This window comes from Tinamus guttatus, unplaced genomic scaffold (assembly GCF_059628265.1).
Source record: "Tinamus guttatus ecotype Peru unplaced genomic scaffold, ASM5962826v1 Tinamus_guttatus_pri_ptg000060l, whole genome shotgun sequence".
NCBI lineage: Eukaryota > Metazoa > Chordata > Aves > Tinamiformes > Tinamidae > Tinamus > Tinamus guttatus.
In genome coordinates this window covers 3,193,403-3,424,709 of record NW_028288594.1, presented here as the reverse complement: position 1 = coordinate 3,424,709, position 231,307 = coordinate 3,193,403, and the positions used below count along the sequence as shown (strand labels likewise).

The 231,307-nt window shown below is 36.7% G+C and overlaps 1 protein-coding gene across 1 annotated transcript; it reads right to left on the bottom strand.

The window, feature by feature from the left end:
- Positions 1-6,859: 6,859 nt before the first annotated feature.
- Positions 6,860-208,781, bottom strand: KCNH7 (potassium voltage-gated channel subfamily H member 7). The gene is made up of 18 exons (XM_088519495.1): positions 208,184-208,781; positions 205,907-206,137; positions 85,768-85,923; positions 78,090-78,122; positions 72,914-73,342; positions 70,068-70,088; positions 69,539-69,562; positions 66,036-66,250; positions 50,540-50,965; positions 43,726-44,125; positions 42,581-42,780; positions 33,202-33,454; positions 31,465-31,670; positions 28,606-28,705; positions 17,534-17,797; positions 12,676-12,844; positions 9,208-9,400; positions 6,860-7,996 (listed from the first exon to the last, which is right to left on the bottom strand). Exons 1-18 carry the CDS (start codon positions 208,257-208,259, stop codon positions 7,727-7,729), a joined length of 3,666 nt encoding a protein of 1,221 aa, XP_088375621.1. The 5' UTR covers positions 208,260-208,781; the 3' UTR covers positions 6,860-7,726.
- Positions 208,782-231,307: the final 22,526 nt, after the last annotated feature.

Genomic DNA, 231,307 nt, shown 5'->3' with positions numbered 1-231,307 from the left:
TCTGGAATACCAGCCCCAAAAGGCCAGCAAGGAACTAAAACCGATCTGTGAAGTGCCCTGTTGTCCTCACGGGCTTTCGGAGCACATCTGTAGCTTGAGCTGTGCGAAACACCAGTGGGCCTGCAAATCAACTGCAAGTGGCAGAAATCATTTTTCATGGGTATTAAAAAGTTTAAATCCTCCAACTACAACAGGGCTTTAAATGAAATCAAAGGAGTTTGTTTTAGAAAAGCAAGAGAAGCAACAGACCTATGAAAGAAATTGTGTGCTGCAGTGTCTGCACAGGACTGTACTGCAAAAACTGCAACTAGCCTTGGCTTCTATTTTTTCAGAAAGAACAAGAGCAACTGTTTGCTGTGGATCTGATTAGATTTCTCAGATATGACTCCACACCCAATATTGAGCCTGAGGTTTTTAAGAATTTCCTGCCTTCTGATTTAAGACAGAAAAAACTTTAAATGTATTGCCTGTTGCATTCAAACCCTAAATATTAAACCTTCAAACCACAAATATTTCATATAATGGCATTTATTTTTATTGATTTTCAAAACCTAAGCACATATATTTATCACTCCCCCCCCCAAAAAAAAAAAAAAATCCCAGGACCAGAGTGCGGCAGAACAAGTTGGGTTGCTCACATCCCTTGCTGTACCCAATGACATTTTATTGCCTGTTGTCTGGTTCCTTTTTGGATGAATCACACATTTAGGGTGTGCTTCAAACTCTGGCAATGCCTCCTTTTAAGCCCTGGTCACCATTTAGCAGGTGACATGTTTCCACGAGCTTTTTGTACTGGAAGTGATACACACTGCAGAATGGGGGAAAAAAATGCTTTATGGGTCTCATTCGTTTTGAATAGTGTTTGTAATTAATTTGCATTGATTTGCATTTTGATGCTGTCTAGATTTCATCCAGAGTAGTATTATACAGGTTCAGCTATAGAGATGTTACAGAAATATGTACAGTGTTTTCACTCTTGCTTATGTAACTGTATATTCTCATTGTTGGTTTTTGTTTCCTATCTGTTACATCACTACTGTTTTACTTTCATTTCTTTCTCTCCCTTCTTCTTAGGTGAGGTTTCATTCTTGTCACTTGCATTCACTTTTTAATTATAGCTCTATGCACACTTCCTTTTAAAAACTTCCAAAAGAAGTCTCATTTTTTTTTCCTTCGTGTTTTCTCTGTCTCTAGCACATTATTTGTTTGACAGGTCTTTTCTATCAAGCCCGAGGTCTGCAGGACGTGGGTGCAGCTTGCGCAGATAGGTTGGCTGTGTGTTCACCTTGTTTCCCACATTGGTCTGCAGCACTGGTAAATCAGGCCCTGCATTATTTTCAGCAGAACAATGCTCTACAAACTCGAAGAGTTTATAGACATTAAAGGGAGGTTTGTAATTTATTTGGATTTAGAGAAAGTAACTCAGTGCTGCTTGGTGCTACTGCAGCTGTTGCAAGGTTAACACACTGTGGCTGACTTTGTACCTTGTCCATCTGTGAAGCACTCGCTCCCAGGCTCTTGCCCTCTTCTAGCTGAACACATATGTTCCTCATAACGCAAGAGAACAAAGTTCTTTGAGACCTCCTTCCCTTTCCGTTTCTGCTGAAACCAGTCACGAGGCTCGCGAGCAGGGACAGGACAGGGGAACAGCACCACAAAGCTCTTTCGGGGGCAACTCCGCAAAAACCAGCCGAGCGGCGCCACTTCCCAGCGCGGCGCGGGAACGCCCCGCCCCCCGCGCGAGCCGGCCCCGCCCCCAGCCCGGCGGGGCGCGGGGCGGGGCTCCCGCTGGCCAATAGGCGGGCGCGCCGCGGCGTTGCCAGGTTACGGCGCTGCGGCCGTTGCGGCCGGGCTCGGTGTGGTGCGGCCGCCATGGCCCTCCCGCGCTTCGGAGGGGTGAGTGGCGGGCACTGCCCGCGACAGCGATCGCGTCCAGCGCCCAGGGCCGGGCCGGCCCCGTTCCGGGGAGGAGGGGATGCAGGGGAGATTTCTGCGCCGGCCTTCGGGCACGCTGCGAGTGCGCGGCAGAGGAGGCCCTGTGCGCTGAGTGAATGCGCTGGCCGAGGTGTCCTAGAGCTCCTCGCACAGAGGAGCCGGGGACCCCACTGAAGACCGGGGCCGGCATGTAAACACAGCGAGGGCTTGGCGTGAAACCGTTGGAAATAGGGCTTTGAGTTGGGCCTCGCTGTCCTGCAGATAGTGGTACATCATGTGCAAATGGGTTCACATCGTAGTTGGTGCTTCATGTGCGCAGCTGGGCCCTGCGGTGGTCATGGGCACTGAATTAACTTTGCCAAAAATAACAGCCTAAGGAGGGCTGACAGTACAGCTGGAAACGCGGTATTTGCAACTGGTCACTAGAACACAGGGAGCCCCTTCTGCTGTATTTTAAGTTATAAGGATTGGATGCAGTTTGCATGACATATTCTTGAGCAAAAGGAAAACTGCTGTGGTGCTTGTAATTGTGGCATAGGAGGTGAAAATATATGTATTTTTTTTTCTCCAAATTGTTTAGATAGCCCAACTGCAGTCATCATGGAGGCTGTTTGCTGTGTTTTCCTGACACCTCCGTGTGTGTGTTTCCTGTGCCACTGTTAGTTAAAATTAAATCTTCAGATATCAACAATCTCTGTGTATTTGTAGATGCTGAAGATTCTTGTGTTACTGCAAGGTAACTTCAAAGTATTACAGCTGAAAATTCTCGCTGCTGCCATGGATCATACCAATGGCAACGATGGCTTGTGTGGGGTCTTGTGGGCTCTGTTTCATTCACTTCTATACATCTAAGACTGTTTTTACAATATGAGAAAGATGCTATTTGTATGGCATCTCCAGGAACCAGCTGCAGCTGACTGTGCTAAAAAGTAACACTGGAAGCTTGTGGCAAAAAATGGCTCTTTCCCTCTTTCAGTTTTGCCACCTACTCACCTTGATGAGGCTAATTCAGCGTATTGGTCCATTTATTTTGTAAGGCCACAAGTTCAGTTTCAAGTTCTGTATTCTGTCACTTTCCTCCTGGTTGCTGTGATTCTGATGTTATTCTCTGATCCTCACGTGGCATGAGAAGCCTTATGCTATATTATTTTGGAAACTTCAACTACGTGATTTTTTTTTTTTAATCACAAAACTGGAAAAAAAATGTCCCATGTTTAAGTAAACTAAGCTTTAGGTGCTTTGAGCTTCTAAATAAGGTCAGATCATCTCCATGGTAGAATCTATAAGCTGATCATAAAATAGTGCCTCAGGATATGAGAGCTACTTTAAAATTACTTCAAATTCTTCAAAAAATGTGGCCTGACTAGAAGAGGGGATCTGCTGCCACATGCTGTTACTTGCATAAAAAGAAAGTGGTTTGAAATCCTGGCATAGATAAATGACTGAATAAAAATTTTAATGTGGAAAGGAAATTGTGATCGAATAGAAAGCACAGGGGAAATTAAATGATTAGAGCTTAATTTTCAGAATCTTTTTTTTAGAGTACATTAATGACTGTTGTGTCCTGCAAACTATATCGTTAATGTCCGTAACATCTCTGTCTAGAAAAGGAAAAAATAATGGCAGTAGTAATATAATAGTAAATTACTTATTTCTTAGACATTTTCTTGGTAATGCAGGCAAAAGTATGTAAAACTGGAATTGAGCCCTCTTTTTTTCTTATTTGATAAGTATTTTCAAAACTTCTTTTGAAGGTCATTTAACAGTATATTCAGGTATATTTCTTACAACAAGTTGTGCAACAGGGAATTTTTAATCATGCATAAGGTACATTTTCATTATAAACTAGAAGTATTTCAGCTTATCAAGATGAAGCCACTGTTTTTTTTTTTTTTCCTTACAAAAGTATGGAGTCTACAGTGGCCAGATGCCTGCCTTGTCAATGGCAACAGTACCAGGAGCAGCACCAAATATGCCTTATGATGCATACTCTGAATATTCTACGCATTCTGCTGCTTATTCTGCTGCTGCTGACCCCGTGTGGACTTACTTCAGTGCAATGGCTGGACAGGTAAGATAATATAAACAATATAATCAAATAATCAAAGCAACCCTAGTAAAGTTTTGGTTTGTGCTTTTTCTGAAAAAGAAATACCTTAGCAGATTATTCTCAATAAGAATCATTCACCTTCAAGTAAAGGGTTCAGTAATTGTAATTATAGTTGGCTCTAGAGTTTATGGCAATACAGACTTAATAGACAAACTAAACGTTACAACACAAATGGCAGAATCTTTTTTGATGACTATGTGGCATGCTATGTGAAGCTGCAGGCATTGACAGGTATCTTACTTTCTAAAACAGTTCAGAATTGCATAGTATACTCTATCTGTTACTGAATTTGTTAATTGTGTTGAACTCTAATTTGGAGGCTTTGGTATATACTTGAGATTAATTTGTTAAGTAATCGGTTGACAATGTCCAAGTTTGGGTAATATTTTGTGCAGTATTCACCATAGCAGAACTCCTTTCTTTGGGCATAGAAAACGAGATGGTTAATTGGTTGTAAAACCACAGAAAAGCGACTTGAGAGCACCATAAGCAGTAATTGTAGCTGAACTTGAAAACATTTCATTCATCTTTGTATTTTGTAGATAGTTTGTGGTGTGAAGTGTAGCTCCAGTTTACCCGTATCTTGTCCTTTTCCTAGATCTCTTCCACAGAAGAGACAACATGCAACAGGAGTTTGTGAATTTTGTATACGTGTTCCAGATGGATTTGGGATTCGGCAACAACCACACAAAATGAATGGCTACGTTGAGCATTTATTCAGGCGAGAACACACAGAAGAAACGAAACATGGATAACTACCCACAAGGCAATTCCCGCCGTGGGATACTGAAATGGAACATCCTCTCGAGCGGGCAGATCAGAGAGAGAGAGAGAGTTGCTCACTGGCTGCCATGGAGACAGCACAGGCCTCAGAGTTAGGAGTTTTCCCCCGCCCCTCTCCTCACTGTCCTCTTTTTATGCCCGGTACATCCTGGCACACAGGGTCAGTATGACCCAGGGGGCAGGTGGGGTGGGGAAGGGGCAGGCAAACGCTCCCTTTAGTTGCACAAGTCGTTCTCCCGGGTGTGCGTGTGTGCATACTGGCAGGGGGGGAAGGGGTCCCAGCCCTCAGTCTGAGGGTCCTGCCTTCCTCATCGTCTTCCTCCTTCCTGGGTGCTTAACCTCCAAACCTAGTTTAGAGGGTGTCTACGGTTAAGTTGGCTGCAAGAGGAGGTCGGCTGTGAACCTGGCTAAGCCGCCACCTCCGTGCTCCTTGTCTAAACTCAGGCCCGGCAGACAAACACTTTCTGTTCAAGGTCTGTGTTCTGCTTTCCCCAGGAGATTTTAATGACCTTATAGATCATAAAAATAACCACCTCCTATACATACCACCCTGTGATCTGTAGAGGTCAATCTATTGTAACGAAGAACCTGAACAGATAACGTTTTGGTAGCAGTTTGAACCATACCTCATGTCAACAGCCTTACACAAAGGATGCTGCATATAATACAGCCAAATATCGCAAATAAAAAATAATAGCCCTAATAACAATTACCAACAATGATGGCAAAGCTGTCATTGTAGCAGTTTTGCTAACCAGCATCCCAGTTTGCGTAACAATCCTATGCAATACGATGGTGTAAGTATTAGCTGTTACAACTCTCCACATGGATTTGATAAGAAGGGAATGAACTGAGGCTCTGCGAGCCAAGAAAAGCAGCTCGGGAGGGCATTTCTCACTTGGAGCAAAGCAGCGGTCGCCTTGGAGCTGCTCCTGCGCTCGAGGCGCTGAGCAGTGCAGACCCCCGTCACCGCAGCACAAGTTAGAGCGCCAGCAAATCGCAGCATTGGGGGGGCAGCATTCGCATGAGGCGGAAGAAAATTTGGTCTTCAAGGGAGAAGTTTAAATTCCTTTCCCCTTCCAAACCTGTGCAAGTAATTTCTGTGCCTTCAGAAACAACGCTAAAAAAGCAGTGTATTGCTCAATAATTCAGCAGTTGCACTAAGGAAAATTTGAGGACATTCAGCCACCTTTTGTTCATCCACTGGCTGTATATGACGGGGAGTGTTATGAATCCTTCTGATCTAACCCCCCTAACCTCCATATAACGTATAGGTCTATTAGCGTGAAGGTCAACTACTATTGCACTGATGTATAGCACTGCTTTAGAGCAGAGGCTTTTAATTTGGTTTTAGTTAAAATTTAACTGCTCACCCCCTAATTGGGTCGCATGTCATCTTTTCTGAAATCAGTTCTCTTCCTAGAGGAATTTTACATAAAAGTTTTGTTTAAGATTAGAAAAATCACGTGAACATTTTTAAGTATTTAAAAACAGCAATAAAAAGGTCAGGTCCTTCTAAAATAAAGACAACATTTGAAGCAGAATAATATTTTAATAAAATTAAATCTAAGTATTCACAAAGCATTATGCACATACAGTACATACTGTATTTAAAGCCTACGGACCTTAAATCATTTTATACTAATGTAGTCAGATTTGGACACAAGCTAAGCTTACTTGTTTTGTAATAAGAAAGTTTACAATGTTCCTGAAAGTGATTTTACATATATACATATATATATTTATATATATATATATATAACTCTATATTCCTACATGTAGGTGTAGGTATATACACATACATATACATGTGTGTATATACACATAACCATATACACACATATGTACATACACACATGCACACGTACAAGAATAGGGTACGTGTGCAGTGTGCCTGTGTGTCTGCATACTCTGTATCTTGGATCTTTGTGGAGGGACCAGTCAGTCAGAGATAACTGCCAAAAACAACTGTGATCATTATAAAACAAAAATGTATAAAGTATAATGTATAAAGTATTTTTTTTAATTATACAGGTTGTTAAGAATTTGTATTGAACAAAAGGAACACAGTCTTCTGCATTATATAGAAATGAGATTTATTGCATTTGATTATGTTTGTGTGACATGAAAAATGCCTGCCTGCTCATGACAGCTAACTTCTATGATAAGAATTAAAAGAACAACAACAACAAAAAGTACTGAAACCAACTATTCAATTAAGGTGTTTCTGTGAATGTGATATTTTCCAGGATGTGGCCAAATTTGTCTGTTAAAATTCTGTCCTACTTCAGCTAGTTTTGAAGGAGGCTAGTTTCTGTGGCTTAGGAACCCAGAAGACTTTGTTACCTTACTCTTTCTCCAGATGCAGAATCATTACCATTGACTACAAAAAGCTCACTATAGAAAGATAACTAAATTTTCAAAAGTGAGCTAGAAGATTTTACTTAAGTTTCAGAGTAGCTTTGTTGAGTAGGAGTCTTTTCTATGTGAATTGTTATCAATTGATTTCTTATTTGCTCTGAAGACATACCCACAATAAAGTACTATTTCTGTGAAAGCTGTAAATGGTAATCTCCATGCAACATAAGCTGTAATTCCAGAACATGCATGTATTTAAAAAAAAATAAAAATATAAGGTGCCTTGAGAATGCTGGCAGTTTTACATTTGGAACGTACAGTTAGTGTGTGTGTGTGTATATATATATATATATATATTTACATCAGAACTGCTCAATTTTACCTTACAAGCTTCAGATTTAGGAAAATATACAGTACTTTTGCATATAATGTTTAATTCCTTGTAACCCCTGAGTCAAGTATAGAGGATTTTAATACAAAAAAGGAGAAACAGCCATTAAAAGCACTTACATTTTTATGTGAAGTAATAGTATAAAAGTACTATTTCCCAGGAAGACCAGGATCCGAAACATGCCTATGAAGACTCAAGATTCCTACAGTGCTTAGTGAAGACTCTGGCAAGGAAGGGTGCCTGATGGGATGGAGGTAAGTTGTTCTGTAGTGCTGGGGGGGACACTCGACAGCCTGCTCACGTTCTTGGTCTAAAAGAGAAGCCAGGTTGTCCTCTGATGCTGTGTTAAGATGCACTCCACTTGAGAGGGATTCTTTGGATTTAAGTTTTGATTTTTCGAGGTCTAGAAATTCAGGACACTGGAAGAGAGAAGGAACAGGGTGGCAATGTTTGAATAAGTCTCTTGCAGGTTCTTGTTTCTGCTGGAAGTTAGCACATTCAGATTGTTATTGGTAAGCCATGCTCAAAAATGAATCACTGTGCTGAAATATTTTTACATGGTACCATGTTTGATTTGATGTAATTTAATATAACTCTGTTGATTCGTAAAAGCCTGGGAATCTGGTCCCCTCCTCAGACTTCTCTGTGTATCCTCAAAATATCACAGAGCCTCTCTCAAGGATGGAATATATTCCTGCGATGCAGTCCCGGAGCATATATGTAAACAGTCTTGAATTGTGTCCAAGCACTCAGTTCTACTTTACTTTTACACTTGGAGGATTTTTTAAGAGAAAGTGTGCAGCACGCCTGGTGCTGCTCGCAGAGGCTGCCATGTTTCTGTCCTTGCAGAGGCTCGTGTACGTGCTTTGGGCGGGTGTATGAGTGGAGCATCTTTCTGCTTCCAGCCTGATGCCTCCAGGATGTGATGGTCTTCCTCTGCCCGCACGAGTTCTGGCTCGTGCATGAAGAGACTGGCACACACAAACACCCGGGGGCTGCTGCTCATATGCTGCATGATGGATTTGGGATTTCAAGACATGCAGCAGCTTGTTAGGAAATAACATGCCCGAACTCTGGCCAAACTGTTAAGCTCCAAAAATCCCAAATAAATCAGGAAAATCACCAAATTCTATTGGAAATAAGTTTTGGGGTGGAAAACCTTTATTGGGAACCCCTGTGGCAACTCTAGATGAGTATATTCTCAGTGGGGGCAATGGCTTTTAGCCCCTAGCGCTTGTCCGCTCCTACCACCCCTGCACTGCAGTGGCTGGACCCCTGGGAAAACATGGGGTTTCTGAGGACTTCAGGAATTGGCAGAGGGCAGTTGCAGCCAGGCTGAGCTCACGCATGGTGGTTTAGACCCATGTCTACTAGTTGTCTCTTCTGCTGCATTTCCCTGAAGCCCATGTAAAGTCCATTATGTAAACGCAACACTTCATAATTTTAAAATCACTACAATAATACAACCTTTGCACAAGATGTGGCCTCTGGAGCTATGGCACCGAAGTCCACTGTAGAGATACAAGCCCAAACGGTATTTCATGTCTTTTAAACTAGTGAAGGAGCAGCTAGGTTAGTTTCCTGAAACTAACAAGATTTAAGAAACCTCTTTTGATCCTATTGAACATACCTGAGATGAAGGACTGAAACTTCTGTCTGTCTTAATTGATGCTACAGGGTGAAGTTTTTGTATCACCCGGAGAGCTGGTTGCTGATAGTCCACACCTGCAGCCACCATGCTGTAGGCAGGGGGAATGAGGGTTGACTGCCTCTGCAGAAGCTGCAGGATGGTTTGAATATCGGCAGTCATCTGGGATTCAAGCCTAGAGAAGTAGCATAAAATCAGTTAACGCATGGTCAGGAATAGGCGTATTTTAACATGCTGATGCAGATGCATTCAAGAGGGACTCGCAGCTCGCTCATAAAGCAAACTGTTGCTTATTATAAAATGACCGTGTTTTTCACAAGAAAGAACAGAAGAGGGAGTAGGGAGCCCTTCCAAAGCCAGCTAGGTCTTTCCTTTGCAGAACATGCTCTCTGCTTTGCTCTGACCTTTGTGCTAAGGAATGCAGACACAGTAAAAATGAGTTTGTGTCCATTATGTTTCCAAAAGAAATGAGCAAAGGTCAAGATCCTTAGCTGACATTAGCTGGAATACCAATACTCTCCTTAGTGAAACTAAATGGATTTTTTTTTTTTTTCTGGCTGAGGATGTGACAGGGAATTTCTGATGTATCTAAAGATCAGGTCTGACATCCCCAAAGCTAAAAGAATGAAATGAAGTGACCAGAAAAACACATTGTATTTTTTCACAGTTTAAAAAAATAGGATACTTTCAATACCATTACTTAAAAAGAAAAACAATTAAGCCTAAAACTCTTCACAGTGAACTTTTATTCAAGCTTATTCAGACCTCGGAATTGACCTAACCTTTTTTGATGTTCAGATTCAATTGCTTTTTCTTTTTTTTTTCCCTTTTTGACAAGTTTGTGTATGACTTCTGAAACTGTTAAAATAAACCTCCATGTAAGCCAGAACACTTGTGCTGCTTATGGTTTTCACATTTATATTGCCACAGCACTGAAATGATTTCCAAAAGGTCTTTCCAAATCCCTGGCACAGCCAGCAATGGGTATTGCCTATTGCACCTCCCAGCTGATGGAAGCTCACAAGACGTGTGACGCCTGCCCACTTGTAATGTGGATATGCAGCCTTGTGCATTGCAACTCATCAACTGACAAAGTAATGTAGTTTGCAAGCAAATCTTTATGTCAGCAGTCTTTAATGTTGTGAATGTTACAACTTGGGCTCTCGGCAGCCACAGAATTGATCCTGTGCTGGCATGTTTTTGCTTTGCCAGGTGCTTTGTTGTTTGATATTATTTTTCATCATGCTTAAGTCATCCATCATTTGTGCCAATTATTGTTAAAACATCTATGAAATTAATCAGCAATGCGCACCCAGGGATATTTAGGATGTTCTTTCTTCCTTTGCACAGACAGGCTGGTTCTGTGGCATCAGCTTTTACAAAAGCTCTTACAATACAAGAACCAAACCCTGGTTTTGCAGTTGGTTGTGCCCCCTCAACCTCTTGCTCAGCTCCCTGGGGGTTTCTGCTGCTTGCAGCTGTGCTGATCTCACACGAGCCTCGCGCTGATGCGCAGGGGAAAATGCAGCAGCAGCGGCCGCCACCAGAAAGCGCTTCCCTCTGCTAAACCTCAGCCTTAGCATCTTTGTGAATGGGGAGCTAGCACTGAAGGACTTTCAGCAACAGCTTTCTTTTACTCCAGATTAGCTCTAGAATGGCTCCCCTTTGCTAGTATTTAATGGGAGGTTGCCTGTATTTTTAATAAAAGAGGTTCTTTGGTAGTATTTATTCAGCATCACTGCATGTGTAACTTCTCCCTCCTTGTTCCCGAATCCCGAACAAGCCCAGGCCATGCCAGCTAAGGACAAACAAACTGGAGAACCCAGACGTTCGGCTTCACGAAATTCCAATGGCCTCAGGAAGAGGAAGAGAGTGAGCGCTAGGGATGTATTCCTACTACAGAAATTTTCCAACTTTCTGGAAATGTGAAAAGCTTTTCATACAGCAGGGTACTGCTTTCTAGTCCAGTGGGGTAGATCTGACATAAGTGCAGAAGAATATTGCTTGTCATATTGATAGAACAAGAATCATCCGTGTCCCAAATGTTGAATACATGAAAGGCTTGAAATAGATGAGAAGGATAAAATGTTTTAATAAAATCCATATCTTAGGTTTATCAGCAACAGTGATATCCTCTCCCTTACAAACAAGATTGAGATTTGTGTAAGATTTTTTTATCCTTTAGATAAATTTGATATATTAGCTTGGTTTCAAAAGCTTAGAATTTCAGGAGAAAAAATGAAAGACTCTATCTTCTGTTGCTCAGGATCAGGCAGATGCTTGGCTATGTGACATATACAGTTATTTAGATGCTTGACTCTACTGCAATTAGAAATTATAGCAATATAAGCAATATCAGGCTTGCAAGTGAAAAATACATCTTCTTAATGTGCTATATTGTATTTAGAAATAAAAATGCAGTTAACCTGGCTTTAAGCTGATTGTTAAAATATACTGCACAGTACGCCACTGAAGAGCTACTAAAATGTAATTAGGGCTGAATGCATGTCATAGTATTTGTCACGGAAAAAAATTGAAAGTAATAGAATTCCAAGCAAAAATGATAAAAAAGCCACAGACCTGGGTATAGGACAATTCAAAATCAGGTGAAATTATATGGTAAATTACAGTGTATGACAGATCAAAATGCTGTAACTATATTTTTAAGATGTCATAAAATATGCTGCTTAGCTGGTAGCAAAAAGTAGTATGTAGATACCAAAAGAGAAGGAAGATACATATAAGTAAAAATAACTTATGTTTTCTGCAAAAGAAGGTGACTGTTTTCCATTGTAGCAGGCATACGTATTTCACCCTTATGTCATCCCATGTCTGCTTATTATAGAGACAATTACAAAATAAGTTAATTCATTATAAACATTCTCTTTTCAAAAGGTTTGTGTCTCCAGGAAAAATAAAGCTATTAAAAAATTTGATTTTGTGGACATGTGAATAACTGCGAAAGCATCAACATTCTGGAGGTGAGATTAAAGTTTCTTGAATTTTGGTGCTTCATGAAGGTGTCCAGGGTAAGAAGGCAGGCTCCAAAGCAGACCTCCTTAGTCAACTGAGGAGAAAGACTCTTCTACAGGGTAATTTGGAGCAGCTAAATGTGGGTACCTAGAGGTAAGTGACATGAAAATGCTGCCAGTGAATCAAAAATTTGTACCTAGCAGTCGCAGGATAGGATACGCCGAGAAATTGGAGGGCTGAATTTAGGCAATATTTAAGCTACTAAACTTTCATATAGACACCAAAGTGATAGTCTCGGTTGGTAGATTTCTATACTTTCAGGCTTCTGAAGATATGAATGCTTTTGGAATCTTCCTGCCCAAATCATTTCTCCTTTAGCTTCACTAACAGCAATATATTGTATATATTGTATTATAGACCCTTTCATGTGGATCTTTTGTTTTTACCATAGCTTTTTTCTTTTTTTTTTGATCTTACCTATTGAGTTGTTCCTGGAGCAAATCTAACCGATTCTCCACCTCCCCGTATATGAAGTCACTCTCGGTTTCGCAGATGCCCCATGTGACATGGGGTAACGCTGATCGACTCGGGGACTCCTGGTACTCCCTGACGGTCTCCTGCTCCCAGTTTCTTTTGTCAGTGATATCTGATGGGAAACAAAATAAAGCAAAGTATGGATATATATGTTAATTGTGATGAGCATAACTGCCTGATACTGGGCAATTAATAGACAATTTCCTGATGATCAAATGTCCTGCTTGTCAGTGTTTCTCAGAACTTTGAACCTTAGGTACGCTGCCTGAACAAGGGTCTTTCTTCTTCTTCACCATTATTTAAGAAAAGAAAACAGTGGTCACACCAAAAACTTAATAAAATTGTAAGATAATGATAGCAACATGCTAATATTTTGAAACCATAGATAAACATAACAGGCTTATCTAGTCAGCACCACCACAGTTGTGCCACTTAATGGCTCCTGTTACTTTATATATTTTTTTTTACTGAAGAACTCCCAATTTTCTCAGACTTTTTTGGCAAGTTATTACTTTCCACTGAAACAGGGAATCCTCAATCTAAGCTAAGCGTTGTATGTTATGAATGTCTTTGATCATTTGTTCAGAGGCCTTGAATGTATTATTTAAAGAGTATTTACATTTTAGTTTTTGTTTGTTTTTGAATTATCCGTAGGCCTTGCTGTGTTGCAGCGCACACTGTAGGGCAGGTTCCCAGCCCTAAACTGGTTGCCTTTCACACTGATGCCTCCAACACCGCTTGTCTCAACAAGCCTAGTGAAGAGCAGCGGGTTTTCTCTGAGACAGAGGCCATTTACCACGAGCTTGCAAAGGGAGACTGGTTATTACTTTCAAAAGGAAATTGATTTTCACTGAGTAGCTGTTAGCATCACTCCTCTACAACCCGGCTCTCACATTGCCGTGTAAAGCATGTTTTAGAGACTCACAGTTCCTGTGGGGTGAAAGGTCCCGGTTCATTTTGTTTAATATTTTGTGACTCTTAAAAGAATGAAGTACTCTGCAATTGCTGGGTCAGGTGGAGAGTCACTTTAATGCTAATTGAAGCTTCATAATAAAGAATTAATCTATATTTTCCTATTTGAATGACAAGCAAAATACTGGATTAAGATATTGGAAACAGATTTTCTACAAGATTAAATAAACACAAAACACATAATGAGGATCATACCGGAGTTTCACCTAACTTGGGGAATTTAATCCCCATTCTAATCCTTTCTATCACAGTCCTTATATGTGAGTCCTTTATCTATCTCCTGCCGTTTGTGAGAAGTGGGAGCTGCTCTTCATTGCCACGAAGCGCGGCGCTGCCCGAGGCCCGTGCCGCTCGTCTCTCCTGGTCCCTGCCTCTCTGCTATCGAACACTGCAGCTCTCGCTGTCACACACACCTGCGGGCACTCCTTCCTCCTGCTCACTTTTCTGACTTGAGCTATTTCTCCTTCCCCTTTCAATTTGCTTAACTTACACCTCTGTGAGTTTCTTAATTAGTTTATATTCCTGGCTTCAGGCTGTTTTTTCCTGTTCATTAAACTCTGGTGAAATGTTACAAATCATTTATCATGAGATATATTAGCCGCACATACCCATACTCGATACAGAATTCTTATCTTGCTATAAGCTTTGCAGGGCCTACCTTTGGGATACTTAAGCTGAACAGTGATTTTTCTAAGTATATGTCATCCTCACCCACAGCTTTTGTTTCTCTGAGAAATTCTGTTGTTACACAGTCAATATTGTTTAGTATCCCTCAAATGCACTTCCTTTGCTGTGTTAAAACTTAAGCACCTGTTTGGTACAATTCACATTAGGGTCATATACAGCATTTGTAATTAGGTAGTTTCATTATATTATGGAATGCATTAAACGTTCATTTAGTGCTCGGACTGCTGGTTCAACACAGCACTGGGCAAAATCGTGGGACGGCTCCTAACAGACTCGACTGCAGCTGCTGCTGGAGGAGCAGCCGGGTTTGGATCCCACGTCCCTTGGTTGTCCACGGATGGTTTGCTCAGAGCTTCTCCTAGCACTTCCCTGTAACTCTTGGCACTACATGCTGGTAACTCAGCATAGGTTACATTCATTTCACACTTCTGATTTTTTTTTTTTTAAGCGACCATAGTAGTCAGAGCGAGCCACATTTCAAAGTAAGAAAAAGAAGGAGATGAGAGTGTGGCTCACGTGTGAGAGGTTTGTCCAAATGCAATTAGCCATTCCCTCTCGAATACAGTGTCTTTGAGCAGTGTTCCTTCAAACAAACAAATAAAAAACCAGAGGGGTAGCAACGACATTTCCTGCTTGGATTTTAGTGTTTCAAGTAGACTTATCCAGGAAGGGGAGCTCTCACTACATGACTCCAAGCAGAGAAGAAACCTCCCTTTTTAATCAGAGAAAGCTGCTTGCTGTGTTATCTGATCTTTGGTTAGCAGGTGGTAGAAGGTGTCCTGAAGCTGTAGAGAGTGTTTGGATTTCATATGACACGACCTGACTTTATGCACGGAATTGAAGGAAGAAGAGATTTCATCCTAGCTATCCAGAAACAGCTCCAGCTTCTCAGCCCACTTAAGCCAACAGGAGGCAGGAGCAAAGCAGCGTTGGAGAAGCTGGCACACACGGCCCAGCGTCCAAGGAAGCTGCACAGCTTTCCCCAAAGTGCAGGGAGCAAACTTCAACAAATGCAGGGGTGAAATTTAAAGCTGTGCCTGTGGGTACAGTGGATACTGTAAATCCAGTGGATTCACTTTAGACAGTGGATTTCAGGAATAGAAGCTAATAATGGAGATAATTTATTTCACTGCTTTTTAATGACCTGTAAAACCAAGTTGTTAGGTTTCCTATATAACACGTCATTTGGTAGAATTGCATATTTTCTTATTATATATTTTCCTATACCTGATTATGTTCTTCCAGAGATTGAAGAATTCCAGGCTGAGAGGTAAATCAATACATGTATGACTTGGTTCAAGAATAAATCTTATGGCCCAAATACTGACCATGGGAGAACAGAAAATATCATTTTTCTTCAGCATATGCATTAGCCATTACATAAAAAACTTCAAGTCTTCTCATAAAAGACAAATAGTATAAAGATATGATTTAAACAATGTTAAAAGTTGCATTTCAGGATTATGAGAAATAGGTTGATAGAGTACTATTAATAAGGCTCATTATTTATATATATATTAATAGTACTTCCACTCGTGGACAAAACTTAAAACAAACTAAAGATAAATTTATATTGGTCACAGCAATAATCAATTGTGGAAGTTTTATATAAGTTCATTTATATACAAGAATTATAAGCTACCATATCATATAAAGATTATAAATATACCTATATATATATACACGCAGAGTTTATTTCAGAATTTCATTATGTTCGTAACTACTTTTATAGATACTTAAAACCAATCTCTAATAAATAGCAAGAATGAGAATTTAGTTGAAAACATATGTCAATCTGATCTTATTTTACTGAAATCAACATCTTTATGGAAGTTTCAAGACAGGGCAATGAGCTTTCAAACATATTTGAAACCGCACAGTTACAAAGCAGAAATAAAAGAAGGTGATCCTAATCAAAATATATAACCTTTAGGCACGCTAAATTTAGCTCATATAAAATCTGTAGTAGGTTGCCTTGGATAATGTTGCTATAGCTGCAAGGACAAATTCCTGGCTACCGGCAGGGGCAAGGTAAGCTTTCCAATTGCAGTACCTCTGCAACAAGCTTGGACGGCTCAGATTTACAGAAGACCAGGCTTCACATATTCACACCTTTGAAATGTAAAAAATATATTGTTTGGTCTGATTAATCATGTGGAGAGTTTACAATTATAGCTAAGAAGCCTAAAGTTTAAGAATGATGGTTAAATGGTTAATTGCTCCAACAGGAAGCAAATTGCGTAAGGAAACAGCATTAAACACAGAATATATAGTTCTTCCTTTCAGACTGAAACAATTTCAAACTTTCAGCAACATCTGAACTGTATATTATTTATTTTCATTTCATTTTCTTACTATTTTACTAGTTTCCCATAACATCAATGAGATGATTTTAGTATATTAGAAGTCATTTTAATTATGTCATTTAACTCTATGTAAACATTAACTCAGATTGCTTAATCATTGTTGATAATTTGTCATGTAAAAAAGGCCACATCTTTACTCTTGTATATTACTTACTGAAGCCAGGATTTGTCCCGTGTGATGTACTGGCATTCCTGTTAACCAACTCAGGCAGCAAAACGGGATAATGTTCTTTCAAGCTATTACCAATTAATTTAATTTTTGTTTGTGAGTTGTGAATATAGGGAAACAAGCTAATTGCCTCAAGACGTTTCAGTTCTCCTTTTGTGTGACCATCTAGATTTATCCAACTGTTGTTGACTAGGTAGGATTTTGTACCGCCACCAAACCCGGGCTTATCAAGCGCTCCTCCAGGTGCTCACGACTTCAAGAGCAGTTTACAATTTTGCATGGGCATGCAAAAGTGATATCCATTACTGGTGGACAATTTTAAAGATTTTGTTTAAACTACTTTTCTAAGGCAATTTAGTCACAAGATGATTCATTGCTGAAGCCCAGAATAGCCTTTTGGGAGTTTTGTACTGCAATTTCACAGCCAGTGTAGTAAGCTATATCATTGCTCTTTTTGATCCAAAATAGTTTTCTATTTACTCACTCATGAAATACTTGCAAAAGTAACTATAAGGAATCAATAGAACCATTCAGAAAATTACTTTTAGCAATAAAACCAATGAAGAGGACTACTCAAACTTTGCAAAATAGCACTCAATTTAATTACCTTTGCAGGAATCGCTTCTTTTGTCAATAAGGATATCTTCTGCTTCATGAACCATTTCCTCAATGTCAACCTCAGTGGTTTTCCCTGTTACAGATGGATAATCACCTATCCCAGAGAACAGGGGTTTTTGCTCATCTTCAATAGATGACACAAAAGATGATGACCCACTCCTTTTCTCTTCAAAGTGTTTCTTGGTAGACTGGTAATACCTGGTGTTGTCCCCTGAGTGTTCAGGATCACTTTGATTATCCTCATTGAAATAACCTGTTAAATAGAAATAGTTGTATCCAATAACATGCACGTCATTAGATTATGTTCCATTTTCTTCTGGCTGAGCTTGGAGACTATTCTTGTATCAGCTAGGAAGTTCACTGCCTTTTAGAATATCATTACTTTAAAGCCTTTCCTGATTCCTCCATCAGAGAAGAAGATGTATTTCTCTCTTGAAGTCCCAGAAGACATTTGCAAGTATATAGTAACAGTAATGATTTGTAGTCCATGAGCCATGGACTTGTTATTTCTTATTGTTCTTATTATTTCTTCTTGTTTCTTATTTCAAAACAATAGAAGTTTAATCCAACACACCAACACAGCCCTCATTTTCTTTTTCTTTTTCTTTTTTTTTTTCCCCTTCATGTTAGGATTAGATTTGAGAAAACTCTATTCTATAAAAGTAATAGATCAAAGTCTGGATACATATTAAAGAAATAAAAGTATTTCCTTTCCTCTTCTGATTTTCCACATTCTTGGTCACTTCTCATAATATTGACATGCCAACAATCATGGATGTTAGGTTCAGAATCAGAGCTACCTGTTTAAATTATGCCCACGTAACAGCATCTTTACTGACTATTCTCTGTTCAGCTAAATAAAGGGCATATTTCTGCATGCTCATTACTGTCATATATATGTGTATACATATAGAGAGGTGATATGGGAGAAAGAAGACATTTTGATACAAAAAGAAGAGAATTTCCAATCTTTCTTGAAGCATCTTCCAGAATAATTTGCCCAACATTTCAAAATTCATTAAGCTTTAAAATTAATTGCGATTCTCTGATCATCATCCATTTCTTTGGGTAAGAAAAGTACATAACATAGTGTATTATGTATGGTAAGAAAGCACCAATCAAGTTCAGAATTAATCTTCATTAATTATAATCAAGTTTTGAGGTGGGGTACAGCAAGTTCAGTCCTCTTGTGAAGTGGCAAATAAAACAATAGATTTAAAGCAGGTGCCTTTAAAAACATGCATTATAAATAAATTAAATATGATTTAATCCCAAGAATGATTATTTATAATTAGAGAGAACTCATGATCTGTCTTCAACATATATGTGAAGCTAATTTCAAATCCAGTATTTGGTTTTACTATTTTTAACTGAAATGTCAAGATAACTCCAGTTCTGGTATTTATTTAAAACACATTTTAGCAGGATAGTCTCAACAACATATAAATAGTGTAACTAGTTTGCATTAACTTCCTGGGGAGACAGCATGATTTCCCATCTGCTTTGTGCTAATTACTAATCAACATAGTGCTGGAATGCCTTTAAAGAATACAACAATGGTTAGCACAAAATGCGGCATATTCCCATGGTTTCCTCTTTGATTTTTTGAACATTGTTTATATAGAAATGAAGCTGTGGCCTCATCTAATCTTCTTTATCTGCATATGGAGAGAATGTGATACGTGTACTGAGCGTGCTGGACATCAGCGAGCAGCGAGGGCAGGTCATGGTGACCTCAGTGAAGCCACCATCCAGGTTAGTCTGCTGTAGCGGTACCCTCTGCCCCCTCTGCAGTCCCTAAGGTCCATTAACACAGCCCTGAACTGAATTTGCTTTGGTTTCTCTTACACAGCATCACTGGCTATAAGTGTTAGTGGTGAGACTGCCAAGGCATCAACACAAATGCAAACGGACTGGCAGGGTAAGGCTCTTGGGGGATGTTTGGACTGTGCCATGAGTCCCATATCTCCTATTTTCTGCAATCCCATCACTAAAATTGTATAGAAAAAAAAAAAAAAAGAAAGTGTTCTAAGAAAATTCTAACGTAGATATCTCCTATGGCTTTTCTGGTGGGAATATATGTGAAATACACGCAGTCATGCCAAAGTAAATTGTCTGCTATAGTGACTTCAACTTGTGGAAAAGACCTTATAATGAAAGCTTGAAATACCATTTTTAGGGTAATTTTTTATGTCTGTGGGATTTTGTGCACTAACTGTAGCAGTAATGAGCACTCTGTGGAATACAAATCAATCAGTGGACTAATTTCAAGGGGAGGTCATTGAGACTCCAACAGCAAAGAAAAAAATTGTATAGCAGCTAACATACAGCAGACTGACTTATCTGTCATATTCACAGAGTACTAAAATATCCAGAAACAAGAAGCCAGGGTCTGCACAATTACAGTGCTGTAAAACCAGGGTAATTCAATCGGTGTCCCTGCATTTAGTCCACACGTATACCAGAACATGTGTATTCTTTTCCAAAAGCTCTCTGGAGGTAGCAAACACACTGGCATTAAAAAGAAAGCAGAGGTCCGAAGATAGTGAGGTCCTACCTATGGAAATTAAAGGAAAAAGCTTTTGTTCCCAGCTGATTTATTTCAGAACATGCATCTTTGGTTTGGTGCCACCGCTGTATCTGGTAGCCATTGGGCTACCTTCAGAATTGTTTATCATTTCAAAAGACTTCCATTGAGTGCTCAGGGTTTTTACGCTGGGGGCGACGCGGTGGTTCTGCGGGAAGGGAGGCCGCGCTCTGCGTTTGGCTGCTTGGGCAGCTGCGGCGGTGCAAGCCCAGCAGCACCTCAGCTCAGACGCTCAGCAGCACCTCTGCAGCCCAGAAAAAATAAGCAATTTCTCAGTGATTCAGAGTATGAATTTTCCATTGTTTTCTCCTTTTCTAGTGGAAATTTGTCATTGGTTTGGAATTAATTTTCCAGATGAGAAGAGTTTTGTATCTTTGTGTGTGTGTGTATATGGATAAGTTGATTTCCTATCAAATAGACTTGCACTTTTAAAATGATTCTTTTCTCCTTTCTCTTCTATTTTCCAAAATAAATATAAGAATGAATAACCCTGCCCTTACTTTCCCCTTCCCCTTCCATCTTGGTTCTTTCTCCTTCCTGATTCCAAGCTTCACTGTCTGATTCTGATCATTAGAAATATTTTTTGCTAGAAACAAAATGTTTTCCTGAAGCTGATTATTCTGTAACTTCCTGCTTTACCAAACACATTTCCAAACATAATTTACACTCTCTGTAGGACTCATTTTAGCCTGCTATGCGTTCTGGGTGCCTGCCAGTTTTACAGGCAATGTCAGCTGACATTTGCTCTCCTGAAAATTCCCAAGTCTTCGCAATAATTGCAAGAAGGTTGGTGTCCTGCTTCTTCCACCCACAATGGAAGGGAAGAAACTTGGGCTGCCATGTGGGCTAACATATTTAGATATGATAGACTCACAGAAATAGTGGGATAGGAGCTGGTTTGCTGTGATGACTACCAGAGATCAGATGAGTTTCTTTTGTGTGCCATAGTCAGCCTGCATATCCAAGTTTTGCGTTATTCAGAGAATGAGGCTGCAGGAGCCAGACTTGCTCTTTGTGCACTACTCTGCGGCGAACAATATCGGTGAAAGTGTCAGTAATGTATCACATGTGGAGTAGCATATTTAATATTACTGTAATTTCATTAACTAGAATTTGTCATAGTTAATCAGACTAGCTATCTAGCCTAGTGTTTCAGAAGAAGGTAAATTCTTACTCCCTTTTTCAGATATCCAATAAAAAGCCCCATAATATGCGTAGACAAATTCAATTTGCTACAGGAAATGAGGTGAATGACTTCCTCACCCCTGAAGAAAGCAATTTATATCCCAAACCATGAGACAGATAATCCTTATCATTAACATGATCTGCATAACTCTAAATCCATTCAGCAGACATGACATCTTCCCATCCCTTTGAAAATCCTACCATATCATTTTTCTCTACACCAAGTAAGTTTCTCCATAAGGAGAACTGCATATTGTGACTTCGATGGAGAGTCAACTGCTGAAAAACAGTCTGTAGATCTTTAGATTCCCCAAAAATATTTTGATTTTAACAGTCTCTCTTGTCTTATATTCACAGATGTTCTTGAGATGGTTGAGCTCTCCTTCCTACAAATGAACAAAGTCTGTGCTTGTGAACATGAGTATTTGTTAGCTGTTCTTTAATATAAAAATGTCAGTTGCCTTGTTAGATAGCAGAAAAATGACTTGTATGCCCACTCATGCATCAGTGGCATCAAATACTTAGACTGAAAAGTCAGTCATCAAGCATTTCAGGTAGGACTTTACATATGATACTATGAACAGGATTGAGAAAATGCAAAATCTTGGAAATGTCAAAAATTAATTTGAGTGGTGCTGTTCAAACCATGCTTATGTTTCCCACCATATAGATGGCTGATAAAATCAGCCAGGAAAAATGAGAATCCTAATACTTGTAATCACAGGAATTAGTGGGAAAAGAACAATATAATTGATATATAATAGAATATAATGGTTATGTGACACCAAAAAATATTGGTCCTGCAGAGCCATAATGCAATGTGGTTACACGGAAGGCCACTCAGGTTGCATGCAGGCTCAGCTACTCTACAGAATGCCTATGTAGGATTTTAATACTCCTAGGCAGCTAATTTTAATATTCCTACTATTTTTCTTTGCACAGTTGAACCTGACTGTCATGGAGTACATTGCTAAATATGATTGCTTTTCTGCTTCCTCGTGAAACATGGTTGAAGACTATAGCAGTGCTCAAATTAATAGAACGTTGAGTATTGTTACCACTAGAAAACTGCCAATTAAATTGCTATTAAATATTGTTACCACTAGAAAATTGCCAGCTCTTTGGATGAGATTTAATGCATGAGAGCTGTAGGATAAAATCAGAAATTCTGTGTGCATGAAGAAAGAAAAGTAGTCTGAGAACTGTAAGAAATGTCTGTTGAATTGCCTGAGAGGTTCATAATCTAAATATTCCCCAGAGGGTCACAGCTACTAACCTAGAAATTGGTTACTGTCAAGAAAAGCAATTGGTTCTAAAATTTTGAAAACAATCTGCAAATTCAGAAGTGCCAGAAACTGCACTGTTAACTACAGTTGTATGAATCTCCAAAGAAGAAAACTTTTGTATATCACATATGCTAAACTAATAATGCAAAGAGATGATTAAGAGTAAACACTGCCATGCAGAGTGAGAAATTCCTTATGTTCTTAGTTCATTTTTTTTTCCTACTTTTTCCTCACTTTTACTTGTTGAGGGCCTTTTCACATTTCCCTCCAATTTTTAGGACTCCCTACTTAACAGCAAAGTGTATTGTCAGATCTTTATGTGACACATAACTAACACCAAGGAAAAATGATGTCTGTCTAGAAGCTAATCAGGAAGATGATTGTTCCTATTCCTAGAAAAAAGTGGGTTACTGGTGCTATTTTAGGAAAGTCAAAAAATTTCTCCTCTCATTAGTAAAAATGTTTAAAGCTCTTACTTTTCTGTGGCTAATATTAATGATAGAAGAAACTTTTAATTCCAAAGTGTATTTTCACTTATACTTTGGGAACTCCTAAGTCTTCACTGGGAAACATAAAGTGTGTGAGAGTTTGGGTAAGTTTATATCTCCTTTGATGTATTTCTTCATCGGGCCATGAAGATTTGGGTGATTGTGGAAACAAGAAATAGGAGAAGATACTGATATTAAAGACTGGATAAACTTTACATAAAGATCCATGATTGTTTTTCTAAATGCAGTATAATAGGAATAGAGCTAGTAGTGAATAACTGAATTCAGAGACACATTTAAAAAGGCAGAAATTAAAGTGAACATGCAATCCTTCATTTATTCCTTTGTGCTACATTTAGTATAATGAACTAAGGTAGGGAGCAAGTAAGTGACAGCCTTTTCTCTTTTACTTTGCTCTCTCTAACTTCATATCAACTTTGCTGTTAAGCAGATAATAATGCAAGAAAAATTTTTGACCTATACCTCAGGAAATAATGACCTGCTTACAAATTCGAAGCAGAGAAGTATAAATACACATCTAAAAGGTATGCAGAGTAAACACCAAGGCACTTCTATCAAGTTTAGAAATTCCTTCTTTTATGAGAAACCTAGTTTTCGCAGCAAGATTCTTACTACTTTTTTCACAGGATGGTAACTGGTACATGTGACTGCATCCACTTCCATCCAATGTGGCCTCTGGAAACAGGCTCCCTGGGAGTGACTCCTGGAAACAAGACTCTTGTAGAAGCTCCCCGAGGTGCCTCCTAGGCACTGTGGTAACAACAGTAACAATAATAGGAGCAGATGGAAAACTGCAGTGATAGGCTCTCTGATGACCATATACTTTTTGTCAGCAATTTCCTGCTGAAGGTAAGATTTCAGGGACATGCAGTCGTGATTCTAGACATATGCTGCCTGCGTAGCTTATTTTAACCCAGGCAGTTAAAAGAAGGACAGAGTGAATATTAAAATTCTTTTCTAATAAAACCCAAATAGGCTTCATTAGCATAATACTAATGGTTTAACAGAGTTAAGCAAGAGCTTCTTTTCTTTCTCCTTCCTTCCTTCCTTCCTTCCTTCCTTCCTTCCTTCCTTCCTTCCTTCCTTCCTTCCTTCCTTCCTTCCTTCCTTCCTTCCTTCCTTCCTTCCTTCCTTCCTTCCTTCCTTCCTTCCTTCCTTCCTTCCTTCCTTCCTTCCTCCCTCCCTCCCTCCCTCCCTCCCTCCCTCCCTCCCTCCCTCCCTCCCTCCCTCCACAGCATGGCGTGACTGACTGAATCATCTGTTCCCAAAGTAGGCATTTAAAGATACAAACTTGGGTAAGGGAATAAGGATGGGACAAAGTGGGGTAGCTGCTATGTAGGTAAAGCCAGATACTTTTTTCCCAGACTCTCAGAACTGCTTGATCTCATTTCCCCCAAATTTCCTTGTGTTCTATATTGCCAGCCATGGCCTCTGGATACTTCGTGTAATAGGCTTGGCTTGGCTTCTTAGCTTGGGTAGTACCTACATACCCAACACATTCAAGATAGTTGTATTAATGACAATTCAGTCAAAAACTTAGAGCTCTGGCTTCTGTGGTTACACTGAGAATAGAAGTAGAGACTTTGGAGAAAGTCTGGTAAGGACTCTTTAAGATCTAGAATCTGTATAAGCTTATTTATTTAACAGTATGCTTAAAATTAAACATTGCAAAATGCTTTTTATAGTCCACTTGACTGTTATGGTCTATGTCAACACAGGCAAGTGTATGTAATGAACTGGATAAGGAGATTTCGTAAGACCTTTTTTTTTGGTGGACTTTTAAAATTAAATCCAAGGAAATGAAAATTCTTTGTTATCAGTTCCCTGACCAGCAGACAAGTGAGTTAAAGATCAAGTATCACCAGTTACCTGAATTCACGGGTACTAATATAACAATATAATTCCATGGAGGTTCTTATTATCCTCTTAGCTAGAGTCTGTGGATGATGTTCTTGTCTTTGGATTACAGCTGAAAATCCAGGGTAAGGATTTATTTCAGTGAGTTCATCATTACCTTCCCAGTTAGTATGTCTGCATGGAGTTACTTAGCCAGCATTTTAATTATCTGGGATAAGATGGAAAGATTTTATACATTCTGTCAAAAGACAAAAGGTTATGATTTGACTAGATAACCTGTGTAGCCCAGATCAGCTTTCTCCAGCATTAGAGTTCATGTCTCTAGGGTTTCACAGGAATTATGTGAATACTTAGAACAGATCCAGAGTTTTGGTAGTCTTCAGTTAAGGATTATAAGAATTAAATAGAAATGCAAAGAGTATCTTCTCATGAGGAAAACCAGGCACTGAGACAGTCCCAAGGAAGTGACATTTCTAGAGCTAACACTAAAAAAAGTTAAACAAAATGTTAGCAAAAGTAGTAATGCTTGAATTTCAGACAGGTCTTTTCAAAGCTCTCATCTCATTGGGTTTATTTTGCTAGGGTGACATTCTGACTGTGATTTCTGTATTTTTTTCACCTATATATTTGGAATTCATGCTGTTGTAACCAATCTAATGATGGCCTGTTCAGCATGGAAAAAGACATCTGTATTCAGAAGTACAGGAGCTAATAAAACATCTTGCCTCTGTATATCACCTTTGAACTGAGCTAACTCTGATAGAACTACTGAAGGAAAATGAGGAATGGGGAAGAGAGGATTGTGTCCCTCACTGTTAAAAAAGGCAAATGCATGTAGATGAAGCAGCAAATTGTCCCTCAGCTATTAGGGGAAGACCAACTCACTGACCCTGCTGAAAACTTCATTTTGAAGCATCAGTGAAGAGTACTGCTTAATTCAAGTAGTTACAGAGAGAATTTACTGGCTTTCTGTCAAGCATCTATGGCAATTGGCTAAAGCTGCACCTGGACCTGTGCGAGAAATATCATCCATTATTTCACAAGACCTGCAATGAATCTCTTTTGGGCAAGAGGAGAGTTAAGCTGGTACGTAGTGTACCTGTTAATGCTTACAGGAGCCCTCTGACAATACTGTAATCCTTTCTGGAAACTGGAGAGAAAGCTGGGCCCTCAGGTAGCCTTGCGCCACATGGACCCTTCAAAACCATGTTATGGCGGAGCTCAGTATACCGGCTGAGAGGAATTTGTGTTGACACAGGTAAGAAGTGTGAAAATGCACACGGGTGGAGTGAGACAGTCTTACCTGGAGCTGGACAAGACAGGGTACTAACCTCCGCCGCGTGCCGGAGCGCTGCCGGGGTTTTGTTTAACCCCCGGCAAAACTCCTGCAGGAACAGTTACCATGGCAACAAGGTCCAAATCAGACTAGCATGAGCTAAAGGCTGAGATAACACGGGCCTATTTTTAGCTCTCCGAAAGGGAGAAAATTGCTCACGATCACACTGAAGATGGAAACAATACAATCCTGAGCTGTGTAACGTGTTAGTAGGTTCATGGATAAAGGCAAAGAACATTAGCAGGAACAACATTTTATAAGGAAAAAAAACCCACATCTGTAAGATTTTGATTATAGTGATAAAAATGAAACTCCTATCGCATACCAGAAACCAAATAACTAGAAATCTATAAAAATTTTGTGAGCTGTAAAATATCATTATCTAAAAGTAGGCATATTAAGTGTCTGTAGTCTTTGAAATCATAGTTCTGAAATCAATACACAGTTGTTAAAAGACAGCATATGAAAATTTTTAAAATCTGAATATTGTGACCAGAAATGCCTCTGGCACTTATGTGGCCAGGAACTAGGTCCTTACTACTCTGATTCTGCTGCGGCTCTCTGCAGGATCATCCCCAAATATTTATCAAATATAATCTATTTACAAGGTATCAAAATAAAATGTAGCTTCCTTTTGTGTGTAATATGTTGAAAAGGAACAGTACAATGCAGTAGTAACCTCTAGCAGTCTATAACTTCATACGGGATGAGGGGTGGACCACTGAATAGTCACATAGAAGGAGTTCAAACTTACCAGGTGTTTGCTGCAGCTATGGCGATAAACAGAGAACAGGGAACAGGCGGAGCCTTTAAACCAGTGGGCTAAAATTGTACTTTAATCACGCCTCACAGCTGCATCTTCTCAGGTGAACTAGCAATGTACCTCATTTCTGTCTAATTCAAAGGTTACCAGATACTAAACAATGAGCACCAGGATGAAGGACATGGTTGTCAGTCTTGGTTTTCTGCAAGATTTTTGCAAAGACAAAACTGTGGAAAATTATTTTCGTTTTAAAGTAATGTACATAAATGTCACCAGGAGGCTGTTCGGTGTGATCTAGTGGGCAAGAACCATAAAAGCTGAGGCAGGGTGGGGAGGGAGGATTCACACCACATTGACACCTGAGCAGCCTCTTTGGAGCTCTGCAGCAGGCATGGCATGGAAGATCACTTCCGTCTTGTCTAGGTGGCAGCATGTTTTCTCATAAGGAATGTGAAGGTTATTCAGGCAAAGCACCTCTGTCAACCGATCCTTTGTGAAGAGCAGATTGAATATTTCATGGGGAGATTTTCCTGACAGATTTGTTGTCACTCTTGGCTTCTTGCCCTAAAGATGCTTCTTTGATTGAACAACAATGTCATTGTTCTGAGAAGCCACATTCTGGATTAAAGCCTTCCTTCATCCACCACTGTACCTGCTTTGCACCTTTAAAAGCGTTCTCATTTATTGTCAGCTATTCTGTGACTTTGAAATTGGTATTGTGTTGAACATAGGATCAGGGTTTGACTATGGAATATGAAAGACAGGCATACCAGAAACAGTAATTAGTCAGACAAATCATTTGGCCATAAAAGTATAAAATTATTGAAAAACTCATGAGTGTCAATTTAGCTGTCTTTGTGATTATTGCTGTCTGACCACAGCTATTATCTACAGTCCCTGGTATTTAGGTGTGCTGAATTCTGGCGACATGATTTAATATTTCACTGAAGTTTCCCTTCATTTGGATTACTCCCAAAAGCTTCGAAGGTGAATTTAAGCATAGAAAATGTTACCTGAACTCTTGGCAGGACAACCATTTACACATTGTCAAATGAATCAAAATCTAACTGTGGTAAATCTATTGTGTCCTGAAAACAAAATATTTTAATTCCAGGAGAAACACTACCTAGCATCAAATTCAAAAGTTTAAAAAAATATTTTGAAGTTAACACTGCAGTAGACTAGCTTTTCCACATCTTTTTAATCATTTTTTTCAGAAAATTGTTATTATTAAAGAGATAATAAGCATGTATGCAAATATGTATATATTTATACATTTCAAGGGCAACAAGGTAGACAAATGTTTGAACATTGTACACTGATAGTTGTGAAGCTATGGAAAGGTGAAGCAGATACCCTCCAGTCATTTATAGCTATGTAGGGGAAAATGCACAGAATGTTTTTTGATGTTCAGCAGGATTCTCGAGAGCTGCTACAGTAATAGCCAACATGGGACCCTAATGTACCCAACATTACCAAGTGAAATACCAATGAATAATGTAGCAGTGCTGTCTAATGTAAGAAATGAAGTTAATTACCTTTCTCTATTTCACTTTGAAAGGACAATTTCCGTCTTCGTAGTTTGCAGTTATCTCCATCCGGATCATTAGTAGTTTGTGATCTTATTACGAGGTCAGACTTGATTAATGAAATATGAAACATAATGACAGATTAGTCCCATCTGAAGAGAGCAGGTTTTCAATAGGTGATTGACTGTTAATCATGTTCAGGCTTTAGAGTAAGTCGGTCTGCATCAACCTTACTTCCCCTCAACTTATGGTACTGCTCACTGCTATCATTAAAATGATCATGCAGATTGGGTAAATTTGGCAATGTCACCACCTGATGGTAAAAGTAAAGTATCCAGACAGATAAATTTACATGCAGACATATGTTATCAGTTTCCAGATACTTGCACAGATGTGGGCTAAGTAAACTTAGAGAAGTTAAATGAAAATAAAAGAAAAAAAACCCCAAAAACCTATCACAGAGAATGTGTATTATTGCAGGCAGTAACATGGAAACTGATTGTAATTAGATTTGATGTTCAATTACATGGTAATGATTATAAGGGTTACATTTTGCCCTAATAACTATAAGCTTGATAAACACAACACATTTTACCCTCATCATTTTCATATTTCTAGACCCTCCTTTCTTCCCTATCTGATTCAGTTCATTTGGATAGTATTTCCATAGCTAAACAAAATAGTGTCTTTTTATCCATTTTATTAGAAGATGGATGTGTTTTCTGTTACCATAATAAATGAGATGCATTTAGCTCTTCTTTCTACTAATTTTAATACTGAGAAATTGTGCAAATAAGCAGATAAAATGTCGGTTGTGTTCTTTCACTGAATTGGCTTCAACTTACTTCCCTGTGCTAGTGAGGTTTCCTATACCTAGCAAATAAGCAGATTTGCATGTGGGAGAAGGGCACGGAAAAGAAGTGAGAAATGTTTTTGTCTTCCTCTATTCCCCTCCTAGTAATTCTGGTGGGTAATATGCTCCAGTGGTTGTCCACTGGTAGAGTAAGTGAGGAAGGAAAAAGGTAGTTTATGTAAAAAAAAGAGAAGACAAGAGCAGATTTTCAGGCAGATGAACCTATTAGATAAAAAAATGGGATCTGAGTGATGCTTCTAAGACCAGAATGTGCTCATCACTTTTGGGGAAGATTTTGAGGATTATGGTATCAGGAGAAGTCAAAGGGAATTGCTAGTGAAAGCTATGATTCTGCAAATACAGAGGATCGGGTGTACCTGCCCTCCCTGTCCCTGTAAAGTCTAATCTCATTTTCTTGCTGGTTGTTACACCAGTAAGAAGTAACACTGGAAAAAATTGTAATGGACATTAACAGGGAGGAGGTTCTGCATCATGGCACAAAAGATAGATGGAGATCCATTTCAATTTTCTCTGATCTTAAGAAAAAATAATGACAAACCATTGATGACAATGTAATTTCAGGGAATCTTTGCTCAGAAGACCAAAGTCATTGATATGAATTTATCCTCGAAGATTTTTCGAATATGTGGAAAAAAAATCAGTTTAAGCTTAAATTTATCACTGCAGTATAAATTCATCATATTATATTTATTTATAATTAATAACTATAACCTTTCCAACCAGCACAAAAAGGATAAGTTTTAAAATAAAGAATAGAACTAGTCTTTTATGTTCAGAACAATCTTTTATAAAAAAAGGCTAATCACAAAAAGATTTGAAATTTATGGTCTGTAGTAGTTACTTCTGTTTTAAACCAAAGATCTACACATGATAAGCAAAGTTGCTCCTATCACTTACAGCCAAAAGCTTACCGTTCGTCGTCTCCTTGTTTCTCAGTAGATCTTTGGGGTGAAATTATGTTAGTTCCTTCTCACTGAATCTCTGTTCATTCTTCCTTCACAGTGAATCTCTCTCTCTCTCTCTCTCTTTTTTTTTTTTTTTTTTTGTGGGTATAAACTCACAAAATGGCAGTTTCTCAGAAATAATGAAATATAAACTACCCATTCAGGCCATATTTGGTGGCCAGTGCCAGTGCACTCTCCAACTTCCTAGAGACAGAGCCCCCTTAGCATTAGCTGGGCCAGAGCCTTTCCTCCCTCATGCGCCCAGCACTTTCCCTCCTGGCCAACCTCCCCTTGCTTTCCCAATTCAGACTGACCCCAGAAGTTTAAGAGAAGGAGGCCCTACTGATGCTACAGTATTTTTTATTTTCTTGGAGGCATTCTGGCCAAAAGAGGATGTTAATATGAATCAGTGTGGAAAGAAGAGGCAAGAAATGCCCAACAAATGGAAAAGTGAGGAGTGTTAAGGTGAGTGGAACTGCAAAATGTTCCTTGTCTGCTTTTACTCCCCTGGCAGGTAGGGTGCAGTCCAAGATAAGAGAATTTAAAATTCAGGTTTGAAAGGCAATTACATATTCTGTATTGTTAGACACAGAAGGGATCTGGATAATCTGATTGATGCTTACTTTATCATTGTACAAATATATTCAGGGTCAAAAGTTCCCCTTGCAGTGACCCAAGTTATAGCCACATTTACTGAAAAAAACATATTTTCCATGGCTTAAACCAAACATTCTAAATCCCTGTGGCTGAAACTTTAATACTATTTAAATATAGAACCAAATCCTTTTAGATTAACATTATCTGAATCATTTCATTGACTTCTGCTGACTTTAACTGACTTTAGTAGGAGCAATCAGGGGAAGTTATTTTTTTAAGCAGGATTTGGCCTTGGGATTTTTGCTTTTAATTTTTCTAACCTTGATTTTTCACTTGGTATTTTCAGGTTTTATTACTTGTTTATTACTTTATGACCACTACTAAGGTATAGTATTCTCGATATAGTATGACCACTACTATTAAAAACAAACAAAACAACACTGTTGTATGTACCTTTGCACTTTCATCTCTCAGATTAAAAGTCAATTCTAGATTGGTGAGGAAGAGGTCAGAAAATTCAGGGTACATATCCAGAACTTCTAGGAGGTCTTCTCGTTGGATCTTATGCAAGTCACAGTATGTTAAAGCTCTCACATCTGCATTCGATTTTCCTGGTTTTGCATAAAGATGTACCATCTCTCCAAAAATATCATTTTTCCCTTTAGAAATAAAATAAGATTGAGATTATTATCTTAAATAAGAGAAGCCATTAAATTCAATGATGTATTTCTTTACGATAGTGATGCAGAATATTTGATTTTACATAAAATGGTACAATCTGATTACTACAGTACATATGCTGGTGCAAATCAAAATAGTATTATCCGAATCAATGAAATTACATAGGCATATAACTGGACTAAGTGAAAGGAAAATATATCTTGGTCACAGTTTTTCTTCAGTTTTGCCAAAACAACACACCTAGATCAGTCTCCTCTGTACTTTCTTGTAAAAGTATTATATTTAAGTCTTATGACAACACAGATGTAATTTCTGTATTTCAGAATTACAGTATTCTGTAATTCAGAAAAGTCTGTATCTCTGTCAGAAAAAAAATGCTTTTGCTTGTTCTCCCAAAATCTGCACCTAACCTTCATATATATGTGTATACTCATATATAACCTTCAAATGCAGAGCAGCCCCAGACACAAAAGAGTGCAAACTACCCTATATATGCACACATATATACCTGCAAAGCTGGAGGGCTCTGTCTGGGAAAGCACTGATGGCAACGACTAGTGGTCAGAGCAACTAAGCAGCAGTAGACCAGTGAGGGAGGGCACACAGGTGATTTTACTTCACTGTTAAACATTTGTGGCTTTTATACTAGAGTACTGAAAGCACTCTAGTGCTAGTTTCTCAATTTTTTAAAAAAAGGAAGTTGAAACTTGACAAGCAAGCAGCTGAGAGGTGCAAAGGGTAATTCAAGAGCTGGAGGGATGGCTTACAGTGAAGATCTTAAAGATCATCAAAAAGGAGATGAAGAGGTTAACTTGATTTTATTGCACACGTCCTTACAGAGAGGAAGAATTACTGGGTGCTAAGTACCTCTAGAATGTAACGAAGAATGCACGATGGGAACCAATGGAAAGAGACCGAAGTAAGATATTTTCATACTGGAAATAATGATACATTTTTAACAATAAAAATGTTTAACTATGGAAATAAACTGCCAGGAAAAGTGATCACTTTTTCATCTTGTTATGCCTTCTGAACAGAACTCATTGCTTTTCTGAACATTTTGCTTTCACTGAGCACAGTTCATTAGACACAACAGATAGTTAAAGGTATGAAATGTAACAGGAGTCTGTTATATAACTGAGGTTAGCCAAGATAATCTAATAGTCCTTCTGGCTTTAATGCTTATGAATGTACTCGTCGCTATCCACGGCATAGAGCACCTTCTTTGTAATATGACTACTCTGACATATTTTTATTTGTTATATGTATTAATATTTTTATTAATACATATAGGAAGTAGTAGACTCTTGGGATTTTTGATACCTTGGGCTCTTCGGTCCCATGAATTCTTGGAGTATTTTAGACTTTGCTCCTGAGCACATTATTCAGCAGCTTGATTTAAAATAACATTGACTAAAACATTCACAAATTTCCTACTCCAGGAACTACAATGGACTTTTTTTTTCAGTCCTCTGTCTCTTTTAATATGCATTGTAGTAAACTACTTACCAAGAATGGCCACAACAATGTCACTCTTAAGGATTTCAATGGAGCCCCTGGACACAAAGTAAAGAGCAGTGAGAACATCTCCACAGTGCACTAAAGTGTCTCCAGGAGGTGCGTGTGTTGTCTTAAATTTCATAGCCAAAGCTCGAAGGCAGCCTTTACTGGCTCCCCGGAAAGCTTTGCAATTCTGAAGCAAATTTTGGTTGAGATGCAGACAAATGTCGGCTTGTAAGCATTCTGGAAACCCCTTCAGGACCTGGAAAGACAAACATAAGGATTTCACATGAATGCTATTAAAGTTGCTTTATATAATCTTTCATGTGTTCTTCCTGGCCAGAAAGAAGGAAGTGACACATAAACTGAGGTGGTCCTAAGGACTATGAGTATTTCACACAAGTGCCTGGTTTAATCTATACTGCAAAGTTCACATGATGCAAATGCTAATGGGGGTTCAAACATAGCGGTAAAAAAAGTCATTATTAAAATTTCTTTCATAGTAAAAAATACTATCAAGGTATATGAATGAATATACTGCAGTAAAATAACAAATAAGACAGTTAATAAAAGAGGAGTCTTCATTGGATGTCACCTGTTTGGACTAATAATTTATATTAATTACAAAGAGTAATATACTGAATATAAGATGATTTTTTGCTGAAATAGCTATGACATTTGTAATATGAGAGACATCTGAGATATTTTTCAGTTGGGGGCATCTTAATATTAAATAGAGTCTGTTTGCAAGAGTATGATTTAGATTTTTATCAGAAAAAAAACAACATGCGCCACTAAAGAACCCACAGGGACAGTCCCTGTGGTCCTTGCTCATCCGTTGTTCAGAACAACGGGAGTTTGCTGAAGTAGACCACAGGATTTCTCAATTGTACCATGGCAACATGTTAATTTTATTTAAAAGAAAAAGAAAGTAAGCTACTTAAAACCTGATCATTAGTTGTGAGCTTTTGTAGATTGTTTAGCAGTGCCTTACCTCTGCTGCCTTTAGTGTCAACACAAAATATTCCCAGGGGCTTCAAGTGGAGCACTGCCTACCTCCAGATCACACGCTCTGTGTCCAGGATTGGGGCTGACGTTAACACGCACCTTCAGTTAAACCCTGGTGGTTCCTATTAATGAAGTTAATGGATCGTATACTTCCCCTGGGGGTGTAAGGGAACTGGCTACATGTATTGCAGATTTCGAAGGATAAGGTATGAATTGATAATACAAGTTGTATGAAACCATGTGTCTTTTTGTTATTATAGCAGTCTATTGATTCATTCCTGTTTAAACTATATACACTTCTTGTACAAAAATGTAAACCTGTATGGTATAAAAATAAATAAAATAAAATAAAATTCCTTCTTGATGTATTCATTCTTACTTTAGCACAATAAAGGTCTGTGCACTTACTTCTATTGCATAAAGATATTTATAACTGTTATCCCTTGCTAATAGAGAAGATGAACACATTTCTAGTGTGAGGCTTTTGTGCACACAAGCCAAGCTGTGATTTACAAATGAAATATTAGTTAGAGTTTGAAATGTTTCTGATTGTTAATAAAATAAATATTGTGATGCAACAGAATGTTATAACAAACATTTATACAAAAATATCATGACTAGAGGACACTATCACATGGATATTTTCAAAAAAGCCAGCATTCAAGAACAAGCAAAAAAAAAGATAAAAAAAAGAAAAATGAAAAGCTTCTATGGTACTGCTGTGTTTTCAATATCTATCACATTATCAGAAATGACTTAGTATACCATTATTCTATTAATTTTAATACAATTGATGGGTAGTAGCAACTTACTGCTGAATGATAATGAGAAATTGATATGCCTGGTTAATGGTATATTTGAAGAAAAGTTGCAGATGTTTATTTTGAAATTGTTATCTAATATGTGAACAGAAAAGTGCTATTTTGAATTATGTAATTCTTCTGTTATACTCCTATTTGAATGTAATTTAGAGGAGCTCTATTTTTATAGCATGCAAAATATTAAACATATTTTAAATCCAGAGGTACTTACAAGAAAATATATTTGAGTTGTTAGAATCTCAGGAGCACAGCCTTACGATAAAGTGGATTCAGTTTTTCACATCAGCTTCTATTTATCTCATTTATCAAGGGATTGTACTTTACCATTAAGCAAAAGCCATGCAGACCGTGTTTTTGGTTTATATTTCTGAAGATACTTTGGGGGTTTATTTAAAGAAGCAGTACTTCTGATAATTAATTTATACTTAATATGAAACTGTTCTAAAATTTTTGCATATTAGTTAACAGTTACTTATATGTTAAAAGCATCTGAGGTATAGTAGCTTCTGGTCAAGCATCATGATGAAAAAGTCCCTGCCCCACGGAGCTTACATTCTAAAACAGTTGTTAAACATCACACAGGAAGAATAATTCCCTCTTTCAAATTTCAGTTGTCAAATGTCTAGAAGGAAGACAAGTGCCCAAATACCACTGGTTTCCAACAGATTTGGAGAGTACTCCATTAACACAGGTTTGGAAATCCAATAAAGCTGATTTGAAGACAAATTTATTAAAACACTGTTGTATACTGTATTACTAAAGTGAGCTTACTGTGCCGCTCACATTGCACAGCGAGGTGTTTAATCCAGGTCCAGTAGTTAGTACTGGTACAGAGCCACATGTTTCTAAATTAAGTTCTGTATTACGTTCTATGGACAACATCTTGCTAACCCACAGTTCCATGTGCATTTCCAATATCCATCAGTCTTTGTGGAAATATTTCATATTTGTAAATTTTTAGCTTATGTTAATATGGAAATATCTGATTCTCACATATATTTTTGTATAGAACAGGAACAATCTTACTGAAAATCATGTTATTATAGTGTTGGATTCCACATAAATACCAATAATAAACATGCTGACAACTCTAAATGTTTGTCATCTTTATGTTCATCATCAAAATCTTGGGATTAGAAGAAAAATAATAACACTAAAATACTGTATTTCACTTCTTTTCATTTGTTGTGAGGTCTTTAAATAAATCAATTTCAATGTGATTAGAAAAAAATACTATTTTCTAAAATATTAAAGCCCCCAAATTTGCATGACTCCAGAACTGCCCCCTCCTCCCCAAAAAATGTTTTTAATTGAAAATAATAATGCTTGGAATTGCTCTGTAAAATTCATCTGAAATTACTAAATCATTTGAATAAAGATTTATACAGATTTAAGTTTTAACTGATCCATTATTTCCTACCATGTTTCAATTGTTACACTCAAACAGTGTCTCCATTTTGGCCTGATCAGAAAAATCCTGTATTTTCATGGTTAAAAAGAAGAATCAGAACTTATGCATTCAACAAACTCAGATCTTCTAAAAAAAAAAGAACAAACTAGCAACAAACCCTCCAGGCCCCCAGCTCCCCCTTCAAAAGAAATAAAAACAATTATGAATTTGTGACCACAGGCTTCAGTTCCTTTAGTTCTCCCTCCTTGATAGCGATGGAGTCCAGTCTTCTCTCCCTGTCGGGAATGAACTTTCTCCATGTCATATAATGCTGGTTTACCCACTTGCCATGCTTAGCAAGGATGAAAGTGACGTTCAGCTAGAAGTAAAAAGTTTTATGTTCAATAAGCAATTAAGTTTAGTGGGGAGAGTAAGGATGTGATTCACATTGCATTGAAGAGCGCCATCTTTTATCAGCGGAGAGGGCTGTACGAGCTGCTCTTTTGCAAGATGACAACTTGCTGTTGCTGATACTTGTGTTAGATGCATTTGTGGCAACAAGAGATGGAGACATCTACGTTAGGTGACCTCAGACAACTATCATATATTTGTTACATCTGAATCAATGACAACCTTCATAGCGATGTTTGGAGTTTCTTTCTTCAGTTCTGAAACAGGCTTATGTGTTATGAGACCCATGTGTTTAAAAAGCCTCCAAATAGAAGCAAAGCGGATTATTAGCTGTTTGTCATTAAACATGCAAATACTGTCACATCCTCGTATTTCCTTTTATTGTTTTATTTGTGTGTCAGTACTCATAATGCCAAAGTGCCAAATGGCAAAATGCCAATGTACAGTGCTAAAGTCAAATATAGCAGGAGAGTAATTGATACAAATTTCAGTATAATCCAGGTAGATGTTTTTCCTAAGTTTTAAATCATGCCAGATACACAGCAGGCAAGAAGTGTGCAGTGTCTTGATTTGTGTCAAATGAGAGGGGTGTTTCTCTTGCAAACTAGCATAAACCATCTTTTGTTTTGATTTTCCTCTAGATAATTGCTCTGCAGCTGAAGTTACTTCAAGCAGATTTTTTTCTTTATGCACCTCCTGTGCCTACAGTTGTGTTTTGTCCTCCATAGAAGTTTAGTTTCATTCTATTTAGTAAAATCATAATTTCTCTGTCATGCAGTTTGCTTTCATGTATGGTTTATTTTGATTGTTATTTTTCTCCTCTTGACTGTCAAAATATATTAAAATATAACCGTTCCATCCATGAGTCAAAGATATTCCTTGAACTCTTTGCAAAAGAACATACTAGTCTGGCAGACTTTCAGACTCTGTTTTAGTTGGACTTTTTTTTTTCTGATACTGTCTTGAATTATGTGATTCCTCTTCTTCATTGAGGAGGGTAGTCTTTTTTTTTTTTAAACAGAATATGAAGGAGGTCCTTAAAATAGCTGAAAAAAGAAGCCGCATGTAATGATGAGCTAATTCACCTTTCAATGAGATTTGGTGGATGTCAGCCTTATCAGGAGTAGAATCTTTTGCTTTCAGTCATTGTCATGACACAGATATGTGTGACTTTTATGTTGAAATTACTTGAGTTGCAGCAGATCGCTCTTCATCTTTAATCCTATTACAGTTTCTGAGCACATCTAAAAGGTGATCTCTGAGATATGTTACATTACTTGGTGAAAATGACAGAAATTATTTCACCTTCTCAAACCACTGACTTGTTTCAAGAGAAAAGTTTTTCATGTCTGGAGTGCCTGGAAGCTGAACAGATCATATATTTCCAGAAACACAGTGGTGGTTGGGGAGCTGTTAATTGCTCTTGTTTGTGAGACGTTTGACCACAAAACATAATGCAGCAAAAAACTAATAAAAGATCAACTAATTTGCAAATAGATTGAAAATATTTTTTCTATTAATTCCTCTTTTCTGTAACTTCATTAAATATAGACATTCATGTTTATTAACTAATTTTGTTATAGAAAATGAAAGAACTATTTTACAGTTAGTCATATCTGTGACACTTTTTGATAGGCTTATGTCTTATGATTTTGATTATGACACATAGACAGACAGTACCACTTTTCAACATGATTGCATATTCCTTCTGCATAACCATTTTTTGTTCCAAACATTTCTATCGTTGATTACTGTTCTGATGTTATAAGGAAGTTCTCCTTGTTATTTTTGAAATTTTAGTTTTCTTTCCTATCATTTGGTTCAAAGATATTGCCAACAGTTACTGTAGAGGCAGAATTATTTGGTCATAAGAGATGACCAAAAACGGAAAAAAAACAAGTAAAACAACTGTGGTTGTATCATCCAGTGACCAGTGCCCAATTTTCCATTAAAAAAGGCTTACCAAAGCAATGATGAAACCTACTCTTCACTTGGTTCTGAACCTTCAAATTTAGGTATGCACCCTGCCCTCCTTGCATGGTCATTGAAGCCGAGAGGACAACTCATAAGTGGAAAACAAACCATTGGCTTAGATACTTGCAGGAGAAAGTTCTCTATACGCAAAAATGCTGACTTGCTACCTCCTTTCATGGTACCAAATCAGAACCAAAATATATCTGTTTCACATTCAAAACTTTAATTAAGATGTACATTTGGCTAAACATGTTCTTTCTTCTTTTTCTCTCTCTCTTTTTCTTTTTCTTTCTTTCTTTCTTTCTTTCTTTCTTTCTTTCTTTCTTTCTTTCTTTCTTTCTTTCTTTCTTTCTTTCTTTCTTTCTTTCAGCTATTCTGATGCACAGAAGATCCATGGAAAGGGTGTGTATTAAAAATACATGCATAACTTAAAAAAGGATCTCAAACACTAAATATGTCATATTTCTACAAGAAGCATCACAGGCATGCTATTATCAGCTGGACTGATAACACTGGAATGAAGGGGAAAGAAGGCAAAGAGTTAAGGAAAAACAGAACAGGATAGTTTAAAAATACATATCTTCCAATCTTTGGGACTGGTGAGCTTTTTCACAAAACAATATAGATGGTAAATCATTATTTTGTAATTTAACTTTGCCAGGGTATACCACAGGGATATGATTTAAATTATGCTTATTCTGTACACTGAAGATTTTTATCCAGATTAAAATAAATCCCAAATCCTGTTTATCCAGTCCATGCATAATTATGTGGAACTGTTTTTAAAAATACATTATGCAATGAAATATAATCAAAGAGATGTAGAATTGAAGCAGAGAGGAACAAATGAACAAATAAACAATGTTTCACCAGCAGATCTTTAAAGCTACTTTTAAGTTTAGCCATTTCAAATGAGTATAAAATATTATCTCAAATATTCTCAAGAAAAAATGCAGGATTTTGTTTAGGAAAGGAAATTTATCTAGTCTAAACACAGTATTATTCCTGAGGTTAAGAGTTGTAGGTTTTTATTTTACTTTTTCTTAATTATTATATATATTACAGATAGTTAAAAGCAACTTTTGAAACATTCTCTACTATTATTTATATATATATGTGCGTATACATTAAGTGTACATATATATATATCAATGGAAACTATTCATGCATTCATATTTCAGAAGAGGATTTAGTTTTCTAATTTCTACTCAATTTTCAGTCATGATATGAAAAAGAAAGACTTTGGATCAAATTCTGCCTTCAGATATTTGCACAAAACTCCCATTAAATATTGACAGGAGTCAAACATATTTGTCTGAGGACAGCATTAGCCCTCTGGTGTATAAATGAAAATATTTCATGCAAAATTAAATTCTCAATACCACATGCAAGTCCATCTCATATGCACATGGCCTAGAGCCAAGAAAACTTCATTGGTGCTTGTGCTAACATGCATACATGGGTTGAGCTACGAGCATTCGCGCAAAGGAAAATGCAGAATGATCAGCATGGCAGCTTTGTCAGAGAGATGTTCCTATAGAGCAGCTAACTAATGCAAACCAGTATGCACATGACCTTTTTTGGGCAGAGAAGCAACTGACTTGAGTTGTGGGGAAAAATAGTGACTAATAAATGTGGTTAGATCAGCATTTCTTAATGCCTAAGTTTTAGTAGCCATTTTGCCCCACATCTGATTATACTGGGATTCTTTCCCTTTGCTATCTACCCCTTCATCATGCAAAAAGTTACAATTAAAATTAGCATTGAACAAGCTCCAAACCCGACAGATAACATGGATATTCTCCACACTTTATACTGGAATTAAATTTGATATAAATACCTCCTGCTCTTACCAGTGGGTGGTGTTATTCCATGTATTTAGGTATGAAGCAGACAGGAAAGAGATAAATCTTTCATAAGTACAACATAAATCAGACAATTGTCATATTATCCTTGCACTAAGTGTAATATAGTCAGTCTCACATTTTAAGAAAATTAAGTGACTGCCATAAAACTTCAGGGACAGAATTGTGAATAAGAGAAAACAAGAAGTAAAATATATCAAAACAAGATACTAATCTTGATTTTTTTTCATATTTTATTTAAAACACTGCCTCCATGCTGCCTCACAATCATAGTGCAGAATATGGTCTGTTTAATCCATTTACTTGCTATTTCATATTGATGACAAATCCAAGACTAGTTTCAAGTCCTGTATTATACAAAATTTAACCTGACAACATCCAATTTAATTTTTTCTTTCATGTGAAACAGGTGTTCTCAGTACATCCATTAGTGGAGATGAATTAGTTAACGGGCATGTGGTTTTGTAATATCTTCAGAAATAACTTGAGCTAGTTCAGATTTTGGCTACTCTCACCTGCACCTTAGGAGCCGAATCCTGCAATGTGCTGAGGATCCCTCACTCCCATTGCCACCAGAAGGTACAAGGGCCATGCAGGGCCATGTAGGATGCAGCCACTCATGCTGCCTTCCACTGAAATAATCCCCAGCAGAGATTTTTAAAAACACTTTTGTCCTGCTCTGAGTATGATTTTCCTCTGACGAGGTTATCCGTGGAAGTGAGAGGTGAAGCCAAATACATTTAAATTGTCTTAAGATCTGCTTTACTTAATGGTAACCGTAAAGTCCTGCTTTTGATTCAGCTTACATGATTCAGATTAATAAAAGTTTTTAATCAAGACTACTGTTTCTGAACATTGCAAAAATGCCTGCCCTTTGGGCAGCCATTTTCAGATGTACAGATATGACATGGAAGCTGCTGAAATTTTGGAAATTGATTCGAGTTAAGTTGTTACTAAAATTTATAGACCTTTTTCTTTTTGTTCTTGCCAACCTTTCAAAGACCTCTGCAAAGTCTCTAATCTATAACTCTTAGAATAGCTCAGGGAAGTTTCCTTTCAAAGAACACAGATTCACAGATCCTGAAATTGCACTATACTCTCAGTCTCTTCAAATCTAAGTTAACTCTTCAGAAAAAAAAGTTGCTGTCTTATAAAAGAAGACAGAAATATAGATGCTTACTTTTACTAATGACATAGTTTCATACAAGGACTGTTAGCATTTTTTAAATCAAGTTCTATAAACAAGCTTGAAGAACAGTAAATATAAATGTTGTACCTTGCCACTTCCTAGAGATGAGATTCTGCTGATTGCTGACTGGTTAGTTCTCTGTTGACTACAGAATTGGGGATTTGTGAATGGAAGAAAGCTACTGTTAAGACTACCATATGATTAGACTATTTCTCTCTGACAAGCTTATCCATCTGCCTGCTTCTCTCTCCCATTCATTCCCAATATACCTGTTCTGGATTACGTAATGGAATTTTGAAAAATGAGCTGGTCTGCACAGCTTTCATACAAGAGTAACTCTGTAGATTCCAACAAAGGCACACTTGTTTAATACTGGAAGTTGAAAACCCAGCCAAAGAACAAACAAAATTCTGTAAAAACTACATTTGAAATAGGTCTACCATTTTCATTCCTTTCCATAAGCTTATGACAGTCAGTTGCAGCTCCCAGGCTTTCCTATGCATAATGAGAACTCAGATTTTCATTTCTGCTACAGCTTGTAATAATTGAGTTACTTGAATGTATGGATGCCAAACTTGAAATGGCTAGATTTTCAATAGCTGTTATATATCCAACTTTGGAATCTTGTACTCTTAAAGCTTATAAATAACAAGGATGCACAACCACTTTCTAAATTCTCACTCGTTTATCTTTACCTCAGTTTTTGTGTCTGAAAAATAGGACAACATACCATGTTCATGTCAATGCCATTGGTGTATGTCCATGCATGCTGGAAGTATTCCTCAAGTCGCTGCCGCAAAGGATTAGGGATTTGATGAAAGCGTATAAACTCCTTTACTCGCAGCATCTGCATGTGGTACCGGGCAGTTCCCGAATAGAGCCTCTGGATTATGGCAGAAACGTTCCCAAAAATACTCGCATACATTAGTGCTGGATTAAAAAGAAACAAAACATACTTAAGTCATATCATTCAGTTCTGCAGAAGATGCAACTGTTCTTACAGTGCACTTCATACATAAAAATCTTGGATGAGACTAGTAACAGTTTTAAGGAGATGTGGATTTGTTTGACTTGTAGCTTGTTAATTATTTCATTGTGCTAGCATAAATTAGTAAACCCTGCAGATAGGTTTTCACAAAGATATATGAAAAAATGATTATTAAATGGTATTCAAGTTGGCAATATTTATCTTTGAAGACTGGTAGTCCTGAATTTCATGTTGCAAATTCAGTTCCTCTAACTTTACAGACTTCAATAGAAGTAAGATAAAGTTAAGGACAAAGTTAAGAACAGATTATAATTGACCAAATTATAACTTTACTTATCCCAAAGTTATGGGCTATGGCTTCATAAGTCCACTGAAAACTCAATTCCTTTCCCTACACAGGAATCTCTACACAATCACCAAAACAGCTGAACTGACCATTCCGTTAGATACGAGAAATTTAAATGTGCACAATACTGCTCACACTGCTCATTCCACTGTGGTAACAGGAGAACAGAAGACATGTATACTTATTGGATGCATGGTAAACCTTAAACAGGTTTATTTGTTTCTAGTGAGAAGGATATATAAAATCAGTTACAGCTAATTAGATACATGATCAAGTACCTTGAAAAACTGTAGCTTTTGTCTAGAATCCAGTTTAATTTGGTCCAGTCTAAGCAAAGAAACATTAATACCCCAGACTACCTTACTCTGGATGAGTCACCACAATGTATCTTCACATATAACCATTGTTTTCCTAGGGAATTTTCCCTTCTGGCTGCATGCCTGCAATTTTATTAGCCCAGATTCTGTTAATTCATTTGCTCAAACACTGAGGGAAAAAAAAAAAGAAAAAAAAAGAAAATGAATAAGATAAAACTACTTACAGCCAATCAACATGACACAAATGGAAAAGATTTTTTCTGAGTTGGTGTTTGGAGACACATTTCCAAATCCTACACTTGTCAGACTGCTGAAGGTAAAATAAAGTGCTGTAACATATTTGTCCTTGATGGATGGTCCAGAGCTTGCATCACTTTTATTGTAATGCTTTCCTAATTGTTCTCCTAGAGAATCCAACCAGCCAATCTTATGAGCCAAGTAAGGTCTTTCTACGTTTCCAATGGCATACCAAATGCAAGCAAGCCAGTGTGCAATTAGTGCAAATATGCACATGAGGAGCATCAGAACTGCAGCACCATATTCTGAATATCTGTCCAGTTTCCGTGCTACCCTCACCAAACGCAGCAGTCTAGCGGTCTTCAGAAGACCTATTAATGTTGTTGTCTGTAAAAATAAGATACAATTAGAAATTGATTTTCTCTGTTAGCAAATGTACTTTTGATTAGTCAACATGAATAAACCAAATTCCATCATTTTTAGGAATAAACAAAATGGAGTAACACATTTTGATGCGATCTTAATTTCATTTTCCTTAAGTCACCAAATATATTATAAAAATAGGAAAACTGTGATGCACTTTTTAAATTAAGATATATTGACAGTAAGCTTTTTGAATGTTATACCTGATCTAGACTCTTGAATCTACCTTAATGAATTTAAATGATCCATTAGATGAATATTGTTTTGCCTCTCTCAATTCTGTAAGTTCCTGAAAATACTCATAATTATACGATTGGCCTAGTAGATAATAAATATTTATGAAGTTTGAACAAAGTTGTGTGAATATATTTGATCATAACTTAGAGATTTCTTGCAGTGCTCTCACATTAAAGTTCGAAAGTAGACAAAACAGGATAGAAATGTTCCGAACGGAACACGTATCTTATTCGGCATATATTCTTCTCATTTGTAATGGTCAGAAGGGTGATTTTATGTAAAAGAGGAGCCATTATAAATAGGGAATCATGGCAAAAAATTTGTTCGCATGTTCCAGATAAATTTTCTCTCTGCATTTTTCATCCTGCAGCTTGTAGGTGTTGTAGATAGCTACTAATACAAGCATGCCCCCATTAAAAAAAAAAAAAAAGCCAGTCAGAAAACAGGAATATATTCTTTTAGCTTTTAGAGCAGAACTGTACCATGTTCCATGGCAGCCCCCTTGGGGACTGAGTTTCAGATGTTCCTTGTAAAGGAACATAATAATTAGCAATGTCAATTTACAATTTTCACATCATTCGGTGAAACACTTTCAGGCTTGTTGTTAATTCCTTGTAAAAGAGATTGTCAGCAACAATATAAACAGTAATTACACTTTTTCAAAGAAAGCTTAGTGCCATTTTTCCCTCCATTAAGTCTGAATGTATAGTAAAGCACAGTAAATGTCAAGGCAGTTTTTAGAGCACTTCCTTCCTTCTTTAGCATAGGTATATAATACTTAACAACTGCAGAAGAGGTTTTTTTCAGACTTGCAAAACACTGCAATGATAGTGTTTTGCTTTCTTTCAAGAAGTGCTAAACTGGTTTTATGTTTTATTAAATCTTTGTATATTTTCTTTGTTTCAGGATAAAATCAAAAAGCATTTGGAACAGCAGCCATACTTTCTTGGCTGCATTTGTCAGTGGACAACTCAGTGTATTTGTAACACATGTAATTTTCCCATACTACAATAACACGTTGCGATAATTGAGTAATAGCACTAATTAAGCCACTGTTATATATGACGGTGAGAGATGCCAAAAATGAAGAATCTGGCCCCTGAATCAAAGCTTGTTGTTACTGTTTTAGCAAGTAGAAGTATTCTTGTGACATGACCACCTTTCTTCTAGTCCTTTTCCTTATCAAATATACATCCTGAAAACATACATAGACTGACACAGCATAGGACATATTAGCAAGCAAAACCAATATATAAATGTCTGTATTTTCTGACTAGATGGGCAACACGTTCATGCAGGATAGTATTTTTTATTCAGCTTAATAACATTCCAGAGAATTATTTCAGGGTAAATTTCTCAGTACCTTGTAAAAAAGGCACCATAACAAATGGTGTTCGAGACACCATTTCAGAGTTATGTTTAGACTGACCTTCAGCATGTGAATACTGCCATTAGGTAAAACTTTTTGTAGGGTACATTAGGCTTTACTATTAGGACCCCTTAATGACAAAAGCAATCTTTAGAGAAGTCGCATCTTCTAGTGGGACCCCTGGAATCACTCTATTGTGGACGTAGCTATATCTCTCTACTGAGCAGCATGTTGTTATAGTACCCCTTAAATAGATCAGGACTGTGACTCCAAGGCACGTCAGCAGCATCCCACCCCATTCTTGAGCTAAGATTTGCTATTATTCCACATCCTTGGTGTCAATCCCACACTTTGATAGTGGATTAGTGGGAATTCTAGAGTATGCTGGAGCTATATAACACAAGCAAACCCCAGTTCTTCAGGGTGAAGTGGTCATGAGAGAAACTAAATATACTTTGAATGAGTGCTCCAACAAACATCATGATTTTGACTTTTCTTTAACACAGGAGATGCTTTGGCCCTAAGATACAGTTGGCAGCAGAGACGGAAAGCAAGACCTGTAGGATCTAATGTACTTTTACATGCCTCCCAGTGTAAATGTAGCTTTCATAGATCAACATTCCACCTTAATCAAAAGAGAGAATTTCAAAGGAATTGTAAAATACAAAATCTTGAACAGCACATATTGTGAAGTGAGAAAATAACACAAACATCATTTTAAAAAAATTAGTAGGAATAATTGCTTCAATAATATCTAGAAAATGAAATTTGCTTAAATGAAAGAATGATCATCCATTTTCCTTCATCCATAAGATCATCTATATGCAACAGTCTGTTCTTTGTAACAAACAACTTTGTTAAGAATATCATTTCGATAGATAGACTCTGAATACACTTATGTTAGAGTTTGACCTCATAAAGGTAGGTATTTATAATGCTGAAAAATTTGCCAGCCAAATACCTCTAGATAAAGGGCCCTGAGATGCTTCTGAAACTGCTTCTCATTTTTTCACTGTTAGTAACTATTTTTTTTCCTGTAAATAATTGGCTTTTTATGTTTTAACTATACTAATAGCACAAAAATAAGCTGTAGGTCATGTCTTCCTAGTTCTTTGATGCCTACACAGTTCTTTCCATGAGCTAAGCAACAAAAGACAAGGTATCTTTATTTTTTAGGAAGAATTTTTCAGTTCTCTTATTGAGAAGCTTGAGAAAGGTTAAATTTTGTCAGTTATTTTCCTTCTGGGAAAATAAAAAAGACCTTGTAAAACATAGGTTTCATGGATATTACATTTTCTAGGCAAAGAACATTGAACTTACAAAATTATTACCTACTACAGTAGGTTTTCCTTAACTCTGATTAGTGGTCTCTTTTTAATAGTGAGATTAATTTAGCCCTCATGTTGAACTGGACAGCAATTCATGACTGCATGATTTGAAATAAAAGGGCATAACTCTGACTGCAGAGGGTATCACTCAGAAGCTACTACTGAAGAAGGAGACTGGAAGAGTGAGCTGGTATTAGCTGATTACCTAAAGAACATAAACGGCATTCTGTCTATGTCTTTTCTTTCTTCAGGACATCCATTATCATTAATGTATAAAACTCTATAATGTCATTGCTTGTCTCTTTTTGTAAACGAAATAACCCACAGATGTATATGAGTAGCTTCAACTGTCTCTTCCAGTGTGCATTAATGTGCATTTGCTTACACAGGATTTCCTCTGCCAGAGTCCTCTCCAGCTTCCTGTTATTGTTGGGTCCTCTTCAGGTTCTCAATAAATGCCTGTCAGCTAAATTTTTTGGTAAAAACATCACCAACCTTCATGTCATCTATTAAATATGAACATAATAGCATCAAGCACAGTTTACTCTCTGTCAGAGTAAACAGAGAAGTAAATAGAGAAGATTCTCTGTTTTCTCTCTCTCAGACAGATTTATAATACATGACAGAATTTGGCCTTTCAGTCTGTCTACTCCATTTGCTTAAAAACCTCATATGAGCTTTGTGTCATTTTTTGAAGATCTTTATGTTATATGCATCATCATATGGAAAATGCTAGTATAAGCTGCAGTTAAACAAAACTGTAACAAGCAGCCAAAATTTCTTATTTGTAGTGCAGTACTTTTTGTTCAACTGCAGCAGATAAAGGACTATCAAAAGGGTCTCAGAAGAACTGACCACAGAATGCAGTGCTGAGCTTTCTCTTGAAAAACATAATTAAGGGAAAACAAAATGGGTACTAAATACTTCCCTAATATTAACCATGTTTTGTAAAACAGTTTTGATCATTATCATTTGTACAAACAACAGAAGCCTTCGTGCTTTTCGGCATATTCAGTTGACTGATATTTCTAGTTTCTCTTTAATAAAACTGCAAATATGAAACTTCTTGCTGAAGTCACTTGTCTCCCTTGCCTGCATGTTTCAGTGAGGATGATTATAGAAGAATGTCAAGAAATTCTGCTCAGCTATATATTAGCTGATCACAGTTTTTGGCTCCGATGTGTCACACTTCGAAGTGAAAAGGTAATGTTTTCATTAAAAAGATGCATGAAAATGTACAGACATAAAAATGTCTGTAAGCAGTAGTGATCCACTCACACATCATCTATTTGTTTGCTTTAAAGAAATGTGCCACTACACTTATATTTGTTTAAAATTCTAGCCAGACTTCTCAGCTGAGCAGCAGAATTAAAAACATACTATTCAAATAACAGAAAGTCAAAATTCATGTATCCATTCTTTTTATCTCCCCAAGTATCAGGCTGTCACTCAACACTGAAAACACACGCAAAAGAAAAAGCAAATGGCTTACCACCACCCTTAATCAGTTTGAGTTAAGCAGCCATTTAAACAGAAAATTTTACATTATACTACTTCCTGATTTAGCAATTGGAAAGTTAACTGCCCTTATTTTGTTGCTTTCCTATGGCTGACAAAGTATAGCTCAAATGGAAGCATTTGGATGGTGCTGCAAGTGATATTTGCACTATTATCTCTTGCCCTTTCTAGACTCAGTTTGATATCAATGTTTTTTAAAGCTGGGTGAGCACACATGGAGTTCTCTTTGGAGCCTATGTTGTTTAATGAAAAGAATGTGCAATACAACTGTTAGTAGGGGATCTTATGTGAAGAATCTCCAGATAACAAAAGAGAGCTATTTCACACACAAAAATAACCCTCAAGACTGAAAAAGTTTGGTAAGAGGAAGCAAATATAAAAGCGTTATATTTCATTTTATAGCATTTTCAGTCTTGAGGGTATTTTTTGTGGGTTATTTGTAATCAGAAATGGTTTGCTGTGGAAATATTACAGTCAGCAATGTAAGAAGAAAACTGCAGTAAATAGCAGCCTAGAGAAAGTAACTGACATGTTCAATGCATGAAAGAGACAGGACTCATGATGACATGATGAACTGATCGTAAGGTGTATGACCATGTTGCTGCTTAGATAAACAAAATAGATTTTCCAGCTAGCGAAACTGCTCAATTATTACGTTTGAATGGAATAAATAATTAATTTACTTGTATCTGCCATACTGAACTAGCCTTCAGGAGTAGTTGTTTGCTACTAATTGGTACCACCATCTTACCACTTCAGCATCTCAACCTAAAGCATGCCTATAAAAGAGGAGGTTTGGAAAAATGGTGTTCATGGTTAAATGCAAACAGCACGCCTTCAACAAGTTTTGGACTTCATTCTTATTGTATTTCCTTCCTGTCGTGCCACACACGTAACATTCTCTATGCTGGAATACTGAGGGATCAAGTCAGGTTAGGAAGTTTCATGCTAAGGTTGCTGATTAATTTGTAGTTTTTCTTTTCTCTGTTAATAGATGCACACTTGTTCACAACACTTTCTGTTCCCTTAAGCCAAGAAAAAATGTATTTTTTAAAAATAGATTTACTGTGTCCTTTGAAAAAATGACAGATCCTTATATTTTGCTAGGTTTGCTGCTTTTTTTTAACTGCTGTATTCTAGGCATTACAAAAAATCTCTACTTGTCATTTCAGTTTTCATCAAAAAAGATGTTATAACTTTAGCCTTTCTGAAATTAAATACAAATGCTTTGAAGGGAGGCAGAACTGGGTCAGACATCTAGAATATAGTGTATGTTTTATACACCTTTGGGCAATTTTCAGATCCATACACTGAACATTTCGTTAACCTGTCCTATGGATAGGGTGAAGACATTAGTCATGTGGACTGCCAGTCTGTCAAGGTTAACCCCAAATAATCTTTTTCTTTCTTTTGGAAATACACATTCTTGAAATGTTGTTAACTGATATTAACTTACAGAGCTTACTATACTTGAATTAATCTGTTTTACACCAAGGAAATTTCTGATGTAAAGATTTTATAGAGAGAGAATTTATTTTAATATTTTAATGCTAACCACCACTTAAATCTATCACAGGCAGTTTATACAAAGCAAGGATTTAATCAAAGGAATATAAGTAGTTAAATAAAAGCATTGGAACAGATCCTTAGTACATGATATATTTATTTAATTATTTATAAAGTCAGTAGCAAATATGGTAAAAAGGAAAAAAAATAGCAGAATCTTTCAACTTACTCCCCTGCCAATGAAAGCTAAAATCCTACATTATACTACTAATAATGGTTTAATTTTAGTTTAATTTTAAAAGATGGCATTGGACTACTATATAATATATTAATTGACAAAAGCAATTTTATTTGGATATAGCAGATTAGCATATTAAAATCAAACCTTGATTGAAAGACTTCTCATTTATTTAAGCTTACCTCTTCAGAGCCAGAGCCAAAAATCAGCAGGTCAAAAGGTATTGCAGCAACCATGTCAATTAGGAACCAGCCTTTGAAGTAGTGAATTGCTATTTTTGCTGGGTCACTTACCACTTCTTCATTCTGATTTACATATGTTGTTCTGAAGTTTATTAGAATGTCAATGATAAACATAATATCCACAATTAAGTCTACCACATTCAGTGGGCTGCAAGAATATCCACACTCTCTTCTCTTCCGTTCTTCACTGTCATTCAGGAGGAAAGCAGCAGAGTAAGGGGTGAATATGGCCGTGTATATTACCAGCAACAGAATAAGCCAATCCCAGACAGCTTTGAAAGGACTATAGTGCAATATAGTAAACTTATTGATGCGAGGTGTCTGGAGTTTATATTCTGGTAGAACATCAGCTCCTAAGGATAGAACCTGGAATACGAAAGGACAATAATCAGGGCACAATATCTGCTTTCAGTAAACTTAGCAAGTACCATGACAAAAATAAAAAGTACTGTACAGTAGCATGGAGAATTAAGCTTTAATTACTTGGTCCTAGGGTACACTGAACTTCTTTGAATTTCATGATCTCTATCAGGCCCCCCAAAATGACTTCGAATTTTACACAGTAGGTTGATTCCTGGTCCCTCTACCAACCCTTAAGTGGCATATTTAGGCTGTAAAATCTGCACACTTATATGCAGATACATATATCATCAAATTCCCTAATCCATTTCACTATAACCTTTCCTAGCCAGTTCACAGCCAATGCAAAGATCCTCTTGGAAATGCAGCAGTTTTCTTCTAGATATCTGGGATAAGAGAGGAAAACAAGCATACCATAATTGACTTAAATTCATTACACGAGGGTCTACATCCAGAGGAAAATGTTTAAGGAAACAAGAAATCAACAAATTACAGAAGATCTATGCATGTCCTTGACAGCTATCCCTGCATGGAGTTTTGCGGTGAGGAAAACTTTCATGCATGGACAAATTTCATTCAAGCTATAGTTATTGTACAGCTAAAAGTGCGATAAATAAGGGTATTACAGGAGTATTTCAGGAGCACTGCATTTTGCTAGAGTTTCACTTCAACATTTGTCAATGCCTAAACCTTGCTATCATTCCTTTACAAGTGTGGATTCATTATCTGTTGATATTCTCTAAGTGGGACTTCAATTTTACTTGCAATGGTTTCTGTTTGTATGTACTGCATGATTTGCCAACTCTAGAAGATGAAATGTTTGCTTTGTTGCAAAGAACAAGTATAGTGCAGGACCCAGAGGAAAGAAACTTGGCTGCTCTTCTGATCTGGCTGAATTCTGACATGAAGAAAAAAAAAAAAAAACCTTTAAGGTTAAGGAGGTAAATTAAGTTTTTGCCCATTCAATACTTGGCCTAGTTAATGAGACTATCAGTAATGATGCTAATTTTTGCCATCTGTGCTGGAAATGCTCTTCAAAATCCTAGAGGACTCAGATCACAATTTATCACAAGCTAATGAACAAGCATTAGATGGTGACAACCTTCAGTTACTACCCATTTGGGCAAGTGACAAAGTCATGAAAGCTTTTTTCTTTACCAGTTACTTTTTTTTTTTCTCCCACTGGTTATTAAGTATGGTGCTGTTTAGAAAAAAACCTTCAAAAATAAATACAATGAAAAATTATACTGAAATGAGATTTGACTGGAAGGAGAAGTACCTTAAAAGCAATCCTGTGGTTTTATTTGACTGTTGTTCAGCACTAAGTAGTTTGGGATTTGAGATTTCACCTTGTTCAAGGTTGAGCAATTTCACGCTCTTCAACATAATCTTTTAAGATTATCAGAGTCAACACACTCCTTTCTGTTTAACTTTCCAACAGCAAGTATGTTGTATAAACCTTAGATCTTCTCCTTAGTAATATAAGTGGCACTACTTATTCAACGAGGATCTATTCTGAAAATATTGTGAGAACACCAGGGTTAATAACCCCTCTTCTCCTTTAAGCAATGAAGTAAGGAATGATTAAGTCATCCAAAAGATTATACGGTACCTTCAAGCAGCCATTAAACACCATTCTGAGGTGATGGTAGAGGCTGTTCATCTATTTTTTATATTGTTACTAGGACCTGCACTTGAGTAATGGGACTAGCTATATTTTTATACATTAAAGACACGAGCTGACATCAAACTGAAGCAGTTCTTAAGACTTTCAGGCCCCCACTAAGAGTTTTTTCCTAGTATTTGAGCTGTGTAAGGGAACCACTACTTGTAAATTTTGTATCATTCGATGTATTTTTAGAAAATGAAGGGAATATTAAACAACAACAACAACAAAGCTTACTTCAAGCTTCTTGTAGTTGTTTGAAAATTCCAGCCAATGTGCTTCACATCAGAACAATTTATAATAGAAATTGAACTTACTCTCCTGAAAGCTGGCTTTTATTTTCAGTTGAGTTTACATTTATTTCTTGGTTTATTAAGACTGAGGGAGGTAAAACTGAGGAGTATGGAAAAAAATATTCATACTATTTTCTTAGACACATACCACAAGAAGAGAGGGACCGACGGTTGTTTCATATTCATAGTATAATATGGAGCTTTAAATTCTACATTGCTTATTCCCATGCAATTAGAAATAAAGTTAAGCACTCATTATACAACTATTATTGCATGCTGGCTCAAGAGGAAGAAGCTGGAACTTTTTTTCTCAAATAAATATTCACAGGTGTGTGTACATAATAAGTAGAAAACATATATTATTGCTTTTCAATGGAAACTGATTGAATATGAAATTATCTTTTTCCTGTTGTGTGACATCGTTACAAGGCTCAGGTACTGCTGTTGGTCAGTCTGAATTTGTCTTTGTCTGGATAGAAGATTTTAGGGTTCTTAGCAACCTACTCAAAATCCCTCACTGCTTCTACTTGCTTAAAACAGAGGTTGAAAAGTTCATTGTTAACAAAAATACTTTTTATTAGCTTTTTTCTTTTGAGCAGTGAAATTTTTCACATAATTTAATTTGTGAAATAAGTGGATTCAGGAATAGAAAGTTTTTAAGAGTAAGATTCTTTGCTGGGAAATTTGGCGTGTTATCAAGTCTAAATATTGCGGTGTTTAAAAGGTCTCCATGAACCCCGGGACAGCATATAATGTGAAAGCTAGGTTTCCTGACATCTTGCTGAAGTGAACATGATATTAGGTGGCAAAAGCCATATTGGCTGTAATGAGTTTTCTTTTAAAAAAAATTAGTGATATTCAACTTTGATGAAATGCCATTTCATTCTGGTTCCGCTGGTAAAAGCAGGAATGCAATTATAACTGGTGTGTTTTACTAGCAGTATCAGATGATGAGATTTATTCTATTTGCAATGACAAACTTCCACAGTTGAATACACTGTATTATATTTTGCCTTTGAGTATAGAACCTTGATCCATCTTTTCCTGGGTCTTCCTGTTTATCTCATCCACTGTTAAATCAATAGTGCTAAATGTTAGATGACTTTTCACTCTAATAGACTTAATGATTCTCAGAGTCTTGCTTCTGGCATTTCACCTTGAATGTTTCCCTGACTCTGCACCTGTAGTTAACTGTAACTTTTACATGCTATAGATGATACAAATATTGTTGGGGCTGCAATACTGGCAGTAAAAGAATGAAAAAAAATAATTGACTAGATGGTCTCTAATTCGCTGCCTAGTAGCAGCCATCCCCTTTTGGCATGAGTTACTCTCCTCCTTCAGCAATGGTTACTACTCACAGTGCCCTCAAATTACTCAATTTTTAAATAAAATATCATTTAAAAGAATTCTACCCACAAAACATCTTGTGTAAGATGCTAGATCATGGAAGATGCTAGCAGTCCACAGATCTAAATATAATGTTAAACTGGTCTGTTCCTAGGAAATGCTGTATGAAATGAAAAATATTATTTAGCCAATGTCTTGTTGGACTCAGTCCGATGCTAAACACAAAGCCCAGACAGCTGAACAGATGATCATTTCTGTATCTTTAAGTCAGGGAAGCTCTATTGAAACATGTCAGGTCGGTGTATCTGAGGGACACAAATATCTTTACTAGGTTTTGCACTTTAGGAAACTGCAAAATTTCCGTCTATAAAATTAATCAAAAGACAACATAAAAAATTTACACAGAAATGTAAGCAAGATGATAACAGAACCAACATAGATTTATTATAGCTACTATTTTAGCTAGTCAAAAATATGGGAAGGAATTTGGAAGAACTATTGCATTTTCAGGTCTTTTAATCCAAATACAACATTTCAAATTGTATCAAATTCCAAACCCATCCATACTCCTTATATGAGCAAGAGAAGGTGACTGCACAAATGAAATGCATGTTCTGTTTTCTTAAAGAACTAAAGCAAGAGATGACATAGGAATACCCAAATGCTTTTCAGTTTTATAGAAGTCTCTCAGATTATTAGGTGAGGTTAATCTCAGTGGTTTCTAAATAATTCCACAAAAATGAAATGCTATTTGGATTAAATTATATTTTCAGCATCATCTTCTCCTCCATCCATTTGCTCTCAGATGCAGTTTGCAGTGCAGAATGAACATTTCTTACTTTTTCAACTATTGTCCAAGAGCCCTCAAATATAGACTATGATCTCTTCCTTTCACTATATCACTATGTCATTTTCACTATGATCTCTTCCTTTCACTGTCACAGTGATAGTGTATGCCACTCATTTCACGAGTTTTGAGCTCATTTTATGATCTTTGTTAATAAGGTCAATAGTAGTATTGAACAGGAAAAAAACAGGAAAGGAAAACAAAAACAAAAACACCACGACAAAAAAAAAAAAAAAAAAAAAAAAAAGGGAAAAAATCCTAATATAAATACAGAACCTAAAGCCATTTTAGTGCAGTAATCAATCATTTTGTCATGTCTGTAGACCTCAAACTCCAAGTGCTGGTACAGTTCAAAAAGAAAACAATATTACTCCAGCTGTAACAGAGAGTATGAGTTTCCATTTCAGATTTTATTAGATGTGTGGACTTTTAGTTGTGAGGAACTCTCTTCTCTTGATGTAAGCTCTTCTGGCCCTCATTTCTCCTGTGTATTGGTCTGCTGAAGCTACCATGCTATATCTAGCAAAGACTTCCCTTCCTTGTCTTCTATATTCATAATATTACCATGAGATCTCTACACACACTGGACCTTTTAAAAAGATGTCAGAATCTAAAAAGAACTAAAAATAATATTATGCAACCATTATCGAACAAATGAAAATTAAGCTCCCTGATGAGAGGCATTACCTCATTCCCCAGGGGATCATTACAGTCTTCCCTGTTTCAGGCATCTTGATGATTGTCTTCCTTGATGCCAACATGAACAACTAATATGATTACACCGTTACTGATAGCAAGCTGTAGTGCTTTTGATTTAGTGCTCCTTCCAAAAACAGCATTAAACCACTTTCACATTTCACAGTTGTATTTGTCTTATCAAAGGATAGCCATTAAAGAATATCTTCTTAATCAGAAAATGCTGATGATTGGTATGTTAATTGTATCTAAATTAATACTTTAAAATTAGGTAGTATGATACTTTATATATTACACTTTTATTTACCTTTCTCTATCAGACAGCTTGAAATTTATCTGGGAGGTATTCACAGATTCATATTTTTACAGTTAAGGTAAATCTGCTGCTGTGCGAAAATATGTCTTGTCCTTGCCTGTCCTATATTTCTCCCATTTCGGACGTTAGGTACAAGGGGACATAAACCTTTCTAATTTAAACAATGAGCTCAAAAATTCATTGTTTGCAGGATCAGAAATAGCACAATAGATTTTTTTGGACTATACCCTTGTATTCACCAACTATAATTTTAGGCGGGCATTGAAACCACACTTTTGTTACTAATGGCTGAACTTGAGAAACTGAAAGCTTATCTGAGTGTATTTGAGTCATTTTTGTTCCAGAAGTCGGACTGTTCAAAAATGACTCTAAATAAAGCTTTTTTGAGCTAGCCAAAGACATGCCTTTTTTTTTTTTTTTTTTTTTTTTTTGGCATTCTTAAGCTTAAACCAAGAAATGCTGGAACCAAGAAACACTGTAAAAGTTTTCAGATACTCAATAAATTAATATTCTGGAAAAGCTGAAATGAGAGAGGTAATGTGAAATATGAAGAAGAAAAAAAATGAGTTAGCTTAGAGTGATATATCTAACTGATCTGGGGTTAACTCATTCTTATAATAAATATTTAAACAATTTCAGTGAAGTTGAAAATTAAAGATGTTTGGTGTTGTTAAAATTTAAGAAAAAGAAAACTTCTGATCCCAAGCCTGAAGTCCATACCCATAGAGTGTATGTTTCCATCAGGAATATGACTCATCTGACTGCAGATGGGTTGATGCCTTGAAGTTAGAGCAGCTGTGCTGGACGATTACTGAGGTTTTACTAAGAAAGATTCCTGTGGGTGGCAATGAACCAGCTGGACATTGCTGGTGCTTTCACTGTAAATGTGACCTGATATCCATGAACACTGAAATCTCTAGAAATGTAGTATTAGATCAAGGAAGTCAACCAAAAAGGTACTTTGGTACAAAGCAGACAACGAGGCCAGCCATATTTTCAAATTAACCTTTGACATTCCGTGGGAAAGATTTACTAAGATTCCTCAAGAAATGTGGCCTAATTAGTCCCCCTTGACAAGGTAACATCCCTCCTCTGTGATGATGGGAACTTTCAAATCTGCTGGGCTTTGACAGAAATGCTACTTCCTGGGGAAGCCTCGTAGGATTGAGCCCGTTAAGTATCCAACTTCCATGGGACTAGCAAAAAATTAGATAAATCTATTCAGATATTTAAATATGTAGTAACACAATATCATCAAATCATCAAGGAAATTTGTATGTACCATGAGATTAAAGCATTATAAGAGGATTTGTTCAATAAAATTATGTACGTTTCATAGAATTATTTTTTTTTGTGGACATGACTGTCAAACATAATTGGTTCACCAAACTTGAATACATGTAATAATTTAGAAAACTCTTTATCTCTAACCTATCATTAGTCTCTCATGAAGATAGGGACTGAAAGAGAGGAAGTATTTTTATAGTTCATTACTCATCCATTATTTTCCGTGAAAAAAGCAGAAAATGAACTCATAGATTGTAAACCTCGGGAGACCTTTCCTGTCAGTTGGTACGTAATTACTTTCATACTAGTGGGTAGTGCAGGATCAAGGCAGTACCTAACAGCCTATTGGTTTATTGAGGTTTATTGCAGATTATCAAAGAAAAAAGGACTTTTTTTTTGTTTGTTTTAGAAAACGTTATTGTAGAATATGTAGAGCTGTTTAACTCTCCTGTTTATGAATTCACTAAGAGGTGTCATTCCAGAAGACAGTAGAATGCTACCTTTCACATTGCTAAGGAGTTTGCTATTCATTGCTCTTCTAGCAAGACAACTGCTAAGTTGTATACAAGCAGTACTATGTTTGACAACAAAACATTGAGGGTCACATTTGTAATATAGCCATAAATAATTGTTGTAATTTTTAGTTATCCAAAAAATATTTTCAGTCATTAGTTTCTAGCTTTTTGGTGTTATCTTGTCTTCCTTATTACATTTATGAAGAAATGTATAAATTGTAATTATCATTTAGACGATTTTGCAAGCTGCCAAACACTTTGATGCAGTTCAAAAGGAACATAAAAACTGTAAAGAATGTATCAAGTGCATGGCATATAGATGAAGGAGTTATGACATATGCTTACTGTAACTACTAGTATCTAGGAAAAAAGGGAGAAAAGATCCTTGTGCATACAGTTGTTTCTAAATTAAATCTTCCCTTTGTTCCAAAAACAACAAAATAAATGAATGTTGGTTTCTGGAACTTGTAATTAGACTCACTGGAATCTAGAATGCTGTGAACTTCAATTGAAACTACCCTAGTAGCTGGGGAAGAGCTTCATTCAAAAATGTCCGTCTTCTCTGTCTCTCAATGTTAATGTCCTGTCAGCACATGACCACTTAGTTCACTTACAGGACACATTTAGTCTTAGTCTTCTGCCCAGGTTTCTGTTTCCACAACACTTGTAGGATTGTTTCCTGTATCATCTAACCTTTTAGCAATTTTGGTCAATACCATTTCAACCAAAAGGTATTTGATGGAGGGAGATGGAACAGATTATATGCATATCCATGTAGAATAATGATTACAAAAGTCACATTTCATTAACAAATAAGTGCACGATCCTGATTTCTAGAAGAACGCATTCAGTTCATATTAGTTATGCAGACAAAATGGGCATACTTGTGACAGGGAGCAGACAATAAAGACCTGAGCAGAAGAATTTGCCTTTCCTTAGTCAGTAACTGAACCTTGCATTTTGTTTTCTGATCTAAAACACATACTTGGGCTTTGTGTACTGGTAGGACTCTTACAATGCTTCTGTACTAGCACAGGATATCTGCTACCCTAACAATAGGGTAGCGCTAGGATGGCACCAGGGAACAAAAACTGTATCACATTGTTCAAACTACAGGAAGGGCCATTAACCATTGCGGCTTCCGTAGCTTACTTGGTATTGTAGATGTAAAGAAGAGGGGGGAAGAAAAAGCAAAATACATCTGGAAATTACAATCTTGAACAAGACTTATTTCTCAAGTTCTGTTTGAAATCTTGGAATGAGCCTGTAGTCAGCATGCTATCCTAGCAAAATTCATCAAAATAAATTAGCTGGCCTTTAATGAGTTCTAGAGGACCCCCAGGCACTGATTTTTTGCTCATTTCCAAACCCAGCAGCTAACATCATTAAAGCCTGTGCTTCAGCAAAAGGTGTAATTCTCCTTAGATTTAAAATGTTCCACCATTACTGCATCTACAGATCTGTGAAACAGAATTTCTCTGAGTATAATGAAGTGGTACAGATATAAGTCTGTACCATACATTAGTTCTTTTATTTCAAAAGACAGTGGGTTTCTTCATAATTCACAGAAAAGTCATTTAGGAAGTTGAGCATATTCATGGATAATTAGATTAAAACAAAAGGCAAATCTGCGAGCAATTTTACTTACTGTTTAATAACTATTCCTACTATTAGTAGTTGCATTCTGAACAGGCTATATCTGGAGTTGAAGGTATCTGCTTGTATAGACATATGTGCAAGCTCCTAATACATTAAATAAAAAAAGTAGTTACTACAATTTTTATATTTAGAAAGATGCTGTCATAATGTAAAATTGGCAAGTCTTAGAACTTTACTTGAAAATATAATTCCACTATGTGTCACAGTGAATGATTTATTGAGCTGTCAAAGAAAGAAAATTTAGCTAAATCTAATGCAAGACTATCGTGATATTAGGACAACGAAACTCTAAGAGTTCTCTATGTACTATCAATATCAACTGAATATTTATGTAATTTATATGCTTTTTTTTTCAGATAAATTTGCATTTTACAATATAATTCTACACATAGAAATGCAGATGGCCTGAATCTTTAGCAAATATTTTTCAGAGACATCTGTCATATCCTGCACATTAATTTTATGCTCAGCACCACCTATACCATCCATAAAGCTCAATAAATGCTTTGTAACTATCTGCTGAATGTTAATTAGCACACTATTTCATGAACATAATATTTGGGATTCAATGACCCTTTGATTTTTGATTCGTATAGCTGGGTCCTGATTTTTTCCCTGCTGTGCTTTTATTGATATTCCAATTTAATTTTAAAGAATGTTCCCCCTCCTCTCTCTCTTCTTTTGAAGAACATTAGTTCTAAACTGGAATTCTGTGTCCCCACTCTTCTATTGATTCTGCTACCAGTTATAATATGAAAGCATTATCCAGGTTCTGACATATTACAGTAGACTGATGGAAAGAATGACCCCGTTTGGTTTATAAATTTTGAAGGTATGCAAAATTCATCAAGTAACATACTGTGCTGACTGGGTTTAATGGTTGCTGTTTTTTTTTACTGGTTCTGATCCTATGAACAAAAGAAAACCCAAACTCTAACAAATCCAATCGGATTTTTTTTTCCAGCTGGCAACACATCAACACCAACAAAACCACATGCTTATCTCCAAACACCCTGCTCAAGCAAGAAGAAAAATACCCTTGTTGGGTGACTTTTTCCTGAAAAATATAGGCTGATATAACAAAGAACCTGAACTAGCATGGCAACCCTCTGACTCTGATCTGACTTTGAAGTTATTGCTGCTTTGGGTAGGAGATTGGATAGAAGCTCTCCAGAGGTCCCTTCAATCAACATTTTCGCATGGTTCTATGGTTGTGTTAAAGGTAGATTGTGTTTCCTTTGGTGGTCGGTCTAAGGCTTATTTTTTCCTCCCATATTAGCACCAAGACAAGAATGTTGCTTTGAGAAAGCATGCAATATTCTGAAAATCACATAGTCCATTCCATGTTAGCATCACAGTATAGCTCACTGAGCATTTGGTTCACATCAGTAATATTGAAAAGATTAAATGAGAATTGATTACTTGAAACTATAATTCATAGAGGATACTAGATACTCAGCAAGAGCAGACAATCTATTTATCAGAAGAGTAGATCTTGGGGAAGGACATGGACTGATTAAAGATGCAACCAGGTTACGTGCTTTGAAGCAGCTGGGCTTTCCAACTGCTCCATTTCCACCATATGTTGTGAAATTGTCTCAAAACATTGCAGCAGTTCAGAAGTCTTAGGCCATTCAACTGTCACAAGGAGAAGAGGTGCTACTGGAAGCAATAACCTTCAGAGAATATTTTATCATTCACTATTGCTCTGAATCTATAATTAGACCAGTCATTTTGTTATTTTATGCAGCAGAAAATAATTCAAAAAAATGCCATATTTTTGGGAAATCGATCATAACCAATGGGCCAATTTTCTATTTCCATGCATGTTATACAGCTGCTTTCTCTAGTGCAAATGAAACTGCTCTCCAGATTTGGTGACATCTTAGCACAGGTGTAAATAGCTACATTGAGACTAGGGTATTTTTATTATTTTTTTCCATCACTATGATGTTCCTTATCTCACTATTTTTTTCACACTCAGATGTGTCACACCTTCTAAATGATAATGTAATCACAAAGATTTATACTATTCCTATAATGACATGCATAGTAATTATGAAGCCTCATTTTATAATTACAACAGAAAATAATTTTTTTGAATGAGGTTGCTAAGTATGATTGTATACAAAGGGAATCTTCTTGTATAAACCATGTCAATTAGTCATTGCAAATAGGAACAGCAAATGTTAGAAACAAGAACATTCTTGTGTAAGCACAAACAAATAAATTATTGTTTCATAAAGTAACTACCGAAATGCTGGCTATGCTTTCCCCCAGTTTCATCAATCTATGTACACCTTTCTGTGTAATTGGAAGACGCATCAACATTGCATTTCCTCTTAATCCAGGCATTTCTGGTTTATATCAGCTCATGTTTCAAAATGAATAGCCTTGAAATGTCATTTGCGTGTGACATTGCAAGGTGTTGTAAATGGTGCAGTGTGTCAGATGAATCAGAGTCCTGAAAATGTATAGCTCAATAATATGGTTTATTTTTAGGTCTTGTATTGCCCCTTTCTGTCCTAGATGCTGCTAAAGAGTCTTCTTTTAGCCTAAAAACCTGAAGGTCAGTTTGAAGTCATGATCATATAACGGTTCTTTTTATATCAACAGCTGAGACTGGCCTTAGGGGATATTGTTACTTACTTCCTAATCTTTTGGGGCTGATAGAATAGAGTCTGGCCAGATTACAAAAACATGTCGTAAAACTACAAGGTTTATCACTTCATACGTGACCCACTGTACACTCAGAGTTTGACTTTCAGAAGTGCTGGGGGTATTCTGCATGTCTGGAAAACAAATATTCTTCCAATCAAGCACACATCCAGTCATGGACCGTATCATCATTCGATCAGTCACGTGCTAGTTAGGATATATATATTTCTTAAAAGTGAGAGGGGCTACAGTAACACAAACATCAGGCTATGGAGCAGGAACAAGTTTCTTAGCAAAGCTGAGGAAAGCACAGATGAACAGTAAGGATCACAAAGAAAGAAAGGAACAGAATGGTTCGAATGATGCCATGTGTGACTGCAGGTGACCTCCCACATCATGGAGTGCTGCAATCATAGCATCTGTCCATTTACTGTATCTTTCTGAAGGTATCTGAGATTCCCACCCTAACTGCCTTCACTGGAAGACTTTTTCAGGATGTCACTACTCTGATTAAAGGTAGACTTTAAATGTATCATAGGCTACGTATACTCACATGCTATTTTACTGATATTGTCCTGTAGCTTAAATAGGTCATAGTCCCCTCTGTATGCCTTTTTTGATGTCTTCTCACCCAGACGTATTTATCAGACAACTGTGCCATCACAAGCCTATCCTAGTTATCTTCTGTGATATTTCTGCAGTTCTATTTTTAATACTATGTTCAGATTTTCCCAAAGCACCCCTACACTGCTTTAGAGTTTCTCTGGATACATCATGGACAGGGGTTTATGAGAAGTTTTCCTAAAATATTTAGCTTTTAAAGATGCATAGTCATGCAGAGGAACCTTCAAAGCTTCAGCTCTCATAAAACCTGTTGCAGTCACTGAAAATTAAAAATGTAAACGGGACAAAACTTCTACTTGCATCTTTTAAATATTTATTTCTAAGCAAATTCAAAAATAGCTAGCTAACTAAATTTTTGACAGATGCATACAGGTACAGTAGACACCAGCACCTGCATTTATTTATACCTGCTAGGAATTTTCCTTTGTACCTGATCCTACAGTTTAGGCTGCAGTGATAAGTGAAAACATTGGGAATTAAAAAAAAAAAAAAAAAAAAAAAAAAGGTGAGGGGGATGGGGAATGAAGAAAACACCTTTGGGTAACTCATTATGATGAATGAAATATCAACGCTTGCTACATAGGTCATACTCTGTATGTTGGTTGACATAGTTCTGGAAAAAGACTTAAACCAATGTCAAATTAAATTGGAAGTGTTTTATGAAGTGTAAAGATTTTACAGAGCACTTCAAATTTAATTCTAAATTTAATTAGCTTCACTGTTTCTGGAAGGTTCAGCTGACCTGAACGATTTCTGTTGGACCTTTCATAGCATCTAAGATGTTTGGGGAATAAATGTAAGTTATTCTTTCTGCCCATAACACATTTAGTAGTAGAGAGGAATTGGGCACTTTTGCACTAATTGGCCCATCAGAATTTTGAAAAACCAATCAAGCTTGACTTATGCTTACATAACTTATAAAAATTAGTCTTTTTAATGTAACTTGACTTTCTGCCATATTATCTGTGGAAAGGATTTCTATGTATAACTATTCTGCATAATTTAAAACATTCAAAATGGATCCAGAAGAGATTAAATCTTTCACAACTGAGCAGGGAAGAAGTACAATGGTTGCAGATTCAAGTTAGCTATCAAAGACAAAAGATATGAAAGATAAAAATCCAATTTCTTTTTAGGCACTAACTCAAGATAGAACTGATACAACTTTTATCTCTATTTCTCTAGGAGGGTGCACAATACATCGCTTTATATATCTATCAAAAGGAGCAGGAGCATGGAAACTATCTGGCATAGCAGTAATGTTGCGAAGCAGCAATCTGGCCTACAGAAGGCAGGTCAGCAGTAGGTGAAAAGCTGTTCCTAGCAAGATTTTTCTTATGAAATCTCTCTAGGTCCTAATACAAAGCATTTCTCACTTCTTTCAGTCTGTTGGTAGATAAACATTTAGGGGCTGACCCTCTTACTGAGACTATAAAAATTCCTTGGGACAAAGAATACTATTTCTTAAAAAAGAAAAAAAAATCAGCATGTTGCATATTGGTAGTGTGGCCTTACTAATATCCATATGTCATTACAACACAAATATAAGATTCATAATGAATTTAGTCAAAAAGCTCTATTGCCTTCAGGGGGCACTAGACCTGTCCTAGGCTGAAGAAAGATGCTAATCTCTGCCATTTTACTCGGTCCTCTAGCTGTCTGCTACCCTCCCTATACTACGGATCACTATTTACCTCATTCTTTTGGCAAAGGAAATTGAAAATATCTATCAAATATCTATCACATTTTTCCATTGCTTAAATAATAAAAACTCACCAACTAGAAATGAGTGGTAGTATGAATGGCAGAATGTCTATAGTATCCTCTTTATTTCAGAAAACTAAAAAAGTGAATTGACAAACTAAAATGCAGAAAACATTGAATAGCATATTACTTTATGATTAAGACCTTTGTACCTTTGAAGTGTAACAACTGCACATTTTAGACCTTCACTGTTTGTCTGTTTCTGTAGGTTGTTGATTTTTATTAAGTCAAAAGAGCCATTCACAATACAATGAATTTACATGTCAGACATGTATATGTTCACATGAATGGCTCTGGTCACTGTGTTCTCACATTATATATTCTTATATATAAAATGTATAGCGCGTATACGTAAACAGTATGTATACTGCTTACACACAGAGGTAACAGTGTGCAAGTCCTTATGTTTGCAAGCTGGTGAGGAGAAGTGAGCATAAAAAATCTCCCTGCGGGGATCATGACTATCCCTGCCTCTGCATGGGCCAGCTAGCACACCAGCATGAGGAATCTCTGTTCCACAAAGAGCAAGTTTTTGCCAAACCTATCCTGGAGTAATGCATTCTGCCAATCTGCACAAGAAACAGAGATAGAAATGGCATGATTCAACTGATGGTATTCATATTTCAATTTGCTAGACTTTAAGCTTACTATTTCCCACAGGACAAGGGTAACTTTTATTTCACCAGCCAGATTTCAAGAATAAGCTTTATCAGTCTATAGTAACTATCTATCAAATGAGCCCTATTTTGAATTATTAACATTATGGGTGTGTTTACATGGCTCATTACCAATAATGTCAGAAGCTATCACACAACCAGCCCCAAAGTATCCAAAAGCATCTCTTTTGACAGCCCTTTGACATATCCATAGGCAAATCCATAGGAAAGAGTATTATAAAAAGACAGTGAAATGGAACAGAAATCACAGGACACAATTATGCCCATACCAGTGGCACAATCATCTACCACTTGATATAATGTTTGTAATATCGCTATATTGGGCATGGTACTAATCAGCAATTCACAAAGATAAGAAAAGTAAAAAACAAATAACATAGTAAATAACATTTGTGACTGATGGTAATCCCTGAAGTTAACAGACTTGGGTCGTGGCTCCAGCTTTTCCTCACTGCGAAGTACATTACTAAAAAGTTCTAATTGTTTACTTCTCTTTGGAATGTAATACATATTTTAGCATAAGTTAAGCAGTGTCATCTAATATTGTAAACCGTGTTAGATACAATTGAACAGGAGGTAAAGCAAATAACAGCTCAAACCTTAACATTTCAAATTGTCTTGCAAATATCCAAATCATTCATGAAAAAGGTAACAGTCTATTCTGTACATTGATAAAAGGATTTATAAAACTAAAAAGTGATTCAGATAACAGATATCACCTTACCTGGGTAACCTTCTCTGTTACATTGTGCGTTCGGTCTTTCACCTTAGGTGCAATAATTGTTTTGTCTGAAGAAGGAGGAGATGAAGATTTTTTTTCACTTTTGATATCAGAAAAGTTCAGGGTGAGTTGAGGAATTTTGTTGATTGTACTGTATTTGTTGAGATTTGAATCGGATGTGGATCCCAACAGACTTGACTTGATATGATTAAAAGGCCCTAAAAAATTGGAATGCATATTTAGTATTTGTCAAATGCAGATAAGTAGTGTTTAAATGAGATATGTTACAAATATTCTTAAAATTATTTTGTTAACAGGAAAAACTATCTAGATTTTAAGAATAATTCTACTACTAATGAAAATTAAACTCCCTATTGGATGTAAATATGAAATTTCCTTTATATATAGCGTGCAACATTCTTTATAAGGTCACAGGATTGCAAACTACATAATACATCCATTCCTAATCATTTTCACATACTCAAGCATGCTCCATCACAATTTTGGATGGACTAGGAATAATTAGAAATGCCATACTCTCAGTTTCTTTAAAAGTAGGAGCAGGATACAATATTATATTAGAATGTCTGAACTGTCTTATATTTATGATGTTGCTTGTGTTTATAGGATACCTAATTACAAAAAAAAGGCTATCGGTAAAAGTTGGTGAAGTTCATTTCATAATTTTCCTATCTCATTGACGCAGACCAAGTAGCTCCATATTTAAGCAATGTAAATAATAACCCATGTTTAACATCCTCCTTTTGAAGGCCAAGCACATTTAATTTTAATTTTGAAGTATCACAAATTCACAAAATGTGTTGTTGTTATCAACAAAGTACTGAAAATAATAGGAACACTTATATGTAGAGGATCCGTGAAATATATAATAGACACTTAAGCAAGTTGTATTACTTTAATGAGCCATGACAGATAAACAATATAGAGTTCCTATATTGCATGAAGTACATATCAATTCTAAATTATTCTTTTCAATATTGTACAGTTATTTGTACTGACAGTATAAAGTTGGTTCAGAAGCCCCCCAAAACATTCATAGTAAGAAATAGTTGCTTTTGAGAGTAATATTGTAAAAGAGATCTATAAAGGTGTTTAGATTGCAAGACCTAAATCCAGTAACAGGTTTAGGGCAAATTTCTGATCTAGCAGTCAGTAACAATCTCTCCCAAGTGTACAAAGAAGGGGTATTTCTCAGATTCACAAGAGAACCTTAGTGCATCCTAATTCCCTTATTACAGAGCAAATATATGATTGTTTTCCCTCTAACTGTATTTTTTTTCTCAGAGAGAAAAAAGAATTGGCCCTATGGTTCTGAAACAGCTAATGGGATAAGATTGGACCTATGGGTAAGTTCCAGGAGGAAACCTGGATCTGCAACGTGTGAACAAAGGAAATTGAAAGCAGCCAGCTGCCTGCGGTTAGCTGCCTGGAAATGCAGAATAGTGACTCAGGAATGACTTCTCTACCTCCACATCCAGGAACTTTACTTGGGATTCAGTGCCCAGAGCTGTTTGTGCAGGTCAGTACCTATGTTTTATGTTTTCACAACTAAGAAGGGCTCATCTGTCCTTGTAAAATGCTGCAGCTGAGGGCTGGGCCTCTCTTGCCTATGGCTGAGAATGCTTGTTGAGGAAGCAGGCTTTTACAATTCCTTCTACAGTTTAACAGAATTTACACTTATGCTTTCTACCTTCTGAATTCACACTAGCTAGAGGTTAATTTGGGCTGAAAAAGAAACCCTCTGCTACCCTATGTCAATCTGTGTGAGGGTATGACCTTCTAGTCTAGTGGACAGGATGTTGCCTTGAGATAGACCAGTCCTACGGTTCTGCCCTCTGGAGTCTTACTATCTTTTGTCCAATCATAATTTGTTAAAAGAAGAAAAAAAAATGTGTGTAAGTGCTATTACTGCCAGCCTACAAAATGATGCTTTCTTTTCCTTCTTAGGCTAATCAGTCTAGACATTTCTTTGTAGAATAGCTTCCCTAGAAAAAGAATGAAATATTCTTCTTCCATGTGGAACACTAAAAAGTCTGGTACAGAGGACATTATAGAAGATTGAGAGATATTGTGCTTGAACAGCTTTTGGTCAAACTGTGTTCTGAGCTGTCTTTTCCATCATCTTCATGAAGGTTTACAACCAACTTTTAAAAAGTGGTCTTTAAAATAAGTCACAATTGCAATTAGTGAGATGATTGATCTGTCTGGTTTGTGCCAGGCATGGTCTGAGTGCGCTTTTTTTTTTTTTTTTTTTAGCTATGTATTCCTACACAGTTGTAGCAATTCATAGTTTCTGGATATTGAGCAGGCAGCTGGAGCTGTTTCTCAGATGAACAAGATTTTTGATACCTATGGAACTCTAAAGTAGGAGAGCTCTAAGGGAGTTCAGGCAAATCCATGATGAGATAGAGTTAGTAGTGTTAGCTGTAGATGCTGAAATTGCACTGAAAATGTGTTTTCTGGGATTTGAGTTTTTTACTGTTTCCATTCTTAAGTGAACTAACTCTCTGTAAGAAAAGTATTTATTACAGGGAGTCCTTTCCTTCCTAATATTCATGTCCTGGCATGTGGTGTCAGCATTAAGTTAATTGTACATTTGAATAAATCTTTTCTTCTCCCCCTTCTTTTGCTTAAAAAGAATGGTGAGAGGCATATGTGTATCTCATTGGTAAAGATAATTCATTATAAGACATTACTAACTTAAGTACAGCCCAAACTGACAGCATTTGAGCTGCTACTTGACAATTATTGGACTTTTCTTATATTCTCAGAGTAAGAAACAGAAAAAGAGACCCATAAGGAATCGCAATCATAGCTGACACTAATAGCTGACTGACAGTTTCAGCAGAGAGGCTGAGACCTGAAAAAGCAGGGAAAATGACATGCTTTGGCCTTTGACAAAGGAGATTCTTTCAGTTAAGCTTGATCTCCCCATGTTCATGGCAGGAATCCATTTCCCCTGCTTGTACAACGCATTAAGAAAGGATTTCACTCTCCTGAACTGTCAATCCACCATCTTCATCAACAGTAAACATATTTATAAAAACTGCTTTACAAGACAAAAACTTTTTTTTTCACCTCACAATTTTGCTGACATACACATGAAGCAAATGCAATGTTTTCAGAGTCCATGAATTGCTTTACAGAATCTAGCTCATGCACTGCATGCAGTTCATAGAGAAGACATTACCAGATACACACACTTTTTGCATCATGCATGAAGTCACAAACCAGTTTTCAAACATAGCTACAAATATTGCAGTTAAACTGAGCATGTTTTAAAATAGTTTTTCTAGAAATAAAATCACTTAGAATTATTTTCATATTGCTTACAAAAACACAGCTCAGTTTTTTTGGTCTTTTTTTTTCCCATAATTGTGCTGGTGAATGCAAACAGTATCTGCTCCAAAAATTATTTACACATGAAATTGGCAATGAAGTTCATGCATGCACATTTTAATACTACAGGAATCTTGAAACCATACCCCCTGCCATCCAGGAACGTGAAACTAGTTTTAAGGAGACAAAAGAGGAATAAGTGAAGATACTTCCACATGGCTCCTGATTTACCCACTACTTATTTTACGATAGTTAACTGAAAAGTAAGCACTTCATAACAATGAACTGCTTATTAATGGCCCAATTATACACCCTTTCACAGGCAAAACTCCTGGTAGCATCAGTAGAAGTTTTGCCTGCTTAAAGACAACCACACTGAATTAAACAGCTTTATCCCCCCTCCTTTTTTTTTTTTTTTAATTATGAGATGCTTGCAAGTTTCATGACTGTTTAACTATTGCTTCACTTTTTCCAGGGATTGTTAGTTAGTGCTTTGAGACAAAAGTTAAGGGAGATATTAAGTGCCCAACCGACCCAGGTTTGGAAATGAACTTGGCCCTCACGAGCTCAGCATGAGAATGTTGCATTTGAACATTTCATACAGCAGGCAAATCAACATGCCAAAAAGTGTGGCTGCTGAGACACCAGGTAGTACCTTCTGCACGAATACTTTACCTTTGGCATTGCGGCCATTGTCTGGTTTTCCACATAATATGAGTGAAGAAAGAGAGAGAAAAAAGAAACTAAAATCCACATCAGAGAAAGTGGAAATTATTGCTTCAAAGTGCGTGTGGTTGCAATTAGAATATTTTTGCACTGCCTTGACTATATGGTGAAAATACTTCTAGTTGAGATGATTGTCAGTTTGACAATTAAGAAATAATCTGTAAAATTGCCTCTTTTTTTTTTTCAGTAGATTATCAGGTGGTGTAAAACATGCAGCAGTTTTGGCTCTAGCTAACTTGCATTATCAGCAAAATGCAAAAATCTCTCCTCAGCAAGCCCAGATTTCACATGTTTGCACCACTATTGAGTTTAAAGTCAAAGCTATTAGCCCATGAAGTGCTAACTGGTCACCCTAATTAAGCGCGCACCTGCTGCCAGGGGTGTGCGCCCAGGCCGGCAGCCTGGCGTGGCCCAGGGGAGGCCCTGCAGGAAAATCAAGGCTTCCCAGGGCTATATCAGGACCATGTGCCGCAGTGGCGCCTTATCAAGTAGATGTTTGGGAAATGCTGAAGATGAATTTTGTGTCGTCATGTTCTCCTCTGCTCAGAGGTGCTGGTGCGTGATGTAACGGGCGATGTTTTCCATCCCTAACGGGCAGTGTCTCTACACACATGCACACCAGGCTGCAGCGGCTCTGCCAGCAAAGGAAAAGCTCCCAAAAGAGGGAGAGAGGAGCCATGGCCCCTGCTGGCAAAGGGGGATGTCGGGAAAGGCAGTGGTGCCTGGTTTTGTCAGCGGCAACCAGCAACGCCTGGGGTGCAGGGGCCTGGTCAGGGCTGTTGGCAGCCATCTTGTTTCCTGCTGTCTGCACAGGAGTGTGGACTCTGCAGGCCAACCTAGGTTCAAAGATGTGACAATTTTAAAAACACTACAGAGATATCACTGAGGGCAATTTCTGAAGAAAATAAATTTCCTAAAGCATGTCTGTGAACCTAAACACACCTGCGAAATGGGGACTGCTGCTGTGTTTGGGGTGGAAAATGCTGGGCTTGGTTTTAGGAGCTGCTCCTGCCCTGCTCCCCCTGCTGTGAAATCTAAAACATTTAGGGAAGAATTCAATGAATTAAATAAAAAGACCTTAACAAAAATCCTAAACCGAAATGTCCAGTGGCATACCTGTCAGCATACAACTAATACATGGTATGGATGTGGCAATTTTAAAGTACACAGTGATAGGCAACTAGGGCTTATAAACTAATGTAGCATATGAAACCACTTATATTCTCAATAGCCTTATCTTCTAGAAAAACACATTTGACCCTGGCTGGATTAGTGTAGGCGCGCTGAGATGTTTTCTTGTGCTGTTAGAATTCAGTTCAGGTAGTTCAATTATTGTTATTTGAATTTGCTATTGTTATTAGATATGAATCCGACATGGCATTTTCAGTCAGAATAATGTATTTCTTTTCAGTGGAACTGTGAAAAACATCAGAATTGTTAGGATCAATAATTAAAGTAAGAAGGAAATGAGAAATGAATTAAGTTTTAAACAGTCCTTGGTTGTAAATTTTGCAGCATTAAAGGCCGCAGACCATGGCCTGTTGGGCCTGCTGTTAAGGTTTTACATTCTCCACTGCAGTGTCCACAGCATTTGTTGAAACCTGGGAGACTCAAAAAAAAAAACATGATTTGGGCTCAATCTTTGTTGCATTAGTAATTTTGTAGCAACAATAGGGCTTTAAGGCTCACTGTTGAGAAAGGCAAGTGGGACTTTTACTTATTAGCTAAATTTAAACATACTTTCAGCATAAGGTGCCAAATTCTAATGTGTTTTAGAGCAGATGGCATCAAGGATGTTACTAATACTAATGCAGTTTTGAGAGTCATCCTCTGTTCTGTTGTACATGTTTCGTTTGCTTATGTATGACCTATGCTTAAGGCCAGATTCTCTACTGTTTTGTAGTGTATGCAAAGTGGAATCAGTGTGACAATATTTTATCTCTTTACGGTGTAAATAATAACATCATTTGAGAAGCAGCAGAAATTCAGGTTAATTATTTACTTCTTACAGCATTCTTTTTACTTAATATTTGACACTTGAAAGATTTTTTTCTATGAAATATAGTTAAAAATTTCATACCCAATATTAAATTATATGGCTGTTTCTGCACAAACTTTGTACAATCATAAGTAAAGAAATGCAATAATCAGCTTAAGTTTGCACATAAGAAGAGGGAGAAAACTTCTTTGTAGGTTCTGATGATTGCACAAATAAACTAATAAAAGGAGAAAATCCCACCTACATGAATTTTAGACTGACATATCCCCAAGCATTTTCATTTCAGTTGTTTGTTGAGATTTTCCCCATCATGAGAGAAAAAGCATGTCTCTGTGTTGAGACAGTGGAAATACAATGCGCACATCATAGGAAAACAGTAATCTCTGAAATAGTACTTCATGGAATCAAAACTAGTATCGTAATATACTTGAGTATAGGGCAGAACAGTGCATAATTTTTTAACTTGATCAGCTGATTTTTTCCCCCTAAATCCTAATATTAGCTTTAAATATATTGGGATGTATTTTGCTATACCCCCTCTAAAGAAGACCCATGGTAGGACCTGTCCCATGATTCCAGTGACTACCTAGACATGGAAAGCAGTGTTTAGAATGAGTAAGCCTGGCATATTTGATGTTTGTAGCACGATTTTTGAATTATGGTTTTATGTATAATATATATAAACATATAGTTGATTATACTGAGTTTTACTTACTGAGTTATGATAATTTCTATGAAAATGCACAATATCCTTTTCTTAGTACATCAGTGAATACAGAGTGACTTTCCACCATACCTTCGCTTGCATGACGGTCCCTAAAAATGCTCTTGGGATGGACGGTAAAGCCTTCTATATCATGTACTGAAGATGCTCTCCGTATACTACAAATGCTTTCCTTCGATCTGGAATGGGTTAGTGGATTGCTTGTCTGTATCCTGTCGGGATAGAGTCTGTCCCATTGCTGTTTAGGTGATGAGTGGTCAAGAGGTCCTGATATATTAACCAAAGGAGAACATTTGCTGGGTTGAATCAGTGCTTTTGTGTCATCCGCTTCTGAAGGGCTAACACTCTCTTTTGTAGGTGATTTAAAGTGCTTCATAGCCACTGAGTCATCGCTGTGCTTAGATGAATCTACTATCACTGCATCAGGATCTTCCTGTGGTAAGGACTGCTTTCTGTATGTTAAAAGCCTCAATCCAGGCAACCTAAACCCAAAAAGTTTGCCTGAAAGAGAAAAAAAATAGTTGATACAGAGCAATTTACGGTACAGCTTAGGATTTTATTTTTAAAACATGTGCTTAATCATCAGTATTATATCAGTATTATATTTATTTTGCATTATAAATACATTAAAGTGAGAATGCCCTCCTCTTCCTAAAGGAAAACCTATCTGAGAAGTAAAGTTGCTATTCTAGATCACACCACAAATCCTACTTGCACCTTGTTTGACCTCTGGTATTTTCCAGTAGTGGATACGTGGAAAAGGAGCTGAAGAACCACTATAGAGTGATATTTCTCTTGAAATGACTTGTTCACTTTCTGGCAGTCTGCAGTGCAGAAGCATTTTGAACCAGAGAGTGCATTCACAGCATAAGTTTAATAATTTTTGTGGACCTTTCTTCTATTGATTTACTTCAGTGCTTTTGAAATGAAGTTGTACTTTGATCTGTAAAGCATCCTGTAGCTTATGTTAACCTTTGAAAAAGTACTTCTGTTTGCTATAAATGTGTTGCTTGATAATTTAATTGGGTGGATCTAATTCTTATGGTGTGATAAACAGTGAATAATTTGTCCCTTTTATTCTCAAAAGTAATTATGTTTTTCTATACTTCTGTAATATTCCTCTTTGATGATATCTTTTCCAAGCTGAATAAGGATCGCGTAATTGCATATCATATGAAAAGTATTGCATGTTTCTGATAATCCTTCTCACTCTGAATATTTTTGTTGTTAGCAGACTTTCTCATCTAAATATTTGCACCTTGTTTTTTAATATATTTTCATATATGAATATATTTGCAGAAAAAAAGAGAAAGATCCTATGAGACTCAACTACTCTCTCAGTATTTTGAAATTTGGCCCTACCCATTTCTTCTTTGCTTTAAAATTGAATCAATGTAACAATCTTCCTTCTTATTCCTTGGCAATTTCAGTGAGAGACCTTGCAAAAACTTTGTTAAATTTCAAATATATAGCACTGAATCTATTAGTATAATTCACATACACCATAACAGTACAGTAGACAGAGGTCTACTATACAAAATAGTAGCCACACTTGTTAAAGTAGATAGAGGTGCCAGTTTTTAATATACTCAGTGATATTCAATAGACAATACCTTGAGAGTACCAGTATTTCTTTTAACATCTTATGTATGTGTGCTTGGACAAATTGTTCATGGTTGAAATTAGTGAAATACATTAAAAAATCATTTTATTATTTTTAAATGTACACGAAATTGAGTTATAAAACAGTTTATAAATCAATTTTACAAGCTTATTGCATCAAAGGTCAAGCAATTACTATAACTCTTTTTTCATCAATTACATTGCCCTCCTTTAAAACACCATTCATAAGGTTGTCTGGCATTAGACACCGTTAAAGGCGTTTTGCTGGCACTCTATTTTAGTCATATTCATGCTAGTGCAGATGGTCTTTTCTGCTTCACTAAGTTAATATGACCACGTTACACTGCATTACTGATTTAGCTGTCTAACTGCAGTTCATCTGGAAACAACACACAGTGAGAATTTTGCTTCTTGCTAAGATCTTCAGGCATGAAATAGAAAACATAAAATTATCTTTTTGCTTTTGGAGAGAAATGCTGTCAAAGTTCAATTTCATATTTCCTGCTTTTTAGCATGAATATTCTTCAAATAGGGTGATTGTTATTCACTGTATTCACTGTGCTGGACTTTCGACACTCTTCCTCAGTACTGCAGCTAAAACTATCAGGAGCACCATTCAGAATTTGTCTAATTTACATCACACTTTCTTGTTTGGCTCAGTGATACAATTTGGTGTGAAGCAAAATTCATGTCCCCAGGCCAGATGTCCTAATATAGACTAGATGGGTCAGTGGAAACTTTCCTGGGGTAAAATTTGTTTGAAAGGGTACAGCCCCTGCTTTTTATAGGTATGATGTCAGAAAAGCTTTTTCTCAGCGTATAATACTAAATATGGTAATACTAATTTTTGGGGGGATGTAACTAGCTATGATTTAATTTTATATGAATGTACATATAATATTACATTTAAATCCTTATGTTTTATTGACCTTAGAGAAGAGATTCTAGATTCTTCTTAATTCTGAGTCACAATTGTGTATAATTGTGGCATGTGAAGAGCAAGTGAGGAAAGCAGTTGAATTTCTGAGTCACAAGTGCAGGCTTGCCTTCCACCTTCTCCTTTCAAACCTTGCTTCACTGAATAACTAATTTGCAAATGTTTTAATCTGCTGGTTGTGGTATTTATTTTCTATGCTATCTCCACTAACTTTTAAGCCTTCTAAACTGTAGAGTTCAGCTCCAAAATACTTGCACCCCAGATAACAAAGGACCCATCTAAAGGTGGCAGATGTAGTTCCCACGCCTAAGTTCCAAATTCGAATAAACTTCTGCTTTCTGAAAGCCTTTTTGTTTTTATTCCTGTCTCATATTTTGGAAGATCTTATCCTAAGATGTTCAGAATTCATTAGGATCATCAGAATCATTAAGGTTGGAAAGGACCTTTGGAAATCATCTAGCCCAACCCCACTGCACATGCAGGGTCACCTATAGCATGTTACATGTAGAATCATTAAATTTAAAGAAGCTAAAATATTTAAGTTCCTTTGATGTTTTCAAAATAGTTTTTTATAGTCATAGGCTATCATGAATTGATTTTTAAATTTAATTTTTTTTTTGATTGGAAGATAAAGTACTTACTTAGAGAGGCAGAGATCTCCATGCCCCTAGATAGAAAATGTGGAATATCTATAATCCTAAGAATAACACAGAAATGTGCAAAAAAAAACCTGCTTTCATGTCGCGAAAGAGATGAGCTTGATATATTCAAATATTTTTGTTCTTTTATGTCTAGGGATAGCTAAAATATCATCTTTATGACCACAGATTGAGTTATTTAATTAAATTGTTCTTAGGATTAGGTCCAAAGCAACTGTTCAAATTTGTTTTATTTATAAAATTTTCAGTATTTTACATTAAAGAATTAGAAATGAAATATAGGGTTTACATTTATTTATTTATATGTATATATTATTCACATAAGTATCTGAAAAGTAAATAGCCTTGCTTTTTCATAAAAGTGCCAAATGGGAAACGTTAACAGTAATAGAAAAGTTTAATTTTTAAAGGCTAAGTACCATCATATAGAATTTTGTCAAAAGCAAAAAAACAAAATTTGTTCCAAAAAGACTTCATTACCAGTTTAAAGTATGGTTGTAAATTCACTCCCCCATAAATACAAATTTCATTTTGAAAATGAGGTATGCCAGCAAAAACATATTTGAACAAGGACTTCCTTAATAACCCAAATTGCTTGAGAGGAAAGTAATTCATCAATCTGTTCCAAGGAAGCACTTGGTAACAATGAAGGGAAATGATATTTGGCCTCAATACTGCCTGCTCGCAGTGAAGTTATTTCTCAGACTTGTAGTGGTGATGGTGCTTGCTCACTTGTCAAACACTGCAGTACAGTCAGGGAGATACCTAGCACTGATAGATCTTTACTTTTATTTCAGTGTCTGATTGCACTAGAGTGAATGCTGTGCATTATCCCACAAAACTGTGTAGTTCCTGTCCATACACATGGGAGATGCAATTTGAGTCCCCAGATTTTCCTGAGCACTATAGAAGAGCAGCCCTAAGATTTCATCTGAGAGGTTGGGATGGCTCCTGAAAGAGATGTTCAGCCAGTTTTCACACTACCTTTAGTAGCCCTTTTACTTTCATGACTTTGCAGACATAGAAAAGCTGGTTTCAAATAAGTCAAAGGGAAAAGAAGCAGTAGCTAGTGTCAGACTCCCTACCTGGATTTATTAGAGCAAGTCTATTTTCTCTAGCTTTAGACAGCAAATCAAAGGGATTCAAAAACAAGAAATGTTTGTGCCAGATCAGTTAAGGAAGATGTGGGAACTGACAGAACTTGTTCCTGGTTTTCTTTATTTGTTAATCCAGATGTTATAATATATTTTGTGATATCAAAATTATAGGTATTTTTTCTGCAGTAAAATTATTCTAAAAGTATATTGCCTTCTTATTTCAAAAATTTAACTATTCCATTAAGAACATATGGAAAAGAAGCATTTTTAGTCCTCTTTGAGATAGATTTTGCTCCTTACATTTGTATTCTTTTGACATAATCGAAAGTAAAGAAAAAGGGAGTATCTGCAATGAAACAAAATAACAAGCATCACAATACATATTATATTCAGAGAATTATTCAGATGACACAATTTTTGCTGTCTTGCTGAAAATATGGTGTCTGTCCAGTAGCTGTAGGAAAAAAAAAGCAGTCTATCTATTAAGTTCTCAGGAAATGCTCATCTCTTACCAGCTTGGTTGCCAAATTTAATAGATTAGATAATATTGTTTTTGTCTGAGATATAAAATGTGAACAAGTTCTTTATTTTTCAACAGCTAATTTATATATCAATAGCAAATTTCACAATGTGTTTTGTCTCATATATTGATAAAGGTTTTTTATGCTCTGCATACAAAAACTTTTAGCAATAATAAGCTGAAAAGTATCACTACGTTTGGATTTTATATCCTGTATAATTATATTAAATTTAATAGTTTAGCTGTTATATCTGTAGCTTTGTAGAAATGAGTGTTCAGAGAATGTGAAAAAGCCATATTTTGATATTCATTCTTCTAGAATTATATAAAATGCAATGAGATCTTGAAATAATAGAAGCAAGTAAAGCAATAGAAGGACTTTAGTAGATAGAATTTTAGAAGATAGATTTACCTGAAGAGGAGCCACTTGAAAGGTTGTTACCATCTGAAATACAATTAAACTAGATTTACAAAAAGCTTTAGCTTAAAAAGAAACAGATTCAGAAAATAAAAAGAAACTGTTAAGAAAAGAAAAAAGAATATCAAATTGCAACGCATTTTAAAAGCAAATTCAAGTAGTTTTAATTCACATTCAATTTGTGATTTGCATTATTATCCTAAAAAAGTACATTGCCACCTTCTTTGGAAAATTTAACTATTCCATTAAGAAGTACTTTGATAAATACTCATTTACTGCATAGATCAAGTATAGATTTCCAATTACCAAGTTTTCAGGTTGACTAATATTTCAGACAGAAAACTGAAAAAAAAAAAAACCACTGAAGTAGCTGTAATCAGAGTAAAGCATTGTTTCTCACGAAATTTCTTAGCAAGCATTCCTATGCTGGCAAATATAAATTTGGTTTGGAAGAAAGTTTTGTTATTGAAATCCTGCATAATCCATAATCTCCACAGGGAGATTAGGCTTTGTCCACTAACATTCGTGTTCAGTGTGTCCTCAGAGAAGTAACACACCTCTATTATGGCTAATTTATTTCATCTGCTCCAGGGAAGAACTTCTTTGACTGCATGTCTGTGCTAAATGCTTTCAAGTCTGTGAAGTGCTTTGCTTGTCTGCTTACTACACTCCTTAACATAGGTAATAATCACAGGAGTTCACACCTGAGAAATAATACGCAGTGGTGATAACACCATTTATCTTATCAATAGATTTCTTTTTATCTGCAACAAAGTAATGTCTCTTCTACCTTGAACTGCATAAACAATAAAGCCTATTCCTTGACCGGTGTCCATTCAAAAGCTTCCAGAACACATCTGATAAGACAGGGAAACTTCTTTCTCTGTTATCTACTAGAGTCCTCTTCGTATAAACTTGAGATACCCTGATAGTTTTAAGTTGATGTATTGATTAAAATCTCTAATTCAACATAACAGATGTTTTAAGTTCTCTGCATGATTCTTATTTGAATAATAGAGACATATATGAGCTATTCTTTAGATATAGAGACATATAATACTAAACTATTTCAACAGTGTATGCTGCAAAATTGACTGCCTTTATGCTTTCCTGGGGGTGTGTGTAAAAATTTGGAATGACTTCACAAAAATGACTATCCTGGCCTTCAAATTGCCTCACAGTACCTACCACTTTTAAAGTAATAAATAAATAGGAGATGTGTTAAAAATGAATTAAAAAAAAAAAAAAGATAGGACTAGAAGAGAACTCCTGTAGTTCAGTCCAAGAATTTTTTTTTCATGCTCACTTGCTATTTATTTAAATAACGAAAGGAAACTTTGCAGGGTCTCTGCATAGCCAGTGTACTGTCAAATTGTATTCCTTTTCCTGTCATCAAGTCTGCGGGCGTCACTCCACTGACAGCTACATCTACCTGGGTCATTGTCTCTGCTTGGCTTGTAATTTCTTTAAACAGAGATTGCTTTTTTCTTTTTTTTTTTTTCTTTTTTTTTTTTATTGGATGCTTGTGTAAGTTACAGCACAACAGGGCTCTGATCCTAGCTGGGGAGACACTACAGCTAGGATCATAAGCAGAAAGCTTTTTTTTTTTTTTTTGTTAAGAAAAAAGTAAATTACCCGCCCTGCTTGTATTTCTCCATCTATAAAAGCAAAGTGGAAGGATTTATTTGTTTTAGTGAATGCCCTGTTAATGAGGCAGTTAAGTATTTGTGGAGCACGCTGAAGGTGAAAGCAGGAAAGATCATTTCCTCCTTTAGTTGCTGATTGCTGTTTGGCTGTGCTGCTTTGCTAAGAGCTCAGCACTGTCTCACTGCTCGCCTAATGTTCACTCTAATTTACTTTGGAGACAAATACACATATTGACACTGGGGTTGTCGTGACTGTACTGCTGGTTGGCTAGATAGAAACCTGTGTCCTCCTGGCCACATTTTTTCTTGACTAACCCTCACTTATGATGAATTTGCTCCCAGTGGTGAAGCTAAAAATAAGACCCCGGACAAATTTCTCATTACATTTTGGGCCAAGTCAGAGAGTTACTATGGGTTATATGTGCCATGTTCTATGTAGTAAACTTATACACTGCATACTGCATGGCAGCTTTGCTGTCTGGCTACTCTTGGAAAAAATGCAAGTAGTTAATGCTTACCTATCACCAAAATGTTATAAAGTGATCTTCACAGAGGAAAACAAATATGGTTATTGCATTAGTTGTTTAATCTGAATAAAAGGCTTGATTTGAACTTTATTATAATCTGTAACACCACTGATACAGTGAGTTCTGCTCCTGAGATGCAGCTCCATTGCAAATCAAGAATGAAGAAAACCTTTGTGAAGTGTTGGCTGCTTTAAGGATCTCCCTTACAGAAAGCTATAACTGAGTATGGTTGTAGCTCTTTTTAGAATATTATAAGCCCTTTCATTTTGCTTGAACATCAGCACTTAGATTCTCTATAAAATATCCTCTCATTTTTAGTTGAAATGATATTTTAAATCATAAAATTCCACATAGGAGAATGGAGAGAAATATCTTGACAATCATGAATTAAAGAAAACCTTCCAGTTTAAAAAATATCTGTGAAATGATACCACCTGCAAGCAAATAATTTTACATTAACATCTGAAAAAATCATGTATTTATTTTAGAGGAGGAAAAAAAATACAGCATATTTTTAATATGTTCATAGATTTAAAGTGATAAAATGATAAAGCAATTCCCAAATATCGCTCCTTGGCAAAACCCTTCTAGGGTTTTTCCCATGAGGAATGAACACTGTGTTTGGGAAATAGTGTCAGCTTGCAGGCTAGTATTTGTAGCTGGTCAAATTGTTTTGAAGTTACATGAGTAAAACGTGTGACCCCATCTGACTTCAGCCATTGTAGCCTACATGTTAATAGGAATTTTGGTTTAGATGGGTCTGGATTGTGTCAGAAAAAAAAGCAATTATAGGTCACTATAGTTCCTTCCTTTGTCTTTAAACTATGATTTGATAGCTTTAAAAAAGAAACATGCTATAAGGGGCAGGAAATGAAGACAACTCAGAATTAAAGTTCTGAGAGGTTTTGATCATCTTGTGCATGTATGTATATTACAATCCGACAACTGCTCCATTTCCAGTAGAAGAATTATAGCTCTGTTTTTCATATTGTAGTATCCTCAGATCTATGATCTTTTGTCAGTATAGAATCACTGCAGATTTTCTCTATGTCCATTGTGTGTCATGATTGATTTTGATATTTTGCAATTGCTAGACTGACTTTAAGGACACAAAATATTCCATAGCTGTGAAGAACAGAATTGGACACCAGGAACAGATTTTAGTTCATCTGGCTGCTTCTTTGATTTCTGCAAAAAAATCCACTTGGTGGAGTGGATCAATATGTTGGATTGGAATGTTTGGCAGTTTGGGGTGTGCAGTCGGATACCTACAGTTGCTTTCCTCAATGGCTGATTTAAAAGCCATATTAATATACAGAAGTTATACTAGCATAAGAATTTATTATAAAACAATTTAATGAAGTTTGTACAGCACACTCTACAGGCACTCTGGCTTTTTTTTGGTTAACAACTGTCACTAGTAGGTGAAGTGTTAAGATAAAAACCTTCAAACAGTCTTTTTGCTAAGCATTCGGGTGGGTATTCTAGAGAAACCTTTTTTTTCCTTTTATATAATGAATTTAAGAGGAGTGAGTTCTCTTTCTCTATAAGCAAGTACAAATATCCTCCTGCATTATTTCAATTAGAGCTGAAAAGTTTACATAACTTTGCCAAATGGTTAGATTCATGGAAATTTATGAATGCTTCTGGGAATCATTTTCATCATCCTACTGACAGTCAAGGAAATCTTGTTAACTTCTTTAGAGATGTGCTAGGAATAGCCCTTGAGAACTAACTGTTATAGCGCAAATAATAACAATTCTTAGGGCTCGGGTAGATCAAAACTTTTAATCTTAACACTAACATGCTAAACAAATATCCCAGGACTCAATAAGGATATATTTATATCATCAATCATTTCACAGACAGAGGAAGTGAAGCAGAGTAGGGTTATTAAGTGTTTTCCTCTTTGGATACAGAAGTTATTTTCTGGAATTATATAATTTCTGCAATTATATAATTTAACTGATCTAATGGAAAAGAATACAAAGAGCAAATGGGCTTCTTAAAAGCAGACTTGAAAGAATATGCTTATATATGGAAATGAGGCAAAAAAATTAAAAAGAATGATTGAATAATAAATTGAAAAAAATGGAACTGTGGCAAAATACCAAACCAACGAAATACGAAAGATTGAAAATCAGTTGGCTGTGATTTAGTAGTTCTTTACTGATTGGGTGCATGCTAAACTTTTCCCAACTTTAGCTATTCCATTATACAAACACCGGTCAGACTACCATAGAGAACTGATGATAAATTCTTGCAAGGAAGAATAAGAAGAACAAAAGGATCATCTGAAAGGCTTTTTTTTTCCTTCTTTTTTTTAAACTGCTGTTGTACAGCCAGTATCTTCACTTTTCACATTACTGCCTATTCAACTTTTTGCTGCATATAAGATAGGAGCTTGCGAACACCAGGCTGGTGTTCTATTTCTACCTAGATGTGATCATTAAACTCCTGGAAAGATATCATATTTTTTCCTATAATGTATTATTGCTGTAATATTCCAGGTCCAGTGGTGAATCAGAACCTAGCTGTGTTAGGCACCATAATGACATTTAACAAAATACAGGATCGCTGTCCCAAAGAGTTCGCAAATGCTGTTTAAAGTATCTGCCAATATTCATTTAGTAAATTTTTAATTTTGTGTCTATTTGGGACGAAATGCAGTCTCTGAGGTCAGTCTAGCTAATGTTACTTGCCTTCTACAGGTGTTAAATTTGTCAAAAAGGATCTGCAGCCCCTTAAATTTGGAATAAAATTTGGAATTACTTTTCTGCATGTTAGAGCCTTTGAAAAGAGAATGCACTGTGTGTGAAGTAAGAAACATGCATTTTTTCTTGCAGCATTGGATTTGAGCAGCATGGTAAGCTGTTTAAAACTGTTGACTGTAGCTGGCAAGATAGATGCTTTCACGGAAGGAAAGGTTTCTCAAAATCACACTTGATAAATTTCATGCCAAGTCTTAATAACTCAATCAGAGGCAGAATGATAGTATGGGAGAGTTCTTATCTTATTTTCTGGGATCAGGAAAATAACTGTGATCCTTTTGTTTCCCATTCACTTCTTAGCTCATTTCTCCTATGACCTTACTCAGTCATTTTTATTTGCTTTCATGTTGAAAAGACATTCTAACATGAGAAAACTCAATCTAAGGAACTCTGGAAAAAAGCTCTCATGATCTGTGTACTTCTGGGTAGTAGATGTTAATGCAATCTGAAATCTTCTGTCTTTTTTCATTAGCTGGTCCTTGTCTTGTTTGCTTGTCAGAGATGTATTGCACTTGTTATAGGCCTGGTTCCCTCTCTATTTTTATTCTCCAAATTGGTTGCTGCATTTGAAGGGATAGTGTTTTGTTGCCCTTTTTTTTTTTTTTTTCCCTGAAGCACTAGCCATTTTTGTCCATTTCTTGTGCAAACCATTGAAAATCGATCACCTGTTTTACTGGATGCTGTATGTTCCAAACAGAGATAGATGGTGAAAAATCAACCTTTTCCCAGGCAATCTGCAGTTTGCCCTTCTTATGGTAGAAACATGGCTAATTTTTAAAACAGATATTTTTGCTGGGAAATGATCCATCACTTTTTTGTGACTTCTTTGGTTGTCTTACTGGTCTCTGCCTTTTCTAAACATCAGCCTGTTTGTTTCTTTTGATTCAGATCCACCTCTAGCTTGCACACAACATCTTGAAGTTATTTCTGTTTCTTTTGCACCCGCTGGCCTCTCTGCCAAGAAGACTTTTTAACTGCACAACATATTTTATATCACCATCCTGCCACTTAATCCTGCCCATGTAACACTCTGCTCGGAGACCACAATCATCTGGGTAGAAGTAAGAGCAGCCGTATGTCTGCTCCAGTTTATGACACTTTCTGGTACCTGGCTGAGTCCTCTATTGGGAAAATGGTTTGTCATCTTTCTTGCCTTCCTTTTGCTCTTTCATCTTTCTCAATTATGTGATGAGATTAGAGCCAAATCTATGAGATTATCTATTCAAGGCCTTTTAATAGATTCCGCTTAATTCCTTGTGCATGATAAGCGTAACTACTGTAAAAAAAAAAAAAAAGAGAGAAGACTATTTTGACTGAGTTCTTTTTTTGTGGATGTCCTGTTTAGCAGCTTTTCACTTCAAAATATGGCAAGTGACAATATTTGCAAGTGTATGCTGATGTAGCAGATAGCTCTCTTTAGGATATGCAGCTTTTTGGGAGAGGGAATTTGCTATCTATTTTGTCACTAGAATCGTATTAAGGATAGACCAACTGAGCAATTTTATTTATTTCCCAGATCTAAATGCAATTTTATAACATAAAGTATTCTTTAACCAGAGGAGCGTGGCAACACTGTTCTGCACAGCTGCAGGCTTCCTCCTTGCAAACTTTTCAACATATGCAGGAGAAAAACTAATACAGGATATTATCTCTTATGGTAGAATTCAGTGTTTACATTGGCAAAATTCTCCCCTGGGTTCTTGCAGTGACCATCTTTGTCTCCTCCCTAGAGAAAGTTGAGGTGATGATTTGACAATCAGAAAACTTAGGTTCCACGTCGCTTTATCATGCTACCAGGACAGATTATTACAGCGCTAAAAGGTATTTTCCAACTGTTGCTGAGCCAGGCAGGCCCTGGGGAGAGTGTTAGCATTCACAGCGAGAGCACACTGTGCTTGACTAAGAGTCTGTGCAAATGGGAAGTGTTCTGGGAAATCTTGAATTAAGAGCAGATAATGTGAGTGGAGATGCAAAGCAGAAGGATCATGTGCAGCGATGGCACAGAGTGAAGGTCAGCAAAGCAGCGTGTTTTCTGCAGACAGTGGGATGGAAAGCTACACAGCCAGCTATGGAAGAGAGGGATTTTTTGCTCGGTGGAGAGATAATTTTGACAATTGTCGTATTCAGAGTAGGATGAAAACAAAAGTATTTCTGCATAACACCCTCCCTGCCCTCTGCCCCCTGACAAAAATAAAATAAAATAAAATGAAATGAAATGAAATGAAATAAAATAAAATAAAATAAAATAAAATAAAATAAAATAAAATAAAATAAAATAAATCAAGCCAATCCAAATACTTTAGTTAGATTAAAATCAAGTCATTCAATTCTGAATTAATTCTTTTTTACTTTACCAAAGGCAAATAGAATTATTCCATTTTGAGTAGGTTAGGATGTAGTATTTTGGCTATACTAAAATGTTTTTTGCAGTTTTGTCAAGGGCAATGCACTTTTATGAAATGTTCTCCATTCACTGCATTTGTATTCTGTACTTTCTTGTAGGAAATCTGTACTCACAAAACTCCTGGTTTTAGTGCTGCCAAAGACCTGACAGATTATCCTGCCTGCCTTTATAGCAGGTTTGCTACATTTCACTTCCTATTGTTTTGAATTCAACCTTAAACAAGGCAGGCAATGTGAAATCTGTCATTACTTTTGTATTGCTGTTGCATAGGTTAATTGTGCTCTCAGCTAGGAGTAAACACTGAATTTTCAATGAGTAACTTACGATTTACAAGTTTGGATGGCAGCATCGGGTTGCACTTCTCTGGAGATGCAGTGTTCTCTTCATCTGTTACATACTCAAAGTTAATAATAAACATCATCGCTACTCCCTCTTGATTTTTTACCGGGATTATGTGGGTGTTGCAAATGAAGGTAGATCCTGCAGAAGGTGGAAGAAAAGAAAGAAAAATACATAAGTGAAAGGAAACCTCACTCTTTTTTCACTCTAGTAGTTTTAGTTATACCAGTTGATACTGCAGAGTATTGCTTTTAATTTAATTATTGACTATCCGTCACACAATATTCTTTCATTTGAACAGGAACATTTTCATAGAGAGAAATTCATCTTTCAGTTTGTTTTGTTTTGTTTTCTTTTAAGATTGTTACATCTTCCAAAGGATCTCTCCTTTAAAATGCCAGTTTTGCTCTTTGGTTTTCATTTACTGGAAGTAGCTGTATAGACAGACTCACAGTACGGCGGCATTTAGCACCAAAAGCAGTGATGCAAAAAACTGTTCCAACTTCAATGCTAGTGAAGACAACAGAAGACCATTCTTCTAAATGTCAAACATTATTCAGGGTTTTGGTGCTATTACAACAGGATGAATCATTCATTAAATATTTATGGATAAGTATATCAATAGTCTTTTTTAGCTCTCATTCCTTTGGGGGAGGTAAAATGTTTTGGTTTGCGTTAAAAATTGTATTTGTTACTTATCAGATCATACAGAGCTTTATTTTCTACCCCAAAATCTCTATATTGATGTGGCAATAATTCTGAATAACTTTCAAGAGTATTTGACCTGTGTTATACACAAGTTGAAGCAAGAAGTTAGAAGCAGCCTGTTTTCAGAGAAGTGGAGCAAACCCAGCTTAGACTGAAGTGAACAGAAGGTGTAATTTTTTAACACCTCTGATACTCAGGGAACTCTTCTTCAAATGCCTAATTAGACATCTAAAGAATGTGTTTTGTGTTAGTTCTTCCAGAGTAGCTCTCTTTTAAAGAAGATTCATTTGACAAGGTCATTAGTTTTGATCTAAATCCCTCTTCTAAGCTGGTAAAATATAGTGATTCCAAAAATAATGTGATTGCTGTAAGCGATAAGATAATAATGTGCTAAAAGCTTCATGCAAACACAACTGCGAGAGGGTGTCTTTTCGTGATCGCTGGGGACTGCTTTAGTGTACATCATCTGCAATTTATTCATTCAGATGCAGTAATCACTGAAACCTGACAGGCAGCGCAATTTGACAAAAACAGATCCTGATTTGGGTTACATGAGAATAAATTGTTACTTGCCATAGAGGAGAGAGCTGGTAAAATTTACCTCATTATAACCAAGATCAGATTCTGGCTCCTGATATTTAATGTAGGACTTGCTATAATGTGATATATATGGCACTCTGAGCTATGTATAAAATTGACATGCTGGCCTTTCAAGTTTTGCAGCTGTACCTTCAATCCATTTAATAAAACAGTTAAGCTGTGGCACTTGCCACAGTTTCCATGGTAACTAGCTCAATGACTTTAGTAAACAGAAAATAAGCAATTTAAGACTGTTCCATTAGAGCTAAAAATAGAAGTGCTGCAGGCCAAGCATTGCGACATAGACTGGTTAAACAGAGGGTCTGAAGAGAATCTAGAAATAGTCTTTATGTTTTCATCTAACTAATCAAAATACCCTCTGACTTTAAACACATAAAATTATATTTATTGATTTGCTTGGAAAGAAAAATTGTGTTCCTTTCCATCTGTTGAAGTTTTTTTTTTTTTAAATTGGTATATACAGAATGTATGCAGATTTATAGGTTAAGTAGAAATCCCCCAACCTAACACCTCTAACAGAAGCAAGGGGCTGGAGATGGGCCTGATGCATGCATGCGTCTGAGGAGCTCTGAGCTCCAGTGAATTGAATATTAGTTTTCTGTCTGCAACCTGGATGCGAACAGGGAGCTGCAGATTTCTCTAGAGCTTGCCTAAATTTTGCGGGCAAGATTGTTTCAGCTTTTGATAGACTTTCCACAGTGCTAAGTAAGGACAATATCTCCCATTTATGTAGAACATGCCACCCTCAAGCATTTACAAACTTCATTTACACTAGAGCTAGGTATTCAGTCTCCAGAGAGATACAGAAGCTGTTTAATAGTCCATAGCTCAAGAATGTGGCAGAAAGTGCATAGAGTTCAAGCTCTGTGTAGAAACATTTCAGGGAATAAAGAATGAGAAAGATCTTTTCTTGTACGATTTAGCATATTTCCTTTGAAAAGCAGTTGCTTCAGTGGGATAATGAGTCTGGTGTAGTTTTTAGGCTGAAATTTGTCCAAGACATCTGAGCTTTTAAGTGTCATAGAATATTTACTTTATGCAGATGATAGGAATTGGAATGCTGCAAGTTATCCAAAATATAATGCTCATCATGGCATTCTACTGTTAGTTTTTTTCTTTAGTACATAAATTATCTAGTATACACTAAGCAAAACCTATCCCTATTGGAATGGTGGTAAGGTCAAAACAAGGAAAACCTTAGTATGAATGAAAAATAAGAGTAGTATATAAAGAAAGAAGACCAACAAAATCAAAAGCTAATCTCTGAGTAGTTAGGAGTTGACAGTAATGAAGAAAATATTAAGTAGCTTGTTTATAAACAATCTTATTCAGTATTTGCACTCTGTCATTCAATTACTCTTCATTGCGCTCAGCATGTTTTCCCTGTTTTGTCGCTATCTTCAAATGCTCCGAGTAAGAAATGCTACTGATGAGCAATAGAAATTTTAATGAAGTTTCTGAAATTTGCATTTCTCATTTAAAGGCACTGAGCAAGGAGATGATATAATCAGGATAATTATGAAAATTATACCTTTGTAATTAATAGATTCAATCTCCAGCATTATTTCTGGGTTTTCCGAAGACTGCTATTGATGAGTAATCATGAAGTATACCTGTTGCTCTCTCCGATTAGCATCACAATGAGGTGTGAGTGGAAAAGCTGGATATTTTCTTGTCAGCTGGAGTTCCACAGTTATAAGGGCTTGTTTTCTTTTTTTCTATGCCGTACTAAGGCCCACTCTTTCATCTACTTAAACAGTAGCAAATATGTAAAGAAAAGATTCTTCTCCTCTATGTGCTGTGCGGATGTGAGTCTGAAGTTACGGATTCAACAGTATGATTTCAAAAGAGCAGACAGGCTCGTGTGAAGCAAATAACTGCCAAAATGTGCACATCAGTGGCAATAAGCGTAATAAGGAAATAAGAAAGTTAATAAGGAAATTTAGTGATGGGTATAGTGTTACATTCTACTTGTGCTTGAGCAGCTGTGATGAAGCAAAGCCTAATAAAAAAAATCTCGCTGCATAGGATTTAAAGTTGACTTGCTTCACAGTAGCAGAGCAAAGCAGATACATCAAACCAATTAATTGGATTTGTAAACTCTATTTACTTTTCTAGTAACTTTCCATAAGAGATTTTTGGGACAGATTGCTAGCCATCTTCAGGCTACAACTGCAATCATTTATTGAGTTATAGTGGCACAATTTATGAGAAAGCAGGAAGGATCAATACAATAATACCACACTTCCAGATTACAAGGGGCTTTATTCTCGTGTGAAAAACTGTGACAAGCATGTACTGAAAAATGACACATCTCAAACAGCTATTTTGATTCAGCCTTCCCGGGAATAATGCTTTCACAGCCCACTGCATATGCCATGCTCATAGGATCTCCGAAAAATGAGACACTGTCACGTAGGTAATTTTCCTAATTCTGTAGAACCCCCCTCATTTCACCCAGCCAGCTCCCCTGAGAAACCCATCGTGGTTCTGCAGGCTGGCTGTGCATCCCTGCTAGCTGCTAGCTGCATTTCACTGTAGAAAAGTATGGACTCTCTCCTCCCAGCACATATGAATTTGAACACTGCCTTCGCTAGGGCCAACACTGGTTCCAACGTATTTTGGAACGGATCATGGCTTCCTGTGCCAAAAGCATTTATGACTTCTCCGATATATTTTTGTTATTAGAGCTGCTGTGGGCGACTCACTAAGGCTTTGAGAAAACAACCTCAGTATGTGCTCTATGTGTACACACACACACACACACACATATATATATTTATACACAGATTAACTTTATACCGAGGTTTGTGTTAGGATTCTGACACTCTTCTACTGCTGCAACCCACAAAAAGTCCAGTGGAGGTACTGGTACAATCTATAGCTCATTTAGAAGTGAAGATGAGAAGGAATAACACAAAACAAGACTAAAGGGATGGGAGAGGCCGTGACAGTTTGCCTGCTGGAGCAGGTCCAAAGACAGTGGAAAATTAGAGGCAGGAGTGATGCTGTACGTGAGTCTGGAGCTGGGCAGGCTTCTTCTCTGTAGGCAGATCTGAATGAAACACATGGGTGCATGCAGGGAAGTCTCATAAAAATTCTGTAATGTGACTATTTTATGCTAATTAGTGACTAGAGAAGGAAGCTGGGTGTTTTTAGCATTTTTATTAAATGATTAGCATATTTGTTTTGGAAATAAGTCTCCTCCTATTCCCCAGTATGATCTCATACTTTGTTGTCAAGAGAAATGCTCAGAATGCCTTCTTTCAAAGAGCCTGAAACTTAGAACGTATCAGTTAAAATAGAATTTACATTTTAGTTTAAGATCTTAAACTATCAATTATAGTAGGTATGCAACTGAACATATTTCAATAGTGTGCTAATTTTAGTTTTATCAACCTTTTACTGAAGAGATTCACAGGAAAGTTTGTTTAGTCCCCATTTAGCTTCTCGGTAATTAGATGTTCCTAGCAAGTGTGATTTATTGTTTTGATAGGTTTGATATGTTCATTTTTGACTAATCACTCTGAAATTATTATAGTATTATAACTCACATACTAAGTATAATCTCAAAATTCCTTTGATAATAAAGAATTGACTTCTGTAAAAGCAAAGAGCAGTATAATAAAACCACTGCCATTCTGTTTTCCTGTGTACCTATCTACAGAATTATGTGCGTATTTTACAGCTTTATTTATGCTTTTGTTGCTGTGTGACTGATGGGGGTTGCCGAAGGTTAATAAATACTTATTTCCAAACAGTACCCTTCTAACATATTTTTTGTAGTTTATTTTATATAGTTCGTGTCTTCATTTTTATGAGAATTTTTAAAACTTCTGTTGGTCTTAACAGATACCAATTCTTGTAGGTTAAACAGGTTATTTATACTCCTGCAAAACCTACTTCAGTACTTCTTATTTTTCACCATGTTTATATGTTACTGGATACTAATTACTTAACTAAAAAATTCTACTGGAGAGCCTGAATCAAAATTTAAACAGGTCATGAATCAAAAGCCAAGGAAAAAAAGTTTTGTTTTTCCTTAGCCATATTACTACAATTATTTCAGTAACGGGCTGAAAATGCTAGGAAAATAGGCAACATGTTAACAGTAATTTGTACATTTATGTATGTTTGAATTCTTCATAATCTGTGTCTGAACTGTATGTTACAAACAGCACCCAATGGTGCCTGAAGGTCAAATCCTTGAGTTTTTATGGCTGTGCTTCGCAGCGCTGCTTGGACAGAGGAAACCCCGCTGCGGCGCGCCGGGGAAGCCGCTGCCGCTCGAGCCCCTGCGTTTGCTCCAGCGCAGGCCCTGGCGCGCAGGCCCCGAGCGCAGGCCGGCGTGAGGCCGCCCCTCGCGAGGCAGCGCGGCGGGGCGGCAGGGCGGCCCTCCTGCGCACCGCGGTGCCGCTGCCCTCCCGTGCCAGGCATCGCCTCACCTGGGCATCCCCGGGAGCCCGCGGCTGCCGCGGTCTCTCCTGCTCTCCTAGCTCCTGTAAGCCCGGCCAGATCTTGGCTTACAGCTTTTAGGTGTAGCCGTCCCCCTCCATGGGTCCCCCCTCTGCCACTGCCAGCTGAGTGCCGAGCTAGGTGACGTGGTTATGGGGTCACCCAGCAGCACTAAGGCCCAGAGAGGTGCTGGCGTATCAGAGTCTACCATTTCAGCCAGTTTTCAGTCTGAATTGCTTGGAAGGCAGGTACTACAAAGTAGGAGGTGGGATACAAAATACTGTGAAATAAGACTTTTTCTTGCACACTACTGGTATGGCTTTCACAGTCTCGAAATGCTGTGAGTGCCAGCAGAGACTTGGGCCATCTTCTGGAGTTGTGACCTTATTCTCTAATGCTCTGTTTTTACTCTTCAAATGTTAAAAAATGAAAACAAGTGACAATCTATAGATGTGCATATTACCAAGATTCTGGTAAGAAACAGGTTAAAGCTTTGTTTTAACAGGCGGATGTTCTCAGTGAACTGCAAATGCTGCAGAAGAATCAGGCATCTGAAAATGAGTAGTTATAATTTTCTAATGAGACTAGTGAAGCAGAGAGCTTTGTACCCTTGAAGGGATATAAACAAAGACAAGGAGACTGAAAGAAATGCAGTATGCAGGGGAGGCTTGCCCTGGATTTTGTGATTTCTGCTACTTTAGAGGTGGAGAAAGTCCCTCTCTTTGTGCTACAAATTTAGAAACCTGGTAGAATCTTTCTGTATAGCCTAAGTTGGTCCAGGAGCATTTTGTAAATAAGTGGTACTTACCCTTGGGCTGGAGGTCTGCTCTAGGCAAAGAGGATACTTGCATGAGCATTTAAGGCCACATTGCATCAGGGATATGTCTTGAATATTTAAGCGAAATTCAATTTGTCAAATATTGAGGGATGATTTGTATTGTTATGTGTGGGCTCATCATGACCAGTCAAGGACTGAAAAAATATTCCCTTGTGTTTCTATTCAAATACAAGCCAGAAAAAAATACAACGTGTCACAAGAAATCTCATTTTCGATGGAACCGTTGGAAAGGTTTGCTTCCTTCCTCAAGTGATACTGAGTACACTATTCTTGCAACATTCTGTTAAATCCTTGACTTGCTGTTATTTTAAAGAGCTCCAAACATGTTTTCAAGACCATTTCTGTATCAATTATAATTAACTTGCTAAAAAATCTTCACAACTTAGACTGCCTGTTTATATATAAAAAAGAAATGGAATAATGACTGAATCATTGTGAGAAAATTGCCTGTCTCTCAATGAAACAGAATCAGATCACAGGAGATACCATATAGCTACCTGCTCAATTCACAAACAGCCCAATGAAAGAAATACCAAAAAAAATTTGTGTCAGTTTTCACATGCATCTCTTTCTACTTGATGATGTTTATTCAGATCTTCAGAGACATCCAAACTCAAAGGAGTCTATTTAAAATCTGACAAAACCTTGGCTCTCGAAGAAAGGATCACCACCTGGATGTTCCGCCACCCCCCATTCCTCTGCAGCTGCACACGCTCTGAACAGAAGGGATCTTGATGTTTAGACTGAAAAATAGAATATTTTGCACTCATATAAAGTAGCTCTTTTTGAAAACCCACACTATATTGCAAACAGTCCTTAAAGCCAGTTGCTGTCCTACCAAATATACAGGTATTAATTTCCCCTTTTTAAAGGTGATTGAGTTCAGACATTAATTAAAAAAAAAGTGTCTTATCCAAAGCTGCATCAGAAATTAATGAAAAAACTAAGCATAACATAAACAAACCTTTGATCCTGTTTCTGCAGCTGAATGAGTAGATAACCGCCCCATTTGTTAAACTCTGTCTAGCACCTTTCCACACAGAACTTTGGGCAATTCTCTTTATCTTTTGCCTACATCTTTTGAGCTGTGTTTTTATGTCATCATTTTCCAGTTCCAACTGACTGAAAATGAACTACCTTGTGTGGCAAGAACGGGGGTTTCATGAGCTTCCCATTAACCATACTGCAGATGTATCTATATGACTGTCTCTTTTAAAAGATTCATTGCAGAAGAACAACTAAAAATAGATGGCAGGTTGAAATGTATTATATCAATTTTCAGTGGAAGAGCTACTTTTAAAAGGGATTGGTAGAGACAAGAGGGATATATTTGACTGATATTTATTAGTGAGCTTGCGGTGATTAAATGGGACCTGTTCCCTCTGACATTTCTCTCCACTGCCCGTATCACATAGATATTCATTCTGTCACTGAAATGGCTGCTGATAGGAAGACGTGATTTACAGGGCTGCTGTAGATTTTGTAGGGTATTAAACTACAGTGTTCAGAGGAGAGGGAATAACTTTTGAACTAACAAACTAAGAAAAAAAAATACTGCCTGGAGACTGTGGTTGAGTTCATTATAGGAACCATAGGAATCATGTTGGTTTATAAGAGCTCCTCATTTTCTCTCCCTTTAATTCCATTTACAGTATAATTCAATTGCTAGTTAAATACTATTCAATTCCTTGCTCCAGCATTTGTTATAATACTGCACAGACACAACTATCGCTAACCTCATAATTATAATATCTACACCTACACCAGTAAAGCTATGGTGATAAATTGTAATGTTGAGCACATTTTATATGGAAGCACAGTTTCCCAATGCTTTGGTTTTTTAATCATATATGAACATGTAGAGAAGATATACAGTAATGAAATATTTGTCAAGGAAAGAAAAATCAAATGTAAAAGAATCAGAGATGGATGTGGATTTGCCTATAGACACCAAGAAAAGAGAACAGTATGAAAAGTGCTGGAAGTTTTTGTACAAGCAAGGATAAAATCTCATTTAGGTTGCAGCCTGCATGTACTGCTGTGTTTAGTAAGCCACAGCAGATGCAGATACTGCAAGGTAGGCTTTTTCTTTCTCTCTCAGTTAACCTCAGTACAGCATCTGAGTTCTGCCTTTCTTTTTCTTTTTTTTTTCTTTTTTTTTTTTTTTTAATAGAGGGCTGACTGACATGAGGAGGACCAGGTCCTATAGGCTGTCTTCAATGCTCTCTCAAACCCACCTTTCTTCAGAGATGTGCTTGGGCATGAACCCAGGTTTGAGGTTGTTTTCTGGACGAGTTCTCATTGACAGCAGTTTGTAATGCACTTGGAATTGTTTAAGCCATAACCTTAGCCTACAACCTGTATAAGCATTGCCTTTTTCTTCCAGAAAATTTGGCATTATGCCTTTTCCAAAAGCAGTGCCCCTGGCTCACTGATGAGACTGCTCCTGTCTCCGCATGGGCAGTTTGGAATTCTGTGTCTCATTGCTAGGGTACACGGAAAGCCTCTGAGTGCTCCATGCATGTTGTAGCAGCAGATACTGTCAGATTTGCAGGTTATGGGCAGATTGGGCAAAGGGCTGCATCTCTAGAAAACTTTAATAGCCAAGTCTGTTATCTTTTTGCACATTGAATAACTTTTTGACTAACTGGGCAGAAATTTTCACTCATTGCATGTATTATGGAGGTTGCAGATTGTGAATGAGGAAATCTCAGGGTTTTTTCATCTTGTTTTTTAAGTATGAATGCTTGATTTTTATGGTCTTTTGCAATTTATTCTTGGTGAGTACAAGATACATGACCCTCGATGAGTTTCACAAATGATTTTTCTAGAGGAAAAATGCAACTTAAGCAGCACTGCAGTATTTTGTAAAGCTTAAAAATTGTTTCATTTAGATATTTTAAAAATGAAATATCTCATGCTTTTAAAGGTCCATATTGAAAAGTGATATTTTATTTTAGATTGCACAAAATAATCCTTTGAGAAAGAATTAATTTTTGAATGTTCAATTCACTGAAAATATATAAAGCTTTAATTTTTAGAATTAACTGTGAATGGAAAGTCCATTGTTTGCTCAGCTGTATAATACACTGGAACTGAGGACATGTTAAAGTAAGAGCTCTCTAGTGAGTACCAAAAAATGGATACTATTGACAAGTGTTGAGTTTTATGGCTATTGCAAGAGAGAAGCCAGAATATAATACTATGAAACATGGAGCATCCTGGTACGTAGCAGAAAAGAATAAAAAATTAATGTAATTAGATCTAGATCATACTGCTCGTGAATGTCAGATTGTCTTCTGAAGTCAAAGCAATGAAAAAAAATCTGTGACTACAGCCTGGATAATGGAGCATAATTTATCTATAGCATGCAGATATTATCCTGTGTTCTGTCAAATGGCATTTACAAATCAGAGTTTAAAATAATCATTTTCATTCTTTTATCAGTCTCTGTCTGCAGAGAAAAATTTTAATGAGGAAAGGTCATAGTGATAGAAATTACATTATTTCATTGAAATTACAGGTAATTAAGATATTTTCAAAAAGGAGTAGATTTCATTGTGAAAAAAGGTTGTTTTAGGCTTTTTTCATTCACATTCATAAGCATAAAGTGTAGCACTGTAAACAAATCCCAGTTGTATAGCTCGAGATGAAAAACAATGGTAGGACACATCTTCTATCACAGTATTTTTATAACAGAAAAATAAAGCAATAAAGAAGTTTTAGGGTCTGTTTACAAATATCATCTGATGATTTTAAGGTTAAATATACTTTAAATATAAATTATATTTAAAAAAAGACTAGCTGACAAATAAGGGTGCCAGTTTCTTTTAGCTCACTTGCTCAGTTAGCATTTATGTAATTGTATTTGATAAAATTTAATATGCATGGCTTTTTATTTCTCTTTCTTTCTTTCTTTCTTTCTTTCTTGCTTGCTTGCTTGCTTGCTTTTCGCCTTTTCTTTCTCTTTCTTTCTCTCTCTGTCTTTCTTCTTCCCTAGCTATCCATTTCTAAACCCTCATTAGAAGCTATGCACCTCTGGGCGTTCAACTGAGAAATGTCTCATTATGTTCATGAGAAAAGGCAGCTTAGGATTGTTGAATATTGTCCATCTTGCAGAAAAACTGCAGATTAAGAGGTTTTTTGACAGTAACCTCATTTATTTCCCCAAATTAAGCCCTATAAACTATTTTAAGAACTAATTGAATAACCTCACAAAGCAGAATGTCAAAAAAAAAGAATTAAAGTATTGGGCCAGAATATACCATGAAGTAAAGGAATCATGCAGATGCTGTTCTCACTTCTTCTGTGAGATTCCTGGGAGATTAAAGCTTTTCGTAATACAGTTGTTAATATTTTAGATATTGAAAAAAGAAAGCATTAAATGATCATATAATATGAAGGGTTGTATGAAAAAATAGAATTGAGCAGCAGATCTCCTGAGAAATGCTCTTATTCCTGCAAACATTCCCAAATACAGTGTGTACCCAGCTCCATTGGCCAGGGGGAGAGAATAGCATTTCCTAAATAAAGATGCATTTGCATCCGAATTTGCAAGAAAAATGAATTAAGAGTCATAATATATGACTCAGATGTAAAGTATATGGATTATAGTGCCTAACTCTAATCCAGCAAATATGTTCTAAAGGGACAGAATAGTCAGTCAGGGAATGAGCCATTCCTGTTGTAGGACACAACAGTCATGGAGTCTTGTTAAAAGAGAAAATGAACTGGAAATTCCCATCACAGAGAAGTGACTGGCAATCCTGAAAGCTGATGGGAGTAGTCAAGCTAACAAGTGGGTGTAGTAGCCTGTGAAAGACAGAGTAGCTAAAAGAGACATGCACATTTGAAGGCATGATCTGCTATTCTGGAGTCTTTGATAACACAGATTAATTGAATTTTAAATGCATATTAGCAAATGTGGTGACTTTCTGTCTCAAGGAAATGTCTATGTGCTGGAAGTTTATCAAACATACAAATAAAATATATATGTAATATATATATAAAATACTAAAGTTATACAGAGAACCAGAGTACATAGCCTGAGACTACAAAATGGTAGCTCTATCCTGAAATTTACAGTTTCACAAAAGAAATCAGAGGCTAACTTATGAGATGGGCCAGTGCAGTCTTTAGCTATATAAACCTGTAGAATAAGGAATATTCTCTATGTATCCAACACTGAGGAGACTGAAACTGGATCATTGCACACATTTTCTGGTGTTCATATTCTTAAATGACACTGGAAATTTGTAGAGGGCATAAAGAAATGAGCAGAGGAATGTCATTCTTCAGAAAACTCCTTTGGTGTGAATCTTAAAGATCTCAATCTTTGTTGTTTAGTGAAAAGTAGTAAGAGAAGTGACTTGCATTGCAATCAGTAGCTTCATGGGAAGAGCACTGAATGCTAACAAGCTGCTGAATCTAACAGAGACTCAACAAAACTTATGCCCTATTTGTCCTCTACTTCAAGTAATGTTTCTCCTGACCATCTCATTTCAATGGAAAGTGAAATGCAGTGCTTCCCGGCCCAGCTTTGCTGTGGATACACATTGCTCCATAAACCAAGATGCTGCCTCTCCCCTCATGCTTGGGAGGAAAGTTTCATGAGCTCTGCCTAGATACCCAGTAAGGCTTTGAAAGCCCGCTAGAATCTGGTCAGGTTTACCCAGTCCGACCCTAGTAAGGGTTGGGGTTGCACTTCAGCAACAGGCTTTGGCACCCCTGGGGCGACAGCAGTGTAGCAGGTCGGTGGGAAGGCAGGGCTTCCCCTCCTGAGGGACACAGCAGCAGCAGCTGTAGGATGGGTACATGGACATCCCTCTTCTCTGACAAACATCTGCAGCCAAGGTGCTGTGCCGGGCAATGTGTGCTGAGGTACTGGGCCTCCCTTCTTCTCACTCCCTCCTCATGAGGATGAGGCAGCAGTTGCCACCCAGGACAGGATGCTGGAGGATGCCTTTGGCTATCGGGGCTGCACCCAGTGCTCTAAGGGCTGTTTCCTTCTCCTCTAGCGAAAAGCCAGGCCAGATGGCCATGCAGGGTCAAAGCCCTGCCACGGCAAAATCACTAGCACTAACAACATTCTCCCTCCCCCAGCGCAAACCCAAACCCCAACCCAGCCATGGTCACCGTTTGTCAGAATGAAATCTCCCTTGTGAAATATTTAAACTTTATAATCGTTATGCTAAAAAAAAATAAAATATATATATATAAATAAAAACCCTCACTCTTTAGCCAGCAACAACTCCATCTGATTAACTAAGAGCACAACTGTTACCGGACATGGCAGCAGAATCTATTCTTGATTTTTGAAAGCAAATCCAGCTTAACATCCCCCTAACCTTCACGGAAAGCTCATGTTCTTAGGTTGGAATCATGCCCTTAGTATCCATACTTGATGGCTTCACATGATGTCCTGACTACCCATATGTGTGCCCATCTGTCAGGCTGGCAGGGTGCCCTCCCACAAGTCATTGGACTCTTGCCCTTGGACATGGCTGAAGACTGAACAGTTACTTAATACTTCATGTGCCTTCCTGTCCGTGGGCCGTGTGCGTGCCGCAGCCCTCCTGTTTGGGATGGGCAGGAGGGAAGCTGCTTGTCCAGTTCACTTCAGGCAAACAGTCCAGGTGCAATTCAGAGCATCCTTACATAGGGGTTTAAAGTCTCTGCATATTTGCTATAAAATCACAAGCAATTCCGTGGTCAGACATCCAACGCTGGATATTTAGATTTGAACAGTTTAATAGTAAAGCATTACTTTTCGTAGGAAGGGGTGCAAATGCTACAAAACAGGTTGATAGGAGCGGTATTAATGGAACAAATGCTGGAACAAAGTTTGCATATGCTAACCACTAAGCAGGGAAAGACTTTTCAGGAAAAATGGAAAAGTATTACACTTACAGAGCTAGATTTTTGAAGATTTCCACTTAGTTTTGCAGCTTACTTGGCATCACTTTGTTTTGCCAGCTTTGTTTGTCAAATGAAGGCAACTGTTGACTAAATTACTAAATAAAATTGTGCCTTTTTTATTAACTGCTTCTGTGTGGCAGCGTGTCAAGGATCAATCTGCCCCATGGGAATGGACAACCCTAAAGTCCTGTCACTGCAGGCCCTAGAGCTAGTGGCTCAGGCTTTCCACCTGGAGATGCTCTGCCTTCTGCCTATTGCCTCACGCTTGTGCAGGCTTCCCTCAAGCTCCTATCAGGCTGTAGAGCCCTTCGCCTCTCTCGGCACACCTCGTTATGCAGAACAAGCTTGCACTCTTGGCTTCTGATCTGCCCCTCAGGACTGACATAAGGAAGTAAGAAATGTAGGCGTAGTAGAGAAATTGCCAAGGTAAAACCACTTACAAAACAATTAGAGACTTTTGGAAAGTGATAAAACCTTGTAACATCCTGACCCAATGTTTCCTGGAAGATGAACATTTGTTTTCTACTCAGTAAAAGACAATGCTCCATCTCACATGCTGTGCTGTGAAGCTCCAGAGCACTCACCCCACGCATGACCCTTGTGTAGGGAACCTAGTGCTTCAGTGAATGTGGCTCTGAGTTTAGGGCCTTATTTGCAATCTTGGTTTTTAATTTCCTGTAATAGCCCATCAGCCTTTCTTTGACATCAATAACCTTCTTGAGAGATGACCTCAGGCACAGTGCAAAATGGAATTCATAATAGAAGATGATGTGGTGTTCACGGCCACAGCTCACGCTCCCAAGCTCCTTCATCAGCGTGCTGGTCCTTATGAAAACTCTAATTATTTATTTAGATATTTGTATGGGAAATTACCTCTGCTTATAATCTTGCTCTGATTGTATGGGCTGAACTGCAGTGAAGTCCTGGTTAGTAATCAAGCATAAAAAAAGCTGATGCTAAGTCATCATGTTTCCAGTCCTGAAAATATCCTTTAGCAGAACCCTGTCAAGTATAAGTCAAAGTGTATTTGTCTCATAATAGTCTATTTGCTACAGTCAATCCTTGTTGATTTTGAAGCTTAATAACTCGAGGCATTGATTATCTTTCAGCTTGCAAAATTGATGGTCCTCCACAACTGAATAACATACATCTTATTAGCATTATCCAAGAATCTCATTTTAAATTTGTTGCTTCTATGGAACTTTGTAAAATGTATGCCTATGTGACAGTTATTAATGTAAATTGGTGCCTGGGTATTTTAAGTGACACAGTGGCTGGCTACAGTGTCTTAGCTGTATGGTCTCTTTGAACTTCCTTCCTTAGAAAACATATCTAACACACACGCACACACATAAAAGTGTATGTGTACTGTGTGTGTATATGTCACTAATGCTTTAGGTTGTTTGGCACCTTTTAGTATAAAACTATGTTTTGTTTATAATTTTATCAAGTTTAAATTATTCATCTTGAATTTTTTATGGGCTATTTCATTCCCATAGCTGGAAAAAGCTAAAATTTGGGGGGAGTTTTGGAAGGAACAGTTCAGCTGGGGAAAATAGGACAGGTGGGTATTTCTATCTGGAGATGGAAATTAACTTTATTTTTTTCTAAATAAATTATTTTCTCCATAGATTATGGAAAGATCCCAGGAAAATTGGCGTAAATTAGTCTATAGTTTTATATCCCACAAGGTTTCTAGAATAATTCATTAATGGAATGATTGAGATAGCATGTGAAAGAAAGAAAAATAGTAAAGTATAGTAAAGTAATAACAACACTGGTGCATAAAATAATGCTCAAAACTGCACAGTATAGCTCTATTACACAATAAAGTTTTGTAGGTGGAAAATGAATAATCATACCTAAAACTGCAGTTTTATCTTGCATGCCTGAGATATAATTACTTGTTTATAAAAGACTTAACAAGACTCACAATTTTTACATGCAGTTTTGGTCATCTTCACGTCAAGAAAATAAAATGTATAAATTGCATGCTATTCATATGATTTCTGTCATTAATATCGCACACTTAAAATAATTAATGATAATTTTAGTATATGCACTATGCATATTTCTATGTAGTACAACCCACTGTAAGCTCATCCTTTTCTAATTGCAGTAGTTAAATCTGTGATAATCTTCTTTGCAAGTATGGCATAGAACATGGTATAAATACCACAAGAAGGGCAAAATTTACTGTGTAGTAAAGGTCAAAATGATAAAGACCATAAAAAGTGTGAGGAAGCCCATTGGCTGAGATTCAGCTAGATACTTAAGCAGATGACAAATTTCTAGCTGGTGAGAAATCATACCGGTTTACACATGCAGCTTAGTATTGTTGATAATATTTACATTATATTGTAGTTTATTTATCTTTATGTTGTTTTAACACTAGAATTAATGTGTTTCGCATAGGTGCCTGACAGTGGAAGAACTGAAGTATTTACTGAGCCACTTGTATGTAACAGAAATTTAGCAAGGTGCCTGCAAGGTGCTCTCTGAGGCTACATTGGCTGTCATGGTGTTGTGTTGATCAATAGCGTACCTGAATTTTACCACACAGCTCTATATGCTTACTCTGATCATTTTGCTTATCTTTACAGGAGATATCATATATCCCTGTAAATCTGGGTGTAAGGAAATCGTGGTGCTCCCTTAACTCAGAATCAAATCAGACTTTGTGCCCCTGGGCAAAGAGATATCAAAACAAGTCTCAGAAAATTGAATTCAGTTCAAGGTCTTTTGAAATGGATGTCCAGAAGATGAGCCTGATTTTCTTTTCAGTGACATAAATCTTAAATGAGTTGCTTTTGATCTACACAAATGCGAGAGAGGATTTCAGACCCATGCTATGCAAAACTATCTCAGTTTTGAGAGTTTAAATTGAGATAAGGGGGCTTGAAAAATTGTTGCAGAAATTCTTTCTTGGGAGAGTTTTGATTAACGGAGAATTTTCATGAAAGTATCTGGGGAGAACTTTTGACTTTTTCCTGGAAAAAGAACCACGTGAAAGAAGCAAATAGGAATATTCTTAGTGAAAACCTCGTCTTTGAAATGGGAATTCTAAAACTGCTACAGTGCCAGTTGTGAGTTGTAGCTCATTTATTTTCTGGATTCTCTGGGCATTTTGAATTTCCCGTGATATCTTGCAATGCATAATTCTTAGAATAGTTGAAGTACAGTAGAAATGTTTCAAAACAAAGCTTCCAATAGTTGAGAAAATTAAAATAATTCCATCTAGATTTATTTGATATAGAACTAATGATTTGCTTTCATTTTTTTCTTAATGGATAAAAATCAGTTTGGATTTTCTTTATTAACAATCAAAATTTTCCATTAAATTTCCCCTCTCCAAACAGCTTTAAATTAGATTGTTTTGAATAGCCCTTATTTTCAGAGGATAGTTGCACTGTGCTTCTGGGCCTCCTCCAGATTTATTAAGTTTGCATAATTGAGAATAGCTCCAAAATATTGACTAAATAGATTGCACCAGTGCTGTGTGTTTGTAAGTAGTGTGTCCAAATTTGCATCCCTCAATTACAGGAGTAGTTTTGGTGGACAGACTGAACAGACTTTTTCTGCCATCAAAACTTTGTCTCAGACTTGTCCTTTTTCATGGGTAACCCTGAACTCAGAAAGCCCAAAGTCAGCTGCAGGATGACTCTAGAATGAGTACATACCCTGTGGAAGGAACTGATTGTTTATTTTCACTTCAGAGAACGTGCTTTGTCCACATACCTTTGAAGTGCATGATATGATTGTCCCTGTGGTCAGGTTTGCTGTGAGTTTTGGCTAATCTTGTGCTATTGCTACAGTGCGATTTGGAAATGCTCTCTCAGCCCTGTGTTGCTGTGCGACACGAAAGACAAGCGGGAAGGCTAACCTCACAAAACAGAACTGGCAAGGGCACTGAAGGAAAGGAAGGAAGCAGGAATTAAGCTGACATGAGAAAAATTGTAGGGACAGCAGATTTCAGGCTCAAAGCAAAGTAAAATCTAGCAATCATTCCAGACTGCAAGGCTTGTAAAAGTCAGAGGGAAAGCAAAGGAATTCCTCTGTCCCTGCCATTCCCTGCCAAAGCCTACTGCCTGAGACAACGTAAGTATTAACCAAGATTTAAGTCTACCTGGAACTCAGAAATAAAAGTCAGTCCATACCCAACTAGAAATGTATTCTTCTTATCCATCCAGGAGTCATGTTGGCACACCATCATGCCTGACTCAATTACTATGCTGTACTAGAATTCGCTGTGACAAGTTAATGAATTACTTTAATAAATAATTTTGTAGCTTATTTTTTCCTTGTTTAAAAAAACAAAAAAAAATAAAATCCCATTAGGGAAGTATTTCAGGAGTGATACAATAGATCATAGTCCATAGTCTGTAGACTAATGCCTCCACAGTTACCCTCCCTAAAGAATCTGAAAAGCATATTATTTGCCTTTGGGCCTTCTTAAATTGTTAGAAAGCACATGGAAAAATCCATAAATGGGCACTTTCTATAGTTCACTTAATGTTAAAATTATTTTAAAACAATCATATTTAATGGCAAGTTTTTAACCATTAGCACATTAGCAGCTGTCATATAGTTATTCTGGCAGTTTATTGTAGGGGCTTTTAATTGTATCTAGCCAGATTTTCCTTTCTTCTTTCAGAACCCAAACATGGCTGTTTGTTAGCTAGGGTCTTCTCTCAGGCATGGTAGTAGAAGTTGTAGGTGAAATTCACCTCCGTATAGATCTAGTGTGAGATCTCTGTGCAGTCTAAACAGCTGGACAGGATGAGTTTGGTACCTGCAGATGAAGGCAAATCAAAGGCAAACGTAGAGATTTGAATCTGTAAGGACTATGGCCAACTGTAATAGCTTACATCCACTTACACAAGGCTAGCAAGTCATTTTCCCCAGCTGAATGGTTCCACTTTTACCACTGCGGAGTTGTCAGACCTGATAGTACACTTCAGAAGACTATGATGGTCATTTTAGCATTTTTTTTATAGCAATGGCCACGTTTCACTGGTATCCTATATAAGTTGCTTAGGTATTCAAGGTAGAATCTACGTCTTACTAAGTAATTGAAATCAAACTTTTTTCTCTTTTTTTCCCTTTTTCTCTTTCTCTTTCTCTTTCCCTTTTTTTCTTTTTAAATCTTTTATGAAGCATTTAAATGAATGTTGTAAAACTTAACAACAATTATATAAAAATATATATGTTTCTTTGGGTGAAAAATGTCTGTAATTAAACTGCATCCTAAGGATTAGGAAAGCATCCTGGGCAGCCCGCACATGGTGTTTCTGGAAGTGCAGTGCCATAGGTGTTCAGCAGTTAGCTCTTTACAAAGAAGCCAGTCAGCAAGAGCGATGAAAACAGCTGCTGAACCCCTGGCAGAGACAGGATGCTTTCCTTGTCCTTAATGCTAGCAATCTGGCTATTTTTACTCCTCCCGCTAAGCTTTGAGGTACTAGTCTGAAACATGATGGTTTAGCTTTGTTTAGAGGGATTTCAAACAGGGTTGGCAGGGTCTTTGGGGATTCCAGTCTTGCCTGATAAATTTCCATGTGTTGCCCTCAGAAGGCTAAGATTTTAGCTTTAACCACTTCTGTCATTTGGTGACTTTAATGATAAAGCTCAGTTCATGTTACAATTTAATAGCTTTTTTTTTTTTTTTTTTTTTTTTTGTAATATTGGCATCATTTAAAAGATGTATCTTCTAGTTTAAATTTGTTACTGCTAGAACCTGTCCCTGAAGAGCTATTCTTTGTGAAGCTTTGACAACGACTAAACTCCTGCTCATGTTGGTGATGTGGATGTGGAACTTAGGACTGCACTTAAATTCTGCCTTTAATGCCTTCCTAAAACAGGAGGCTTTGAGCAGCAGAACTATGCAAGCCTTTGGATATCACTGGCGCACAAACAGATACTGGCATGCAAGAAAGCTTTTCATTCTGTTCCCCTGTCTGCCTGAGTTGATGAGAGTGTGTATTTGTGTCTTGCAAAGGCAGTGATGTATAACAGTTGAAGAATCACAGTTTGTCAGAAGACCAAGACCACTATAAGCTGCCTACAACACAGACCAAAGCTAAACTAATCTTGAAAAAAAAAATCCATTCTTCTCCTAACTGTACTGTTGGAGTACACTTTCAGTTTGAAAGGATGCCGTAAAATCCTGAAGTTGATAAAATCAGGGGACTTAGCAAATGATTAGTATTAGAAACACTTAAGTTTTAAAATCAGAAGACCTAAGTTAACATATTGACATGTGTTGTCAGTGCAAAGTTCGAAAAGCTAGTAACACTATAAATGGAATATTGGAAACGGAAGCACCAAAAGTTCCACAGGAACTTAAGGAAAAATTTCTTATCAGTGAGGGTGACAGGGTACTGGAACAGGCTGCCCAAAGAGGTTGTGGAGTCTCCTTCTCTGGAGATCTTCAAAACCCGCTTGGACGCAGTCCTGTGCCACGTGCTCTAGGTGACCCTGCGTGTGCGGGGGGTTGGACTAGATGATCTCTAGTGGTCCCTTCCAACCTTAAGCATTCTATGATTCTATAATAATATTTATATAAATAAATATTATATATAAAATATTTATAAATAATTTAATGATGTATTACAACAAAAAATACTTGTTATGGGTTTTTATATTTACCCACTCATATATGTAATTCAAAAATACATTGCATTTTATTTTATTGTTAAGTATTCATAAACTGATTTTTAATGGTATCATGTCTACAGCCATTCTGCAGCACTTTTGACAATTATTTGCTAGGGAAATTTGTAGGACAAAGCATTTATGTAGAGCCAGATCTCATCTTGCAGCCCTATAACTCTGATATAGCTCTGCTGTGATTGAAAACTGCTGAGGATAGTATCTAACATTTAGGACTAATTCTTTGCTAGACTGTGATCCTCCTGTGGAGGTATCACAGCATGGGTTATGTCTTGATTGGATACTCTAGGAGGTAGAGAAATGAAGGTAGAAATACTTTACTAAAGTGCTTTTGCACTGTATCCGACTAATCCCATCCTATTCCCTAGAGCAAAGTTCATAAGGTTTTTTTCTGTGTTGTTGTTACATGTATTTTCCACCCCCATGAAGAGTCAGCATCACTTTTTCTCAGTTATAAATAAAGTGTTAGTGTCAGAGCTCAAGTCCAGGGTATGGGCACTGTTCCAGTTTGCAGCTAGACAGCTTTGGACTTGTATCATCTGATGAATATTTGTTTTTACTTGGTTGAGGCAGAGCTCTTTCCAGTTTCTTAGAACTCTGTGGGTGTGAAAATAAAATGTACCCCAGAAGTGGCTTAGGCGCGTACCTAATTTTGTGAGAGCTGGCATGGTAGTTAATGCAGAGAAGGACAAATTTACATTTTTGTAGTAAACATTCATTTATATATAACTCCTTCTAGTCCTGAGCCACTCAGAGTTTTGTGCCTGCATTAGAGAAGAATGCTGCATGTCTATGACTGTCATGCAGAAAATGCAAAATAAGGAACAGTCTGTGCTCTTTCTGTGAGCAACAAAAGGCTGTTGTCCAGCACTATTTAATATATCATTATTTATTAGAGAATTCTTCCTTTGCAGCGCTCATCTGACAAAAATGCTTACCTTTATTCAATCTTTTTACACCCTAAGGACACAAAAGGAGACTTTTCTACACAGTCAAGATACACTGAAATTTTCCCTCTTAGATAGACAGGATATCTCCCAAGGGACAGCACTGCATCCGTGATTTCTGCCAATGTGAAAAAACTAGTCATGCTACTAAAAAGCAATAATGGTGGCACAGGCAGCCCACCTCATCCTCCAGCCTTTTCACCACTACCAAATAGCAAAATGGGGATTACTTTGAAAATCAGTTGGACTAAACACTTTCTATGTGTTACTGGGGTTAGAAAAAGTTTCCTTGAAAGTTCCCCAATTGTGAGAGTAAATCATAAACATTGACTGGAGAGGAGATTTTAGAATAAAGGTATAATATTGTTCCTTCTCTCAGAAAAGTTAGGGGTGTGTTAGGAAATAAAATATAAAACTAAAAACAGACCTTTCAAAGCTGATTCTTTGTAGAAGCTTTAAAATTGCATCTCTAATCTCAGGTAATTCTGAAAGTTAAAGTATATTGCATAAATGGAAAGTATGCATACTCACAGTATGATGTCTAAAAATGTGAAATTCATTACAAGCGGTATTTTCATGAATGTTGGGTGTAGGTGGCTAAGGAGCCTGAGCCTGAGCACATCATTACAATTGAGTAACGGTGGTTCGTTGGCTGGTAGTGAACTGGTAGAGTCAGCTGGCTCCTTTGGGATCTTCCTGTTGTTTTGAATTCTTAAATACACTGTGAATTATTTTTTTTCCCTTTACTTGTTATACAGCATGACCCTCTTGTAACGAGTTGGTCTTAGACAGTCGTTATCCTGCCCCCATGAATCTTTGATATGATGCAATATCATATTTAGCAGCTTCCACATATGAGCAGCAGATGGTTTGAGCTGAATATATATAAGCATATGTGACTATATTGCCATCCCTGAGTCCTGTTTAACTCTTCAGTAGCCCTTTGCCTTTGCCATTTAACAGTCTCCTCTGGAAAATGGGGAGGAATTAAATTTGTGAAAACACCGATATTTTTCCTGCTGACGCGAATGGCAGTTTGTTTATTTTATCACGATGGCTAAGAATAATCTGTTTGACTGGGCAGTGGCCACAGAATTCTCTGTTGTTTCCAGCTGATTAGAGCGCCTGTGTTTAAGAGCAGACAGACGCGGGAAGTGCGGTTTGGTGAAAGTCACAGCACATCATTTGTGAGACAGTGATTCCAGTCACTGCCACCACCCACAGTTTTATTTATTTTTAGGATTCTGACCCATGTTACTCTCTTCCCAGTTTCTATTTCATGCAATGCCAAGAAAGTCTACAGTTCTGGTTGTTGATAAACTAGTGATTTTTTTTGTGTGTGTGATAATTCATTCTACTGAGAAATATAAAAGCACTGTACATTCTTCCTCTGTAAATACTTGTGATGGATGGTTTTGATGTAGCCTCTTGTCTCAGGTAATGATTTAAACCGTCAGAAGCAAGTAGTCATGACCTATATGAGCTAAGCTGAGACCTCAGCAACAGAAATACAAATGTATGCAACTGCTCTATGCCCCTGCCCCGGGAGCTTGCAGCTCACCAGATTGCCTCCAGAAGGTAGTGGCTGCAGAAGAGGAGTTGCCCACTGGCACACTGTCCATTCAGTGGTTGGGATGCTCCACAGCAGCTCCTCTTACTCAATGTGAAATGTGGTGGGGGCCGAGAATACTTTAGGGCAGATCTCTGTACTACTAAGATCTCTCTCCGCAACTCCTAGGGACTAATTATGAACAAACTAAAACTAGAACATGTATTTCAGCTTCTGTCCTTCGATTTCAGGTATTTAAACTGTATCAAAAATCGGCTGAGAAATGCACCTAAAATGAACTTGGGATTGTGTAGTTGAACACTTATCTGTATTTCCTGTATTCCTATTCCTGTATTTTAGGATAGAATTGAAGCATGCAGTAGACTGTCCTACCTCCTTGCCAAAGCTCCTGCTTCCACAGACTAGAGAAGGAACTACATTGTTCTCTCTCTCTCTCTGAGTGACATTTTCTATCTACCTTCCCACTTACCCTGATATTCAAATGCTACCTCAAAGCTGTATTGGAGGAGGCTTTAAAAGTTCCAAATGGCAATTAGGTATTCGCTTCTCTTTGATTTTGCCACAGTAATTTAAGAAAATCAGACACCAAACTACTGCTTTGTAGCTGTCCTTGACTGTTAGTATCGTGTTTCAGTAACAATACATTATATTCTGTACTCAGAGATCAATCTAACAAATTAAATACAACATTGTCTCTAGGCTTCCTTTAGTGCATACTGCTGTTAGCGGTTATTGCAATAAGGTGGGTGCTATTAACTATAAGAAGATTACTTCATTCAATACATAGAATATATAGGTACGACATCTTAAAAATAATAAATAAATATAAAAATAGTAAAATAGAAATAAAAAATAGTTTGAAGAGCAAGCAGTTGCAGAGGTGCTTGGGGGAAGGAGGTTTAAGAAATGTGGCAGAAAGCAGAAGAAACTAACACAGTAGTTTGCCAAAAGAAAATTAATGTAAATGCACTTTGTTTAAGTGCATTTAAGTGCCCACCAAAAAAGGGCTTAGAGTATTTTTTTTATGTCAAATGAAAGATAATGAAAAATGACCACCCAATTAAAGATTATTAAATCTTATTCCACAATAAATACAATGGATTTTGTTTGAGTCTTGAAAGTCATTGAAGCCAAAAATATATTATTCTTTATATAAAATACAATAATTTCCTTTGGGGAACAGAAATGAATGAACTTTCTCTCTAAAACTCAACACCCGCCCCCAGGGAACATGGATGGGAGAAAGATGTTTCTCCAACTTTTTTCCAGCGGTTCCACTTTTGCTCTAATGTTGTATCATCAGTGAGAGGCTATTGAAGAGCATCAGTTTGCATCTGATCGCTGTGATTTATCTCAGTGTCTGTACAGGAAAATGAGAAACCCCAGGGCTACAATTGCTCCGCTAGCTAAAGCTGACTAGGTGCTAGGTTGGTGGGAAATTTTCACAGAAGAATCAATGATTGAGGAGGGCATTGTTGAAACTGAGGCTGCAAAACTGAGAGAGCAAGAGTTGTCAGTCTGAAAGACTGCATGCACTAAGACTGTAAAAATTTTATTTTTATCAAGACTTTTTATCCTATTATGTTCCTAGATTTTTTTTTAATCCAAAGTTGTTCTTTCATTCTTTAAAATATGTTTTGAGTTTTTTTTTTTTTTTCCTGCAAAACTCCAGTACCATACTTACCTATCTTTTTTGCCTCCTGTTAACAGTTTGAAGGGGAGGGAAGATTCTGGGTATGGACTAATAAAACCAAGAAAGAGAGTCCAGTGCCCAGGGTCTGCTAGTTTGCAGCTCTGCAAGAGTAGGTGGATTGGGAACAGGGGAAGGAGCCAGCAAACATCAGGTATCACATTGAAAGAAACATGCATTCACAGTTACTGCCAAGGCAGAGGGATACTGTTACCAAATTCACTCACAAATGAATTTGCCTGTATGTGAAATAGAGGTATCGTGGATCAAAGTGATTGATGACTTCATGTTAAAGCTGTACAGAAGTTTTCTTTTCTGTGCAAAATGAGGTGCTTTGCAGATTGCAGCAAATATGTGAAGGTTTACTCATTTTTTTCCTCTTTTTTTTCTTGAAAAGGTGCTAAAAATCTAAACTGGGTTGAATTATATTATGCAGGATAATGTCAGAAAAAGATTTCAGATGTACAAATCACAAGAGCTGGACCTCTTCTTTTCACTTAAAACTCAGATTCGCAGAGCTATTACTGAATTACACACCCAACAGTCACTGTAATTAATGAGAGTTATATATCTAGGACAAACTTCAGTGAGGGAAATTTCCCTTCTCCAGAAGGCTAGAAGGGCATCTCACAGATGAATGCTGTGAGTCCACAGTGAGAAAATTTCTACTCAGCAGAAAGAGGTACATATACAGAATATAATGAAATCCACCCTAAAAACATTGAAACAGGACAAAAAAGTTTTGAGTAGGCTGATAAAATGTTTAGGGGAGATTTTTATTGTCAGAAAGTATGTTTGCTGATTTCATTTTTATTCAAGCTACACTCCAAACTTCTGGAATCTTGACTGGGATGGAAATTCTGTCCAAGTAGTTTTCATAATGAGGAAAATGTTGCATATATTTTCCTGGGAGATGTAGCATGAAAGTGTTTGCCTGGCTGTGTTTCCTTTGGGTTAGAAAAGTATTTGCCAGGTTCTTTGGACTGTTGCATCTCAGAATGCAAATTATGCTGGGACTTAAGAAATAATGTATCATCTACTCTTTCTGGTGGTTGGTGTAAAATAATATTTTTTGCCACATTTATACAATGTTTAATCGGGAAGGAATTCTGTGTGGTGAAATGTGTAAGCTATGTAAAAAAAAATGCAATTAGTAGCATTGTATTGGCGCACTTGCTAAGAAATTGTTGGTGATTTGTACAATTTCTCCTCACCATAATTGTTTCCGTTACTAAGAAATTTTCAATAAATCATAGGTTTTTCGTTTAGTGTATGGCATTAAAAATTTTAAAGAGCAATCATTATTCATGCAAACAGCAGTTTGAGGCAGAGCAATTGAAGGCTAAAGTTTTGCAAAGGCTTTACATCAGTGTAAGCCAATATTCCTGCAAACAGAAGCAGTCTAACCCAGCTTTGGGCTGCTAATTTCCACTCTTCCCAACCCCTTCCTTCTTTCAGGTACAGACAATCATGTGGCCATGTGGCAAACCAGAATGGGCTAAAATTAAAACTTTTTTGGCTAACAATAACTCACATCATTTCCCCTTCCAAGACCACTGTGAAGACACGCGTCTCTGGGCAAAGGCATAACATGGTTTAAGGAATAAGCATTTGATGCAAACTGAAGAAAAGATCAGTGACGTGCTGTTTACGGACAAAGATTCGTTTTCTGACATAGACCTCATTCACATTAAAGAGATTATACAGGGTCAGTTCTTTAGCCAGTGTTGGAAATATCTTTCACAGTATGCAGCAACAGAAACCTCCCGCTCTAGTTTTGCCTCTGCTATATCAGTATGTGCCTAAAATATTATTGCCTTTGATTTGGCAGTTACAGAATTGATTATTCTTCTAAGGGTAATACTTGCTGATGTGAGAAGGTTTCACCCATAAAAATTTAATGTTTTCTGGGCAAGTAGAAAACTTTCATGGTATAACAAAGCCATTAACAAGAACGTTTCACTATCAGGGCAAGGTGTATGTTTTGAATCAGTCTTTGACTCCTTTCATTCATGCCTAGCATTTAAGGACTGAAAACCACCAGGGACAAATAAGTTATGCAGAGAAAACATGTAGGATTTATGCAGGTGTAGTTGTAAAACAGCACTACTTATTGTTGTACAAGAACTGTCTAAACAGAGCACTTACTGTAGACTTACAAGCAGCTCATGCTGAGACACTGTTCTGTGAATGATTGACTGTGATAGTTAGAGATTGGTTGAAATTCATCACTGGATATGCTTTTTATATCAAGACATTATAAATGATGAGAAACTGTGCTGTCAGGCAAGCAATTATGATAATACATCTTGCAATGCTAATTAAAAATGTCAGGAAAATAATGTATCTGCATTCATGAAGCTTATTGCATTGATCAACAAAGTAGATAAGTCAGTGTAAGAAGGAGTGTTGTGATTGCTAAAGGCTCAATTAAATGGGGATCTGAATGGGGCAAGAGAACTATTGTTCACAAATGTATACTGCCACACTCCGAAGCTCTGAAATGAGGGGTATTTGGAAGTGTATTTTGTGGCCTTGAAACATCTGTTAGACCCATAATGAAATTTTGTTAATATCCTCTGTCTGAAATGAATAATAGCGTAAATCATAAACTGGTAATGGCAATACTCAAACTGAGCAGCTAGCTTAAATTCTAGAAGACAAGCTGTATAAAAGACAAATGAGATCCTAAAATACATTTTGTAAGAAGTCACGTGTGAATGCCACTATACAAGACACTGTTGACACTTCACGTGGATCACTAAGTCCCATTCTTGACACCCATGTTCATGAACATTGAACTGAAATCAGCACAGGCATGGGTAAGGATAGCAAAGAGAAGATTTTCTTGCTGAGAAAAACTGATGTGTAGCTTTGCAAAGAGAAGGCTAAGGAGGAAGATGAATCCTGTCCAGAAACATACCAGGATGCAATAAGAAATACTCTAGTCAAAAGCAAAATCCACACAAGAAGAAATGGATATTAATTCCTTAGGTACATACTTAACCTTGAAATTAGATAAAGGTCATTAGAACAGATAATTAAAACAGCAAAGTTCCAAAATACCCTTTCAGTCATAACAGTTCAACCAAAAGCCCTAACTGTTTTTAAGTTGGGGCTTCAGACTTTACTTAGTAAACAGATTATTTCATGTCATTACCTGCAATAGAAACAGGAAAGATTTAGTAGTATAGAAAGTTCTTTCAACTTTCATGTTCCTCTTCAACTGATTTCCCTTCTAAAATCTGCTATTCCATCAGCTTTCCCATCTCTTCCAACACTTTTTATAAAGTCAAGGAATTATTTTTATCCTTCGCTGTGGTATTAATAGCAAGCCAATGGTTATTTCCATTCACCTCCTCATCAGTGTGTCAATGATGATTAAATGTACCTGCATTACATTAGACAATATCACTGCTGTTCAGGCCAGCATATTCTCTTGTGTTCCAACAGTGTAACTTTTTTTAAAAAAAAAAAAAAAAAGGAAGAGAAAAGAGAAAAATAAGTTATTTCAATCTCTACACTCTTTGGGCATGATGTGGAGATTTTCATGTTGTTTAGAAGATGCTGGCTATGTATGATTACAAGGGCAGCCTCTGTAGCACTGCAGCTTCCCTGCTTACAGATAGGAGCACAGCAGTAGCTAAAGGCATGGCACCCCTTAGAATTGACATAGAATCTATTCCATATCTATTCCTGATAAACTAGTTATAGATTAATTCCTCTGAATCACAGCAAGGGATGGTGCATTTCCTTCTTTCAGCTTTGAGTGAATTCTCAGTCTAAAGAACTGTAAGATGCCATGGCATGAAGTACCAAATTTGTGGCATCTCTAGAGTAGATATGTTAAAAATACAGAAAATTATAGTAGATGTGTTGGGTTTGTTTTCCTTCCAAATCATATATTTTAAATTACTAGTCACATCTCACAAATTTTTGAAATTTTTGAAATTTGAAAATTTTGAATTTTGAATTTGTTTTCAGATTTCCTGGTGGAATAGTCATACCTACAGAGTGCATAGAAATGAAAAAAAAAATCTGTGAACAGGTTGGCAATATAGTACTCAAGGACTACTACGGATTAAATTCTTAACAAATCTGACACAAACGGTTCCACTAGATTTAAATATATGATGTTTTCTGTGTAATTTACATTATACATTAAGAAGATTTGGTAGCAGCAGTTGCTGTTAGACAAAGGATAGTCATTAGCCATTTGGAATCTTGTGTACTGGGAATTTGTCAAGGAATGTAACAGTGTCTAAGTGTCATTAAAGTCATAGAGTCATATTCTAAATTACCTGTAATGCTAGGTGAAGCTAGCAAAGTCCATCTGCTCAGAAGTATGCTCCTACTTTTGTATTTATTGTTAATGGCAGTTTGAATGTATTTGACTACCATTTTTAGTTGAACATTTAATATAGCTATTTTTCAGTTAAAAACATACATTTTGTTCTCTACTATTGGGATACTAAATATAAATATATCTGCTTGAAGAAAATATCATAAGCTTACAAAAGATAAAGGAGTGTCATGATTGAAAATCTGGGATATGCTTTATTTTTTTCTTTGGGAGAAAAGCCAGAAGGTAGTTCAAAGCCTGACCTTTACTCCTCAATAATCAGACCTATATATAGTGTTTTACCAGGCAGAACTTGATAAAAGAGCTCCAGATTCTTTGTCTCTCTATTCTGCTGATAGAAGTAGGTATGTAGTAAAAGGTTTCCATTATTGAAAAGGATACGTCCCTTGCAATTAGATATGGTAAATGTTACTCTAAAGGGAATCATTCCTCATCTCCTACTTCGAAGTTTGGAGCACAATCTTTGCTCTGACTCATCCAAAAGACAGTTGATCTATATGACAGCAGAAGTATCCTTGCCTCCTGAAGGTCCCAGCCAATGATGGAGGTAAGTTTGAGTACTCTTCTGATTGATATTAGGAACATTCAGCAACATTCAAGACTCTTGTTTTTAAAAAGAAATTTGCATAAAATTTTTTCTAATGTTCCTAGATACTATTTCAAAGGGTTAGCATCAGACTGCCTGGTTTTAATTGCTGTGTCCCAAGCCATTCCATAGATAACCTAAGGCAAATCATAGCCCTTATTCACTTTTTTGAAAAGCAACTCGAATGATGAAATGTTTTTCATAGAAAGTCGCAGCAAGTCTTGTTTATTAAGGAATGTGAAGGCTAATTTTTCTGGAATTCAGCATCTATTTCTATTATCAGCCACATTTCCATTATGGATGAAGTGGCAGACTTGAGGAAGCTTCAGTACCAAATCATATTTCTATATTCAAAGTCTTAGGAAATGTAGTAGGTTGAGTTCAAAACTCAGTAGATGATAGATTAAAATGAAGTGAAGGTTTGAATTAAGGTTTTCTTCAATAATAAATTTGCAAGCTAACAGTTTTTAGGAAGTATTTCAGTCCAGAAGAAAGTCTTGTGTCTGTTATCTGTGAATTCTGCTTCAGTGAAGTGGTTCAGAGTAAACTGTAAATCACTGCTGATACCAGAAATTCAATGCAGTGTATATGCATCAGTGACATCCTAGAATGATACATTTGGGATTAAGTGTTTATTCTAGACTTCAGAATTTAGTTTCTCTGTCAGCATCCAGCTCATCACACCTGTAATATGAATACACACCTAATTAGCTTATAAAGCACCTCATATACCAAACAGCATGTAAAAATAAATGTGTGCTGAAAGGAAAAGATACACCTCTCTCAGCAGGTGCAATCACTTTTATGAGACAGATTGAGAAACTTTTCAATATTGGCACTGAACCATATTCCTTTTTCACAAGAATAGTTGTAGCTATGCAGTGTGGCAATATTGCATTTACCATATAAAATTTAAAAATACTGCAAGGAAGCAGGCTGTAAAAGCTTTCACTTGGAAAAACAATCGTTTGGAAGATTTGAGGCTCATGGATTACACAACAATGTTACAAGTGGCAGCTGTACTTCGTATCCCCTTAGGGAAACTATCTCACTGCTAGAAATGTTTTTTATAATTTTCAGCTGACTCCACATACATCAACTGTGCCCTGATATGGATTAGCGCTATCTCTCTGTCCAGTCTCCACACTATATATAGGGAGGAGACTTAGACATAATGCATACAAATAATAACAGAAATCCCTCAGAGGTTTTTCCTGAAACCTCAGAAGGGGACTTCCCTTCTTGCTATGTTGTTTCTAGATTTTTGGTTTAGGAATGTAACATGCCCTACCCCCTGTAGATATTCAGCAAGTGGTTCTTAATTCTTTTTTACGTGGGCATATTATTATATTCCTACTATCATAATCAGTCTTCATACACAAGTTTTCCTTGACTTAGATTTTCTTTATCTATATTTTCTATTGAAAAAAATAGAATTATATTCTCTGAGAATCTGATCCCTTATAAACTTCTAATTTTCTGGCAAATGTTATATAAAGGATAAACTTTTATCTGAAATATTTCTTTGAAATATATTAATATGCCTGGCTCACTGTAAGCAGTCTAAATTATGCACTAGAGAAAGAAATAATTTGCAGTAGTCTGTATTTTGTGAGTTGCAGAAGGAACTAGAACATCACCGTACTTCCAACTGCATTTCATCTTGGTGGTAGAAAAAAGGTATCATTACACAGTGGTGACCTTTCTAACCAGAAAGGAGGATGAGAAAGATTAGTCAAACACACCAAGTACACACTTTTAAAATAGACAGAGTAGTATTTGTAATAACGCCTGAAAACTGGATTTAAATGACAAGACATTTGGATACTGTTACCATATCTTGTCATCCTACAAAGACAATACAATGAATAAGGAAATGTTAAATAAATGACAAAGATGATGCCATGAGTTTCCAAATTAACTCTATAAAGCACAGTTTTTATTCATTTTAAACCCTTTAAATGGGGAAACTTTGTGGCTAAAGCAAACAGAAGATACCCACAAATCATGACATGCTTTTATTATAAACAATTCTGTGGCTTTTAGTTATTTATATTTTTAGAGATTGTTTTGATAATGGCTATTAACATATTAACATATTTGGTTGTGAAAGTTATGCAGAGAACCTACTTAAGAAAATCCATTTAGATACGTATGTATCATTTTCCTACTTCAAAAATATATCAAAAATGCATCAAAAACATAGCACACATTTTTAGCTATATTTATCCTAGTTTAATAACTTTTTGACATTGAAGATATTTGGTATTAAAGACATTATTGAAAGTTTCTAAATATTTTAACAAATCTTGTCTTTATATGCACTTTCTGATGAGTTGAATACAAACCCATTTTGGAACTATTACACAGTAGAATATGGTGCAATTCTTCAAATTTTGTTCTAGAATGTGTAAAACCTATTCCATCAGAGGCAATTACAGTAACTCATGCCAAGGTTTATTAGTTCATTTCTATTCAGCAGTATTTCCCACATTCTGGCAACCTGCTTTGTCCTTCAGGAAAACAAACCCATTTGTCCTCTTTCTGCCTGTGATGTATTAGGTGATATTAAAAAGCTACTCAGAATTAGCGCTTACGATGGACTAGTCTGTATTCTTGTGTTGACAGGCAGAATTGGATGCATTTTTCAATCATATTTGCTCAGCTGAGTTAGCTAAATGTGACTGAGTAAGATTAATCAACATTCAGGCTGAGAAATCTGATGTTCTCTGTCTGTGTTTTAATCTAGGATGATCTTTGGCTTATGCGTAGTTCTGTATAACAATATTTTCTTTCTTTTCATTCCAATATATACTTGGATGTACAGTGAAATCGACAGTTAAATTACTGTCACTGGCACCTGGGTTAGTACCTCTTGAAGTACATAGGTTTTTCTGTAAGTCTAGCAGTTAAAGACTATAAATTAAATGAGTGCTATGACTTTGGGAAGCAAATGCATTTTCAGTCTTTCTCAAGCATATAGTCTTCTATTCATCAAACTTTGGAATTGTCATTGCATGGGGGAAATGTTTTCAAACTTTTTCCAGTAGATTAATCCAATTTAAAGGAATGACGTATCAGGAAATTATACAAACTAGTTTCTTAAACATTAGCTAGTTATCGTGTCTCATGATTGCTTTGCAAATGAGAGATTCATAGGCAGGGTTCACCTAAATGTAGTTTTTCATGGAGGTTGTTCTTGGGCATAGGTGACTATTAGGGATGTGCATATACATGTGCTGTCTTTGGAGACCTCCATTGTACCTGGCCTATTTAGACATTTAGAGGGGATTAAACAGGAATGTCAAAACAGATTTAGTTCATAGACATGATATTACATTGGAATTCAGCGTGATCATAGCCTACAATAGGCTACTATAACTTAATAACAGGGCAAGAGCTCTCTATTAACTATACCACTGGCACTAGCTCTTTAAAGACCGAATATATCACATTCAAAGATGAGAAAAGGAGCTTCCATTTTCTCTAACTAAAGTGGAAATGAAAGCAACAGAATAAAGCATTTTATGCCTTACATATAGGAAGGAATACATATGCAGTAATGTAGATCATTATTCACTATTTCATAATTTTATGTAATAAAGGTGTTTTTATGTAATAAAATCCTTTAAATTAGGAAAATACATTTAGGACAATTTAAAAGGGCAATTCCGTGTCTCATCATGGCAAGTATCTTGTTCTGCTGGTAGTCAAGTACAATGATTTTTTTTAAATTTATTATGCTGAGATTGCAATTTGGGTTCAAAATTTTTCCAAAAAAAAAAAAAAAGCATTTCTATTCCTTCCAAACAAGAACATCCTGTTCCCTACTTGCTCCCTCTTAATTTGAAAAGAAGAGTGTAGAAGGCTCAAATTAACTAATGCAATTAATTGTATCCTCATCCCAAGCTTTTTTTTTTTTTTTTTTTGTATAAAATAGTTCTGTGTCAGCTATTTGAAAGATGTAGTGCAATACTGATTTCATGAATGTGCTGTTTATTCAGATATTACATCACACAGAAGGTTGAATGATCATGGTAAACACAGCACAATCAATTTATTCAATAGCTTTTCAGAGCTTTCATTACTTCAGAGCCAAGTCCTGAGAGATGATAACCATTTTTATTGAGAGTAGTCTCAGTGGGGATTACAAATGCTGATCATCAATTAGAAAATAACCTGAGAAAAATGAGGAGAAATGAAAATGGTTTTATTTTCCACTTAAAAAACATTTAAAGATTGGATATGATGTTTTCATGAGAGTTCTGTTTTGTGCAAAATTCAGCTTCAGATCCCCTTTCACCCACACATTAAATCATCAAATACTCTAGATAAAGATGAGCTTATGTAACTAGCTGATCAGCGTTAGGTGCCTGAATCACTGAAGATAGATGTGTGTTACAGTTCTTGGTTAAAAAAAGGCATTCTACATTTCAAGCTTAGGAGTTTGTGTTTTATTAAATCTCCTGTTGAGCCTTGCTGTAGCAGTCAAGGTGACAGCTGCCATACTCATAAGAAGGCATAACTTTATGAAATGGTTTCTTAAGGGATATGAAACACAAAGGCTTGAGCTTATAGAAGAGTGGATCACCAGAGTTGGAACCCCTCTTCCATGCCTAGAAAAGGCTCACTTCCATCTTCCAAATGATTGCCTATACCAAAGACCTATCTATCTTTTTCCCATCTCTAGTGGTTGGTCTAATACGTGATACTTCCTTGCCCTCCAAACCATCTTTGCATCTTTACTTCAAGTTATCTGTAACAGCAACTTCATTAGTCATTCCCAAACCATATTTGTTGGCTAGCATCTTCTCACAGGCTCCCAGCACTGTAATCCTCACCATGTTTGCCCTGGGAGTCAACATAAGTAATGTCTATTTGAAAATGTTTCCATCTAGACAGTAGTGTAGGAGTAATCTGCGAATTAGTGCAAGTGGGAGAGTTTTTGCACTAATCATTACGCCTGAAGTGACTTTGCTTAAATAAACCCTAAGGATACTACACTGTTTGGTGGAGTTTTCTAAGGTCATTCTGCAAGGTCAGCTTGGCTGCAGAGCCTGCCTGTGGGGCAGCCATGCTTTCCTCCAACCATGTTGTGACGGGGAAATAATGGGAAATGTGGTTCTTGTTAGAATTTGGGAAAACCCTTGCTCTGATTGGACAATATTTTTGCCAGGAAGTAACAGTGTTTCCAGTCATACTGAAACTCTCAATAAAAGCCATTTATGGCTAAGGATCTAATGCTAATAGAAAAAAAATATATATTTAAGTATCCGTAAGGAAGATTGTGTTTCCTTAGTAGAAGATTAAGAGCTGATTAATATGGTATCTGGGCATGTGTCCTGCAGAGGCAGTTAAATATACTGATTTTGCCTACCACTGTGGTCTTCTAATTTGTTGCTCAAAGTTATAGCACTTTTACTGGTGGAAACTGCTTTTTGCTTTTGGCAAAATAAACAGAGCTGAACAGATGGAGCATCACAACACCAGACCAATACAGTTGTCCAATTTATCTTTACTTACAGAATTATTATGTACAATCAGTCATGTCTTCACATAGTGGGGCTCTTCTGCTGTTAATTCATAAGCAAAATACTCATGGCAGCCCATCAGAGCTATTCATAGCAGCACATGAATACTAGGGAAACTAAGATAAAGATATTTCCTAGAAAACGGATACATGGGTTCAGAGAAGTTTCAGGCAGATAATTTATTTTTTGGATTAATTTCTTCTCAGTGTATAGACTTCCATTCTGGTTTGTTGAAAAGGTTTTGGTACAGACAAATATATACGTGAACTATAAAAGGCTATTTGAGCAAATAAAGCAGTGTTTAAAAATGTAACTCCATTTTTAAAACTTTCAGATGAACATTTCCAATGCCAGATTTTTGTCCAATATCTGAAATAGAAGCTACCAAATTAAATAAGATTATATGTATATTTTTAACAGTATTTGCAATGGATTTAAAACTAGCTAAGATCTAAAAATATTGAGAGAAAATGTATTGTAATTTATCTGTTCAAAAAAAATTCTCTAAAATTTAAAGAATGTGTTTGAGCAGACCTGCTCATCCACAATCATTATTTCAACCAGATGAATTATTTTTAATGTGTCCTTTTTATGTTTCTACTACTTATATTCTTTCAGATATTGCTAACAATAGATAGTTTTTTCTTTTTTTTTCAGTCATGTTTCTTATCCTACCTATTTGGGCCCTATTGCAACTCTCTGCACACACTCTCCCTGCTTCTGATGGAATGCTTTGTCATGGACACAGATTTCAATGCAGCAAATAAGTCAAATCCCGTGGATGGCTGAGGGTGAGTCTCCTTTTTGTTATTAGGTGTGGATAAGTAATACTATTGCATTGTATATTAACCATTATACCACACCTAACTCATAGAGTAGAAGTAATAACTCTACCAGGAAAAATAAAAAGGGTAACCATTGTCCCATTGTTGGCAAGTATGTGATTTCCACTTCTTCAGTTTTAATATTAGAGCTAAATTGCCAATGTACCTGCTGTGATTTGATTAGTAACAACAATCTCATGTGGCAAGTAGCCTTCTAATGGGACATCTTAAAAAATGGTAGGTATTTTCTATATTCCTATTTCTAATTACTATATCCTTGCATTTTAATATCAACTGCCTGTAACAAGCCTATGAATGATGTCCAATTACATTTGTAAAATACAAGTGTGGTTCTTGCTTTCAGATATAATGCTGCATTACAGCCAACTGCAATGTTTACCTAGCACCAGGAAAAGTATTACAAGGGGATTGCTTTAACCGTCTGCCTTATAGTGTGTGACTGGGGGAGTCTGCTCAGGTGCAAATACTGGTTAAGGTTATGGAAAACAATAAAGAAAGAATACTGGTGATTACATAGGAAAAATCTATGCCTTATACATAGTAGAAGACCGTATGCTTTGTAAGAGAAAAATAAGATGCCAGGACTACAGAAATTTATGCATATTATAGTTGAATTTCCCCATAGAACAACTACTCTTAAAAGAGTCTTTAGCAATATAAAGAAAATGTAGAAAGAATTAAAAGCAGCCCAGAAACTTAAAAGGAAACATTACATTCATTGTTACTGTGCATCATGTATTTGGTTATATTTTAGTGAAAACTGGATACGTCTGAGCACAAATATGATCATTTATTTGTATGTGTTTAAAGGATGGCATGTACACAAGTGTCAGGGGCTAAATTAATAAACTGCTTTGAATATAAACCTATGCTAAAGTTCCAAATGGAAAAAACAGATGTTAGAAAGACAATATTTGCAAAGGGCTATTGGTGTTTGCTGTGTTACAGCTCTCTCAAACAAACACCAGGAAATGCTGTTTTTTACTGATGAGCCCACATATGGCAGCAGGATGTCAACCAAAGCTAGAACCGAACCTTTAAGACTGGGCTTATGGTGCCCTAACAAATGGCTCCTACCCCTCTTTTCTGATGAAATTCTCCCAACAGAAGGCTTAAATTCAGAAGAACTCAAGTGGCTCAGGTGACTCTGCTTTCTCTAAGGTCTATCATCTAAGGACCAGGATATGATTTGTAATTGTCCTCAGTTTTATAGATTGACAGTTAAACATTTTTTGCTTGTTGCCATAGTAACACAGCAGCTGAATTAAGCTGAATGTACCTTGTTACAGGAGTAGGATGGTGTCTTTGCACAATTGTTTTTGGTGAGTTCCATTGTAAATCGTGTTCCCTCTCACAAAAATTTCTTTAGCTGACTCAGAGTTCTGTTCAACTCAATTCTTTGTATTCAGTCTGAGTGCTGTCCAGTCTTACCAAAATTACTCTGACCATGCACATGATGAGTCTACTTATTTAAATGCTTATATAATACTGTGATTTTTCTACTTCAGAAAGATACTCACATAAAAAACAGTCTCTTAGATCAAGGCTATTTCTTTTCTAATTTAATTTCTTTCCAAATACTGAATTATTTTTCTTTGCATTTTTCATGCAAAGAATATGCACATATTTTTATGCATTTCAACACATTTTGGCTTTTTTCCCCCCCATTTCTGTTATGCTGTTACAAAGTCACATTCTTCATTGGCCTTTTCTATACCTGTTCTTATTAACACCTATAATATTTACCATAACTGTAGTATTGCAAGTGAGTCTGCCCCCACAAAAGGCTAACCTTTTCTACTTCTTTACAGCACCCGTTTTTTCATTTTAGTTCTGATGTTATGGTATATGCAGTCCTGTTAAAAGAACTTTCCATAAACAGGTTTTTTTTTTCCTATGGAATATTGATCCAAATGAAAACCCTAGATCATTATGTGATTGAATATTGTGTTTCAAAACATATAGAAAGTGCTCCAACAAAGAGGAGTGTGGGCGTTTTGTTCCCAAGGTCAGTCATTGTTACTTATTTTTGTCACCAACATTGTTGCTTTTATGGATAATTGCATTCTTTGAGTTTTTAAAGCATTGTTTCTTATATCTAAAAATGTCAATGGCAGTAATCTTCCTTTAAATTATCTTCTTTTAAACTATAAATTTCTTCCTTATCTTTCATTAAAAATGAAATTGTAATAATTTTGCTAACTAGTGACTAGAAATATGTCAGAATCCCTAATCCCTTCAGACTGGTATGAGATCCTCCAACTACGTTATGCAAATAATGCCACAATCTCTTATTATTTAATGACAAATATAAATTCTTTTAATATTCAATGTTTAATTTGGAGCAATAGCAAAAAAATGTATCTTGTAGGTGCCGTTTTTGTTCATTTCTCTCTATACTAACAATACCAAGCACTGATAAACCCTCTTGTTTCACTCATGTTCTTCTACTACATCCATCACAGCAACACATACAAACAAAAAGCAAACAAAACTCAATAAGAATATTAGCTGGAGCCCCTTTTATGCTTTAGAACCATTATTCCTGGGTAACAGTTAGGAAATTTGTGTTGATTTCTTTTAAGTTGTTTAGAGGGGTTAAGTTTATAAGAGTAAAATTATTAAGAAATTTGGTAAAAAATAGTTTCATAAGTTCCTAAGATTTCTTTCAAATTTTTAGTCTGAATTGTTTCCAAAATGCCATAATGCATTGGTTTTAGAATCAGAATTAGGTTCAGTGCTATGCACGGGACTTCACCTCCTGCTCCAGGCAAGCCCAAATCTCTGTAAGTTCTGCTGTCATTAGATACTCGGTTATTCCTGAGCACTGTCCTGAAAGTGTTAACTCTAGTTTCCACCAGCCCATTTAGGCACCTGACTTGAGTAATGCTTTTTGTGTTACTATTGAGACATTTGTATTGATCTGTACCTTTATTTATAGCATCTCCTTTCCTGATCTAATGAGAGGTGGCTGAATAGCAGCTGAATTGGCCCTTGCTCAGCAGTTTACTTTGTCACAGCATCATCAGTATGAACTGAATTTTTCCTGGGCCACCTCTTACTCACAAATGCATGAAAGTGTTTTTGCTTACTTTTTCCTTTTTTTTTCTTTTCTTTTTTTTTTGGGGGGGGGAGGGTGGGGAGAGTTTTTCCTGTTCAGCTTGTCATGCCTTTTACCTGCCAGTATCATACAAACATACCTGCTTGGATATGTGTTTAGTCAAAATAGGTGAATGTCCCTCTTTCAATCAGCTTCCGAGCACTCTGCCTATTCTTTTTCTGATGTGTTTTATTTCGCCCCCAAGACTCAAGGGTTCTGATACACACCAAAATATCTGAGAACTCCACAGGCTTTTGCTGCTCCACAAGCAGAAGGAAGGCACTTACAGAGATGCCCCTCTTCTTGGTAGTATTCACAGCTCAGCTGTCTCTGCCATCCAGCTACACAGAGGCAGTCAATGCCAAGTGGAAAACCCTGGCTGGCAAAACCTAGGGTACTTTCCCAGTGGTAAGCATCCAGAATGAATGTGTTTTGCAGATTGTTTGGAACCTTAATCTTATTGCCATAAGAGCGTGTTGCAGTGCTCACTACTTGCTGTGTGGATTCTTGACAGATAGTTGGCTTGCCAGCTGATTGGAATATGATTTGAAGAGAGAAGGAAATATTGTCCTGTGAGTGGATATGCACCAGCCGAAATTATGTAACTGCAGTCACTGAATTCTGCACTGTATTTGTTTCTTTGCTCTTGTCATACTGTACAGGATACAGAACCTATGCAGAAATGCAGATAATTTCTTTTGTGGGATCTAGAAGTGGTGAAATTCCCAATAATGCTCCTCCCCAGGAAAAAAAAAGATTCTTTGTCTTATATTTTCAAATACTCAATTTCTCAATCTGTGCATGGGTTAATCATTATATAATTCTATAAATATCAATGGGGCTAGTCTGGTTTACAACAGGGGATTTTGGGATAACATAAAGTTTTCCATTCGCAGTGATAATGAGGGATTGAACCTGGTTCCTTTACCTTTCAGTTCCACAGCAAAGATTCGATGACTCCAAAACTCCAAAATGGATTTGTCTACTTTAAAAACTAAGTGTTTATGCTTAGTCTTCTTTCTACTAGTTGCAGAATAATTATGAAACAGTCATTGAAAATAAATCAGTAAATGCTTCTACTTGGGCTGGGTTTCCTGTATATTATTTCTCTCCTAATTCTCCTCTGCTGCTTTCCTCTGAATAAATTGTTGCATTGTAGTGATGCAAATTTCACCTAGGCAATACTGCCTGCTCACAGGATGTTGGTTGCATCTGCTGCCAAGTGTCTGTCACTTGCAAAGCCACTCCTGTGCTGGAGGCTGCTGTCTGCTCTGCCACTCGGACACACCATTTGCTCAATCTCCAGTTACTTTTCCTAATCTTCCTGATACGGTACTTTGCTGAGTCTCACTTTCCACCTTTGCTGTGGCTGGCGGGAGGTGCTGGGCTTGCTTTGTGCACATCCTAACCTTTGTGCACATCCTGTTCTCCTGGAGGAGGAGGTACTGGGCTTGCTTCGTGCACATCCTAACCTTTCCGTGTCAAATCTAAATGCAAAGTCCTTTGATGACTGTTAACCTTTTTTTTTTTTTTTCAGCTATTGACTATACCACAGATGCTCATAACGGTCTAGATATGTCATACTGCTGCATTTTGGACAAATAGGAAAAAAATCTTTCCATAGTGAAAGAGTATATTAATATAGGCTATGTACTCAGATCTTACAAATTGTCCCCCTCCTTCACTCTGTGCAGTAAGGGCTATTAGAATTAATAAAATGTTTCTTATAGTTTTGAAAAGTGTAAATCCAAGTATACACAACTGAGGACACATTTCCTAGAACTACAGCAAATATATTTTTCTGTTTTTGATAGGGGCTTGCTTCTCCTCTTCTGCAAAAAGGTAACCTGCCAGTTCTCCATATATGTTTTTCAAATTATATGCAAGGGGCAATGCAAAAATGTAACTGAAAATAGAATGATTATTGATCTAAAAAAAACCCCAACATATATGTCAAACACCAAGTTTATTCCGAAGCTTATTCTGTGAATGGCATCACTGCTTGTAGCCTATATTTTAGTCCGGTTTGCTGGAGAAACAAGTTTTATGCAAAAATACTATATCTATCTATCTATATATATGTATGTATATTCCTTCCCAAATATCTTTTTTTCAGTCCAGTGGCCCATTTCAACCAAATCTAACAGAAAATAGGAGGCTTAAGTGTTTGTGATGTATATGATTAAATGAGTAGAAAAGGAAGCTTTTATTCTAAAGTAAAAGCTTGATCCTTTAGCAGAAATCACAAATGAGGGAAAGAGGTTCTGAATCCTTTTGCCTAAAGACAAGGTTCAATTTGAGTTTACACCTTTAAAAAAGACAGAAAATTCAGTAAAGAGATACAAAACTGTAGAATGCCAAAGCTCATTATCTTTGTTAATTGGAAAAAAAGTACTTTGCTCTTTGCTCTGTTGTGATTTTACTTTGTAGTCATGCATGTATGAAGGTCCTGATGCTACTGGTCAACTTGACTCTGTCCTGCTGACTGTAAGTTGGACTTACTTGTTCTGCAGTAGGACTGTTTATAATTTTATTTCATTCATCAGGACACTGTGGTTATGCCACAGGTTATGCCACACTTAGGTAGATTTCCCCTTACAAAATACTTGTGCAAATGGAAGTACAATGCTATTAAATTGTTAACATGCATATCTGCAACACAAGCAAAGTCTTGGCAGACTTCCTGCCTGTCTACACAGGTATTTTTCCTTTCCCTGTTCATGTTTTTTAGCTTAATGCTTTATTTTCTCTCTGAAGAGACTAACCAGAAATAGAAACAGAAGCCAAAAACACAAATAAAGGCCATAATATCTCTAAAGTTTCTTTGTGTAAGGGTGACAGCACTATGTCAGCTGTCTAGCTGTCAGGCAACAATTTCTCTCTCTCTCTCTCTTTTTTTTTTTTAACCTTCTCTTTCCTTAGTAATATAGCAAAAAAAGGATTTATTTATTCATTTCATTTCCTCAGTTTTGTTCCCTCTAGTACTCTCTGCATATAGAAGCAGTCTTTGTCTTTGCTGTTGTGTTTTTATCTAAAAAACAAAAAGTCAAACATTATCTCAAGCTGCTGACTTGCTTCTTCTACATGTTACTTTGTTTTCTTGTTAATGCCTTTCTCTTCCTTCTAGTGGATCTTGCTAGACAGGTTGCTGCTGTTATGTTTTGTGTACAGTAGCTCTGCATAGCAAGGTAAAAGTTATTTATACTGCTAAAACTAAAGCAGCTCTTTAATGAAAGAGTTATGCAAAGAAATGGTGTAACTTCAACAACAAGCCATATGCATAAAGACTACATTTTTGGTGTTCACCCTTTGTTTTCACTTTGGATTTGAATATATTTGAGTCATTTCTGTTCCAAAATTGTATAATTTTAAAATATTACAATTAAAGATTAATTGCAGTTTAGATTAAAAGATCACTTCATAACTGTAAGATACAACATAACTGTAATAAAACACATGGATTATCCAAGTTCTGATAACAGGGCTCTTGAAACATTATTTTAGTGTTTTTGGCTTCTCATTGAATTTAAACATTTGGATCATGCCATATTTTCCTACTGATTACTTATCTTTCTTCAGAAAAAAAATCTGCCAGTGTATCAACAATACATTTGATGTTTGTTTATTCTACAGTTCTATAATCTTATTATTTGCCCACTAACCTACAAAGCTGTCCTGTTAAATGTTCACCGTTTCTAATTAAGGAAGTTTATTCTGCAACTACCTCTTAAATCAGAGGAGCCTTTGACAAAGTAAACTGAGTAGGACTGTTACAGACAGTCATTTATTAGGCACAGTGAAACATCGTTTTCTTTCTGTTAACCCAAACTGACAACATTTATTAATGGTTTGGAATAGGTGAAAGGGGAAAAAAAAAAAAAAAAAGGAATGTGCCAGGGTACATTTATTTTCCTATCTATAACATTTTTTTTACTAATTACAGCTTTCATCACAGACTTGAAATGGGCAATTACAGCTAAGCATTTTTTCCAGCATTGCTGAAAATATTGTATATATAATGTTAACTGTAACTGTAATGAATTTACTGAGTGTTTTTCAACAAAAAAAGGCATTATCATGCTGTTCATAAAATCAGCAATTGAGTAGATTTTTCTAGTCAACCTACTATTAGTATCAGATGTACTTATCATATTTGTTTTGTCATTTCTATTAACAAGCTGGACCACCTACTTCTTCACAGGTGTTTGATGCTAAAAAGACTGAAAGCAATGCTGAGCCTTCTTCAGCATTTACTAGCTATCACTCTTTTTTAGGACATTAATTAAGAAAGAAAAAATGACTTTTCTTCCTGTTAATATTCTATATGAGATGGCTTGTCAAATTTACACTGGTAGCTCTGTAGCTAAAGGGACTGAGCTTAGTAGACTTCTCATTCATTCACAGACTTGGCATTCACTTTAAGAAAAAATAAAATAAAACCCAAGTCAAGCTCAAGGTCAGGATTTTGGATCTGGCTACAGAGGGAAGTCCTGCAATTCTGTTTCTTTAAAGCCAATATTTTCATTTGTATTTTCCTTTTGTGCTCATAGAGCCCACATTTACAGTTTGCTTTGCTTCTCATCTCCAAGATGCTTGCTAGCAACCTGATAGGAATTTGCTATATTTTAGTACTACAGTAGGTGCAAGTGCTGCAGGGTGCATTTTCCATGGGAAATTCTCCTACAATATTCCTAATTCTAGATTAATCAATACGCATATTTGCTAGTGCTTTGCAAGCTTAGGAGCTTTTACAACCTCTACCAAAAGAAAACAAACAAACAAACAGAAAAAAATAAGATATATTGAAAAAACTCCTGCATATTTTGGCATGCAAATTATTTCAGTAAACTGAATAATTAGATTGTCAAAAATATTAGTTATAATAATTTTATACCGGCACACGTAACCTAATATTGACATACAGATAATACTAAAGCTACAAGATCTAGCTGAGGTGATTGATTTAGTACAAATACTAGAGTAGACTATCGATTACTGAGGGTAATAGGTGAAGAATTAGTTTGGTGGTAACCTTGTATAGTCAGCCATGGAAGAGCTTAGCTGTCATGGAAAATTAAACTGAGCCCTGAATGTCTCTAAGGAGATGTAAAAAGCTTGGTTTGAACACCAGCTGGGAGAGAATAAAACATTCACCAGAAACTGGGTATCTGTCATTGGAGCTGCTTATTGTAAACCCCAGGAAATTACTTTTTGTGTGACAACACTGGTTCAAAAGTTATGATTAGACTAAAGCCTCTGTAAGTATTTGATGTGATCACTTTAAAAGTCCCTGAATAATATTGCTACTACTGGAATCAAGGGGAAGATCTGTATATGAACTAAGATCCTGAAGTGCTTGAATCCTGAAATTAGCCTAAAAATATTTTACTAGGAAACAATAGTTTCCTAGTAACTCTATTAACTTATTTCCAGGAAGATGGGATAGTTGTAGATTTTTGAAATAGGAAATGTCTGATTTGAAGTGAAAATGATTCTAATAGTAATAAAATGTTAATACTGTCTCTTCTAATCAGGTCTGGTTCTTCGCTCTTACGCCCATGGAAACAGTAGCAGTACCCCAATCTTATATATATGCAAATCAGAAAATCAGGAGTAGTGATATATGTAAAGCATGTTTGATTAAGCAAGATAATATTGGTTACTGTTCCCAAACTTTTGATTTGATTGTAGGCAATCAGAAGTATATGTTTCCCAAGCATGTACATAGAGCATGTACTCTTATTCTCACAAGCACAAATGAGACTCTAGCCTCTAGTGCTTAAAATTCACATAGTATCTGTCTGAATTTAAATAGACACAGGAAACTAGCATATACTGAAAAATTCCCACTCAAAGTGGAAGGAAGAAAAAATGGATGCTACAGAAAAATTTGTTTCCTGTCATTTTCTGGTAGTTTCTACTTTTCAATATATCTTATTATTATTATTATTATTTATAATCAACAAATCTTCCAGTTTTCTTTCTGCATAAAAATTAGGGAGTTTGGACAGGATCTTTGGTGCTGGTTTAGCGGATTTCTAAGTCCTCTGCTACCTTCAACCTTAAAGGATTTACAAAGAAGAAGATAACTGAAGACATTGTAATTTTTCTTCCACAGCAGGGATCACCTCTAACGGGGCTTCCCTGCCAGTTTTTTCTGTGTGCTACTATGGAGGTATACAGCCTCTATACATAGAGTCCTGGCACTTCTCTGCTCCTCCTGGGATTTTCAGAGCTTTACCGCTGGAGAATAGCACTCTTTGTCAGCGTAGGAAATTCAAGGAACCTGCCAAGCCAGGTATTAGCAGAAAAATAAATTACAGTATATATAAAATAGAGTTCATGTTTCTGGATCATGGACATTTCTTTAGAGTCTATTTCCACTGTCAATTATTAAATAAACTTGCTGGAGTATTTTTCTTTCTTGTCATACTGAACACAAATGTTCTCTGAGGAACTGTGTTCTAACCCTTGTTAGATGTGCATTAGCAGATTTGGAAATAGGAGGTATTATATCCTTTTTTTGTGCTCTGGGGATTTCCTGGAGTGGCTCACTGAAATACTATGTGTCAGATGCTTGTTTGCATTTCTCAGGAAGGGATTGATGTTGAAGGAGTACAAAACTGTATTAAACAACTGAGGAAGAGTTGCAAAATAGTTAACAGGGAGCAGAAAATTCTTAAATTCTGAGGCAGACATCTAAGAGAACTGCACTTGAGTAAGGATTATGAAATTGGAACTTTAAAAATAAAGCAGTCTCCAATATTAGATGTTCATACAATTTTACTGCCTAAGTGGAAAGAGAACATTAACAATATAATCAAACTTTCAGATGTTTCATTTGTAATCATTAGACCCTGTCTTCTTTCCTTTCTATCTGCTTGTCACTGCTAAGCCTCCCCTATATGAAAGGACTTCAGAATTGAACCTTGTGTGATAAATAGGGAAAAACATTATCCTCAATGTACACATACATACATAGGAGTTTTTACTTGGAATGAATCATTCTTTTGAAGGAGAGTTTGTGATATTCTATACTATTTTACCACTGAAGCTAATCATTCTTCTTTTTTCTACTACAGTTTGAATATTACACTTAGCCTAAATGCTTAATGCAATCAACTGGTACAACTATATAAGTAATGTAAGTGTGAAAAGTAGTAAGAAAAAAAGAAAAGGAGCTCTACTCATTGCCTACAGTGATGGTAAGGACCCAGGAGAGTTATCCCAAGGCTGCGATTTGTCCATGACTCATGCCGTTCTTTACAGCATTGCAAAGATAAACAGTTAGAAAGTTTTCTCACAAGTAGTTTAGAAAACAGGTTTGATTTCCTTAACATAATCTTAAGAGAACTTTTAAAGAGGACTTAGGGAATGGTATTCTCCTGGGAAACATCAGTGTAGGTCTTATGAAGTCAGCAGAACCATTCAGTTTTAGACCAGCTTAATTTGTAATTACTGAGTAATAGAGATCAGCATGATTAAAATCAGCCAGGCAGCAGCACCAGACTAGATAGCAGTAGAATCTCCTCCACAGGATGTAATTCAAAGCAATTCATTTGAAGCCTTTAGCAAGCTGGTACATTGCAGAGTTTTAAATGGAAATAGAGGAGGATTTCACTCTAAGAATAAATTCTTGCAACATTTCCAAGCATTCATTGGTACCAATTTTTATTTATTCTTACAGGGCAGAAGAAACATTTAATCTTCATTTAAGGAAAATGAATAATATGTACATGGTCTATATATGAAAGAGATCCTTAAGAGTTCCCTGAAATGTTTCAACAATTATTAGAAAACAGGCTGAGAGCTCTTATGCATCCTGTGCACCTTATATGCTAGTATGTTAATGCACTCTACATACACATGAGCATTTACACATCTGGATTTTTGTAAGCTAAAACTAAAGTCCTTGGGGCTCAGACACACGCTTGAAGACAAGCAGGCCATGCACTTTCTGCTGCTAACAAATTAATCTTGAGAGAAAGCAGTAGAAACTAAGCGGTGTTACCATCAACACAATGGTCAATGAATGCCTGAATTGAGAGAGCGTGGATGCTTTCCTCATGGTAGCCTGCACCAGCTCGTGTTCCGGTTCGTTGGTCTAAAATAATCTCTCAAAATCCCTTGCTGCTAGTGATACTGCCTACTTTGAGACTTTGGGTCCACAAGATGCTAGATTGCTGTGTGGAAACCAGAGAAAATCGATATGGCCCCAGAAGATAGAAATGCTTTTGCCAAAGGTCACTAATACTACTGAGACTGTTGCTATTTGGGAACAGAGTTTTAAGAGACAACCTAGAGAAAGAGCCATAGATGGGAAAAGAATTGTCCGTTTTGCTGTTCCTTCTGAGATATATTTTACATATGCCTGTGGCAATACATGTCTTTTATCAGTGATTTTTCCTCTGTCTCTCTTCCTAAAATAGCACTTGTCTGAAGCTTGTAGCTTATGAGAAATCAGTGTCACTGGCTGCATCAGCTAGAGCTGGGCATAGCTTGATTTGGAATGAGAAACTGAAACAGTGCTGCTTATACATTTACTCTTCTCTGGCAGGAATTTTTTTCTGACTTACTGGGCTAAATTTTGTAGCTAAGGTAAACGGAGAAAACAGGTGTTACACTGATGAAATGATCTGCCCAAATCTATTAAGGAAAGAAGTCACATTTTTGAAATTCTGGCAGTTGCTCTTGCACCCAGAAGACATTATGTGCAGCACCTACAGCCTTAGAATGCTCTGGACTGCAGAAGAAAAAAATATCAGAGAATATGGCAGCAGAGCAAGGATTAAACAATCCTGGCATTTGGAATGATATTCTGCAACTGCAGAACCTATTGAAATTCCCTATGCAGTTGGAGGTTCACTCAGAAGCTACATTTGCAAAGATTCACTAGACACATTGAGCTTGTCTTTTCAGCTGGAAGCAAAATGGATAGGACTTGTATTTTATAACTGTGCTTCATTGTAGTATTAACCAAATACTGCCCCCTTCAACTGTCTAGAATAATGCCTATGTCTCTCTGAAGAATTACAATCTACAGGTGGTTCTCAATTATAATGTGAAATGGAGTGGGAAGATATTGAAGTTTTCTGATGTATGGGCCGTATAATGAATTGCTGCAGCTCCTCCTCTAGTTGTGATTAATTCATGTGGTGAAGATCTGTGTTTTAGTATCTTCAGCCCCAAAGCTCACATCCCTGTTTTCCAAGTGGATGAATCCTTATTTTTAGCAGTAGCATCCCTTTTAGCATTTGGCACTTTACAGATTCACTATATGTCCACTGCTCCAGTGGAACATAATTATTTTGGGATGCTACTTAGTACCAGTGAAGCATTATAGCTGAATAGAGCTCAAAACCATCTGAAGTTTGTCTTTATCTCACCTCTCTTCAATTGGTTTCTTTGAATGTCTTAAGTCCATATTGTATCTGTACGGTTTTACTGAAGGCTAGTAAGGAAAATAATGCTCTCTAGCCACTGAAGAAGAAGAAAGATACCACACTGCAAATAAACTGAGCTCTAATATGAAGGAAAACAGACTAAGAGTACCTGCTCAAGGAAATTTACCTATAATTGACCTAATTTGTTCTCTTTTTTGCTTCTTTCAGCTTGTGGAGCATAATTTACTAATTTATATTAAAACACAGTCTTTGTTATCTGCAGTCCCTCGGTTATCTTAATGTCTTATGAAGGGGAGTTGAATTCTAGAACTTCTTCTCCCAACAAGTAATGCTGCCTGATGGAGAAAATGAGGTAATAACAGATCAAAAGGGAACAGTTGGTAATAATCTTCATGCAGATGCCTTCAATTCATATTGAAGATGATTGCAGAGTCAGTCTGCTCCTTTATATTAAATTCAATACATACCAAGTGTGAACCAGGAGAGTGGCCACACAAACAAAATTTCATGATTTGTATATCCAGGCTAAATACTCAGAGCTTTTTTTCCCCCTTTAATTCTCTAAACACTTAAGGATGAAAAAAGGGTGAATGACTTTTTTTTTTTTTCTTAAAATCAGGAGTTTTCAAAGGAACCAGAAGAGATGATATGTTTTTTGTCTCATTTTTAAGTGTGTGTCAATAGAAAGGCCTTGCAAAGTTATGTTTTGACAGTGAAGATTGCTGATTATTTGGGAAAGATGTATTGTTTCTAAATGATTCATTAGGCTGGAATTTAACTCTCATTTTATTCTCCTACAATTCTTTCTCCTCATCTCTTTAAGCACAAATCACAGCTTCAATTTATAATAAATGAAAGGCAGTTTTGACTACCAAGAGTGATTCTCCTGCTCTTTAGGGAAATGAGAATATCAGATGCTGCAGTTTCACTGTTAAGAGGGAAATTATTTGCAGAACTTGGAAAATCTTGAAGACTGCTAAAAGACCAACTGCCAGAACAAAGAGAATATTTCAAGCAACAAATCGAAAAAACATCTTTATATGTATATATACGCCAGAGAATCCACAAAACTAAACAAATCATAATCCAGCATCAGAATATATATCTATGTTAAAGAAAATCAAAATAGGTTATTGTGAGAAGAAAATAGCATCAAAAGAGCATTCAAGAAAGTAAAGGTGCAAACACAAGCACTTTATTGTGTTGCTATAGATCTATGAATGTTAGATATTTTCCTGCAATTATGCAAACATATATGGGAAGAAAAAAACTAGAGAAAATGAAATCCCTGACTGTGAAGTCAAGTGGATGTAAAAAACATATCGAGACATTCCCCCCTTTTTTTTTTTTGATTATTTAGGTTCTTGATGTATTTCAGTCATCCCTGGATGGTGATTTGTCTTTACCTGCTTAATGAAAACTATTTGAGGAGAAAATATCAGCATTCACATCCAAGACTTCTGATCGTTACTAAGGAATGTTCTATAATTTATGGCCTAAGATTTATGCAGGTACTAACTCTTTCAAGCTCATCAAATTATGAGTATCTGAGGGAAAGATTTTCATGAGGTGTGTGATGATAACTTAGCAGGATTTAACTAGCTTTTTAGGTTTCTAAAATAGAACATGAAGAAAGGGAAGAATCTGAAACTGCTAGTTCCTTTAGAAGACACATACCTAACTGGTAGGTTCTTGGCCTTGATTTTGCAAGTATGTGAAGGAAAGGGTTCTTCCTTCAACACTTCCTACATATGCCTAAAGAGTTTACTATTTTATGTTGTTGTTCTGGTAAGTCACTGCTTGAATGGTGAATTCCCTTAAAAAGCACTGCATACCTTCAAAAGCTACTTACCGTAACGGAGGGTGGGATTTTTAGACTGCAAATCTGCAGAAAAATCTGTATATTTATGATGAAGTTTGAATTGTGCTGATTGATTTATCTTCTATGTTCATTTACATCTGAAAATATCACATCTGTTGCATGTAACCTAAGTAAGTGTCATACAATTAAAAGTCTCAGACTTGGTAATGAACTCAGAAGGAAATTATAAACCAAAGAGGAACCTCCAAGGATTCTGGAAAGAAAGAAATTTTATTTGTACACAGTCTAATAGTGCTTTCTTCTCAGTTGCATACATCTTATTCAGATGTAACAATTAAATTTAATATATGGATATTTTCCTGTTTAACTCCTAGCTTTTTTATGATTTCAGTACAAATGAGCAAAGGCCAGTTTCCCAAAGTTTAACTAAGAATTCAATGAAATAAATGTTATCAGTTATTCTTGATAAGATTAAATTTTACAGTTACTTCAACTTATGAGTTTGAAGGTTTTGTTTTGTTTGTTAAACCCTTTGAAGTCAGTCCATTGCCCAGTGTTGTAGTATTAACTTTGGCATGCCAGTGAATCAACTGTAACTTCTGAATTAGTTTAAATTGCATTTTATTTTGATGGGAATTGTCCATATAATGTCCTATATGATGCATAATATTTAAATATCTAAATTAGATATTTAGATATTGCCTCATATATGAGACACGTCCTTTATGAGTAGTTCACTTCGATTAAAATCCTGATTAGCTATACTACTCAGTAAATGTTTTCCACTCATAATGAGAAAAATGAGGCTCTGCTCTTTACAGGTTGAAGAGACAAATTAAATTGCTCATAAACATTACTGATCAGAAACAGTTACAGTTCACTAACATAGCATAATGATATCCTTGATTTTGTGTGTTTATATCCATTTTGTGATTCCTGGATGAACAAAAGGTGGAGATAAGTTATGCTGCACGTAGGAGAAGACAGAACTTTTTTTTTCCCATTTTGTTTTCCTGAGAGATAAAAATGTTGAAAACATTCAGCATGGACAGATAAAAGTTGTTTTTTGTCCACCAGAGAATGAAATATTTGGTTTTTGGAAATGTTTAAAATGACTGGCTACAGATCTATTTCAAAGTGAAAACACATGTATCTATTTTCAAAGTGCAGAGGAAAACAGTTTACTTTTTAGAATATTTGTTTTTTTAAGGTTTTGTGGAACTGTATTTCAGATTCACAAATAGGTTTCACTCAGCCCCAGATGTCATGCTTATAGGAGAAGAGATAAAATTCCACAAAGTTTAAGGATATATTTAATATTGTACTCCTTCACCTATCATATGTTTAGTTTCCTCTATTTTTTTCCATTCCTGTAATGGAGTCCTGCGCAGCTAAGATGGGCAACCAGACACATCTAAAGTCCATGGAGACTTTTTTTGGGGTTTCAAGAGAGACCATGAGGGAAAAGAGATTTGAAGAGAAGTCTAGGTCCACCTCTCCAGAGATGCTTAATGTTCAGAATAGCATATTTCTATTTAAGGGAGCTCCTCCAGAGTTTCTGATAGCACCTTCCCTAAGAGCTCTCTCAGGATGGTTTCAGTGTAAGAAGGGGATTCAGCAGGAAATGATGATAACATTTGGCTCAACCTTTTTTAGCAGTCTGGGGAAATAGGGGACATGCAGCCACCAGCAGTTTCAAAAATTCATGAGAAAGAAAGGATGTGTCTCAGTATTGTTGAAACAAAATTTTTTGCTCAACCTGAAATGAAATATTCTCTGGGGATTTCAAGTATTAAATTAAAATTAATTAATGCAAAATTTGAAATTAAATATCCTTTCTAACTGAAGCATCCATATATCTACCTTCTAAACTAAAAATAAAACATTGGCTTGCAGGAAAAGCCAAGGCTGTTTCTGTCCTTCCTCAAATTTACAGATTTTGGATATATTGCTATAAATTGTTCCCTTGTAGTTGAATTTACTATACGTGTGTGTGTATATATATATATATATGGCAAAACAGTCATATTAAAACTAATCTACCTTCATTAAACATCTTTTCAGGCTGAGAGGAATCATATCATGCCAGGTATTTCTTGATCTACAAAACTTTAGTCCCAGTGCCTCAAAATACAAGCACTTAAAAGGAAAGAAAGGACAGGCTATAGGGGACAGGTTATCTTTTCTCTCTTTCTCTCTTTCTCTCTTTCTTTCTCTCTTTCTCTCTTTCTTTCTCTCTTTCTTTCTCTCTTTCTTTCTTTCTTTCTTTCTTTCTTTCTTTCTTTCTTTCTTTCTTTCTTTCTTTCTTTCTTTCTTTCTTTCTTTCTTTCTTTCTTTCTTTCTTTCTTTCTTTCTTTCTTTCTTTCTTTCTTTTTTAATATTCTGTCTCTAATTTGAAGGGGAAACAAGAAAAATGCTGCTTTTAGACTTACAATGATATTTTCTGCCTTGGGTGAAATGAGACAAAGGTTTTTATAACCACATTAAAGCAGGCATTATAAAGGAAATATAAGCTCAATGATAAGGGTAGAGTTACAAATCAAATACAATAATCATCAGATTGTCATCACTTCAGGACATATTGTAGTCTTGATCTGCATCCTTTCTAATTGAATAGAGCTGCCTACGTACTCTGAGGGCAACGCATAGCTGTGAAATACTGTGATACTTGCATATTTATTCTCTGGAGATTTATGGGCAATTCGACAACTAATTTTGCCTCAGTAAAGCTAATGAGTATGTTAGTATATGAGAAAAAAACAGCACTACCAACAAAAACAGCACCTCTACTGGTTTGGCTCCATCCTTCTTGGGATCTAGCACCCAAAAGAACCTTTGCTGAACATGATTGCTCAAGAAAGTATCAAGAAAGTATTCAGTAACTCTGATATTTACTGAATATACCAGAGTGCAGGGAATACATTAATCAGGCTATCTGCAATATCTTGAGATTGATGTTTTTCTATCTCTTTGCTATTAGAGAGGGGAAAAAGGGGGGCTGTCTGTGAAAACTGAGTAGATGGAGTTGCTTGGAAAAGGACAGCATGAATTGTTGTGAGAATTTATTGTGAGAAATAATGAAGGGGTAGACAGCTATTATAGGCAAGGACACATCTTGATTTCTGTAAGCTGGGCAAAATGTCTTCAAACACTTGCAATAGGATTTGATTCTGAATTAAAGCTTTTCAGTTAAATGCTGTATACGCAAGAGATGACAGACACAGTTTAGCTTGAAGAAAGAAGAAAGATATGGAACTCATTGACATTCAACTGGATATGGATTTAGCTAAGCTTTTAATCTGCCTGGTCAAATTTTTGCAGGTCCTACTTCGGCTGCAAAACTGGCAATATGAGTGTGCCAGGCAAGGTTACATGTATATGTTCATCTGAATCAGTGATATGCTTTTATTTAATTAGATTGATTTCAACTGGTCACAAACAAATTTTTTTATTAGAGTAGAAAAGGGTTTTAGTTGTGAATATTCTCCACTGCCACATAATAGATCCATGTTCAATTTCTAGGTCTAGGTCTCTAGGTCATCAGGTTTTCCTGATGGAAAGCCTTAGCTTGTGAGATATGGCAGAACAGGAATTTAGAAAATCATTTGCTTTATGAAACAGGTTTTATGAAATTCATCACATGAGACAATATTCCTCAACTTTAAAGGCCCTACGAGCAGAAACTAAGGACGTTGTGAAAAGAAATCTGCAAAGGAAGTGGAAGGAAGAGTAGGTAGTTTCCTGCTTGTGATACAGTCTTCCTTTGAAAGAAAGCGCGTCTTTCCAGCCATTTAAGTCAGTGCCATTTTCCTCCTACTTAAATCAGGAGCTGGAGCTTGGGGCTTTTATATTTGTTTGCTTGTTTTTTTTTTTTTCTTGTGTTTGGAGAAAGTTGAGTGGATAGAAGGAAGCTCTTCCTTCCAAATGTTGGTTAGAATCATTTTCACACGCCTTGAGTGAGACATACTGTCTATCTAGTTACTATTGCACTTCTTGGTAAATTATATTTCTGTCCCCAGTTTCATTGTGTTAAACAGAATACCAAACAAAATAGTTCAATTTTCAAACTCACATAAATTGAATTTTGATCTGAAGAGGCAGTGTGATGAAGGAGCAGAGAATACAAAGCTAATTAATTAAGGTTAATGTGGCCTCTGAGATAAATATCATTTTTCTCATTTTTAAAGAGCAGTAAATTCAGGGAGAGGGGAATTTTATTTTTGCTACCCATGTTTGTAAATAGTTGGCAAATTTGAGGAAGAGGAACCCTTAGAAACTATGTCTGTAGAAACTGTGTAGATTTTTAAGGTAATAAGGAAACATTGGATCATTGCAATGTGATACATTCTATAAAATCAGTGATAGATTATTCTCTCTCATTTTTGAATCTAGCTCAAGAGGAGATGTTGTAATTAGGATTCTGCAAAAGACATGCGCTTTGGATCAGATAATCCATTGGGTCAGATAATCCAAATAATAGAGAATCTTCAAAAACCTTGTTGATATGTTGCAGTGCTTAATCTTTGGTGAGAAAATGTGCTTTCAATAGACCTTTACTGTTCTCAAACAGATATACTTTTGTCGTTAGTCCAAAGAAAATAAGGAATTACTTTCCCCAAATTTTTATTTACCTCAAAAGTACTATTCTTGTTGCTTACACTAGAAGGAGGAATTTCTTCTTAAAGAAAAGAATAAAAGTATTTTACGTTTTTTTTCTGCCTTCATTTCATGGAAAATTATATTCTAAGTGCCATAGCCAAACTCTTTTTTCTAGAAACTTTTTTTTTTTTTTTTTTTTTAACAGTGTGGATGAACTGACCTGGAAAAGAAAGAAAAGGATTTGGTTGTGTGTCAAGTGTATTCTTGAATATGTGTGCGCTTTTCCTCCTCAAAGTGAAGGTGTCGAAATGGTTTCCAATAATCTAGCTTATTACTACTAACATGCAATAGATGTTATTCACCCTGTGTGGTCGGCATCCACACTAGGTTCCCAGCTGACTGTTACCTAACAGAGCGTTTAAATCATTTACTTCACAGAGAGTTAGGTGGCAATAAAGGTGTGCTTTGGGTTTGGATTCTAATTATCAAGCAAATTCTGAAGATGACCTTACTCGTTGATTAAACCAGAGCCAAAATATGCTTGCTTTTTGTCTTCTTAACACTGAGAAAATTACACATTGCTGACTGTGTGGAATGGCAGCAGAACTTACCCTTTCTCTTAGTGATGTAATTGAGATCAAAATTAGAATCGTATTGTTTACACTGGAGAGAACAGGTTGTCCCTTTTTCTCACATTTTTTTTTCTTACAAAATATCTCACAAATTGGCTCAGGGCTCTAAAGGTAATGTAGCTCTTTCTGAATATTTCTTATGGTTTGATCTATCTGGTATTTCACTGTGCTGTAAAAAGGCAGTGTTGAAAAACAAAGAACCTGACAGAGTCATGACAGTAGATCAACAAAGAGGAAACTGCTGTGCTTGCTCTTTTTTCTTACTTACTAATCTATATTTTCTAAACTTTGAGAAGGTTACACCATATATGATGACTGTGCTTTTACCTATACACTGCTGTTGTGTATGTAAGAATTGCATTGTTGTGAGAGAATAAGCACAATTCTAATGAATGATGTCATAATTTATCTTTAAAGATCATAAAACATTTTCTTTGGTTCTATATTAATAGCATCATACAGTGTAAAAATTACTAGAATTGCAACAGTGTGCTCTACTTGAAGCTGGGCTTTGGGCCCAGGCCAGGGGGATTGAAACATGATTTTCATTCCAACTGAAAATTCTGTTTGCATTATTGGCAAAATACAGCTGTAACATTTTGAACAGAAATCAAATATTTAGATAACTATACCCTATCTCTTGCTTCAGAATTTGGTTCCCAAATTGACTATGCAAGCAAATGTAGAGCTAGAAGAAAAAGTAAACTGCATATGGGATTTGAGGACACCAGATGGCCCTGAATGGAGAAGTCAGGAAGAAGACTTTTTTAGATCTTAAACTATTGATATGTTAACACATATCACACAGAATAACACCAGGAAGCTAGAGAGAACTCACTGGGACAGAGATGTGCTACCTTGGAGTTTTGTGGAGTCCTGGATCTCTTAAAGAAATAATTCCACTAAAATAATTTCCCATGGCCAAGGTTGTAAATTAAAAAGCAAAATAGATCAAATGACAATGTTTTTTATTCTCTCTCCAGCAGTGCAACAGTATGAAGAATTTTTATGTAATCTATAAAATGTCATGTGTGAAGTCTATATCATATACCCATTATTTATACAGAGTACTTATATTATGCCCCAGGTAAGTGTAAATTTTTCAAATGACAGAAAAAATTGCTAATATTTTGTCATTTTTTAAACCTAGAAGAAGCTTAATTATGGTCACTGGTAAAAAAATGTCAGCAAAACATTTAAAATAAAAGTCCATAAGATTATTTGAATAAGCCAAAGAGAAATCAAGAATTAGATATTATGGATTAGTGGAAGTGTGAAAAAACTTCTCAGAAGCAGTGTGGGGAGGCCATAAGGGTGGCCACAAGTGTCACAACATTGCAATCAGAACTTGAAAGTCAGGTGCCTCCTAAAAGAGGCCAGTTTGCCTTCCTGAAGGGAAACCTCAAAAACAGACACCCCAATACTCAATCAAATGTATTTTTACAGAATCACAGAATGGTTGAGGTTGGAAGGGACCTCTGGAGGTCATCTAGTCCAACCCTCCTGCTCCAGCAGGGACATCTGGACTTTGCGGCACAGGGTGGCATCCAGGTGGGGTTTGAACATCTCCAGAGAAGGAGGCTCTACAACCTCTCTGGGCAGCCCGTTCTAGTGCTCTGTCACTCTCACGGTAAGGAAGTTCCTCCTCACATGGAGGTGGAGCTTCCTGTGTTGCAGCTTGTACCCATTACCCCTTTTTCTGTCACTGGCCACCACAGAGAAGAGCTTGGCCCCATCCTCCCTACATTCACCCCTCAGGTACTTGTACATATTGATCCGATCTCCTCTCCAGACTAAACAGGCCCAGCTTGCTTAGTCTTTCCTCATAAGATAGATGCTCCAGTCCCTTAATCATCTTCATGGCTCTACGCTGGACCCTCTCTAGAGGGTTCCACATCCTTCTTGTGCTGGGGAGCCCAGAACTGCACCCAATACTCCAGGTGCGGCCTCACCAGGGCTGAGCAGAGGGGCAGGATCTCCTCCCTTGACCCACTGGCGACACTCCTCCTAATGCAGGCAAGGATCCCATTGGCCTTCTTGGCCATGAGGGCACATTGCTGCCTCATGGTTAACTTCTTGTCAACCAGGACCTCCAAATCCCTCTCTGTGGAGCTGTTTTCCAGCAGGTCAAGCCCTAACCTGTACTGGTGCTTGGGGTTATTCCTCCCCAGGTGCGGGACCCTGCACTTGTCCTTGTTGAACCTCATGAGGTTCCTTTCTGCCCAACTCTCCATCCTGTTTAGGTTCCTCTGAATGGCAGCACAACTCTCTGGAGTGTCAGCCACTCCACCCAGTTACGTGTCCTCCACAAACTCGCTCGGGGTGCACTCTGTCCCCTCACCCAAGTCATTGATGAACAAGTTGAACAGCGCTGTGCCCAGTACTGACCCCTGGGGAACACCACTCGTCACAGACCTCCAACTAGACTCGGCTCCCTTTTACAGGACCCTCCCTGACTTTAAAATAGCTATGTTGCACCTAGCTGTGGTGGTATGGTACATTTGAAATCAGTGAATTACAAGGGTAGGGATTTCAAACTAGACTGTGTTCTGATTCTATAATTCCACTTACATCATTGATAAAATGATGCAAGTGCCCTATCCGCTACAATAGTGATGTTGAAGAGGTAAAAAAGAGCAGAACAAATGTTCTAGGTCCTTGCTAGAAAAGCCTTAGCATTGCTTGTTACCTATGGTAGATAGGGTAGAATCATAGTCTGCACACACACTCATTTCTGTTACCTGCAAGTAAAATAGGATTTCTGGTTTTCTGAGTGCACTGAGATTCTGACTGCTCATGATATCCCACAACTCTTGTATAGTATGAATAGACCCACTCTTCTGGTTTGACATATACAATTAATTATGTTATCTCACATGTCTAAAACAGAGAGACACAGATTCATTCTTTTTCTGTCAGAGGGAAATATGAAGCCTAGTTTTTCTGTTTCATTAGACTGCTCAAATCTGACTTTTCCAGGAGGAAAAGTCAGTATAACTCAAGTATAAACTCAAGTATAAACCTTGGAAGCACTTTTAGGACTGCTATAAATGTCTTGTAAAGTAAAATGTTAAGTTCCACATCATAGAAAACTATTCTTTCTTTTAGCTTAGTTAAGTTTAGTTTTATTTAGTTATTGCAGAATTTCTTCTGCATCTTCTTCTGCATTTTCTCATTATGGACTTTTTGTAAAACCATACCAAAGATTCAGTTCTGTCCTTGATGTCTTTAGGGTTCTATGGGTTTTAGACTGCCCACAGGTAACTGAACCAAAATGCCCCTTTTTGAAATTTTTTGTATGACATAGTGATAGGGATTATGATTGATAGGAATGGTTTCATCTCCCTGATGACACTTGACAATCAGCTTCCATGGATCACTGCAGCTTTAACATTGGCTGTTCTTAAATGGAAAGATTGCCCTGAAAGCTTCATCCTTCAGCTACTCAGGATTATGAAGCACCATTCAGGACCTTTATCAAAAATATGTATCCATCTAAAATAGTAAGTTAAATACTTCACTGGTAAATGGAGGGAGTGGCTTTTAAATGCTTCAAAACCATTATGATCACATAGAAATAATTAGTAACAACATGACACTTTGTTATTGACAAGTCCAGCAGGCATCTCCGGGGAAAATAATTCGCTTCACTCTAATAAAATGCTTTTGTTAAACATCCAGTTACTCTAGCAAGCAAACAAGCATTGCAGAAATGTTATGGGTTGTCAAAGTTTATGCCCAAATACATGTTGTCAATCACTTTAAAGAGCTACAAATAAGAAAAGGAAGCAGTGAAGTACTAAGGTGTGAAAGGCATCATCAGAAATGTGTACTTTAGTTTTCCTTTCCTTACTCTTCTTTCCTTCTTCATCACCTTTAAGAAACAAATTGCTAAGTGTAAAGCATTTTTCTACAGTGAATGCTAAACACCTACTGAACACACACCTCTCTTGGTATAAATTTGAGGGATAGGATTTTCCAAAATACTTAGGCTTAGGTACACAAAACAGAACCAGACACTGTCAAGCTCCCATTAGAAGGTATTGGAGAAAGTACAGAAATCAGAATCTAATTATTCATTACAAGTATAATTAAAAGACAATGTTTTTGTGTTTAGTCCTAGATACAAGTGAGTTTCTTTCATCATTCACTGTGGCTGTAGTATGGATTCTCAGAACTGTACCAGATCCTATCAGACACCCACCTATATTAGTTTTAAAAAATATTTGAACAGTGTGTGATTCAATCGGGCAATTCTGCGAGAAAGTTAAGGGTGTCATCCTTTGTCTCAATACTTTTCATCCTTTGTCTAGTGGATGAGAAGTAATGTCATCCATTAACTTCTGTTTTGGATCAATACATTAAATTCAGCATTTCTGTTTAAAGCATCACCATTTGTTTAATTGCAATATGTCCTAATAGAAGGACACTTTACCTTGGACACCCAGAACATTTAAACTCCCAGAAATTTTTAGTACTTCAAGTATTAGTTTCCACCTACTATCTCATTTTTCTTTTTCTGATTCAGGCCTTAGTGAGTAGGTCATGATGTATAAATAAAACTTAGCTCAACTTACTTTTAGCACTGGAATAAAGGATCGGGATTTAAAGTGTTCAGCGCTCTGATAGAATAAAATTTTCTGAAAACCTGAACCTTATTTTTGTGCCTGCATGGGAACTTAAAACTTTTGAATACGCAGACCCAAATATGAATACTTGTAACTGACTCTAAACTTCTAGCAAGGAATCAATCTCTTGCCTCTGTACTTTGTCGTTGAAGTTTAATGAAATATAGGATCATCAAGAAGACTAGGATATTGATTCCTAGATACTCTAGGTACATAGGATCACCTCTGTAGTATTGTTAGAAACATAAAATATGAATTTGCCAGTTTTCCAGTTCTGTTGCTGGAACTTTAACATTCACTTACAGCATTATATTCTTTTTGTTTATCCTTACAGTGCATTTAGTGTAATTTAGGATTATTGTAGTATTCGTTTAACAGTTTAAGGCCATATGCCTACTAAACAGTGGTTTCTGTGCTGGATGTGTATTTCTGGCTTTCATGAATTCCCTCATTTTTATTTCTATAAAGCCCTTTCATGAGACCCATGTACTTCCCCCCACCCCATCCCCACCCAGAGAAAGAGCTGAAAATAGACATTCAGATGCTTTCTTTCCTAGCTTCCTCATTCAGATAAGCATAGGGGAGGTCTGAGTAAGATTTATCCAAAAATATCAAAATGCATATACCTGTATTCCAGTATTTCATAGGCTGCCTAAGTCTGTCTGGGTTATAATTATCAGTTTCAAAGCAGTTATCCTTTATTTTGTTAGAAAATTAAATATTTCCAAATTGTAAGCATGCCCAGCCGAAATATTTTTCTTACCCAGAAACTGTCCATCTTTTACAGCTATTTTGGGCTTTTGGGAGCTCACAAATGGAATTGAATGTGATCTATTATGAAACACGCTGTTAAAAATAAAACATTAGAAATAGCACGTTTCTATCTAGCAGGGAATGATTGATTATTACAGCATATAAAAATCAGGGTGTTAGCAGAACAACAGTAAGGAGTTAGAGCAAACGTTATAGTTACTGCGAATAAAACTAGAATCTTCTGTTGCTTAAAATGATGTAGACTTTACAAAACACTAAAGTGATTCCCTAGAAAATATTTTAAGATGTAAGTATATAAATACTGATATTTTTTATGGAATATCAGATTCATTTCTCTTTTTTTAGGCAGTCAGTTTTTCAAATACTTGTGCTGGAAATATCTATTTTGTTATCTATCATCTGCTGTTATGAAACCTCTTGTCAACTTAGAAATCTCTGATGGCAAAATGTTCAGAAAAAGATTTTTAAAAAGCCAGATTTCTCATCCTGATGTTATCTTAAATCTTTCTATGTTTCCTTAACATGAAAGAATCATAGAATGCTTAAGGTTGGAAGGGACCTCTACAGGTCATCTAGTCTGACCCCCTGCACAAGCAGGGTCACCTAGAGCACGTGGCACAGGAAGAAAAGAAATTGTACTTAAGAATAAATATAAGTTTATTTTTAACTGGTTCGATTAATGTTCACCTTTTCATTTTTGAGGGTACTTACACTCCTGATAGCAATTTGTTGGTTCTAATTCTAATCTTGACATCATGATCATGAAGTGCATATAGACAGTCATGATAAATTTTTGTTAGATAACTTTCAGAAGCTGTTTTTTTTAATTGATTTTAATGTATTTATATCTTTCTTTATACGATTTTGTCAAGCTGTCTAGCACAGAAAACAACAGTTAATGGAAAAGCCTCCTGTTTATTCTTCTCAGTGACATGGAACTAAAAAGACATCTCCTGATGTTCTGAACTGAAACCCTGTCTCTCATCCATGCACACATAGACACATTTCAAATGTCACATTTCTTGTCACAGCCTCTTGTAGGCATTGTGATATATTCTGTTTCTTTTTCAAATTTAAGTCAGGCAGACTCATACAGTTCCAACTGTCTAGGTCCAAGGGTTTACAAAACAACTTGAGTCCAAAATACCGAGAATTCTTCTGTGTCTAATTCCAAATTATTCCAATGTGTTGCGACCATAACATTATTGTGACTGATTTCTGTCAGCAAGGAAATATGTATTAAAGGATCTTTGTAGTCTTGGAAAAAAAAAGAAAAGGAGTTTGCTTGGATCTGTTGTAAGAGCAGAAGGTCAGAACATTCCAAGCAAAACAGCCATCAGAAAGCAATACTCAAGCAACAGAGTGGAAGATGGAAGATCAGAAGAGATCAGTTTAATTATCAATCCAGTATATTTTAGATGTATTTCCACCAGACAGAGTGATATAGTTGAAGCCTGTTTAGTCAATGAGGAGCTGCATATTAGTGATGATAGTCGTCTTGTGTAATGAATTACTGGGAGACACTTAAAGTCTGCTGAGTACAAAGTGAAAATCACAGTAGAATAAAAGAGTTCATAACTTAATTGAAATAAGCAGGTCACCCTTTTAATAAGAATCGGAGCAAATCATGCAGAGTTTGGGAATTGACTGAACTGACTCATGCCTATGTGCTCAACTTGATAAAACGTATTGGACAATGTATGAGAAATGAGCCCTTTATGAGTCTGACACTCTCAAGAAATGCAGAAGCTCTTTATGAATATATCTGTGTATCCTTAGGAATCATTAGTATCAGTATCATAAAGGCTCAAGTTTCACAGGAGCCAAATGCCAACAGTTATTTTTTCCATCATTTTTGAAGTTACACATGTTACTCTGGGGTGACTTTTCTTCTAAAAATTTTAATGAACTCTAGAAAAAAAATTAAAAGCTTGAGTTTAAACCAAAGTGGATCAAAAGTAGATAAAATATTTCTACTGGTTTACAGTGTTTTGCCGTTTGCCGCTTTTTTGGAGATTTTGACTTTTTGTCCCAATTTGTAGGAGAAAGAGTTTTTCTTTTTTAATTGTAAAAGTGTTCCCAAATTGGGAAAATCATTTCCCACCTGGTATGAGTGGGTTGTGCTTTCAAACCTTGTGTGCCTGAGTGCTGAGTGCTTTGCCGACAGTTACATCAGGGTAACCTACCTTAAGTTCTTAAAATGCCTGGGTCTTGTGTAAGTGCACTAGAAACCTATACAAAAAAAAAAAAAAAAAAAAAAAAGGATAAGCTCTCCACAGCTGGTGATTTGTCCACAGTAGCGAGGCAGTGCTGAAGCTTGCTTTCCTCTTTAGATTGAGTTGGGCATTTCCTGAAATGATTGGTGCTGAAAGCAAACCTTAGCCTAGCCCTGTGTGAAGTCGTTGGAAGTGTTTGCACACAGCTGGGAGCCCAGGATATCTTTGAAGATCTGGATAGAGTCTCCTCGCTAGCAAATTGAAGAGGTGGCTGGTTGCAGCACATCCTTACTCAAGGTTGTATGGGAGAGGCACAATGGGCTCTTAAATTACAGCAGCTATTCCTGGGGCTGTGAAAAGGATTCGTGAAATGGAGAACACTCTTGTGCCTTGAACTCTGGAGGGTGTCAGTCCAGTGCACATCCAGTGTCACTTTCTGTTTCAGAAGGTCAAGAAGGATTTTCTTGTGGCCAAATTAAGAAATAAAAGAATTTATTTTGGGAACTGAAAAATAAAAAATAAAAAAGCATACTGCTCTGGCTCTTTTGATTGTTGGCAAGTATTTATATATCTGTGTGAGAGAGAAAACAAATCTTTCCAGTTTCTCTTTTTAAACTAGCAAAATCTGTTTCCTGGTTGAAGTATTTAAATATAAGAAAGAAAACTGTTGCTCTCAACTTTTTTTTCTTAACATTTGAAAGTCTGTTTCTTCTTTGATTCTGTTAAAGACTTTGGGAAAAAAAATTACTCTTGCTCATCTAAGTAGTTTTTTTTTTCTAGGTTGTATATATTAAAACAAATCTGTTCCTCTATTTCAGGATGGTGGGTTTTCTTGTAAAAATGCTCAAAATCTTTTGCTCTCTTTAAGCTTACAGGGAAAACTGCTTAAGAGATTTAAAACTCTTTGTGTGATCTTCTTTGTGTGTGTATGCATTTTTCCTAAGCAATATGAATTGTATAGTTTGGGATCAAAGGCATTAAAGCTTCCTGCATCAGACAAAATAATTATAAGAAAATCCTTGGGAAAATCTTACCAAAATGTGTATATCTCTGAATATAACACAAGTACAGTCAAAATTTGAACAAAATGATTTTTTAAAGTAATATCACTCTGTGCATTTGTGTGATGATAATCCTGTGCAGTAATGTTAGTATAGAATTGGCTTTTAAGTGCTACGGAATTACTTTTACCAAGAGTTTGGACATCTATTTAGTCAGCATAAACCTTCTAATAATATATATTTCGTAAGTGCATAAAAATATCTATAAAAGGATGAATTATGCTGATTTAGGCATGTAATTTTTTAGTCTCAGAATTTCTCTTTGCATAGAATGCAGTGTATAAAGTTACCAATTAAATATATCCACAAATCTTGTATTGAAACATAACTGGAAATTAAAGCAGAAACGTATTTATACTTATGAAACCCATGAGACAATGATTTCCAAAACCATAGACTTAATGTGGCAGATTTTTCTTTTTACCATATCTGTTCCTAATTTCTATCTTAAAGTGTTCAAATCAATGACTTGTGTGACCTAGTCTTATAACCAGGTAAAAGGCTTACGCTGCAAGTCTTAAACTTCAAGTATTTCTGCTGGAAATGTAGTCACCCTTACTTCATGGGAATGGAGAGAGTCCCTAGTAACCATATTTTTCAAGGACTCAAAACCAATAAATTCTCTCTGGATTTGCAGAAAGGTTCAATGTGCCATGATCTACGAAATTCCAGGCACTTGTCTGTTTCTACTGGGAGAAAAAATATGCTAAAAAACTGCACTAGATCAGTGTATGATAGGTAAATATATTTTTTGGCCATGTTTTTCAAATGTTACTGAAACATAATCGGAAGTTATTGAAGAGTTTGTCTCCTCCAGCTTCCTGCTGAGGGCAGGATCAGCTGTGTGACAACTGTTTGTAAAACCTGTCTGTGAGGCTGCTGCAGGAACTACTGGGGGATCTACAATCCCCAAGGAGCTTCTTTCAAGGGGGAATCTATTGCAAGATTACAGTAGACAGGTTTTCTTAACATCTAACCTAAATCTTCCTTACTACATTTGAAGTTTATTACATCTTCTACAATACCCAGTATATGTAGGGAATAGTTTATTACATGTCTCTTAGTAACAACCCTTTATATATTTGAAGACTGATATAATCTATCTTGAGTGACAAAGACCAGTGTTTCTCAAGGAGGCAACCGCTTATTATTTTTGAATAATTTATTTTCTGTTTTTGTTTTTCTTGCCACCTTCATTTTTTTACTCATTGTGGGTTCTCCACTGACTTTTGCCTGCCTCAATCTTACAGCCTCCCATGAACCTATTGAACTCTGAAAGATCTTGAAGAAAACACTAGGTTTACTCCACTTCAGGCATATGTCCTTGGGCCTGTCCTGCTCCATAGAAAGGTTTTCCACTTGTCACGTATTTCCAATTTAACAAGTATGTTTTCCAGCATGCAGATATCACACACCATAAGCGCAGCAGCTAATATCATTGGAGATGCTGAAATTTGAAGTCTGACTTTTAAATCAAGCCCATTTGTGTTGAGAGTGTTTTCTTAGCTTTCTAATTTTATCACATCATGAAAGCTCCAGCTGGAAGCAATGTCTGACAGTTGATTTGAGGAAATTTTACTTTATTTTTAAACTCAGAAGAGAATAATTGTAGGCCTGTTCACTCAAGGTTCTCAGGAAGGTTTTAAGAATAATACTTATGTAGGATTTTAGGGCTTAGATAATACAGAATTTTGAAATTTTATCATGATGTTTCCTAGGGATGCTATTTTTCCTTTGACTGTCACAAACATGGAATTTGCTGCAGGATCCACCTGTGTTGCATAAATTACCCCATAATTTAAAAATGAATAAGAAAGTTATACTAAAATAGCTTTGAAAATATGAAAATTTCCTTTTTTTTTTTTTTTTTTTTTTTTTGCAACAGACATACAAATGTTCAGGTGTGGAAAGGTAGACTCTGGTACACCTGTGTGCATTTCTCTAGTTGTGAATGTGGATAGTGCTAATTGGAAAGAAATCTTGACACAAAAATAAAATTCTGAAATTTCTCTTACGGTGTGTTTACAGGATTTCTCAAGGCACCACACACTGGAATCAGAGTGAAACTACTGGAATAATGAACTATCTACCTGCTAATCTCCAGTCTTTCCAGGACTGGTGTCTGTAAATGCCTTAAAAAAACCACTTACTATATGCTCAGATTGTCTACCACCATCTGATTGAGAAGCTGAACTTATTGCCATTTAGGGCAGCTGGGTGAAGGAAAAATGAATTACAGTTCTATTCCCAGATAAAATTGCTTAACCTTTAATGGTATAGTTCTAGGGAATATGCAAAGTAAAGCTCTAGCTCTAATAAAGCATTGATACTATCTGAGATTAAATATCTTTTCTTTTTTAATGGATACCTTGGGTCTTTCCAAGCGGTGCAGATATAACTTGATAACTTGCAGGATAACTTGATATAAATCAATTAATGTGGCCTGTTTTGCAGGGCTAATCAATAGGTAGAAGTCAGAGTTTTAGTATATTTTACTGAACAACTTATTTACCTACTTCAGAACCAACTGAGAAAAATGTCTTTCAGTTGAAGCTGCCAGACAATTCCTGAAGCTCTTAATCAAACCTAGATGAACATTGACTTCCTGTAGGAAAATCTATCATTGGGGGTTAATTAGGGATCACATCATTAGCCATTGCATCATTGGGGATTACTGCCACCACACAGAGGCAGTAGCCCTGCTATACTTTCTGCCATCGTAATCTTTTATCTTCCTCTAGTTATAAGTGAAATATACTGCTACTACCTCACTCGGCAGTTGTGTCTTGCTTGCTAGGTGTGCCTTGCTTTATTTCGTATTTGTGATACGTTAACACCTGCCAAAGACAGCCTTGCCAGATGTTCTTCATACTCTCTATCTCACATGGAATGCCTCTAAACTCTTGCCTTGAACTCCTCCAAACATCTAATCTAAATTCTTCTACTACTAACTGATGGATATCTATCCATGCCATGCAAATGCGGAGGAAGAGAGAGGTCATTCCTTGCACAGAAGATATACCAAAGTTTTTTTTTTTTCACCAACTATAAGAAAGGTAGAAACAAGACACTTATTCCAGTAGGAAAAACAAAAGAAAGACTGAATTTCAGAGCATTTCCAATTGTAGGTAAGGATTCAGCTTAGGTAAGGATTAGGCTACTACTGGCAGAAGCTAAATGAGTCTGTAAATCTGTAAAGATTTGCTGCTATATTTAAATGTATGTAATTTTGTTAAAACAGACAAATGATGTGGACTCCAGATAGAAAATTATAATGTGTTGCTCATAGGTATTAAAGATAGTCCAGGAATTAAACACTTATTGGTGGTAATAGCAGAGATAAGAGATTAATTATTCTGCATGAATAAAGGTTATCGAACTATAAACACCCTCACACACACAAAGCAGAGATATGAGAAAAGCAAGCAGAACAGTTACAGAGTCAAATAATCTGCCACATGAGGTTTCTTAGGCAACAACCCTGAGGTGCTCAAAAGCAGATTAAAGAAAACACATAAAAGAAAATGTAGACATTTCTGAAGATTTTTTATTTCTTTTCTGGAATTGAGTTCTTTACCGCTCTTATTTTCTGTACTTTTCATTTAGTCTCTATTTTATATGCATTCATGTTTCTAAAAACTGACTTTAACTGCATTAGATTATATATTTCAAAATACATATTTATATGCTTGGGTATAAGCTTTTTTATGTCTCTATTAGAAAACCGTCAGCCAGCACTTTTGGATGATGCTTAGCCTGACATTCAGCTCCTCTGGCTTCAAATATGCAAAAAAAATAGGGGATCACTTGCATCATGGGGGTTCTCCAAAGCCACTGCCCTCAATACAAGGGAAGGAGAATTATTCTTTTGCAGTTTTCTCCTCCAGCTGCAAGTTTCCTTGCCCCACTCTGTCCCCGAGTTTGGGCTGAATGGTGATTGATATTGTCTTACCACACAGCTGCTTTTAGAAGAGGAGCAAGATTTTTCAAGATGACAGTGGCACTCACAATTGTGAGGCCAAATGGAAAATGCAGGTGCTGCAGGTGCTAGCAAAATGTTGCTTAGTCGAAGCACATCTTGAAATGTTTCAGCCTAGCTTTTGTGGTTGGGAGGCAGAGTCATTTAACACTGCTGAGGGCAGCTGCCAAATGAATGTAGTTCTGTCGTAAAAAGAGGGAAGGGCCAGACTGGTCCTAAGCAGAAATTTGTCCCCCTTAAACATCTCAGAATTGGTGGATATCTTTGCAACAGCAGGAAACAAAATGAATATACAGAGATAAAGAGTTTAGTGGTGGGTACATGGATTCAGTGTCAAAGACAGCATAATTATCAACTTTAGCTTTTATCTGTAAGAACAGAAACATACTGCACTAACCTTTCCATGATGCTCTGTTAGGATAGGTGGACAGGCTGGGTCGGTGGTTAACTTCACAGTGTTCGAATGCAAACTGAGTTCTTAATGCTGTGTCCTTTCTCATTGTTCTTCAACCTTGAAGAAATCTATGTGCTCAGCTCAGTTACTCAGATCCTTTACTAAGCCTAGGATTTGCTCATTATTTTATTTTTCTAATTAACATTGCAAATCCAAATTTATCTAATAGCACACTGACTCTTTAGGATATGATTCCCCGGGGAAAACTTAGCAGGATGCTTCTGAGAATTAATATTATTTAAAAGTAAGAATTTGTTGCCAAACCCATTTCTGCTGACTTAGTCAGCAGCTTTGGCATATCTTGGAGATGAGAATTTCCCCTTTTATTTTACAAGTGCATTGACAAGGGAAATACAGAGAACATGCCCTGTGAATGCAGTCGCAGTTTGACTGAGCCTCATCTATGTCATGGGTTGCTTAACTTTTCTACTAATCCTAGCAAACTTGAAGTCGTGTAGGAGTATAGTCAGGCAAGTCAAGCTACCTGCGTTATGGTGAGAGTGATTCCATGCAGAGGATATTGGATCTGAACTTGTTTAATGTCCCGGACTCAGGAAATCTAAAGAAAGGACCACGTGGGGACAATAGGAAGCTGAAACAGATAACAGCTGCTTCAGTCTTTCTAATTATTTGATACATCCTGATACCTGAATACCATATAATTCTAGGAATAGAATCAGACTAAAGAAAAGAACCTGAGAGAAGGAGTGGAAGAGCTAAAATCTCCAAGAAACTATAAGTATGGAAACTTACATTTAGTTTGTAGGTAGAGGAGGCTGCTGGAAAGAGGTTCAGGCAGTCTGTTTATTTTCTATCTGCAGGCAGAGTGTACCAGACAAACAGGAGGCAATCTTAGTTTGGTAATAGAGTTTAATGAATTTTGCAGTTTTCAGTTAGCCTAGACAGGGAAGATGGCTGTGGAACTGTATTACAAAAGAGACAGTCCATGTAAAATGAGAATACACAAGAGATATATCCCTCATTTTCCTCATTTTCCTGAGCATACAAAGTGAAAATGAATTTCTACAAATACTTTGCAGAGTTAAAGTTTCAATTTCAAAAAGCTAATAGTCTCTGATAAGTTTTGGGTTAGGTCTGGAAGTGAAGTGAAAAACTGGAAGATTACTGGGAGATTCTGACTAGGCAGTTGATAATACAACAGTAAATTTTAATCTTTAACCTGAAAATTGTTATCAGATATTAACAATGTTATTGACAAAAAGAACTAAAGATAATGATTAACAGTGGCAAGCATATGACCCTGAGTGATATAGGCTGGGTTGATGTACGCATAAATAGAAACAGGTAAAGGCAGTAACTAGTAAATACAAAATTTGCAATGGAGCCATGGAAAGAGAACTTGTTACTAGGTCAGATATATGTCCATCTGTGGTTTTATCAGGAGTGCGCATTCATTTAGTCTTTCAGCAAGTTAAGCAAGTGTGGGCATGGAATCACACTAATATCATGATCCAATTCCTTATTACTGAAATACCTCATTCAGAGATAGTGTATGATTCCGTAAAAAGTGCTGACCTGATACTCTGTTCAGTGAACTGAGGATTCACAAAGATGGTTGCTGGAGGAAAAGATGACACATCCATTAGTATTGATCCAAATTGATGGAAAAAATACATTTAAAAGAGTATTCTCTACTATTTCAAAGAAGAGAAATATTGATGGCTAAAGGCTAGTGTATATTTGAAACAGTGCCCTTTCCCTTATACTCTAATTCGGTAGCAGTACTGACAGATGCACAATTTATTCAACAAGCAAAACAAACATTATGATTGTGAGCTTGACTGCTAGTTGTAGTAGTGATGTTGCCAGTATGGAGATTGCTGTGTTCCTCTTAAATCTGCTGTTTTCAAAGAAACAAACTGAGCAAGCTGGTCATCACCAACTTGGTCACTGTGTGTATTCCTCTGAATAGTCAAACCTCACACTATCACTACCCTCAGAAAAAAAGAAAGAGAAAAAAAAGTATCCTTTCATGACAACAGGCTTAGGTTGAGGACATTATCAAGATGTTTCTACTTTATATTCCTCCTGAAAATTCAATCCTTCTTGGTATTGCATACATTTCATCAATGAATGATCATAAAATAGTTTGGCCAGAAGCAAAATATGGTTGAACTGAAACAATGGCTTGGGAATTCTGTGTTTTAAAATGTTACAGGAAGAGCTTTCCCTTCTGCTGCCAGTCAGTCAGTGTACACTGGCCATACTAACAGTGATGTTAAGAATGTGCATAATGCCATGGATGATATATAGTATGTAGTGGTTGATCAATAGTCAGGGCTAATCTACTACTCCCTTTTGCTTTGCAAAATTAGGAATTGCAGCTTTTATGTGTTCTTTCTATGTTTTGCTTCTAGCAAGTTCTTTGATAACTTAGATATTCTGGTAGCATAAGGCTGCGGAAAAAAAAAAACAATAAAAAAGAAATAGTACTTTTTTCTTCATATGCTTTTTGAAATATCTCTCAATATCTGCTTTTACTACTGATTTTTTTTTCTGGTAAGCTCTGACAAAAATAGGTTCTTACTGACTTGTGTCTTTATATGCTCTTTATGTCCAAGGGAGAATTTCTTGCCCCCACCTTCCCACCTACTCACACAATACCAATGCTAGGGATGTACTTTGCACTGTGTAGTCCTGATTGCATTGCATACTGCAATAGTTCTGTTTTCTAGTCTTCCCACACAGCACACTTTCAGGTATACAAATTATACATGCATCTTCCTAGCTGTAATTGCAAACCACTGGGATCTCTTTGTGAATGACAGATTGTAGTCTAAACTGGATTCAGAAAGCAAAATTTTAACTGAATTGGGAAACTCCTCATGGCTGTTCTGGAACTTATTCCTATTTTCTTGTGAGATCTTCAAATAAGGTGAATGTTATTATGCTTTCTTTTTGATTTATACCAAAGAGTGAAGTCTCTCTAATTTAGAGAGCATAAAGGCTAGTGAGGTTCTTAAAAATAAATCTTTAATGATGATTATAGCTAAGCCCACCCCCAAAAGTTACAAACAGAATTGTCTAGAGGACAGCAAGTAACCAAGTGCTTACAGGGTTTATTTTTAAATAGGAATCTGTGGATTAGCTACTAAATAACAAAACATTAAAGCAGCCTACTCTTTTTTAATTATTTACTTATAGATAGAACCAAGCCTGCAAATACATCCTACCTGGGGTTGCTTTCTGTTCCTCCCATCTCTGTACCTGTTGGCAATAAATAATGTCTACTCATATGGTTTATTGCAAGGCCATTTGTATCTTTCTTCAAATTGGTGCATATTAGCTGTTAGGTACTGCTAACTGTGCCTTTAGAGTTTGCTTAGTGTGTTGCTGCTTAGAGAACAGTCTGAAGGCATGCACTTTTTGACACGGCCTCCCTGCTATTCTTGACAATTCTCAGGAGGGTTGCTATGGAGTTTGGATTACTTGCATAAAAAAGAACCCAGGACTGAGGGTTCATTATGCAAATCACACTTGTACTAATCACGACCTTTGGGCTTTTCAGAAGAACTAAAAATTAAGGCTGTGAAATCACTTCTATATTTGTCCAAACAAAAAATACAGAACAGTAAACAGACAAGCGCTCTAAAAACAAACAGTACTACTAATATTAGAAGAAGGGATCAATACCAGTGGTAACAGCAGCATAATCACAGGCACTGGTCCAAAAAATGACACAGATTCTCCTGTCCAGTTTTGTGCTTATCCCAACTTCCAGCTTTCAAACTGTATCTAGCCCAGAGCAACTGAAGCTATTGCTTCCTCGAGAGTCATGCCACTGTAGAACATTTCCCTCTGTCTTGCTGGAGAGGAACTCCTTAGTGTTCAAAATCAAAACCTAACACTCAGCAGCTTTCTTGCCTGAGACCTATCCACTGCCCCAGCTGGCAACACATGCTGCTCATTTTTGGAGTGAAAGCACAGCACACCCCATTCTTTCTGCAGTGTTTCCCCACTTGTCCTTGTCTTGTCCTTCATCACAGAGGTCCTGCCAAAGAAACTGTCCCTCATTTCCACAGCAGAATTTGACCTAAAGGGAGTGTTAATGGTCTACAGGCGATGTTTCACTGATCTGATGGTTGTTAGTACAGTTTAGTTTAATGGCAGACAGATTACAAACACATAGTGAAATGGACCCAGAACTTTCAGTGTCCATAGATTTAAAGAAGCTGATTGAAAAACTGAGCTGTAATATGTGAATTTTCAATGTGATATGCAGAAACACCATATTAGAATGATGAACTGTGAATGAAGCAATTATGTGCCCTTCACATAATACTTTTGTAGACACAAATTGAAATGGCCAGAGCACTTGCTCACAAAACTGAGTCACCAGCATTTCACTACTCTTGACCTGCTGATAAAAGTTTTCCTTATGAGCACACTAAATCAGACATGTCCAGCATTCCACATTCTCCACATTGAGAATATATAGAAACTACATGGAAGCAGTTGGCTTCCATATCACTGTAGTCCCAAAGGTTCACAAACTGGATAGCTAAAACTATCTAACTACAAATCAGTCGTCTAGTTATTTCTCATTAGCTGAGCATGCTTACATTCTGCAAAGTTAAGAGAACCAGAAGCAGGATATTTTGATCTTAATAGCAAAAATACATTATTGTACAAAAATAGAATTAGAGTCATTGGAGAACAGAGCAGTATAAAACACTGCCTCTTGAGGCTTCCAGGGACCATCATTTTTTTCTTTTCTTGAAAGACCTGTGCATTAAATCTTCTAAGGTTCAAAGTGTCTAGTAAATTAAATTTCACTTCCTATTTTAGTGCATACTCTAAATAGAAAGTGCAAAGCAGTCCTGTTGAGTCTTACTGGAAAATAAAATTGTCTTTATAGTACATTTTCTGCATGAAATCAGAAGTAAAAGCATCAGAATTTTTCAGGATACCCCATCTCATCAGATTCTCAGTCCAATCTTCAGTAAGCAAAGTTCAGTAACTTTGATAATAAATTCTAATAAGTTGCAAGTAGATACCTAAACCAAGCCTCGAAGAACTAATCAGACATTTATGTTAGATCTCTTAGTATGGGCTATATTTCTTTTCCAGTTAGGCAACTTTTTTTTCAGCCCTCACCTCCCATCCTCATGATCCCAGGGGAGCTGGAACCAACAAGGTTGTGAGATCAATTGTTAAAGCTTGCTTTAAAGAATTCATGTCACAGGAAATGACTCAGACTTTTAGGTTGATTGAAAATGTTGCTCTGATCTTTTTCAATGGTTCTGTTTTATATGAGGTTATTCTACCTCACATATTTAATTTTACCTGATTTTATTGAGGTACTTACTCGAGAGCAATTTTATTACTTCCATAATTATATCTTATATATGTCACATACACGATCCTTGAAATAGAAGTAGTGCAAGGTTTACGAAGACTGCCTTCCAGAGAGTCTGCAGAATTTTTCATCACCCTTATTTCTAAAACATACCTAATACCTTCTCTGGTCATCCATGTTAGTCATTTTTTAGCTTTGTTTTAAAAGATCTTCCTCATTTCTCCCAAACTTGCTCAGGTCAGATCAAAAAAAGCTAGTAATTTCAGTGGACATTGAATCAGTCAATAAGAATAAAATAATAATAAATTTCATTCAAACTGGATTACCAGCATACCCTGGCATTCTCAGGAGAGCAGATGCTTTTATTTTTGTTTTCTTATCTTTTTCCTAATATTAAAGAAAAAAAGGTGGGATTTTAATGATATTCCATGCAGTTTGTGGAAGCTGATTAATTATGATAGTGTAGTAACTGAGCTTTACTACTTGAGGTGCCACTTGAGCATTTTACTACCCTATTCGACTTCTTTTGTAATTCCTTTTGGATACCTAGTTTCTTAGAGAGCCAACAGAGATTTCAAACACCAATTTAGGTAGTGCAATGGATAAATCTCAGATTGAAGATAGAGGCTGCAAGGAATGAGAAGGCTTATGAAGGCCTCATGAGCGCACCTGGACCTGGGCTAGGTGATTTGGTTATTGGGACCACTTGAAGGTAGTTTATATTTAAAAGCTGCAGGAGGTGAGCATTAGCCCTCTGGGAGCGAGTAGGATTGCTTCTTTTAAAAGAAGCTATGTGTTAGGTGATGCTTCCCATGAAGTGAATTAGCTTTAGTCCTCTGGTGGAGGAGGTAGAAGTTACCCAAAGTAACACGTACAGGTCTCTTGTAGAAGGATGAGTCCTAGAAAAGGTAAGTCAATTATAGAGCTCGTATACTTTCAACTGTAGGTGCCACTGCCGTAGTGATTCATGCCTAGCTCTGCCTAAGTATGATGTCTGCTGCGTTGCATTTCTGTAACTCCCGATTGCTAAATATGCTTTGTTGCGCTTGTCCATCTTACTGGCAGAATTCAAAGGAAACGTGGATTTCATTTCAGTGTCATGTTGTAGCTTGCTAATGAAGTCTTTGGGTTATAGTTTTTCATATTCTTTGAAATAACTTTTCTTAGGTTTCTGGGCTCATACTTGCCTCTTCTAATCAATATTGAAATATTAAATGCTGAAAGAGAGGGAAAAACTCAAATAAATACTATAGAAGGGCTTTAGTTTGTTCCCTGACTCATCAGTTGGCTTTTGTATGAGAAGTATGAGGTGTGAAGTGAGTTGCTAGTATATATTATCTGAAGAATTAAGCACTAGCTTACCAAAAATAATAGCAACCTCCTAGTTCCCAGCCAAAGATAAATAAAACATCCTGCTGATTGTCACTAATCTCCCATTCTTCCTCTGTTTCCTCCATAGTGACTACACATAAAATGTAATAAGAATGTATATCAGGTTCAGAATATGAAATGTGCCTGCACTTTACTATTTTGAGATAATTCTGATTATTGTGATGGCTGCAATTCATGGAAAATGAGTGTCAATTAGTGTGACAAACAGAAATAAGAATAATGGTACTTGCTGAATCACTGAGATAATAGCCCTGGATGAATTCTTTGTAATCAGACAGTGCTTGATTACCTGACCCTATGAACACCTGGCTGCACAATGATCTTCTACATAACAAGTATATAATCAAACATCTGTATGCTATGAAATAAATAGACCTGCAGCTGGTCAGCCATCTGCAGAGTAGTTGTTCTAGTAGTACTGTCTGCCTATTCAGTTAAATATTTGCTTCTCAAATGCTAACATTTGTAATGGATTTTGTATGTCTACCTTCCAGGATATACTCTATTTGTTTATATATTTTTGTGCTATTATGAGCTTTCTATCAAAGTATAACTGTGAAATACATAAATATTGGTGGCGAGGAACCGAGGCTCCCTCCTGTGAGAGGGATCTCTGCAAGGGAGGTTCTGAGAGTTATTATAGCTGGACTGGTAGACTGGCTCACTCTACAAACATGCTTCCATTGGGAAAGGTAAGAAATACTACTGTCTTCAGACTGCTGTACACAAAGAATGATAAATTTGGCCATGGTATAAATGCAATATATTTGTATTCGATTGTCTTTCTGACAGTAGTAGTGTGTTGAGCTGCCTACTGCAACAATTCTACTTCTTTCTTCATGAAAAGATGTGAAGACACATATGGTCTGTATTGCTGGCAATATTATCAAAATGGATGAGACCCAAATAACTATGCTGTGCAAATAGTCAAAATCAATTTAAACACCCATAAAGTGGGGGTTGTTAACACTTACTCATATTAATTTGGTTTCATTCTAATACTTAAAGTATCAACAGAAAGCTGTAAATGCTTGGGATTTATGATGTCCTTGTTAGCAGGAGATATTTTTAGAGCCTAAACAAACCATCAGTGTGCCTTTAAAACAGGTTAGAAGAAAGATCCAAGAGAGAACAGCTATACTGTTACAGGAAAACTCTGCTTTTGACAATATATTGAGGGGATGGGGAAAAGGGGGCAGGGTGTCCTTATTGTTCTAATTTTTCCATACTTTGTAATTAAGATCTCCCTAGGTCAGCAGTGCTCCCTTATCAGGCAGATATTCTTAATTTCACAACATATTAATTACGTTGAGTTTCTTGCCAACTCTTGCTTCCTTCTATATATAGCACACATTTGGGATTTAGAAATCTTCATTTTTTCAATTCCTGCATGTATGATTTTAGTATTCACTACGTTGTAAGCACTGCAAAAATTCTTTAGACTACTTTGAATCCATTATTTATTTCAAGAATCCTGCAATATAAGTTTAGTGCATCTAGTATAAGGTTTATTCTTGGTCTAGATGGTTCTCATTTGCTCTTTATAGTTTGTGGTGTGCTGTACTGCTTGAATTCCATGATTTCCTTATGGAAAGGAACCCATTTTATTCTCAAATTTCTTAATATATCAACAACCGACAGTTTACGGTTTTGGGGGGCAGAACTACATTTTATACGGGAAAGTCTGTTTTATCAGATTGCCATTCTGAGATTGTACATCTGGGACAGATGTAAATCCAAATATCTTGAAATACATGTGAAAAGTGGATGCTAATCTTACTTTGTCAACATAGGCTTCTTAAACTGCCATTGATAAAACAGCAGACAAGTGAGCTGATAAAGCAACCTAGCTGATCCAGCAGTGAAGACCACTTCATTGCTGGCCACAATGAGCCAACCCCTCTGGCTAAGGGAAAGCTTAGTCTCTGGATCAATGAAAGCCAACAAGGTGAAAATTTTCTCCAGATCTTGTGTTTCTGAGGCTATAGAGGAGGGGTGAGGTCAAATCTGTCCCACCTCCTGGTACAGATTTCTTAGTAACTGTTCCTAAAGACTGAGCTAGAAATAAGTGCTATTTACCTAATTCTCCTCTATGCTAAGCACCAGGAATTAGCAAAATCAGTGGTTTAAGCACTGAATGGCAACTTGGCTCTTAGATCTGCTGATTGACTCCATCCTACCATCCACATGAGTTTCTCGAGCATACAAGTCTCTTCTAAGAACTCTGTACTGATGGTCTGTATTTGATGTACGCTTCAGAGGGTATCCTGAAAGGAACACAAAGCCATTCTTTAACCTGCAGATATCGGTAGGAAAAAAAAACAAAAGCTACTATTTGGCTCCCTGTTCTGTTCCCTGACTTAACTACTGAATGAGTTTTTCCAATGTTTCTTTTAATGATTGTGTGATGTGTATGAAAGGATTTGAGGAAATTTTTTCTTAATTGGCATTTGTCCACTAATTAACTTGGCAGAGATTTTTGACTCTCTCCACTGGAATCTGTCATTTTAAAGCATGGTACCTTCTGTTCTTGAGAATAGCAATTTGACACTTAGGTCACATGTGTGGGTTTTTGTTTGTTTGTGTGTGTGTGTTTTTTTTTTTTTTTTTTTTTTTTTTTTAACCAGGAGAATTTTAGGTTAACCTTTTGATTACATTATTATACGCAAGCAGAAGACTCAGTATAATGGAGCTTATACAGAAGCTTCAAAGGGCCTTGCTGTGATAACTTTGTTTACTTATGGCACTGCTCAAAACTACTTTGAAGAAAGCACTCTTTGCTGGAAGAAGTGGTATCTGCACTTAAGGTATGATGCTTTACTCATTGCTTTAATCATGGATCTCTTGTACTGTTGAGCAGGATTTTGTAGTACAGTGCCTAGAATAGAGAAGATGCACTGTATGAGTATGTGAGATGAAAGATGGAATATTAGTATAGTCTGTGTTAATATAGCAAACATGACTTCAATAAATTCAGTGTTTAAAAAGTTGTAGACTGATACATCCATATTTTGCCCTATGTATGGTGATAAGAACACACAGGGCTTCCTGTGTCATTCAAGTAGTTAAAACTTGGTTTGCCACAATGGGGAAACTCATTACAGAGCAACTAGTAAGAGTAGTGGAGTAGTGAAGGCTTCTTCACTAGAGAAGATGACTATATTCTAAGTTTTCTTCTAGATTCTGCATGGCAGAAATAAGACTAGATTTCCCAGCTGCAAGGTGAGCATTTGGGCTCATGGGGGAAGAGATAGCTAGGAGGGAGAGATTTGAAAATGATTGTCACTATTTAAAAGGCTTTGGTTCATAATAAAGGCTGATTTTTTTGATACTTTCTAAATACAAAAGCAGTGTATTAAATGGGTTTTAAGACAGATAAATGACAGGAATTTTCAACTTGAATAAGAGGAAAAAATGAACTGTTGTGTTATGGAATTGAGTAAGAATTGAAAATATAGTTACTTACTGAGTAGGCCTAAGGGTTACTTAGGGAAATGAGGAAGAGGAGCTAAAATCAAAGTTAAGGTGTGGAGGAATAATCTATGGACAAGATGAAACTTGCCAGATAATTCTCATGTTTTGATACAGAACCTGAATCTTATTTGTTGGTGTTTGTTTTTAAAGTCCTGCAAATTCAGAATGATTCCTGGTGGAATCAATGGGGTTATACAAATTAAGGGAGAAAAGGTATCAGCTGAAATATATTCTATATTTATAGAGAATGTAGGGAGAGCAGGAATAGGAAACTTAAGATGTTTATATAAGTTTACAAGGAGAAAATTAAAGTTTATTTCTGGGGAAAAAAATGTATGGAAAAGGGTTTTGTATTTAACTTTTTGATAACAAAAGGAGGAGTTTCACTTTAAACATTGAATATTATCAGTGTCAAAGTCAAATAGCTTTTTTATCAACAAAATAAAGCTACAATTTCCTTTTTTTGTAGGAGTTATAGTGTGAATTCAATTATGTTTCTGAAGCAGCTGCTCTTAAGAGCCAAGTCTTCTAAAACTCTCCATGGATTTTTCCCTAGTGTGGAGCATGCGCAGTGTCTTCAGAGGCAGGCAACAGTGCTAGGGAGACTAGAGTGTGTTATATGATGACATCAAATTCAAAATAACAGTACACATCAGACTTCCTGTGCAAAGGTCAAAATATCCATTTTTATAATGGATAATAAATCCTCAGAGCTCAATAAAACTTCCTGTCAACAGTATTTGCACTTGATGCCCTAAGTGGAAAAAAACTTAATCCTTCTGTAATAACCAACTGTCAATAGAATTTCCTTTCATGCTACTTAACTACTTTTGAAGTTTTTGATTTGATTTAAACTTTATTATTGTACATTTCTGTACAGCCTGTATATTAAAACCAGCAACCTCATAATTTTTATGGAACAGTATTAACTCCTTATGTAAGCCAATTAATTATCTGCTGATGTACTTTAAGTATGTCTTGTATTGAGACCTGAACAAGTTACCTTGTTAATTAAGGAAAATGCATCAGAAAGTCTAAGGTGATGAACAAAATGAGGAAAATTCATGGCACAAAGTTGCATACTTCCTTATTGGTTTGTCCTTGGTTTTGCAGTAATACTACTGAGCCAATCTGAGTTGGACATCAAATCCAGCTGAAACAAGTTACTGGTGCAAATGTGTGCTGACTACACATCGTCTTCCCGGCTCAGTTGCATGCTCATTTATGTGAATGTCTGAGCAGTGCTTCAGTGATTCAATGTCTTGCAAAGTGTTACTCCGTCTTGAAAACACCTAATGGGTGTATTTAAAAAGAGTATGAACATGAAAATTACTTATCATATGCTTTAAATGGGAAATAATCCCCTTACACTGCAGTTATCTTGGACAAAAGCTAGTGCAGGCCTTTACAATGCTAAAGGTAAGCTCTTAAGTATGGCTTAAAACGTGTTATAAACTTGCATGCAATTTCAGCATGTCAGAGTATTCCATGTCATATGAATACAATAACAGTTTTCATTGACCTTGGAAAGAGAAGGCTAAGGTAAAGAAAGCTTTTATGTTTTTGTTTTACAGTGTTCAGTCATGTGATAGGTTCCAGTCCTAGATAAAAACTAGACATCTCATTTTCCAGAAATCAAATGCTTGTGAAAAACATAACATGAAGACCACTGACCTGAACTGACTTGCATCAATTTACAGTTTTTAGTATATGTTCTATTTTTTTTCTGATGAAGTGTTTAAAATGAGAATGTTCTCTAAATTTGGAAATATGGACACTTTAAGAGAAAATTATTTCCCTCTTAACAAAATCTACCTTAGTTTGTGTTAATTTCTGAGCTGAAGAAAGGGCGTGTGAATAAAAAAAATGAAGATAAGTTTATCTTCTCTCTGGAAGTTTAGTGTTGCTTTGTAATACTGCTTAAGTTTGAAGCTTCTTTTAAACAGAATTTGAAATGGAAGCTTTATCAATACTTTTAAATAGTATACTTAACAGGTGTTGTCTTTCAATTTAAGCTTGTGAACATGTATTTTTTTTCTTAGTCTTATAAAGATCAAATACCAAAAATACTGAAATAGTCTCTTAAAGACTCAAACTTTGAAATAAAGTATTTTCTGAATGTTGATTTTTTTTTTTAAGATGTAAAGAAACCAGAATTTTGTCTACTTGGTAGCATATTATTCTTTCAGATTGGATTTAATTTTAAGGAAGCGGATGGGAGGATCATTCTATTTCCATTTTTGGTACTAGAAATGAGATACCGGACTTTCGTCTTTGAGGAAAGTAGTGACTATCTCCAGATGCTGATAGAGATATGGAATCAAGCTTCTGTTCTCTGCAATGGCAATTTTTTTCTCATGTAAAAGCTTTAGTGATCTGCTAAGTACCCAAGAATATAGATAATTTTTCTTTTATTATGCCATATAAATGTAAGGACCTGAGGGATTCACTGTCTTCAGCTTTTGTCCTTTTGAGACAAGTTGAAAATTCTTAATTCAGCCAGTGTATTTTTAGCATTTTCCTGAAGGTAGCTGTCAATTGTATAATTACATTATCAAGCCGAATGATCCAGACTGTTAGTCAAGCAGAGCTTTTTCATCATTACCTTTTTGAAAGCTATTTGAGCTAATGTCCAATCTTTGAGCCAACTTCCCCCCGCCCCCTCCCCTCTTGCTTATAAGATTACTTGACTCGGATCTCTGGTTCCTTCCCAAGGGTGGTTGAAGTTACACTACCACAGCTGTTGTCTTTTTACTTTCATGCTGTCATATACCTTGATCTAACACCTTAGCTTCCTTTCTTACAGCTTCTGCTCTTTGGTAGAGAACTTAAAGGCATCCTCAATCCATCTTTATATCTATGTAATAACTAATTATGTGTGGTGAAAGTGGTCTTTAGACATATTACTACAAAAATGAAATATATTTTCCAGGGAAAAAAAAATTGACTTTGATTAAAGACATGCATTCTTTTTGCTATTCAATTAATATATTTACATCCCTGTGTTACCTCTTAAAGACATTTTCAGTATTTTTAGATACATTTTCAATGTGGCAAACATGCATAGAATAAAAATAACATGCAGGCATAGAGAACTGTGTTCTTTGTGAGAAAATGTATTCATGAAAGGCTGCTTAGTATTTCACACATTATTGAAACTTGTATTTTAAGAAAAATGTATCGGTTTGTATTGAACAGCAAAAAACATACCTAACCATGGACAGTTCTTTTATTCTGGCAAAAAGAAAAGTTAAACATTCCACTAAAAACCAAAATAATTGATCTAATGAGAAGCCCAAAGCACTAATTGTTGAAAATAATGAAATATAAATTGTAATGTCTCTAATTTTTTACTAAGTTGGTCAATATCAACAGGAAATGTGCATCAGCCTTGACTTAATTTCTGCTTTGCATCTGGTCAGCTTTGTTGCATAACTTGGAAAGGAGAGAAATAGCACAACAGAAAGGTTTACCTTCTGCCTGTTTGTACCCATAACAAAGAAACTGGGAAAGCACTTTTTTCTCCAGTTGTAGTCCAGCATAAAGTTCCTGTCCAACTAGATAAGCAATGCTTCATGAATACTGCAGCATTTTTTATATACCCTGAACTTTTGGATTTCATATTTAACAAAGACTTCCAAAGACATTAGCTTCTTTGTTCCTTTCCCATGTGTAGGATTTTACAGTTAATGTATATAGATTATGTTTACTAAAATCTTAATGTTCATTCTCTGGTGCATACTTCTATTTCCAGCATGTAGTGTATTTTTTTTCTGCACTCTAACCTGTTTTTCTCAGTTTTCATGCTCTGGGATGTTCTTTTCCTATCACTCTTTCAAAAGTGCCCATAGCTAGAAATGTTCTTTGACATCTGTTAGACCACAGAATAACAGCTTTAGGCGAGCTGGAATCCCCATTGCTTAAGAAATCCAAAAATAAGATGAGGCAAATTTGTAGCATCTGTAGGGACAGCAGCCTTTCTCTATGTGGTCTAGATTTGAGAGCTTTAAAATCCTTAACTGTGTAGTTTTTTTTTTCTTTTTTCTCCTTCAGTTGATATTTCCCATGACTTATTTAGTCAATGAAGGAGGGTTACAACAGAATAAGCTTTCATTTCTTTTTTTCCCCCTTTATATATATGTTCTGGCTGTGAATCTAGCAGGTGAGACTTTTTTTCAAAATAGATTTGGGTCTTGTCATTTAATCTGTGTCCTTAAAATAGGTCTTAGTATTTACCTGCTAGCAAGTTAGTCCCTACAACTTCAAGATCATTGAAAATGACACTAATCTTCAGATTAATTTTGGGGGGAGAGTTTGGTTATATACATAGTGTTCTACTTAGACCAGAAGTTAAACTCCCTTATGGTTATTAATCTGCAAATACTCTATTTAAATCATTGAATGATTTGAAAAGTCCACTTCAATTTGCAGATGATACCAGGCTAGCAGTGTCTACAGAAGGGCAGGATTATCCTGATGAAACTAGTCAAATAGTTTCACAATATCGGATACAATTGAGTAGGAACAAGTATAGAGGTCTTCACCTAGATAGGGATGCACAGGTGAGAGAAGGCTAACCAGTGAGCAGTTCATCATAACTAAGAGTTTTGCTGCAAAACATGTATCAATATATTCAAGGCTTAAGTTCATGATGACGTTAAAGTTGATACCCTTGTTCAACACAACGAAAAAATCAACAAATATAAGTAAAAATGGTTTGGGGGTATGGAGGAACATATGGAATTATAATGACTTGAGAAGCACCTGAATTTTTTTCCAAAGTTATGGTAGCAGCAGCATGATTTGAGCATTCAAGAGAAGCAAAAATGAAGACGGAGGGAAAAATACCTAAGCACTCAGCACTGACCTATAATCATTTCATGCATTTTAAGGTTTTAGATATTTTTATGGGATTTTCACTGGTGGCCTAGAAAACACCTTTATTTTGTGGATTACGAAAGGAAAGACATGCCAGTGTTAATATCCAAATGTGTGCGAAACTTGTGTAATGAAGAGGCAACTTCAATTTATGGTGTCTCCTATGAATGAACAACTTAAGGTAATAGTAGATATAGGACTTGACAGAGGCCATGTATAGAAGAAGTATGTCCTTGTGAGAAGATAGTAAGAAGCATCCACTACCTTAGGCAAAGGTGAGCTTGTAATTTTTATGGTAGCCAATAGATAATTTGACATAGGTAACATAATTTGACTTTAAGATCTAGACTGTTGTCCTACTGAGAATGAATAATTCTTTCTTGTGCGCTTGACCAGTCAAAACAGTGGTCTGGTTGATGAAAGTCAACCTTTTCACCTCTGTGTGGGCTAGCAAAGAGACAGGGTGTAGAAGTGTGTATAGATGGCTGATATTGGAAAGAATAACTTCTCAATGCAGCCAAAGGTTTTGCTTGATCCTTTTCATAGTGTGATGGAGTGATGGTCCTTCACGCCTTCTCTATATTTAGATAACATGCTAAAAGCACTGCCCAGGTATAAATGATGGAATGCAGCTCCCTCATCTGTCCAACTTGGTGCATGTCAAAGGCCAAATAAATTCTTGTTCAGTTGTGTAAATCCCTTTCTTTCCAAAGCTTCTCTCTGAAGTCCTGTTTCTACCATACACTGGTAGAATGATTTGGTTCTTGAAGAAAATGTTCAAGGTACTCAAGATAGACATGAAGATGATCATTGCAGAGAGGAAAACAGCTGCAGTGAAAGATCTTTTCCTGTGTTTCACAGTTGGCTTTAAAAAGTGAGGGAGCTCTGTGGAAAATATTTAATTTGCCCTGTTTCATGTGTTCTTTTGCTAAATGTTTGTGTCAAAATGGCCACAAGTGGTCCACATGGTGTTTTTATTCAGGGATTTTTCAATACATTTCTATTCTGCAGGAATAGAAGGATATGAAAGGTATTCTGTGTGACTAAGCTGTTCCAGTTTTTATGGAAGACCCAGTGGGCAGAAAGAGCACTTTCTTTTCATTGCATCTTCCTTATATTCTTTCATATTTGCTTTTAAGTGCTACCTGCTGGAATCGAAAGAAGACTTCTAACAAGAAGTTGCAGAACACAAGTTGCAGACTTGTATTTCATTGTCATAGCACTAGGTGTTAATTCATAGTGCTTCACTATGTTAATTCATAGTGTTTATTTCATTGTTTGACAGCTTTTACTCATACCAACAAACATGCAGAAAGGTGCCTCCTATGATGAATAGGTTCTGATGTGTTTGCCTTGTTATAGACATCACCAAAATTATCTTGGGGGGTCACCAAAAGTCATTTTGTTGTCATCTGTATTACTATGATATTTATGGCTTTCCCTTCAAAACTGAAATGGCTTCATTATGTCTCTTATAGGAATACAAATACTAAGAATGTTTATCTCAGCCATCAATCTTTTCAGTTTATAATTTATAATCACTATTCTATTTTACAATGTTCTTCTTTTTCTGAGACTTTTTGATTGTTAAAATTAACACTCACATTGTCAATGCTTTGTATGCTGCTTTCATTTGCATGGAGGGGATTCTGTTTCTTTTCCTGAACAAGTAGATTTGTGAAAAACTTCAGCTAGGTGCCATCCAAGGAAACTGTATTGTTGGGTAATTGGTAATTAGCATCATGCTAAAACACGCTGACTGCAAACTCATTTCTTGCATTATTTAGAGGAAGAGAGCTTATATTATTTCCTTGCAAATTCACAAGTGGTTCTCAACTGAAAATTCAGTGAGATGCTGTGGTGTTTAGGCCTTTAAATAAATACCATGCCAATGATCTAAGCTGTTTGCATTGCTTATATAATCTATGTAGTTCTTGATTTTCTTCATATCTAGTAGAAGTCTGAGATGTGATGTTGAGATGCCTAATAATGACATTTGAATGACCTAGTGTTCTTCAAACTGCTTACTGTTATCAGTGCTCTCATTTGGAGTGCTGACAGTCACTGTTGCCATAGCCACTGTAAACCCTCTTGCAGTATAACTATGACTTAAATGCAGAGTGTCATTTTTGGCCCCTTTGTATTTCACCTATGGGCAAATCAAAGCCAGAAACCTTTTTTTTTTTTCTTTTTTTTTTTTTTTTTTTTTTTAGTACAGCAAGTAAAGAAAAAATCAACATGTATATGTAGGGTTTGCCTAGTGATGAAAATAAATCTCCTTTTTTCTCTGTCTCATGATGACCATAAGGACCCCTTTCAAGAAGCCTGGAACAGAGATATGAAGCCAAGAGTGGATGGAATTCTGACCTACACAGCTGTGTATAGATTGTGGCAATCAACATACCATACTGATTGTGTTAATATTTAGTTGGTTTTCCCCACTGGGCCAACATGAAACCCTGAGCTGTTGTTGACTTTGTGTGCCTTGAGGACTCTGATCCTGTACATATGTTTTGCTTTGTTTTCACTTTTCCTCTTTTTGAGGTGAATGAGGCTGGGTATGACTCTTTGCAACACCTTGCTGACATCTACAGAACCAAACATTGCCTTTGTGGCAACCCTTTCTTTTTGCCTTGTTCTGCCTCTGCTTTTTCATTACTCAAACTCTTGGTGTGAGAGGAGATCTTGGAACTGGAGTCTAAGCATGCCCTGACAGAGCATTTAAGAGGTCAGACCACGATTTTAGGGAGGCTATACACTTCCCAGTCAAAAATTGATGCATGTAGTATATTTGGAAAATGGCAGATAACTTTCTGAATTTCATCTTATATATCATGTTGTCATGTTAAACTATTACAATAAATTTGGTGTATTTGTTTTCTGGGGCATAAGTTTAATGGATCATTACTATTCCTCTATATAAAGTTTCAAAAGTCTATCATATGGTGATTAGACTAATAAATTGCTGTTTGGAAAGCATAGTAGTGCCACATTAATGTTTTGCATTTTATCCATGCTCGCAAGAGGTTCCAACAATAGAGACCTTATTCTTCTCTTGCAGGCCATATTATCTGGACGAATGTGATGAATTATTCTAATTATGATAGACAAAGCACAGTTTCATGATGTTTAAGTGAAATAGTAGGTTGGTGTATACCATTGAATTGGTGGAATATTGGAATTAAAAACAGTTTTTTGGAAAAGATTTTAAAAACTATTCCTCCACAACAAGGATATAAATTACTGTTACTGTGGAACAGTTAGTTGATATATTCTTAATATTTTCACATGTGCTTCTGAGGCCTAGAGAAGTATTTGAATTTTATCTATTCTTTCATCCTGCTCCTTTAAATTCTAGTTACATGATAAATGTTCACGCTCTAGTTTGCATAAAACAAAGCTCAAATTCAATCTTTTAGCCAATTGCAACATCTGCCCTTTAAGGTTTTTCCCTTTTAAATAGAGGCTTCCCTGAAGATATAAATATGGTCTTCATAATAAACACATTTAAAATGTCTGCAGACAGAAACTTCTCCAGAGGGATTAGCATGTAGTATTATGAGACTCATTAAAAATGTATAACTTATCTCTAAACAGGAGAAACGATCTCTACACAGTCAGATCGTGACTTTGATATCATCCTATCGCCAAACAGAGCGGCATGAGTATAAGTGAGGGCAGAATGGGGCTCCTGGACCCTTCATGATAATATATTTTAAAACCAGAAATGTGCGATTCTGCTTCGTGTAGTGAGGCATGATTCTGAGCAATGTTTCCATGAACCCATGAGACTGAATGCGGGATTCAGCATTCAGAAGAGCTACTCTGTCCATCAGTATGTGAAGGTGACAACTTATCTCTACAGCAGAGGTGATCCTTTTGAGTTGCTCATTGTGGAAGTGATTTCTTTGAAAGTGAACTGCCAAAAGTACTGAATTTTCTATTAAAAAAAAAAAAAGTTTCCTTGGTATGATGATCTACTGTAATAAGACAAATGATGGAAGCTCTTCTGAAAATCAAGTAATCTGCCATGATAATGTCTTTATACCTTTCCAGTTTCTTTGTTCAAAGATCTTATTGGTGTAGATAAACAGTTGTTAATGCTTTATAACTGACTTCAAAGAGTTTGGCCAGTTATGGAGTGCAAGTGGTGACTATGATCATTTTTCTCTTGTTATTTTCACTGTAGGAAAGCTGTGCACTTTGAAGGTCTGTGAAGGTATTAAATAAGAGTAAGTGAATTACTCTTTGGGGGAAGTGCACTTTAGGGGCCAAATGACCCCTAGATTTAGTAAAGTTTAGAGCACCTGAAATACTGACTCTGAGGTGTTTAAGGTTCTTTTCCCTTCTGCTTCCTACTCCGTGATCTCTTTGTGTCCTTTCCATGTGTGCTTTGTGTGTCAAGCATTCTGAGAATGCTTGAAAGATGCCACATTTTTAGGGAACCTGACAGTATGCTCTAAAGTTAGAAATATCTCACAGGAAATCATGCTTTGATATTCAACTAGAGATGTCATTACTGATGTCATGTTTAGAAGGGATGGCTGGTGTTGTGTATTCGCAATTACACAGCCTAAGCAACACACAAATCTTCAAGCTATTTTGAAGCCTGGGACTCAGGTTGTGTAAAATCTTATTGTCTCCATAATCCCAGTGTTCTATAAATTCAAAGTCCAATGACTTGAACCATTCCCAATTCAAAATGATGCTGGAGAAGATAATTCTTGTCCTCAACTTACTGGGCTATAAAAAAAAAAAAAAAATCCTGATTTCCATTTTCTTATTCTATATAGATTTGAGTTAGTTATACATGAGTTATATCTATTTACAAATTCAGATCTAGGACTATGGATTTTAGCAGCTATGGATTTATTTTTTATTGCCAAGACAAAATCATCAGAATTCCAAGTGTCTGCTGAAATATGAATGCAAACATTGACTTTGATTCCTCATTGCCACTGAATCCTAGAATCACTAGGTGACGTTTTGGGGCTTTTTCAGCCTACAAAGATTTGTCAAAAAGGGATCACTGGGAAGCAAGACAATGAAGTTAATATGCTGTTCTCTATACTTCTATATATAAACAAGATGGTCTTGAAGTTCAGGAGAATAGTAATGCAATATTGGAGCATTCACTTCTAGATCATTGATTTGCATCTGGTCATAATAATAACAACATTTTTATTACAATCTGATTGCTTGATGAATCTGTATGAAATAGTTTAAAGGCTTCTCTGCTCCTACAGATTAATTTCATCCAGGTCTTCAAGTGCACAGAGTAGACTTGAACTCACTGTCACTTTTCATAAACACTATAATTTGTTTCTAAAGAAAATAGGTCACTGACCCCATAGATTAAATGTACTGATGCATAATAAAATTAAGTGCTTATGGTGCTTCATATTTTATCTGAACAGCCAATTTATACATTATATATTTTCATTTTGAAACAAACTGTTCTGTCCCTAACCTAATGCATTGGTAGAGCTGAATGCTTTCTAGTGATGCAGGGAGACAAGCCAGGATATTGTTTGTTGCACAATTGAGAACATTTTGGTTACAGCAGCTCAAATTTCTGAAACTGATCCTGACGGTGAGGATACTTGATTATCTAAGCTTTCTGAATCAGTGATGAAAAGAAATGTCAAAGGATTGAAGGAAATTTGGTTATGTAAACCATGTTAATGTGTTGAAACTTACTGCTTAATCAAACTGGAATTATCTACCTTTTGAAGATGTATCTTAAACTTAAGAGCAAAGGCTGTTACTTAGGGAGTAAGGCATCCATCTGCTATTGCCTTTCAGTGGAAGTCGGGCGTCTAATTTCCAGGTCAAAATACTAGACATGAATGCCCACAGAAATATGACCAAGTACATCAGAACTTCTGAACATCATTATGTGCAGTGAAGTACTCCCTAAAGAGTTGTTAATACCCATTTTATGCTTCAGTGCTTCCTAATAAGCAAAGGCAAACATCAGACTTCCTTCAAAAGCAGGATACATGCATTGCCCAAAGTATCAGTTTTCCTCTGTCAAGCTTTGCTGTAGTATTACCACTCTGCCTACCAGTAGGTGTCTCACAATGGGCTGAACAACCTTTTAAATAACCAGCCCGAGGATCATAACTTCTTTTAGCAAGTGCAGTGATTCTCTCTTATGTTGCTTTTTATTTATCCCTCAAATTCAGAATAAGTTTAATAAAAACATAGTGGTTCTTTCACTTTAACTGTAAAAAAGTTCTTATCAGCAGATAAGGAGCACATGAGCAGAATATCTGTGCACAACGAATTTGGAGGATATGGTGTGATTCTCCTTTGCCTCTGAGAATCCAATGGAGCATGTATACGAATCCGTAGTCTTGTTCAAAGAGTCTTCATCTTTTGAACTCAGCAAAATGCAATGCATCGTCTCATTTTAACTTGGCTTATGCAACCACTTTGTATGCAAAGCCTGCTACTAGTGATAACTCACTATTCTGAATAACATTCAGAACATTGAGTAATGTGTTTATGATAATTCTAATGAAAAAACTTATTTGGTGAACTGCAGCCAGAGGGATTGCTTTTATTGTACCTAGGTATATGTAAATAGTATAAGATGGCTCCTTTTAGCTTCTTGCCCTGAAAGATATAAGGGGGAAAATGGCAGTCATGCTAATAATTGTGAATCAAGGAATATTTTTATTGATAATATTTCCAATCAGGAAAGGAAAAAGCTTAAAGACTAAATGCTAGGCTTGAAGGTGGATTAAAACTTTCAGCAATGTCTACAATCATTTCCTCTTCCAATGGATATTTGCTTTTCTCTTATTTTTTCTCTCCATCAAATATATTGCACCCTAGTGTGAGGTAAATGGTGATTTAAGCATGTTCCATTTTTAGGTCCTTCTTAATGGAGCTAGCAGGGGAGTCCTGATGCAGTTTGGCCAGTTGCAAGCCTGCAGATGTGCTAAAGATTTACTCGCTCACAGGGTCACGAAGCTTCCTCTGCTGCTGCCCTTAGGCGGTTCCTTTGGCACATGTTCCCCTGCACGTGCTGAGGGCGCCATGTTGGGGCCTGAGGCCCATCAGCTCTCGCGTGTGGGGCTCCCCGTTGCCAAGGAAATGGGAGGTTTTGTATGTGTATCCCCAGCAGCAGCCTCCGCTGCCGCCTGTCAGGCTGATGTGGCTGCGGGTAGAAACAGCAACTGCGAAGAAGCCAGCTAAGGCCTTGAGGCAATAGCAGGAAAGCCTGAGGACTTGGCACCAGGAGAAATATGGACAATGAATATTTCTTTAAAAGAAAATATTTCAAAGCCATGATATCTTAGCAGTACTGTGAGAGCCCGGCAGCTTCTCCTTTCCAAAAGCAAAGCTGCTAAGGAAAGCTAAAACTCTATTCCCTACCATGACTTCATTGCAGTCCTTTATGGTAAGGAAGGATAATGCACCACTCCACTGAAGGGTCACCTACCTATGAAAATTCTTAACATTTCACAAAATAAGAAGGTAATAAAGCAGTGAAGGATGTCTTAGCCAGGGTTTCACTGCAAAAATCTTAACATTTGCAAATAACCTATTGACTCAGCCTGCTTATGAGAAATTTTATCTGTGTGAGAGTGTGATATAGATGCTCAGAAGTGATTTAGAAACTGAGCTCTGGTTGAGGAATGGAAGAAGTGAAATGCAGAATTGGAAAGTTGTTGGAGGAAAAACTGCTTCAGAGAAGTACCCTCCCTCCTGTCTTGTTCTCAGCTTTCTGACCATGCCTGCTCTTGCTTTGCTGTTGCTGGTTGCTCTGAATCTAGCACATGGGTCAATGCTTTATTTCCACCTTGTGAAGTAAATAGTCACAAGCCTCGGGCTATTGAAACACCTCTATGGAAGCAAAGTAGGATACATAAATTTAAATAAGAATGTTCAGAATTGTCCACTTCTGCTCATTCTGCTTGTCTCTTGAAGCAGCTCCTGGGTGGTATATCCTATACAGTACTCTTTGAAAGATTAAAAGATGAATGAGCAGCTGCTGTCAGCATAGTCTGAAGAAACCATTGCCACAGATGCCCCCTTCAGTGGATGACGCAACCCTAAGGACTCCTGAGCATGTTTTTGTGATCCTAGGGGTGCTTCATCTGTGAAATGGGGAAACCCTAATTGGCCAGTAAGGCCAGAAGGTGGGTGGAATTGACAGGCTTGTAATAACATTTAAGCAAGAACTGGCTCCTAAGAGATTCTCTCTTTCTAGTGTTTAGTGATGTACTTTCAGTAATAACATAGGCTTCCCATGGGTAAAAAGAAAGATAAAATGTCCTTTACTATTGATATGCTGTGTTTTTAGGTATGTTCCTAAATTATGCTTTTATTCTTAATTTTTACTACACCTGTTTTTTTTGGAAATATGTCTTTATATTATAACTACCACCATTGTGACTACTATTGAAAGCTTGGAATAAAAATGAGGGAAAAGGGGAGGAAAAAAGGAACTCTTAAAAGCAGATGAAATAGAGTACACTGGAGGTTTATCAATACTTTAGAAGACCTTTTCATCATTTGGCAAAGAAAACAGAAAGTTCTCAGAATTTACTAGCCATGTCCTAACAAAGCTACATGAGCACAGCACAGACATTACAATGAGGTTTCACATTAACAACACCTCATTATTTTTACCAACAGTATCACAGAACAGTTACCTCTATGATCTGCAATATTCTAAATTATTAACACCTAACAACAAGTATCATAGTAAATGAGCTAAGTTCACATCATCATCTATTATTCTTTGTTTTTTAATCACACAGGTGAAATTGATTACCCTGTGAAGGGAAAACACAAAGCTTACTTCAGTGACACACAACTCAAAGGGAACTTAACCTGTATGTTAGTGGTGGCTCTTTTGGCTGTTTTTCTCCCTCAAAGTGAATTCAGAATAATTTGCTAGTTTGTGATGGGTGAGGGTGGATTACCCCAGTGAGTTCTACAGCAAGAACTAAATCCTGCCCCTAAAAGCTGAAGAGGGTGTACTTTAGCCTGAGAAGAGGCCCCTGTAATGAAATATAGATTCTGGTCTGCTGCTTTGTTTTTAAACCACATTCCCTATATTAATTATTAATTAGCACTTAAAAGTAGAGAGAACAGTACTAAGTGGATACAGTTATATTTAGATCACAGCTGCCAGTAACCAAATTTGCCGTGAGTGTCTGGTTTCATATTTCTGTAGGATTAAATGCTGCACTGAAGCAGGCATGGGGGGTGGGGGAGACTATGTATTTCCCATACTGAAATATTAAAGCATAAAACTGTTAAGAGTGAATGTCTGCAGAAACTAGGCAGAGGAATCCCTCTTTACCTGTGGGAGAGTGATGAGGGGGAGGAGGAGTTCTGAACCTTCTTATGGGAAAAGGGGAAAACAGGAGAAACAAGAGCTTCCCGTTGCCAGTGGGGAGAGAAAAGCGTCATCAGGAGCAAGAATAGCAAGGGATTCCCTCCCTGGGCACCAGATGAGACAGAAGGGGAGGGGAATTCCCTGTCTCCATTGGGGAAGAACAGAAGGGAAAGGAAGCCCCTTTGTTGCATTTATGCTTTGAGCTCTAATTAATCTTGAAGGGTTTGCACTTCTATTAATGTCAAAACAACCCTATAACCTGTTTTCCTTGAACCATGTGGAGTCTGGAAATTTTGATAGGTCTTGGAAGATGTAGAGCATTATTGTCATGTGGCCAGATGGGGTCTATAACTCTTAAATTATGCAAAGGGGTCTTGCTTGCTTTAGCTTCAGGCTTTTAGAGTTTTCTGTTACAGCTTAAGATTTGTTTTTCTATGATTTAATTGTCACTTCAGTTAAAGAGTAAGCAGCAGAGGTGCCAGTAGAGCAGCAAAAATCACCGGGAGCAACGTATGGGCTTGAAATTCCTTATAAAGTAAGGATCACATGAACCCAGTTGCCTGCGGGAGGAAGGTTGCATAAACAAATATTTAACGAGGAAAAACAATGAGGTCTTTGCAATAATCATACGGAGATCCCAAAATAGATAACGAAGATGTATAAAGCATGCAATTTCCCTGGCGAGCTGCCACCCATGTGCACATGCTTGGAATAGCATGTTGGGTTCTGGCTCTGCATCAGAGCATACGCTGGGCACCCCGACCTTCTGCAGAGCTGCTCGCCCTCCCGGCGGCCGAGCTGGGTGGGTTCGGACTAATTTCCTGAATGGCCGTTCTGCTGGAAAGAACGGCAACTTATACGGATCAGATGCGGTTGTGATCGTGTCGCAAGGGGAAGGTTACAATGTTCAAAGACTGTTTTATGCATATTTCATTGGTTAAAAGGTTGGATTTCTTATCCTGAAGGAACATCAGTCTCTGTTATTTCTGCTGCCTTTATCTCCTTACTTTATGTGCTAAGGTAATGCTAATTAATGCTTGGATGGAAAATCCAGCTTGTATCAGCACAGATAGCAAGGAAATTGTTTTTGCAGTTTATAGATATTGTGCTCAATTTTGTCTTTAAATATGCGGGTGCCACAGGTATTAATTGATGGGACTGTATGCAATTAGTTGGCAAAGAACTGGACCAATTCATGTGCATGTAATCTGTTGCAGAGTTCCCAAAAGGCGCAGCTATTTCCACCTGTAGTGAGTGATATCTTAAATAACACTTAGCATAGGCAGAGCCCAGTTTGCTTTACTAAACCACAGGCAGCTAGTGTGTGGTGCTGGCAGGCCCTAGGAAGGAGCAGTGGGGGATTGGAGACGAGCAGGTTGCCTGCAACCCAACTTCTTGCCTCGATGCTTGAGCAGAGCTTCTATTCTGGCCTCTCGTAAACTGTACAGCCTGCGTTTGAAGCCGTGTGGGGAAACCACCTGCTCATGTTGCCTTTCTTCAAAGTGGAAACTGCAGATAGGAATGCCAAGTATATCGCCTTTTGAAAAATCTGTCAAAACATCATCTTTTCTGATTTTGCCTGTAGAATGGCCTTTATCTCAGAATCTGTTCCTGGGGTGAATAAGGAAATGCATAAAAAAAATAATTCTAAGATGTACCAAGATCTGTCTCACTCTTTTTTCCTGCCACTACCTATTTCTGAAAACATTTTAAGAGGTTGTGGAGAATTCATCAAAACAAAATTCTGACATTCTCTTTCTGTCTGTAACATAGCTCAGGAATTAGATTTTTTCATTATTTTATACATGATCCTAGTTCCAGAGTGACAGACGTTTGTGAATGAAGGTGATCAAAACAAAAGAGCTCCCTTAGTATGCTTTGCCACACATGAACTGGAATACATAAAAGAAAAAGCTTTTTTGAGGTTCATTAAACATTTATAAGAGCTGCAGCAATTCTCTGAATTAAATTTGTTTCTGTGTGTGAAAGTACACTTCACAGCTGTAGTTGTAAGAAACTAGTGGCTCATTGAAAACATCACTTCTTACACATTTTAAGTAAAACTCCTACTCTCATATATTCCACTCAAAAAAAAAAAAATCAAATATATAGAAAACGAAGCTGCACCAGGGAAATCACTGACACTGGCAAGAGGTTCAGGGAAGAACCTGGGTTCAGGGTGGGTAAAAAAAACTTCTAACCCTGTGACAAAAAATAATATCCATTCATACTGAATTTAGATGTGAACACTCAAAATTTCTAAATATCTCTCAAATTACTTTTTCTAGGTAGTCTAATCATAAATATGATCAGTCAGAATTTAAATTTTGCAACACAATGAGGAAAATATTGAGAACATAGGAGGAATACCTTTGATCCTCCTACAAAAAAAGGAACAGTGATGTAGAAACAGCAGCCTTGCAGGAGCACTGCCAAGAAGAGCAGCAAACCTTCAAAGTGAAATCTGTGCATCGTCTACAGGGAAGCAGTGCCAAGCAGTGAGCTATAGGAATGGCTCCTCTATTACTTCTTTTAAGTTACTTGCTGGAACCATTAGTATCTGAAAGGTGATTTGCTGCACATAGATATGAAAAGGTGTTTGCCAGGAAGCAGTATGGTAAGACAGCCTGGGACCAATCTTTTCCTGCCCACCCGTGAGTGCTATTTACAAGCAATTCACCCACTGCAGTACAGTTATTTGAATGTAACCAGGGCCATGCAAAATGTGTAGTTTGCAAGAGAAATGTGATGCTGCCAGGCTGCATTAAATATCTGTAATGCACCTAAACAGTCGATCGGATCCTCAGCTTGTCTATATCTTTGAACTGAGGGAAGATAATCCAGTTAAGGGGAGAATCCAGCCTGCCTACCTGCTATATGGTTGTAATGAATGGATTGTGTCCATTAATGCTGGCAAATAAAAGTTAAAGTATTTCATTAACTCTGCAACCCCTCAGTTTGCTGTATTATATCCTCATTTGGGAAGGTGGACTATGGTCCAAATCAGTATTACTCAAGAGGAAGAGGTAGATGAGTTGAGTTCATCAATGTTAAGCCACTTAAGTCAAAGGTAAATTTACTCATGTAACAGTACCAGAATGAGAAGGAAAACACTGAGGATGTAGTATGTGAGTATCAAAATACATCAGCTGTTTAATGCCTTTGGTTAATTTACTGTCTAGTAACAGCAATTTTAGAAAAAAAGATTACATTTTGTATTTCTCAGTTTCCTTGTGCATAGATTGCCATAAATTTGTGGCTTACTTCCCAGGTCATGTCTTGGGCTATTGCATTGGCGCTATTGAAAGAGAATTTCCATGCCTCTTTATTAAACATGCTTTCAGTAACACCTTAACAAAGACAACAGGCTGCAATTCCAGTTTAATGTAAAAGTCTTCACCATTTTTAACCATTTAACTATTTAATCAAAGGTCTGTGATCAAGAGGAGAAAAAAATAATGAATGAAAACATGCAATTAAAATTATTTTGACATTACTCTTGCTAGAGAGACAAACTTTGTATGTATGCAAAGCTATTCCTAAATATCCATGGAATATCAGTAACAGTTTCATGCAAGGGAGAAGACTTTGGGTGGTGAGACTACTTCTGCCCAATATTATCCAGGTGCTTAAAAGGAGATAAACCAGGGTTATATATGAGTAATTAGCACTGAAAGATTTTTTGATGTGGTCTTTCTCCTGGCTGTTAGAGAATATTTGCTATGTATTGTGCTTGTTACATAACACGAAAGAAGAAAAAATACAAGATCAGAGGTAAGGCCAAGAATAAGGTGTCTTGTTAATGTCTAGACCTCAGAAAAAGAAAATGAGTCTCTGCAACCAGGGTGACAAATAGGAGAAAAAAAATATGTCCGAGTTGCACGCATAAATACATTTTATGTTCTAAGTGAGAAATATTGACATTTAACGGAAAAAGATTAGGAACAAGAAAAAAAAATATCCCTAAAGTACTTCAATTTCTTTCCAAAATGCTAGTGAAGACTGCAGGGGAGAAATGGGAAAAAACGAATGGGAAAAAATAATTCTACTTTTACCTCAGAGTATATTTATCAAAATCAGTCTCTGTGGGATTAAAGTTATGGCCTGGCTTAACTACAATGCTTGGCCAATTTTTAGACTGTAGTTCATCCTAAATTACCAAAAATGTCTTTTAAATGTATTTGGGAATGTTTTTTAAAAAAGTTAGAAACAGTGAATCTAAAAATTCGTATTCTACAGTGAATTGTATTTTAAAAAGTATAAGTGAAATAACTTAGGAATCTGATGATGCCAAGATCTTATTTCTTTCATATTAAATTTGTCAGTATCGCTAAGTGAAAAAGATCCACAGATCTAGTGACTCCCAAAGGCTTTTGTTTTGCTTCATGTTTGCTAGCTAATAGTCTGTGCAGTCCCTGTAACAGACCCTCACTGTCCCTAGAAGTAGATGAAGTTCTTTAGTATCTGTCTCAGATCAAATCTGTTTTGTAGCTGAGTTTCCTTATTCTGTTTATTTTAATCTCAGTATTTTGAGAAATTTGAACAGAACATAAGTAAAAACTTAAATGGGAGGTTAGAGTGTAGTAAAGTCTGTGCTGTGCTCTACATGAGCATTTCTATTAATGTCAAGGAGACCAAACAAGCAGAAATTGGTTCAAAACAGGCTCTGACCTGTACCTGCTGAGACTGTGCTAGCCTTTAAACCATCTGAGCTACTTGGTGAAAGAGCACATGATACTTGCTTCAGTGGAAGATATCTGCTTCATTAAACTGAACAATTAGCCCCAAGAAAATCTATACATTGGATTAGTTAAATCACTTTTTGTAGATACAGAAATGTTCATTAATTAGTAGCAGGAATAATTTGTGCCTTAGTGCAATATCAGTCAGGATTAAATGTGTTGTATAATTTAATCATTAGGCAATACAATTATGCAGCAGTCTTAAAAAAAAAAAAAAAAAAAAAAATTTCCATAACTAAGCGAGCAATATAAAGGAAAACAGATATGCTTATTTATAACACCAGAAGAATTTATTGCAGATGCAAATAGGTACCTATACCTTTACCGTTAAAAGTGTGTGGTATGACTTCCATGCCACAATCTCCCTGAATCGAATCTGTCTGGAATATTTCAGTAGCTATAATCAACACTTTCCTTCTCTTCATCGACTTTATGCTTGAGGATTACTATAACAATTTTCTTATATTGCCAAAGAGTGAAAAATAAACCAAAATTCTTTTAAAAATAATAATGCGTGAAAGTGTTTTATGAGTGCAACTTAACCTTGCACAAAAATACTCGTACAAGTAATGAATGAGGTTTGGAATCAACTGGCAGCATCAGTAAAGAAGCTTACATATCAGAGTTCAGTTATGTTTTGATCAGTGACACTTCATCTTACCAATAAGCAAAAGGGAATGTGGCAATTCCAAACAAAAAGATCCCATTTATTTTTTCTAATTCTAAAAAGAAAAAGCATTAGTATCAGCTCCCCTTATCTTTCTGACTTTTAAAAACCTACCCAGTTTAACCTAATAAAATGTACTAATATGCAGAATAAAATGTACTTACGCTAAGTGCTAAATCCAGTTAAACTGATGCACACATCTGGAACAGCAGATGTATGTTTTCAAATCAGAACAATGCTGACTGAAATAGGCCTGTGCTTAAATATGATTAGATTGGGGCTTATATCACAGTAGAAAATTTTAAAATGCATTCTATCATTTGCTGTAAGATAATCAGAGCTTTTCAGGCTTTGACTGAAAGTGATAGGAAGTGCATTTGAGCTTTTGCTTAAAAGGCTTAAAGACAGGTTCTGAGCTTATTCTGTCATAGTGAGAGACCTCTTGCCTAAATCACTTCAATCTCCATGTTGGCTGAGACTAATCCTTTCATCAACCTAGTGATTAGACTGCGGTCGTGTGCATTTCCTCACCTAAAAAAAGTCTGTTATGAAACAGTTTTTCTAGCAAACTTGAAAGAAAAAAAAAAAAGAAGAGATTTGTTCAGGACAGTAATTTCAATCACAATTATAATTAATGAGTAAGGAATGAAGCTTCTACATGGAAACAGTTTTGCTGTTATTCCTCTGATCTCCCTAGCTGCCTGCTGGCATAACTCCCCAAACACTTTGCATTAGCAGTCCTCATATCTAAAGACCTAGTTAACAAGCACTGAACAGGATTAGCAAGAAAGCAAAGATAGCTTACTCAAGAGTTTAAGTATGGTTGTGCACATGTACAACTGTGTTAGCCCTGCAGATTGCTTGGTGTTGCTTTAATATTGTATCAGGGACTACTCTTGTCTCTGAGCTGCCCAGGAGCCTGGTACCCAGCTACACCAGCTCCTTCCACCTTTGTGCTGGCCAGGACTTCCTGCTGCAAAATACTTTGCAAAATCTGGTGGAGAGTCTTGTTTGTAAGCGTTTATTTCAATTTCAACAGCATTAGACATGACTTTGCAACTTCAATGTATGCCGAATACATGGGAGGAGAGGATGGCTCTGATGTTGTATTTTGTTGGCCTCGAAGATTTTCTCTTGACGATTTCAATAAATAAATAAATAAATAAAATCTGCTTTAGAACAGTGCTTTATGGAATGTGTTTCATTTTATTAAATCTGTCTTACCCTTTGCACTCCCCTCAGCATCCTGGTTTTGATTTGATTCAGACCAGTTTTCCTCCCCAGTTTTCAATCAAAGATCCACCAAATCTCTCACCTGTTTTTCACACATTCATGAATAAAAGCCAAGAGCAAATCAAATGCTTCACTCTACTAGAACTTGCCAAATGCTCTCCACTCTTGTATGCACGGGTCTGAAAGCAAGCAGGTCATGCACATGCGAGCAATCTACACCAGTTCTTCCTAGGTGAGAAAGCTTAAGTAGAGGTTTCATCAAGGTATAGAGATGGTTTCAAGATAACAGCTCTGTGTTTATCAGTGTAGGGATTGAGTATCAGCCTTTTTCTTTACTGTGCATTTTCAGCCTGTGGTCCTACTTCTGTTTTGGGTGCTTGGCCGCTTGCTTTGACTTTAGCACAGGTTAGGTATATCTGTACTGTTTGTATAGGGGTGCCCTTGGTAATACTGTGCGTGTAAAGGGTCTTCTGGTTGTGGCTTCCACAGCTGGAGCAGCAATCAAATAGGAATAACACTTTAAGGTAGTTTCTAATGTCACCTTTTGTGGTGAAGCCCTTCTCTGTGGGGTAACTGGATATTTATTTGAAAAAGAGGAAGAGGATCCTGATTCTGGGGTCTATGTTAGTAGCAGAGAGCACACTGAGATGATATGTTTTGTAGTTCCTTCACTAATTCTGGTCCTGTATATTTTGAAGTTGTGTTCAAATAAGCCACTACAAAGTCTATGTAAAAATCACATTCCTTGTTTTTTTTTTTTTTTTTAATTTTCATTTGGATCCCAGGATGCAGAGCCAAATTATACCTTTATATTTAAGCAGCTTTGGCACTCATAACAGTCTCTGCAGAATTCCAAATAGTCATCCTTTACTACAAATAGAGCAATTATATTTCAATGGTACCATTATTAGCCATAAACTACAATTGAAGTCCTAGGGAAATGTATTAGTTATGGCATCCACACGAATATGTAGCTCTTGAAGGAGAGCTGCAACATTTTAAAAGAAACATTAAATTAAATATTAGTAATACAGTTTCAATAACATGATTAGGAGCTCTTAAGCTTAATGGGTCTACTCTTTCTCTGTGAAAGGCTGAAAGAAATTATATTGTTATTATGTAGTAAAAGCAGGATGAATGAGAATCTGGTCCTCTGTATTTTTGTATTTATTTATGTTCTTGCCGCAATGCTACAAATGTTTTAAAGAAAAAGTGTGTCTTGGGCTTTAAAGTGGGTTTCTGTATCATTTAGGCCAATGATTACTTTGCAAAATTTTATTATTTATGTTGTAAGAATGTGTTGTGTTGCATAAGTCAAAGGATGATGCATGTCTGTTATTCATAGTAAACTTCTAAGCCAGGAAGCCTTGAGTTCAAGCTCCACCTCAGGACTTGGAAAGAAACGCAGAAGTGATACTGCAATGCAGTGCTAGAGAGATGCTCCTGCAAATGCATTTGATGTTCAGTCTCAGGATAGAGTGCTAAACTTATGTTTGTTTCATTCATCTTGAGTGGTGTCTTCATGGAAGCTGTTCAAAATGATGCTTTTAAAAAAGAACGTATGATAACCCTATTCTCTGGTCAGCTGTCATCTCCTCCTACTCAATATTTAAAAATTCTCTTACAAGCTGTTAGTGAGCACACAGTGGTTGTTCTTTTACACATCGGATAGGTATGTCACTATTTTGGGAAGTACTTAGAGATGACTTGAGCATTAATGTATCAACTTTTGCACTTCCAACAACATTTGGGAACTTTTTTTTTCCTTTAAGTTAGAAGAACTCTGATGATCTGGGGCACTGCAGTAACAGTACTATCATCTGTTAAATGGGTACAAGGCTTGACGCTGCTGGTAAGTGGAAAAGCTTGTATTACCAGCCGCTAACTCTTTGCATAACGCTACAAAGGATAAAGATTCTTGAATTTTCCATCTACTCACTTTACATGAGTGGAATGTAGGAGAAGTAATTAACATGTATATGGGAACTTAATTAGATCTGGCTTCTGTTCCTGAAGTGTCTGAATGCTTCATACAGACCTTTTTCTTGATCTGCTGTCCACTCAGATTCCACTACTTGCTAAAGCATGATATGAAATACTTTTATTCAGTTAAATAATTTAGAACATAAAGGGCAAGTTAGTTTCTAAGGAAAAGTGAACGACAGATTACCTTTTGTTGAAAATTAGTGCACTAAACTTTATATATGTCAACACTATTTTGTTCCAAGTGATGGTTCTCCTAAGTTCTGAAGAAAAGATTCTCCATTAAGAACCTTTGTTCAGTGCTTGGTTTCTGTATGTATCTTTAAAACAAACATCATGGCTGACAGCAGCTTAATGCCAGCATTGAGCTACTGTCTCAGCAAATCCTAATTAAAATTTGGGCAATGATCAACTGATACCCCGTAGGAATCAAAACAGGAGTTCTGTCCTGAATGTTTGCTTACCTGACAGAGTAATTTTTACGGTGCCTGGGAACATGCAGTTAGGGAGCAGTAGGAGAAATATTTTGCTTTAAGCAGTTAAGAAACACATATCCCATATGCTCCTTCTGGTTCACAATGAATGTCATAAGACTGTAATGCAGATATAAGAGAAAACTTGCTTTAAACATTTTAGATTTCAACACCTACTGTAAGTTTGAAACATGAGAGAATAAATAGTATCTGAACTGTCCTCTGTGCAAACCTTTACTAATTATTGATTTTATTGATATTAACGAAAATTTTGCAGCATGGCTAGTCAAACTTTTTGCATTTGAGAATTTTCTTTTATGAAATTAAATTAAAATTTTAATTGTATACATTTTCTTCTTCCTCAACTATTTTTGTTTGATCATTTTTATCGAGAACACCAAATGTTTTCAAGTGAAAACTATCTGTGATATTAGGTCACTTTCACCCTAAGTTTTCAGTAGTTTGAACAAGTTCAGTTTTTGTTTTGGCAGTTTGAAGGCAAAGGTTTGGGTTTGGTGGGTGCAGCAGCCTTCTCTGAATGTGCTAAATTAATTCTTGTTTTTTCCATGTTTGCATTTTGGCTCCTTCTGACCTCTTTGCTATCTTTATGAGAGGGCCACACTATTTGCTGCTGTTAACATAAAGAGGTTTCTCTAAACAGTAATAGTGAAAACTCATTTTGTAACAAGCATTTGGAAAAAAAAATATTTTATTAATAGTTATTTGATTTTCAGTTAATCTTGATACATCAGGGGAATGATAGAAAAAAATCAGTTCATTTTTAATGTAAAGAAATAAAGTGAGCTTTCAGAAATAAAAAGTTTTTTATAAAGTAATAAAAGATCTTTCAATGAGGACATTTTCCAGCAAAGCAGGCCTGGAATGGGATGTGATGAGGAGGGTTAGAAGAACAACTGTTCTTGGAGACCTCTCAGACTTGCTCTCAGGTTCTGCTGATGGCAGTGAAATGAGACTACTACTGCTCTTTGGGATAGTGGCTCTGCCCCTCGTCTTCCAACTGCAGAGGATCCAAGAGGATCTTAACACTAGGTCTGAGACTCCTGAAATCTCTGAAGTTTGCTGGAATCGAACTGCCAGGAGTTTCTTTCTGTAGCCACACTCTGGAAGCTCCATTTCTTCAAACAGGACAATGAGTGTGAGGGAGTTAAGTTTACTGCTGGTTTTAGTGAATCTCTGTTAACTCAGGTATAGGCCTTTCTGCCTCTAACTCCTTCACATTCACATCTGCACCCGTGAATCTGGGCTGGAGGTCTAGGTCGCGCTGGCGCTGGTGCGCTGTGCACACAGCTGCCTGGCCAGGGGCACCACTGGAAGTACTTCAGGCTTGTTCACTAAAACCAGCTGTGAGCTTTACAGCTGACTCCCAAACCGGCTGTGCACCCTGCCATGGCTTTTCCTTCCCCTCTGGGATGAGCAGTGCCTTGGCTCCCTGGCCTTAGAAGTCCTTAGACCTTGTGTGGTGATCACTTAGGAGCAGGAGAGGATGCTTGTTCACAGGCACCGTTCTGCCTGCCTCTGCCTTCCTGCAGAAAAGTTTGTTATCCTTTCTGATCTTTTCATGCAAAAAGGGGTACCGGAGCATCCAGGAAAGGCTTTACAGACCCGGCAATCTAATGTGACAGTTAACGAAGTGAGTAAATAAGATCCCTGGCCCAAATTACAGTATTTCTGCACTGTATATGTAATAAATCAGACCTTTGGAAGTATCTCATTAGGCAGCCTCAAAAATTGCTGGGTAATTTCTCTCCGGTTATTTTAATCACATTTTTCTAATTGATTACTTTAGTAAAAAGATTAAATCTAAATATAGTGAAACAAAAACACATCACGAAAGCTTAGCATTCAGATAATCTATGTACAGCATCTTCTCACTGCCATGCTTCACAGTTTATATTTTTACTCTGTTGCAGAAAAAAAGAATTAATTTGGCATTTTCCTATTCTATAAATAAATACGCTTTTATAAAGGATTCAAGAGAGGAGAGAAAAGAAAAAAAAAAAGAAACTTAAAACACTTCCAAGAGGGAGCCTTGACTTCGAGTTCTTTGCTCTGCCTAGTCTGAACTCATTTCTGTTAAGGGTGATGAGGGGTGTTAACACACTTTCCTGCTCCTGTAAGCCTAGATAAAAAGACAAAAATGGCTTCAACCCAAATTCTGGTGGTTCTGACCTTTCTGATGGAATCAGTGTGTTAGCTCAGGTTTAGGTAGTGTTCTGTGTTGGGCAGTGTTGCCCATCCTACCTGATGGATCCATTGCATCTAAGATTTGCTTGTGTGTCTCATAGCCATAATCACTGTAATGATGATAGCCTTTACTAGCAATAGCCCAAACCAACCTGCAAAGTTTTATTTTGAAGGTATTTGAGATTCAAACCACCTTGCAGATCTGAGTGGCTCATGGCAGAGGAAATAAAAGTACAAGTCAGGCTTTCTCCTTTCAAATACGGCTATTTAAAATCTGTGTATGGAGAAATTCCATGTTTATAGAAATGACTCAGTTGAAGCAAGACGTGAAAAGCCAGTGGGGTGGAGCCTGAAGAGAAATATTTCTGTTGTTGCTATCCCACACGTCTGCCAAAGACTAAAATATTTAGTGTAATCTCCAGTCACTACTACACGTGCTTTCTTGTCATGCCATTTTTTTTTCTTATAGCACTTCCATGCTATTTTTCCTTTTGGCATGTCCTGTAGTATACCGCTACTTCAGAGAATCTTTGTTCTTGAAGTTTGAACAGGGCTGATATTTAACAAACTTTATTCTGACTTTTTAACTTTTAATATTGAACCAAGCCCATTTCATGTGACTTGTTCGAAAACTAGAGCATCAAACAATTATATAATTGTGAGCTATTAAAGGCAGTGGAGTAAATATGCAGTTACTATGTTCCTAATCAACTACCTTAAAGCTAAAAATCAACGTTGGTATGAAAAACAAATTGGTAAACTATATTCCCTGCTGAATATTGACTGTCGTTCTGAGAAAACTGCAGCATAGTGGCAAACTTAAGTTTGTCCCTTCTGCTGTTTTTCTGTGCCAAGGATACTTGTTGCAGAGGTAACGTGGAAAAGATGAGTAAATAACATGTGGCAGCAGTGAAAAAGACAACGTTAATATGACATTTCTTTCCATATTCTTATCTAGATGATACTGATGGATAACACTGAGTTTAAGCTTTAAAGTTATAGATATATCCTTACGACATAAGAAAAAGAAAAAAAAAAAACAGTCATCAAGTCAGATTTATGTTCTTTAAATTTTTAATTTGGGCCAGATTTCCCAAAAAACTAAGCTCTGCTTGAGACAGAGTCCAGGCCATTATTTTCATATCCCATACACAACCAAAATTAAAATCTGCACAGACAAAAGAAAGAAAAAGAAAAAAAAATGAAAAGCTGCCTATGTATTGTACTATCTGGGAATTTTAACCCATTATAGGGTTAAAATTGCATGCATCTTCATTAAAAAAGGCAGCGTGACTCCTGCAGGTTGGCAAACTGTACAAGTGAGTAAACAGCTAACTTACCAGGTGTGCTCAGCTGATTCAGCATATGACCGTACCAGCTGCTTTATTTATTTATGTTAGGTTGGAAGAGAGTGTCAACAAGAGAGAAAAAAAAATTATACATGCTTGGGAATTCACATTTCCCCTGAGATCTTTTTCTCCTCTTCTCTGAAAGCTTTAATAACATTAAAGCTCAAATGAGCTTTATGCATGGAGCTCACTAGGAACTTCACCGGAAGGCTTTTTCATGCTCTTCCACTTGCTTAAACACACAAACTTCTCAATGATTCTAAGAGCATTGCCCTGAGAACCTAAAATTTCTCAGAATAACTTGGCTGCCACTGGTTGAAGGCTAGGACACTTGGCAAAACTAGAAGACATTTCAAATTGGTTCAAGCCTGGTTATATATATATGTATATATATTGCTGCTACTCTATAAGAAAAAAATAACATTAATAGGCTGCACAAAATGGCAGAAGAATGTGAACTCAAACTTTCTTGGCTATTTCTTTTCTTCTACATTATATGGATAATGCCTGTGATAGGTAATAACTAACTTTCCAAAAAAAAAAAAAAAAAGGTAAAAAAAGGAATGGTAAAGTTTCTTTTTGAAGTTGATGCCTAAGAGAACATGTTAGATGTGATTCCTGTTCTTAGTTTAGCATCACAATTATAGCACTTTATTTCCACAAAATATTAGACCCTCTCCACGTCTAGCAAAGATATGCATGAATGCCTCTATACTGCCCTAAGTATAGAAGGAAAATTTCCTCCTGACACATCCCAAGAAAGAAAGGGTTCACTGTATGGACTATGAGTAAGACTCTGGTTATGTTGCTTGCTGCACCTGGATTTAGTGTTGCAGGCTGTGGAGCAGCAATTCAGGGTGGCACACAGCAGCCAGACGTTTTGCTTACCTAAGCCTATTTGCTGCACTTCAAAAGGCTGATTAGATAGGCTTAATGGAATTGTCAGTCCTCCACTCAAAAATGGCTTATATTTAGCATTACAACTTGAAGGGAACATTTCTTTCTCCCAGCCACTAGACCTGGCCCTTGCTGTGGTTGAACTCACTGCCCAGATCTCTAAAATTTCCTAGTATATTCCCTTTGTATGGCTTTGTTTCATGGTCAGTATGAAATTACTTAAATTTTTAATACCCCCTAAGCTATTTTGCACTTATGATTGCTTGCAAAATGGACTTTAATAATATATTATATATCTAAAAAGATTGACTCATTGATTGTTTGAAAGTCAATCTATTTAACAGGGTCTCAGAAAAGCATATACCTATATCTATCAAATATTTAAATATCAAATATGTAAGTATGAAGTATTTTCTGATGTTTCAAATGAAAACATACAAGCTTTTCAGTCATTCAAAAAGCTTATCAGAAATGAAACTAATATGGTGGGGCAGATGAGTGTGCATTTCTTTTCCTTCAGGAAAAGACCATGAATCATGAGGAAGTAAATACAGTTTGTGAAGTTATGCTGGTTATCCTTTTCTAATGTTCTCAGAAGGAATCACATCCTGAAATGATGGATATTTGAGGGGGTACTACTTAAAGCTATAGCTTGGACTGCCCAGAAGTGCAACAAAAGCTGTTGGACTCCCTAGGATGTGCTGTTGACACATTAGGCTCCATTTATTCCAGAGCTCTTGATGGGAGGTACGTATCCTGCTGCAGTGTTGACTGCATTGCTGTTTGACGGGGCAGGGGAAGGGAAGTCAGCATCAGTCTAAAGGAAAGAGCAGCATTAACTCTGAAAAGATGTTAGCAGATTTCTATATATCTCCTAGTGATAACTTGCAAGAAGTAGAAAAGGACAAATCAATTAGAAGTTGTGTTTATCATTTCTTGAACAACATACAAAATATGAGAAATGGAGGAAAATGTGCTATTTTGTGCTGTACACTATATAATGAAATTTTGGCAACTTTTTCTTCTGAGATAGTGTTACTTCATATCGGGGTTACTTCACTCCTGAATCCACTGAAAGATCCCCATACAATGTGAAAAATATTTTTGTCTTGGAAGATTGTTTTCTCCACATCTTTATTGATGGGAGTGGAGTGCTGAATAATGTATGTATGCCAGAGATGGTCCTAGCTGGGTGCCAGTGGCAGTTGTGTTGATCTCACAGCATGGGAAGGCAGCTGATTAGCTGCTTCTAAAAGCTTCAGGAAGACTTTTACCACAATTCTCTGCTGTCTAAGTGATGTGATCCATAGCAAAAGTAATCACTAAAAGAACCATTTACTTTTTGATTCAAACTAATGTTTGTATTAAAAACCAGGCTGATGCTTAACAGGCCAGGCAGATTGCCTTCTGATACAGGGAATCACTAAGTAAATTAGATGGTTCCTCATAATATAACAGAGATCAACTGGCATTTATAGCATGCAGCACATCAGTAATGACAGTTGGAAAAGACCTTGTGGCAAACAATTACCTAGACATGAAATATGTTTGCAACTTTGATCATCTTTGACATACAACGTAAACAGGGCTTCATAAAACATGTGGAGATCCATGAAATTTTATAAATCTTGAAATAATATTGGACATTCAAGCAAGAGGAACTTATAAAAGCAATATAAAATGCCACTTAGTATAGTAAAAGATGTGGAAAATAGCTATTATGGGCTATTGCTTTCCTTGTTTTTCCTTAATGTTTACTAATGCAAGTCCTGCACCTTGAACAGACCAACTGCCTGCAGTGATGAAAGCTGGGGGCTTGCAAGCTGATAAGCAACCTGCTGAAAGGGCTTGGGGATCCTGATGGCAGGACTGAAGGCTAACACTGTGCCAGGGCTATCATCACAACAGTAGATCGAGAAAAGCAGTGACTTCCCTTTTTCTCAGGACTCGTTAGATCCCACCTGGGATGCTGTATTCAGTTTTGGACTCCTAGTACAATAGAGATTTTGATAAGTCTGAGTGAGTCAGGCAGAGCCCACCAGGATGGAGAGGGACTTGCAGCACATGCCCTGTGAGGAGGGACTGAGAAAACTGCCTTAGCCAGGGCCCTGGAGAAGAGAGGGCTTCAGGGGGTATAACAACAATCTTCTAATACCTTTGAGGAAGTTATCGAAAAATTGAAAAGGTTGTGAAACGGTACAAGGAAAAAAAGAACAGACACGAAGGGTATTTAAGAATTGTAGCAGGTTGACCAAAGGGGCCATGCAAACTCCATTCTGGTGATTTTCAGAACACAGCTGGCCTCTCCTTAGGCAACTAAGTCTGAATCCAGGATTGTTCCTGCTTTGGGTAGGCATTTGGACACCCCCTGAGTTCCCTCTCAACCTAAATTTTTCTCTGGTTCTGTGAAAAGACGATGGTTATAAGAGTGATGCAGCATCTTTACAAGAGGACAGCTTTGCTATACTGAAATGATAAAATGGTTTCTATTGGTTAGGATATGCACTGTACTAAGAAAAGGGTTTCCTAAAGCAAACACAGCTGAGTGATGCTATTTAAAGCTGCCCACATGAAACATAGCATTACATGTTATACAGATATAGCAGTGCCAGTTTCTAAAAAGCAAGATACAAACAAAGGGTGAAATCCAAGGGAAAAAAAAGCTGCATTCTTAACTACATTATAAGAATATCCCTGGTTATATCAAGTTTAGAAGTGACCTAGATGAACCCAAACAGATATAGGGTATCCTGCAGAAATGTCAATTTTCCTGCTGCTAAGTTACATAATTCTCTCAAATATTCAGAATTGTGCAGGAAAGGCTCCATTATAAATACCTATAAAAGCTATACAAGCTAGAGTCTGATGAAATTTGTGTTACTTTTATGGATTGTTTGGAGAGTGGGAGCTGTTCAGTTTGGGGAGGAAATAAGCCCTCATTTGTTACATATGATACATGAAGCAACAAATAAAGACAAATAATATTCAGATAAAATAAAGTTCTGCTATCTTTTAGAATAACCATGTAATTTAAGAATGAATCATAGGCTCTGTGTGACTGATTCATGATTCTACTGAATAAGTGCTACAACTATCACAAAGTCCAATGTGAGAGCTGCAAATGATGAGAATTTTATTCTGTTTGGGAAAAGCGTGAGCTTAACAGCAACTGAAATTTCTTAAGCATGCCTCCCCCATTTTTTTCTTTGTCATATATTTGGCAGTTCTATTTTCTGTATCAAATTTGGAAACCCTGAAGACTGAGCTTGGCACAGGACTTATGCGGGGGAAAATATGAACATTACTTGATTCTGTCTTTGCATTTTTTAAATCTTGTGACAGGGTAGGAAACAGTTGGGCCTCTCTATATTTCAGAATAACCACAGGTATGATCATTTGGCACTTGCTGCCTCTAATCCCATTTCAGCACTCTGAAAAGTTTTTCGAAGAGTAAATGCAGTTTCTCTAGAAACTGCCCTGTGCTACAGCTAGAGTAGACATACAGCTGCATTCTCTTAGGGTGACTTTCTCAGAGATGGCAAAAACAGTACTTTGGGACAGTGATGATAGCAAATATCTGATCGTAAATACTGGTTTAAGAATAATTATTCAGCACTATTTCCATTAAAAGGATACAAAGTTATTCTCTATTTTTTTTTCATATTCTAGCTGTATTATCCATTTCTTGAACTTGGTCATTCTTGAGTAAATAGAGCAGGGTTACTTTTGATAATTTATTTTTACATATAGTGCTCCTGTTCATACTAGGAAAGATTGTAATACAACTGTGGTGTACTATCCTAGAAAAGAGAGGGAGAGGACAGTGTAGGAATACAGTAGGGAATTAGGCACAACTCTTCAAGAATAGTCTTTCAGGTCAAAAGGCTCAGTGTTTTATTTGGCTGTTTAAAAGTTGCTTTAATTTGCCTTTTGCTTAATATTTCCTGTGATTGAATACTTTTACTCCTTCAAAAACTGTTGGCAACTATAGCATGCCCATTTGTGATGGAACAAAGTAATTCTAGTTCTTCTAAGTGGCTCTTGAATCCTTTGAGAGGGAGAATTGCTTTTTTATAATGCATATATTCCACAATACATATAATGGAAAATCTATTCATAAATTTACTTTCACATGTAAGAGTTATGTTAGTCATTTCCTTGGAGAAGCTGAATCTCAATGTAGGCCTAATGCCCCAAATTTTAGTGCCAATAGCCATTAAGGGGGAAAAAAAAATTGGATAATCTACCTGCTGGGCTACAAGTGATACATGTGGAATTGTTTCCCTGTCATTTCAGAACCCAGCTGATATATTCTTTAAATTCTTCAGAAAGTAGCAGCATTTTATTAATGACTTTTTATTTACAAGAAAATGATATCAAACTGTAATGAAAAGGTATTAAGACCAAAATATTACTGAAGAACCAAACAATTTGCTTCCTGTGAAACAACAGCAAAAGCTCTTGCACATACTAATGTGGGAGGAATCATGTTTGCACTACAAGCAGCCACACAGAGTATATTCAAATGGCTGATAAATATATTTTGCATATTTCAAGTTCTGCAAAGACAATAATACTGCTGACAATTCTTCTGCAGGATCCGATTCTTTATAAAGAGGTTGAGAGAACCAGAAATGATTGCAAATTGACCTGCCTGGTCCATGAGCAAAGCTTTCTCAGCTGTGATATTCTTGGTTTTGTTTTTAGAAAATAGAATGACACACCTGGTAGGTAGGAAGAAGAGGTGTCTGTGGGCCATATATTCTTCCCTCCTTTCCACTCCTTGAACAAACAGTAACCAGGGAAGAGAGATGCCACCTGCACCTAGCACCTGGGCTATAAACATCACACATCTCAAACTTGCTTGCTTGCAGCTAGAGCCATAGTTACTTCTTAATTATGTTTTTAAGCATTTAAGACCTCAGATTCTGCATGGGGATGAGAGATAGATTTGCCAGTTTCAGGTAGAGAACAAGATATCTTCATATGGCTTTGTTGTTGCCCACAAACAGCACTCCAAAACATTTATTTGAAACTTTGAATAAAAGCACTAAAGCAGCTTTCGTGCTGCTTCGGTTTCTTGCCATAAGCAATCGCTGTAGCTTGGAGAAGCACTGAGGATGCTCTAAACTATGGACCTGTATTGATACGTAAGCCATCTTATACCAGGTCATGAGCTGCTCCATTAGTCAATAGGGAAGACTCAGATACTGAGCTATAGGTGCTTGATTTTGTATTTCAAGGCTAGTAATTCTTTTAGGCAATATGGTACATTTTCAGTGGCGTAAAAATGGGCTCCAGAAATAGCCTTTTGTAGAAATCTTAATATTTCTCTGGGATTTTTGTGTTGAATTGCTTCTTGGTGTGTTTTATCACACAAAAATGATGTTAGGAACTTACAATGGAAGAAGGATGGTATTTTACTTTCTTTTAATATCATTATTAAATACAACGTGGACTTTAGGTTTTCTTTCTTTTTTATTTGTGAATTGCAAGCTATTTTTCAAACAAGTAGACAGAGTGCAAAAGTGTTTTAACTTGACACCATGACAATAGGATTTATGGAATATTGAGATTCATATTCTTTTGCAAGTTCAAAAAGAAATGGTTTCTTGTAGAATAGCCATAAACATGCAAAATACTAATGAGATTATCCTGCATTTTTTTCCAGAGAACAAAGCAGATTGGCACAAATGAGTTTTCAAAGGAGGACATTTGCAAGCTATTTCCAGAGGCACTTGCATTGATTTCAATGAAAATCAGTGGAGAATGCTGTAAGAAATAAGTATTCTCAAAAGGGCATAGACTAAAGTCTGAGAACAGCTGGGAATAAGTATTTTAAAACATGTGTCTTAGGAATGAAGCATATTTACATGATAATTAACTGCTTTTCAAGCAACTTAGGTACAGAAGCAAGGAAAAAAGTAGTATCTATCTGCTCTTGGTCTGAAGTCATCTCTGCCTTCCTGCCCTGTGGAATAAAATCAGGAAGCTTTTGTTTGTTTGTTGTGCATTTCTTACATAATTTATAGTCTTTGTGTATAGAAACTCAGACCCAGCTGAATACTAGCTAGAAATGTCTTAATATAGTTGTATTCTCAGTGGTCTTAACACCAAGGTGCCAGGATTCTTAATGTTGACAAAATAAAATAAAATTTGCAGTTTACTTCTATGAAAGTTGTGGGCATATAAGACAAGTTCTATAACTGTAGATATTGCTATCTATCTCTCAGGTCATTGGGAATGTTTCTGGTAGGAGAAATAAGCAGTTATACTATAATCTCATATGCCTGCTCTGAAAAGGGCTATATTTCACAAGTTAATATTGTCAGGAATTGGTGTATTTTAGTTTTGTTGTATATCCTAATTTCATGGTATTTGTTTCTTTGTCTTATCTGAATTTAGTCAAGAATTTTTTGTTGCTATTGCAGTCTCATGTGACAAATCAGAGATTTAAATGAGATCAGTACACAATGTAAAACAAAAAGGATTATTGTTAATTATGTGATGCTAGGGAAGAATGACGATGGAGAAACAAGACCTTGTAGTAAGCCAGCAGGTGTGATTTCTGGCCTAAACTTTTTTTTTTCTGTTTATTTTTACTGAAACATTTCAGCAATGAAGTGGTTAATAAACATTTAAACACCATCGTTAGGTTTTGATCATATCACTGTTAACAACAGCAGTTCTGCTGAAATAAATTCTGGATAACATCAGTGTCAGAACAGAGTGCATTATCAAAAGTAGAGTATAATAACATCTGTAACTAGAGTGTGGTTAAAGAAATAGCAAAATACAACAGGACCTTCCCTTGCTCTGTTTATGGTGGTGTTTTTTAGGGTCATTTTAGTAACCTCTGTGATGATCCTGATGAGATTTCACTGTAGGTATAGAATTCAAGAAACTGGGAAAAACAGAAATGAAAAGGCTATATTAGGCCCTTCCATTGTAAGTTGGTAAAGGAGCTTAAAATGGTCTTAAAATTTCTATGGAAATGCTGGAGGTCAAAAAGTCTAGCTTTGTGGCTGGCTGTGGCTAGAATTCTGCTTTCCAAATGAAATTTTCATTTGACTTCCAAAGATTATTCAAATATGACTGCTATTTCTCTTAAACCCCAAAACACATACTAGACTAAAAAAATCCAAACTCTACAATATTTTAGCATCCATCCCCCTCACTTTAGACTTAGGAAATTTCAGATATGTGGACTGTGCAAAACCAGGTGTAACTGTTGTAGACCCCCATGGCGCAACTGCCGCAGTCATGTATCCACTCTGCTCAGATCCAGGTTCACTGCGGCAGCTCTCATTGCTGCCGAGATATGTGGTTTCCACAGCAAGTTAGCTGTTTCCAGTCAGCTTGCTCCTGCCAATGTGAATCCCATGCTGCCTGGTTGAACATCTTCATACTTAACTAGGAAGCTGGGAAGGATATGGACCATCTAGTGCACAGACTGAGTCATGCAGTAAGAAGTCAGATAAGCAGGGAACATTTTAAAACAGGTCTGAAACCACTGAGCTGGTCCACACCACTATTCTTTCCTCTGCACTAAACCAGAGAGAACAGCACCAATGTCAACATTGATACAATTCAAAGTGCAATATTCTGAAGTTTGTATAATACTTAACAGGCCACTTTTAGAAACTCAATTGCTTTTTCCCCAATCTTTTGCTGAGTATGATGTCTGATTTGCTCTCTATATCTCTTTTTGATATACAGGACTCTTCAGTGGAAAAAACAAAGAACCAATAACATGTATTAAGAATGTGGAAGAAGTCCACTATCAAAATGTATCATTACAATGCATATAGACTAAAGATATAAAGACAGATACAATAAAGTTATATGAAACTGTACCAAAAATTAGATTAACAGTTTCTATTTCACTTATCTCCCAACTCAAGAACAAACTTGCTTTTGCTAAAACTGAAAGGAGCTTATTCAAAGAAGATAAAATTTTATTCAGGCAGTGCCTACATAAAAGATGAAACTCTTCTCCATTGGCTATTATACTGGTAAACAATTTACAAGAAATTGATCTTTGAGTGTGTATATAATACTATAACCTTCTAGAGCTGCTTGTCTCCACAATACAACATCTTCCTATCTCTGTGAGACTCAGTTTTCTAAAGACAGAAAACAGTGATTCGTTGTAGCTCAAGTAGTGGAAATTTGGGCCCCTTGATTAGTGTAAAATGACCATATGAACTTACTTAATCCTGCTCTAAACTGGAAGTCTGGTGGTGGAAAAGTTTTCCCTGTACACTCTACTGAAATGAAAGACTCCTTATGCTAAACCAGTTTAAAGATTAGTTATAGCATAATAGAATTTAAAATTCTCAAAAAAAAAAAAAAAAAGGAAAAAAGCAAAACTTGGTGCGGTTTTTATCTATTAAAGATTCTGTAGCTATAATAATAATAGCTGTATTCATTATTTGTTAAAACTAGATATACCTGATCATACCTGTCTGGCCCTAAATGCTGACATAAAGAGAATATTTTTTAAGGCGTTTTAATTTTTGAGTTTTTTTATGCTGATAATGCCTCCCATTTGCGGCAATATATGAAAGGGAAAAAATTATCTTCTATAAAAGCTTATTGAAAATAAATTCATCTTAACTTGAGAAAATATATATATATATATCAGAAAGACCAGGAATTGAGGAATGTAGTTGAGAATGGTCCCTAAATAAACCTACTTAATATGTCTGAGAGCTACTATAACATTATTGTTAAGTCTCATGTGAAATGTGAGTAAGAAATAGTCCACAGTTGTAGCCAGGCACAGAAACCATAACTGAATGAGGATTGGTTGCAGGTGTGCTTTCTGCAACAGCAAGCAGAGCAATGCTGAATGAGATGAAGGACGAGTATTGAAACCTAAGGTAGAAGCAAATAGCATGCTACGGAAACGAAGAAAGGTCACCCATTCCAATAGTTCAGCACCCTTAGCAACTTTCTGAGATTTCTTTAAGAATGCTTGGGAAAACTCGCATCAACAGTTTTTTGCTAAAGGGGTTAACATTTCTTTATCAAAGTGCAATCAGACAGGAGTTCTTGGCATAAGAAATACTAGCACAGCAAGATGTTATTGATAGTATGATATGATTCTTGCTTCATTGTCCTCTGTTTCTCATAGGCTCTGGTTAAGGTATTGAGCCTGCAGTCAAAACCGTGCTGGCTGACTAGACTGAAGGAGCTCAATGTACACACAGGAGTCTTCGGTGGCTTTTTTAATTGATGAAAGGCAAACAGGTGATAAAAGACAACTACTTTGTGAGGTTTGTAAATAATCTGCAAATATTGCTAATGATCTTATCTTTACTCAAGCCTATAGCCTTCAGTAGTACTTCTCATCCCTAGATTATCTGCTGTTTATTGGATAAGATTAAGTGATCTCCTCCCTTCCTTCTGACAACCATACTGCGTAGGCTAACTGCTTAGATGTAGTTTAAGATGTCTACAAAAATATATAGTAGAAAGCAAAAAGTACTGTGTGCTACAATCCCTTCTGATTATCATCTATCCATTCTCAATCCCTAAATAATGATACTTATGTCAAAAGCTTTACAGCTTTACCCCCTCAAGCAATATTTTACAGCTGTCAAGAATGATTTACGCAATAATGACTTAAATTGCAAAATAGAGTCCTCAAAGGAAGATCTGTCAACCATTTTCACCACAAATAACTTTATTAGAATAAGAATTGATATTCTGTATAAACAACATCTTCCCTTCAACTATCTCTAATATGGATCATAGAGCTATATCACTTGTGGAAATGAAGTTGTGAAATTGTGAGGAGCATACTGTACGGTTAATTTGAGATTAGAGTTTTTGACTTAAGATGTTAATGCCTAACAGGCAAGATTAAAAAAAAAAAAAACTGTTTCAAAATAATAGTTCTTGTGATTTGCATATATTTGTTTCTATTTTTAAAAAGAAATATGTTTATTTTTAAAAAGGAATTTACTGAGTCTTTAATCCTGAGTAGTCCTTTTGGCTTTTATGGGGTTTCCTGTGATGTTACAATTTGTAAGGTTGGCATCTGTCTGTTGACATTGACCTTTTTCTCAGTAGCCGTTAGTTCTTTTGATGACTAGGTTATTGCCTACCATGGAGCTACTGTACCAGGACAGAGGCTTAAAATTTTGCCTGTATAATCTGAAATGTGTAAATACTCTGGTTAAATGAGTGAAGAGAAAGCAAGAGAAAATGTAGGCTATGTTAGCAGTCTTATTCTGATACGAATAGTGCATGAGGAGCTAGTAGGGCTTTTAAGCTGCAACTGTTAAAAACTCCTGTGAACATAAGGTGTCGGTGTTGCTGGGATGTGGCCAGCTGGTTGTATAAGGAATGCTGGCATCCCACCTTCATTCCATCTAAACAACTACACAAAACTACCACGAAGACTCTCCCCCTCTCCTCTGCACCCTCACTGTGCTGTGCAGTGAAAAGGGGAACATGCACAATCTAGGTAGCACATTTAGAAAACTAGGAGATGTAGAATTTATTATCTTCTTTGAGCATTGTACCTTCTATCAGCTGTTTTTGAAGCAGTACACCTTCAAACAGCTGTCATCTTCCAAAAGTCACCCTGCTACACAAGTTTTCCCACACTATCCCCTTCTCTTCAAATGTGTGATCTGGCCTAAAAATTGCAGCAGTGAACAGCAGCGTTCAATCTTGCATCTTCAAGATGTTTAAAGCTTAAAATCATGCAGTTTATTCAGTTAGAGAAGTAGAATATAGATGAGCTGAGAAAATCAGAATCCCAATTCCCAGTATGTATGCAGTATCTTTTTTTCTAGTGCAAGAACTTCTTTTCAGGTTGAACTTTAAAGCTGTGACATTTTAAAACTGTGAGGGGGGTGATATTTAGTAGTAAAAAAGAAAAAGCTTTAGCTATACAGTGACTCTCTGATATCTGCATTGCTGGATATCTGAAGTCAGACCACCTTTATAAGTGAAGGAGTGTGTGATCCCACTGACATTTGCTTTAATTTAAAATACTAAAATAATTTTTAATATAATCAGTGGCTTACGTAGAGTAAATGATAGGATGGTATGAGATAAGCTTTTATTTGCAATTCACTGGGCATTTATTCAGGACTGTGTAATGTGGTCTTCAAAAACCCCCCTGTCCGTGGAAACCGTAAGCCATGAGCTGTCTTCCTCCTCCGTATGCTTAAGTATTATAGTCATTTGCAAGTATATAGCAGGTGGCTGTGGAATATTTATATACATAATATCAAATCAAACTTTCAAGCAGTTGGTATTTCACTGGATATTCACTTGTGTTACTAGCAGGGAAAACACTATATATCTAACTGCTCTGATATTAACTTCTTAAAAGTACATTCATATTCACCTACAACACGCAATGCAAAATTATGCAATTAATCAGGCACTAAACTCACAATGTTTTGGAAAGTTCAGTAAATTTATCCTATTTCAGGACCGAGAGAAAATCTAGTTAGCTGCCACTACTTCACAACCTTGCATATAGTCCAAACAAAGTATGTTCACAAAGCTTAGATGAAAAGTATAGCTTTTCAGTAATTTAAAATAATGTTTACTAAAATTAAATAAAACCATCATACAAGTAGTTCCATTTTATAATAGCACACACACACACACACACACACACACACACAAGCTTTAGATCTTTTCCTATTTTGAGGAAACTTGAACATTATGTGGAACAAAACAAATAAGTTTGCAAGTACAATAAATGATCAAGCTGTCAGTTATATTTTTGAGTGTCAGACCTACCTTGCATTTTGGCAAATTTTTGCTTCAAATCAGTGTCTTGATGTTAAAATTATATTTAATTTCAAAATATTACTTCTGTGTATGTGCATAGTGGCACATATAGTGTATACTGACACTTCGTTCATTCAGTCACTCTGACATTTACTTGTAAAACCTATTTATTTAGAAAAACTGTTTGTAGCTTTTGAAATTCCTTAACCTTTAGAGATATCATAATATAGTCATGTTAGTAGTTTTAACGTATTGATCCTTTAATCTAAACTAACTATGATCAAGGAAGTGAAATTACTGAAAACCTATATGCAGAGGATTGTTTATACTGAATAATCTGTAACTGTCATTTCAAAATTATTTACAAAAAACTATGATGGTTTTAATGAACAGTTTTGCTTTGATTTTATGTAACTGATCATGGCATGGTACATGATGTCAGAATTCAGCATTTTTGAAATACATATATTTACAGTAACTGACAGATAAGCAGTGCTTTAGTTAAGCGCCTTTCCATACCTTCTAGTATCTTGGGAGATTGAAGCACGTTTGAATGACCAGATCTCAAAATAATGCTCCAGGCTGGTGGCTGTTAAAGTTAGGAACAACATTCCCCTTTTGCGATATTATTTTTAACAAATGTCAAGTTAACACAAACACAGGCTAGATGTGTACCAGACAGTGTCGACTCCCCTGAGAAATCTACAATCAAGGCACAACTACAACAACAGATCTTGACCAAAATCTGATCCAGACCACCAAAATAGATCTAAGAAATAAAGACTTTAATAGGCATATATTCTCTAAAGTGAATATGCTTAAATACTGGCAGTGTGGGCAGAATCACTGGTGTGAGTTCTATCTGAATTATAACAGCCTAAGCTAAAAATAATATTACTTAAGTGTTTCTGAGATAACAACAGAATAGCTAAGAACAGGATTTAACTCTGTGACTTTAAAATGTGAGAGAATCTATTGCATGTGATTCTAAAATTGATGCAAACAACGCACTGGCACTTGTCCAGAACTAATTTAAGCTCAGCATTTGAATATGAATTTCCTTTTCCTTCTCCCTGGAGTGCATACACAGCAAGTGATAGAATAAGGTACACTGTCCTTATTCATTACTTGGATTTGTTTGAAAGACATTCCTGCAAATAACACTGGGTAATCAAGAAAAATAAACTGCCTACATGTAACTGTAAAGTGTCATAATTAGGTTTCATGCTTACGCATTTGCTAAATCTGCAAAAAAAGACATTTATTCATTTAATGTTCTCAGCAGACAAAAAGTATCAGCACAGCAGATTACTTATATCAATAATAGCGTTAATGGATTTCAGTCTTTACTGAAAAAAATGGGAAAGCTCTTCATAGTTTAACCCTTTAATTTGTGTTGTGAATTTTTACATAATTCTAGGACAACTACTTGACTTAAATGTAGTTGCACCAACTTTACAATATCTCATGCCTGAAAAAGACTTGTCTCTTTCTTTATAAATTGATACTTTAAGTTATGGTTTACTTTATCAGGCCAAATTTTGTTACTCTTAAATCAGTAAAATATCACTTTTAAATCATGTTTCTGTTCCATTTGTGTGAGGCTAGCAGAGTCCTCTGAAATCTGACTTCTACTTTCTTTGAGATGAAAGAGCTCATAAAAGTTACGATTCCCTTTATGTTGTCTTTTATTTTTTCATGGTTGGGGGACTGTTTGCCCCTGATTTATACCTGCTGAGCTGAGAGGAGGGCTTTGGTTCAGCAGCTGCAGGTGCAGCACTAACTTCAGTCACTTGTGACGCTGAACGGTGCCAGGCTGGAGACACCCAGCGCCTTCAGAGCTGGCCTCCGGCAGGTGGGTGTCAATGTTCCTGCCCTAGACCGAGGGAACTTTCAGCACTGTTCTGCCTAAGGGTCCAGTCAACCACTCTCAAACACTTCTACAGCCAACTGCTCAACTAAACAAAACATATTGAAAATAAAAAGACACTTTACCATCTTTGTGATAATAGGTGACTTCTACTTTCCTCTCCTCTGACCCAAGCAGTGCTTGGGCAATTTGGGCAATATGATGTCTTTTGGTCTCTGGTCCATGAAGAAAATCACAAGTGCAAGGTTTCTGCATGACATCTGGCCTGGAGAATCCAGTCATCTCACAGAACCCGTCATTGCAGTAGATGATAGCACAGTTCTTCACTCTAGCATTAGCAATGATGAATTTTTTATCTGCAATAAAAGAAAGTGATGCATTTTTTAATACTCTTTCAGCATTTCATAAAACATCAATTGCATGGATGGATGCTACACAACTATTTTTTTTTATTTCACTGGGATGCCTGGAATGTAGAGATTTTCAGTTATTTAGTGTAGTTAATTTGATCCTTAGCTTTTAAAGAAACTTCAATAAAGTTAGACTACATTAAAGATAAGGCTTGATTGTTTTTTAAGGAAATAAAAGTTGGGAGTCAAAGAGTTTTGCAGACAGACTTGCACAACCTGTTTTTATCTTTCTTTTTAGCTTTAAAGAAGCCCAACTGATGACCTCCATCCTGTGAACGGTGACTCCAGGGAAACTACTTTGAAAAGTTGGTAAACTCTTTATTTGAGGAGCATGGAGAAGATGGTTTCTATCATGTAAAGGGCTGGCTAGGATCAGGCCCAGCCAGCTCAGTCTAGTCAGTGGGATTTTTAAATTGAGTTGTCTGACAGCAAGGTTATAGTCAGTATTTTAACAAAACTACTTTGAAAATGCAAGATAAACTATATAAACTGTTCTCTTCTATGGTTGTTTTAGAAGTTACTTTTATGAAATAAATGTTATTTATTTTATTTTTTAAAAAAAAAAAAAGAAAGAAATTGCACCAAAATCAGATTGTGGTGCTGGAAACACCTTTGATATTGCACTGAAGTTCTGTGCCTTAGTCAAGGATCCTTTCCCAAACCCTCACCTGGGAAAAGGCTGCACAGAAGTTGTCTTTCAACTCTTATTTCATTTGTTAGCACTACAACACAGTGTGGCAATTTTAAATATGAATATGCAGTTTCGGTACATTTATTGTTAGTAATGGACCAGTTTCTACTATTTACACTAGTAGATCCTTTGACTTCATTCGGTCTTTGCCACATTAATAAAAGACTTTTTATGTGGCACTCAGCAATAAAAGTATTCAAAATTTTAAGGATACTGTCTTTGAACATAATAAAATATTTGGAGAGAAAGATGGAGAGAAAGATGCAGATTTTATTCTCACTTTTTTCTGCTGTCTTTCAATCATGCTTAATTTTCACTGTTGCTTGATAATTTGCTAGATATTGCTTTATTCTCTTCAACTTTAAACACTTTCACGTGTAAAGTATTAAATAAGTAGCAACACTGACTTAGCATTTAGATAAATAAGGACTACAAATACAGTCTTTATTTTATTCTGAAATAACCTAAATATTAAATTTTAGCAGATGCTTTTATAAGAGGGTAGAGCAAGTATATGAACTGGAGTTAGCTTTGAGAGTTTCCAGTAGACCGATACTAAATATATGCTAAACATTTAAATAAGTGTACCTATACCAGAACCACTCCTATACAAAACTAAACATCAAGTTTTCCTTTTTATTGTTAACAGTGAGACCAAGTCCTGGCCAAGAAAAACACTTCAGCCTCTGCCTCTCTGACAGGTAGTAAGCTGCTGCATTGGAAAAGATCTCCCTCAGAATGCATTTGCACCAGTTTGATGGACATTTTAGGCTTCCATAAGCAAAGCAAAAATATTTGACAGCTATTTTAAAATGCGGTCATGACAACAAGGTAGAGTGTACTTTCCCTTTAATAACTCCTCTGCATATTATCCGTCTCCTCTAAATCAAAGTCTGCCCGTTCTCCTTTATTTTAAAAAGACAAAGACCACCACAACAGTAACAATAATAAATCTAGCTGATTTTCTTAGATATTGCATAGGCAGCAATATTGTGTGCTCTGCTTCACAACCATCTCACTGGCTCAGAGGACGGTAAGAGGTGTAACTTCTATAGCTACACAATATGGATACAGTCAAAGATCAAAACTGTCCCTCGAAATGGGAAAAAACAATAACCATAGTTCAAGACCGTAAACTGTATTCTAGATGAGAAACAATCTAACCCCTGCCAGGGATCACCTCCTCACTTCTGGGGTTTTCTTTTCAACCTGCCAACTTAAAATAGTCCAGAGTTGCTGTCCATTTAGTCACAAGAAAAATCAAACTACTGTGGCAAAATAGAGAGAAAGAGAGAACTTACTTTGCCCTTCAAATTTGCGTATGATCGTGCCCAGGAACGTGTTCTGCGGTGCCACATGACCTCTGCGAACAGGCATGTTTGGAGGGGTCTTCGGCGCCCCGCGCACAGGGGTCTCCTCGGGGGTCTCCTAGGGGGCTCCCGCCCAGAGCGCCGAGCCGGCTACCCTGTGTGGCAAAGCATCGTCCTCTGCAGCTCCGAAACCGCTTCCCATTAGCACCGCTGCTGGACACACGCTTTTCCTACCGGAGTCAGATCCATCTCCCAGTTTCTTTCTTTTCTTTCTTTGCTTCCTCGCTTTCTTTTCTCTTTTCCTCCGGGAGGACCTCGGCCGCTATTGTCTGGGGCGGGCAGGGGTGGGGTGAGCAGGAGGAGGCGGGGGGCAGATTACGAGGGTAATCGATCTCTAGCACCGAACATCGCCAATTTTCCAAAGCGAACGCCTGTGACCCGGCAGTTTCCGACGCGGTGGTGACGGTTGGAGGGCTGGAAGACTAAAGGCTGCTCCGCCGCCAGCGGGAGCGGCGCTCCCCCCGCGGGCTCCTCCGCGGCGCGCAGCAGCTCGGGTTACTCAAGCGTGGCTCGGCGCGAGGCAGCCAATAAATCTCGTCAAAACTCGGCGACGAGCGGCCGCCCCGGCGGGAGCTGCGGCCCGGCCCGGCCCGGCGCCCCCGCGGCCGCCCGGAGCTGCCCGCGGTGCTGAAGCCGCCGCCGCCCGCTCCGCTCCGCTCCTCCGCGCGGCGGCGGCGGGGGGCGGGAAGCCCCCCGGGAGCGGCCCTGGTTCGGGCTCCCGTAACTCAGCCCAGGCTCGGCCAGCGGCGGGCGCCTCTGCCGGGGGACGCGGGGCGGCAGCGCGGGGCGCTGGGGGGCATCGCCAGGGTGGCGCGGAGCAGCGGCGGCTCCTTAATAAAGTCACACGAGGAAAAAAAAAAAAAAAAAAAAAAAAAAAACAGAGGGGCACCTGCTAAGCGCTCGTGGTGACAGCGAGCACAGGATATGGAGCCCGCAATCCACCGCCTCCCACCTGTTCTCCCGAAGCACAAACAGGTGTTTCCGTATTCCCCAGGGCTTGGCTCAGGTGTGGCCTTTGTGTCCCTGTTACCACGTGTCATCTTCTGTATTTATCAGCGGAGAGGGCCGGGCTGTTGAGAGTGTGGGTCTGTTTCTGCATTAATTCTAGCTCATCTCAGTGGAATTAGTCCATGTTTGCACAAGTGTAAGTAACACCTGAAAATATCATTTCTATATATGTAAGCTGCATTTAGAAGACTGTATTCTAATTGGTTGTGTACTAATAATTACATATCTTCAGCTATATTAAGTGACATGAAATCAGGTATGTAATCAATCTTAGGAAGTGATTGTTGCTTACCTAAAGAAGCAAATGTTTTAATCTGTATGCTCAGATGTATGAAACAAGGGATTGAAAACCATGATTTCTCTCTAGCCATTCTGTCTGGAGAAGTAAAACACTTCTGTGAATCTCTGGCTACACCAGAGAGCAAAATTCTTACTGTATCTTAACTCACTTTGAGGTACTCTGGGTAGCTGAGACTGACAGTTGACTCTTTCTGTCATTTTTCTTGACCAAGAAAACCTGTATATTGCCTTGAATGTGGATTCAAGTTCCCATAGACAGCAGTAGAACTCAACACAGGGTTTTTGGGTGCTTGGGGCGGGGGGAAGTGTTATTTCAACACTTTGCATAATGCCTTGTGTCTAGTCAAGCCTTAGTTGCTCAGAGTGATCTTACTCTGACTTTTACATAAATAACTAGCACTTTGGTGTTTCTATAATAGTAGTAGAAAATGATCACATGAAAACTATGACCTGGACTGAGCAATCTCTTTGTTTTTAACAGTCAAACAGGTACTAACAAGCTACAATTGAGGAACCCTATAGCTCAGTGGCATCCAGAGGCCAGAGTTTTAGGTGCCTAGGTGCTGGCCTAAAAAATGGCAATAATGTTTTTGAGAGTTCAAATAGCAGTGAAGCTGCATGTTTTCACTTTAAATTTGAGAAGCACGATGAGCTTGCCTGAAAGAGTGGGGTCCAGGACTCAGTAAGTTCTTTCCTGTTCCATCCCCACATACTTAGTAGGATCATTGAGGAACAGGGCAAATTCTTGAACATTGTCATACTCTCCTGATGGTAACTAGGTGCTTGATGCAGTTGTATTATGTGAGTATACATTAAGCACAGTTAAAATTCTTTTTTGTTTGGTTGATTTAGAACCTGATCAAAGTAACTTGGGTCAAAAAAGTGTGCTGCTCTAAGTAGGCAAGATTTGAGATGTGCTTTTTGGCAGGGAAAGAATTCACCAGAATGACTGGGTGTAATAACTACATGAGCAATAGGTGGCATCAGAAAATCTTTCATTACAACAATTTACACCCTTGCACTCTTGCAGATACCCTATTGCTCCTGGAGTGCTTAATGCTAGCTCTGCATACCAGTTTATAATTTTCTGTAGTAAACCAGTAGTGAGAGAAGTGGGAGAAGAAATTATGTTAAAACTGGACATTTTATCATGAACACCAGACAAGTAATGTGATCTTTTGAAAGAATTTATATTTGAATGGGAACAATATGTGTGCCAGGTACAAAGTTTGAATTCACAATAAACTTGCCTCTCTAGTGTGATGAATGCAGACGAGAGGAACATACAGCAGATACGCACACTTTAAACATAGCTGTAGGTTTGCTAGCTCTGCCAGAGATCAAAATATCAAGGGAGGGTTTCTCCTGTGCTAAAATCCTTGTGGTGCCACTGCCTCCCGATCCTCTGCCCTCTTACAGCACTGCCTGCCATGGCAGCACCCTCAGCCGTGGCCGTGGTCCCTCCCGGGCAAACACCCAACGCGTTACAGGTTACAGCAGAATTATACATGGCATTGCCTGGCCTCGAGGAGAGCAGCTAATTTTAAACAGAGATTTCAATGTTTTCACTGACGTTTTAACTACTTCTCAGGGAAGCACCATTAAGACAATTTAGAGGAATATATGCTATTTATAATATGTTGTTTATCTATTTCAATATTTATCATTTGGCAATTAAACCTGTTATCTTTAAGAAAAGATAACTTGGGAAAAAATAAATCTGGAAAAATAGCTCCAATCATATTTCCCAACAGATATTTGGTGAAAATTATAAAAGGTCAGTCAGTTTTACTCCAATGTCATTTTACATGTTGATACTTTGAGTGACTCCTCAAGAAATCTGTCTGTACTTTTCCAGCTTAACTGATATTTAATGTATGTTGTTTCTTCTGGAATTCTTTTTTTTTTTTTTTTTTTTTCCTCCCCTCTCTCTCCTCTTTCTGTCCTATTTGGTGATTGTCCTGGTTCTACAGCTTGGCCTCTTGTAGCCCGGAGTTTACTAATGCAATTCTGTTCAAATGAACGTTTTGTGGACTGAAGCAGTATGGTTTTAAGTCATGATATTTCCTGGATTTTGAGCATCATTTTGCTCATGCGTGTGTGTGTGTGTTCCCACTAGCAAAGACTGTATATGTTACTTTTAGCCTGTGTACCATGTGTACCCTGTCATTTATTCATCCCTCTATGCCTACAATCTCAAATAAGGATTGGAGAATCTTCTGGGGCCATTACATGAAATATTGAAGCTTTATTTTGAATTCCATTTTGTGCTAGTATGTCCTTTGTGATTCCTTGACAGATTTATGTCTATTAATCAACACCTTTGGAGGTTTTTGGGTTTTTTTTTTTTTTCTTCTCTTTCTTTTCTTTACCTTTTTTAATTTTTTTTTCTGAAGTTTTGAGTTACAACTCTAGATTTTTGTCTTAATCCTTCACAGTGATGATGAACATAAATTAGGTTATGACTGGCTGGGCTCTAGGCACAAGCAAAGTATGCGGTTGCCTGGGACAACAGGCTGCCAAATCATCTCTGTTGGAGAAGATAGAAATCATCTGCTTTAATATCATGAGCAGTCAAACAGCAGCTCTCCCCTGGTGCTACTGAGGATGATCCCAGGTGTCGTGGTGGAGGCTGCCAAGGCTGGGTCCTAGCAGGAACTGTTGTTGCTACCCTGAAACCCCACAACCAGTAACTTTTTCCTCTAAATAACTATTCCTTAATCCCTTAAGCCTTACTCTCATCTCTCCCCTTTTCTTCAGCACTCCCCAGGTCATTCAGGAATATAGGGCACAGGGAAGAAGAAAAGGAGGGAGGTTGAGGTGGCAGCGCTGTGGGGAGGGGAGACCAAACTCTGGTTAAGGGTGACCCTGTGATAGATGTGCTCCTTCCCCAGCTCAACCTGATTTTTCACACATTCAGATGTTAACCACCACATTATCTGATCCTGATGGTTGCCTCCCTGATTTCTTCCCTCACTCAGACATTAACCATCAATAACAGTCCTGATGGCTGCATCCTGATGGGGAGATAAGGCTAATTGTGCACGCATCAGAGAACAGTCATTTCCGAATTGAAAGAATGACTATAAGTCAATCATCTTATCCCATAAATATGGGGACAGCCTGAGAGCCCCTTGAGCTCTCCTTGCATGGCAGTGGGCTGCATGCCAGGATCTCCCCTTGAGCAGGGACACCTCCCAAGGATACTCCTCGAGATTGAGATCCTTGCCAGATCCTAACAGATTCATGGTGACTATAACTTCTCTTTTTGAACTTAAACTGTGTAACTGTGCACAAAATCCCTTAGTTATAAATCGTTGACCAGGTCTGGGACTAGGATTGGATCCAGCTGCACCCAGACCCCTTTCAGAGGGATTTTGGAAAGCAAGGGGGTCCAATCTGAACCCCATGACTCATTAGGAGGGTCTCCTTGATAATTCTGTGTATTAAGCGACTTTGCCATAGAATCTCATGATACCATTTTGCATATCAATAAAACCTATTACTATTTCTTTCACATGAGTGAAGTGCATTGTATCACTCACCTCCACCACCACTTGTTCCATGACAGACCCATAGGTGAGGAGAGAAAAATTTCCAGAGAGCGAAGAAAGGCAGATGCCACCGTCCCCTTGCCCTTCCTGGCACCTGTCCCTCACCCCAGTTTTCCTGTGAACTTTACTGACTTGACTTCTTTGCTCCCCTTTTGAGCTTCCTGAAACCTTTCAGCCCCTTCTGCCTCTCAGAATCTCCTCTAGTTTGTCTCTGCTCCTTTTGTTTGAAGAGAAATTCCCTGTGTCCCTGGAAATCCCCTGCCCACAGCTTCCTTAGCTGTCCTATCCTACTCCTACAGCAACAGAGTCTACACAGCAGCTTATGTAGCAAAATGGCAATGCTTTATTATTGTTACAAAATTCACCTTGAATTAGGTCTGATTATGTTGATTTTGTGATTTACTTCTGCTGCTCTCTGGGAAAAATAAACAAACAAAAACCCTCATCTTTCTGGCAAGACCACTGCTGTCAGTGAGACTGCACAGATGCAATTTAGGCCTCTATTTGGCGATAAGGTTTACTTCTTCATTGGGTCTGCATATGGGTCTTGTTAGTATTCATGACTTCAGATAATTTAATGAGAGAAAGTAGATCAAATTTTTAGCATCACAAAGGGACAAGAGAAATGTCCACACCAAATTATGCTTTAAAAAGTTATTACAAGTTTCTAGTTAATTTTATATTTAGTAGAATCCCTCAATAGCCACAAAATATTATTTTACACTTCTTTTGTATTTTGTTTAAATGTTTAATATATTTTACATGTAATTCTCTCTGAGAGACTATAATTTGATGACAAGAATATGAATTATAAATGAAAAAAATTGCAGAACTTTTGTGAGCTCAGTCTTCTAGACTGATAAAGGTGACATTGCATGGCAAGAAAGTAAGATATTGGATAATTTACTTTTCCCGGAAGCATTCACAAAAAGTAAAGTTTGTTATTCTACAGTATGCACTACTCATTACATTCAATGCTAGAATGCCTCGGGATTTAAAAACTCATGACTTAAGATCATTGTGGAGGTGATATGTGCAGGTCATGAAAACAGAATTACAAAAAGCATCAATATATCCCATCTACTCTATGCCCTACCAGTGGATTGTTCCCTTCAGTATATTTTTGTCTGTATTATTCATTTAGGATTTAAATTATTCAAGCAATGAGGCTTCCACTTCTTCCTCTGAGAGACTCTCTCAATCTCTTTCTATCTCACCACAGAGTTTCATTCTCTCATATTAAGCGACAGTTTTGGTGTGGGCTCTTGCTTTGGGGGGGTTACATTTTATAGATGCTCATCTTGTTTGCTTAGTTTGTTGGCCAGTAATGGGTACCTCAGATTACTCCTTGCTGACCCCATCTGGCCAATTAAGAGTGACAGAAATGACCCCAGCGTGTGCTGTATCTCTCAAAGATTTTCTAGCTAGATTGCAATGCACTATCTGTCATTTTGGCAGCTATCGTTCCTGAAAGAATGCTGATAGGAATGAGGCAAGTCATAAATTACTCTTTTATTAATTCCTTTTCTATTCTTTTCCTTTATACAGTATATAGAGGAGTTTAAATGGCATGCAAAAAACAGTGCTCTGCTCCATATATTTGTGAGTAATTATTCTGTACCAAGGGAAATGTAATTGAAGATAAATACATGCATTTTCTTTAATTTGTCTTCCATCCTGATGGAAATTCAAGAAGATATTTTAGAATAATAGTTCATGTAAGAAAAACAATTATATGTGATTTATTTTACCATAGAACTAGATCTTGTATTTTAAATTCAGTTTCTTTGGAAATGAATGCCTAATAAATACGGTGTGAACCAGAAAAAGCAACTTCAATTCTGGTCTGTGTACATTAACTGCTAAAATATGAAAAGAGTAAATTACTGTCTGTAAGTTATTCATTGGTCTAAGTCAAATCATCCATCTATTTCTAAAATGTCTTCTGTTTGTATCCAGCTTCTCACAGTGTATTTGAACATTAAGTCGCAGGACTGCCATCTGTCAGGTGACATTCATTCCATTCCTTAGCTTCTCCCTGGAATAAACTGCGTAGTTTCAATTTCTTTTTCTATGTCTGCTCACTCTGCATATATTAATGACAGTCAGAAAACACATTGTATTTAAAGCAGAAGGCTTATGGTGGTTTCTGGCTCCCATCCTAATGCCAGTGCAAGGCACAGCAGCAGTAGAACATACTGAATTTGCAAGGTCTCTGGTTTTGTTGAAGCAAGTTAATTGCAACAGACTTCCAGGGTTTTTGTCCCCAAAGAAAAACATTATGTGGGATATTCCAAGGCAGCATCTTCAGAGTGTGTAGCTCTGGCACATTCTGGGCAATCCCAAATCATTTTCACAGAGAATTTCACACTGTTGCTTTTTCAAAGCAATATAAAATAACAATTTGCAAAGCCCAAATCTTTCACAGAATAGAATAACTTTTTTTCTCATCAGCTCTATAAACACGCTGCCATGGTGCTTACTTTGGAGAGGTCAAGGGATCAACAAATCAATTTCTGCTCTTCAGCTATTTTCCTAGGATTTGGCCATGGCAGCAGAATTCCTGAGCTGCTGGAGTTCCCCTATGTTGACAGCATGGCAAACAGGACAGTTGTCACAGCTCCCCTTCTCCTTGCTCCGGAACAGCTCTAGGGCAGAGCAGGACAGCGGCTGCTCTGAGGAACCTGCCTCACATTGGAGAGTTTTCTTGAGACTGATCAAGGGGTGAGGTTTTCTTACCTATCTCCTTCGGAGAGTAACAGGTTTGACATGTTTTTGGTCAGTAATAAAATATACATTTCTCTCTAACACAGGGCCCTTTTGAAATCAATAAAATGCAGCTTTCAAACATAAAAATGGGCCCACTTGAACACTGCTGTCCTGATAATACAAACAGTCTTAGAGAAGATTTTCATTTTAATACACGAGAGTGGATTTTGCCCTGCCCCCTGGACTACTGCATTATAATTTGGAATACACTTCCATTCCACCCTTCGTCCCATATTTCCCATCAGTTCAGATTTCTTTCTTTCCTGCCTGACCCTTATCTATTGATTATAGTTATTCGTGTATTTCAGCCTCAGGGGCAGAGGCAGAAGTAGAGCACATATAAAGAGACCAGAGACACATAGAAATGGACCAGAAAGTAAATGTGTGCTATGAAGAAGGGAGGCAGAGAGATAGTTCTGTAATCCAGAGTCAAAGGGTACAAGAGAAGAGACAGAAATTATAACTTGTGGAAAACTTCAGTAGACAGATATAAATATAAATTCAAATAGTTTCAATGAGAAATAAGAATTGACTTCCACCAAGTCTAACTGTAATTTCATATGCTTAGTAGAGCCTGCTTAAATGTTTCTTCAGACTGTGGTTTCTACTATTCTTGAGAAAGATTGTTATATATCCCTAAAGACCTCTTAGACCTCTATCAGAGAGCAGCAAACTTGACAATTGCAGAACAGGTATTTTAGAGATGGTGTTTCAGAGCTCAACATAGTAAATAAAACCCTGTTTCACTCAGAAGTAAAAGAAAATAGTATGAGTCTTCAGTGCCACTGGTTCCATACTGGTGTGATAAAGGTATTTTTTTTTCTTTTGCTAAATATCTGGGTAGTAGTACATTGTGTTCTTATGTTATTCAGAAAGCCCAGACAAGCACAGAATATACTATTTCATTTTTTGTGTTTTATGCCTTCTTTGCTCTTTCTGCATTCTGCTAACATATTTTACACAGTCACTTGATCTAAATAAGGTAACTGCAGTTTCTACACTGCACTCAATTAGTCATTAACAATTTTATTATTAGCATATTCTAACACTCCGTTTTGTAGGCGAAGTCTTCTCCACCTGGCATATATATTTTCTCTCTATAACTGTATTTTTCTGCATTTAATTTTTCAGTATTATTCCTACAGTAATAAAATTTCTCTGTAATTTTACAGAGTCCATGATCGTATAGAATAATTATTTTTGACACTATACTTATCTGTGCTGTTGTTCACATTGCTGTCAACAATAATTTGCAATATCCAGGTCACATATATCTTTTTCAATATTTCCACTTTTCTTTTATCATATTATAACGTGAGATCTTGGCCAATTATATTACAAAAATTGGCGTTTGTCTAATTCATTTGAAGAGACACCCATATCCTGAAACAGCATTTTCCAACACAAAGGTACTGCATGAGCTGATATGCTGTCTCTGCAGATAAAATATGTGTAATATAGGCCACATTTTCAAGCCCAGGTGCCTGTTTGAGCCTAGCATCTCTAGAATTGCATTAACGCAGCTGCAAATGAATGGCTAGATTTTTCATGAGTGTTAAGGACTGTATTCATAATCTTGCTGAAGCCAATAGGAACTGCAGGTACTTGGCAAGGGAGAGTTTTGCTCATAATTTATGATGACAGAAAAAGATACTCAAATGACATGTGTTGTTTTGAGAAAGGCTCTTTTGCTGCCTGAGATGGAATTTGTTTAAATAATGTCTACTGGATTTCCTATCTCTGGCATTATGTCTATTTTGTTACAATACAAGTGAGATATATGATGTCAATTGCCTTCTCATAGTTTTTTTTTCCTGCACTCATCTACCATCCAGTTCAAGTTTCTTGGCAGCATGAATAATAATCTCAGATGAAAGTCAACTTTCCTGCCTGTTAAGAGTAATAAAAACACTGCTCTTGCCCAAAATATTTTCAGAAATAACAAGATTAGCAAAATAGCAAGTAGGCTCATGTTCATATACTTGTATATTTTGTATCTTTTCTATTTAATTTTCATTCTGAAAATGAGAGAGATGCATGTTGGAGGTCTTTAGGCATTCATTCTATAGATGATGTTGATAATGCCTGATATTTATATACTATATATTTTCACAATATAAAGTCCTTGTTGTGGTATGCTTTTTGAAAGCAAAGGTCTTTAATACGTAATCTAGCATCCAAAGCAGTCATTCAGAAACTATGCTCTAGTTTGATAATCAGGCTGATCATAGTTGCTTATGAATGCCTTGTTTTACAGTAGCTGATTTCAAGAGGAAAAAAAAGAAGGATGGATATTAAGTTTTATGCCATTTGACCTTGATAAACACTAATTTACTCATTTCCAAAATGCTAGGTCAACAAGTAGAGGAAAGCAGATCCTAGTATATAAGAAGACACCATGAAAACAACTTTAATGAAAAAAAAGAACATAAATTTCACTTTTCAGGCTGAAATGAAATATTTCCTAGTGGCATTTTTTTGTTGTTTTTTTTTGTTTTTTTAAAGCTTTAATCTTCCTGGGGAGGCCTGGAATTTGGAAAGCAGATATTTGAAATCAGAGAACAGCTCCTAGGGAGAAACAGTGTTTGGCTCAGATAGTTGTGACTTCCTTGCACTTTGGGAATTTCTGGAAATTTGCAGGGTCTCCTGCTTTGGATTAGAGACCCAGGAATCCTTTGCCACTCAAATGACATGATCCTATGATCTTATATTGATTTTTATCAGATATACCTGTGTTTGATTGCTGTTTATCTAGGATGTCTGTACTTCGTGTAGGTGAGAGAGGAACTGCCACATGCATTTGCTGCCTGTGCTGGCCTTGCATGGCTCACTGGAGCATATGCTTCCAATTCAGTCATGTAACTGAAGTTCTTGCTTTGTTTATTATCAATGGTTTGAATATAATTCCTGAAGCTTGAAGTGTTCCATAAATGATATATTATTGATTGACATCTCACAAGCTGTCATACACATGTATGCTGGCAGGATACTTGTTTGTGATATCTGAAACCTTTTCAGACTAAGCATTAAATATAAAAACACAGTCTTCCCTTGTGCCCTTTGTACTTCTCTTTTAACTATCCAGTCAGCAGTCTCATTTCTTCTGCCTTTCAGAGCTCTTTGATATCAGCAGTGTTTTTCACTAATGAGAGAGGTTTTATAGTGTCATTCACTAATCTCCTAAAATAAAATATTTCCAAACTCATTGTTTTCTTAAATTCAGAGAATAAAAGCTCTGCTTTCTTGGCTCCCATGTACTTGTATAACACAGGGAATACTGATCTTTCTCACATGTGGAAGTTCATGCCCTTGTTACTTGGTTAGCAGATTTCCCTCTCCCATTTTATTGGGTGTCTCTATCCTCAGCACTGACATGTTTTCCTTTTTAAGTCATGCGAATAGGGTAATTTGAATAATCACTATAGAGATAAAGACACAAGAAGTTTGATTCAATTTTGCCTTAATTTTATTATATGAAATGTAATTTGATAGTGATTAAATTGAAGATTATAAGTGTTAGGCAGATGTTATTACCTGGAAGAAGTGAGTACTGTCTGCCTTCGCTAGTTTTAATTGGCATGCCTCCATCTTAAAGTAAAGAAATTACAGCCTAGCTTTAGATGAATACAGACAAAGGACAATAACCTACTTTTAGTTCAATTTCTGTGACAGTAAAGGTGGGTATACAAGACAGTGCTCAAAGAAGCTGGGAATGTGGATAAGCAGTAGTCAGAATGTATGCCCTATAGTCACCTAAATTTCACCAGTCGTGCTTAAAAGGCTAGGTGGTTCTAAGGGAAAAAATATTTAATTAATTATTTTTAATTAATTAAATTTATTTATTTATTTAATCAGTTATTCTCATAAACTACCTTCAGCTGTCGTCCAGTACTTTCCAGGACAGATATCTCATTTGGGTCACTTGACAAACCTCTGGATTATATCTTGCACGTTATGGTCTCTCCCGTTGGTGACATCAGTGAGCAATTCACTGCCAGAATGAACCCCTGCAAGGAGAGAAGAAAAAAAAAAAAAGGAAAATGAAGAGAGGATTTGTCAATATTCTGTTTTATATTAACATTTCCAAGCTAACAGATGTTGCTTGAGTGCACACAGACTTTCTTGAGAGAATGTTGTCAAATTGCAGATCAGTCAATTAATACCACTTAGTGCAGCATATCTCCTTAACCAAAAGTTGGAAGAATTTTGTACCCAACAAGAAAATAAACATTTGTGGGGAAACTTTATCAATTTATGAATCTAACCACCTACATAGTATTGAAAACCTTCCAAAATGGTTCACACCAGACAGATTTGAGATATATTCATCCAGTAATGGATCTATGGCTAAAATATCATCTGCTTTTCCTGGGTGAAAAGTCCTCAGGAAGGACAGTAATACGCATTATTTGACAGAGCAGTATTTGACAGTCACTGACAAACAGCACATTTAGTTCAAGTACTTTATTTGAGAACACATAAGGAAAAGAAGAAATGAGATTAAGAAAGAATGTAATTGAATGAAATGAATAAAATGAAATAATTATTGCTTTCAATTAAAACATATAGCAGATAATCAGTTGCCAATAAATGCATTTTACATTTCTTTTTAAATCTCTGGATAAATAAAAAATTGGTCATCAGTTCTGTGTTTAGTAAGTAAAAAATATTTTTAACATCTGTTATCTTTAATACTTGAGAACAATTTAATCTTACCATCTTCCTTTCTCTATATTATGTATTAAACGTGTTTCCTATATAAATCACATTTGATGGGACAGCTGGGATAATGATATGTATCCTTCAGTGGTAGGGAAATTGTGGCCACAGACATCAAAGGATTCATTCTTTAATGATCCTACTTTTTCCTCTTCTTTTATTAGCTAAACTCTTGTGAGACTGTTTCAGTAAAGCAAAGTAAAATAACAAAGGTAGGGTTTGAAAAGAAAAGACAGGTATTTTTTTTCAGAGATTCTTAACCTGTTAAAAATCTCTCGGGAAATCTCACCTCTCAACACCCTATGGATAAATATCCCTTTTCTCCCCCACTTCCCTGAGTTTGCTATGTCAGTCAAGCAAATTCTAACAAGTAATGTTCAGCGTTTTGTCTAGCCTATATTTGTGTAGCCTTTCCCAGCCTATGTTTATTTTTAGATGAGAGAGATCTATATGATTGATATCAATCTTCATACCAATTTCTTGATACCAATTTCCTTTAATTCTTTTACTTAAGCATTATCTTGCTTATTTTATATATATAGGCGAAGACTTATACTTTCCTACTAACAAAATTGTCAGTAAACATACGCTTTAGGCAGAAAAAATGCCTATAACATAATAAATATATGACAATAGACTTCCTTGCAACCCGCTGTTCTATACCATTTCAACACAGTAAATCAGCAGTTTAAGAGCTCCGATTACTATCCGCTTTTAGCAGCCGTCTCTCTTGTGATTCGTAATGGTCCTGTTCTCCTCTCGCTCTCTGGAGAGCCCTGTGAATTAGGAGTAGTTCCTCTGAAGTCAATACTGCCCCACAGGACAGCATTAGGGCCATAAACGGGAACAAATGTAGCCTGATCCTCTGGTGAAAGGAAAGTACCACATTAAATGGAAGGAATTAAAGAAATGAGAGATGAGAGATTAACTGGTTTATAAAAACCCGAGGTAATAAAGCAAGACCAGTAATGTTATTTACCTAGAGCAGTAATGAGGCATCTGGGTTTACGCAGAAGGAAGATTTCTGACATCTAGCACAGTTTTAAAAAACCTTCCTTTCTAAAGAGAAAACCACCTTGCAGTTGGACCAAGAATGTTGGTGGCAGTGTTTAGATAACTATTTGTTAAATGTTGACCTAATATAATAAAAATCATTCTCTGTCTCCAGGGGATTTTATGTTTAAGACAAGAAAGATAAGAACCTATGGGAGGGAGCGGTAACAGTCTGAAGAAGATGCATTAAATGACCTGAGTTTTATTTGTTTATAGATTAGCAATATATTTAACTTATTGTTCTTGTAATTTTTTATTTTGTTTTTACTTGAAACAAATAAGCAGGTTATTAAGAACGGCCGAAGTCCTCTACTTCCATGGTCCAGACCATGATCCATGGTCTAGAATTAGATACAGATGTCTGCTCCAATGCTAGTATTTACTGTCTAAATTCTGCCTAGTTTTGGTCATGTAATCATGTGTTTTTTAATGTGCCCATGATCACACTGCCATTACTGTATTTCTATTTGCTTCAAACCTAACAATATTATAAAATAAAAAAACCTGCAAATTATACAGTAATTATCCCTTGAACCACAGAACAGCTATAATTATGATCACAGGAACAAGTAATCTAGAAGAACGTAATTACTCTGGACTGTGTTCATCAGAAATGATCCATTAAAGCCCATGGCAACTACTGAAGGTCATGAATCATGGCTCGGCTATTCATTTGAGCTTGGCTAGCTTTGTATGTTTACCCCTCACCTTTTGCATACATACATCATATGATAAGCATGTTATGACTGGCTACCATATAGGTTTCTTCCCCCTGTCTACACCTTTGCCTAAATCAGTAGGTCTTAGCATGTCTTACTGACAAAATAATATAAAATAAATTTAAAAAATCCTGCACAAGGGTATGTTATATGCTCTAATTTTTACTCTGTGTGTGTGTGTTTTTGTCTATCTGTTTGTAGTGTATAAACTATACTATATACAAGCATAGAATGTGTGTATGTGTGTATATATATATGTATATATATAAAATATTTACATATACTATACTGTGCTACCTGTTTGGTCAACGTTGGTTAAAGTCCTTCCCTCAACATGCACCCATTCTTCATAAAGTGATAATCCCTGCTTGAAAAGTGATATAAACTGGTGATTTCTCTTCATTTGCACAACATAAAGAGAAAGATTGGAAGCAGCACCTTTTTTTTCTACTACCTCGTTTTACTATTCTAGTTTAAAACTGGTTTATAGGAACTTTCACTGAGTATGAAGGCCAATCAGTTGCATTAATTTGTCCCTTTGCTAAATCTTCTACGTTTTATTTTAAAAATATAATTATCAATTTTTGTTCAAATGTTATTCTTGGGTATTTGATGTAAATAGCACTGCATATTCTGACACTGTCCTACAGACTCGTATATTCAGACTTAACTTTAAGTAACCTGCACTGAAACCATAACTTTAAGCACAATGTGAGCATAAATCTTTGCAAGTCTGGAACCTAAGTAAAAACCATAATCCTTAATCTCTTAAAATAATGTGAAGGTTACATAATTTAAATAAATCAGTGAAGAATGTTAAGAAACAAAACACGTAGTTTTATCAGGGAAAATCGACTACCCTTGCTATGTGTTTTATGGTAGTATCCTATTAAGAAGTTAACTCTATCAGGTTTCTGAATTCTGATATTGAGAAGTGACAGCAGACTCTGGCTGTTGATGTTTGTCTAACTCATTTTTTTAATGGCTGTAGTAATAACATAAACTAGTCTTGTTGGTTGCATTTTGGATTTCATACCCTCATTTGTTTGTTTCTTTAGATGAAAATTTGACCTGGCTAGAAAGAAAGGAAAATTTGCCTTTCTTATTGATGGTCCAGGAATTCTGTATTACAAATCCTCTGCTTTGTATAGGAAGTGGTTCTTTCATATTCAAGCCTGGTTTGTGCTACTAAGGAATACCTTTTAATATTAAAAAAAAAAAACAAAAAGCCTTTCTGACATTCTTTTGAGGGTAATCATAACTGCTCTTCTTAAATGTATTGGAGCTGTTATTGTTGGTGGAGGTCTGATATTAGTGACCTGAAGAAAGTACAAGACACATAAATAAAAAAAAGGAGCGTGCAGAATTGCAAAGAAGAGATATTCAGTTTCTGGTTTGATACCAACTCATTAACTTCCATTAACTATTTCACCTGCTCTCCTCGTTCTTTGCACTGGATTTTGGCACACATGGGCTCCACCTTTGGCAGAGGACCTCATTAGTGGTCATGCTTTTGTCTATATTAGAACTCACCTGGCCTGACTGGAAAAAGTGGAAAGCCTCCTGGCATCCATACTTTTTTTTTCTGCTAAATCTGAGTCTGCCTTCACATTGCAACTGCTCTTGCAACAGGTAATATCAGGTCCTATTAAAGAGAGCCCCCAGGTCATAGTGTTTGCTTGAAGTTGCTTGCTTGAAGCAAACACCCCCTCCAAAAGGGTGGTACCGTACCGAAGGGTGGTATAAAGTGGTATCAACTAAGGCTAGGTAAAGGCTGCATGGAGAATCTATGAGGCATGTGGTTGTACATGAGCAAATTTCAGTGCGATGAGCACACTTCTTTACTCGCCTCTCCATGACTGCAGCATTGCAAGATCTCCTGAGCTGGTGCTTGCAGCATCTCTGAAGACAAGCATCATGGGCAGGCAGTGGGCCTGACTCTAAGCCCAGCTTTGGTGCCACACCTGCATGGCACTAGAGATTTAATTTAAAAGCCTAATCGCCATGATTTGATCCTAACGTGGCCTTAGTCAACTAACACAGGCACTGAGCTATGTCCAGGTATGCTGACTCCTCTGGTGTGACAGAGCATGTACCTTTGACACTGATTCTGAATCCTCATCTTTAAATAGAAATACTATTGATGGAGGGAAAAGCTGCTATCAGATTGCTTTGCTGTTGGTATAATCTATTTAGCTGTAAAATGGAAAATGACCCAGGGAAATGAATGTGCTATGCAAGTCTGGGTAAGAAAACTCCAATAGAAAATGTTTATTTAGAGACAAACATAGTTTTCCTGGGTGTGTGTCACAGAGTTAAAAAGATCTAAAAATGATTGTACCTTGGAGCTGCCAGTTCTCTGTGCTACCCTTGCTATTATGAAGGGAAGCCCAAAGAGCATGTTGACTAAAATTCTTTCATGTTTACATCATATCTGCTGGGCGTTTACATTCTTAAATGGCATGTACCCAGGAACCTAGAAAGAAACCAAGCAGTGATAATTTAACCTTTTGGAATTAAGTGCACAGGATCTGCACTTAACAGCAAAGCTACTGCAAGTTCAGTCAGTCACCAGCTAAAGGCATCAGAAATGGAGTGAATTAATAAAGAATGTGAAGAATTTCATTTTTATATTCATCTTGTTTGTGAATAGATGTACTTCACAAAACAAATGGTAGTAACAAGAAATACTGCTGTGCAGGATGTGAATATTTTAGATTCCATGCCATTATTCTCATGATTTAAGTTGTCAAGAAGGAAAAACAAGCTGATAAATCTAGCAAGGCTATTTCTATCACCTGCCTGAGACAGCACAAATTAAATATTTTCCAGGTAACTGGCACTGTGTATTTATGCTTGACCCAGATTTTTGTCTTTTTATTGTCAATCTTTCCTTGGTTCTTGCTTCGTATTGGCATGGAGTACTGTGGATAGAAAATAATTTCTTCTGTTTGTTTGTTTGTTTTCATTACTTAATGGATAAATCACTTGATAGTTAAATAAGTAAGAACTTGAAAAATATTTAAAAATGGGTGAAATACTCAATTTTCAATAAGAACACCTGGAATTCATAAGTAAATTTCAGCTAAATCATGCTAAAACCTATGAAAACATGATAAATAACAAAGTGGAATATGAATAAGACACTCCTTATAAATCCATTTCTCCAATCTGCATAGGGGATAGCCAAATTCTTAGTATCTAAATTTTGTCATACTAGTGTCCTGGCATTAAACACTAATAACTGGAAAGATTTACCTAACTAAAGAGTTAAAAAGTAGCTAGCACTAAATTAAAAATATAGGCAAAATAAATAATCCCCAATTTTGATCTTGAAATGAGTTCATGGCAGTTGTGAAGTGAAAGCCAAACTGTACGGTTAGAATATTTCATAGAAAAGAAGCAGAAATACTGGGACAAAAGGGGGAAATTCCTGGGTAAATTAGAAGAATCTGAGGAGGGAGGAAAAAAATAGCCGGAGGAGCCTCCATGCATGTGTGCAGGTAAACAAATTAAGTAATTTTGTTTGTCAGTCTGGAATAAGTTCTGGGCAATTCAGCCTTATTCAGTGGTGTCAGACAGCTGACATGGCCGGTACCATAACAATCAGTTGAAAACTGTGACCGATTAGGGATTTACAGGGATTATGAGCATTGCTCATGCTTTTCACTCTTCTATGGCTACATGATTTGACAGAAAATCCATTTCATACTGTTAAAAAAAATCCCTAAGCATCAAAACATATTTAAAAGGTAACTTCATAAAGTTACCTTGTCTGGAATAAAAGATGCACTGATTTCAACAAGGCTATGCCAGTTTATGTCATTCAGGTACCTGGGCTAATTCCCTTAATCTTTATTGAAAAGGAGAATTTTAGAATTGTAACAACATGAAAGCTGATATAATGCTGACTTTCACAAGGCAGCTGGAACAATTTGGTGGCCTTAGAGGGATACATATATGCCCTCCACCTCATTGAAGTATTACAAGATAGAAATTTAGGAATGTGGGGACTGTGACTCTGTGGTACCATCTACACTGAAACGTAAATGATTCCAGACAGATCATTATCCTAGTGTCTTTATAATATTCACTTTTGAATTATGGCAAAGCAATTTTATATTTTTGGCAAGATCATCAGATCCGGGAACTACTTAGGAATCTCATCCTTCATTAAAGCAGCATAAATCCTTCTCATGATAGCAAAGAAAAGATTGATAGTTGATTTTGCCAACCTCTCTCTCAGTAGCTCTGAGAGAGATGAATCCAGTTCACCTTTGCTTTGGGCTGATAGCTTTAACAGCAGGGTTTCAAGAGCTGGCATTAATCATAACTGCTTCCTCAAAACCTGGCCACTTGCATCCCTGTCACCTTGTTTTGCACCTCTGCCACCTACTCCCTTATGCCAGCACAAGTGTTCACGTAATCACAGGCTGGGTTGAAACCAACCTAGAAGAAGGACTGTGAAGGGCACAACTTTCTCCTTTTTTGAGAGAGAGACAGAGAGATCGAGAGCTCACTTAAACTGACCATGTTACTGAAGAAAAGCAAGTGAAACACTGGGGAATCCTGCTAGAGATGCCCAGGCTACACCTTGGATTTAGAAAAACTAGTTTCTGCCCTCATTCTCTCTCAAAAGAAGGTTTTGTATCCTTCTGTAAGGAATAAAATTGCCTGGGCATTTATTTCTGAGAAAGGAGGGAGTCCTTCTGCCCTTATGACACCAACAGGGCAAAATCCACAGTCTGGCTTAAGCGCTGGAAGCAGTGAGGGGAATCTGCAACTGCCTCAACCTTGGCTGATAGCCTTGGCTGTCACAGCTTTGAAAACTGATTCAAAAATGTATTCTTTACAGATCTGCAAATAAGCTAACATCATTGCTGGTCAGAAAGCACCTGTGGAATAACTCACCAGCAGGAAGGAGTTAAGCAAATCAGGCTTCAGGTTTATTGCCTTGCAAAGTGAGTTTACAAGGTGCAATTTGAATGGGATTGACTTCTAACAAAAATATAAAAATAATTCTTTGGTCATGGCCAGAAAAATATTTCTTGGGCCAAAAATAATGAGCACTGGCTATGGGTTGCCTGTTCCGGTTGCTACCTGACCTCAGGTAAGAAAGTGAGATTAAAATCACATAACATGTGGCACATAATAAAAATGCTATAACTGGGTATTGATTTCTGTCAAGGAGAGCTGAGGGAATGTTTAACATCTGCTCAGGAGACATGACAGGTCCCAGAGTCGCTTAATTAAATAAATATTTGTGAAAAATACATCTAAGATTGTTAGAAAAAGAGGATCTTGACTTTTCTACTTGATGACTATTATGTACAGCAAATTTATAGAACAATGAAGTTATGCATAATTTACTCAACAGGGAAATAATTATTGACAGGGGAGATAATTATTGAATATATTAATGGACATTATTATTTGACTAGCTCTGACAGATAATGGATAGTCTTTCAACTCTCTTGGTTATCACTATAAAATAATAAAATATCTGTAGCCATAGAGACAGAGTAAATATGTAAAAAAAAAAAAAAAAAAAAAAAAAAGTCTGGTTTCTGAAGTCTGTGATTTTCCCTCCTTTTCTTTGTAGAGCATGAGGTCGTATAATGTACGTTTTATACAGAACATTTTATCTGTCATGATATCCGTGGTGATAGAACATTTGAAGCTCTAATAATTAGCAGAATTCAGGTGAACCTATGTTCAAAATTCATTAAGGAACATATTTATTTAAAAAGAAGAAATATGGATGTTTCACAAGGTTGTAATGACCATAATCTCTCTGAAGAAGCAGGGGGTTCTCTAAGAGGTAGCTGTTGCTTCCACCGTCCCAGGAGTTCATTAGCTACTAGTGAGCTCAGAATCTGCTGTAAATCATCCCATCCATATGGGAGGTGGGTCCAAGTCTCTTAAGATGTTGGTTTTGATGGACCTGCATTCAGCTGTCTACAGCTGGTGAAACTAAAGGCCACTTATGCTGCTATTCATCTCAGTTACCTATTATAAAGTGAAAATAATGAACATTACTAAGATATTAGGTGGATGGATATGTTTAAAAAAAAGAAGTGAAGAGAGCTGTGCTAGTCCCAGAGATTGTTTAATATTTGATAATTATCTAAAAAAAAGTAATGAAATACTGTTCAGTGGAATGCTACCTGTCTAAAAATGAATATTGCCTTCAGGAAGCGATTTTGTTGTCTTTTCTTTTAGTTGTTTTTACAATGAAAATGCTATCCTTTATACCAAATAATAAACTATTACTATAATTGACATACAAGGATAGAGAATCAAAATTTTGAAGTGAATTTCCCTTGTTCACATGGTGATTTTTCTGTCCTTTTCAACTTTTTTTTTCTTTTCTTTTTAAGGATTTTCTTTACTTTGCTTGAGAAGAACCTTCATGCCAGAAGCTCTTTTTCTATTTCTAACTTTAAAATAAGGAAAATAAAATTCCATGGTAAGGTAGGCCTTAGTAACACCTTCTCCACAGATGAGGTACTGTGTCTGTAGTGAGGACAGTCCTTCCTAAGCTGTGTAATGTGGATTTCCGAGCCAAGAAAAGTTTTGTGATTGGTGGTCTTTGTGCAGCAGTGTAGGGCCTTCCCAAAGGAAAAAGGAATGTTCCTGAAAAATATTAGAGATCCACATTTCTTTTTCTTTGTACCTCATAGCATAAAAGTATGCCCCCTTTAAATTTATATCTGCTGTTGATTGGTTGGCAGTTATGGCTTTCCCTTCGTGTTACAAAATGTCATCTCATGTGTAGTTCTATGTTCATTATCCTATTTACTTCTGAGAAAAATATCAACTTAGGAGGTCCTGGGCAATGATTTGTCACCCTGGATTAAATTACTTAAAACATTGACAATTCAGAAGCATATCTGGTAAACAGCAGCCCTGTGCCAGGTTATGTTTCTGCAGGATCCAGTTATCACTAATTGCTTCAAAGTCATATGTTCAAAATAGAGAAGAGATCTCATTCTGGAGAGTTGGAGTATGAGATGATATACTATATCACTTTGTCCACGTTGCTTCTGCTTTTCTGTGTCATATTTGTTCCCATTTTAAATAACACAAATGCTGAAACTTCTACCATTTTAGTTAGGAGACTATTCTTCACCTACTTACAGCTCACCTTCAAATGATTTCTACAGTCATGAGTTTTCTTCTGATTTTCTTTTTTGTACTAGACTAAATAATTGCATCTTCCTCCTTGTTAACGCCCTTCTATATCTTTAAGCACTTACAATGTGTTCAGTTAGTTGTATAATGGCAAGCTACACAAATGCTGGGAGAGGATCTTCTAAATGCAAAAATGGGAGTTAGGCATTGATTTTCTGTAAAAGTAGAGCACTTAACTGCACAACCCTCTCTCTCTTCTGGGCCAGATCCAGGAAAGGATTTAGGCACCTAAGACAACAGTCAGGGTCAAAAAAATGATCTAAATCAATGAAGTCACTATTTAACCTTTGGGGAGCCTAAATTCAACAAGGAACAACCTGTTCCATCTTAAATTGCCTAGGTACCTAGAGCTGTGCTTTTGTGGATGCTCAGACCAGTTGCTGGCTTGTCGTCTTACCACTTATTTTCCTTCTAACTATCATTGGGATCTCAAGTAGACATTCCTTTGCTTGAACCTATCTTGAGGCTTAAACAAAGAGACTTTTTCTTGGAGCATGCCAAGAGTACATCTACAGGAACAGGCTGCTTCTTTCTGTACTCTTCTTTCCTTTAATTTAAAAGAGGGAATTACGATGCTTTTCACAATTTATTTATTTATTTTCCCCCCTCTGTAGTATTCATCTGCTCACTGTTTCTTCTCAGGGAGAGGAACACACGGCTTCTGTCTGAAAGTGCCTTGCCCACTTAGGCCACCACCGAAACTGGCAGGAAAACGGAGAAAAATCCTCATACCTCCTGTTGCAGCTGTGCCACCACATAGCAAAGAACGCAAGTGTCTGGTCAACGAGAGGCTGCCATTCTGCAGCCTGCGGGGCTCTACAGACAGTGAATGTTCAAAATATCTCAAACAGAGCTCACTTGTTATGGTCAGAAGACAAGAGAAGCAATATATAAATTTCAGAGGTTTGTTATTAGTTTCACAAATTTGATATTAAGGTTGACACCTAGCTGAGAAATGCCTCTCCACATTAGTCGAGCTCTTTGCCCACATTCATTTCATTCTTCCTCTAGAAATATCTCTGATTTTAAGGAAGAAACTTAACTGGAATTTTGGTGGAAGTTTGTATGAGAAATATTTTCTTGCCTTTCAGTTCAGCTCTGCTGTGAAATTATATATACTATATATACATATACTTTTGAACCTTTCAGTCAGCTGTACACATTGCTTATTTCTTTTTGAGTCTTATATCATTTTTAGGTATCTTTTTAGAGACATTTCTTATTTTTGCACATCTATTGTTATTGAGTTTTAATAGAAATTGAGCAGCACCCAGGTCTCCATTTGTTTGCTTTTCCCACTGAGGTTGTATGTTTGAATTGTTGTTCACTCACCACACATGGTTGTCTTTATAGATTTCTCATTTGTATGGCACATATATCTTTGCAAGTGTTTTTTTTTTCCTTGAGTTTATTAACTTATAATATTTAAATTTTAATTTCACTTAATTGTTTTCTTAATAAATGTTTCCTCTTTCTAGGTCAATACATGTTACTTTTCTAGCTGTAATGGTAAAATCAGCTTTTCTCATTCATTAGAATGAAAATGCAAATACCTTATTATGCCTTGTTGAATAACCTCTCACAGGAGACTGATGTGTTTAGACATACTGACAATGTTCACTTATGATTTTTAGTCTAACAGAGACCTTTTAGGCAAGCCACTTGAGGAGGAGTTACATATATTAGTTTCTGAGATGATTTTAAAGGACTTTCTAGAATTCAAATACATGACATCTACT

What these genes read in the sequence shown, in the direction of transcription:
- KCNH7 (XM_088519495.1), bottom strand. Translation starts at nt 208,259, where the DNA reads ATGCCTGTTCGCAGAGGTCATGTGGCACCGCAGAACACGTTCCTGGGC. An exon ending in CACCTATTATCACAAAGATG is followed by an intron (nt 85,924 to 205,906) that starts GTAAAGTGTCTT and finishes CACCTTCTGCAG; the next exon opens with GATCTACCTTCATTTGCAAC. An exon ending in AAGAAGCGATTCCTGCAAAG is followed by an intron (nt 12,845 to 17,533) that starts GTAATTAAATTG and finishes GTTTCCCATCAG; the next exon opens with ATATCACTGACAAAAGAAAC.